The sequence below is a fragment of the Nomascus leucogenys genome, chromosome 22a (genome assembly GCF_006542625.1).
Source record: "Nomascus leucogenys isolate Asia chromosome 22a, Asia_NLE_v1, whole genome shotgun sequence".
NCBI classification, from domain to species: domain Eukaryota; kingdom Metazoa; phylum Chordata; class Mammalia; order Primates; family Hylobatidae; genus Nomascus; species Nomascus leucogenys.
In genome coordinates, this window is record NC_044402.1 from 138,011,334 (window position 1) to 138,282,851 (window position 271,518).

Here is a 271,518-nt window from a genome sequence, read left to right on the forward strand (position 1 = left end):
CTTATGCTGGAGGGGGGACACTGGCCTGGGCTTCTGCTGAGGCTCTGCCCCTCATCCCTGCAGGATGGACTAGCCAGTCCTAACACGGGACCAGCGTTGCTCTGCCACGTCCAAGCCTCCTCTGAGATTCTTCCTTCATGCAACCACTTCCTCTGGGGCGTGGCCACCTCCCTGGAAGCTGCCAGCATGCTCGGCTGGGCCCTGGCACTCTGGAGACTTGAGAATCTCTCTATTTTTCAATGATGTCCTTATCCTCTGCCCCCAATCTGGTAACCAAAGGTCTGGGGGTGGTGACGTGCTGGGAATTGTGTAACTCGTGAGATGGAGGCAGAATGTGGAAATACATGAATGTGCTTCTCTTCTCCCCAATTCCCTTGAAGAATCCACCTTCCTGCAGGGTTGGGGGGAGCACAGAATAGGAGGAAGATATAAATACCAATTTTATAGCAAGAATGCCAAAAGAGGCCAGCGCAGTGGCTCAAGCCTGGAATCCCAGTGCTTTGGAAGGCTGAGCTGGGCGGATCACTTGAGGTCGGGAGTTCGAGACCAGCCTGACCAACACGGAGAAACCTCATCTCTATTAAAAATACAAAAAAAGTAGCCAGGCGTGGTGGCATGCACCTATAATCCTAGCTGAGGCAGGAGAATTGCTTGAACCTGGGAGGCAGAGGTTGCAGTGAGCTGAGATCATGCCACTGCATGCCAGCCTGGGCAACAGAGTGAATCTCCAAAAGTAAAAATAAAAAAAAAAAAAATTAAAAAGACAAAGTGGTTAAGAACCAGCTTTTTACACCCAAAATGGGAGGTTTGTGCCTACAGTCAGACAACAGGTTTGAAAGCCAGGCCTTGTGTGGAGAAGGGAGTTTTGGAATCTGCTAAGCTCAACTGTGATTATGTCACAGCCCATCACTCATGTTAGAGAGGGTCCCGACTCCCTAGAAGGAGAAAACCCCTCGAAGACCTCAGGCCAGTCCCCAAACAGCACAGAGCTGTGCCACGTGGCACCCCAGCCACCCCTTGAGCAATGCACATGCATAAGATCTCAGAAGTGACTGGTGAGGGTGCAGAGAGGCCCTGAGGGCCAGGCACGGGACAGCAGAAGGAGACGCCAAGATAGGCAGGCTCAGGAGCTGGTGCAGGCAGGGCCAAGGTGCCTCAGAGGCTGGCGGTCCAGGCAGACATTTCCAGCGGAGACCACGGGGAAGCGAGGACCTCTCACAGATCCAAGGACCACATATCCCCTCCCCACACTGCCACGAAGTCACCGGCCGTACTCCCAACCCAGGTACCAGCGTCCATGTGAGAGAGGGGCAAGGTGGCGGCATCCGGGAGAAGCAGCATTTTACCTGATGATCCTTTATGTTACTGTAGGACAGCAAATCTACAGGGTTGGATGGACTGAAATTTAAAATCCCCCCTCTCCTCTGTCTCCCACTAGATCAAGCCCCTGGAGAAGATCTCCTTCATTAACATGAAGTAAAACACATGAAGAAAGTCTGTGACTTGTGGCAGGGGACAGGGCACGGAGCTTCTGCAGCTCAGAGGACAGAGCCCTGTGTTCACGGTGGCTCTCAGCATGGCCTGGGGTAAAACCAGCAGAGCCCCTCTAGCATCCCTGGGTGGACATGGTCAGTGCCTGTGTAGTTATCTTTGGATGTGTAACACACACCCACTGACAGTATCCATAATGCCACATAGATGTGTTATCATGCACAATCATCATTGCTTGTAGTGGAAATTAGACAAAATGGAACATAAGCAATTTATGTACAGGACCAGAATTAATATTATTTTAACACATACCAATTTTAAAGTTTTTCTCTAGGCATTTTATCAACTTTTCTGTGTTACCATTGACAGGGAGAATATTCACAATGCCACTTACACAGGCCATGTATGCAGGCATGCACACGTTCTCCTTCCAAAACACGTAAAATTATATCATTGTGGAGCTGGAAGGGCCCCCTGGGGAGGATGTGGCCTCAGTGCCTGCCCAGTGGCTGAAGAATCTCTGCAACTTTCCTGCCACCTGATGTCTCAGGTTCTGCTCAAATATCAACAGTGATGGGATTTTCTCTGAGAGAGTTTATCCCATGTGGGTTCCTTTCTAGCCAAGTCAGTCCTTTGTAACTTTCCACTCTTTACTGCCCTGGGGTTACGTGGAGAGCCAGGCCTACTGCCGCATAAACATTTCAGAGATGTTGAAGCAGCTCTCGGGGCTTGAAGCAGGCATTGCTAACGGCTTGCCCCAGATCCATGCCCCCCTTGTTCCTTATGAGGAGATCCCCACTGTGGTTCTGGTTGTTAATGTATCCTTATCTTCTTTCTTGCAGAAGTGACCAGGTGATGCCCCTCTGGCCAGGGAATGATGGGCCGAAGTCCTCAGGGAATTTGTGAGGAAGCGTGCCCCCCTCCTCCTTGGGGTTTTCTTGCAGAGCTGCTGTGAAGACTCAAACTCAGCTGTGATAATTATCTGAGGTCAGCTCTTCCAGAATGTCCTTATCTCCTAAGGCCTTTGAGATAAGCAGGAATTGTGGTGTCTGCCTTGCCTCCAAACCTTTATCCTTGCTTATCTCAGTGGAAAATTCCAGCAGGGATTTCTGAACACCAAGTTAAATTCCTCCACTCAACAATCAGTTTGGCACGTGACTGCCCGCCAGTCTGGGCAGAGCAGAGGGGAGCCAAGGGAATAAACCCAAGTCCTGCCCCCAGGTGCCCAGAGCCTGGCAGGGATGGGACAGTTGCCTGCAGAGCAAGAGTCTGCCACCTGGTTTCACACAGGCCAGAGAAGCTGACCTACCTGCCCAGAGGCAGGGGAAGAATCCAAAGGACCTCTCCCGGAAGAGGCACGAGAAGCTCACGGGGCAGCCAAGAGGAGGGAGAGCATCCTGGGCCCCGGAGGCACAATGCTATGGGCAGACGTGCACTGGGAGGCACGGGGCCGGGGACACCATCAGTGAGCACAGGATCTGGGTAGGCTGTGGGAGAGGTGAGGGCGGAGAGGCAGCCAAGCCGGGTTGTGGGAGGCCCTGCCTAATTCTGTAAAGACTAGGATTAGAAACATAACAAAAATGGGCTAGGCATGGTGGCACACACCTGTAATCCACTTTGGGAGGCGGAGGCTGGTGGATCATCTGAGGTTGGGAGTTCAAGACCAACCTGGCCAACGTGGTGAAACCCCGTTTCTACTAAAAACACAAAAATTAGCCGGGCATGGTGGCGCACACCTATTAATCCCAGGTACTAAGGAGGTTGAGGCAGGAGAATTGCTTCAACCCAGGGGGCAGAGGTTGCAGTGAGCCCAGACCATGCAACTGCACTCCAGCCTGGGCAACAGAGCAAGTCTCTGTCTGAAAAATAAAATAAAATAACAAAAATGAAGGGCCGGGTGCAGTGGCTCACACCTGCAATCTCAGCACTTTGGGAGGCCAAGGTGGGAGGATCACTTACACCCAGGAGTTTGAGACCAGCCAGGGCAACATAGTGAGACCCTCATCTCTACAAAAAAAATTAAAAAATTAGCTGGGCATTGTGGTGCATGCCTGTGGTCCCAGCTACTAAGGAGGCTGAGGCACGAGGATTGCTTGAGCCTGGGAGGTTGAGACTGCAGTGGGCCATGATCATACCACTGCACTCCAGCCTGGGCAACAGAGCAAGATCTTGTCGCAAAAAAAAAAAAAAAAAAAAAAAAAGGACACTGCTTTTATTGAGCACCTACTATGTGCCAGGCACTATGCTAAGTACTTGGCTTAAAATATCTGATTCAGTCCTCACAGCAACCCTTCGAAGGAGCCCCACCCTGTGACCACACCCTAGAGGGCCCCACACTGGCCTTCCTCTGGCCATGCTCTGGCTTCCAGGTGAGCAGTCCTCCAGGCCAAGGGACAACACTGCTAGATCACACTGCCACATTCGGGGAGCGCAGAATTCCCCACCCAGGCCCACTTCTGAGGCCTGCAGGGGCCTCTGCTCCGGGTCCACTCCCCGAGAGCAAACCACAGCAGGCCCCACGGCAAAGGCACAGCTGTCAATAGGAAGCATGGCTGGAGGATGGATGTGTGGGCCAGGCACCCACGTGCTTATCCTGAGCTCCTCCCAGTGTGAGACAGACCTGGGGAAGGAGGCTGGCTGGGGCTGGGACATCCCATTCTGGCCAAGGAGCCCCAGGGTTCAAAGTGCAACCCTAGGCTTCCCGGCCGTCAGGAAGATGTTTCTAGCAAAGTAGCGCGTGGGGCATCGTGTTCAACAAGGCGTTCACTTGGCTTTTTTCATGACTTTATTTATTCGCATGGTGCACGGACTACCATTTGTACTCCTGTCCCAAGCCCTGCAAAAGTGAGAGGGGGGATCCCTTATTTTTGTCCTATTTTATGAGTGAGGAGTCTGAAGCCCAGACCCACTCCAGGCCACAAGGAGGAGGACAAGGGTAGGAACCCTGTGGTCCGTAGGAGTGAACGGGAGGAACTGATCAGACCCGGATCAGCCTGGGTGGAGGTGCACAGCTCCACACTGCTGCTGTCCTTCAGGGAGGAAACTCAGCTCTTCCTGCAGAGGCCTCGGCGCTTCTCCCAGAAAGGGGGCAGATAAGCTCGGCCATTCTTGCCCTGGGCTGCGCAGCCCCCAGCCACTCGCCCCCTAGGACGGACGCTGCTCTAACATTCTCCCAACCAACGTTGTCCTTTCTATGAGGGGGTTCCCATGGGCATGCAGCTGCACTCTAGCTTCTCTTGTAATTAAATTTAAAAGCACGGCTCCCGGCCCCACACCCCCAGCACCATTTCACCTTTTAGAGTGGCCTCCGCCCTCGGTCTACACTTCCTCTCTCCTGGGTCTCTCTTGAATCTACTCCACTGGGGCTGTGGCCTCCTTCACTTCACCCAGAAGGCTCCTGGACAGTCACCCGCAGCCTCTGTGTTACCAAACCCTTAGTCCCCGCTGGCGTAACCGTGAGCACCACGCAGCCTGGCTGGCCACCCTCTTGAGCAGGACCCCGAGAGGCTTCCGACAGCCTGTCTTGATGGCCCCGTCCCACTGGCCCCCCTCCTCCTCCTCCCAGAACCTCTCAACACTGGGGCAAAAATTCTCAGGCCTGTTCCTCTTCCCTCCTCTTGCTCCCCACCTCCCTTGGAGATCCACAGGTGAAAAACACGGACCGACAGACAATGCTTGGACACAGGCCTCCATCCAGGCCACCCTCCAGCTCCAGAGGCCCAAATCCGCCTCCTTCCCACAAGAGGCATCTCAGATGCACACGTCCACACTCGCGCTCCTGATGCCCAAAACCTGCCCCACCTGCAGCCCTGCCTCACTTCATGGCAACTTGATCCTTCCAGGCGCTCAGGCCAAACTCCCAGAGTCACCTGTGTCCTCTCCTCCTCACACGTCTCACGTCTAACCAGGAAGTTCTTTCAACTCTACATTCACACGTCACACATAATCAGCCACTTCTCACTGCTGCCATGTTAGTCCCCATGCCCCGCCTCCACTGTTCCCACTTTGGTCCCCTCTCCCTCCTCCACTGTTTCCACCTTGGTCCCCTCTCCCTCCTCCACTGTCCCCACCTTGGTCCCCTCTCCCCTCCGCCACTGTCCCCACCTCGGTCCCCTCTCCTTCCTCCACTGTCCCCACTTCAGTCCCCTCTCCCTCCCCCATTGTGCCCCCCTTGGTCCCCTCTCCTCTATTGCCTCCATCCTGGCTCCCTCTCCTCTTCTCCATTGATCCCACCTTGGTTCCCTCTCCCCTTCTCCATTTTCCCCATCCTGGTTCCCTCTCCTCTCCCCTTCATCGCCTCCATCTTGGCCCACTCCCCTGCTGTCTCTCCCTGGGTGACGCAGAGCCTTCTGATCAGCCTCCCCGTGCCTGCCTTGTTCTTCTCGACACAGCAGCTATGTGATTCTGTTTACAATCAGAGTCCGATGCAGCCACTCCTCTGGCAATGGCATCTAGCATTTCCCATTTCACTCAGAGCAGCAGTCCGGTTTTTAGCATAGCCTGGAAGTCCCTGTAACCTGCCCCCTTCCCCACCCTCATCACCTCTGACTTCTGACCTCATTCTTCTCCTCTCTCCCTGCTCCGTCCCCTCCAGCATCCCTGGCGACACGCAGGTCATGCTTGGACCTGACTCTGGGCCTTTGCACCTGCTGTCCCTTCTCCCTGCGAAGGTCCCTGGGAAGTACTTTCCCTGTGTCCCACTGCAGGTCTGTCACTGTGTCCTGTGGCTGCCAGAACATATAACCACCAAGTTAGTGGCTTGAAAGAAAGCATACTTACCTTCTAACAGTTTTGGAGGGCACAGATCCAAAATCAAGGCCTTGGGAGGGCTGTTCTTCTGGGGCTCTGAGGGAGGAGCCACCCCTGCCTCCCTGTGAGCTTCCGGTGCCTGGGCTTACAGATGCAACCTCCAGTCCCTGCCTCCGTCTTCACATGGCTTCTTCCTTGAGTCTCCTCTACTTATAGAAACACTTGTCATAGGATTTAGGGCCCACCTGGTTCATCCAGGATACTCTCCTCTTGAGATCTTTAAATCAATTACATCTGCAAAGACTCTTTATTCAAATAAGGTCACATTCACAGGTACCAGAGGTTAGAGCTTAGACGCATCTTTTTGAGAGCCACCATTTGAAGGTCGCCATTCAATCCCCCTATAAAGTCCATGCTGAAAATGTGACCCCCACACACACACCCAGTAAGTTCTTCTCTGACTAACCTACCCAGCCACAGCCTGGCTTCATTTTTCTGCATAACACTTACTGGTTTACTGCAGTTTTCCCAACTAGAATATAAATTTCCCAACTAGAGCCTTTAACTGTTTGTTTACTGTTGTCATGCCGGGGTGTTCTGTTTACTGTTATAACCCCGAGTCCTAGGATGAATCTTAGTCCTGGTAAACAGTCTTTGAGCCTAAGCGGAGGCCTTTCTGGGGTTTTAATGGAAAACCTGAGGGGCCTACTTGGCAGGAGTTAGACCCCAAATTCTGCTTCCCTGCAGTGGGCAGCAGCTGAAATCTCTGCTCAGCCTTCAGCCTTACAGGCGTTGCTTCCCATTGGGCTTCTCGGAGTCTCACTTGGGTATCGCGGGGTAGGCTAATGATATGAGAATTAATGTGGGCCGGGCACAGTAGCTCACTCCTGTAATCCCAGCACTTTGGGAGGCCAAGGCGGGAGGATCGCTTGAGTCCAGGAGTTCAAGACCAGACTGGGCAACACAGCAAGCCCTTGTTTCTACAAAAATAATAAAATAGAATTAATGTGCAATATTTTGGGGCTGTCTCCTTCAAGCTCCCTTCTTTCTAAGACTTCACCCTCAGTTTCCAGCCACTCCGGCAGCCTGAACGCCATTCCCTGACTTCCTGGGCCTTACGTTCCAGCCGCCCCGCCCCAAGCAGCCTGGAGAGGGGCCTCAGAGGAAGGTCATCTTAGTGTGAATTTCATCCAGAGCAGTTCCTTTCTTTCAATGGTCGAGTCCTCTCCATTCTTTGCTGCTTTGGTCAGTTTGCTTCTTTGGCCACTGTCCAGTGTCCTTCAACAGTGCTTTACATCTTATCCAGAGTTGATCATTGTTCTTTGTGGGAGATTAGTTCAATCCATGCTCCTGCAGTTCCTACTAGAACTGGAACTCTCCTGTTTTTTTAACATTACCTTTAGTGGTTGGCTTGTGCTTCTTTAAAAGTGAAACCACGCTGCCACTGGGCCATGTGGGGCCCTGGGATTTATCCAGGTTAAATGCCGACTTAGAAGTTGGGAGATTGCCTCCATACGCAGACTCCTTCACAGCACGTTTTACACATGCACTCAGCCGCTCTGATTAGTAAATCTCCTAAAATAAGTACTGGGCTTACGTTCACTTCCGTTTTGGAAATCAGTGACTCTGCCCTCTGAGCTGCAGACCAGTCTGTGCCTCTAGCAGGAGCTGCAGTTCTGTGAATGATCCCTTTTCTCTGAAAGGCAGGCAGCCAGAGCTCTGGAGCCCTCCTAGCGAACAGAACAGATTGCTGCCTGTGGGGCAGGTCCCCTTCTGCTCTGAGCTCAGCCTCACCGCCTTGGGCAGACAGTCAACACAGTCCCGTGGGGTGTCAGCCGGCTGGAGCTCATCCTACAAAAGGCGACAGAGATGGCAGTACTGATGGCTCTGTTTAACCCCAGCATGAGCAGAGGTGGGAAAATCCATGGCCCATGGGCAGGCCTGGGGACTCCAAGCAGGTGGAATAATAACATGAACTTGCCAAGATCGGCCAGGGCACAGCATCTCCACCAGGTCATCTCACAGGTGCCCCAAACTCAGTGTGCTCTGAACAACACGCTGGTTCTTCCCGGCCAAATGTGCTCATCCCCTAAGCTCCCTCCTTCCAGGAAAAAGAACTGTCCAGTGATTTAGGCCAGAAAACCTGGAGTCATCTTAGTCTACAATCCTTGCATCCAACCCATTATCGAGTCCTCCCAATTGTACCTCTGAAAGATTTCTCGAAACCGTCTTTTTCTCTCCATCTCTTCTACCACCAGCATTTAGAAGGGAGTCACATTGCCAGTGGCCTCCCTCTGGCTTCAGTTCATGACCGGTTCCGGCCCCAGGAAAGAGTTTGGAAATAAAAGAAGGTAAAAACATGTTTTGCGGGAATTGTTCTCTGCTCTGCCTCTTCATCCCCCAATCCAGCCAAGCTTTGTGCTTGTCTTTTATCCCTTGAAGACTATCCCCCAGCCATCCTCTCGTGCTGCACAGAGGTCGCCGGGTCTATGGTAAAGAGCCAGGAAAGAGGTCGGGCAGTCCTGGGTTCAAACCCAAGGTCCAGTGCTGACTGGCAGTGAGTGTGGTCATGTTAGCTCATCTCTAAACCTCAGTCTCCCCCTTTCAGAGAGGAAATAATATTCCTTGGTTTTTAAGGTTATCGTGGAGGCTAGAGCCTGGCATGTGACAGGTGAGTGTGTGATAAACTGTGTTCCTTACCTTTGCAGTCACTGTCGATCGTCATCGTTTAATGAGTATTTCAGAGGACCTTCAGTCTGCACGGGGCTCCGTGGTTGCTGGAGCCCTGGACCTGGGGCTCACCTTCCCCGACCGACTGAGGTCTGACTACCGTCCTCTAATCCGGGTTCCTATTTCCTGCCCTTCTGGACTCTGGACATAACTTCCTTTGCTTAATACATAGCGCAGTCCTGTTCCTCCTAGCCTTGGCAGCTATCGCTGGCCACCTATCTTAACCAGCTTGGCTTTGGCCAGCTACCCCCAGGATCCCTCCTCTGGGCCACTCCCCAAGCTGCTCAAGTCCTGCCTGGCCCAAGACTTGGTAGCCCCACACTCAGCTGATGTGCTGCCACTCTCCACTGCCCCCTGACTAGCATGAAAGCCACTGCGGAACCTGGAACATTCAAGCTATCAAAGGGGTCACATTCCAAAGCACTGCTTTGTCTCTCCACTGAGGTGATAAGCTGCAGGGCTTAACCGGAGGTGAGGTGCACGGGGGTGGGAGCGCGGACCAGGCCCTGCAGTTTACACAGGCAAGTCCTTCACGGCCCCTCCGGGCCTCCACTGATGGATTCCTCCAGGGCCACACTGACGGTCCCCTCCAATCCTGCCGGTCGCCTAAGTGCAGAGCACGCTCCCCAGACAAGGGTTCTCTTCTCCTTTCCTTCAAGAACAGGATCTGCATCTTGAGGTCTTCTGTCTTTCTCAAGATACCTAAATAGTAGCTGATGAACCACATCACATTTGTTGACTTAAAATCAAGGAATATGGAAAGGTATCATTTATTAAGTGCTTATTACACTCCCTGCCCAGTGTTTACGTAAATTATAAAATGACCAACTGTGATGTTCACATACATATTTCATCCACAGTTTCTGGCTCATAACTCCCATAGCCCTTGTTACAGTTTTCTATTATAATGTTGGGCGTGCTAGTCCTGGGGGCCACCTTCAGATAACAGAACCTCTCTGACCCTCTTGTGCCTTCCTTTTTCCTGCCACAAGGCAGGACTCTAACCTTCCCTCACTTTTCTGACTGTGGGTCTTAACACCCTCCCCTGGGAGGGTCCCGCCTCATACCATGGGGGAAGGAATGCTGTCAACATGAAGCTTCCATAAAAACCCAAGAGGACTGGGTTCAGGGAGCTGTGGAGAGCTGACTTTGTGGAGGTTCCCAGAGGATGATGTGTCCCAGGAGGGCTTGGAAGCTCCCTGCCCCTTCCCCCATACTTCGCACTACGCATCTCTTCATCTGTGTCCTTTGTAACATCCTTTACAATGAGCCAGCAAACACAGTTATTTCCCTGAGTTCAGTGAGCTGCTCCAGCAAATTGATCAACACAGAGAAGGGGTCATGGGAACCCCAGCTTGAAGCCCATCCATCAGAAGTTCGAGAGGCCCAGGCTTATGACTGGTGTCTGGGGTGGGTGGCAGTCATGGGGACTGAGCCCCCCAACCAGTGGGATCTGGTGCTATCTCCAGGTAGACAGTGTCAGAATTGAACACCCAGCTGGGGCCCACTGCTTAATGTGTGGGGAACCCCCCCAAGCCTTTGGTCACAGACGTCTTCTGTGTTGATGATTGTGGTGGTGGTGGTGGAGTGAAAGAGGAAAAACGCGGTTTGAGAGAGTTTTTCCACACACACCAACAAACCAGCGAGGTGGATATTGTTATCCCCATTTTATGGATGAGAAAATTGAGGCTCAGAGAGATTAAGTACATTCCCCAGAGTTACGTAGCTATTGAACAAGGATTCAAATCCACATCTTTCTTAACCTACCCCACAAAAGCAAATGCAAAAACCAAACAGTAAGAAGGAGGAAATAATAACCACTGCAAATGAAAGCTACCTGTATATCAAGAAAAGCATATGGATAAAACAAAATGCTGGGACAATAACTGCCACAAACATGTGGCTTTAAAATCCTTGATTTATAAATCAGCAAAAAATGGACAAAGGCACAGCCAGACAATTCGCTGAAAGTGAGTCCCAGGTGTGCAGGGAGTGCTATCAGAAGCGTTCAGCCTCACCAGCGCTCGTGCAGGCTCCAGTCAGCATGGAGGTCAGATCGGCAAAGCCTCATCACATCCAGGCTTTGGCAAAACAGTGGAGACCGTCCACCAACCGTTGCTGAGACTGTCCGGCAGTGCAGTTTTCTGGGAGGGCAAACCTGGGATGTGTAGCAATGAATTCAACAACATAGCCTTCGACTCGGCAACTGCACGTCAAGAAACGGAACTTTCAGGAAGCATCTAGAACCTAGAGGGCAGAATCCAGGAAATGACTGTGTTCAGGAGTTCATCTGTCGTTCTGGGCTACACTTGATGCGACAGTAAAATCACTCACCCTCACATCCAGCCAGCAGCAACACACACAATGAAAACCGTTCTGAAAAAGCAAAGCTGAGAGCCCCAGGAAGATGCAGGAGGTGCAGGTGGGGGCTGGAATTCAGCTCGCTTTAGATAAACACCTGAGACCCTAGATGTTGATCTCTAAGGATTATCTCAGCCCCAACCTATTTCAACTTCCTTTTCCTCTTTCTTTGGCTCCTCACTTTTCATTGAAATTCCCTGACTGGCCCACTAAGAACCAGGCTCTGGCCAGCATGGTGGCTCAGTCTGTAAGCCCAGCACTTTGGGAGCCTCAGGCGGGAGGATGGCTGGAGGCCAGGGGCTCGAGACCAGCCTGGGCAACATAGTGAGATCCCCCCAATAAATTTTTTTTTTAAATACCCTTTTTTTTTTTTTTTTTTTAAATTAGCTGCCAGCTACTTGGCAGGCTAAGGGAGGAGGATCCTTTAAGCCCAGGAGTTCAAGGTTGCAGTGAGCTATGATCATGCCACTGCACTCCAGCCTGGGCAACAGAGCAAGACTCTGTCTATAAAATATATGTATATATATTATGGTAATTTTAAAAAGAACCAAGCTCTGGAATTGGACTTGCTCCAGCACCTGGCCCATCCCAAGCCTGGAGGCTCATTGGAGGGGGCCACATGGGCCACTCCATGTGGAGCAAGCACACCGAGGCCACAGGCTACTGGGCCCACCTCCCCACCTCCCCACCTCCCCACCGTGGGCGAAGTACATGGGGGATGTGAGGGAGGTTCTCAAGTGAGATGCTCACAGTTATCCCCAAAGGAAGGTCCAAACATGTGGAAAACCCATCTCCCATAGAAAATGGAGAAACGGCCGGGTGTGGTGGCTCACGCCTGTAATCCCAGCTTTGGGAGGCCGAGGCGGGTGGATCACCTGAGGTCAGGAGTTCGAGACCAGCCTGGCCAATATGGCGAAACCCCGTCTCTACTAAAAATACAAAAATTAGCCGGGCGTGGCGGCACGTGCCTGTAATCCCAGCTACTCAGGAGGCTGAGGCAGAAGAATCGCTTGAACCCAGGAGGCAGAGGTTGCAGTGAGCCAAGATCATGCCACTGCACTCCAGCCTGGGTGACAGTGAGACTCCGTCTCAAAAGAAAAAAAGAAAGAAAGAAAGCGGAGAAACAGTGCTGCCCCCAGCCCTGTGTGTGACTTTGCCAGGGCTACTCTAACCACCTACCACAACCTGAGTGGCCTAAACAATAGGAATTGATTGTCTTGCAGTCCTGGAGGCCAGAAGCCCGAGAAGAGGCCAGAAGGCGGCAGGGCGGCTCCTCCTGGAAGCTCTGGGGAGAATCTATTCCACACTCCCGGTGCTTCGCTGGGAATTCTCGGTGTTCCCTGGCTTGTGGAAGCATCACTATCGCCGCCTTCATGTCACATGGCGTGTGTGTGTCTGTGTGTCTAAATTTACTCTTTACATAAGGACATGGTCATATTGGTTTAGGGCCTATCCTGGTGACCTCACCATAGAGACCTTCTCCCCAGGTAAGATTACATTCTGAGGTATGGAGGTTAGGACTTGGACATATGAATTCTAGGGAGAGACAGTTCAACCCATAATGCCTTAGATGTCATAAATATTCATGACAGGGTCAGCCTTTTGTGGAGATTTGTCTCTGTGAAAAGCAAATTGGTTGGCCAGGCACAGTAGCTCAGGTCTGTAATCACAGGACTTTGGGAGGCCAAGGGGAAAGATCACTTGAGCCCAGGAGTTTGAAACTAGCCTGGGAAACAGAGAGAGATCTTGTCTCTACAGAAAAAAAAAAAAATTAGCTGGGATTAGTAGTGTGTGCCTGTAGTCTCAGCTACTTGGGAGGCCGAGGTGGGAAGATTGTTAGTGCCTGGGAGGTCGAGGCTGCAGTGAACCGAGATCGTGCCACTGCACTCCAGCCTGGGTGCTAGTGCAAGACCCTGTCTCTTAAAAGAAAAGCAAATGGGCCAGGTGCGGTGCCTCAGGCCTGTAATCCCAGCACTTTGGGAGTCTGAGGCAGGTGGATCACGAGCTCAGGGGTTTGAGACCAGCCTTCCCAACATGGTGAAACCCCGTCTCTACTAAAAATGCAAAAATTAGCCGGGCGTGGTGGCACATGCCTGTAATCCCAGCTACTCGGGAGGCAGAGGAAGGAGAATCACTTGAACCCAGGAAGTGGAGGTTGCAGTGAGCCAAGATCACACCATTGTACTCCAGCCTGGGCGACAGGGCAAGACTCTGTCTCAAAAAAAAAAGAAGCAAATTGGGCATTTATGCCAGGCCCTGTCCTTTGGGAGTTCCCAAGCCATATAGGAAGCTTTTATACTCCAGGAGCTTGTGCTGGATTGAAGAGTGTCCCCGCAAAACTGATGTCCACCTGGCACCTTAGAATGTGTCTTAAGATGAGATCATCCTGGATTCAGGTGAGCCCTAAATCCAATGACTGGCTTCCTCATGAAAAAAGGGAGATTTGGACAGAGAAACGCACACAGATGGAAGAGGCCATGGGAAGGCAGAGGCAGAAATTGGGTGATGGTCCACAGGCCAAGCAGCGCCCAGGACCACCGGGAGCACCAGAGGCCAGAGAGAGGCCAGGAATGAATTCACCCTCGGAGCCTCCAGAAGGAGCCACATCTGCTGACACCTTGATTCAGGCTTCTGGCCTGCAAGACTTGAGCCAATACATTTCGGTTTTATGCCACACAGCTTGTGGTAAGGTCTTATGGCAGCCCAGGAAACTAACACAGAATGTAATGTAACTAACTCCCTTTGGGAGCTTATTAGCCTAACACAGAGCATCTGACCCAGCCTGGGTCCTTCTGTGCACAGGCCCCGAGGGAATGCAGGGGTGATATGCCTGTGCCGCCGGCCCTGCATTAGGCTTCCCCACCCCAGCTGTCAGGCCTCTGAGCCCAAGCTAAGCCATCATATCCCCTGTGACCTGCAGGTACACATCCAGATGGCCGGTTCCTGCCTTAACTGATGACATTCCACCACAAAAGAAGTGAAAATGGCCTGTTCCTGCCTTAACTGATGACATTGTCTTGTGAAATTCCTTCTCCTGGCTCATCCTGGCTCAAAAGCTCCCCTACTGAGCACCTTGTGACCCCCCCACTGCTGCCCACCAGAGAACAACCCCCCTTTGACTGTAATTTTCCTTTACCTACCCAAATCCTATAAAACGGCCCCACCCCTATCTCCCGTCGCTGACTCTTTTTTCAGACTCAGCCCACCTGCACTCAGGTGAAATAAACAGCTTTATTGCTCACACAAAGGCTGTTTGGTGGTCTTTTCACACCGACACTCATGAAACCAGCCACAGCTGAAGAGTACCTGGCACCAAGTGTAACCAACATCGATAATGATCACAGCACAAATGCACGCTCACTGTGTGTTGGGTGTTATGCTCCAAGCGACCAACTAGACACCGTTATTTTCCGCCTAAGCATTTGGCCATGACGGCAGAAATCAATAAGACAGACAGAGAAAAGGAACAGGACAGTGGGGTTGTGACAGCAGTGACACTCTAGAGAGGAGGTGGATTATAATTTGGTACCTAGAACTGAATTGCTTCACGCTGGCTCCCATGAGACCTAGGCTATGGCTGGAATTCCCCAACATGAAAGTCCCCATCACTCCTTGCAGCTGAAGAAGGGCAGGGGCTGAGGAAGCTGCAGCTGGGCAGAAGGGGGCTGAGCTGATGCTGCAAAGCCCCATGGGTGGGCTTTGGGCTCCAAGCAGGGGCCCTTGCCTGGGGATCACTCCCCAACCACCACCTGGTCTCCCAGCCCTGCGGACAGGATGGGCTCCCGGGTAGCTCTCAGAACAACAGAGCCCTCTCCTTTCCTCTCTGCAGATGGAACCCCCAGCATCTGCTCCTAGTAGAGCCTGACCTGGCATTCCAACCTGCAGATAGCGAGGTAGGTTTGGCAAGCACAGAGAGAGGCATCAGACTTGTCCTGATGGTCTTGGGTTTGGAGCTCACTGCACTCCTTGCTGGAATAAGCTGCTGGGTGCAGTTTACTCAACCTCTCAGAGGCTCAGTTCATCTATCTGTAAAAGTCAGATAAATCTGGGCCTAACCTGTGGGAGGGTATGAAAATGAACCTCCTGAGATCAGGTATGCACAGAGCTTGGCAATGGTAACTCAACGGGGTACTTTTTTTTTTTTTTTAAGACGGGGGTCTCACTTTGTTGCCCAGGCTGGTCTTGAACTCCTGGACTCAAGCAGTCCTCATGCCTCAGCCTCCCAAAGTGCTGGGGTTATAGGTGTGATCCACTGTGCCCAGTCTCAACAGTGTATTTTAAAAAGTTCTTTGGTTGCAATTTACCAAACCAACTCCAGGTAACTGGAGTAAAGGAGATTTTATTAGATGTCTGCTGAGGTTGATCATGGAAACTGGGGACAGCTGGGCCTGGAATCAGTAAGGGGAGAGCCGTCATCCCTGTAATGGGGATAATCTCTGTGCCTTTTGTCTGGCTGCTCTGCTTCTCTGTGCTCACAGCAGTCCACAGCTCAGGTGTTGAGAGGGGACCAGCCCTACCAGGCTGTCAGTCACTCCACCCCATCCCAAATTCACATGGGGTCATCAAGGGCTGGGAAGCTTGGGGAGGTGGGGGGAGGAGCGGGAAGCACATGAACAAACATGGTGGAAGGAGGAAGCTCTGAGCAAAGGGGAGTTCTCATGAGCAGGACAGAGACCCCACAACGTGATGGCTCTCGCTTTAATAATCATCATTAAACCATGCATTGTCCGCAAACTCCAAAGCATGATGACTGACCTGGTCATATACTGTTTCAAGTTATCAGAACAAATGTACCCAATATGCATTCTGATTCCAGGGGGGGAAGGAAAGACATCAGTGGCTGTTCAGAAAGCCACAGGAAGCACCAAAGAGGGGGCCCGGCTCAGTGGTTGGGTCACTCTGTTGCAGGCTTACAACGGGAAAGGCCCTGGGCCCATGTGTTGTCAGACAGACCCTGTATTCCGTTATCTCCAAAACTGGCCTCTGTGAATGCTCAACCTGTATGATGTGTTTCCAAGATAAGGCGTCAAGTGGGTTTGGAATGACCATTCCTGGCATTCCTTCCTAGAGAGTCAATGCACAATTGCATATCAAAGACCTCCAGCAGTCTCACAGTGCTGAGACCTGTTTACCTTTGTTAACTGCAGCATTCCCCAAAGGTACTGGAGCTGAAATGCATTTTTCATAAAACACCTGTTATCATGCCCTGGAACTAGCGCTGCCTGACACTAGCACCTCTTCTGGGCTGTCTCTGACAGCATATCCTGTCCTGAGACCCTGTGCTGCCAAGAAACCCCATTCCGCCCTCAGGCTCTGTTCTGAGAGCAGCCCTCCTCCCATCACATTGGGAACCTCACCCGGGCCACCCCCTCTGCCCTTGGTAATCCCGACAGTCCACTCTGCTCAGCTTCATCACAGCATCTAACCCCCAGTTGCTCTTCTGTACACTCTGAATTTCCCATTTAAATTTATTCCCAGGACTAAACCAAACTCCCAGGAGCAACGTGACCAGCACAGGATGGAGTCAACACACCCTTTCTCTTGCATAGGAGATCTCGTCCTTCATTAAGTACTTATCAGAAACCTTCCCAAGCTCCCAGAACTGTGCCAGAAACTGTGGGGCCACACAGAAATAGAAAACAATCCCTGTCCTCAGAGAGCTTATTGTCTATCAAGGAGCCCAAAGAGAGCTTCGCAAGTTAAATAACAATATAAAAATTAAATTATTCACATCGCCACTAGAAGTGTTGTAATAACAGTATATGGTAAGCCCCTAAGACATAAGGGGCCGCTAGAATCATCGGAAGTGCTCAGCACCCAACCCCAACCCCCAGGAATGCTGTGGATGCATTGGAAGAAAATATCAATTTAGAAACCAGGCAAGTGGAAGCAGAAACCTGGTCTGCTTCCATTTATCTTTTTTCCTACCCAGGTTCACTGGGGAGGATTCTTCTCCCTAAATACTGAGGCCTGAGTAGAAAATTATCCTCCCAGAACATAGCAGGGTCCAGAAGAAGACATTTTCCAAGGAGGCAGAACTGGGGGAGAAGCTGGAGTGAGACTGCACAGAGGAAGGTTTTTTATTCCAAGGATGACAATTGTGGGAGCCCTGATAACCACAAGATATGCTACAATGGGGCAAGAGAAAAGAGGGCCTTTCAAGTATCATGGAGGCGACGTGCCTTCACCTTGAGTTCAGCCAAAGAAGAAGGCACCACTTCTCTTATTCCCAAGGGTCACTCCGTGAATATTGGTTGAATTTGTGAGTGAGTGAGTGAATGAATGGGTAAATGAAAAATACAAAAACAAAAAGGTCAGGCTTCCCATCTGGAGCACACAGGGACCAGCACAGTACTCAATGGCTATGTGAATGCAGGAACTGCCACATCCCTTTAGGAAATGAAACAATCCGAGTATACTGTTTCAATGGCTTTTCCCAAAATCCGTTCATCAACCAGCAGGAAAAGACTAAAGCAAGTTTTCACCCAAGATTGGGAAGCAGAAAGTTAATGAGCTACCTGACATTCTCTCTCTTCTCTCTCTCTCTCTCTCTCTCTCTCTCACACACACACACACACACACACACACACACACACGAATATCTGTCTCCTTTCTCAGCCAGACACTGGACATCTAGTCTTTGTCCCGTTATCTGGGCTTGCTCTGGAGGGCTGTCCTCTTTCCTGGGATCAGGACTTGACCAATCCCACCTCCTCTCCACCCCAAGGCCAGAGGCCCTCCTTCTTTTTGGGAGGGGTATCTTATCTCTGTTCCATCAGGGCAGACAGCAGCATTGGTCAACAGCTAAAGTCTCTTGCTGAGCAAGGATCCTGAGTCCCCTTCTTAGAGTGACCAGACGGGAGTTTCCAAAGAGGATGCAGAGACAGTTTAGAACTTCTATCCTTACCATAGTGAAATCGTGGCCCGTGAGGACCAGGTGAAATGGAGGCTGCAGGGTCCGGCTTCCTCTGCCTGGACTCTCCTCTGCTACAGCCCCTCCAATATCCATCCTTACAGCAAGTGCTCCTTCCTGATTTTCCCACCGAGATGCAATCATTGCATAGGATTGGTTATCTACACACTCATCACTCCTTTGACATCTTGAGACCCACTGAAGGCAGGGACTGTGCCTCACTCATGCCAGTATCTCTCCTTCCACACACTGCACACAGTAGGGGCCCTATTGTGCACTTACAGCGGCACTGAGCTCTGTGCCAATGTATCATACAGGGGTGATTTCATTTGATCCTTTTGATGGCCCTGTCTTGCATTGTGATAACATTTCAGTGTAGGAAAAATCTTCCATAGGAAGAAAACCCACATCATCTTTGTTCTGCTTGAGGCCAGCCTGGATTTTATAAACTGTAGCTAATTTTATGAACTGTTCTTTCTCTAGGGATGTTGATAGAAAGAATTCTACTTGAGCACAGGATGCAAATGAGTAAGTGGCAAACTATTTTCCTATTATGTTCCTAAAATAGACTGGAGGCTGGCGCAGAACGCTTCAGATGGGCCTGTCCCCTTGAGCATCGTTTATGGCTGAGACTAAAATTAGGCAAAGCCCAGGCCTCTCCAGAAGGTACTCAATCGTTGGGTGCTATCTCAATGTAGAGAAATCTCAAGTGATTTTCTCATGAAAAAGTCTTCAGAGCATTATTCAGCACAACAAAAAAACTTGATGAAATGTTTTTGCTATTTTAAAATTGGCAAGTCAAGGACATAGAGTGCTTTTAAAAGCCACTGCCAAAAATATGGTAAGCATCTTCCTATAACATTGAAAGAGATCTGAAACATCTGTGCTACATTTCCGTTCTGGAGGACTGTGGTTGAGTGATTGATAAGGATGGTGTTTTGCTCATAAATACAGTGATTCCTCAGGGGGAAAAGCTGCTTAGCTACATCGGAATGGTGGAGGAACATCGTGATTCCATACTCAACACGCCCCACGGGATGTAGGGATGTGTGTGAACTGTCGAAGGCTGCAGGAGCCATCTTATAGCGAAAATCACCTGTGTGACAGTTCGTGGAAAAACAGCAGCAAAATCCACACACAGCCTGGCATACCCTGGCTCTGCCTTCTGGGTTACAGACACTCAGTCAGTGACCAGGAGTGCAGAACAGCCCCTAACCACCACGGGAAATGGGAATAACTGTGATTAACTGGCAGAGGGGCAGGGAAGAAGCGAGCTTCATTATCCATTTCACAAATGAGACAATAAAGCCAACCTGGGACTATGGGTGAGTCACCTCCTTATCTTCGAGTCCTGATGATACTTACCTGTGGTTCTTCTATAGGAGAACCAAATGCCATGGGTATCTGAGGCCCCGTGAAAATAGAGACGGGGCAAATAGATGGAACTACTCCAACCCCCAAGCTCTTCTAGAAAACAGGAGTCAACTGTGCAAAACACTCAATGCGCCTCCAGAGCACCTGTTTATCCAGCATCTATTCGTCTGGGTCTCCACAGCCTGGAGGAAGTGATGTGTCAGGCAGCCCCCTAAGTTATGGACCTTTCAACATTTATTACAATAAAACTGGGAGTTCAATATGACACCTAAAAGGCAAACACCCTCTTCTGTTGCTTGCTTGTGTTTTCACTGGTTTGGTTGTTTACCCACCATGATTTTTTTAAATACTTTTTTTTAATTGAAGTATGATTTAGACATAATAAGAGGCATAAATGTTAAGTAAGCATTTGCACATGCAACTTTTGGCAAATGTGTACATGCACACCATAGAGGGGTCCAGTTTTAAAACTAAAGTCCCATCCTTCGGGAAGCCCCTTACACCCAGATAAACTGCACGGCTGGTCACCCCACATAACCACCACCTCACTGAAGACACGGAATATTTCCGTCACCCCCAAAATTTCCTTGTGCCCCTTTGTAGCCAACCCACCCACCCTCCAAAGGCCACCCCTCTTCTAAATTCTATCATCATAGCTTAGGTTTTTCCTGCTCTAGAATATCATAGAAATGGAATCATTCCATACGTATGGTTTTGTGAGTGGCTTCCTCCACTCAACACAACGTTTTTGAGATTCATTCACATTGTTGCCTGCATTAGGGGTTCATGTTATTGCCACATAGTATGGCATCCGTGATTTAGGATAATTTCCTTATCCCCTCACCTGTTAATGGACATTGGATTGTTTTCAGCTTTTGGATATTGTGAATCGGATTTCCACGAGCATCCTTGTACATGTCTCTTTGCGGGCATGTTTTCACTTATCCTGGGTAAATACTTAGGAGTTGAATGACTGGATCATATGGTAGGTTATGTTTCCAAGAAACTCCCAAACAGCATTCCAGGCTGGCTGTGCAATGTTCCACTCCCACCAGCAATGCATGAGTGTTCCAGCTGCCCCGCATCCTCACCAACATTTGGTCTTGTCAGTCTTTTTAACTGTAGACATTCTATGGGTGTGAAGTTATATCTTACTGTGGTTCTATTTTGCATATCCCTGATGATAAAGATGGTGAGCACCTTTCTTCATATCTCCTTGGCCATTTGTATATCTCCTTATATGCGGTGTCTGCTCAAGTCTCCAAGTCCTTTGCCCACTCTCTAAATAACTTGTTCATCTTTTTCTTGTTGACTTTCAGGAAGTCTTTATATATTCTGGAGACAAGTGCTTGGTCACATCTACATATTGTGGAAATTTTCTCCTGGTTTGTGGCTTGTGTTTTCATTTTCATAATGGAGGTTTTTAAAAGGCAGAATTCTAAAATTGTGATGAAATTCAAGTTATCAATTTTGTATTTTCTGGCCGGGCGCAGTGACTCATGCCTGTAATCCCAGCACTTTGGGAGGCCGAGGCAGACGGATCACCTGAGGTCAGGAGTTTGACACCAGCCTGACTAACATGGTGAAGCCCCGTCTCTAAAAATACAAAAATTAGCTGGGTGTGGTGGCGGCCCCCTGTAATCCCAGCTACTTGGGAGGCTGAGGCAGGAGAATCACTTGAACCTGGGAGGTGGAGTTTGCAGTGAGCCTAGACCACGCCATTGCACTCCAGCCTGGGCAATAGAGCGAGACTCCGTCTTGGAGAAAAATAAATAAATAAATAGTTGTATTTTATGATTGTGTTTTTTGTTAATTGTCCAAGAAATCTTTGCCTACCTCAAGGTTCCAAAGATATTCTCCTACATATTCTTCCAGAAACTTAATAATTTTTGCTTTTAAGTTTAGGTCTAAACTTCACACTATACACGATAAGTATCCTGATTTACCTATCGTGTATAGTGTGGAGTAAGCATCAAAGTTCATTTTTGTCATATAATGGTCCTGGCTTCATTTACTAAAAAAGACTTTTCTTTCTCCACGGAATTATTTTGGTGTCTTGTCAAAATTCAATTGACCACTGTGGGATCCTGAATCCCCGGAACCTGTTCTTTTAAAAAATATTGTTTCTTGGCCGGGCGCGGTGGTTCATGCCTGTAATCCCAGCACTTTGGGAGGCCAAGGTGGGCGGATCACCTGAGGTCAGGAGTTCAAGACCAGCCTGGCCAACATGGGGAAACCCCGTCTCTACTAAAAATACAAAAAATTAGCCGGGCGTGGTGGCGGGCACCTGTAATCCCAGCTACTCAAGAGGCTGAGGCAGGAGAATCTCTTGAACCCAGGAGGCGGAGGTTGCAGTGAGCCGAGATCGCACCATTGCACTCCAGCCTGGGCAACAAGAGTGAAACTTCATCTCAAAAAAAAAAAAAAAAAAAAAAATTGTTTCTCCTGATTTCAACTATTCAGAATTGTGAAAGTATTTATTTATTTTATTTTATTTTATTTTATTTTATTTTATTTTATTTTGAGATGGAGTCTCGCTCTGTCACCCAGGCTGGAGTGCAGTGGCACGATCTCAGCTCACTGCAACCTCCGCCTCCTGGATTCAAGTGATTCTCCTGCCTCAGCCTCCTGAGTAGCTGGGATTACAGGTGCCTGCCACCACACCCGGCTAATTTTTGTATTTTTAGTAGAGACAGGGTTTCACCATGTTGGTCAGGCTGGTCTTGAACTCCTGACCTCATGATCTGCCTGCCTCAGCCTCCCAAAGTGCTGGGATTACAGGCATGAGCCACCATGCCCAGCCCGAAAAAATTTTTTAAAGAAAAAAGTTTTTTTCTCTCTGTCCAGTTTGGGTAATTTTTTTGACCAGGCCTCAAGTCCACGGATCCTTTCGTCTACCTTATCTGACCTGTTGTTAATATTATTCGATAAATTTTCAATTTCAATTTTTTTTTTTTTTTGAGACGGAGTCTCGCTCTCACCCAGGCTGGAGTGCAGTGGCACGATCTCGGCTCGCTGCAAGCTCCACCTCCCGGGTTCACACCATTCTCCTGCCTCAGCCTCTCCGAGTAGCTGGGACTACAGGCACCCGCCACCACGCCTGGCTAATTTTTTTATACTTTTAGTAGAGACGGGGTTTCACCGTGGTCTCAATCTCCTGACCTCATGATCCGCCCGCCTCGGCCTCCCAAAGTGCTGGGATTACAGGCGTGAGCCACCGCGCCCAGCCTCAATTTCAAATATTGTAATTTATAGTTCTACAATTTCCATGTTTACAATTCCCAGATCTCTGCTGACATTCCCTATTTCTTCGTCGATTATATCCATCTTTCCCATGGTTATTTTATATGACTTATCTGCTAATTCCAACATCTAGGTTGTCTGTGAGTATTTCTCAGTTGACTATTTTTCCTCCTGCCCCAAGTCTCATTTTCCTGATTCTTCTTGTCTAGGAAGTCTCTGCTGTGCTGGACATGGTGGCATGGTGGACAACACTTTACAGGGGATCTGGACTCTGGACTCTGTTCTTTTCTTCTGAAACGTGTTGAATTTGGTTCAAGCGGGCAGTTAATAAATATACCTCCATCCTGCATCTTGCCTTGATCTTACTGAGACTTGGTTCTAGGTTTGTGCTCATTTTGTTTTGTTTTGTTTTGTTTCTGTTTTTCTGAGATGGAATCTCGCCCTTGTTGCCCAGGCTGGAGTGCAACGGTGCGATCTCGGCTCACTGCAACCTCCACCTCCCAGGTTCAAGCAATTCTCCTGCCTCAGCCTCCCAAGTAGCTGGGATTACACGCGCCTGCCATCACACCTGGCTAATTTTTGTATTTTTTAGCAGAGACAGGGTTTCACCATGTTGGCCAGGCTGGTCTTGAACTCCTGACCTCAGGTGATCCACCCACCTTGGCCTCCCAAAGTGCTGGGATTACAGGCGTGAGCCACCGCATCCGGGCCCATTTTGGTTTTTCTGTCATAGCCCTTAGTCCTATGTCTCACTATTAAGGCACAGTCTTCTGAGATTTCAATGGAAAGACTCTCTAACTTGGTGGGACTTGAATTCCTGACTTTATTTCCCCAGCACTGGGCTGAAATCTTGAAATCTCTGCTCAGCTTTTTCAGGCTTCCAGCTGTTGCCTCCTTCTGCATTTCCTGGCATTTCACCGCACACATGCGTAGTTCGGGACTTAGCCATGGATTCTGGGTAAGTTAGTATGCAAACCTTGAGGCCCAACCTCCTATTGTCCCTCTTCTCTGGGATCTTCCCACAATTTCCAGCTGCACTTATAGCCCCAGACCCAGACATCTAACTCCTCGGTCCAGTCATTCTCAAGCCCTCCCAATGTGCCTTGCAGGCTGGGGTATGTCCTCTGGGAAAGCAGACGTCTCCTTATTTACTTCTCTTCCTTCAAAGGTTGTGTCCACTCCAGTCCCAGTGTGCATTTGTTTACTCCCCAGGGCCTCCAGAGGGCTGTTTTCTAGACTTTGTTTGAGGTTCGTGATTGTTGGAAGGAGGGTTAGTTTCCTATAAGGTTTATCCCCATTGCTGAAAGTCCTATAGCTGAAAGTCCTGTCACCTTTTTTTTAAAAAAACCAATTGAATGAATAGTTAATAAATCCCATGTTAGGTGAAAATTGATTACATTGCTAGTCAGTAAGTACCTACATTTGCATTACTACTCTTCCCCAAGTAAAAAGGAAATTGGTTTTCACATCGCGTTTGATACAGTACCTTAAGAAAGGACTCTTCATTCAGTCAAGCCACATTTTCTAAGCATCCAGAATAAGGCTCTCTGAGGGACGAAAAGGCAATCTTGGTCCCAGCTCTCAGGAAGCTACCCTAAGAGAGCTATTCGAAGGTGCTCTAGGGGTTTGGCTACAGAACTGGCACTATGTGCCGAGGACCCGCCACCCTCAGCGAGCTTCCCAGAGGCACACATGGCGTGTGATCGTCCCAAGCCTGACATCCTCCTACCAGGCACTTTCCTGCTGCGAAATTCCTGGCACCCAGTAGCACTTAGTGAAGGTGAAATTTTATGACAATAACATTTAAAGCAAATAATCTCACAAACTTCAGCATTGTGACTATCACTCATCACAAGTGAACTGATGCATTTTGCACCTGCTGGTACCCTCCAGAACTGCTGCAGCAGCCGCCCTAGAGCCATTCTGCAGTTCTGATGTGCAGCATGATGGAGGTGTATTGCAGAAGATTATTCTGGCTTTTGTAGGTAGTGGATTAAACTGGGACAGTGTAGAATGGGAATTCAGACAGCCCATGGATGGACTTCAAAATATCACCCTCTAAAATTGGACTCAAATTTCATGTTCAGATGCCCATTTTCCCCACTGTAAGAGGAATCCAACTTTCATCAGATCCTTGCATCAATTAAACTCTTTCTTTACTGCAAAAAAAAAAAAAAAAATGAATTCCTGGTCTAGAACCCTTTTTTTTTTTTTTTTTTTTTTTTTTTGAGAGGGAGTCTTGCTCTGTCTCCCAGGCTGGAATGCAGCAGCGCAGTGTCAGCTCACTGCAAGCTCTGCCTCCTGGGTTCAAGTGATTCTCCTGACTCAGCCTCCCGGGTAGCTGGGATTACAGGCATAAGCCATGACACCTGCCCTTAGAACCCAGATGTTTTTGATAATGGAAATGATCCATAAGTATTTTTAAACCCCCACAAGTATTTGCATATTTATGTATAAGTTATGTTCCTAGTGTATCATCATTAGTTAATAAAGGCACAACAGCCACTTAGAATGAAGTTAATCATTAATGATAGGAAATGTAAATTCATGTTTAAATAGTTTTGATGGTTATTAAACGTTCTTATCCTGCCTGATAACCTTACACTGAGGCCAGTGAAGAGCTGCTACCTGAACTAAGAAACAAGTCTCTCATTTTCTTGTTTATTTGTGGCTTTTGGGAATCTTTTAAATCTTTTGAAGCCATTTATCTACTCTGAGTTTTAGTTAAAACTAGGTTATGCAATCCATAAATCCATTTTACCTGGTCCACCGAAATACATCAAAATAAGCGGAAAATGATGTAATGAGAGAGTATGCCACCGCCAGCGCCTGAAATGCCTTGAGTGAGTGGCCACTTGAAATGAGCTTATAGATCAAAAATTAGTAACATTGGATTTCTAATTTTTAGTTGAAGATATATATAACAGAAATTCTACATTCGCTTCCCCTGCCCCATAGATTGTCTCAGACACCCTACCCTGGAGACATCAAGTCCAAAAGGTGACTTATGCTAGTAATCCACAGATGAGGGATAAGGGGGACCAGCTGCAGAGCTTGGTGGTATCAGCAAACATGCCAAAGGGGGATCGAAATGATCAGATAGAGATGAAGGAAAAGACCAGCTGGGTATTTGATCAGATTTAGTAGAGAAAGGAGAAAGGATTTCAAAATTGTTCCAAAGTTTTTACTCCAAAAGACATGAAAAAGTTACTGGAAGTGGTGGTGCCCTGGGAAGGAAGAGGCATTTATTGGGGCTGGCATCATCCACTGATTTATTTTGGAAGTGCTGTTGATTGAGCTACTGAAAGATGCACCTGAAAATGTCCAGCAGGACAAAGAGACACACCATTGACCTCCTGAGCGTCACGTAGGCCCTGACCTCAGCCAGCCCCACTTCTGGGCAGGGTGCTGGCTCCAAGTTCCATGCGTGAGAGATGGCTCTCCTCTGTGGGTCCTTCTGCATTCCTAGGGAGGGCTGCAGTTCCCCTGCCCTGCTCCAGCTGTCATCCAAAGCAGGGCTTTCCATCCTCTGGGAACTGGAAGAGCAAGGCTGGAGTGCTGGTAAAAGAGGTCTGAGGTAGGCCCACATGGATGATGCTCTCAATGGACCCAGAGTGAGTCACGTTATGGCCCCCGTGGTGGCTCAGATGGCTGTCTGCCTGAGAAGCTCTGAGTCCTCATGCAGACCGGACACCCCTCCATAGCTGCTCATCAACTTCCTTTCCCAGCCAGCCCACAGGGCTTGCCCACTGAGCTCCTCAACAAAGGCAAACCTGTGCTGGGGACAGCGCCTCTGTGTGGTTTCCCTTGCCAAGGCTTCCCTGGCTGCCTCCACTTTCTCGTGGAGGCTTCCTGAATGTGGCATCTGTATTTTTGTAAAGGGACTTGGCACCAGGCTTGGAGATGAACATGTTAATTCTCTGGCCCTGGACATCAGATCTGTGATATAATTTGTCAATTTCCTGCTCTGAAGTAAGCCCTGGTGGGTAGTGTCACCATCTGGAATAGGAGAAGGGCTACATGGGAGGGGTCAGTAGTGCTGGTGGCGGAGGCCAGTCTTCTCAGTGGAAACAGGCTCATGCACTTCCATGCAGGGAGGGCCGAGGGTCAAGGGTGGAGGAAAAGCCAAAATGTTGCAGTGAACCCATGGATCAGCATGATGGAGTCTTGTAGGTCTTTATCTTCCTCCAGGAGGCACCCCAAGCACAGAGAAGACCCACCAAGCTGCCTGATGTCTCTGTCTACCTCCCCTCTGCCCAGGCAGGAACTGCTGTTCACCATTCATTCCAGACCTGGGCCTTTGAGGACAGGAGCTGCAAGGATGATCGATCGATTGCCTGTGTGTGAAGCCCTGGAAGGGCTCTTGCCTAGAATACTGTCCCTACCCTGACAAGGTAGAGGCCATGGTCTGGATGGCGGTGGCCCCCCGTTCATATGTCAAAACCTAACCCTCAGTGCAAGGTGGGGCCTGCAGGTGACCAGGTCCTGAAGCAGAGCCCTCATGAATGCGATGAGTGCCCTTACACAGAAGCCTGGAGGGAGCCCGTCTCCACACAGAAGGCGCCATCTGTGAGGAATGGACCTCACCTCAACCAGACACTGATTCTGCTGGAAGCTTGATGCTGGACTTCCCGGCCTCCACAGCTGTGAACAATACATTTCCGTGGTTTTATAAATGACCCTGTCTACGGCGTTCTGTTATAGCAGCACAAAGGAACTAAGACAGTGGGCACCTGTATTTCCATTTAGAGGCGGGAACTGACTCTGAAGTGAGAACCAGTCACAGAGTGGAGGGAGCACTCTGAGAGCACATCACCAGGGGAAGAGGACTGTAGCCAGGAAGTTGTTATGTCATGGGGTCATTAGATGACCCTGCAATGTTGTTTCTGATGATTCCTGAAAGGCGGCTTTTTTCTGGAAGCGGACAGATGATGGGGGAGGGACAGGAAGCTGAATCCACCATAGTGTCCGAGAACACCGTCTACCAGCTGGAGCTGTTCAGACACACCTGTGGCCAGTCCCTGCGGCAGTGAATCTCCTGTTTCTGGACAACAATCCAACAGGGAAAGTGGGGAGGAGGGTTGGGAAGTGAACTCTGGTCCACAAGTTCAACCACTGCACTCCACTAAGCAACTGGCACAGCCAATCCCTGGTGAAGGCTTAAAGATGAGAAAGATGGGGTCAGCGCCTGCCTTCCTGGCCTCAACACATCAGGATGGAGGATTTAGGTGTTAGCAAAAAGTGGCTCAAAGTTCCAATGAAGGACAGGAAGCAAAGGGAGACTTCTTTTAGAAATGAGACATTGGAACTTGGATGTGGCTTTAGTTAAGGAGCTCCAGGCATCTCAAGTCAGCCCTGAGAGGCAGCGGCCGTGTCTGCCAGCTATGCCCCAGCCTCCAGCTCAGCAGCTGGCAGGCAGCAGGTGTGGGTGCAGGAATGAGTGAACTCATGGGAACCAGCCTCAGCAAAGACGCACAGTCCCCGCAGTGCCCCAGGGGCTGGGAAACGGTGAGCAGCCACCAGCAAGACCAAGGCAGTGCAAGAGGCCACGGCTCAAGGTTTCCCCCAAGGAGGACTCTGTCACTTAAGGAGTATGGCCTCTGAAGTAATGTAAATATGGCCTGGAAGATTCAGTCAACACCTATTTCGTTAGTGCCTACAATGTGCAGGTGCAGTATCTGCTCCCAGAGTTCAGTCATGAACGAAGCCACAGTCAGCCCTGCCAACCCACCTGCATTAGCTCAGGCACTCAGAGCAACGTCACCTGGATCTGCCCTCCCTCCCATGTCACTGGACTCGCTGTCTTTTCCCTGCGATGAAACCTCCAACAGCTTTCCCTGCCACTGTGGGTGGAGGGGCCCCCTTCCTCTTCCCACCTTCGTACAGCTTCCAGGCCACCTCCTTAAGAACCCAAAGCAATCTGGTCACATCACTTGGTTGGAAATACACCGAAATGTTAACTGTCCTTATCACGGGGAGGGAAAAAATCACAGGTGACTTCAGTACAGCCTCGTCTCCTCTTCCATCACTACCCTCCCTCCCGTCCTTCCCCAGGTCCAGCCACACTGAAGTTCTCCCCATACCCCACACACACCAGTAACTTTCCCACCCGGTGGTCCTGCCGTGCCCTAGGCAGGGGCTTTTAACCCCTACCTAACCCCTCTGATTTGATTTACTTTTAAATCCACCTCTAGAGGGTAGACTGTGAGCTTCAGAGAGCGCAGGTAAGTTCATTACTTTTTCAACAACTAGGAGAGAGCTGCGATGCACCTGCCCCGATCCTAGAGGCTGGGGATCCACGAGAGAAGTGACAAGTCCTTGATCTCAGGGGGCAGACGGCGGGGAGAAGGATGGATGCCAGCAGGGAGAACACGCGTGTAAAGACAGAAACGCACACATCCACACCATGCCGCTGTGAAACCGGCGCCCAGGAGGCCGGCCAAGGTCACAGGAGCGGCGGTGGCGGGCGGATCCGAGCACATCTCGGCCTGACCCCAGAGCCTAGCTCTCACCCCGGCGAGGGACTTCCACCCGGACTCACCGCGGAATGGGGAGCGCCAGGCTGAACCAAACCCTGTGCCCACCCCTCCGTGCAAAGCCCTCAAGGCAACCCAGGCCCCTGATAAGCCTTCCTACCCCCAGCTCTCCCCGCAGGTCCCCACTCAACCGGTGCCCACCGCCCTGCCGCGCGTCGCTCCGCGATTACCGGCCCGCCAAACAGTCCCCGCAGAGTCCACCCTCCGGGGCTCCCGGTCCCTCAAGTCCCGCGTGCCCGGCCCTGGGCATCCCCAGCGTCCCCGTGGTATCGGACCCCCATCGTCCCTGACACCTGGCGTCTCCGCCCCCCGCCCCCGTCCCCTGCCCCGCCGTCCCTGGCCCCTGCAGTCCCTGGCCCGCGCTGCGGACCTCCGGCTCTGGCTTCCCCCGGGTCCCCGCGGCCCCCGTCCCCCCGCGTCCCCGCGTCCCCGGCCCAGCGCCCGCTGACGCCATGACGCCGCGGCGGAGGGAGGGGCCGGGGCCGGGGCCGGGCCGGGGCGGCGCGAGCGGCTGGAGCAACGGGCCCCGCGGCAGCTGCGGGCGACGCGGTCGATGGACATGGGCACCCAGGGATCGGGGCGCAAGCGGCTCCCCAACCGGGAGCGGCTCACGGCGGAGGACGACGCGCTCAATCAGATCGCGCGGGAGGTGAGGGCGCCGGGCAGGCAGCCGGGGGGCGCGGGGCGGGCGCGGGGCGGGCGCGGGGGCCGGACGGCTGTCAGGGTCTCTCCGGCGTCCGTATGTCCCGCTGCGCGTCTGTGCCACTGCGCGTCCGGCTCCAGGCGGGTGGGCTGGGCAGGCGTGCGCCGGGGGGCTGATCCCCAGGCGCTGCGCCCCGGCCCCGATCTCGGCGGCCTGCGGACCCGGCACCCGTCCTCCAGCCCCGGGCCCAGCCCGCGACGCTGCGCGCCCTCCCCCACCCCGGCCACCGTCGGCCGCTGCGCCCTCGGGAGAGGAGCCGGGCGCCGCCAGCGCGCAAGGTGGCCCGGGCTGGCCGGGCGGGGGCGAGCGCCCCGCTTTGTTGTGCGGCATGGGAGGGGGCAGGGGCTTAGGCCCGACCTGGAGGCGGTGGACGGTCCCCGGAGGCCACATGGCCCTGCTGAAATGGCCGAGTCTCTCAGGTGACCATTTGTCATCCATCCATCGATGTCACTCAAGGTGCAGCTCAGAGATGAACTTGGGGATCACTGTGAATTTTCTTTCAGGACTGAGCCTGGAAACGGGTCCAGGCTCACTGAAACGTCTTCATCAAAGTTTCCTGGGCAGAGTTTATTGTAACTAAGATCATGTTTGGTGATGAACTTTACCTGTGACAAATTGAAGGCGCAGTAGAGTGGGTATTTGTACAAATGCCTTTTTTTTCCTCCCGCAAGGATTCTACCTTAAGGCTAAAGAATGTGCATGACATCCAGAAAGCCGTATAGGGGCAGAGAGCAGCAGCTTGGGAAAAGGGGAGCCAATAGGTTGCGGCCCCAGGGGGACAAAGGAAGCTTAATTTTTGACAGTGTTCCCTTTGTAGCATTTGAACTGTGTGCCAGGTGGGTGTATGAATGCAAAGAAAGTCTCTGCCTTGTAACCCGCTTCACAGGTTCTTTTCCGTGTTGGGTGTGATGGCGAGCTTTCCCACATATAATTCTTCCCACAGGAAACACCTCCAAGCCATTTGGACTGTGGTGTCTGGCTGCATCCGTCAGATATTCTGGGGGATCTACTCTGTAACCAATCCTTAGGTGTTTGTAGTTGTAAATACCTGATTTTGCTCTTACGGACATGTGGCAGTCACTCGGTATTCGTTGACTATTGAGTGAATAAAGACTTCTGTGTTTCTCTGTATGATACAGAAAAGGGCTTTCCAGGCAAACCCTTATTCATTCCTGGAAGCCCACTGTGACCTCCAGGAGACCTTCCAGACTCTCAGCGCTCTCACATCGCACCAGGCCTAAGGCTCCCTGGCTCCACGGCCCTCCATGGCATGCCCGCACCTGGCGTGGCAGTCAGGATACCTGATCATTATTTGTTCACCTGTAGAAGGTGACACCCAGACAGGAATTATCTTACTTTTGTATCCCAAGAGCTCAGCACAGAGTCAGGCACATACTAGGTGTTTATCAATGTCTGTTACATTAATTAATAAACGAAAGAAGCACAAGGCATTTAAAGGACCTTTGGCTAAATAGAGACATTTGCTAAATACAGTAGCTTGAGTGTAACTCCCTCCTGTGAAGACAGTCATTTATGTATGCATTTGACCACAGCGCCTAACGAGTGTTCCCTGCAAGGGCCAGAGGTGGCCAGTGAATCACAAGCCTTGTCTTGATGTCAGTGGTTATGGGGCAGAAGAATGAGAAGAATGAAAGTTTCCAGAGCTTGCCTTTTATCCACTGGTGTTTCTTTTCTTTTCTTTTCTTTTTTTTTTAACACAGTCTCCCTCTGTCGCCCAGGCTGGAGTAAAGTGGTGTGATCTTGGCTCACTGCAACCTCCACCTCCCAGGCTAAAGAGATCCTCCTGCCTCAGCCTCACCAGTAGCTGGGAGTACAGGCACACACCACCACACCCGGCTAATTTTTGTATTTTTAGTAGAGATGGGGTTTCACCATGTTGGCCAGGCTGGTCTCAAACTCCTGGCCTCAAGTGATCTTCCCGCCTTGGCCTCTCAAAGTGCTGGAATTACAGGCGTGAGCCAATGCGCCCAGCCTATCTGCTGGTTTTTATAAAATAGATTGAAAAGAAAGGCAAGGGAACACTCTTTGGGTTGAGAGCCCTGAGGTCCTGCCTCCTACCCAGGGAGATGCAGTTGGAGTTACAGAGATAAACTTGTGAGTCAGAGCTGGGCTTTGAAACAAACGACATAGTTCTTAGCTAGCTGTGCCATCCTAGGAAGGTGAGTTACTCAATCTCCTCTGGGCCTCTGTTTTCTCGTCTCTAAAATGGAGAAGAAAAAATCTCCCCTGGCTGTCAGGATTAAAGAAAGTGAGTAGCAATGTAAAGTATGTAACTAGGCGGTGGGTAAATATGAGAGATCCTTACACACCCCTCCCCGTAAAACCCAGCCGTAGATGCAGCTGTTACGAGTGCTGAGTAGCACAGATTGATAGGGTTGGAGGGAGCAGGTGTGACATCTTATGTTTTAGTACAAATTAAATTCTATTTCTCAACTGTGAAAATGAAAATCACTATTCAAATGGCGAATATCTATTCCTTGAATTCATCGGAGTTCTTATAGAAATCAACAAAATTGTCTTAGGTTCGGTGCTTTCTTATTCACTCATTGACTCAACAGATACAAGCCGTGGTATCCAAATTCCTGTCCTGGGGAGACTGGAGAGTCAGGGAGGAACCCGACAAGGACCTGCCTGCCCTCCAGGAGTTGGGTCAGAAAGGGGTTGACACCTGTAGATCGATAATACTGACAGAAGACAGGAAGGGATCTGATATAAAAAGGGCGTAGACAGTGTTCTGAAGGTTTAGACATGAGAGAGAATCACAGCAGGCCAGTGGTCTCAGAAGTGGCTTCCTGGAGGAAGTGGCATTTTGAGTTCTTGAAGGCTGTATCTACCAGTCAAGATGCTTTGGCTGCTGGGACAGAAACCCCGACTGGACTGGCATTGACAAGGGGAAGTATACTGGCTGGAGCACAGCAAGCCTGGAGGCAGGGCAGGATTCCCCGCCAGCCTCACCACTGGCTCGGGCCTCTTTTTCCCACAGCACCTGCGCAGCTGGCTGGGCTGGGCCATGCTCTGTGGGTGGCCCCATCCTCAGACTGACTGGCTTCTTGGAGACCAGCTGGCCTTGGCTTTCCCGGGCTGCCCCTGTGAAGCCCACACACCATCTCTTCTGGTGGCTCTCTCCAGAGAGCTAGCAGTATCTCCACGGTTAACCTCCATGAGTCTGCCTGGCCACTCCTGCACCAAGCTCTGGTGACAAGGATTGTGGACTTAGGGGCTCAGTGCCTGTGGCAAAGGAGGGTGGGTCTACCCTGTGACCTGTCAGGCTCGTCCTGGGACTGGGGAGATCCAGTCTCCCTGAAATACTTGGGAAGGTGTAGGGGCCTGAATGGAAACTGGGGAGCCTTCAAGAAAGTGGGAGGGAGTGGGCTAGCACTTGGTAGAAGTAAGTGGAAAATTCTGGGCTGAGGTCATTGTGAAGCGTGAGTCACCTGGCAGGGACGTGGGTTCCAGTTCCGCTGGAGCGAGGGGAAGAGCTGGGCTCCCCTGTGCAGGCCTTTGCACTCTTCTGGGTAGAAGCAGGACTCATGGCAGAGGCAGCCTTTGGAGGGTGCATTTCTGCCTCTGTAGCCGATGTCCTGCTTCCATGTTACGGTTTAAACTCTAGGCAAGCGTATAGTAAAGGGAGTTATTTGCAAACGCTGTATTATCGCAAGTCGATTATTTCTCACTCTCTTGTTGCAGTGGAATTCAGGCGGGATGTTATCAGGAAAAAGGTTTAGTGCGCACTTGCAGAAGCTCATTAACACCAAAGGCATGAGCTGCGCCTCCCACTTCTGGGGAGGGGTGTTTCCAACGCAGATAGATTTTCCTCTCCTACCGCGTTTCACATTCTGCTGGTGCATTTTGGTAGCATCCCAAACTTCTCATTCAGCACTCTGCAGCTGAGTAAAGTGATACTGGTCTCACCATGCAATTCAAAGTATTGCTCTCAAATGAAGAAGGCTTTTCCCAACAGGAACAGTCATTTACGCAGGCTGCATTAGGAACTCGCCGTGGGGCCTTGCGACAGTGCGGTGAGCTTATTATCCCCTCGTGGTGCCGCAGGTACCCCTTCCTCACCCAGCAGGACGGGGCCCCTCTCCCCCATAACTGTTTCTGCAGCCTCCTCTCCGAGCTGGCCCCTCTGTGGCCTGCGGCCTCGGGCCCTGATCCATGGCAGGGGCACTGCTGCCCCACCCGGCTCCCCTCCACCGGCCCCAAGTTGACTCGTGGGCCTGCGGGTGCTGGCTGTTCAGGCCTCACAGCTACCGCCTTTCACTTGAGCCATGGCCACACAGGAGTCCAGTTGTGGAGAAGGGGTCACACTGCCCCCAAGGAATCCAGTTGTGGAGAAGGGGTCGCACTGCCCCTAAGGCAGCCTGCAGCCATCAAGTAACCATTTTGTGAGGTCACAAAATGTCCCCCAGCCCTGTTTCAAGGTGCAACCCATTCTGCGGTACATTTCCTGCTCCGAAGCTCTCTGGGGGCCAGACTGAGACCGATTGCTGCTGAGGCCACCTCCCAGGCCAGCCCTTCCCTGACCGGCCTGCCTCCCTCATGCCCCTGCTGGGACAGGGCTCACATCCAGTCCTGCCATGGGCTCTGCTTCTGAAAGCCAACATAAAGCCATGCCCCTTGTTTCGGGTAGTTCATAAATATGGTGTCTTTTCATCCTAAGTCCCCCTTTCATTCATCTTTTCTCCCTGTCCTTCCCAAATAGCCCTCCTATATCAGCCTGTGTGGAGGGAGCCTGTCTCTCTTCTCCTCAAGGCTGTTGGAGAACCAAGCTGGGGGTGGGGTGCACGTGTTCTTTTCCAGAACAGTCCAGAAATGGGGTTCAGTGTGGAAACTTCACTCTTCCTCTCTCCAGCACTAACCTGACCCGGCCCCTCTGGGGTGGAGAGTCCAGGACAGAGCCCGGCTGCCAAGATGCAAATCTGGGTCCCCAATGCAGTCCCTCGCCCTCAGGTGAGGTGACCCCAGGGCCAGCGTTCACCTGCACGCAACCAAGATGTCAGACTTATCCCTACAGCCTATTTCACTTGATTTGAAAGTGAATTTCATGACTTTTTTCCTCTATGAATTTGCCTTTCTGAGGCTGGCCAGCAGATTGCACACCAACTGGACGCTGCTGGACACTGGTTTGCCATTGGGGCCGGGCCCTGCCCCTTTGTTCCACAGGAGTTGGGAGAGGTGAGGGGCGTTCAGTGCCCAGCAGGACATAGGACTGTCCAGCCTGAACAACATCCTGCCTCCAGTTGTAACCCAGCCGCAGTGGAGTTCCTGAGGGCCGTTCTGCAGCTGATTCTCCTAAGCCAAACACCCATCTTGGCAGATCGTCTGCAAGGTTTTAGGAATGTGACAAGACTGGCGTCCCAGATGGATTTTTACCGACAGTCTGAGCTGTTGGAGGGCGCGAACACTGTGCCTGTGACCTTGGGCTGTTTGTGTGATTCCCAAAAGATGCTTCTGGATTTCTGAGTCCACAGAAAACTCAGCCGTGGACAGGCCTGCTGGTCCCCGATGGCCCTGGGCCCCACTCCACAGCTATTTTTGTCAGAGGGCCAGCTGTCTCCCTTCTTCCTTTTCTGGGTGACTCTTGAGCCACTCGTTGGCCTGGTACTCAGGGTTGGGATGTGTGTGTGTGGAGAGCATGAGAGGCCGTGTGGATGAGGGAAATCCAGGACCTGGCTTCTAGCCCTGCCCGTCCCCTGTGAGCCCTGCCTGTCCCCAGTGAGTGTGAGACAGGAAAGGAGAGAGGGGCGAACGGAGGTTGCTTCTAAGACCCGAGGTGTGCCAGGTACTCTGGAAGCTTTACTCCCATAGTTTGTTTAAATCCTGTGAAAAGAGTCCAGAGTCTCTCTGTTTGACAGAGAGAAAACAGACACAGAGACAGCATGGGACATGGCTGAGGCCACCTATTAATTAGGGGCTGCTAGTTCATGGCCCAGGCTGCTTCCTAGATCAGCCCCTTGGCTCCCTCCAAGACCCCATTCAGGCCATGTCCTGCAGGCAATCCACCTTCCTATCCCTGGCACATGTTGTCCCCCACTGACCTCTGAACCACCAGGAGTGACATTTCAGGAGAGAGAGTCCCATATCTGTCTCTGCCTTACTGTGTCTCTCATCTTCTTTTTCTATCCTTTCATCTTTAAAAAATTCATTTTTATTTCATCAGAGTAATATATGTTTTTACTCATATTCTCAGGCCGTTCCCCACACAGCAGGCTGGGCAGTCCTTTTAAAATATGTCAGATCATGCCAGTTCTCTGATAAAAACTTTCCAAGGGTGTCTCGTATCACTCCGTAAAAGCCAAGTCCTTAAACAAGCTACAAGATCCTCAATGATCTGGTAATGGTCTCCTTGTTTATAAATAACATGCATAATGTATTACACATTAGTTTATCGATTGTAGATGCTGTCAGCTGGCTCCTGCTTTGAATGATAGGACTTGGTGTGCATGGGCCCAGTTCAGGCCGGCTCCCTCCTTTCCTTCTCTGAATCACACTATAGTTCATTGTAGTGTGGGGCTAAATGAATATTCACTGGCAGGACAGACTGCTTAAGAGTGTTGGTGCCAGAATCAGATTTCCTGGGTTCAAATCCTGATTCTGTCCCTTATACCATGACTTAGGGCAAGTTACTTATCAACTTTGTGCCTCAGTTCCCCCATAGGTAAGATGGGAAAGTTTTAGGAGTATACTTCACCCAGGGCAGTTATGAGGGTAAATGAGATCTTTCACAAAAAGACCTCTGAACAATGACTGTCACATAGTAAATGCTCAGTAAATGCTGGTGATGATGATGATGTTGCCAGCTATGTAAATAATGTCAATTGCAGAGCCAAGCAGTGTACTATAATCTTTCTTTCCTTATACAACTTTCTGCTTCTTCTAGAGTTAATGATTTATTTTCTTTTTCATTGCTCATCTGCCTACATATCTAGCTTATCTATCTGTATATCAACATATCTCCACAAAGTTTTCAACAGAACCCATCAAAATGCTATGTTCTATATGATTAAACAAATCAGATAATCTCTCAATTCCATTTTATTCTCCCATGGAAATCTACCCACTAGAGACCTCTGTCCTCTAGATCCAGTCTGGTCTGTATATTCTCAGGGTTTCCTGCACCTGCCATTCCCTCTGCCACCATTCTGAGAATTTATTTTACCCCCTTTTTATTGTTGTTGTTAGGTCCCTATTTTCTGGATTCCATATTATCTTCCTTCTTGGATTGCTATCTTATTTTGCTGGAACACATCCTTCAGTAGCTTTCGGAGCAAGAATGCCTTTTCTAAGTATTCACATGTCTGAAAATGTCTTTATTCTACATTCATACTTGATTGATACTTTGGTTGTGTATAGAGTTCTAGGTTAAAAATAATTTTCCAAAGAATGATGAACTCTGTGTCTTCTTTGACATAATTTCCAGTCAGTATTGTTAATTGGAAAAAGTAATATACAGAAAATAAAAATAGTATGCTGTTCCTTGTGTGAGAAAGGCTGCAATTTTCCTGCATTTGCATAAAAATCACGGGCAGAACACAATGGAAGGAGTGTGGGGATGGAGGTGGAAGCAGGTTGTCAAGTGCCACTCTTCATGCTCTTGATATTTGAACCATGTGACTGTATTACCTAGTCAATAAAAGAAACTAATAAATATCAAAAAAGTAAAATTAGGAGCCAGGCATATGGCTCACACCTGTAATTCCAGCAACTCAGGAGGCTAAGGTGAAAGAATAGCTTGGGACCAAGAGTTCAAGTCCAGCTTGGGCAACAAAGTAGGACCCTTCCTTTAAAAATATATATTTTTAATTTAGCTGGGCATGGTGGTCCATGCCTGTAGTCCCAGCTATTTGGGAATCTGAGGCAGGAGCATCGCTTAAGCCCAGGAGTTCAAGACCAGCCTGGGCAACATAGTGAGACCCCCCCATCTCCACAAAAAAGAAAAGAAAAAGTGACTGGGTGCGGTGGCTCATGCCTGTAATTCCAACACTTTGGGAGGGCAGTGAGTGGATCACTTGAGCTCAGGAGTTTGAGACCGGTCTGGGCAACATGGTGAAATCCCTTCTGTACTAAAAATACAAAAATTAGCCAAGCATGATGGCCTCTGCCTATGGTCCCAGCTAGTTGGGAGGCTGAGGTGGGAGGATCACTTGAGCCCAGGGGACAGAGGTTGCAGTGAGCTGAGATCACACCCCTGCACTCCAGCCTGGGTTGACAGAGCAAGACTGTCTCAAAAAAAAAAAAAAAAAAAATTTAAAGAAAAAGTTTGGAAACTTTTAGGATCTTCTCTTTATTCTCAGAATTCTGGATTCTTTCCCGCACTTATTGAGCATTAATTGGGTTCATTCAATCTGGAACCTTGTATCCTAAAAGCCTGGGAAATTTTCTTGAATTTTTTCCTATCCCCATCATTTTTTCTGTTCTGTCTTACAGTAACTTCTATAAGACAGAACAGAAAAAGAAGTTATTTTTCACTTTCCTTTCTTTTCTTTTCTTTCTTTTTTTTTTGTCTTTTGGTAATACTTCATGGAAGATTCTTCAACTTTACCTTCCACTCCTTCTACTAAGTTTACCTGTTTTATATTGAATTGCTAAGTTTTTTATTGTTCTTTATTTCTTCTTTATAGCATCCTTTCCTGACTCACTAATGCAGTACCTTTTCTTACTACTCTAAGGATATTAAGCAAATTCACTTAATTTGGGGATTTTCCTGAAAATTTTTTTGTTCCCTGCATCCTGGTCTGTTTCTTCCTGTTTCTTTTTCTCCTTTGTGTGTTTTGGCCTCTGTCATCTTGGAGCCTTTCCCAGATGTGTGGTGATCCTCAGCTACCCTTTCATATTTTAGAGGGAGGCACTAAACATGGTGACTACAATTTGAGCAAAGGCCAGGAAAGGAGAGATGTCATGAAGTATGAACAGGAAGCCACACAGGGTGGCTGAAGTGTTGGTACCAGACAGTGGTTCCTCAGGCAGGGGCACGCAGCTCTGATTTGAACCCAGTCTCTTGCCTTTGAGGCCAGTGCCCTTGACCACCATGTCAGTGTTGGGAGGAAACATTGCTTAATGTTAACCAGTCAGACTTCTCTAATTTGATGCCTACAGATGGAGTTTTGTTTTTGATTAAGGGACTAGTAAGGCTGGAAAAGAAAGTTGAAAATTAATCTTAGACATACACCAGGGAAGAACAGCTAACCTCTAGTGTCTACACAGCTCAAACAAGGGAACCCATCATTATGGTATTCTTTTACTGAGAGTGAAATAAAATGTCAAATTAGCTGAGCAAATAAAGATAGTAAAACAAAAAAAAAATGAGGTTTTCATAGCTTCAGACATCAAGAATTGGGCTGGGCATGGTGGCTCATGCCTGTAATCCCAGCACTTTGGGAGGCCGAGGTGGGTGGATCACCTGAGGTCAGAAGTTCGAGACCAGCCTAACCAACATGGTGAAAACCCATCTCTACTAAAAATACAAAAATTAGCCAGGTGTGGTGGCATGCACCTGTAGTCTCAGCTACTCGGGAGGCTGAGGCAGGAGAATTGCTTGAACCCAGGAGGCAGAGGTTGCAGTGAGCCAAGATCGCACTCCTGCACTCCATCCTGGGCAACAGAGTGAGAATCCATCTCAAAAAGAGAAAAAGAAAAAGAAAAAAAGCAAAGGAATAATTCATTTATTTGCTTGGAAAGTTCTCTAAGATCTGAGATATACTTTCCATAAAACAAATAAAATACCTGGAGAGTTTAGGTAGGCAGAATGTGATATGGCCTTGGCAGTGGGTAAACTCTTGGATCAGCAAGTCTCTGAGAGCCAGATCTGTTCAGAGCCTCCACTGGCGTATTATCTTACAAACTCTCCATCCACTCTTGGCTTGGGGAGTGAATGAAAAATCACATAGTGGTCATGATCATATTTAAACATAAAGAAATCAGGAGATCTAAAGTTGTTCATGTATTTTTAACCTCCGTCATGTAGGTTTATCAATTTTGCCCTCATTGTCCTTGATTTCTTTCATTTTTATTTTTTACTTTCTTTGATGACATTCCTTAGGCATCTGGGAAGATGTGGGGTTTTCCAGGTTGACACTCATGGAGGTGGGGCTTCCATGTTGACCGAACAGCTAGCATGGCTCTGCCCTGTATTCCCTAAGGCAGCAGCCCCCACCCTTTTTGGCACCAGGGACCAGTTTTGTGGAAGACAACTTTTCCACAGACCAGGGTGTGGAGATGGTTTTGAGATGATTCAAGCACATTACATTTATTGTGCACTTTGTTTCTATTATTATTACACTGTAATATATAATGAAATAATTATACAATTCACCATAATGTAGAATCAGTGGGAGCCCAGAGCTTATTTTCCTGCAACTACATGGTCCCACCTGGGGGTGATAGGAGACAGTGACAGATCATCAGGCATTAGATTCTCATAAGGAGTACGCCACCTAGATCCCTCACATGCACAGTTCACGATAGGTTTCGCACTCTTAAGAGAATCTAATGCTGCCGCTCATCTGACAAGAGGTGGAGCTCAGGTGGGAATGCGAGTGATAGGGAGTGACTGTAAATACAGAGGAAGCTTCACTCACTCACCCGCCTGCTGCTCACCTCCTGCTGTGCGTCCCGGTTCCTAACAGGCCAGGGACTGGTACCAATCTGTGCCCCAGGGGTAGGGGACCTCTGCCCTAAGATATTGCTTTAACTTACCCCCAGCATATTTTTAAATCACCCAAAGCTGTGCTGTCTATAGGACTCTGTGCTCTGTATCTGTGCAGTGCACTGTGGCAGCCACTAGCCCTGTGTAGTTACTGACACTTGAAATGTGGTTAGTGCAGTTGAGGATCTCATGTCAAAGTAACTTCACTGCAGTGCATTTAAACGTAAATAGCCACAGAAGTCTTGGGGCTGCCGTGTTGGCCAGTGTAGCTCCAGGGCAATTCCCTTGTGGAAATACATTGCAATAGAGGTGTGTTCTGCAATGTGGGATATTTACTGACTACTTACACATGGGGCTGCATACCACTCATGACCAGTGCAGGTGAACTGGACTGATTGATGGACTGATCTATTGCAGGTTGGAACCTTTGTGGGGCTGTGGCCTCAGGGACCTGTGGGTCAGCCTTTTTAAGCTGTGTGACCGTAGGCAAGTGAATGCAGCCCAGTCTTCTTTGTTTTATCTGAGAAAGAGGAATGCTGTCATGTGGGGCAGTCATGGTAATGAGCTAGAGCCCACAGGCTGCAGGCTGTGCTGCCTGGCACCTGGTAGGTGGCAACTAAATGGTGGTGGTCGTTTGCTACCTTCAGGTGGCTGTGGGTAGCTCTAGAAGGAGGCAGTCTGCTTCTTGACTGGTTGGGATGTGCCCTAGGGCTGAGATGGGGGTTGGGTGGAGCATGTGAGAAAAATATAGGAAAGATGATCTCCCGTGCCTAAGAGGGACACAGACGGCCCTTGGGACTGATTAAATGAACTCAGAATAAAAGCGCGAATGGCTGTCGCTGTAAATATATGTGTCTTTAGTGTCAGCGTCCCTGGGGACTTCTTATAAGTTTGAAGCATGTTACCATTCTTGGCATTGAGACAGTCAGTGTCACTTTTACTTCTTGGTCTTGAATTCAAGAATCAACAGTAAGATGCCATCAGATTTTTCAAGCCGCTTCACCATCAAGCAACCTAGCCTTGGTGCCCAGGTCTTTGTTTGGCTTCCCAGAAATAATGGGCCACTTCACCCCAGCCTTGTTCTGCACTGTTTATCTTTGGGCTTATCTGACCTCTTAGAAGCTACTAAATTACCCGCCTATTTTTAACCAATGCCTGGAGCCAGCTCCAGAGGAATTGCCACATGAGTTGAGATGAGGTGATGGCCATATGGTCTTCCAACTCTTCGTTTCAGCATCTGAAGTTTTTTCTTTCTTTTGTCTTGTGTTAGGGTTTCTCAATCTGGGCACTACTGACATTTAGGGCTGGGTAATTCTCTGTCCTGGGGGGCGCTGTCCTATGCATTGTAGGATTTTGAACAGCATCCCTGGCTTCTGCCCAGTAGGCGCCAGTAGCTCCTCGCTTCCCAGCTGTGACCACCAAACATGCTTCCAGATGTTGTCAAATGGCCTGTGGGGAACAAGATACCCAGCTGAGGATCTCTATGTCAGGTTTCCCCGGCCACACTGCTGGGTTTGTACCTTGAGCTCTGAACCACTCCCCTCAGCTAGAGAACTCTGAGTCTGACAGTAACTATGACTGGCCTCCTGCAAGGAGAGTAAAAAGCCCTAGCTGACCACATTACATTCTTGGCGTTTCCTCCATTTAAACCTCCTGGAAATTAGTACGGAGGGGGCCACATACCCTGGAAGCTGAGATGGGGCCATTTTAGAAGTCAGCTGCAGGCTCAGGGAATGGAGCTGCCAATGTGATTACACTTTGCTGTGCTTTGGAAGTGTGCTTGAGCTGACAGCGGGGCTGGGGACCGTCTATAACAAGATACCACAGACTGGGGGCTTTAGCATGGAAGTTGATCTCTCCCTGTTCTGGAGGCAGGAAGTCCAAGATCTAGGTGCCGGCACATTCAGCGCACACCTCTTGTCTGCATCTTCAGATTACTCAAAATCCAGGTGTGGCTGCAGCAGAAGGGACAGGGAAGACCCCCAACTTTAGTCTCACCTGTGGGGGTGGAGCTGGAGACCCAGTCATCCTTCACCCCCCAGGACTACCCCCTAGATGAGAAGGGGGACTGGATGTTGGACAACAGAAAGATCAGTGACTGCCACATTTCCACAGGATTAAAACTGTCCCCATATCTCCTGTAAAAGCACATTGCTGAACTTCTTAAAATAGATGACCACATCATTGTCTTGTTCGGAATCCCTGCTGCATCAGCCCTGGGTCTCCGCAGCTCTCTGCATGATACTCTCCTCACCACCTCTCAACTGACCTCCAGAAAGTGCTGTGTGGCCCCTGCCCCCTCCACTCCTGTTCCCAGTGAGAGAACCCCGAGAACCTGCAGTCTCTATCCAAAGACTCCCCCTTCCAGCCCCTGGGCTCTCTTTTCCCTTGGCTAAAAGGCGTGCATCTCAGCCTGCTGGGATGGGACAGGAAGGGACCATTAACCATGTAAATGTTCCAGCATATTCACCTCTGTAGTTTCTACCTCTTGCTTCTGTTTTTATGTACAATTTGCAAAGGAAAACACACACATACACTGTCCCTCTCACTAATTGAAAATTCAACTTTAGTATTCCATTTGGTTTCATCAATAATATTCTTTTAAAAAATGGTATTCCTCCCAGCACTTTGGGAGGCTGAGGCCAGAGGATCGCTTGAACCTAGGAGTTTGAGAACAGCCTGGGCAACATAATAAGAACCCGTCTTTATTTAAAAAAAAAAAAAAATGCCGGCCGCAGTGGCTCACACCTGTAATCCCAGAACTTTGGGAGGCCAAGGCAACTGGATCACATGAGGTTAGGAGTTCAAGACTAGCCTGGCCAACATGGTGACACCCCATCTCTACTAAAAATACAAAAATTAGCCAGGTATGTTGGCGGGTGCCTCAGGAGGCTGAGGCAGGAGAATGGCTTGAACCCAGGAGGTGGAGGTTGCAGTGAGCTGAGATTGTGCCATTGCACTCCAGCCTGGGCAACAGAGTGAGACTCTGTCTCAAAAAAAAAAAAAAAAAAATTGTGTTCCTTTTGGTTTAAGGCTTAGTCAATCTTTTCTCCTTGGATTTCTGCTTTTGTGATTGGTGTTAAAATTTCAATCTATTTTTCTTTCCTAAATATCTTTTCCAATTTTTCCCTATATAGAACACGATAGTTAATAAATTGTACTGAATATACATGTGGTGGGAGGACTGCCTTGCAGATCGACAGGTTGCACTCTGTATTACCAATAGCTTGTTTTTTTAAATATGATTTTTAAAAATATGTTAAAGTATACCAGGTTAAAATAACATATAACATGCACAATATGTTGTACAGTTTTGTGTCTTGCTTTTAAATTTTTTGAATTATTTCAGACAAGGATACTCCTGACCCTTGGGAGGACTTCCTGGGCTTCGTCTTAGATGGCTCTGTGCTTCCTTTCTCGGGCCCTTGCAGAGTTCGGGTTTCTCTTGGTGTGAAGTTTTCCTCCTAACTCCCATGACTACAGACACTTCGCACACCCATGAGAGAACCCAGGGATAGTGCAGTGTAGAGGGTCAACCTTAGGTGCTGTGGCCAGGAGACCTCCTCAGACAAGCGACAAGCATCTCTGAGTCTCAGTGTTTCCACCTGGCAAGGGGAGGGGATACTGGGTGGCTGCAAGGAGTCTATGAGGCAATGCAGGCACCAGGCTTAGGATGGGCCTTCAGGGAATCATGCTGGCCAAGGACCGCCTGTGTGCAGTTGTCGCTGTCTGCCACCTGTGCTCAAAGACTTTCAGACTCAGAGGTCGAGGCCTGGCTTCTGCCCCCAGCTTCACTCCAGGTTCTAGGCTCCACGCCAGGTTCCAGGCTCCAGGCCTCAGGTTCCCAGTCCCAGGTTCTAGGCTGAGGGTTTTGGTTCCAGGTTCCAGGCCAAGGGTTTCAGGTTCCGGGTTCCAGGCTAAGGGTTTCAGGTTCCGGGTTCCAGGCTAAGGGTTTCAGGTTCCGGGTTCCAGGTCCCAGGCTAAGGGTTTCAGTTTCCAGGTTCCAGGTTCCAGGTCCCAGGCTAAGGGTTTCAGGTTCCAGGTCCCAGGCTAAGGGTTTCAGGTTCCAGGTTCCAGGCTAAGGGTTTTAGGTTCCAGATTTCAGGTTCCAGGCCCCAGGTTTTAGGCTGAGGGTTCCCACTTCCTGGTTCTAGGCTCCAGGCTTCAGGTTCTGAACTCTAGGTTTTCGATTCTAGGGTCCAGGTTGCAGGGTCTGGACTCATACACCAGCTCCAGGCTACCTGGAGAGGGGAGGAAGGGCTGCAGGGCCAAGTCCGCCCCCGTTTTACCACCTCCTCAATAAGGTGGGATAAATCTGCCTGCTAACCTCACAGAGTTCACATGAGGTCCCAATGAGAAAACATTTGAGATGATGTACATAAAGCCTAAAGGGCTTTGCAGCTGTGAGATGGTGGTGATATTATTGTCAGAAAAGTTTAAAATAAATTCTTAAACACTCAGATGTTTCAGGCTAGTTTGTAGCTGTTCTGAACTTGGAGCAGTGTGCTCATGGCTGCTGCACACTCGCTACGCCTCTTTTGGCAATGCTGTTGCTTTCTTCTCCAATTGGAGACCTACACCACCCAGAATTTGCTAGAAATGCTGGGTCTTGAGCCCCACCTGTGCTACTGACTCAGAACCTCTGGGGGTGGAGCCAGCCATTTGGGCTTCTGACACACCCCCAGACGATTCTGGTGCACCCTTGCCTTCAGAAGTTCTGCCTTTGGTAGACGGATGCCGTTGGTGTATCTGGCTATAGAGATGGGACAATCCATTTACTCTGATGTTCCTGATTAGCAGAGGGTGGCTTTTTCCTGCTCAGATGGCTGAGGAGTGAATGACTTCGGTCATAACCCTTAGCATTGCTGTGACCTTGCCACTGGGCAAAGCTGCTAGTTGAGGATCTGCTCGCTCTCATAGGCCTCCCTCCCTTCTCTCAGGGGAGAGCCTGGCCAGGGCCCCCAGGCCTGTGAGTCTGCACTTGGTACACAACAGACCCTGGATCACTAGCGTTTAGTGGCAGAAAAGTGAGTGAGTGAATGAATACGGGAACAGATGAATGAATGAATGAATGAATGGATGGATGGACTTAGCCTGACTTCACATAACATTTGGAAATTCTGATTCTTTTCAAACTAGAACAAGATTTGAAAAGGCTTGTCAGAAGTCACTTACATATAAGTGAAGGTTTAGGGAAGCAGGATTTAATTTGGCCAGTGTGGATTCTCAGAAATGTTCATTTTGATTCCCCCTCACTCTGGCCAGGGTGGTTTGCGACCTTACCCCTCTTTCACGTAATAAGATACAGAGGGGAAAATTAAAGCAAGAAACCAAATCCTTTTCCTGTTTACTCTTACAGCTGTTCCCTCTTTCCAGTTCCTTGTTTTTATGGTTTTTCCTCCCTCGTGTTTCTCCGATGGCTTTTGTTGCAATGTATGCACTTGGAAAAAATCTTCTGAATGATCCTAGTGATGGGGCTTTGGGCTCATTGGGCATTGTGTGCACAGTTGGGTTGCATTGCACGCTGCCGGCGCGATGAGCTCGCACTCCCTAAAAAGGCAATCACTGTGTCCAGGAAAACTCTGCTAGGTTGATGGCACACGCCCAGGGGCTGAAGTCACTTGGACCAAGGTTTGTAGGACATGCTCCCTGTGGCTTTCCTGTTGGGGCAGGGGGATTGGGCCAGAGGAATTTAGGTGTATTAATACACCCTCCCAGGTGCAATAAATAGCCACCTTTGCCTGACCTTAACCTCACATAAGCGCTGTGCTTCTCAAGAGCCCTGGGCACCCCAGGAGTAACTGAAAACCTCTGGAGGAGAGCTACGCTGGTGTTCATCGGTTAGAGGTGGGTGGCAGGCTGGAGAATTCAGATGGAAATAAGAATGAGTCAGTGTTGGAGATGCATTTTATGAAACCGGAAAGCTTAGCTAGAATGATAGAGAATACGTAACCTGTTCTCAGCACCTTTTTTAACTGACCACAGGATTTTCTCAGTTTTCCCACTAATGTCTCTTTTCAGCTCGAGGATCCATCTGGGATCCACATTGCATTTTGTCATCAGTTCACCTTGGACTCCTCCAATCCGTGATGATCTCTCAGTATTTACTTGTCTTCCCGACCTGGTGCTTTTGAAGAGTAGCTGTTAGGTATCTTGTAGAATTTGGATTTGTCTGATTAGACTGAAGTCTTGGATTTGGGGGAAGAATCGCACAGAGGTGAAGCGCCCTTTCCCTCACATCCTACAGGGACACGTGGCACCAATGTGGCTTCTTACTGAGGATGCTGACCTCGATCACCAGGCTGAGGTGGTGTCTGCGGGTTTCTCCTCTATAAAGTTACTGCTTCTCCCTCTCCCTGCTCTGGAAGCAAGTCACTAAGTCCAGCCCACATCCAGGGAAGTGGACTTAGGCTGCCCATCCTGGCAGGAGGAGGATCAAAGAATTAGTGTCTTAAGGTTAGAACCATCACCATCATTAGTAAATGTGGAGAGAGATACTCAGAGGCTATGCAGATATCCTGTGTCACCCTGAAGTATTCATCAATGGATAGGTCATTCTTCTTTTAGTGTGAATATCAAAAGCAAGTTATTCAGTGCAACCAGTGAACTTGACAGCAGGGACTGGGAAGCCCTGGAGTTGTCGTGGCTCAGCCCCGTGCCCCTGGCTGTCTTCCTTCCCTCCTCACTGCCAAGATGCTGCTGAGCCCTGGTCTCACCAACACTTTTGAGTGTTCTGCTCACTGCTGGGGACGTGGACTCTGACACCTTCCTACCCCTCACCGTTCCCCTCTCCTCCAGCTTGCCACCGCCAAAGCCAGCAGCGACAAAGGAGGTGCCCGGGGCAGCTGCTCCTGCAGGAGGTCTCTCTGTGCTCTGGACCCTGACATGGATGAAAACAAGATATGCTTGGGAGATAATTCTGTTAACTTTGTCTTCTTTTGGGAGGTGTGATGGCTAAATACTTGAATGAAGGTTTTATGATGCGTGGAAAGAATAACGACTTTCTTCATCCTAACTCAATGTCACTCTTCATGATGTACTCAGTTACTCCCTTTTAGAAATTATCTTTTTCTTTTTTTTTTTTTTGAGACGGAGTCTCGCTCTGTTGCCCAGGCTGGAGTGCAGTGGCACCATCTCTGCTCACTGCAAGCCCCGCCTCCCGGGTTCATGCCATTCTCCTGCCTCAGCCTCCCGAGTAGCTGGGACTACAGGTGCCCACCACCACGCCCGGCTAATTTTTTGTATTTTTAGTACAGACGGGGTTTCACTGTGTTAGCCAGGATGGTCTCGATCTCCTGACCTCGTGATCCGCCCACCTCAGCCTCCCAAAGTGCTGGGATTACAGGCGTGAGCCACCGCACCCGGCTAGAAATTATCTTAAACAAGGGTGAGCAATGGAATGTGAGAAAGAACAAAGAAATGCAGAGCAGACTATGAAAGATGAAACATCTGGATTGCAGAGAAGGGTGACCTTTCTCTAGAAAATATCAACACACTAAATCTTTACAAAGCCCTGTCCACTGGGTTCTAGGGAGCACTGCAGATGGACTGGTCCCTAAGCTCTGGCGTGCTTCTCCACTCCTGTGAGACAGTTAACTTTTTTCTTTTCCTTAGCTCTGTTCCTCACCGTGGGGACTCTGGATAACAACAGACAACAACAGAGCCCGTGGTAGCGGCAGTGAAGGAGTTAATATGCACCATGTGTCTAAGCCCTTTTCATTTTACTTTTTAAAAAATTTTTAACGTATTTATTTAAAACATAAACATCAATATTCTGATTAGTTCACAGGAACAATTATTGTCATTAGGGAAGATGGAAATTTACTAGCTATTTTCCTCCTTTCGTTTTTTTTAATATATATATGTATTAGGCCGGGCGTGGTGGCTCACGCTTGTAATCCCAGCACTTTGGGAGGCCGAGGCAGGCGGATCACGAGGTCAGGAGATCGAGGCCATCCTGGCTAACACAGTGAAACCCCGTCTCTACTAAAAAATACAAAAAAATTAGCCGGGCGTGGTGGCGGGCGCCTGTAGTCCTAGCTATTCGGAGAGGCTGAGGCAGGAGAATGGCGTGAACCTGGGAGGCGGAGCTTGCAGTGAGCCGAGATTGCGCCACTGCACTCCAGCCTGGGTGACAGAGCGAGACTCCGTCTCAAAAAAAAAAAAAAAATATATATATATATACGTATTATATTTTTTTCTTCAACTTTTATTTTAAGTTCAGGCATACATATGCAGGCTGTGCAGGTTTGTTGCACAGGTAAATGTGTGCCATAGGGGTTTGCTGCACAGATCATCCTATCATCCGGGTATGAAGCCCAGCATCCATTAGCTATTCTCCCTGATGTTCTCCCTCCCCACCCCACCCTCCGACAAGCCCCACTGTGTGTGAGATCATGTGGTGTTCGGTTTTCCCATTTTGTGTTAGTTTGCTGAGGATAATGGAAGCCCTTTCCTTAACTCATTAAATAGGTAAATATTTGCCCTCACAAGCCCCCATTCGTATTTTGAAGCCCTAACCCCCAGTGTAGCTGTATTTGGAGACGGGGTCTCTAAGAAAGTAATTAAGGTTAAATGAGGCCATAAGGATGGGGCCCTGATCCAATAGAATTATTGCCCTTGTAAGAAGAGACACCAGAGAGCTCACTCTGCCTCCACATGCACACACAGTGTGGGCCGTGTGTGCACACGGCGAGAAGGTGGCCGTCTGCAAGCCAGGAACTTGCTGGCACTTTGATCTGGAAGGTTCCAGTCTCCAAAGCTCTGAGAAGATACATTTCTGTTGTTTAAGCCACCCAGTCTATGGTGTTTTGTTACAGCAGCCTTAGCAGACTGAGACAGGCAGATACTATTATTCCCATATGAAAATTGAAGAGACGGAATCATAGAAAGGGGTCGCTTGCCGTATCGTTCTGTTGATTTTTCCTTCTAATAGTTTTGCTTTCTACACTGACTGTAATGTTCAGTTCATAAAGGCTCCTGACCACGATGGTTTGTTGTAAACTTCCCCACTTAACAGCATCCTCTGCTTCCCTTTTCCTCATTTGACGTTTTTCACTTTGAATTCTCCTTTCTCCAATGTTAGCATCTGAAACCCTTTGTGTTGGGCAGGATAGGCCAAGTCTGATGCTGTTACAAACATTCTAAAGACCCATAGGCCTACAGTGACCATGGCTTCTCTCTTGGGCACACTGGAGGCCATCGGGGGTGTGCAGGGCCTCTGCTCACTGTAGTCTCAGTCCCTGCCCAGTGGGACGTGGCTGTCATGGCTTCTGCTGTCAGCACAGACTCATTCACTGGCTCTTAACACTTCTGCCCAGAAGTGGCACGTCATTTCTGGGCACAGATGGTGGGAAGGTGCCAGGCGGGCTCCTCTAGCCAATGTGAGGGCCTTTGTGCAAAGGAGAAAAGGGGAAAAAGAGCCCACCCACTGGTGCAGGGCTAGGAGAGGAGCGGGTGTCCCTTCCCTCAGATGGGTGCCACCCCCCCCAACCCCGCAGCAGGGTTGAGGAAGCGGAAGCGGGGTCCTGCCCTGTTGCCCGGTGGCCGGGCACTCACTGCATGCAGGGCGAAGGGAGCAAGAGCAGGGTCTCGCCCTGTCGCCCCGTGGCTGGGCACTCACTGCATGTGGGGTGGAGGGCACAGGGACGGGGTCCTGCCCTGTCACCCCATGGCCGGCCACTCACTGCAGGCAGGTGGAGGGAGCAGGGGCGGGGTCACGCCCTGTCGCCCTGTGGCCAGCCACTCACTGCATGCCGGGTTTTGCTGTCTTTTATGTCTTCATGGCATTTCCATGAGAGGTGGGGGCTGCTGCCAAGACAGCATTTCAAACCATTCTTGAAGCAGAAACCACATCTGCGTGTGAATTTTTCCAGAATCTGGGGGAAGAACTTACTCGTTTCTTTGATATTCTGAATAATCAGTACAGCTTCCGACAGTAGTGGCCTCCGAACCTGAAATAGAGGCAGCATATGAGTCCACGGGTCTTTTTGCTTGGTTTTGCTTTGCTTTCTTTACTTGGATTCTGACACTCCACTCATGTGTTTCCATGTTCAATTCCATTTGAATGACTTTAGTGCTTGTCAGCCAGCTGTGCACCCAGGCAGCCCTGAGCCCTAGCCCTTCCCCTAGGAGCCAACTCAGCACCTGTGTTCTAAGGACGCAGGAGTCTAGAAATAGCTGCGACTCAGAGCATGTTTTCCCGACAACTGCTGATTCTCTCCTGACACCCTAACGCTGCTCTTTCCCTATTTTAGGGATTGTTCTTTGCTGAAATTACGCGGCATACATCAAAAGTGTTTTACAAGCATCCAGGGTGTTCATTGTAATCTGGTATAACAAGATGTCTCACGGCCAGGAGCCGTTGGCTCCTGCTTGTAATCCCAGCGCTTTGGGAGGCCAAGGTGGGAGGATCCCTTGAGGCCAGGAGTTTGAGACCACCCCGGTCAACGTAGTGAGGCCCCATCTCTACAAGAAAAAAAAAAAAGATACCGCAGTTCATGCAGTTCAGGTATTTGTTTTGTGAACTTGGGGTAGTCATATAAACTCAACTTTTCTTTGTCTCTCTTGCCTGTGATGAGTAACAGAAACCATCCTCCCAGAAACTCTCCCCACCCACCCCCAGCCCAGACCGAGCAGCCCAGACCCAGGAAGGAGGTCAGAGCCTGCATGACTGTGTGGCAAGGATCCCCCTCACAGCAGGCAGTGATGACAAGGCTCCCCGGGGGAAGGAAAAATGGTTGATTATCCCACCTCACTTTCTCAAGTTCCTGAAAGACTCTCGTCTTTTCAGGATGTTTTCCTTCTGCTTCCTTTCTGGGGTGATATTGCAATGCATGTGTCAGTCCCATTGTTCTCGCTGCCTTGAAGGAGTTCTGGAAACAGGCATGGCTGGTGTGAGAGGAGGTGTCCTTGTCACCATCCTTCGTTGCCTCCCATCTGTGGTCAGGTCAGCATGGAGGCTGTCCTGGGTCTTGGCCGGCCCCTGGAGCTGGAGGAGGTGCTGGGCCATGCTTTGGAAGCTCCCGTGGTCCCAGCCTCAGAGCTCCCTTTGCTGTGACCTGGCTGGATCAAAGCCTGGCCCCAGGACAGCCCCTCCCTGCCCACCCACAGCTGTGCCCAGCTAAGAACACCGTAGGCCAGGCGCGGTGGCTCACACCTGTAATCCCAGCACTTTGGGAGGTCAGGATGGGCAGATCACTTGAGGTCAGGAGTTCAAGACCAACCTTGCCAACATAGTGAAACCCCATCTCTACTAAAAGCACAAAAAATTAGCCAGGCATAGTGGTGGGTACCTGTAATTCCAGCTACTGGGGAGGCTCAGCTGGGAGAATTGCTTGAGCCCAGGAGGCGGAGGTTGCAGTGAGCCAAGATTGTGCCATTGCACTCCAGCCTGGGCAACAAAGCGAGATTCTGTCTCAAAAAAAAAAAAAAAAAAAAAAGAACACTGTGGTGTGAGAGGCAATTGTGGGTCAGCCTGAGGGCACACCCAGTATAACTTTCACAGGTGTTTTGTTTTTCTGAGAAGAAGGTGACTTTTCCCGGTTGCCGTCCATGCAGACTGTGAGGGATGTTGACATGTCACATTTCTCACCCGAGTCCTCGTCCCATCGCCTCCTCTCTCCCTGCCACGGTTCGGAAGCTCCATGGGGGACAGTGTTGTTCAGGCCTCACCAGCCCTTGGTTGTGCCACTCAGGCTGAGTTCATTTACCTGCTCATTCATGTATTCACTTTTCCTCTGATTCAACAAAAAAAATTTGATTACCCCCGGCACGTCCTAATATACTGCAGCCTTCGAAAGAGATGTAGTCCTCGTCCCAAAGGTCATTCTTTCAAGTGTTCATCCAACCATGGGGCATATTTTTACTTAGCACATTCCCTGTGCTGGGGACTTCCCCGAGCACTGGGGACACTGTAGTGCAAAAACCAAAGTCCCCACGCTCTGTGACCCTGAAGATAAACTGCTGAGGAGACAGCTATGTAACATGCCAAGTGTTGGAAAGAGCTCCAGAGGAAATAGGGTGGAGAGAGGAACAAGAAGCGCAAGTGGGGAGGTTGCTATTGTCTGTGGGGTGCCAGAGGAGGGCTCCTGGGCAAGGTGGTATTCATGGCAGTGGGACAGACAGCAGGTGGAGAATGCCAGCCTTACCTGTCTGACTCTCAGCATGGGGACTGTTGTAGCTGAGCAGAGAGAGCTGAAGGAAGAGTGGGGAGAAATGAGGGAGGGGAGACAGCTGGGGGCGAGACTCCCCGGGGCTGTGTAGGCAGCAGTAAGACTTGGATTTTCCCCCTAGCAAGAGGGGTGGCTGTTGGACAGCTCTGACAGAAACCTGGCTGCTCTGGCCTGTGTTAAAAGGATTCTTCCCTGCACTGTGTGGAGGACAGCCCTGGACGGCCGGGCAGGTTACGCACTGCAGAAGCGCTGGGAGCACCCTTCACACTGACTCCTGTGTGAATGACCATCACAGCCTGGGCGGGGTTGGCTGTAGGAGCAGCAGACCAGCAGGGGCAAGAGCAGAAGCCAGAGACCAGGCTGGATGTTGGCACAGTGACCACAGGAGGGAAGAACGTTGCCAGACCACAGTGGAGCCAGGGACTGCAGGGGTGGAGAGAAGTACTTGCATTCTGCATGCCTTCTTCAAGTAGAGCTTGTGGGGTTTGCTGATGGATTGAATATGGGATGGGAGAGAGAGAGAGAGAGAGATCAAAGATGGTCCCGGGGTTTTCCCCTGCATAACAAGAGTGGATGTTGAGGTTTGACCTGTGCCAGTGTGGGAAGCCAGGTAAATGTTGGGTTCTGGGGGGAAACCTGGTTGCCTCTGCTGGGCACTCTGCCCTCAGGCCTCCACATCCTCCTTGAAATGCGTATCGGGTCACTCTGGGGTATGGGTTTCTGATTAGGGAAGTTCAGAGGCTTATTCACAGCCCCTAAGGTATAGACTAAAATTAATTTATGCAACATGTATCATACTCTTTAAGTTGGAGGTTTTAAAAGTGAATTTTAATTGAAAAATTGTCAAACATACCCCAAATTAGAGAGGCTAGTACGAAGAACACCTATACATCTGTCACCCAGATTCAACAAGCTTTTACCATATTGCTTCACTTGGCTCTTTCTTTCTTTTCCTGGATGTCTTTGCTCGTAGTATTTTAAAGCACATTCCAGGTGCAGGGTCACCTCGCTCTTCAGTGTGCACATCTAAAGCAGCACTATTTTCTCACACAACCACAATGCTTTCATATCTAATCAAATTAACTTGAATTTCTTGGCATCATCTAATATCTAAAACATAATAAACTTTTTTCCAATTATGTCAAAAAGTGTCATATTACAATTGGTTGGTTTGAATCAGGATCTACAGAGTCCACGCATCATGTCTGGGTGTTCTGCCTCCCACACCTCCTTCCATCTGGGAAGCTCCCTCCCCGCCATGATGCTGTGGAAACCAAGGCACTGGATCAGTAAAGCACCCTACAGTCTGGCTGCTCGCTTCCTTCCAGTGTCATTTCACTTGTTCCTCTCTCCTCTGTATTTCCTGTAAGTGAAAATTAGCTCTAGGACAGTGCTGTTAGAAATGTAATATGACCCACATATATAATTTTAAATGTTATATTAGCCACATTTTTAAAAAGCAAAATGGGTAAAATCAATTTTAGTAATATATTTTATGTAACTTGATGTATCAAAAAAGTATTTCAGCATGTAATCAATATAAAAAATTGTTAATGAGAGATGTTACACTCTTTTTATTGCATTAAGCCTTTGGAATCTGGCATGTACTTTGCACGGGTAGCCTCTCAGCTTTAGTTCACAGGCTCAGGCACTGCCTGTGGGTGCATTGGGCTGTGCAGCTCCAGCAGCTCCACCAGATTCTGGCGTACCTTTTGCTTCTAGGTAGTGCTGTGTGCTTCCTGTTGTGTGGCACTGGGAGGCCCTCAGTGGTCATCCCATGTTCAGTAAAAAGTAGGTGCAGGTGGTGACAGCGGATCTTTCCATCATAAACTTGTCCATCAGGAAAGCAGTTGCGCCCCCACTCTCTGGATGGAGAAGACTGGAGAGAAGTCAGGGAATTAAGAGCCCCAACTTGCACATTACATTTCAAGTTCCTATTTGACATCCACGGGGAGAAATAAACTAGGCAGTTGGATCTGAGTCTGGAATTCAAGATCTGAGCTGGAGATATAAATTTGGGAGTTGTCAGTGTGTCAATGATGTGAACACGGCTGGATGAGATCACCAAGGGCACCATGGCCGGTGCTGAGAGGTCACAGAGTTGCAGAACCAGCAAAGGGAGTTGGACATTGTCCTAGAGGCCAAGTGAGATGAGAAGTGCCCAATGGATGTAAAGGTTACACAACCTTGATGAAAGCTGGTTCAGTGGAGTAATGCGGTGAGCACCTGGTTGGAGTAGGTTCAAGAGAGGAGATTCCTCAAAAAAGTGAAACAGAATTACCATATAATTTGGCAGTTGTACTTCTGAGTGTTTACCCCAAAGACCTGAAAGCAGTGTCTCAAAGAGGTACTTGTACAGCAGTGTTCATAGCAGCATATACACTAACAACAAACTATCCAAAAAAGAAATCAAGAAAACAGTCTTGGCTAGGCACAGTGGCTCATACCTGTAATCCCAGCATTTGGGGAGGCCAAGGAGAGAGGATTGCCTGAGCTCAGGTTGAGAATGCCATGCGCCATGATCGTGCCACTGCACTCCAGCCTGGGCTACAGAGTGAGACCCTGTTATGTGGTTTGGCCCTGTGTCCCCACCCAAATCTCATGTTGAATTATGATCTTAGTGTTGGGCGAGGAGCCTGATGGGAGGTAATTGGATCATGGAGGCAGATTTCTCCCTTTCTCTTCTTGTGATAGTGAGTTCTCCTGAGATCTGGTTGTTTAAAAGTGTGTAGCACTTCCCCCTTCACTGTCTGTCTCCTGCTGCCATGTGAAGGTGCTTGCTTCCCCTTTACCCTTCCACCATGATTGTAAGTTTCCTGAGGCCTCCCCACTCATGCTTCCTGTATAGCCTGTGGAACTGTGAATCAATTAAATCTCTTTTCTTCATAAATTACCCAGTCCCAGGTAACTCTTTATATCAGTGTGAGAACAGAGTAATACACTCTGTCTCAAAAAAGAAAAATGAAGAAAAGAATCCCATTTACAATAGCTACAAAAAAAGCACTTTAGGATTAAATTTAACCAAGGAGGTGAAGGATCTCTACACTAAGAACTACAAAACATGATGAAAAAAATTGAAAGAGACACAAATAAATGTGAAGATATCCCATGTTCATGGACTGGAAGAATTAATATTGCTAAAATGCCCATACTACTCAAAGCAATCTACAGATTCAATGCAATCCCTATCAAAACTCCAATGACATTGCTCACAGAAATAGAAAAATAAAATAAAATTTGTACCAAATCAGAAAAGACTCCAAATAGTCAAAGCAATCTTGAGCAATAAGAACAAAGCTGGAGACATCACACTACCTGATTCCAAGATCTAATGCAAAGCTGTAACAATCAAAACAGCATGGTACTGGCATAAACAGAAACAGGTGGACCAGTGGAAGAATAGCGAGCCCAGAAATAAATCCATGCATTTCCAATCGATTGTTTTTTGATACAGTTGCCAAGAGCATACTATGGGGAAAGGATAATCTCTTCAATAAGTGATGTTGGGGAAAACTGGATATCCACATGCAGAAGAATGAAATTAGACCCTCATCTCATTCCATATACAAAAAATCAACTGAAAATGGATTAAAGACTTAAATGTAAGACCTGAAACTATAAAACTAGTAGAAGAAAACATAAGGAGAAAGCTCCATGATATTGTTCCAAAAACAATGATTTTTTGGATATGACTCAAGAGCACAGGCAACAAAAGAAAAAACAGACAAATGGGATTGCACTAAACTAAAAAGCCTCTGCACAGCAAAGGAAACAACAGAGTAAAATGACAACCCAACCTACTGAATGGGAGAAAATATTTCTAAACCGTACATCTGATAAGGGGTTAATATCCAAAATAAACAGAAAATATAAACAAATTAATAGCAAGAAAACAAATAACCCGATTTTAAAATGGACAAAGGACCCAAATAGGTATTTTTCAAAAGAAGACATACAAATGGCCAATAGATACGTGGAAAAAAAAAATGCTTAACATCATTAATCATCAGGGAAATGCAAATTAAAACCACAATGAGATATCATCTCACACCTGTTAGAATGGCTATTATCAAAATGAAAAGAGATAACAAGTGTCACAGGAGATGTGGAGAAAAGGAAACCATCGTACACTGTTGGTGGGAATGTAAATCAGTACAGCCATTACAGAAAACGGTATGGAAATTCCTCAGAAAATTAAGAAGAAAACTACTATATGATACAGTGATCCCACTTCTGGGTATGTCTCCAAAGGGTATGAAATCAGTATGTTGAAAATATTTCCTTTTTCTTTTTGAGACAGAATCTCACTCTGTCACCCAGGCTGGAGTGCAGTGGCACAATCTCTGCTCACTACAACCTCTGCCTCCCAGGTTCAAGCAATTCTCCTGCCTCAGCCTCCCAAGTAGCTGGGATTACAGGCACCTGCGAGCCTGCCTGGCTACTTTTTGTATTTTTGGTAGAGACGGATTTTCGCCATGTTGGCCAGGCTGGTCTCGGACTCCTGACCTCCAGTGATGCCCCTGCCTTGGCCTCCCAAAGTGCTGGGATTACAGGTGTGAGCCACCGCTCCCGGCCTGTTGAAAATATATCTACACTCCCACATTCCCTGCAGCACTATTCACAATAGCCAAGATATGGAATCAAGCTAAGTGTCCAACGACAGATGAACGGATAAAGAAAATGTGGTATCGAGACACAATGGAGTACTCTTCAGCCTTAAACATGAAGGAAATCCTGTCATTTTCAACAACATGGAGGAATCTGGAAGACACCATGATACGTCAAATAAGCCAGGCACAGAAAGACAAATACCACAAGATCTCACTTCTATGTGAGATCTGAAAGTCAGAGTCAAAGAAACAGAGAGTTGAATGGTGATAACCAGAGAATGGGGCATGGGAGGGTTGGGTAGATGTCAGTCAAACAGCACAAAATCTCAGTTACACAGGAAGAGTGAGTTCAAGAGATCTGTTGTACATCATGTTGACCATAATTAGCAACAGTGTTATTAATTATAACAATAATTACTATTACTAAATAATTATAACAATTATTATACTTGTATACTTGAAACTTACTGAGAGTAGATTTTAAATGTTCTCACCACAAAACAGATAAATATGTGAAATGATGCACATATTAGCTTGATTTAGCCATTCCATAATATATATGTAGATATATCAAGACATTATGTTTCACACCATAAAAATACATAATTTCTTATTTTTAATTAAAAATAAAAATAAATTATTTTAGAAAATTGAAACCTAGGTCTCAAGGAGATATTTATACTCCAGCGTTCGTAGTAGTATTATTTGCAATAGCCAAGAAGTAAAAACAACTTGACAATTCAGACGGTCATCACTGGATAAATGGATAAACAAAATGTAGTGTATACATACAATGGAACATTATTTTAAAAGACAGGAAATTCTGACACATGCTACAACAATGATAACATTATGCTAAATGAAATAAGCTAATTACAAAAATGCTGTATGATTCTACTTATAGGAGGACCCTAGAGTAGTCAAATTCACAGAGACAGAAGTAGACTGGTGAGTGCTGGGGGCCAGGGGCAGGGAGGATGGGGAATTAGTGTTTCATAGGGACAGAGTTTCAGTTTGGGGAAGATGAAGAAGTTCTGAAGATGGATGGTGGTGAAGATTGCACAACAATGTGAATGGACTCAATGCCATGGAATTGTACATTTTAAAATAGTTGAGGCTGGGCATGGTGGCTCACACCTGTATCCCAGCACTTTGGGAGGCCAAGGTGGGTGGATCACGAGGTCAAGAGATGGAGACCATCCTGGCCAACATGGTGAAACCCCGTCTCTACTAAAAATACAAAAATTAGCTGGGCATGGTGGTGCATACCTGTAGTCTCAGCTATTCGGGAGGCTGAGGCAGGAGAATCACTTGAACCCGGGAGGCGGAGGTTGCAGTGAGCCAAGATCGCGCCACTGCACTCCAGCCTGGCAACAGAATGAGACTCTGTCTCAAAAAAGAAAAAAAAATAGTTGTGATGGCCAATTTCATGTTATGTGTATTTTACTGCAGTTTTTTAAGGGTTGAGGGAAGAGTGGGAAACTGAGGCAGGGTTGAGCTGTAGGGACAAGGTGGAGAGTAGAGTCTGAATCCCAGATGGGAGATGAGGATGAGGAGCAGGGACCAGAAAAAAATGTGAAAGGAGAGAAGGGAGGAGTCATGCTGTGAAGAAGTTTAGCTGTACAGGAGATGAAGGGCCAGACATGTAAAAATGTTACACAGTTAAGAAAAGAGCCAGGTGCGGTGGCTCACGCCTGTAATCCCAGCACTTTGGGAGGCCGAGGCGGGCGGATCACGAGGTCAGGAGATCGAGACCATCCTGGCTAACACGGTGAAACCCCATCTCTACTAAAAATACAAAAAAATTAGCTGGGCGTGGTGATGGGCGCCTGTAGTCCCAGCTACTTGGGAGGCTGAGGCAGGAGAATGGCGTGAACCCAGGAGGCGGAGGTTGTAGTGAGCCGAGATTGCGCCACTGCACTCCAGCCTGGGCGACAGGGCAAGACTCTATCTCAAAAAAAAAAAAAAAAAAAAAAAAAAGAAAAGAAAGCAATTGTTTTTGGCTACTTCACCATGAACTTGGAGGCCTCAAAAAACTCCAGCAAACTCTTGATACAGTATACCTTTTAGGCAAGGCTGAAAGTACTTCCTGGGAGCAATTCTACAAAACAGATCATACGGAACAGATTACATAAAACAGACACCTTTGGGTGATGGAATGTTCTAAAATTAGATGATGCTGATGGTTGTACTGCTCAGTAAATATACTAAAAATCTTTTAATTATACATTTAAAGCAGATTATTTTATGGTATGTAAATTATATATACTTCGGTAAAGCTGTACACACACACACACACACACACACACACACTCCTGCTTCCCTGTAACCCTGCTTGCCTCTTACTCACAGTCTCCCTGCCCTCTGCCAGCTGCCCCCATTTCACCATGAAAAGAGCAATTGAAGTGTTGAGCTGTGTCACTGGCAGCGTCATCTGTTCAGGTCCTGTCATAATTTTGGAACTTGAAAGCATTTTAATCTAGACGTGGTGACCTCATCGGAGATGACTCCCTGAGTGGCCCAGGGAGCCTCCGCTCTACTTATGGGATTCCCCCAAGTTAGGGGCCATAAAAGAGACTCCAGCAGATGACAGGATGCCGGCTTCCAGCCACATTCACTGCCTGTTCACTGCCCATTGGAGCGAGGATGGGAGGGTGGCCTCGTCTCCCCGGGCCCCTGCCTGCCACTCAGGACCATCTTGGGGCTCACATTTCTATGCGGCTGCCTGTGTCTTCTGCAGATGGAGGAACAGCTGGCTGTGCCCAGGCTTGAGTCAGCCACTAGGAACTCACACGGCGGCTCTGCCAGCCTAGGGCATGGGCCTTCTCCAGAGGAGCAGCCTTCAGACGCTGTCTGCCTGGAAATAGCTCTGAGCCGGGCTTTTTGTTTTAGATTCACTCATCACCTCATTCCTTTGGATTTTGTCACTCGGCCCGTGGCTGCCATGAGGGTGTGCTGGACTTGGTGGCCTTTATTAAGCGGCACATTCTCAGGGCAGGCATGGCAGAGGCTGTCCCTTCATTTAGATGGGCTGGGGAGGTGGGGGTGCCATTTGGGACTGGATGGAGAGCAGCTGTTATCTGCCAGGGTTTGACTCCATGAAAGACCACACATTAAAAAGGCATCACTGGGCTGTCAGCTGAGATCAACAGGGACAATTGCTAAGTGCTTTCCAAGATTAATAACCTTAAATAGGACAACCGTAAGGAAATTATTTGTCTCTATCCCGTTTCCGTTATTTGAAAATGAGATGCAGATGGGTCTGTGACTTGCCCAAGGTTATACAACTGCTTTGCCAGGAATCAGGCTTGCTCCAAGTCTCCGGGCAGCACGAGGGGCAGGGCTGATTTCATACATCTCCGTCCTCAGCCCTCTCGGCCCCACACCCGCTTCTAGATACTTCACTCAGTAGGTTCTTACAATCTGCTGCTCTTTAACTTCAGCAAGTCATGTCTGTTCATTGCAGAGATCATGTACGCATTTATAATAAAAGCAACTGAACAATTTTAGGAAATCAGTGTATGCCTGTGACTCACAGTGGAAGTAAAATCGTTAGGTCTAGAGAGAAGTTGATTGAGATAAAACTGTGTTGGCCCAAATAGACTGTGTTATCCACATCAGTCTAGTATTTTAGGTATTTAGTTGGTTTTCAGTGTTTACCAGTAACAACTTTTGTAAAATTATGGGTATCTGGCACATAAAAAGCATTTTAAAATGTTAGTCATTATTTTGCAGTGTGAGTCATTTAATTTGAAGAGCAGCAGACAGTGGCTTTGAGACAGCGTCCCTCTGGGAGAGTCATACTCAGAGACTGCTTCCTAGGTCTCTCCCATAGGGCTGGAGCATCCATAGGACTGAAAAACATATTCTTACGCACAGATCTCCAGAGGAACTACTATTTTAGGGCAGAACAATCAAACATAATTTTTAAAAAATCACAATTGCGGCCGGGCATGGTGGCTCATGCCTGTAATCCCAGCACTTTGGGAGGCAGAGGAGGGCAGATCATGAGGTCAGGAGATCGAGACTGTCCTGGCTAACACAGTGAAACCCTGTCTCTACTAAAAATAAAAAATAAAAAAAATTAGCCGGGCATGGTGGCAGGCGCCTGTAGTCCCAGCTACTCAGGAGGCTGAGGCAGGAGAATAGCGTGAACCCGGGAGGCGGAGCTTGCAGTGAGCCAAGATAGCGCCACTGCATTCCAGCCTGGGTGACAGAGCAAGACTCTGTCTCAAAAAAAAAAAAAAAAAAAAGACTGAAGGCAAGCCTTGCCTTCCAGTGTCACTTTTTTTTTTTTTTTTTGAGACGGAGTCTTTCTCTGTCGCCCAGGCTGGAGTGCAGTGGCGCTATCTAGGCTCACTGCAAGCTTCACCTCCCGGGTTCACGCCATTCTCCTGCCTCAGCCTCCCGAGTAGCTGGAACTACAGGCATGCATCACCATGCCCAGCTAATTTTTGTATTTTTTGTAAAGACGAGTTTCACCATGTTTGCCAGGCTGGTCTCAAATTCCTGACCTCAAATGATCTGCCCACCTCAGCCTCCCAAAGTGGTGGGATTACAGACATGAGCCACTGCACCCAGCTGTCACTCATCTTTTAATGGAAAGAATTTGCATTTATAAAAGAAGGATTGACGTTTGTAATTTTTCTAAGAAACGGAATTTATGGTGCCAATATAGATGACTCTCAAATCTCACATCGCTGAGTGCTAAGTGAAGTTCCTGTTGCTGTGAAAGTTAGCTACAAATCCGTCATATTTGAAGTGAGTTAGAAAGCATGTGGGGAAGATTGACTAAATCCCCTGAATCCACTAAAGCTGATTTGGGCGCTCGTTTTGTGATTGGAGATATATAGGACATCTTTTTAACTCCCTAATATGATATAACCAAAACCAGTTCTCTGTATTCTCTGTAGAAAACAACACGACAGGCCAGTGTTGACCCAACCACATGAACACAAAGGGCAAAGCCCAACGCTGTTAACCCTCAATGGAGATAATTAAAGATAAAACAAGAGAAATACTGCTTTATTTCTTACTAGGCTGCAATGAAAAAGACTCACAATTCCACAAACAGGGTGGACGTCGCTTTCCGGTTTACTCTTATTTTTTGAAATGTGAGTTATTGGTTCCCAGTTTGAGATTTATTCACTGAATCAACTGTCAATCTTTTCATTGGGGTTATTTTCATTTTGTTTCATTTTGATTTTGACCTTAACTTCTGGAAACTATAATTGGGGAATAAAAGGTAAGGGGTGTCTCCTGATAGGAATTACATATGTAACATAAATATATAGATATAGATACATATATCTATATCTATATATCTATATCTATATATAGATATATATATGGTGGCAATGCATATATGTATTTAAAAAAACTAAATAAAACAAAACCAAGATTGTCTGGGCAAACCAGTGCTATGTATAGAATTTCTCTTTGGTTATTTGGGATTATAATCTTGTCTTTATGCAATTCAGGATTACATTGAGAAAAATTAAAATGTCAAAAGCTATTATACTGGGCAGGGGTAGGGCAGGAGTTTAAAGCTATTTGAGTATTTTCAATATATCCAAATCATAGGTATGCATTGGCTTTTGCCAAATTTGTGAAATATATGGTTTATCATGTCTATCTAAATACTTGCTGAGGAAGGGAAGTTAACTAGTATTTACTGAGCAACTGTGTAGGCAGGATTTTGTCTCAATTTCCAAGCAGTGGTTCTTGGCTGTGGCCCTGGGCTCTCTCGAGAACACAGTGCCTGGTATTCCTGCATGCACACTGAGCATTTCTAGGACAGAGCACCAAATACCTTATGGAATATCCGTGTGACTCACGTATGATTACTCATAAATTACACATTAACTACCACAATAGAAGTTAATTCATTGTACAATATAAACAAAAGTAAATTTAAAGAGGCAAAAAATATAATCAGAAGAGCATGCATTTTACTTCAGAGAACTAGACAAAAATTAAATGTGCCTTGTGTCAGTATGTATTTTTACTTTTTAAACATTCGTGAGTACTATGTGTGATTAATAAAATGCAACTGCTCCTAAAAACATTACTGAATTTATATGTCAATGGAAGTTCACTAATATAATGTGACATTCTGTGGAATTTTACAATGTTACAAAGATAACATAGTTCATGATAGAAAGCCACTGTTCTAAGATTTTCATCTTCATTAGAGTAAACTTATCCACGAAGGGGCATTTTTCTGAAGAAGAGCCCCCAAACCCTTGTTTGCAGTGGTGGGAAAAGGCTGGCAGTGGTAGGGGGCTTCTCTTGCACCATTTTGGTTTCAGTTACAGAGGAGCTGAGGTTGGATGAAGAATCACAGAAACAGGTCAAGTGTGAGGACGCACCTACCAGCCAGGCGGGGGAGCGAAGACAGAAATGGGAAACATGAGCAAAATGAAAGAGAAATAAAGAGAGGAAAAAAATTTAACAGTGAGTAGACAGGCAAAGGCAACATGTGTAAAACTGGAGTATTCTAAGAGGAAAACCAAAATAAATGGAACAATGAATATTTTTACATATGAATTAATAAGGCATTCCATAAAGAAGAGTCAAATCTCCACCGTGCCCCAGAAAACATATAGCACAGTCACTACTGAAACAGTCTAATCGTGTTTTCAGATGGCCATGATAAAGGGTTTCTTGAGAAGATAGGCAAAAAACAACAACAACAAATCAAGATCAAACGGGAAAATATCCAACCTGGCCTCAATTTCTCCATGGCAGTATTCACCATTAGAAGAAAGTTATGGCAATGCCTACAAAGCCTTAAGGAAGGAAAGTGTGACAGAATTGTTCACCCTTCAAACTGTCATTCAAAAATAAAAGAGGAAAAAAATGTATTTGTTTATATAGGCATATAATTTCCCTAGAAGGATATGTAAAAAAAAGAAATTCCATTTTTAAAAAATGCGAGGATTCAGGAATATCGTCCCCATAATTCCTTCTTGAATAAACTATTGAAGACAATGTCTTCCATCTGACATTGTTCCATGGAATCACTGAGATCCTTTATGAACCTGTAGGCTCAAGCCACAGCCCATATGAATTAAATTAGAAGCTCGGTGATAGCACTGAATTATCAATACTTTTTTAAATCCGAAGGTTCAGAACCAGTGCAACCAAGAGATAAGTGAAAGAAGTACACAAGAGAACTGGCAATGAGCATTATTTAACTGTGGGATAAGACAAGCACGGAAATCCTAAAACCAAGAAGAGCCACCTGAAAAACTGTGACAAAAGTACAAGCATTTAGGAAGGCAGCTGAGTATAAACTATTGCCCAGAAATCAATAGCCTCCATATATTCATGCAATAACTAGTTAGAAGACAGAATGGAAGAAAAGGCTTCATATCAATAGCTATAAAATATATAAAATACCAAGGAATAAGGTTGGCATGAGTGCAATTTATATAAAGAAATCTTTAAAACACTACTGAGAAACCAAAACTTTCAACAGCAGAAATGGCATACCATGTTCTTGGATAAGATGACTTAACACTATAAAAATATCAAATCTCACCAAGTTTATCTACATAATGCAGGTCCCAATAAAAATATTAACAGAATTTCTTTTGGTACCAGATAGCCTGGCTCTAAAATTTGTATGGAAAAATTAACAAGCAATAATAACCAAGAAATTTTTTTAGAAAGATTAGTAGGGGGCTCTGCATTAATCTGTTTTCATACTACTATAAAGAACTGCCCAAGACTGGGTAATTTATAAGGAAAGAGGTTTAATTGACTCACAGTTCAGCATAGCTGGGGAGGCCTCAGGAAACTTAAAATCATGGCAGAAGATGAAGGGGAACCAAGGCACCTTCTTCACAAGGCAGCAGGAAGGAGGAGTGCCGAGTGAAGGGGGAAGAGCCTCTTATAAAACCATCAGATCTTGTGAGAACTCACTCACTATCACAAGAACAGCATGTGGGGAACTGCCCTCATGTTTCAATTACCACCACCTGGTCTCTCCTTTGACATGTGGGGATTATGGGGATTATGGAGATTACAATTCAAGATGAGATTTGGGTGAGGACAGAAAGCCTAACCATATCAGTGTGGTTAGCCTGAAGGTATGAAAATATTATAAGTCTGTAATTAATAAAACTATATGGTACTAGCACATCTCATGAACAGGCAGGTCAATGGCACAAAACGGAAAATGCAGAAGTAGATCCAAATAAATAATGAACTTTTATATACAGTAAAAGGGGCATTTCAAACCAGTGGGAAAAGATAAGTGATTATTATTATTATATCAGTTTTTTAATGAGACAGGGTCTCATTCTCTCACCCGGGCTAAAGTACAGTGGTGCCATCACAGCTTACTGCAGCCTCAGATTCCTGGGCTCAAGCAATCCTCCTGCCACAGCCTCCCGAGTAGCTGGTGCTACAGGTGCACACCACTACACTCAGCAAATTTTTTTTTTATTTTTAGTAGGGATGACGTCTTCCTATATTGCCCAAGCTTGTCTCGAACTCCTGCCCTCAAGCAATCCTTCTGCCCTGACCTCCCAAAGTGCTGGGATTACAGGCAAGAGCCACTGTGCCAGGCAGGAAAGGATATGTTATTAAATAACAGTTTGGGGACAGAGAGCAAACCATGTGGAATACACTAAAATCAGTTAAGGCTTCATACCTCATACCAAAATAAATTACAAGAAAGTCAAAAGTTGACAAATGGAACCACAAAACAACAGGAAGAAATCAATTTTTACCAAAAAAACCTATATATAATTTTATATATACTTATATTATATATGTTTATTATATATAATGTATATTACATATTTTTATATACATATAAATATATATATTTTAGAGACAGGGTCTTGCTCTGTTGCCTAGGCTAGAGTGCAGTGGTGCAATCATAGCTCATCGCTGCCTCAAGCTCCTGGGCTCAAGGGATCCGCCCACCTCAGCTTCCCAAGTAGCTGGGACTGCAAGCATACGCCACCACGCCCAGCTAGTTTTCATTTTTTGTAGAGATGGGGTCTCATTATCTTACTCAGGTTGGTGTCAAACTCCTGGCCTCAAGCAATCCTCTCCCCTCAGCCTCCCAAAGTGTCGGTATTACAGGCGTGAGCCACCGCAACTGGCCGAGAAGTTTAAGATAATATTGGAAAACATTTCATGTAAGTTACAAATCCCATAAGTTACCAAAGAAAAGATGTTTAGATTTGTCTTACATAGACATGAGAATATTTTTAAAGGCAAAAGCCAACGTTAAGCTCAAAAACAGCAAACAGGGAAAAAATAGAATATTTGCAACTCGTATCACTAAAACTAATTTTTTTTTTTTTTTTTTTTTTTGAGACGGAGTCTCGCTCTGTCACCCAGGCTGGAGTGCAGTGGTGCAATCTCGGCTCACTGCAAGCTCCGCCTCCCGGGTTCACGCCATTCTCCTGCCTCAGCCTCTCTGAGTAGCTGGGACTACAGGCGCCCGCCACCACGCCCGGCTAATTTTTTGTATTTTTAGTAGAGACGGGGTTTCACCGTGGTCTCGATCTTCTGACCTTGTGATCCGCCCGCCTCGGCCTCCCAAAGTGCTGGGATTACAAGCGTGAGCCACCGCGCCCGGCCTACACTAAAACTAATTTTCACAAGAGGAACCCTAAAAAGTTTTTTTTTTTTTTTTTTTGAGATGGAGTCTCCCTCTGTCACCCAGGCTGGAGTGCAGTGGCGCAATCTCGGCTCACTGCAAGCTCCGCTTCCCGGGTTCACGCCATTCTCCTGCCTCAGCCTCTCCGAGTAGCTGGGACTACAGGCGCCCACCACCACGCCCGGCTAATCTTTTTTTGTATTTTTAGTAGAGACGGGGTTTCACCGTGGTCTCGATCTCCTGACCTCGTGATCCACCCACCTCGGCCTCCCAAAGTGCTGGGATTACAAGCGTGAGCCACCGCGCCCGGCCCTAAAAAGTTATTAAGAAGGCCAGCGATATGCGAGAAGGCAAAAGAAATAAAATAGTTTGTTAAAAACAAAAGGAACTATATGTGGCTCTAAAGCAGAAAGAAGTCCAAACTTCACACATATTGGTATTGATTAAAACTACTCTAGGTTACCGTCTGCCCACCCCACGCCCCAGCACACTAGCAGGGATTAGGAGACTGCTTGGCAACTCACTGTGTAGTGTAGATGTGGGGACATAGGGACCCCTATGCTGATGAGAGAGTCCACAGCAGCTATCTCCGCAGATTACAGCTGGCCAGTGTAGGTTTGCGGACATAGGGACCCCCACAGTGCTGATGAGAGAGTCCACAGCAGCTATCTCTGCAGAGTACAGCTGGCCAGCATCTGTCTACTTCAAAAGGCATATGCTCTTTAACCCGGAAGTTCTACCTCTGGGAATTTATCTTGCACCTCTACTCCCATGATATGAAATTCCAAGTCATTCGCTGCAGTATTGCTTGTAGCAGCAAAAATGTGGAAACAAACAAATTTGTCTGCCATAAAGGACTGGTCAAATCTGTTGCCATCCATACAAGGAGTGCCACGAGCTCCTGTGCACCTGTGGAAGGAGCTCTGAGCTAGATTGTTTAGCAAGAAAAGCTTCAACATACAAGTTCAGTGAGAAAAGCAAGGGCAGAACAGCGCACAGTGCTACATGTCTGTGGCAGAAAAAGGGAGAAAAGCATGCATTTTTGAGTTTATATATTCCATCACCTTCAATATACAGCGTCGGGACACCTGGCCACCTGTAGGACCCACTGTCATCCTGGGAGAGGGAGGAGGAAGCTCTTGGATCTCCTCTTGTGAAAGAGGCGAGTTTATTGCTCAGCCTGGCTCCAGAGGCACGCAGTCCCTGTGCCCCGAGAAACTAACAAGCCATCTCTGCTCTCCCACCGCTTCCTGGGTTGAGCTGCGGGGAGAGGCCTTGCTACACTGGGTGCCTCATCAGCACTGTGAACAAACAGGGAAGGATATCTGGGGCCACGCAGGGAGACCCTGGGGGATCCTGGACAGAAGCCCCTGAAGTGATCGAGCTGTTTCCTGGGCCCTCTGATGATTCTCCCTCTGCCTGGGAGGCTTGGCTTCCCCTGGCTGCTGCTAATTCTGGAGGACACAGTGGGGTGGGCCACACGATGGAGACTGGACTGTGTGTCCAGTCCACCCAGATGCCACCATGCCTGCCAGTCCCTCTCCTCCTTAGAGCACAAGCCCTCTGATGCTCCCGGACAGTGGAAACTTTTTGTTCCCCAAAGCCCTCCAGCTGGCCAGGCTGCCCTCCCCAGACTCCCTCCTTCCTTCCAGATGTGAGCAAATCCCTTTCCTTCTACCTCGCTGTCGGCCCCTGGTTCACCTTCTGTTCCTGCCCAGGGCAAACTGCCCTATGTGCATCTCCGTGAAACCATCCTTGTCCTCACTGTCGATGGAATTTTTCAGTGATACCTAACATCTGTCCCAGAGCCATGAACGTTCAGAAAGCACATTCCAGGGGGACAGTTGTGTCCCTGGTGCAAAACGGGAGTGGGCACACATTCTCTGTGCTGTGCATGGGGACAGCTCCAGGAAAAGAGAGGGCACTGTTTTCCTGTTTCCTGAGTCCATCCTCTGTAGCTCTGTGGCCCAGCTGAGTGGCACAGGCTCTCCTGACCCACGTACCTATCAGCCCCCAGAATAGGTGTTGCCAAGATGCCTTTGGACAAAGTGTAAAATCTGGCTGAAGACTGAGTCCTCGTGCACCTAGGGTGACCCATGACAGCACCCATATGCTGGTCTGTAGGGATGCCATAACAAAGTGCCACAAACTGGGTGACTTAAAACAACAGAACTGTATTCTCTGACAGTTCCGGAGACCAGAAGTCCAAAGTCAAGGTATGGGCCAGGTGGGTTCCTTCTGGAGGCTCTGAGGGGAAGGTGTTCCAGGTGTCTCTCCAGCTTCTGGTGCTGCTAGCAGCCCTCGGCCCTCTTTGGCTTGTAGACGCATCACACCAGGCTCTGCCTCTGTCTCCACATGGCCCTCTCCCTGAGTATTTGTGTCTCTGTGTGCAAATTTCTGTTTCCTTATCAGAAAGTCATTGAATGAGGGCCCACCCTAAACTAGTACGACCTCATCTTAACTTGATTGTACCCACAAAAAGCCTACGTCCAAATAAGGCCCCATCCACGGGTTCTGGGCGGACATGAACTTTTGGGGGATGTTACTGAACCCAGCGCAGGGTTCTGACATTCTCACCATCACGTATATGATTTTATTCTTCAGGGTGCTAAGGTGTGGTGTGTGCCATGTGCTCTTAACCCCTTAGAAGAGATAAGGAAAAAATTTTTTTTTTCAGGTCCAATGTCTGAATGTATTTTTTTCTTTCTCTTAGGATTTGAAAATATATAACAATATGTCATAAACTGACCTGAAATACTTGTTTGTTCTGCAGCAAAATCCATTAATAATACCTATAACTGGGACAGTTTTATGTTCCCATTCTCGATGTGGCTATTTATAGTGAAACCTCACTTTCCCTGTGTTGGTTAACATTAAAAACTGGAACTGCTTCTGAGGTAGGAGGCGGGACTTGACTCCAGAGGTGGGGCTTGGACACCGGGCCAGATTGAGGAGTAGCTAAAACAGGCCGGGTGGGGCAAGCAGTCTTCAATCAGACACGCCCACCAGCGCTATGTCAATTTACCGTTGCCATGGCAGCACCCAGGCATTACCGCCCCTTTCCATGGCAATGACCCAGTGATTACTACCTCTTCCTTGCATAAACCGCTCCTTAATCTGCATGCAATTACAAGTGAGTATAAACAGGACTGCAAAACTGCCCTGAGGTGCTGCTCTCTGCCTGCGAGGTAGCCCTGCTCTGCAGGAGCCGGCAGGGAGCTGGAACACTGACACTTCAGTAAAGCTGTTTTCTTCTACCTGTGACTTGCCCTTGAATTCTTTCCTGAGCAAAGCCAAGAACCCAGATGGGCTAAGCTCCACTTTAGGGCTCGCCTGTCCTGCCTCAGTTTAACTAAACTATTAGAATTTTTAATTTAAAAGAAATGAGTAAGATTGTGACCATTCTGTGAGATTCGGAGTGAAAGAAGGTGCTGTAGTCTGAACGTTTGTGTCTCCCCTAAATTCATATATTGAAATCCTAACCACCAAGCTGACTGTATTAGGAGGTGGGGGCTTTTAGGAGGTGATTAGGGCATGAGGGTAAATGAGATTAGTGCCCTTATGAAACAAACTCGGGGAGTTCGTTCCCCCCCATCCCGCCATGTGAGGACACAATGGGAAGGGGGCCCTCACCCCTTCTATGAACCAGAAAGGGGGCCCTCCCCAGACACTGAATCCGCTGGCACCTTGATCTTGGGCTTCACAGCCTCTGGAACTGGGGGAAGTTAATTTCTGTTGTTTATAAGCCACCTAGTCTATGCCGTTTTGTTACAGCAGCCTGCACAGCTCAGCCTGAATGGACGAGGCACGTGGAATGAATTCTGGGCCTCTGACAGGGTGCTTTGGGGAGGATGGTGTGATGTTGCGTTATCACTCACAGGCACTGTGGAACTGACTGGGTTGGTGGAGCGGGGACCCGGGGAAGAGTTCAGTTCTGTTCTGGGAATGTTGCCTTGAGGCAGCTGAGCACTACCCACAGGGAAAGGTCTGGCAAAGGTTCACGTGCATTCGCCTGGGCCGTAGGGGAGAGGGGGGCCGTCAGCGGTCAGGGTGGTCAAAGCCACATAGTTCCATGAGGTCTCCTAAGTAGGTCAGTGGAGCAGAGTACCCAGGGTGGAGCCCCGGGAACCTCAGAAACAAGGAAGGGGTGAGCAGAGGAAGGGTCGCCCTCAGGGCACTGGGAGGGAGGAGCAGAGTGAAGGGTGGGGGCAGAGGGGAAACAGCCGTGTCCATGCTGCAGAGAGACCCAAGGGAGACCCGGGGAAGAATGTCACTTGCACCTTGCAAAAGGGAGGGTCCCGGCGGCCTCAGCCAGAGCCGTTTTAGTGAAGTCATGGGGAGGAAGGACCACCAGAGGACTGAGTCCTGGCTGGGGCCGCAGTGGGACTGGCAGTGGAGAGGAGGGGGCCCAAGCCAGGGAGATTGAGTTCTTGGCGAAGAGGCCGGCGGCGTTCTCCACTGCATTTCCATCCGCAGGTGCGCCTGCCGCCTGGCCTGTCCACACCGTGCTGGTTGCTGTTATTCAGTTCTGGATCGTACCCCTGACTGGACTGAGGTCCATCAGCAAATGACGGGGCCTGGGCGGTGTGGCAGTGCGTTCAGCTGCTAGCATGCCGCCTCGGGAACACAAAAGTCACGTTGTGTGCACGGGTAACAGCTCCAGGGAGGCGTGAAGAGAGCCTCCTGGCAAGGAGTGCTGCTCCAAGATGGAATGGACTTCTTTTGAAGTGCAAGGGTCTGGCCTCTGGAAGGGTGTTTTTGCTGCCACCTTTGAACTTCTCTGTGAGTTTTCAAATTTTGAGCAAATCGCCTTTTGTGATTATTCTATATGTACTTTTTCTACCCAACGGCTGCATAGTGTTCTACTTCCCACAGCTGATGTACTTAAGCCCCATCCTTCTCTGGTATAAAGAACGTTGGGATGAACATCCACTGGCAATCATCTTCCTACTCATCTTTGATTGTTGCTAGAAGGGAAACTGCTGGGTGCAAAGGATGTTGACCACTTTTTAAGGCTCCTGGAACATCCAGATTTCCATACCTCCTTAGTCTGGTGTTCCATTACACTGCAGAATGTAGTGACAGCCAAGAATTTCCATTCATAAAACTGAATGTAGGGTTTTCTTTGGAAGAGAGCAAATGACTTCAGGCTTGTCATCAGACCATTGCTCTGTGCTGACTCTGAAGAATTTGTAAGTTCCTCACATCACTTTAAGAATACTTATAATTTTACTTATTCATGAAAACATTTAAATAAGCTTCTTACTATTAAATAATTTCTTATTGTGAAATAAACCATTTACTTCATTTACTTATGTTTTTTTAAAATTAATGAAACTAAAATTCTAAGGTTAAAGTAAAGAAAAAATTCTAAGGTTAAGGTAAAATACAACAGTAATTTAGTTTAAGAAAAGAAAAAATGCTGATTTTCTTATTTACTGATGTGAATTCTCAAGATGTTTTTATATTACATATTGAAAAAATGTTAATTTCTGAGCCTGTGATTTTGAACAAAACATATATAATTGAAGTAATCTATACTCTGTGAAACAGGTATCTCAATTTTTCTCAAAGGTTTGAATTAGAAAGTCAGGGTTGGAATCCACTCTTCACGTAAGAATGAGATGGTTTCCAGAGGTACCAACAAGCCAACACATCTTAATTTGATGCCTTTTTATTATCAGGAAAATATTTAAAATTGGGGTTTTATTCTGAGTAACTTATTTCATGCTGTGAAACTACCAAAAATGACTACGAAAATAAAATGAATTTATGTTCTTTATAAAATATTATTAATATGAAAACCGGACACGATGTGAAAGCGATACTGTGTTTATGTAGGGAGAGTGTGTTAATATTTTTTTCAGCATGGCTGAGTTGGCTGTTTTTGAACTCGAAACTTCTGCAGTCTGGGTAGACAGTGTCACCTCCCTGCAGCAAACATGGGCGTCCCTTACTGTTCTGAAGACCCTCAAGCTGCAGTCAACACCGGGGTCGTTTGTGAAAGGATTCTTTCTCGCTGTCTTGATTTGCAAGATCACCTCTGAAGGTCTTTGAATAGGAAATGCTGTTTCCATGGCAACTGCAGTCTGGCTTCAGTGATCCCTTAACCTGTGTGCCTTTGGCTCAAAGCACCCAGAAGCTCACGGCCTTCCCCAGGGGCGTCCCAGGGTCCTGTTCACAAACATGGGCTCTGGCGTGGACGGCCCCACCCTGGCTGCACCACTGATTGTCCACATGACCTCAAGCAGGTTATTTGGCCTTTCTGTGCCTTCCTTGGAAAAATGGGTCTAATTCGTTTTTAAAACAAGCCCTAAAACATGGGCTTGTTTTAAGAATTAATAAGAGAATCGGCACACAGCACTCAGCACAGTGCCTGGCACATGGAAAGCTCTTGAGTCGGGCTCCATCCCCCAAATCGAGCACCTCAGTTGTCTGTAAATGGGCACATTGGCAGTCCTGTGCAGCAATGCAAGATATTCTTGGTTTTTCGTTTCTTTTAAATTCTTTTTAGGTTTCTTTTAAAATGATCAGGAGTCCTTGATGATTTATGAGCCTGTGATTTTGAACAAAACATGTATACCTGAAGTAATCTATAACTGAAACACAGGGATCCCAATTTTTCTCAAAGGTTTTAATTAGAGTCAGTGTTGGAATCCACTCTTCACCTAAGAATGAGTTGCTTCCCAGAGGTACCAACAAGCCAACATGTCTTTGGTATGTTATTCTTCTTGCCCCTCTTCTTGGGCGTGGGGATTTTCATCTCTTCCTGGAGACAGGGAGGCCCTGAGAGGTCTTGGTGGTGAAGGGTTGCAGGCAAGAGGAGTGAAGCAAACCCTGCTGGTACTGCAGAAGCCGCATGGAGCAAAGTGACGTGTAGATTGGAGTGCGCTTTCTTTCTTTTGTTCTTTCATTCTTTCATTCTTTTTCTTTCTTTCTCTCTCTCTTTCTGTCTTTCTCTTTCTCTTTCTTTCTTTCCCTCTCTGCCTTCCTTTTTTCTTTCTTTCTTTCATCTCTTTCTCTGTTTCTTTCTTCTTTCCCTCCCTGCCTTCCTGCTTGCTTGCTTTTTCTTTCTTTCTTTCTTTCATCAGTTAAATCCACATCACAAAGCATTTTCACAGATAGCTTGTTTCTAGTTTTTTTTTTTTTCACTTTAATTTCTGGGATAGGTGTGAAGAACATGCAGGTTTGTTACATAGGTATACACGTGCCATGGTGGTTTGCTGCACCTATCAACTTATCATCTAGATTTTAAGCCCCGCATGCATTAGGTATTTTTCCTAATGCTCTCCCTTCCCTTTCCCCCCACCTCCTGACAGGCCTTGGTGTGTGTTGTTCCCCTCCCTGTGACCGTGTGTTTTCACTGTTCAACTCCCACTTATGAGCAAGAACATGTGGTGTTTGGTTTTCTGTTCCTGTGTTAGTTTGCTGAGAATGATGGCTTCTGGCTTCATCCATGTCCCTGCAAAGGACATGAACTCATTATTTTTTATGGTTGCATAGTATTCCATGGTGTATATGTGCCACATTTTCCTAATCCAGTCTATCATTGATGGACATTTGGGTTGATTCCAAGTCTTTACTATTGTAAATAGTGCTGCAGTAAACATACATGTGCACGTGTCTTTACAGTAGAATGATTTATAATCCTTTGGGTATATACCCAGTAATGGGATGGCTGGGTCAAATGGTATTTCTGGTTCTAGATCCCTGAGGAATCCCCACATTGTCTTCCACAATGGTTGAACTAATTTACACGCCCACCAACAGTGTCAAAGCGTGGAGCACACGTTTGTTCATTCATTGACCGTTCCCTGTGTGTGGCTTTCGTAGTATTCATTTGGGATCCTGACGTGAAATGGCCTAACCGGGGTGGAGTGGCAGTTGTGTTCTTGGCACAGGACTGGCCCAGCCCCCGAGCCCTGTAGCTTCCCTAACACCATTCCCTCAGGCTCCGTCAGCCTCTCCCGGGTTCCTGGGCTTCTCTGCTTGCTTTCATGTGGGTTGCACCCTAATCTTTCTCCTATGCCAATTTACAGTACACTCTTTGGCAGCTGCAGCCGCATTATGGCTTTACAACCCCCGGATGCCCTCATGTCCTACCCAGACCCCCCTTTTAAACTCCACCTGACAACTTGACAGGCCCCTTTTCCCCAACACTCTTCATCACCCTGCCAGCAGCTGCTCCTCCTGCGTTTCTCATCCCCCCACCTCAGAGCTGCCTGAGCCAGGGCTCCCCCCAGCATGTTCCCCTCCCCTCCTCGGTGGAATCGTGAAGCTGGCTGAGGCTGCTCCCCTCACATAGTGACCTCGGCAGCCTCCCAGTCCATCTGCTTCCAAGATCGGCCCCACCGCACCTGTATCTTCATCTTGGTGTCCTAGTGATCCTAGGACATGCCAGCCTTGGGATTGAAAACAGCCTCTCTCCCCAGGGCAAGGCCCCATCACAGCTGTCCCTGTGCCTGTTGTCATGGCCCCCTGAAACAAAGTCTGCCTTACCATCTTCACAAAAGGAGAAAGAAAACACATCCCTCATGCCATGGTTCCCCGCCTTACCATCCTTGACGACTCCCATAGCTTCCGGGATACATTTTCAACCCATATGACGGCACCAGGGGCCTCTTAGCCTCCTCCTTCCTGCCTCTCTCCCATGGAGGTCTTACACTCCAGTTGTACCGAGCTACTGAACAGTGTTTCCCATCATTTTCCATCCTTCCAGCCTCAGTTCCCCCTCCTCCAGGAAGCCCTCCCTGACTTCCTCAGCCAGGGTAGAAACATTCACACTATCTGCTTATTATCCTCACAGCATTTTTCCTGAGGTTCAGCTTACAAGAAGTCTTTCTGTTGAATAAATGAAGAAATCAGCAACAAGGGTAATTGTTGCTGAAAGAAAATATTTATTAGATTAAACATAATACATGTTTATTATAGAAAAATAATAAGGAAAATTCAGGCAATAGTAGAAAATAAAAATTATGCCTCATACTTGACCAAGCATAATACCTGTTAACATTTTATTTTTCTCCATTCTTTTATCTGTGACTTTTTTTTAACATAGTCTCAAGTGTGTGTCTCTAAATAGCAGATTTTTAGAATCTCCTTTTTTTAAGGAAAGAAATAAGCATAACTCTTGTATCAAATGCTCCGTAAAAATGTTTTAATGGCCACAAAATATGGCTTTGAGGATGCACCATCACGCCCTCATTTCCATATTGCTGGACACGGAGGCTTTTGTGTTTGTTTACTACGGTGAATAACATTGCAGTGAACATCTTTAAGAGTGAAGTTTTTCTACTTCACATTATTTCCTTAAATTAGAATATTAGAAGTGCAATTTAAGTCCAAAACATATAAACACGGTTAAGGACCCTGGAGCTTCGCTTTCCTTAAAGGGTGTATCAGTTTACACTTTCATCTGTGTTGTCTGAGAGTGTCTTTTTCATCACAGGATTAAGTACTGTGATTATCTCAGCTTTGTAAATTTGACAGCTAAAAACTGGCAGCTAACTGATTCTTAGTTATCTCAAGTTCTTTTTCAAATTGTCAAAACGTGTCTTAGAGTGAGTGTTGATATTTTCTTGTTGATTTGTGGATTACTTATTAACCTTTTTCATACTTGTTGCAAATTTTTTTTGTCAGTTTATATTTGGAACTGAATATCTTCCTCATGTCTTTAAAGAAATATTCCTGACCAGGTGCTTGATAACCCTAAATGGAGTTTTCTGCTGGGCTTTCTCTTATATGATGTTGAGGCCATCATGGTTTGTTGAGCAGAGGAGTGAGTGCTAAAAGCTGGAGTTCAGCAGAACCACAGTGATGCCTCCACCCCGGGTAAATGCTTAACCACACTCCTCCCTGTAAAAATAACAGTGTCATTAAACATGGACCGGCTGTTCCATGAGCTCATTCCTAGGAAACAGTGGCTGAGTAGTAGAAGCCTGACAGGTCTCCATTTCCGCCCAAGTGTGGGATGTGTGCACGTGGCATAAATCCTCGCACATTGCTTTGGGGAGAATCAGCTTGAGTCAACTTCTGGCAAAAGATTGGGACTGTCTTTGGAAGAATTTGAATATTAGACACCAAATAATCTAATGAAAACCAGCTCGGAGGAGTCAGTTTTCCTGTGTTCTTGGGCATTTGACAAATGGTGGGAGATAGTTATAATTTTAGAAAGGAAAACGTAATGCATATTCTCATGATGATTTGTCAATTGGATATTTTGCAGAGAGGAAAACGTCTGAAATGTCCCAAATAAAGCTATCTGCTGTCATGAGAACACAGCTGGCAGGGCAGAAAGCAGTATCAGTCAACGGGAGGTCGTCCTGCACCAGGACGTCAGTGCCCCGACACCTCGGTGTGTCCCTTGGCTGTGTGGCCTTGGGCAGGTCACTGGTCAAGTCTGAGATAATGACATTGGTCTGCTGGGGAGCAGCGGCCCTAGGCCAGATGTACTAGGAGGCCCCTTCCTGGCTGTGATTTTAAGAAGGAGGGGAAAATGTTTATTTGTTCTGTGAAAGCCAGGGGTGGGGTAGGACAGAGCCAGAAACACCGAGAGCCCATCACGCTGAGCCGGAGGTCCCGCTGAGCTGAATTGAAGCTGCGTCAACTACAGTACGTGCCTCACCGGGCCTCAGTTTCCACACTGGTGCTGTGGAGATAATAATACGGACTTTGCAAGGCTGTTGAGACTCACCTGCACTAAGACATAGAAAGTGCCCAACACAGCGCCTGCAGAGCCAGCACTCAGTGGCAGTCTAAGGAATGTCTGTCACAGCACTCCCAGATGGCAGGTCCTGCCTGCCTGGGTCCAGCTCTGGCTGTGTGGCTCAGGACTATGGGACCTCTGCAGGCTGCGTCCCCTGCCTGCCTCAGTTTCCACATCTAAGCTAGAAAGCATGACTGTTCCTCCCCATGGGGCCGTTACCAGAAGCAAGCACATGGAAGCGTGCCAGGCACTTTCTGAACATCTGGCACATCCTCAGCGGCAGGGTCTCCTCCTCCCTCTCCTCCTCCTCACTTAGAAATATTTTCCCTGGGAGACCCATGGAGGTTGTGAGGATGGCAGAGGTTGCGGGCACTAACAGCTGTGTGGGGCAGCCCAAGCCCCCACTTTGAAAGTTCCATTCCATCCCTCTCATTTCATCTGAAGAGTGCTATGTTCTCCCTGGGGAGAACTGGCCTGTTGCATACGACGACTCCAGAGATTTTGAACAAGGGCACCCCTTCAGCTTCAAATGACCATTACCACTGATGATCCCATAAGTTCCCTTTCCAAGCAGTGACCCATGGACTAGGGTCCCTCGTGTGATAACCTGCACTACACACATATCCTACAAGTGTCCATAGGTGGTTATAAGCTGCTACAGCCATACAGAGATGAGAGCCAGAGGCCTTTCAAACCAGCTAAGGCTCTGAAACGCTTCAACTCCACTTATGAAAACAAATGGGAGCACATCCGTGATCCCACAAATGCTAATTTGCTTGTCACACATCAGAAACCCAGGAAGGCACAGAATAGATGCTCTCTTACTGGCTTACAGGTTGGGTACTTTAAAGTTGGAGACGTTTAAATCAGAGATGAACCTACTGTAACAATACATTTCATGTCATGTGAGCCTTTTGTCTTCCAGCAGCTAAAGGGAACTGTGGTAGGATGAGCTGGGGGCACAGGGACGAGGAAGACAGGTAAGGGGACGGAAGCCGGGGCAGCAAGGAGTGGCTCAGGAGCTCTCACCCTGCAGTGGGCAGCTCATCACCCCTGCTCCCTGTGTCTGTGTCCCTTCAGGAGAAGCTGGCCAGGGACTGGGCCACCACTCATAGCTCCTCAGCCTACTCAGCACTGCTTTATATGTCTGTGTGCACACACGTGTGCATGCCTTGTGTGTGTGCAGGTGTGTGTGTGCCTGCATGTGTGTGTGCATGCCTGCATGCATGTGTGTGTCTGTGTATTCCTTTTGAAATATACTAGATGCCCTCTCTAAGTAAATCACATTTAACTGCTGTAACTAACCCGTCTGGCAACATCTTTTCTTAATGCTTTTTCACTGTTCAGCGGGTTGAGGGTTTCTTTTCCTTATTTTGGCTTTTGCATCTTTAACGAAATTATATGACTTGATACAGTGTCATTCTTTTCAAATTCAGTGTTTCAGTAAATAGTTCTTTTCAGCAGACAATTACTTAGGCAGAAGTAGTTTAACATGGCATTTATCTCTGAAAAAAAATGGTTTTTTTCCTTTCTGTCTAGATCCTTTAAAATATATAATATTGCATCATATACAATATCGGCCTGTACCAAGCACCTGTATGCAGAAAAGCAAAAAAGCCAACTGGCTTGAACCACAGCAGAACCTGCCTTGCTGGGTCACCTTCCTTCAGTTCCTTCTCATGGTTTCTAGAATTCCTCAAGCGCACACAGCAAGCTAGCTGTACAATCACTTTAGAGAGTAAGGATCAATGCCCCAGCTTCTTGTTTTGTTAGTGGCTTTTTAAAAAATAGTAGACAGTATATAGCTATCTACTGGCAATAGGAATCTCTTAAAATCAAGGTGAGAAATGTAGTTCTTATGCAAGAGAGTCAGAGTTTTGTGTTCAATGAGAATTTAATATTTGAAAAATAAAAAAAATAAAAGATCTTAAAACTATTAGGTTTCCATTATGATCAGATGGCTCCGTCAAAAATGGAAAGAAAACAGGGAATTTTCTGTACTCCTCAGCACAAAGTTTATCTTGTTCTTGAAAAAATATTTAACTATTTTTTCAATATTTGCCCTTGCCAGAATTTCACCCTGGCACCCGCTGTTGGTGTGTTTTGAATTTGGTTTCCTTCTGATTGTTCTAAGAGAATATCTGCTTTATCATATTTTGAAATAAGACTTTACAGTATCTAAATGTGGATGATATATCCTTTTAATTATGTCCCTGATATTGAAGCTCTGAACATAACCTCTCAACTTGAGTCATCTGTGTTTCCAGGTATTGCTATAGATAAGCCACAAAAAACTGAATTTTGGCGTCTTATATAAATGGTTGCAGTGTTTGCGTTCTTCACGAAGTATGAGAAATTCTTTTACAATACGATGACAGTTTCCATCGTTTTAGGTGAAGAACAGACTTACCACACTCTGTGCTTTCTCTCACTTTGTGAGACAGTGAAGGAGGGACCTTCCCTTCAGGTGAAATGAAACCCCCACACGGATTAGCCTAACTTCTTCAGCTAAGGGCTGGGCCTTCTTTTATTACGAATACTGTTGCATCTTTATACATTGTTTCAGTGAAAAAAAATAAACATGGCGATTCCCTTTCCAAGGCTCTAAGTCACCACCAGGCGGCGTAACAGACTTCTGTGTCCCTGGTCTGTAGGCGATGGGACAATGCTGGGACAGTGCTGGGAGGGCCCGCAGGCAGCAGGATGCCAGGGCCTCGCCAGGAAGCCTTGGTAGGCGCCTGGAGGGAGTCTGGACGTTACCCCATTCTCAAGGTGAAGCCTCGCCAGGGTCTCACCAAGAGAGCTGGAGGGGTCAGATTCACCTTCTCCCTGCGCCTCTGCACTTCCCTCTGGGTTGCCTGTCTGTACATCCAGTGCCAGGCGTGGCGTGGGGCGTGGCGTGGGGTGGTTCCTCACAGCTACCCTCACTGCTTGTGCGGTTATCTGACATCAGTCCTCCCCAGAAAGTGCGGCTGCCCTTGGTCGGTCGTTCTGTCTGTAGCTGGCGTGATATCTGGCATGGCGGAGGCCCTGGGTCCGTGTTTGTTGATGGAATGAATCCATGTGTGAATGAAGGAAGTCACATTGGCAGCAGTGGCGGGGAGGGTACCGTTTGGGGACAATTCAGATCATTCTGAGGAGACATGCTGAGGCCTGCTCTAAGACAGCAGCTGTGGGAGGGCACGGAGTGGCATTAAGAGAGGAAGCTGACTCCATGACGGGCAGAGAGGTGGGCGGAGGCTGTCTCAGGAGCGCCAGCAGCTGGCAGTGAGTGGTGGGCGTTTCCTGACACTAAGGCTCTGTGCAGAGCGCGTCGTCTACAAACACTGTCTATTGTCTCGTTTCATCCTCACAACAACCACCCCTATAAAGTTGTCACTATTATTGTCTCTCCTTTACACATGAGTCTGGGCACAGGGACTTCAAGTGAAGCCTGCTAGGAGGCATTACTGCTGCCCCCACGGGAAGGAAATGCAGGGGAGGGACTCAGGGGGCAGCAGGAATTCTGCTTTGGATCTGTCACATTTGAGGTGCCTTTGGGGCTTCCAGGAAGAGGTGTCCGGACGGCAGGGGCTGAGGCTTGGAAGAGTCAGGATTGGAAATATGAACTGGGTGCCCATCAACATCTAGGTCATGGTCAAAGTGGGTGGTGGGGTATTACAGCAGTGATTACAGCAGGAAAGAGCTCTGCAGCCCCCCAGAATCCCAGCCTGCGCCCGCGGATGAGCAGGGGCAAGGACGCAAGGGCAGTTGTGCGTTTTCCTTCTTTTCTGTGGCATTCAGAAATAGGCAAAATGTGATACACTGCAAAAGTGACTGTTTGCTATCTGCAGGAGTGGCCATCAGTGTCAGTTAAATGAGAGCTGTGCAGAATGGCATGTGTTTGCCCTTTTATTATTTTTGCTTTAAAAACATGTTTTAAAACCCTGGTATCAATGGTCAATTATGTGACTTTCAAAAGCAAAAATTAAGGAAGACAAAAGAACTGTATTTGACACCTTGAAAGACCCAGAGGGATTCTTAACCTTGGGTCCAAGAATTCCCCCAGGGGCCTTTGGATAGATTTCCAGAGATCCCCAAAACTGAGTAGGAATAAAAGGTTGCATTACCTTCCATTATGAATGCAGGCAAAAACCTTCAGTAGTATTAGAAGTGTGACCTCAGCACCAACAGAAACCACAGGTATTTCTCCGTCACTTTAGGGTTGTTTCTGAGAGCTGGGGAAATGGTTTCATGCATCACTGTCAGTATTTGGTGGAATAAGGACATGCGTGCATGTGCTGGCTGTTGAACTGTTGCCTCTCCACTGCAAACCCTCCCTTCCTTGCCGCAGGGCCAGAGCTGTGCCCTATCGGGCCCTGCCCCCAGAGAGAGCCTGGGCAGTGGGAGGAGGGAGGCTGGAGCACGCTGCTTCCTGCCTGCTTCCTGTTTCTGTGAGCGTCACCCCAGCAACGGGATTTCACCCTGGCAGCAGTTGTTGGTTCTGTTTCTAGTGTTTTTCACACGCCCAGACACCACCCTCATCAGTCCCTCCTAAGCCCCTGCCCTGACGTCCGGGTCCCCACTCCAAGCCTTCTGGGACCATCACACCGGTCTTTTGTCTCCAGCCCTAGCTGTTCCTGAGATGACGCCTCTGTGGTATGAGGCCTCCTTTGCTTTGTCAGCCATGCAACACCTGTTTAGGGGCTCCCTGTATTGCTTCTGTTGAAATCACTGCTGTAATTTCTTTTTTTCCTGATTTGGCTCTGATTGATACACTGTATCAGGATTTAAAAATATGTTTTGACAATGTGTTTCAGAATAATCAGTTTCCTTCGTAACCCTATGTTTCCTTACATGCATTTAAGAATATTATTCCAAGAATGCTCCACAGGCTTCACCAGCCTGCCAGGGGGATCCACTATACAAAAAAAAACAGAGAGCTGAGAGCAGTTGCCAGCCTGATTAATTGCGGTTTCCTGGGCTGGGTTTAAATGCCTCTAAGAACACAAAACATAAAGGGTTTTCTTTCTGTTCTTCCTCCCTTTCTTTTTGAATAAAGTTATGGAAGAAAATGAACTTTGTTATTTTCCCCCTTTAAAAGTAGTACCTGCTTATGGAAGAAAAAAAAAAAACACTGGAAAAGAAAAGTAAAGAAAAAAATATCTCTATCTTCCTTGTGACATAAAAACAACCATGGCTCTATTTTGATGTATTTCCTTAGGGCCTTTGGTGTTGTTTATTTTTGCAGAGTATAATTGTCATAAACTTTGTCATAAGCATTTCCAATTCTACTTCATACTTGTCATAAACACTATTTTTATAGCTGGACAGGATGCTGTAAAGTAGTAGGTTGAACTGGCACTTTTCTTATAATGTAAAACTTTGAACATAATTTTATTGTGATAAAATATATCTAAGATTTACCATTTTAACCATTTTTAGGTGTAAAGTTCAGTGGTTTTAAGTGCACTAGTGTGTAGCCATCACCATCATCCACTTCCAAAACCTTTTCATCTTCCCAAACTGAAATTCTGTACACATTAAACACTGACTCCCCAAATTCACAGAGCTGAAGGTGGAGTGGGCATTGCTTTCCCCAACCCTTGGCAACCCCCATGCAACTTTCTGTCTCCATGAATTTGATTAACGTAAATTTTTACTACTGAGCTTCGCTTTTTCAATCGAAGTTCAAGGTACATAGTTTAAATGTATATACTTTAATGCAAGCAGTATTGCATGACACCAGCCTGCCTTCTTTCCTCCTTTTTAAAAAATTAGACCAGCAACTGTTATTGAATCCCATGTTGCCGGTCCCGATGGTTATCTTTCTAGTGAGACCTGAAAATTCACGTGGGGACATGACAGCTTTCCATTTTCATGAATTTCAAATGTGGAGGGCTCATGGTAGGGAGATGGTTTTGTTTTTGTGGGTTTTGTTTTGTTTTGTTTTGTTTTGTTTTTTGAGACAGAGTCTTGCTCTGTCGCACAGGCTGGAGTTCAGCGACGCAATCTCGGCTCATTACAACCTCTGCCTCTCGGGTTCAAGGGATTCCCGTGCCTCAGACTCCTGAGTAGCTGGAATTATAGATGTGCACCATGCCTGGCTGATTTTTGTATTTTTAATAGAGATGGGGTTTCACCCTGTTGGCCAGGCTGGTTTCAAACTCCTGGCCTCAAGTGATCTGCCCACTTCAGCCTCCCAAAGTGCTGGGATTACAGGCGTGAGCCACTGCACCCGGCCCAGGAGATGGTTTTAAAACAGAGATGTGCCCTGGTTGCCTTCTCTGAAAGTTTCTCTCCACACAGATCTCCTGACCTTTGGTGTGGCTGGTTTCATGTGGAGTCTGTTGGATTCACACCATCTGGCTCCTGTTTTCTGGGGAAACTCTGTGCTGGCTTTTGTCTTCCTCCTTTTGTGATTACATAAACAAAAGGGTAAATTGTTTTCTTAAACATTAGTTTTAAATTGTGCTGAAATACACATAACAAAGTTTGCAATCTTAACTATTTTTAAGTGTACATTTCAGTGACATCAAGTATACTCGCCCTGTTGTGCAGCCGACACCACCAGCCATCCCCAGAACTTCTTCATCTTGCAGAACTGAAACTCTGCCCTATGAAACACTGACTCCCCATTCTCTTCTCCATCCAGCCCTGGCACCCACCATTCTACTTTGTCTTGATGAATTGTATGAGGTACCTCATCTAGTTGGAATCATACAGCATTTGTCCTTTTGTGACTAGCTTATTTCACTTAGCAGGATGTCCTCAAGGTTTTCTCACATTTTAGCAGGTGACAGCACTTCCTTCCTTTTCAATTCTGAGTTAAATTCCACTATGTATCTATACCACATTGTGTTTCTGCATTCAGCCATCAGTGGACACTTGAGTTGCTTCTACCTACAAAAGACCAAATTATTTTCTCCATTTAATGTAAGTTATTTGAAGGCCAGGCACAGTAGCTCACATCTGTAACCCTAGCACTTTGAGAGGTCAAGGCAGGAGGATCGCTGAAGGCCAGGGGTTTGAGACCAGCCTGGGCAACATAGTGAAACCCCAATCTCTACCCAAAAAACTAAAAACTACCCAATTAATAAAATGTGAATTATTTGAAGTTTCAATGCAGATCCCTTCTTATCACTGTATTATCTGATATTATTGAGCCACCATGAAACCTCTCGCACAGCTTACCTGTGGTACTGGGAGGCCACCCTCCCAGTCACATCGGGGTCTGCCTGATTTCTGCTTTCCTCACTGCCTGGATCCCTTCGCTTTCCCCCAGAGACGAAGATACGGCAAGTTAGACTTGGAGCTCTAATATTGTATTCTAAATGTAGGGCATATATTTTAAATAATTGGAGAATGTTAGAGTTAAAAAGGTTTAATATGCTTTATATTAAAAACATATTTATCTTGTTAATACTCTGAGTCCATTGCATCACCACGGGCAGATCATTTCCCCTTTTTCTAAAACCTACACCATGGGAGGGTCTCTTTGCTAAAAAGGAGAAGTTCATGAGCTTCCATTGCCTAATATCATTCTTTGGAGGCACAGTCATAGCTCCTTATCTGGCTCTCGAAGTTCAAGTCCAGCTGTCTAGATCATAACTTTCAACTAGGAAATAACCGGATGCCTTAAAAAAATAACCAGCGCAAAGTTCAGGCCTCTTGTTCTAGAAGAGTAGTAAGGTTACTCGTACTAGAGCCACGGGATGTAGAAATCCAGCTACTGTTGGGGTCGTGAGTGTTTAACAGGCACACCTCTTTCCCTGCAGCAGGGTGTACACAGCAGGCCGTGCAGAGTAGAGCAAGGTAGAAGCCCTGGGGTGTGCAGGAAGGTGGGTGGGCAGGGGCTGATGTGTCAGGGACAAATGTCAGCTCCCTCATCCTTTGGTAAAGTGTGACTGGGTACATCAGATTTAGATTAAATTATCCTGAAACTATTTTTTTTTTCTTTTTTTGAGACAGAGTCTCACTCTATCACCCAGGCTGGAATGCAGTGGGGTGATCTCAGCTCACTGCAACCTCTGCTTCCCAGGTTCAAGCAATTCTTCTGCCTCAGCCTCCTGAGTAGCTGGGATTATAGGCACCTGCCACCAAGCCCAGCTAATTTTTGGATTTTTTAGTAGAGACAAGGTTTCACCATGCTGGCCGGGCTGGTCTCAAACTCCTGACCTCAAGTGATCTGCCTGCCTCGGCCTCCAAAAGTGCTGGGATTACAGGTGTGAGCCACAGCGCCCTGCCCCTCAAACTATTTTGTAGCTTGCATTATATAGATCAAACATCTTCATTGCACTTACATCTCAGTATTGTATTTACTTAAATAATGATTATCAATAGCAACTCATTTAATCCTTATAAACCCTGGGAACTGGGTACCATTATCACTCCCATTTTACAGATGAGGAAACTGAAACTCAAAGAGAGGATATGTAATTTGCCCAGGGCTGAAGATTCCCACCAGGCACAGCATCCCTAGAATCTGTGCTCCCTGTCACCACAGTAAACAATTGTCCTCCAACATCAACAATGAAAATAACTTTTCACTGACTTAAGTATTATTCCTTCTCCAAGTTAATCTTCCATTGGTCTAACTTAGATTCTAGCCTTCAGGCAAGAGTATCTTGTTGTGAGACGTGTAATTTGTTTCCTTTCAGGTGCCTTGCAACACAACTCTCTGTTTATCTTATAAGCAATTTTAAATGCTATTTAAATTCTGACAAGGCTGAGTTCTGTACTGTGTGATTACAGAACAAGCACTAACTCACAAAGCTACTGTGTCCTGATTATTTCTCTAATTGTAGAGTAATTTAAGGAAGAAGGAATATATCAGCAATAACTGTAAAATGATAATGATAATGGCAGTTCTGATGTTCATACCCAACAAAGAAATCAGCAATGTAACTACTGAAAGGGTGTAGATAAAATTTGTAAATACTTGCAGATTATGTATATGTCTAATCCAAAAAGTCAGTCTCAAACTGAGAGTTCAGTAAGATAGTTTGTAATAACAGAAACAAAAAACCAAAGCATTCCTATATCCTACCATAATGATTTTTTTTTGAGACGGAATATTGCTCTTGTTGCCCAGGCTGGAGTGCAATGGCATGACCTTGGCTCATTGCAACCTCTGCCAACTGGGTTCAAGTGATTCTCCTGCCTCAGCCTCCCGAGTAGCTGGGATTACAGGTATGCACCACCACACCCAGCTAATTTTGTATTTTTAGTAGAGACAGGGTTTCACCATGTTGGTCAGGCTGGTCTCAAACTCCTGACCTCGGGTGATCCACCTGCCTTGGCCTCCCAAAGTGCTGGGATCACAGGCATGAGCCACCACACCCAGCCTGATTTTTTAAATAATGGAAAAAATGATAAGATCCCACTCAATGTTGCATATAGGAATAAAGAAAAATGCAGGGCCTACATGAAGACCATAATAATTTACTGAACGATATAGTCAGTTGAAAAATGCAGAGAGCAATACTTTGTCTCTGAACAAGAAAATTCCACATTAAAAAGACATGGATCCATCCCCAAATAATTGATAAATACAGTTGGCCCTTTGTGTCTGTAGGTTCCACATTCATGGGTTCAACCAACCTCAAATCAAAAATATTTGGGGAAAAAAAAAAAAAAAAGGCTGGGTGCAGTGGCTGCCCAGGCACAGTGGCTCAGGCCTGCAATCCCAGCACTTGGGAAGGCCAAGATGGGAGGGTCGCTTGAGGCCAGGAGTTCAAGACCAGCCTGGTCAACACAGTGAGGCCCCATCGCAATAAATAAGAAAATATTTGGAAAAAAAATGGATGGTTGCCTCTGTACTGAACATGTACAGGCGTTTTTCTTGTCATTTTCTCTAAACAATACAGTCTAACAACTGTTTACGTAGCATTTACATTGTATTAGGTATGAACAGGAACCTAGAGATGATTCAAGTACACAGGAGGATACGCATAGGTTATGTGCAAATACTCCACCATTTATATCAGAGACTTGAGCGTCCTCCAATTTTGGTATCCCAGTGGTTAGAAGGGGTCTTAGAACCAATGCCCCTTGAATACTGAGGGACAACTGCATAATGCATTTCAAATAAAATCTCAGTTTAGAGGGGGAGATTGGTTGAAAGCTTAACAAATAGACTCTAGGCCAGCGTGGCGACACATGCCGGTAATCCCAGCACTTTGGGAGATTGAGGTGGGCCCATCACTTGAGCCCAGGAGTTGGAGACCAACCTGGGCAACATGGTGAAACCCCGTCTCTACAAAAATACAAAAATTAGCCAGGCGAGGTGGTGCATGCTTGTGGTCCCAGCTACTCCAGAGGCTGAGATGGGAGGATCACTTGAGCCCAAGAGGTGGAGGCTGCAGTGAGCCATGATCACGCCACTGCACTCCAGCCTGGGCAGCACAGTGAGACCCTGTGTCAAAAACAACAATAACAATGACAAAAAGGAAACAAGCAAATAGACTTCTGAGTTAATCTGGAAGAATAAATGGAGAGGCTGGCCAAGAAATTTTTGAAAAAACATAACAGGGGTGGTTTTCAACTTTTTTGTAGCCCACGGGTTCTTTATTCAAACACAATCTCACCTCCCTGTTCAAATACTTTCAGTGGGTCCTTTACTGCTTCCTGAATAAAGTCCAAGTGCCTTAACCTGCGTATTGTAAAAAGAGCATTCTGACAATATCCAAGGGTGTTCAAAAAGCAATGTTTAAAACTCCCACAGTTCTAGCACTTCGGCAGAGCAGCCCTGTGTTCATTCTGTGTGTCCTTTGCATGCCTATGTCTTTTACACACTCCTATTCTTTTTTTTCTTTTTTGAGATGGAGTCTCGTTCTGTGACCCAGGCTGGAGTACAGTGGTGTGATCTCGGCTCACTGCAACCTCTGCCTCCTGGGTTCAAGCGATTCTCCCGCCTCAGCCTCCTGAGTACCTGGGATTACAGGCCCACGCTACCATGCCTGTCTAATTTTTGCATTTTTAGTAGAGATGGGGTTTCACCATGTTGGCCAGGCTGGTCATGGACTAGTGACCGCAGGTTATCCGCCCGCCTCAGCCTCCCAAAGTGCTGGGATTACAGGTGTGAGCCACCGTGCCCGGCCGCGGTCCTGTTCTTAATTGTGTTCATGTGAGGACTAAGAACGCCACAAGCTTGGCTTTGGGAATAGCAGTAAAGCAACAACACAGCGCTGGGCTCGAAGGCGGACAGCTGCCTGAAAGACGTTAGAAGCTCCCTGAGTGTGCCAAAAGCACTGATGAAGTTTTAAACCTAGTCCAAGCTAACTGAGTGACACTAGACCTTCCCGCAACTTCTCTAACCTGACGTAAATCGTAGTTCTAGAGCACCTTGTTTTGCGGGAAAAAATAATCTGCGTATGGTCAAATAACAGATGGAATGAGCTGCCAGATGGAATCTTTTGCCAGTGCAACAAAACAGAGTACTTGTTCATGCCAGACTCAGGTCCCCTGTTACTTGCAGTCCTCCGGGCAGTCCTGTCTGCCGGCTGTCTCTCTCCCTGCTTTACATAGGAAACTGGAAGAGGTCAGCGGCTTTCCTTGACACTACAGGCTAGTGAATGGCAGAACGGGAGCTCGAACCTGATTGTCTGCTAAACCTCTGCTTTGGAGCTTTGAGGGCTTCTGCACAGGTCACTTGCATTCTCTGTGTAGGGGTGCAGGGTTGCTTGCTCTCCCATAGGCTTACTCTTGGATGGGCCTTCCCAGAGGTGCCGAGAAGCAAAACCCAGTTCTTTGATCTTCTCACTTCAGCCGTTCTTTCTTCCAGCCAACTTCCAGGATTACATCCCTTGGCATGACCACACCACATCTGAAATCTCAGCTCCCCACTTCCCACCCAGTGACCCGCACCTCCTGTCTTTCAGTGCTCCTGGCGCTGACTTTCTTGCCGTCCCGGACAAGCAGCCCTGCCTTCAAGTTCTCACTGGATGAAAGAAGAAGGCAACAGATGTTAGATGCTGTGTGCACATATTCCCATCTTGACCATTCTTTCTGTGCATGCTTTTGCTGTGGAACTGTTGGGGCCCCACCCAGCTGTATAAGCCGAGACGTGAATGTGCTTCCACAGTGTGGGCACCTCAGATGCAGATACAGGCCCCTCTAGATCCAGGGCCACTTGGCAATGTCTGAGACATTTTTGGTTGTAACAGCTTGGGTGGAGAGTGCTGCCAGCATCTGGTGGGTGGAGCCAGGAATGCTGCTAGCCATCCTGCGATGTACAGGACAGCTGCCCACAACAAGGAACTGTGCAACCCCAAACGTCAGGGGACCCTGCTCTTTATTAATCCTAGGGTTTCCCAAAAAGCCCGACACCACATTTGATACAGATGCCACCAACGGGGTGGAGACAAGGGGCGGGGGCTTCAGTGTAATCTCAGCAACTAAAATCAAGCCGATGGTCAGGTGAGAGAAGCGTTTGGAAAGCCTCCAGTGCGTTTAGGGGACCACGCCCTCTCATCATTATACCCTGCCCAGTGAGGTGCAGGGTATAAAGGTGACGTGGTCAGGAGTGGCTATTTGATCTCCAGTTATTCCAGAATTTCCACTCTCATGCCAAGCATGTCTCTCCAAACGGCTGCTCTCTGGCGTTCCTCACACTCCCCCTGAAGTTCATCTAAGATCTTCATTCTTCAAAGGTGAGCCTTGTGTGTTCTATGTCCAAGTCTTCTCTAAAGATATCCAATTTGTACACATGGAGAACAGTTTTTGTGGTCGAATAGTTGGTGACTTTTCTTTGAGCTATATCTCAAGAGCCAAAGTGCGAAAGGGCAAAGCCTTCTATTAGAGTGTGGGTCTATGTTTTTAGTGTTATGCTGAAGTGTGTTTTAGCCTTTATTTTCCTTTATGGAAATTCATTTTCTTGGAAAGATCATTTTGGGGATGCTGTTTTAGGATTTCTGTACCTTCAGCTGGAAGGATGCTCACCGTTCCTGATGTTCGTGTCTGCCCTTCAGTCAGGCAGTCTGCAAGCCAAGTTGCTTAGTGGCAGTGCTTTACTTTTAAGCCTTTGAATACATCTTGAGTACCTTAAACTTCTCTGTATGCTATGGGTACTGTTTAAATTCAGATTATGAAGTCCTATTCTCCCCACACTTCTTTTTTTTGTGAATGACATTTATCAACGACATTTGTAGCGTGGTGGATTCTGAAGATTTCAGCTAGTAGCATAAAGATTTATTTCATGGCTCTGACTGTCAGGAACATTCTGTCTTTTCTAGAATGTTAAACTCATAGGCAGGATTACTGAGGCAAAGCCAAATAAATGAGGGAATCTCTGAAAAAAAATATTGCTTTTATTTTGTACTGAAATTGCCATTGTTTTTTTGGCCAAGTGTGGTGGCTCACACCTGTAATCCCAGCACTTTGGGAGGCCGAGGCAGGTGGATCGCTTGAAGCCAGGAATTCAAGACCAGCCTGGCCAACATGGTGAAACCCCATCTCTATTAAAAATACAAAAAAATTAGTTGGGCACACCTGTAGTCCCAGCTACTTGGGAGGCTGAAGCAGGAGAATCACTTGAACCCAGGAGGCAGAGGCTGCAGTGAGCCAAGATCACACCACTGCATGCCAGCCTAGGCTACAGAGCGAGAGCATCTCAAAAAAAACAAATTGCCATTTTCTATTCCTAAGTATATATTGAAGCATTTGATTTATTTCTTCTTAGTGGGGTATACTGTTAGCTGGTGAATGCAGTTGTTGAGGATAAGGCTTATTTTCCCATGTCAGTATCTATTTTGAACATTTTAAATGAACTATTCTGAGAGCATGTATAGATTTTTTTTTCTTCACAGCAGAGCTGCCTTAGGAGGACTTTTCAGAGTTTGTGCCTATAAGACTGAGAAATACATAATGGATTTTAGCTGTCGTGTTTTTAGAAGGTAATTGGTAGATATTTGCAGTGCATTGTCTTCATGAAAAACAAAATTGGGCCTGGTGCAGTGGCTCACACCTGTAATTCCAACACTTTGGGAGGCCATGGTCAGTGGATTGCTTGAGCCCAGGAGTTCAAGATCAGCCTGGGCAACATGCTGAAACCCTGTCTCTGGGAAAAAAAAAAAAATTAGCCAGGCATGGTGGTGCACACCTGCAGGCCTAGCTACTTGGGAGGCTGAGTTGGGAGGATTGCTTGAGACAAGGTTGCAGTGAGCCAAGGTTGTATGTAGTGAGCCAAGATTGTGCCATTGCACTCCAACCTGGGCGACAGTGTGAGACCTTGTCTCCCCACCCCCCCCACAAAAAAACCCCAAAAATCAGAAGTGGTTTTCTTCGAGATGCTTTACTGGAGGTGTTTGTGGCCATTTCCTTGGCTATTGTGTATAGAGGAGGTTTCTGTGGTCACTCTGGTATGGACTTAAAAAGCATCAATTCTGTGGAACACACTGGGAAAGCAGATACATTTAAGATTGCTATAGACTTATTCCTAGACACTTTTTGAGATGAGCTTAGTTCCAGAGTAAAATACATTAGAAATTATTTTAAGTATGCCGCAGCGTGTATCCCAAAGCAACATTTAATGGCGTAATGTAACGCCATGGAAGGGCTCTGAGCTCAGGTACAGTGCACCTTGACTGGGACACACACAGCTCTGAGGCAGGTCCTTCAATATCAGGTCCTCCTGCTCCTTATCCTCCCTCCACTCTGCCATCCACTCTTCCTGCACAGGAACCTCTGCTTCTAGTTATCTGCCCTCTCCTGGCCACTTTGGTGTCCTCATTCCTATGGAGCTCACAATCGGATCAAATCCTGAGTCAGTACAAGGTGCCAGTGCCTGCAGCTCCCCTCCCCACTCCCCACACCCAGCCTTTGGTCGGCAGCCTCTCAGGCCCTGCCCCACCCACTCCATCTTTTCTCACTGTCCTTTCAGCCTCCAGACAGGCTCACGTCTCTTCCATCCTTAAAAACCGACAAACCATGAATAAATCTCCCCCACGCAAAGCGTTTTCCTCGGTCCCACCTTCCTTCAAGGCTGCCGTCTACCATTTATTACACATGCACAAATCACAGAAAATGTTTAATTGCCAAATTTTAATGGCAGAATGTAATGACCAGTGTTTTCCTAGTTGCAAATTAAAGCCTTTCCTGACCTTGCTCTCTTCACTCTGTGGCTTCCAGGAGACGTCTCTATTTTCTGACTCTCTGACTACCCCTGCTCTGTCTTGACTTGTTCTTACACACCTCTTATCCTTCCCATGTAGGTGTCCCAAGGTTCCTTCCTTCAGGCTCCTTTCTGTTCTATGCATGCTGCCTGATTTTATCATCACCTTTAACTAATCAGTAGTGTGTGCTGAGGTGCCTGTTAGACTCCTCCACTGAGGCTTTCTGACTCCAATTCAAATTCAGTTCAACCAATAATCAAACCCATCACCTTCCTTAGAAAATCTAAAGGGATTTAAAAAGCAAAAACAATAAAAACCATATTAGATGAAAAAGAAGTGTGATGAATTGCTGGGTGCTAGGTAGTTTTGAAAAAAAATATCCTAAAGACATGTCATTTTTAAAAGAGTTTCTATTCCCGATTGCTACAAAAGTATAAAATACTGAAGATCAATGAGAATTAATGACAACTTATCAAAGTGCTCCATTTTGTTAGGAAAACCATTCATTCGTCTATCCATCTACCCACCCATCATTTATAAGGCGCCTACCATGTTCCAAGCAGTGAGAACATGCTTTTAATCGGAAGAGCCCATTCATAACCTAGGGGTGGGGGCTGAGGGAGGTGGTGGGAGAGGTTCAGTACCCAGGTCACAGGGCAGCTTGTGGGAAGGCAGCATGCTGCCGTATGTAAGCCTGGCACTGGAGCTGTTGTGGACGCTGGAGACAAGCTCACTGTTGCTTTCCAGACGCTCTTGCTCTTCTGTCCACTGGAGGCAGTCAGGACGCTGGCCTGAGGGCCAAGTACACTTTGTGCCTGAGCTGGACCAGCTGGCCATGGGGTACCACCTTCTTTGCAGACAGCAGGCAGGGTCTGGCTCCCCTGCTTGATGCTCCTACAATGCCCCTAGTCTTACTGGGAGATCCAGCTCCTGGCATTGACCTGGGTGTGTGCCCTGCTTTGCCAGTGCCCCTGGAGTGGGAGGTGTGGTCACTGGTCCACCAGGAAGACAGCTAAGGGCATTTGTTGAGTCCATGTGATGACTGCCTGCTCCGAGTGAGGCCCCTGGATGGCTGAGAGGAAGGTAGCAGCTCTGCGTCAGGTGGCGTGCCACTGGTGTATTCCATCATCATGTGCTAAGGGCTGAGGGGACCTGGGTTGAAAACCTAGCTTCACTCTTCCAACATGCATCTGTGGACAAGTTCTATAACCTCCATGAGCCTCAGTGTGTGGATAAAGTCTGTTGTAAACTGAAAGGTGCTGTGTAAATTTCAAGTGATCATTTCATAAGCCACACATACAATAGATGTGTTTTTAGATATTAGTCAAAGGGATCCAAATAGGCCAGGTGTGGTGGCTCGCACCTGTAATCCCAGCACTTTGGGAGGGTGAGGCGGGTGGATCACTTGAGTTCAGGAGTTCGAGACCAGCCTGGCCAACATGGTGAAACCCCATCTCTACTAAAAATACAAAATTAGCTGGGCATGGTGGCGCACACCTGTAATCCCAGCTACTCGGGAGGCTGAGGCAGGAGAATTGCTTGAGCCTGGGAGGCGGAGGTTGCAGTGAGCCAAGATCACGCCAATGCACTGCAGCCTGGGTGACAGAATGAGAGTTCATATCAAAAAAAAAAAAAAAAAAAAAGGAGGGGATCCAAATAAAGCAATAACATGAATGTAAGCTCATGGTTTGTAGAAGTAATTTACTGACATTTACTCTGCTGTCATGAGTATGGCTAGTGATTCACGTTCATGAAAAACAGACGTTAGGGCTCTGATTTAGAAAAATGACTTCATGTTAGTTATGTGACTAATGGGGAGGCTGAGAGCCACTGTGTCCTCCCCGTCTGCCCTCAGCCTTGTGTTGTCATCCCTGTAAGGGTTTGTCTCTGTAGCCCCAAACCACAGCGGGAGGCACAGCTAGTGAACCGTGCAACAGACCAATACCATGGAGACAAAGTAAACCATGTTTGGGTGTGGCCCCAAATTGGCTAACTGTTCTGGCATTTTCTGGTTAGCTATGATGCTGATGTTCCTAGAACAAAATTAGACCATGCCATTGGCCTTTTGTTCTTTTCTCAGGAGTCTCCTATACTTCTGAGAATGGATTTTTAGATTTCAGACATGCAATTTTCATTGAGAGGGCACAGAGGAAGACAAAGTTATATCACAGGCCTGGCAACTTTTAAGGATGCCCTCTGAGGCAGTCAGACCTGTCACAAAACCCAAAGTACTCAGTGCAGAGATTCTGGGCTTAACCAGTGATGTCGGAAGGTCAGTTCTGTGTGTCTACAGACCATTAACTGCAGTTTGGAAGGGGCCATAAATTCCAAGGCACTTGTTAGAAGGGGCTGTCCCTGGATCATCCCTACTAAAAGAAGGAGGAAGTCAAGCCCTGGTCACTGACCTCACAGCTCTTTAGTTAAGACCCTGGGCCCCATGCTGGTATGGTCCAGATGGACCCCCTTTTTTTTTTTTTTTTTGAGACAGAGTCTCACTCTGTTGTCCAGGCTAGTAAAGTTCAGTGGCATGATCTCAGCTTACTGCAACCTCCACCTCCTGGGTTTAAGTGATTCTCATGCCTCTGCCTCTCAAATAGCTGAGATTACAGATGTGCACCACCACACCCAGCTAATTTTTGTATTTTTAGTAGAGACGGGGTTTTGTCATGTTGGCCAGGCTGGTCTTGAACTCCTGGGCTCAGGTGATCCACCCTCCTCGGCCTCCCCAAGTGCTGGGATTACAGGTGTGGGTCACTGTGCCCGGTCCCAGATGCACCCTCTTCCGAGGAAACCCCTCGACCCCCTGCTCCGACCTTTCCAAGGTGCCCTCGGGGTTTTAGTTTTGTCTTCAAGGTGAAGGATTCAACATTACTCTACCAAGCCATCTTTAGAGCTGTGAGCACTGGAATGAACATTTTGAGTACCTCCATGTTTCAATAAAATGCCACCTTTCAGAGCCACACCCACACCCTGACTTCTGACCCGGCCTTCCCAGAGTCAAGTTTGTGGGTTCCAGTCACCCATTCACCACCCTCACAATTGACCTTGCTCTACGTTAAAAAAAAAAAAAAAAAAGACTGGGGGTGGGAGAGGGGACTACTGCAGAAGGGGGCTTCAAGAAGGGGACATTAAAGTTACCTGTATTATTTAGGCTGGTGTAAAAGTATTGCACTTTTCGCCGTTAATTTTAATGCAAAAACTGCAATTACTTTTGCACCATCCTAATAAAACTGGGAGGCAACTGTGGACCCTCTGCATTTTATTCCTGGGGCTCTGGGATCTGAAAACACCAAGAAAGATGTATTAGCATTCAACTTACAGTATAGACTTTGCTCTTGAGCTGGGGATGGTTCTGAGACTTCCACCTCACAGGACTGGCTGGGCTGCAATCCAAGTCAGAATGTAGCATCCTCTCATCTAGAAGGGTGTCAGGATGGCAGTTTTCTTTAATATGCTACTACTTAGCGGAATCAGAAACCAGCCATTATTTCATTGCTGGTAATGTTCATTTGTTCCTGGGACTAAGACTCATCAGCTCACTGCTTCTCACTCCATGAGTGTCCTGGCATGGTCCCCTCCCTGCCACCTACATCCCCTGCAGCAGCCCCTTCCCACAGCTGTTGTGGCGGGCAGTGGGTTTGTTCTCTTCCCTGGGCTGCCCACAGTCTCGCCGCCTGGCCCATCCCAGTTCTTGGTCTGGTGCCCAGCTTCCTTCCTGCTATGGAGGAGGAGGAGGAGGCCTAGGCACCTTGAGTCAGGGCACCTACCAAGGGGACTCTATCTGGAAAAGAGGGGACTCCAGAGGCAGCAAGGCAGGTGCTGGTTTGCTTTTACTGGACTCCCAGGATACTAGGCACCAGGCTAGCAGGGCAGCTCACCCTGACTGTGCCCAGCGGGATGCCCGTGTTAGAGCCTTTGGTCCTCACCCTCACAGTGGGCACTGTCATTATCACCGGCATGTTTTGGGTAAGATTCCAGGCACAGAAGCTGAGTAACTTGCTCAATATCCCTTAGTGAGTGGCAGGGCCAGGAACTGAACGAGGTGGCTTAATTCCAGAGGCCACTTCTTAATCCCTTCCCTGTATGGTTTTCAGAAGCTGGTAACTAGCAACTGACTGGCAGCCTGGGGGTTAGGAAAATGCGTCTTGTGGCAATTACAGGTGTCTTCAAGCATTGCCTCAGGGACAGGCCAAGGGAATGAAACCAGTCCCAGTACCATGCTCTGGGAGATGTGGTCACAGGGTCCGGGGTGTTGAGTAGCTTTAGAATCTGCCTATCTAGATCAGAATATTCAAACTCAAGTCTCAGAAGAAGAGGGCTGTTTTATTAATGGGTTATCATTCTCATCAGTGAAGTTGTGACCACTGGTAAAAGTCTAACTGCTTTCTACAATAAATTCCCAGAGAACATTTAAAATTATCTTCTCCAAATAATTGCACTTTATACAATCAAGAATTGTGATAGGCCAGGCGTGGTGGCTCACACCTGTAATCCCAGCACTTTCGGAGGCCAAGGCAGGCAGATCATTTGAGGTCAGGAGTTCGAAACCAGCCTGGCTAACATGGTGAAACCCCGTCTCTACTTAAAATACAAAAATGAGCCGGGCATGGTGGCAGGTGCCTGTAATCCCAGCTACTCGGGAGGTTGAGGCAGGAGAATCGCTGGAACCCGGGAGGCAGAGGTCGCAGTGAGCCAAGATCGCGCCATTGCACTCCAGCCTGGGCGACAGAGCGAGACTCCATCTCAAAAACAAAACAAAAAAAAAAAAAAAAAAAAAGAAGGAATTGTTACAACAACATTTAACTAAGTGTTACAGGGAGAAAACAAGCTATTAAAAGGTAGGCGTTTCATTATCTTTGAAAGTTGCTTTTGTGAGCCTGAGGTGCTGTCAATCAAAGACAGCTTGGCCTCTGTTCATCTTAAGTTCAACGTTTCTTCTCCAGCGGTTCTCTAGGCCTTTGCTAGGCCCCTCTTTTCCTTCGCCCCGATCCCTCCCAAGTCGTCCTCCGGCTCTTCAGCACCCATTTTCCCTGCGGCACACCCTCCTGACAACTCCTGCCCTGAAGCCCTGGGCCCGGGTCACGGCGGGAAGGTGAGTGCTCACAGGCGCGCGCTTACGTTACCAAGTTGGGTCAGCGTGTAGAGAAAAGGGAATTGGGAACTGGAGGGCCCTAAAATGTAAATGTGCTTTAAATTTTACATTTCCTAGCGTGGCCAGGACAGGCTGACCTTCCGATTACAATCCGCGTCATCCCGTCGCTTCTGCCCCCAGCCTGGCAAAGTCGGGAACCGTTTCCCGCAGGACTTTCATTGGGAGTTACGAGGGCGCCCTGTGCCTGGAGGAGGCGCGGGCTGGAGCCCTGCCGGAGGAGACCCGCGCCTGGCAGGGTCCTCGCGGCCGCAGCCTGGATGGTGCGGACCTCGGGCTCTGCGACGCCAGATCGGCCCCAGCGGCTCGCACCCGCACCCTGCAAGCTCGTTCTCCCCTGCGGGCCGCCGCACCGGGCCGAGGGGGGCTGTGTGCACGCAGCTGCGTCGTCCTGGAAGTCGGCCCTTCTCGGGATGCCGCGTTAGCGGGGTGCCCGGCCGGCAGGTGCAGCGGGCCTGGGGCCTAGGCTTCCGCGTCCAGGAAGCTCAGCCGGGCCTGAGGGTGATGGATGTCGGGGAGCCGGGAACGCAGCCCTTGCCCCGCCCCGGGCAGGCCCCGCCCCCGGAGGGGACCCCCTCTTCGGGTCGACCCCTACTGGGCGCGGCATCCTCCCCGGAGCGCCCTCTTCCCACAGCCCCTGCGGGTGGAGCCGCGGCCGGAGCCTGAGGGGTCTTTTCCTCCAGGTCCTCTTTCCGGCGGGGGCCGGACGGGTGGTGATGGACAGCCCGGGAGGGGCGGGGAGGGGCGGGGAGGGACCAGGAGGATCCCTCGGAGGCGGAGCGCGGGGGGCGGTGCGGGGCTCGCGTAAAGGGAGGGCGAAGGGGCGGGGAAGGCCACGGGGCGGGGCCTGGGTGGGGCGGAGCCGGTGGGGGCGGGGAAATGGGCGTGGCCGGGAGGGACCTTCCGAGGCGGAGCGGCGCAAGGGGAGCGGGGCGTGGGGCGAGTCATGGGGCGGGGACGGGGCGGGGCGTAGCCGGGAGGGACCCTCCGAGGCGGAGCTGCGTGGGGGGCGGGGCGGGCCATGGGGCGGGCGGAGGCGCCCGAGTCCCGCTTCCCCGGCGCCCTTCCACCCCGAGCCCGACTCAGCCCGCGGCCACCTGCGCCCCGCCCCTGTCGGCCGCGCCCGAGCCCAGCGCTGCGAGCCGCTCCGCGGCGGGCTGGCTCCTGGCCCCGGAAGCGCGAGCGTTCACTTCGCAGCGAGTGGCTCCGTCTCCGCGGACTGAGCGCGCGCCCCCTGGCCCGGCCCGCGAGGGGCTCCCGGCGCGGTCCCCGAGCATTTCCCGCCGGGTGGAGCGGGCCAAGCCCGGCAGGATGACCAGCCCCGCGGCCGCTCAGAGCCGGGAGATCGACTGTTTGAGCCCGGAAGCGCAGAAGCTGGTAAGAGGAAAGCGCTTCCGAAACTTTTCTTTCGTGACTGCGGCGGGGTTTCAGGGGCTTGCAGCTCTTCCCAAGGTCAATAGCAGGCGCAGGTGCCCGGGAGGCGTGGGGTGGGCTCTGGCGGGACCCCAGCGCGGTGGGAGCGGGCGCAGTGGGCGCGGGTCCGTGAGTGGCCCGGCGAGCGGCGTCCCTCATGCGCTAGGAAGCACATTTTATTGTGGGAAGCCACCTCCAAGGACGAAAAGGCACATGGTCTCTCCCCGCCCGAGGCGATGGGCTCCAGACCGGCTCTGGCCAGGTCTGCGCCCGGCCTAGAGTCACAGGGAGCTGCTAGTTTGCTATTTTACAAAATACAGCATCAAGGACCGGGTGGCCAGAGCCGGTGCCCTCACCCGCTGTCGGAACCACCGAGGAGCGGCTGGGGTGCTTTGGAGCACTCAACCCACTCAGCATCTGGGGACCACCTCCCCCGAGGACCCCAGACGCCAGATCCACTTTGGCTGGTCTCCCGGGTCCGCCCAGCCCGGACAGGATCCTGCCTCTAGGATTTTGCCGTTGTCCAGCTCAATATGCAGTCGTGGGGCTATGGCTGTAGTTTGGCATTAAAATTGGGCAGGGGATGAGGCGGAGAGGGTTTGCAAATACACATTTTCGTGCAGCTTGTGGTTGAACATGAATGGGAATAAAAGTGAAAGGGTGCACTTTGGAAAAGAAATATAAAACCCTAGCTTTCCACTTAATCAGGTGTTCGTGGGATCTTGGTAAAAGTATTAGCCCCAAACAATCACTCTTTCATCAGGTAGAAATTAATCATCTACTGGGTGTGTGTGTAAGATTTAAGATGAATCAGACTGCCTTGACCTTAGGAGAGCTTATTAGGAAATGCCAGAGAGAGGTGTAGAAATAGAGTCTGATGAACGCATACTGAAAAGCCAGTTCTTTGCTTGTCAGATGGTTGCTGTTTTTTAAATGTCCATTTCAGTGTGGTTTTTCTGTGACCGCGTTTAAAACTCTGGCAGTGGGCCAGCCCTCTGGAGCTGGTTTTTACCCCTTCAACTAATTAGTTCCTAGGGGCCTGGGAAGAGAGACCCTTGAATCACCATCAGGGAAGGGTTCTTTCGGAAGGGTGGGAATGTGGCTGAGCGGTGCCGGTGTTCTGAAGAGCAGCCTGGGACACCATAGATGGCAGGAGCGGGATGGAGGTGAAGAGCCGCCTGCTGGACTGAGAGTCCTTGAAGAAGGGAAGAGTAAACATTGAGAACAGGATGTGAGGAAGCCAGGGACAGGCTAATCAGAGGAGTAGGTAGAGGCACACCTGGAGCAGCTAAGGCACTGGCTACAGGGTCTATTACTGAAGGCTGGGAGCCTCCTGGGCGGGTCTGGCTTCAGATGACTTCGAGATGCTGCCGGGAAGAAGGGAGAGGAAAGTCTGGACTGTGTGCGACTGAGTAGTTATTTGATGAGCCCAGGCCCCAGTTCCAGAACCCAATAAGCTCTGAAGACCGGAAGGTTTGTGTTTTGTTTTGTTTTTATAAGTTTGTGGCAGAATTTTGGCAGTGAGACTTGCCCTGTCCAATGGGAGGCTAGTTTTGGTCTTCATTGATCCCTCTGAGTGTGAATTTTCATATGTTTCCCTGCAGTCTTGTTGATGTCTTTGATTAAGGGCTGCTACTCTGGGTTGTACCAGAATGTATGGTGTATGCATCTTACTACGTTTCTAATGTCCAAAAATGCTGAATTCTGAAACATGGTCCCAAGGGTTTTCAGAGAGAAGTTGTGAACCTGTAGGAGCTTTTCTTGGTAAATGGTAGCAAAATCTTTATCAGAGTGAGACATGGTGAACAAAAGCAAAATGCAGATCTAGTTAAGAGGCTAATGTTCAGGTAGGGAAGGAAATGTGCTGAGTGGTGATGGGAATTCGGGGTCATTGTGGGTGGGGGGTAGGGCATCACCCAGCGGCTGCCCTGGGCCATGGGCTGGGTATACCCGCGGGAAAGTGGTCGTGGGTGTTTCACACTGGTTTGTGCCAGTTCTTGTTCTGCATTGTGTCCGTGGATTCAGGGATGGGTCTCCTGTGGAAAGGAGGGACTGGGGGCCACACCCATGCAGGGGGGAGCCGGGTTGGTCAGAGGAAGTAGATTTGGCAAGCTCCACCTCAACTAGAAGACAAAAGCAGGATCTGAGTAGGAGCCTGGGCCTCTTCAGCAAGTGGGCACCGGCCCTAGAGCTGTAGGAGAGGGTCCGATGCGGACAGTGGAGACACTGTGCATTTCTTCAGCTTTTGTAACTTCCCTGTGTTTGCCATGGCTTGTGTCACCCCGCTCTCTTTCCACATACTGATTAGCATTCAGCCCTTCTAAATGACCAGCACTGTCCCAAGAAAGGACTGTTAGGGGAGAGCATGGACACACAGTCTCCCAAGTCCCATCTCATTATAGGTACCTGGGCCAGGGTCCCCAGGTCTGGGAGAGTGGAGTCTTGACCAATATGGGGATGAAGTTGGCACGAGGCAGGCTGGCCCTGCTCTAGCTCAGTCTGAGATGGTGGAGCATGGAATCATATGGTGTGTTTTAGGCATGTCATTTCCCCGGGCAGGTAAGACATAAATATAGTAAGGTAGGTCTTTTCTAGTAGTATTGAGAGTGTCCTACTGGGGCAAAGATGGAGACTAAATTTCCCTTTTTCTTTAAGAGTCAGTTTCTGTTCAGCCTGAACTAATATCACACAGCGGAAGCCTCCTTAGCAAATTTCAAAAAACCCTGCAGTCTCAACTGCCACTTATGCTGAGCACAGGAAATCAAGTTATTTATAGCTGCAAAACGGTGTCTCAGCGAAGTTGATTGGAGAGTTACCTGATTAGAGTGAGATTCTTACCCAATCCCTACAGAATTGTGAGACTAAATGTTGGTGCAGCGTGTTTGCTCCTCAAAAGGCAATGTCCAAGAGGAACTTCTTATCCCTGAAAAATCAGGCTGTGTGACTCAGCAAAGGAATTGTTTATGACTGGTTACTCATATGCCAGTACTTCCAGAATATCTGCTCATATTTAAAGGAGTGATCTCAAAGCCCCAGAGGCCATAATGTTTAGATTACCAACCTCTTCGCCAATCAGTAAGTCCGTTACATCTCACTACATGTTAAACATGGGACAGGAGAAGAGGATTTTTATTACCTTACTGTTTTTACTGGAGGCCGCCCCGAATTTTTTTTTTTTTAATAAGCTTGTTTTCATGGAATGGACTTACTAGAACTTTCATTATTCAGACTACCTAGATAAAATTAAGTAAATTTGTTTCTTTCTCTCAAATTAAATATTTTGACTACATGCAAGATTTAATCATTCAAAATTGCCAGGTATTTGATTATAGACCACTAGTATAATCCCCTTGCCCCAGGCGAGATTCCAAAACAATAAACCAAAACACACACACACACACACACACACACACACACACACACCCGGTAACGGAAATGATACATATTCCGAGACTCATTCATTCATTTTGGAAAGGGCCAGTGTTTCCAGTGGTTTCTCTTTGGGATTGTAGCTTTACAACTTTAAAACTAGGTAAGTAGTTTTCCCTTGAATCTAAAGTATAACTACTTTGTAGTAGATAAGTAATTTATATTAAATCACCATAATGAAGATTTACTCTTAATTTTAACCAAAATGTTTCATTTATATGTTTGTGTAATGAAGATGATCAAAGCAACACCACGTGTGATCCTTCTGTCTTTTTTACTGCATGTGGCAAGTGGCTGTGTGATTTTCCTAGGGAAAGGAGTGGGCTTTCTGTGTGGGTTGGGAACCTCTGTCCCCCTCCTCTGAAGTTTCCCCAGTTTTTCCTGCTTCTCTGCTAGGTGGGTGCCTTAGCATGCTTGTCTTCTCATTGTGCTTCTAAACTTCTCTGAACCGGATTTCTACTCTTAGGTCAGTAGCTGTCAAAGAAGACACTAAGTAGTGAAAGTAGCTAATATTTACCAAACCCCTCCTGCGCCCACCTGGTGTTTTATGTGAAGGTCTTCTCTAACCCTTGCTGTAACCTCATGGGGAGTGGATCATTTTCTCTCAGTTTTGCTGATAAAGAGGAAACTGAGGCTCAGAAAGTTAAGGGACTTTCCAAGCCCTCACAGCTAGTCCGCAGTGGAGCCAGTTCAGACCCAGGCCTGCTGACTCGGAACTGGTACTGATAACTGTCACCACTGTGTACAATGCTGCAGGCAGGGGCTGGCAGGTAGTAAATGTGCAAGATATAGCTGTGGCTGCCACGGCTGCTGCTGCTGCTTTTGTTGCTGTTGTCAGCTTTTCTTTGCAGCCCTGCTGTCTCATACCCCAGTATCGGGGCTGAAGGATTTCTTTTTACCAAAGCTGCCTCTTAGGACAGAAGTCCTTGTCTTCATTCTATCAAACTTTTCTGTTCTCTGCCTGGTAATTTCCAGACAGAAAAGAACATTCAAAGAACTAACTTACTTTCTTTCTTTTTTTTATTGAGACAGTCTCGCTTGGTCGCCCAGGCTGGAATGCAGTGGCACGATCTCAGCTCACTGCAACCTCCGTCTCCCAGGTTCAACCGATTCTCCTGCCTCAGACCTCTGAAGTAGCTGGGACTACAGGTGCCTGCCACCTCACCCGGCTAATTTTTGCGTTTTTAGTAGAGATGGGGTTTCACCACGTTGGCCAGGGTGGTCTCAAACTCCTGACCTCAAGTGATCCTCCCGTCTTGGCCTCCCTGGGGATTACAGGTGTGAGCCACCACGCCCAGCCCAATGAACTTTACTTTTCTACATAAGGAAAATAATGGTAGAAATGAAATAGCTGTGAAACTTGTTGTGCTATTTTTGTACCATGCTAAAATGTTAACTACTACTTTTGTCGGCATACACTTGAGAGCTGCTGTGATTTAAGCCTTTTTATTTTTCTGGGTGTGATGTAACTCCTCCCCTACCTCATCCAAGTAGATAAGTTCATGGAGGATAAACATGACAGCTGCCTTTTCTTTTATAGCTGGTTACAGGGAATATCCACTGAATATAGGAAAGATTGTCAGTTGCTGTGTGCTGCCCCAAGTGGGAGAACCCTGGTGCTGGCGGAGCTTTCAGCCTTCTTCTCAGAGGAAACAATTTAAATGTTTTTGTGAAATCCTAAAGGTCTGGGGTTTGTAGGACAATCCTGAGCAGAGCAGGAAAAGGTGAAGGGAGTGGAGCCCAGACGTGCTGCCTGGAGGGAAACCTGTCACCTGGAGGGGAAACAGCACAGGGAGGCCCAGCCGCCCTCGCCTCTCAGTCCCGCACATCTCTGTTAGTGGTAGTCATGGTTCTTGTATTTCCAGCATGTTGAGGCAACTAAAGGAAATATGAAGATTCATTCATCTCAGGAAAAGCAAAAAATGTATTAACAGCAAGAGTAGAAGTTCACTTGCATGGAAGATACCGTATAGCATATTTATTTCTTAGCGCCAGTGGGGGTAGCTGCTAAGCCCAAGATTGTGTTGTGAGGTTTGAATAGGTCAATGTTTGAGTCATCAATAAAATAACATCAATCATTTTGTTCCTGATTAATACGTTTGCTATTTTAGTATGCGAAGTACTTTAAAGAAGCTTATTATTCTGAAAAGCAAAGCCTGGAGATTTCCAGTAGCAAAACAGACAAAGTCTTTGGACAATCTCAATGTACAAATAATTCACCTCTGGCATAAAGACAAAGAATTTCAGAGGGGAAGGAAGCTCTTAAAGATTATGTCCCCTCCTACTTGTTTAATGAGGGCTGGTGTTCAAACACCGAGTAATTTATCCAGGCTCACATAACTGTAGGGGATAGAACCCAAGCTGGAGGCTGTGGCTGGGTCTTCAGACTCCTTTCTTGACAGTCCGCACCTGCATAAACTCAGACCTTTACTGAGAACAGTGCAGCCACAGCTGAGAGAGGTGGTCGGCACCCAGCATTTCTTGGACTTGTCTGCCAGGTCCCCCGAGTGCAGAGGACAGTGTGCTGGCTCCTGGGGCCCGTGGACCCAGCCAGGAGCAGCCTTGTAAGCTAAAGCCTTCTTTGAAGGCGGCCATCTTACCGGAAACTTTCATGATAATTTCAGTCTACTCCATAATTTGTCTGAGTTAATTTTGATGGAAACATGGTGTTTTAAGTAATCAGTTAAGCTTTGATCTCTGACTTTATGCCATCCAAATCTTCATGATGGCCTGAGCACCAGGCACCCAGACCTGTGCCCTGAATTGTGCCGGGGCTGGTTTATAGAGCGTGATGGAGAGACGACAGATCCGCACTGGGGTTCTGAAGCTGTGGTTCTCAACCTTGTCTTTTTACAAGTTCCTTGACTTCCTCACTAACCTGAAATGAAATGCATAGGTGATAAAATCAACCAGTGCACATAATTTCAAGTCAATATAACATTTCCGTAAAAAATAAAATACAGGTAGTTTATAGTAACATAATAAGAATTTTGATAGAGAAATACTCAAGACCGGGTACACCAGCAGTTGAATGCAGTGGTGAGACCTGCACACACCTGTGCCTGGAGTCACAGGGAGGCCGACACAGGTGTGTTGCACTGAGACCCACACACCACCCCTCATGTTGCTGTCTATGACGTGACATTCTGAAAAGTTGACTAACTCTCAGGAAAGTTCTGAACAAAGCCAAGTATCATCCCTCAATTTCCATGTCGATTGTATTCCTGGAATATTTCATGTATATTTGAACTGTGTAAAACATATTTTGAGTTTCTATGTAAGTTGCAATCAGTTTGTAAATCCAAAAATTAAAAATAGTGGTTTTTCTTTTTTTTCTTTTTTTCCTTTTTTTTTTTTTTTGAGATGGATTTTCGCTCTGTCGCCCAGGCTGGAGTGCAATGGTGGGATCTTGGCTCACTGCAACCTCCGCCTCCCGGGTTCAAGCGATTCTCCTGCCTCAGCCTCCTGAGTAGCTGGGATTATAGGCATGCGCCACCATGCCTGGCTAATTTTGTATTTTTAGTAGAGACGGGATTTCACTATGTCGGTCAGACTGGTCTTGAACTCCTGACCTCAGATGATCCACCTGCCCTGGCCTCCCAAAGTGCTGGGATTACAGGCGTGAGCCACCGCACCCGGCCAAAACAGTGGTTTTTCTGTCTTCCCGAGCAGTCAAGCGAAAAGTTCTTCCATTGCAGGCGTGTCTGAATGCAGGAGGGTTGGCCGACCTGGCCCTGCCCCTCCGCCCCAATACCCTTAGCTTCTTCCCAGTCTTTTTGACATCCCAATCCCCCCAACATTTCCAAAATGCCCTCTAAGTCAACACTTCTGCCACTGCCAGCTGCCACCCCAGAGTGCCCTGTGCCTGGTAACAATCGTTCTCACAGTCATGGCCGTAGGGAAGGCTGCCTTGTGGTTCCTGGGGGACTTCGTGAGATTGCCTACGTGAGCATTTCTTTTGGAACTGAGATACAGTGCACATGGCCTCTGGGGGACACGGGGTGGTGGGTGCACGGAGCCGAGGTGAGCCTCCCTTGCGTCGCGGAGGTGCTAGCCTTGTGCCATCCATTCTTGTCCATGTCTGTGCAGGAGGACGTCACCCGGCCCACTTGGTTGCTGTGAATAGCACACTGTTTTTAGAGGCTGCTGCATCTGAGGGTTGGGGGGGTTTACAGAGAAAACAAAAGTTGGTGACTGTGGCCACTTCCTATAGCAAGGTGGCTCAGGAAAGGGATTCCACGTCATAGCCTGGGTACACCACGGCCCCTCCAGGAGCTTGATTCCTTCTTAGCTCAGGGGAAGAATCGCACAAGGACAGAGGCCCCTGCTTGTTTGTGAACAAACTGGCCTTTGTGGCCACTTCAGGCTTCGGCTGCATCATGTTCCTGTTACATGCACGTGAGTGAACTTGAATTACATCCTTAACACTTTTCCAAAAAGGTTGTAAACTAGACTGGTGACATATCATGGGGCCTGGAAAAATAATGCTGCTGCTTTTTCACTTCTCTGCTTGATGCTAAAACCTGGAGGCTAAAACGAATGTGTGTAATTAATAGGAGAGCGTCCTCCTGTTTGCGGAGTGCTTTACAGCTGGCAAACGCCTTCTGTCCCTGAACAGCCCCGTGGGGTGTCATTTCCATCTGACTTCTGAGGAGAGCTGCTGTTCATGGTCCGGTCCTCTGTCCATTGGCCCACTGGGTGTCCCTAATGCACGCTAACAGGCTCCTGGCAAACAGCGGGCATGGCAGCCACGAATCTGCACATGAGCCGTGTGCCCTGGGTCTCCCCTGGGCTCTGCGGGGGGAGGTGGGAGCCGCCTCCGGTTCACATGCGGTGCTTTCCAGGCTGCGGGGCCTTCTCAGCCTGGGTGGAAGGAGTGACGTCAGAGTATTTCTCAGGAACTGGCTGCCCTGAAGTTGTGGTTCATAAACCCCTTCCAGCTTCTGTGTAGAATTCTGGACCCCTAGGGTATCACCACAGAGTTTAAAAGCAGAGTAAGGATGTTTCCTGTGACTGCAGGGTGAGAGGCCCTGGGATCTGTAATTCCACACTAGGCTGGAATCCCAGAAAAGCTTTAATGCTCAGGAAATGTATGAGCAGCGCCAGGATCCCCTGAAGGAGTGTGGGGCTTTTGAGGCAAGCTGCCCAGCGAGCCTCCTGGGGCACCTGCTGTTCCTCTGCCAGCAGTCAGGGCCCCTGCCCCACCAGTGTTGGTTGTGTTTCTGTTCTTTGAGGAGACCACGTGATGATCTTCTGGTAGGAGCCACAAGAAGGATACAAATGCCATTAGAGCTATTAGAGCCCCAGATGCCACTGGAATTGGGGTTCAGGGTGTTGGGCTGTCCCCACCCTTAGGCAGTACTCCCACTGCCTACAACACCTCTAGCGCGGGCTGAGGCCATGCGAGGATGGAAGCACATGCGGGCCAGGCCAGGAGGGCGTGTGGGAGGGCTCTCCACTCTGCACTCCGCTGGGGTTTCTCCTTGTGTCCTGGTCAATAACTTCTTCTCTCTCTGGTTCTCCTTGGCCTCAGCCCCCAGCCTGAGCCGGGCTGTCCCTGAGTTCCCTGACCCGGAAGAAGGGATGGCCATTATCTTTGGGTGACTGTCTTCTCGCAGCTGGGAATCTCTGGGGCTCTGAGCAGGAGGCCCGTGGGGGGCCCTGGAAGAACAGGCATGGGTTGGACTGTTTACCTCACTGCCCTGTGTGCCCTGCCCCGGTAGAAGCCGTTTCTGCTGTGTGGTTCTGTCTAGAACTAGAGCTCCTCAGGGCCCTCTGCATGCTGTGGGGTCCCTTTGCAAAGCACCTCCTAACATGTGCTTTTATCTGTGGCCTGGGATGGGGATGGTGACTTCTTCACGCAGTCTTCTGCAGGCCTCTCCAGCCTGGCTCCCGAGATGTCACGCCTGGGTCTGTGCAGCCCAGAGAAGACCCTGCGGGGGGAGAAGGGACACTTTGGCGCCTGTCTCCCCAGCTGGCCTGTGGGCCGGGCGCCTGGCCGATGGGGCTCCCAGGGAGGTGCCCGCATAGGCTTGGGCTCCACAGCAGGCTGTGGGGCTGGCATCGATGTGGCTGGGAGAGCCTGGCTGTCTTTTTAGCCATTTGTTTCGGAGGCCCTGGGGGTCATACTTGTGCTTCCTTGTGTATTTTTAGATCTCTTATCACAATACACACCACCTTCATATCAGAGGGCTGTCATATTCACATATGGTAAAATAAGACGCAAAAGTAGAACTCAAGTCGAGGTTCGGCTTTCTAGGATTAGGACGAGGAGGCAACTTTGATAGTAAATGGAATCTTTTTTTCCCAGCCATCCCCACCCTCAGAGACTATCTTGCTCTAAGACCCAGCTCCTGTAAAACTCTGTCTGTGGGGTCCCTGGCCAGGGTGGGCGGGATCCCAGGGAAAGGGCCGGGCTGTGTGTTCTGAACAAGAATCGTTCTGGACCAACCATTGTGGGCGTTCCTGAGAAGCCAGGGAGCCTGGATCTTGTCAGAGGAGCTCCTCCGTCTGCATCATCCTAACCCCGCGGGCAGCAGCAGGAACTGGGAGAGGACACGATGGGGGCAGCGCTGCAAAACCCAGCAGCAGGGCCACCTTCCAGCAGCAGAAAGCATGAGTTTTGGTTTTGGGGCTCTTTCATTTCCTTCCTTCCTTCCTTTCTTTTTAAATTTTTGCTCTTTATTATGAAACAGCAACCAGACCGAGCTGCTGCACAGCAGGGGCCCTTATCTTGAATGACCCCACATGCTGGGCAAGGAGGGGGCAGGGGGAGGGTCTTGTGGGAACCCAGATCTGGGGTGGGACTGAGCCAACAGTTTAAAGAGCCTGTGCCCCCACTACCCAGCCTCAACAATTGTTAGCTTACAGCCATTTACAGCCCACCCAGGTTATTTGAAGACAAGTCAGATGGAGATAATTTCACTGTACTCCTAAATGTTTTAGCATCTCAGCAAAGATTGTATGGGCAGAGAAGGGAGGCTTCAGGGTGTAGGGCCCCAGGAGCAGGCAAGTGCTTGCTCTTTCCCTGTTGGCTCCTGTCGGGAAGGGACAGACCAGCCCGCATGGACCCTAGCGAGGGCCATGCCAAGAAGCCGCTGTTCTAATCTAATCAGTGGAGGATCCAGCAAGCTCGGATGGGGGCGAAAAAATGACTCAACCTGCAGGCCATTCGGGGTATGCGCAGTCTCGTCTCCTGAGTTCTCTGAAGCCCTTTGCAGTTTTTGCTTTGTATCCTAAACTCCACGGGCCTGGACCCTGGCACTGGGCTTGATCCTCTGCAGTCCAGCCCGTTCCTGTCCCCATGCTGGAAGCAGCCTCTCAACTCACTTCCTTGCTTTCCTGTTGCTCTCCCCACCCCATACCTGCTCCCCACATTTCTATCAGAGCCCTGTTTTTAAAACAAAAGTCAGATTACGCTGTGTTCTTAAAACGCTTCAGTGGTTCTGAATTCTTTCAAGACAAGGTTCCAGATATGGAGGCTGAGGGCAAGGGTCTGTACCCCAGGCGTCTGCACTCCTTTTCACCAGCCCCTGGTCGCAGCCACCCCAGCTCTGCTCGTCCTGTTTCAGGGTCCGGCTTAGGTCTTCTGTCCTGCGGACACCTGCCCCTGCCCCCGCCATACATTTCTTTCCCCATGTGGTCCTCATCACATGTACATTGTCACCAGGTGCTTTGCCTGTTTCCCCGGAGACTGGGCACCCAAACCGCATTTTGGAAATCCCTCCCACTGTCTCAAGCAGTGCTGAGACAGCACCGTGCGTTCACAGCACAGTGCGTTCCTGTGGCCTCCATGGGCCATGGTCAGCCCACAGGCTACTCACAGAAAGTGACAAGCCGTGTTCGGAAACTCTGCAAGCAGTCTGACATGGCTGTGGCCCGTCCTGAGATTTTATATTTTACAAAAGTGTCAGTCGGTAAAGGATTCGTCCTGCACCACCGGAGCACTGGCCTGAGGTGCCCTGATCCCCGAGAACCCCTGCCTGCCTGCACAGTCAGCACTCTCCCCGGTGTCTGTCATCTGCCGTGCCCTGTCAGGCTACTGTGCCATTCTTCATAGGGTCTCTGTTTGGAAAAGAATTTTGTCGAAACTCTGCAGATTTTCTTTTTTTCTTTTTTTTCCAAGACAGAGTCTTGCTCTGTTGCCCAGGCTGGAGTGCAGTGGTGCAATCTTGGCTCACCGCAACCTCCACCTCCCAGGTTCACGCAATTCTTCTGTCTCAGCCTCCCGAGTAGCTGGGATTACAGGCGCCCACCACCACGCCCAGCTAATTTTTTGTATTTTTGTAAAGACAGGGTTTCACCATGTTGGCCAGGCTGGTCTCAATCTCCCGACCTCAGGTGATCCACCCACCTCATCCGTCCCCCAAAGTGCTGGGATTACAGGTGTGAGCCAGCGTGCCTGGCCAACTGCGGATTTTATTTCAGGCATCTTAAACGAGTGGCAAAGTTATTCTGTGGCTAAGTGTGTAGTTTTGTGTTCGTGAAGATGGTCATGTATAGGTTTTGTGCCAGTTTAAATGCTGGCTCATATATTTGTTGCTGTTGAGTTAGGCAGATTCCAAGAATTGCCTGTAAACTAAGTTGCCACTTCCAGGATTGCCAGCACTTTGTTTTCCACATGAGTCATGTGAGGACCGTAAGGGGTGTAGATGTTCTAGGAGGCGGGGGTTGCAAGGATTTGGAATTGTATTCAGTGACAAATGGACTTCTTTCTGAATTCTAGTGTAAGGTGGAGATCGCCATAGTTGACCTGTCTTGGAGGTGGGCTTGCGTGTGTCCTCATGAGGAATTGATGCCCTAACATGATTCATCCGTGGAGTTCCTTTATCAACCCAAGCCCATGTGCCTCCCAGCAAAGGTCATTGTTTTTTAGTCTTTAAATGTCATTATCCCCAAGTGAGGGACGGGGTAGACCTGTTAGGCTGAAGGCGGGCCATGATGGGAACCTTTTCCTGGGTGGAGGGCAGACCCCCGAGAGCAGCGGGGTCTGACAGGGCATTGTTCTGGAGGCCTGCGAGTCTGGAGCAGGTACAATACTGCATAGTCAGGCAAGCGAGCTCTGCAAGGACCTTTGGCCAGACCCAAGCAGAGCTAAGCTGGAATAGGGTGGGGAGCTGAGCAGGCAGGCGGGGAAGGGGGTGGGTGTGCAGGTGCCTGGGACCCCACTCAGCTCACAGAGATACTCGCCCTGTGAGAGCAGGAGTGACCTCAGACCTGCTCTCCCTCTGTTATCTGCTAGTGTGTAATAAATATCTACAGTTCTTAGGATAACACACAGTTATGATCTCACAGTTTCTGTGGTCAGGAGTCTGGGCACATTGGCCAAGCGCAGTGGCTCATGCTGGTAATCCCAGCACTTTGGGAGGCTGAGGCAGGTGAATGGCATGAACCCAGGAGCTCAAGACGAGCCTGGGCAACACGGCAAAACCCTTTCTCTACAAAAAATACAAAAATCAGCTGGGTGTGGTGGCACCTGCCCTGTAGTGCCAGCTACTCGGAAGGCCAAGGTGAGAGAATCACTTGAACCTGGGAGGCAGAGGTTACAGTGAGCTGTGATCATGCCACTGCACTCCAGCCTGGGCGACAGAGGGAGACCCTGTCTCAGAAAAAAAAACAAAAGAAAAAAGAAAAAAGAGCCTGGACTGGGCTTCGCCGGGTCCTGTGCTCAGGTCTCACCAGGCTACAACCAAGGTGTCGGCCAATCTGGGGTCTTTCTGGAGTTCAGGCCCCTCTTCTGAGCCACATGTTTGTTGGAAGAATTCAATTCCTTGTGGTCGTAGGACTGTGGTCACTGTTCTTGTTGGCGTCAGTCAGCCAGAGGCTGCTCTCAGCTCATCGAGGCCCCCTCCCACTGAGCAGCTTGCTTTCTCAAAGCCAGCAAGGACACTGACTTCTAGACCCTCTTTTAAAGGGCTTGCCTGATTAGGGCAGGCCCATACTCTTTGCTGTGTCATACAGCCTAATTACAGTGGTGTCATCCATTATGTCCATGGTCCCACACACTCAGTGGGAGAGGGGTATGCAGGGCCGGTACACTAGTGGTGGGAGTCTTGGGGACCAACCCAGCATTCCATGTTCCCACACAGTGGGAGAGGGGTATGCAGGGCGTGTACACCAGTGTCTTGGGGACCAACACAGAATTTTGCCGACTGCACTTGTCTCTCCCTCTGTTCCCTTCTGGTGGCCCTTCTTTCCCCCATCCCTTTCCTCTTTCTTACATCTCACCCCTCTGCTCCTCCTCTTCTTCCTGCATGGCCTCCCTTCTCTTTTCCCGGCCCCTCCTCTCTGTTCCTCCACCCCCTAACCCCCAAGCTAGTGGGCTATGGCTGCTATGAAACCTCATACCTGCTCTGTACTGGCTTAGAAACTGAGCCAATGGCACAGAGCCACCTGCCTAACCAGGAAGGGCTGCACTTGGCGTGGCCTTGGTCACTTTGCTGGCCCATTGGTAGGGCTGTAGGATGTCACTCTAATGCCTTTCCTTCTCTGTCTCCTCCCTCTTTGCTTTTGTATAGACCCAAGAGGCCTTTCTTTTGTTTGAGACAGGGTCTCACTCTGTCACCCAGGCTGGAGTGCAGTGGCACAATCACAGCTCACTACAGCCTCAAACTTCCCAGGCTCCAGTGATCCTCCCACCTCAGCCTCCCGAGTAGCTGGGACCACAGGTGTGTGCTACCACACCTGGCTAGTTTTTGTATTGTTGGTAGACACAGGGTTTTACCATGTTACCCAGGCTGGTCTCGAACTCTTGACCTCAAGAGATCCTACCTGCCACCGCCTCCCAAAGTGCTGGGATTCCAGGCCTGAGCCACCACGCCTAGCCTGGCCCCAAGAGGCCCTTCACACCATGTAATATGGTTTTGGAAATTGAAAATGGCAACAAGGTATCAAAATCCTGATGCAGTTGTGATTTTTGACACCCCTTGATTTGAAAGACATGGGGTGGGTTGATAAAGGAGCCAAGTGAATAGAACAAATTCCTCATGAGGACACAAGCCAGGCAACCTCAAGACGACAGATCAAGTGTGGCCACTTTGCAACTTAGATTAAAATTGAGAAAGAAGGTACATCTGTAATAGAGTGTAAGTCTAGGATGGGAGAGGTGGACATCCCTGTCAGGACTGCCCCCATGCCAGGAGCTTGCTGGCCACCTCGGAAGTCCCATTTTAATATTATCTAGGAGCCAGTTGTGGTGGTGCAAACCTGTGGTCCCAGCTACTCAGGAGGCTGAGGCAGGAGGGTTGCTAGAGCCCAGGAGTTCCCGGCTGCAGTGAGCTGTGATCACACCTGTGAATACACACACACTGCACTTCAGCCTGGGCAACAGAACAAGACCCCATCCCCAAAGGAAAAAGAAAAAAATGGAAAGGAAGAAAAAAAGGAAAAGATTATGCAAGACATCTGAAAACTGTGTTTATAGAACCATTGGTGGAAGGATTACAGACGTATTCTCAAAAAAAACATAAGTAGAAAGAGAGTGGGGTTTGTTTGATACCAGAAAACTTGCATTCAGTAACACTCATGCCATCGAGCTTAGTGGGCTGCGGTATCACATGAAACAGTGAATACGCTTGCAGTTTGTAAAATGATTCGTAAGTTGTTTGTAGAAACAGTTCAGACACCAGGCTTGATAGCATCATGTCCATTCTTGCTCAAGCATTTGAAACGTTCTCACAGAGCAGAATGTGGCAGAACAGCTACAAGTTGAAAAATACTTATATGGAGGCTGATTTTTTAGTGCAAGGAAGGACTCCAACAGCTAGAACCGTTCTGCTATGATCTTCATTGTGTTGGGAAAAGGTGGACTCCCAGCACGGCTGTGTTTAAGGGGAAGCTGAGGGTGCATGTGTGCCGAGAAGTGACTGGACAGGAGTTTGCTGGGATTACAGTCCCAGCTCCACGCCAGCCAGCCCTATGACCTCAGATGGGTCTGGCAGCTTCTCCAGGCCTTCACTTTCCGCTCTGTAAAGCGAGGGGTTGAACTGGAAACCTGGAGTAGCATCCAGCTGTTAACACTCCGCTCCATGCATCTGTCAGAGCTCCAGAAGGAGGCTGAGTGCCCAGCCCTGCCACCTACAGGCTGTGTGACCTCAGGCAAGTTACTTACCCTCTCTGTGCCTTCATTCCCTCATATTTAAACTGGGGATGGTAACAGTCTCGGCCTAATGAGGCTGTTGCAAGGAGTACATGGCATCATATCCATAAAGCTTTTAGAATAGTTCCTGCCTAGCATGTGGTAAGGGCTTGATAAATGGTAGCAGTTCTTATAACTATTTCTGTTGCTCCTGACCACGCTTGTACTCTATGAATTTGGAATTTATTGCTGTATATCTGTTAAACTCTGAACAGGATTTTCCTTCCGCATCATCACTGCTGACCCTGCACTGGGAAGGTGCCCGCTGCTGTGTCCTCTAATAAGATGTCCTGTCTTGTTTCAGGCGGAGGCCCGGCTCGCTGCAAAACGGGCGGCCCGCGCGGAGGCTCGCGAGATCCGCATGAAGGAGCTGGAGCGGCAGCAGAAGGAGGTAACGCTTGGGGCTCCTTGTTGGGTCTTTTCACAGTGATTTGCGTGCTGGGCCCAGGGTGCAAGTGCAGGCACCTGTTGCTGCAGACGCACCTGGCTGTCTGACGTTGCTCATGGTCAGAGTGCATTTGCGCCTGTGACTTCTGCCCGAGGTCAGGCCAGGAGTGCACATAGCACGGATACCAGGCATGCCTGCTCAGACCTGCTGGCTCCTGAGAGGGGCTTAGAAGCCTCTTGCCTGCGAAGATCGTCGTTGCTAGCTGCGAGGAGCCAAAATGTTCAGGGTCTGAGCTTCAAGGTCTAACTGTTGTACTAGAATCTAGATCCTCTGGATTAATGTGGAAAAGAAGAACGGATTAATGAGTTTTTAAACTGGCCAAACTGTTTTATTTAAAAATATGTCCCCTGTGGTTTGTACAGTGTTGATCACACACGGGCTCCAGGTTTCAGGATCTCTAGAGCCCATGTGTGATAGAGAGACGGGAATGAACACATTGGTGAAACAACCAGGGAAGAAATTCCTCCCTGGGAAAATGGCTAGCAATGTGTTGACACACCTGCTCAAGCCATTTGCAAGTTATTTTCATCGTCTTGAGCTGGAGCTAGGAGTCATTTCTGACAGCATGAGGGTTCTTTAACTCACAGTTACGGTGTGACCTTTTCTGTGACCTCAGAGACATAGAAGCTGAGACCCCATTCAGTCCATGGGGGCCATGCCCTGTGGGGCCAAGGGACCATCCACACCGAGCCCACCCCTAAGAGCTTTTCTTCTTAAGAAGATTTGAATTTATTTTGTTAGACAGAAGTAACCACTGCCTTCCCCAGGGCTGATTTTCATACATAGGTTCTTGTTTGGCTTGCATAGCCAAATTTAAAAAGGCGAGCCAGTGTTTAAAATCAGTGAGATTTCCGATAAAGATCTGAATTTCCAGATTCTCTTATGGTGGTTGTAGATTCTGCCACATTCCCAGCAAAGACCAAGCTGGCCACATTCCCTGAGGGTCGGGGCCCTGCCATGGGTCTAACGTGCTCATTGCCCTGTGCTGCTAGGAGTTCGCTGCTCCATGTAGAAACCTGCATGCAGAGGCTGGGCAGTGTCACCGAGCCCTGGGAACCGTCCTGCACACTCAAGCTCTGGTATCCATAGTGGTGCCAGAGGCCACTAGAAGGAATAGTGCTTTTATTCTGAACTGGTTTTTAAATATGTATATGTATAATTTTTTTTTTTTTTGAGATCAAGTCTTGCTGTGTCGCCCAGGCTGGAGTACAGTGACATGATCTCCACTCACTGCAACCTCTGCCTCCCAGATTCAAGCAATGGTCATATTGCCTCAGCCTCCCGAGTAGCTGGGACTATAGGTGTGCACCACCACGCCTGGCTAATTTTTGTATTTTTAATAGAGACAGGGTTTCACCATGTTGGCCAGACTGGTCTGAAACTCCTGATCTCAAGTGATCCTCCCGCCTTGACCTCCTGGCCTCCCAAAGTGCTAGGATTACAGGCATGAGCCACCACACCTGGCTTAAATATGTATATTTTAAATGACAAAATCTCAAGTGCTTTTTCACACTGCCCAGTATCAGTGTCTCTGTAGAGTGTGCCTGTTCATACCTCAGTGGACAGTCTCAAACTCCTTGTGTGGGAGACACTGCTGGCCCCTTCCGTCTGTTTTAGAAACCGAATGGCGGCAGGTGGGCAAGGTGGTTGATTTGGCGGGCAGTGACCACTGTTTCTTAGGACACACCACCGTGTGAGTGGACAGCTGCCTCATTCTCCAGAGCCAAAAGCCACCCCCCTCTGGCTAATGCGTGGCGTTCCGAGACTCATCCGGTTTTAATTCACTTCCCCTGGCTCCCCAATAGGACCCCAGTCTTTTTTATTATTATTATTAAGGTTGTAAAAGAGTTGTAAAAGGAATTTCCTAAAATAGTTTGTTGCTCTGCCAGGTTTTGCACGGTTGCTCTGTCCTGTTCATAGTTCCTGTGTCTCAGCTCTGTTGTCACAGCAGAGCCAAGGGCCTAGAGGACACAGATGGCCGTGAAGCTGTAAGCAGGCTCTACTCGGCCTCCATGATCCGTCATCATTTCGTCATCTTTCTCATGTACAGTAGATGTAAGGAAAATTACTTTCATCGAGAATACAAACCTAGAATTTCTACAAAATCAAGGCGAAAAAAATTATATAGTATGTACATACATCTTCCAAATTAAACATTTAGATAAAAACATATTGATTGTATCCTTTTTTTTTTCTTTGAGACAGAATCTTGCTCTGTCACCCAGGCTGGAGTGCAGTGGCACGATCTTGGCTCACTGCAACCTCCCTCTCCTGGGTTCAAGTGATTCTCCTGCCTCAACCTCCTGAGTAGCTGGGACTACAGGTGCCCACCACCACGCCTGGCTAATTTTTTGTATTTTTAGTAGAGATGGTGTTTCACCGTGTTAGCCAGGATGGTCTCCAACTCCTGACTTCAGTTGATTCCCCCCGTTTCGGCCTCCCAAAGTGTTGGGATTACAGGTGTTAGCCATCGCACCCGCCCCATATTATATCCTTAATTATGGATAGAATTGATTTAAATATATACATATTGATATAAGCAGCTTGTGACAAAGTTGTTGGGCAAAAGTTCTTGATTTAAAAAATAACTAAGATGAATTAAGGCAAGCAATCATCTATTTGAATGGCCTCCTTTAAAAGCAAAGCATCCCTTTGTTCCTTTGATTCAAAGGAAGCCCTTTTCTATTGCATTTAATTGTACAACTTAAGAACAGTCTGTTGCTGGACTCCTACATCTCTGTTGTAATATTCCAAGCCACACAAAAAGAAAAATAAAAAATAAGCCGGGTGTGGTGGCATGCACCTGTAGTCCCAGGTACTCAGGACACTGAGGCAGGAGCATTGCTTGAGCCCAGGAGCCTGAAGTAATGACCGGGCCATGATTGTCCCTGTGCATAGCCACTGCACTCCAGCTGGGGCAACATAATGAGACCGCTATCTCTTTCAAAAAGTCAAAAAATAAAAAGTAGTTGCTACTCCAGATGGGAAACCAAGTCTTGGGTATTTAATTTTAGTATTGTAAAAAAGGGGTGCAGAGCAGCCCTCACTGATGCTTCTGATGAGCACAGGCCTTGCGGAGAACATCTGATGAAATCTGGGAAGTCTGATGGAAAATGCCATGGTTTGCCCTCTTCAGTGTGTGTGCAGATGTCGTTTGCTTAGTAGATGGCGTTCACATTTTGAAATTCTTCTCCCTACAGCATGGTTTTATAAAGATATTTCAGGGGGTCACAGGGGTCAAAATATCTCATCCTGTCGCAAATTCGGTGGAACGTCTGCCGCTAAGAGTGGTGGTTTTGGTCTGTGCTCTCAGACAGCAGGGACTGGAGGAGGGAGTGGTGTCCCTTGCGGGCAGCACCTTTGGCCAGCGTCACCTTTTGCACAGTCCTCTGTGGATCTGCAGTCTCGGCTTCCTCATCACCGATGCCTGCACTTCTGCCCTCATGACTGTGGCTTGCGGCTATGACACTGGGCGGGTGTCGTGGGCGCAGCTGCGGACTCCTGCCTGGGGTTGGTCACGGACCAGGACCCAGAACCACCCAAATTTACCGGGTTGTGGAATGAGAGCCTGGGAAGGTGGGGGACATGTTGGGAGGGGCAGAGAAATGAACGTGGCCAAGATGGTGAGTGAGGACACCAAGTGAAGCAGCTCTACCTGGGGGGGAAGCCACTCTTTGTGGCAGCAGAGGATGGACGTGGCAGACAGGAAGCTGCCCTGGGAGACTGGAGCCAGACGAGGAAGGGCCAGCCCAGTCAGCCCAGCACAACGCACGTTCCTAACGACGGCAATGGTGCCTTCATGAATTTAGGGTCTTTGCAAGATGACAGCATTCTTGTTTAAAGTTTATGTCTGCTTCTTCAAAAGAGGGATTGAAAGATCTTAAATAAGACAGATGTGTATTTTGTGACTAGTCAGAGAAGCCTGGGGTGGGTGGACATCCCAGAGCTCCTGCCGTGTGGCAGAGCTGGGCTTGGGGCTGTCACCTACCGTCAGTGACGGGCATCTTCGTGAACTTTACAGGTGAGGAAAACAGGCCTTAGGGAGATACACAGTTTTCCCTGAATCCAAGAAAATAGCCAAGCCAAGATTCAAATCGGATTTGACCAGATACAAAGCCTGTGGTCTTCCTAGCACACCCCTCTGTCTCGAAATCAGTTCTGTAGCCAACAATAAAAACAAGAGTGGAGGATGGAGTGAATCCGTGGACCATGGGGCTGAAGTTCACGTTGAGGATGCTGACACCCACAGCAAAGGGGGAAACAGAATCCTTCCTAGTCACTTTCCAGGTGGAAGCATGCCTTGAAAAATAAAGTTCTCCTTGGTGTGGAATTTGAGGCGCAGGAATATGAAACATAAAATATACAATTTTCTTAGAATTTTCTATAAATACAGAATCAGCTGTTCACCTAGCTGTGCTTTTATGTGACCCAAAGGGTGGGGCAGAGGCCAGGAGGAATGTACTCGTGTGTGCATGCGCACGCATTCGTGTGTGTACATGTGCATGTTTGTGTGTGTGTGCACGTGTGTGCATGTGCGTTCACACATGTGAGCATCTGTGTATGCATCCAGAGGGAAGAGTGAGTCAAGCTAGTGGGGTCTGAGCTTGCACGTCTTCGGGCCGTGCCTGGAGTATTTAGGAAGGTGCGCTGACGATGCCTCCCTCACACTCTTCTTTGCATATCACATCTCTGGGCCTGGCTATTATTAGAACCAGCTAACACAATTTGAGGTTATACAATCTGGTAGCTTGGGGCACTGGCATTTTAAGTTGTTGATTAAGGGGAAATGAATACGTTTTGGAAGACCAGTGTTTAAAGGGTAGGGTTGATACTTTGGTGTAAAAATTGAGAAACCTGATCCCTGTTTTCATCTGGGTCACAAGCCGTCCCACCTGCATGCAGGCGTTTCTGAGCAGGCTCAGGGTTTCCTTGAGGGGGCCGCTCTGAGAACACCGAGGGCAGGAAGCTGACCGGGGTTGGTATCCCGCAAGGGAAGCATGGAGCCTGTACGGAGAGGGGAGGTGGCGAGGAGACACCAGTGTCGAGGGCAGCCCTGTCCCCACAACGTTATCAGACTCCAGGCCATCTCCAGCCCACCCTGAGCTCTCTTTCTTGAATGGTTTTCAGCACACAGATGGCGAGAACCCACTACAGCTTACTCTAGCTGCATCCCGGGGTCTGTTTAAAAGGATATGAGCTCTTTTTTAATGGATTTATTAGGGGAGAATAATGTACATATTCTTGGGAAATTCAAGTGAACCTTGAACTTCTTAGAGAGAACCTACAGTGATAGAAAAAAATGGTGATCGGGGTGTCTCTTTTCTTGCTACTGAGTTGATAAACATTTTGGTTAGAGACGCTTTGTTTCTTACAGTCATATTGTTGGATATAGTCACATGTGGTCCCCCATATAAGACTAGAAATTCCAACTTCTTGGTCTCGCAGTTTTGGCAGTGCCTTCAATAATGCCTGATATGATAAATGTCTTAATGAATGAATGAATGAAAATGAGTAGCTATCTCAGTTTTATCTCGTGATTACTGCAAAATTAAAAGAAACCTCTGAAGCAAATGAATATATCCATGTATGATAATAACCTTTTAGGAATATTTCTGTTATATTCTATGGTCACTCCATTTAGCTAGAATTTTCCTGTTATTCTGTATGTGTCTGTGTGAATCAGAACATCAAAGCCTCTTTCTTCATTATTTGTGAATTTGACCAGTTAACTTTCCAATCAAGTTTCTGCACTTTTTGGTTAAACTTTTATTACTGCAAAAAGAAATTCTGAATTAAAGATGAGGGAAGTACTTTTTCTCATTGATGGCAATAGGTTATACAGACTTCTGTATTAGAATAATAGTAGTATTTTTGGTAAGATTCGTGTGGCTATGCCCCTATTTCCCCGATGTATCTAAAACGGAATGTAAAGTAAGTGATAAAATTACAAACTCTTGTCAGTGGGACCTCACCTGTTTTCTTATTCACATTTTACTGGTATTCGTTGTGGCTTTGATTCATATGTCTAGTTACTTACAGAACCTTTCATTCTGATGTTACTGCTTCTTTAATTGGATTTTACATTTCTTTTTTCTTTTGTCCTTCTCTATAGATCTATCAGGTCCAAAAGGTAGGCTCTTCCTTCTTTATTTTCTAACTTGCATGTACTGTTTTTTCCTTGCCAAGGGCCTGGTCACCTTTCAGAAATAACACCTTGCACTGAAGATACATAGAAGTTCTTAATGTTTATTTTACTACTTTGTGTATGAATTTGTTTGAACAAGAATGCCTAGATCCTCATCCTGCCCCACTCAAAGCAACTGTCAGACACATTTCTGTGTACTGAATGCTTTTATCATCTACATTTTCCTCAAGAAATGTAAAAATTGTTTCTTTGAGAAGAAAAGTAATTCTAAGGCAAAATAAAATTATGTTTCAGAATTTGGATAGCCTTCTGAAATTATGTATGGAAAGAAAAAGATTTTATTAGAAAACTTAAAAAATTCCATACAAATAACCACACATTGAGAGATTATTAGATAGTGACTTAAAAATCTGAGTAAAAAGACAGTGATGATATAAAATGAACCTGCCATTCATCCCTAATGCTCAGAGATCATAAAATAACATGCCTGTTTCCTAGTAGTTTGTAGAAGCAGCTGAGGTTTAGAAGTAAATACACTGGGCAGGCCGGACACAGAAAATAAAGAAGCAAGTCAGTGATTCAAGATCTAGCAAAAATGAAGTCAGAAGTGAGCGAGTTCCTTGAGAATTTATAGAATTTGTATACACGGGAGTCTTTCCCATAAATGAATTTAGTTTGATACTTAAAACATCTATGATAGTTTCCTTTTATAAATTTAGTTTCTAGATGAACAACAACTGTATTTTTCTCTTAGAGCGGATGAGAAAATCAGAATAAGATCACTTAATTTCGGAGGTTAGAGCACACAGGCCCTCAGAACGCACGGGCAGTCAATTTAAGAGCCTGTTGTGTTGGATTCCTGTGCCGGCCATGATGATGAATCGCCTTCCCTGCCGGCGCCCTGCACTCTGCATAGCTGCTGTCCCGAAGAGTGCAAAGAAATTTGTTAAGTAGATGCCAGAATCTCTTGTGCTTGACTGGTGTTTCCAGGGCCCAAGTGTAGAAATGGATGTTGCAGCTGGAGTTCCTGGTCGTCCTCAGAGAGCCTCGGGAACTGGACAGGTGCAAGGCCAGGCGGGGAACCCTCCCTGTAACTGACAGCAGGACGCTCTCATCCAAAACCTGGAAGAGGGGCTCTATCTGGTCGCTTCCACTTGCATTCATGCCTTTCTTGTGCTAGGTCACATTATTTTCTTTTTACTAACGTGCCAGGGATACACTGTGAGAACTTTGTCAGAATGTGAATTTGTGTAGAATGTGAAGCTAGAAGGAGCCCCGGAAATCCGCAGTGGAGGAGCAGGGGCACGGTTTTGTAGTAAAGGTGTGCCCAGGGAGGGGAAGGCTTTCCTCATTGCCCAGATGTCTGGGGAGGAGAGGAGGCGGCGATTGCTCCTCCGGCCCAGCCAGCTGCTTTGCGGAACAGTTTCTCTGGAATCAAAGCTATTTCTGAAAGTAGCGCGGCTCCTGCTTCCCTCCGCATGGCTTCCGGCTCATGGTAGTGATTGACATTTGAAATGTTTGCCCTTCCTGGACTTTGCTGTGCTAATGCTGCTGGCTAACCCAGGAACTACTAGTTAATTGCACTTGCTGTTACTAGGGGCCTTCTCTCCCCCAGGAATGACATGGAAATGCAGTTACAGTAGCCACTTGTAAGACCACCCATGAACGAGGTGAAAGATTTTCAGTACTGGTCCTTTGACATGAAAAGAGCAAGTTAGAGTGTGCAAATATAATGGGCAAAAAGAAATCTATGAAAACAGAAAAACTGACAATACGGATTTCTTTTGGAATTTAAATAATTTTATTGTGAATTTATATAGCCCCCATCCTTCTAAAAACATATTTTGCTTCCCTCTTTCTAGTTAAGCCAAAAAATAAGGGAGGAGTGATGGCATCATATTTTACTTGTGAAAAATCTGGAACTTGACAGGTGCTAGTATTAATTGAATGCAAAATAGCTTTAAGCTGATGCATTTCCCTGACATTGAAGTTAAAACATGACTTTGGGATATGTTTGTTTTTGTTTCCTTTCTGAATTTATAGTCCAAGGGAATAACCTACAGAAAAAGATATGGCTCATGTCCTTTTTGTCTTTTTTGTCCTTTTTGTACTCATGTCCTTTTTGTATTATTGAATTTTTTAAAAGCATTGTTAAATTCTCCCTCCTAATTTCTGCTCTTCCAATTTCCTACTTACCGTCACCTCTGAGAGAAAGAGAGAAGACCGTCTGAAAACTGCATATTTTTAAATCTGGCCACCCTTCGAAATGAAACAAAACCAAACATAGCAACAGCATGTTTTGGTTATTGTAAAACAATTTCAAAAATGGTCTTGTATTTCTAGCACCTGATTTTTTCTCTTGATTATAAGATTTTAATGTATAAAGAGAAAACTCACATCTGTGTTATAATAATACGGAAGTATGCTTAGTTGTTTCTTGATTTTCTTACTGGAAATTAAATAAAAAGGAGAGAAGCAAAGCCCCATTATTTGGGCCCATGACCTGGGTTCCCACCTACCTTTGGAATTCCCTGATTGAGTGGCAGCAGTAGCCGTTCTGAGTCTGCTTTTCTCATTTTAACTTGGACCACTGAACAAGATAAAAACATGGAAGTATAAGCTAAAGCAAGCTTGTCCAACCTGCGGGCCACATGCGGCCCAGAATGGCTGTGAATGCAGCTGAACACAAATCGTAACCTTTTTTAAAACATTATGAAATGTTTTTTGCAATTTTTTTTTTTTAGCTCATCAGCTATCGTTAGTGTGGTTTATGTGTGGCCCAAGACACTTCTTCCAGTGTGGTCCAAGGAAGCCAAAAGATTGGACACCCCTGAGCTAACGTCACCTCCAGACATACATAACTTGTAGGTCTGCGTATTTTTCTTCTGTACAAAGACCTCTTCTGTAGGTGGCAGCCAGCTCTCCATCCATGCTACAAACACATCAAAGTCTACGAATTCTCACAGGCCTAGACTCAGCATAGACATCAGGCAGCTAGAACAAGTGTCAGCACGCGGTTTCTCCCCTTCTCCTCTCAGTTTCCCTGAGGTCCCCACACCGGAATGGCTCTGAGCTTTTGCTTCTCTTAGATGGCGTTTTATTCCTTCATCGCGTTTGCTTTGAAGGCATGAGCAGCCTGTCGGAGGGGGCGTGAAGGCTGCTGGGCCGGCTTTACTGTCCTGCTGTCCGCCGAGGCCCTTCACCTGGGGAAGCTTCGTCGTGGGCTCTCTTGCTTTGCTGGAGTGGGGTGGGCTGGGAGGATCTCTCTTCACAGCTCACAGCCTGCATGACTGCACGGGTGGCGGTCCCTGCGGAGAAGCCAGGCGTGGTGCTGACTGCTTTGCCTTGGCGTGTTACCTTCACCACACGGCTGGATGGCGGTTTGGAAATGCATGTCAGACAGTGCCTTAGACAACTGCCTTTTTAAGAAATTTCACTTCTTGCCTCATTTTCTTTCCCTTCTGTCTATAGAAATATTATGGGCTGGATACAAAATGGGGTGACATCGAGCAGTGGATGGTAGGCCTTGAATATAATTTTGTTTTTACTCTTCCCTCCCCACTTGAATACAGTGTTGAGACTTAAATGGTTTATAATATAATTCTTATGCAGTTTAACTATGTAGATAGATTCCTATTGCACCATAATTTAATACTGAGAGATTTTCTTCCGGGGATTTCTGCATCTGGTCTCTGATTGTTTACATCCCCAAATGCAGCCTGCTTAGAAACAGTCCTGGTCTTGCCTGTTCAGTAGCCACTGACTGCTGATGTCTCCTGGCCAGCAGTTTGGGGAGGTCTCCACTACCACAGCCGCCCTGATCTCCTCGAGCACAGGGCTCTCCACCAGGACTCGGGCTGGGCATGCGCCCCTGGCTTGAGAACTTTCCAGAGAACATTCCCATTGGCATCACAGCTCACCAGGCTCTGGTTGGAACCTGAGAGGTACATTATGCTCCATTTCCTTTACTCATGATTACGACCAGCTGCCCCATCACCCTCATTTAGACTTTATCTGCATTTGCTGTTGGGTTCTCTCTTCATCTTGTCTGCTGTGCCTGCCGAAACCACTGGTCTTTGGTAAGAAAATTCCTTTACCTTCTCAACCTGCTTCCTAGAACAGCCCCTCTGCCTTCCTGTGGATGGAGAGCTAGCCCGCCCCTGATGATACTCCTGTCCTTCTGGCTTTCTCAGGAAGCAGCGGCGCCCACATAGGGAGGCTGCGGAAGGGGCACAATCTGTGTGCTTTCCACTGGTCCCGAGAGAGCGTTGCCTGGCCCTTCTCGTTAGTTCCTCTACCTGAGTCCTTCTACCTCTTCCTGTCCCTTTTGCTTTATTGCCTGGCCCCGTGGACTTCATCACATGCTTTTAGCATTTGAGCACCTGGCCAGGATGGAAATGTCCTATTAAATGTTCCTTATACATAAAATTATCTGAGGAAAATCCAAAATTATTTCCTAACATCTTAACTACTGAGTATAAAAGAGGTTCGCTCTTCAAATATACAGAGCACACACTTACTCCATTGAAAATATGATTACATTCAGCCTAGGCAAACCATCATTTTAGGCTTACATGACATAAATATATTTTTGTTAAATCTTAAGACATTTCTGTCCACAGGCATGGTGATATAAGAAAGAGAAAAAAAGAAAAGAAATATTTAAAAAATCTTTAGACATTCTTTGAAGTTGTGTCATTGTTTTATATACCACTGAGAAAGAAAAAATGCTAATTATAACTGAGCAACTTGGATTATAAGATACATCCCCAGCTTCAGAGATGTCCAAGTGTGAAAAACCATGTGTGTCTTGGAATCCACAATACATAGTAGAAAGAGTGACATCCTTTTTGGATATTGTGTGGAAATGGTTTATCTTCTGATTCCCGAAGAGAGTAAGGTTCTGAAAGTAAGGGGAAAAGTAGATTGATTTAAATGGGCCAGATGATAGAGGTTAGAAGAAAATTAAGACGCAGCTTCTGCCCCAAACACTGTTTTTACAACAAAAATGAAGTGTGCAAATTATTTTTGTGCTGAAGAACCTCCCACCCCAGAAAAAAACATTTGTACCCACTGGTTTAATTGAAGCCTTTAAATGAAGGCAAAGAAAATATTTATTTGACATTTAGATCAGAACTGCTGTATTATGTTGCAATGGGACTACCTAAGCCTTTTTAAAGCACTTTTCCTGTGTCCGTCTCTCTCTAACCTTTTCATACTGTTTCCTTCGTTGTTAGGAAGACAGTGAGCGCTACTCTCGTAGATCCAGAAGAAACACATCGGTTAGTACTGTGTTCATTACTTGGGCAATTTGATTGAATTCTCATTTATACTTGTGGTGGCTGAAGTATACATAATATATATAATCTCTTAATGATGATATCATCTCTTAAAGAAATTAACTAATACTATTAATGATAGAATACTGATATTATTACCTAAATAAAGACTATAAACTCAACTTTTAGCATTTTGACCTAAATTTGATAAGGAGAGTGTGTTTGAGAAATTTTTCAGTATTAATATATTCATGACAGCTGTAGTGCTTTTTGTGCCATTGAATACCCATAAATAATTTGCATAGTAATATACACCAATGCTGTGTATTTATATTACCCGTGAGATAAAGAATACTACTTGGATGAAATTACTTTTTTTTTTTTTTTTTTTGAGACAGAGTCTTGCTTTGTCACCCAGGCTAGAGTGCAGTGGTGCAGTTTTGGCTCACTGCAACCTCCACCTCCCAGGTTCAACAATTCTCGTGTCTCAGCCTCCCAAGTAGCTGGGACTACAGGTGCCTGCCACCACACCTGACTAATTTTTGTATTTTTGGTAGAGATGGAATTTCCCCATGTTGCCCAATCTGGTCTCGAACTCCTGGGCTCAAGTGATCTGCCCACCTCGGCCTCCCAAAGTGCTGGGATTACAGGCATGAGCCACCGTGCCTGGCCCTGAAATTACTTTTTTTTTGAGACGGTGTCTTACTCTGTTGCCCAGGCTGGAGTGTAGTGGTGCAATCTTGGCTCACTGCAACCTCTGCCTCGCAGGTTCAAGTGATTCTCATGCCTCAGCCTCCTGAGTACCTGGGATTGTAGGCACGTGCCATGACACCTGGCTAATTTTTGTATTTTTTGTAGAGACAGGGTTTCGCCTTGTTGGCCAGGCTGGTCTCAAACTCCTGACCTCAAGTGATCTGTCCGCCTCGGCCTCCCAAAGTGCTGGGATTACAGGCATGACACCACACCTGGCCCTGAAATTACTTTAAATCCATATTGCCCATAAGCAGGCAGAGATCCATAAAGCCCATGCTGTGGAGGACTTAGATTGGTGTCCGCTGAGATGTCCAGGGGCAGCTGGCCCCCAACTGCTGTGGATTAGGGTCAGTTCCCAGCATCCCCCTGAGACTTGGGCACTGGTTCTTCATGTATGTTGTATGACTACTTCACGGTTGTTCTCATCCTTTCTTTTAATAGGCTTCTGATGAAGACGAGCGCATGTCAGTGGGTAGTCGTGGAAGCCTGAGGGTCAGTAACCAGAATGATGGAGTTTGCATGGCACAGTTTCTGGTCCAAGCCCTTTACTTTCTCATCCCTGCATTCTTATTTCTTCTCCATTATCCCCGTGGTCTGATACTCAGTATTTAACTGATGAGATGCTTACTTAAAATCAAATCAATGGGGGATGTTTCTTTGTTGCTGTAGAGAGATTATTAATATGCATAGGCACGTTGGTTGTTTCTTTCTCCCGAAATGAAGTCGTCTTTTTTTCAATACTTATCCACATCACAAAGCTCCCAAGCCTTGATTAGCACAGTCGTCTCAGCACACTGGTGTTCCACAGGAATGCAAAGGCGCATCTGCCCTTCAGTAAGTCTGTATCCACTGACACCCATGCTCCTGGTAAAATCGGAACCTCTATTAAAGTAGCTGTAAGTTAATTATTATTGAGCAATGTTTTGGTGTAGCCGCTATAGACTGCCTGCTGAAAACCTGGACCAGGACTGGATCCGTAAGATCTGCCTTCAGCCGCTTTTCCTTGTATCAGTTATAATTAGGTCTCTTCACCACTGATAGGCTTAATGGTTAATCAACACAAATATGGACTTTTCCTTAAACATTCCAGAAACCTTAATAATTATACTTGAAAAAAGTGTGAGTTTTGGGGGAAGTAAAATAGAAAAACTATGTTTTGCTCAGTGCTTTAAGTCAGTGAGTTAATCTGAGCATGTCAGTTTCTTTTGCCTCAGGATTGAAATTACATCTCACCGCTAGTAATAAATCTCAAAGCAGCCACTCCGCTTTATTAATCCTTAGGGACCACATAGAGCTGAAGGCTTGTTTCTCTCCACTGTGGCAATTAAATCCTGTTACTCCTTGACTTCTTATACATGCACTGAGTGTGCGTGTAATTTGGCCCTTCCTAATGATAAAATGCGGAGGTGAAACACGGTTGCTGTGCTGTGAAGCAACTCTGTCCTTGTCACTGTCCTTGCAGTGCCAAAAGCAGATCCGTAGTGATTTTGCCAAAAAGCTGTGGTTCACATGTGAGGCCCCCGTGAGGGCGTCCTTGCTGTTTGAAACCTTCTCCTGAGACGTAGCCTCAGGGATGCTGTTGTAACTTTTACCTCAGGACCCTCTGACACCACACACCCCAGAAGAGGGAAGATTTATGGATCCAAAATATAATAAATGCAAAGCTCAATTAACGAAGTCTGTAGACAAGGCCCAGACATCACAGCTGTTGAGCAGGCCCAGGAGAAGCTTGAGTCCTTGAAAACAGTGAAGAAAATGCTGTTTCAAGGATGAGGGGGAGTGACCAAGAGAGGAGAAAACTCAGACTCAGCAGCATAGAGGATGTCAGTCACTTTGACAGGAGAACTTTTAACGGAAATGTTGAGGGCAAAACCTGGTTAATATGGGTTCAAGAGAGAATAGGAGGAGAGAGACACAGAATCCCAAACTCTCTCTCTCAAAATGCATCATTTTCAGAGGCACACCCTCCTGAAATTGTAGGCAAGATGTGTGCACTTACATTTTCCTGGGCAAAGAATGTTCACTTTCTTAAGATTCTCAGAGGGTCTCCTGACCCTGAAGAGTTGAAAACCATTGCAATATGAACTAGTATTATGGTGTTGTGTAACAGCATTCATTTCATTTTCAATGATTTTTAAACAGAAATAAGTTGCATCTTTCTGCTGGACACCACTTTTTGCCAAGATATCAGTATATGTGTTTTAAGAGCTGAAATTTCCTATAGGAGGTTCACCATTAGGACAGTACATAAGATGGGGAGGAAGTGGATGGGATTTTCATTTTCAGCCACAGGACACTTTCCCGTCAGGTACTTGATCTAAAGAAATATGTTCCTCAGAACTTAAGAACTGGGATCCTGGAGATGACAGTCAAACCTCCTAATGTTTATAGGCACCAAACAAGCCCAGAGTGGTGAAGAGGCCTACGTGGGGTCACAGTTCTTAGGAACAAGGCCAGTGCCTGCTGCTCAGGGGCCTGGTGGGCTGCGTGCCCTCCGTGTGCTGGGCCCTGGGCTCTATGCTTGCCCCTTTGTACCACCGAGCAGGGCATTCCCCAGAGTGAGGACTCACGTCTTGCTCTTTTTCTATGCAGGGCCGGTTTCTACTGTTTTTATGTATTTTTATATTATGAACTTTTTACATTGTTGATTCTAAGATCGTATCTTTTGTTTATTGACTCTGAAAACACAGGCCTTCTTCATTTAACTAGAAAAGATGATAAACCCTAAAAAAGGCGGGGAGGTGATTTATACTATTCTGGCATTTGTATGGATGCCTCCTCAGAAAATCTAGATTTTAATTTTCTAGAATTTCTAGATTTTAGATTTTCTGGAAAATGTAGATTTTTAATTTTCCTTTTTGAAAAATTGATGACAATGCATCTATTAACCTTTTCCCTTATGTAACTAAAATGGATTGTGTAGAAGAGGAAATAAGATTTATCAAACTGTTTCAGACTTCGTGAATTATAGCAGCCTTTGCCATGGAGGTTTATCTAATGCTACTGGATTCTGTGGTAGCTACCATTCTGACATAATTCTTTTTGTAAATACATATTAGATCCTAGAAATTATGGAAAAATGCATTTTTGTTAAGATTTTAAAGATTGCTTGTATTTATGTTTTACTTAGCTTTTAAGTTTATTTTTGGCAACTCTCTTTTCTGTTGTTTTTTTTTTCTGCCATCTTTCTTCTGACAGTCGCAGCCTGACTTGGAGTATGGGGGTCCCTACGCCTGGGTGAGATGGTCGGATATACTTTGCTTTGTGACCTTAACTGTGTGGTGTGACACATAATAACCTATGGTATTTCCACGAATCTCATGGGTGCTTTTCTAAAAAGCCAAGTACATCTTTGTCTCCAGTTTTTGCCTGGGGGGCTATGGGGCCAGGAGGGCAGGCTTACCCTGTGGAGTGAGCAGTCTTCCTCCTGGGGTCTCCAGGGTGCAGCCCTCATCCTGCTGGAGCCCAGGCATCCCTGCATGAACACTCCCTCACCAGATGGCCTTTGAGCACCAGCTGTTTGCCATGCCTTGTGTTAGCAGCTGTGCATACCAAGATGAAAAAGATAGTGTCTGCCTTCAAGGAACTCAAATCAGATCAAGAATTCCCAAAGCCTCTAAATTTCCTTTAAAAGATTAAATGTAAAGTCATTTTACCTAATGAAAAATCGATTATTTTCCAATCTATATCCATTCAAATTAAATGTACAATCTGCCCTTTTTTTGCCAGAAAGTATTCTTTGAGAAAACTCCTACTTCCAGTAACAAAAACTGAGGCTTTAGACGTAAACTCAGAATTACTTCTTATATGTCTCTGACAGTTTCTGTGCCTTATGCTTTCTAAAAGTCTGTCAGTGTTATACTTCAAGGAAGAAAAAGTTCTCCTCAGAAAGCACGGCTCAGCATTAAAGTGATTTGATACTGAAGTTATTGTAGCATATTATATACTATTTCACCTGAAGAACTTTACCTAAAAGCATTTTGTGCTTCATTTGCTCCAGTGCATTTCAAAATTATTTAGTAAATTCTTGTCTTAAAAATGTATTTTTGTGTTTGCAATTATAATGAATCAATTGTAACATACATCCGCATAGCATATTTGGTGCCCTGAGCCTCCTGTGGGGCGGCTGTTCTCCTCTTAACAGATACAAGAGCAGAGGCTGGAGTAGCTCAGGGGTCAGGACAGGGGAAAGCACAAAGACAGGTCATTAGATTCAGAAAGTGCTCTTCACAGACTATCTGTTACTTACCTACAGAGCACTTCCAGTCGCTCTGGCAGGTGAGAGCATTTCTGTGACACTGTAACTCCAGCAACTCTCCTGTTCTTTAAGGAATTCAGTGTATTAGCAACATATTTCTAGATTATTACTCTTTTTATGTTAAATTCAAAGTAAATTTTGTTTTAAGAGCTAGCCCCCAGTGGGATAAATGTATATGTTAGCAATGGGCAGGAACACATTCTGGATTTTTTTTTCGGTCTTAATTCTTTTTTAAAATTCAATAGAATGCATCAGGCATCGCACTCAAGAGTTTTAATGTCACTTTCTTTGTTTCCTTTTCCATCCCTAATGCCCTTTACATATGCTGTGTCTTTTGACTCATGTAGAAAAGACATCTAACATTATTAATCCAAAAAGTTGGCAGTGGACTTTCGCGTGGTCCCATGGGAAGGTCACAGACGCTTTGATAACACTGCGTGGTAGTCATTAGCATTCGGACTAGTCACAAGTTACCGTTTTCGTAGGGCGTTTACCCTTGTATCTTATTTATCCTGTATTAGAACATACTAACGTATGTCCTCTTTATTTTGTTCTCTCTTATGGCAGTGTTTCTGGAGAGCTTGTTAGAATGCATGTTCCAGAACCCTTTCTGTAGGCATCCTGATTCCCTAGGCAGGGGCCCATGCTTGTGGGAAGCATGCCAGGTGGCCAGGAAGCAGGTGTGAGACCCAGCCTGGGAGCATGAAACCAGCAAAGTGAACAAGCTTGTGTACCACTTAAAGCCACACAGTACAATAGAGCGAAGCTTGTTGAACATCAGAGACCCAACTTAAGATGAAGTTAATATGCTGCCTATGGACTTTCTGTTCTAATATTGTTAACTGTCAATGCCCCTTGCCCTCTTATGCCACGTAAAAATAGCCCCACCCATCTAAATACAGCACAAAAAAATACCATCCAAGAGGAGAAAGTTAGCAGTATTCTTTAAGAAGGTCAAAGTACTTCTCCATATGGAGATATAGTCAAGAAGATCCTGTAGATGTGGGAATACATTCTAGGAACATAGCCCAGGAATAGGTTCCTTGTGATAGAATTCCATTACCACAGACCTGGTCATGGAAATTGCTTTGCAGGCTTTCCTGCAAAGTAAGTTTTTCCCAGGTTTTCGTAGAAGGCTGTAAGTGGAAAGGTGACAAATGAGAGGATACTGTCTTGCTTCCAGCTTGCCCACCTTCTGCTCCGTCGCTGCCGGCTGAGCTGGAGAACTACAGTGCAAAGGACAGGGTTCCGCCGTGGTGCTATGTGTTTCATGCAGCGGTGGGTGTTTCATAAGCAGCAGTGGAGAGCCAGAGGCCTTGCTTATGTCATACATTTCTCTTCCTCATTTATTAGTGAAGTCAAAGTCACCTAAAATTGATTAACATTAGTCATTATTATATTAATTTCTTCTGGAATCTAGTTTCTGAAGAGATAACAAGGGATTGAGATCTAAAATTGGCAAGTCCTTGACATGCATTTTCATGTCAAATAATCTTGTTGCTGAAGACATGAAATGAAATTAGTCTGAGTAAAACTCTTGCTAATTTCCAAAGATTTTTACTATTAAATTTATTTCAGAAATGTTTTAATGTTACTCATAGAGTTCTCAAATTTAATGTGGAAGGATTTCTATACTTTTGTTTCAAAACTTCAAATTGATTTCTTGATTTGTTTTGAGTTATAGCAAAGATAAATATATAGTTTGATGGTCAAAGTCTTATGAATCTGGATTTATAATCTGTCTGGAAATTCAATTTTTTTTTCTACTTTAATGTCATGGCTGCAAAATATGTGCTATACAGCACCCACCCCCCGAATAAGGAGCCATGTTCAGCACCTCCCATATGCCAGGCCCCTTCCACGTGGATTCACGTATCCGCCCAGTCAGCAGGTGCTTCATGAGGGCACTGTTCTAGGTGCTTGAGATACTCATTTTCATCTCATTTAATCCTCACGATGGCTTTGTAATGTATCTATTATTATGCACATTTTCATGGCTGAGAAAGCGGATGTTCAAGTGGATTAAATAATTACTTAAGGTCACATGACGGAGCTTCTGTCTGGAATTTGGACTCACGCCCAGGACCTGATGGCGTCTCCTTCCATTTTTACCAGTTGTGTAGACTGCTCCTCCTTTTTCTGTCCCGAGAGCTGGTTTTGTCTCTGATGCTTGACAGCTCTATTTTGAATCAGCAGAAATTTCCTTATAGATGAATTAAGGGACGTTTAGAAAGCCCATGCTTTGACTTAAGGGAACCTGGGCTGGGAACAGAAGAGAGGGATGATAGGCATGCACTTAATAGAATCATTCTCCTTTATTCTGGAGGACACATTATGAAATTATTAAATATGTGTTCAGATTTCATTTTGAAAAATAAAGTAGGAGGGCTGGATGAATGAAAAACTAGTATAGAAGATATACCCCACGATGAACTTTTGCATTTAACTATAGATTAACTAGAAATGATTTCTGAGGCCGGGTGCAGTGGCTCACGCCTGTAATGCCAGCACTTTGGGAGGCCGAGGCGGGTGGATCACGAGGTCAGGAGTTTGAGTCCAGCCTGACCAACATGATGAAATCCCATCTCTACTAAAAATGCAAAAATTAGCCGGGCATGGTGACGCACGCCTGTAATCCCAGCTACTCAGGAGGCTGAGGCGGGAGAGGGAGAGGTTGAGGGAGCCAAGATCGCGCTACTGCACTCCAGCCTGGGCGACAGAGCGAGACTGCATCTCAAAAAAAAAAAGAAATGATCTCTGAATCTTCTGAATTATGGCCCATAGCATCACAATGTGCCATAATTTTCGAAGACCCTCTCTGAACCAGGAACTGAAAACTCATTGACTCAGGCTGAATCACTACCCATCGGCCTGGCATGTGGCTTCTCGCAAGCAGAATGTCCACAGGGCCACCATAAAACCAGGAACAGCCCGACAAGGAAATGGCCACACCAAGCCCAAATGTTCCACCCCGCAGAGGGACTTGGTGCCACTTTATAACTAAGAGTGGCATGTGACACGAAGCCTACTGACTTTGTTAGCTTGACTGCTGTTCTCTCCTGAGCTGCTGGGGAGCGGACAGAGGCAGGGATGCAGTTTGGGAGCTGCCAGGTCTTGTACTGTCCTGGGCTGGTCATTCATCCGCTCCACCAAGAAAGGTCACCTTATACCTGGCTGGTTCGTCCCTGCTGATTTGTACCTGTGAATTCATTTGTGTACTGATGTCAGTTTTTCTCTTTTCTTCATTGAAACAGACAAATGGTTATGATGGAGAATTGTATGGATCACAGTCCATGAATAGAAGATCTGGCAGGGTTAGTATAGTAAATTTGCATGGCTCAAAATTCAAATAGGTTGTTTCAAAGCTTCTAGAACTAAAAACTAATTGCTAAATTTAAATTTAGCTTTTTTGCTGTTTTTAAATGTTAAAATGGGTCTGTCTTTTTTTTCCTAACACATGATGGAATGAAAGATATTTTTCAACTAGCAAACATTCTGAGAATGTTAGCATAAGGGGTAGATATTGATAAGAATCTCAAGTTTTAAAATATCTGAAATTAAAGATTAACTCTTTCATTATTGTATTCCCCTGGGTGTATGTATATAATGTGTGTATTAAGTGTATTCAGCTTTCAAAGATACTAAATCCGACATTTTCACAGTCTCCACATCTGTCATTTGTAATTTTAATGTTTACCTTAAAGGCATGTGTACAAGAACCTGTGTTTTTCTGGAGAGGAAAAGGAGAAGAAAACAATGCAGATGCTTGGAAGGCTCCCAGTTAAGGGGTGGGAGGTAGGAAGGAGCTGGCGGAAGGAAAGGGTGATGCTCTAGGGGGAGAGAGAGGGAGTGGTGCCAGTGGCAGGGGCATTAGGGAGGCCGGGCAGGGGTGGGGAGGGCTTTGGATTAATCAAGGACAGGAGGTCATTGGGATTTTAAAAGGTTACACTGGATACATTTCCATTAAGCTTCACGATACCCCACAGGTCCATTCTATGTGAAATGGTCTAAAAATTTCCTGTTCTTATGCTTCATTTTTTTCTTTTAGTAATATTCCTAATTGTGTAAAATAGTATTTCTTTTCATTTATCTTAATTATGTTATATTCAAATATCATGTATATATTTAAATTATACTTTTGGGCTTCAAATGAGTGACCCCACCCTTACCTCCTTCCCTCTCCCTGACCAAACCAGTCTTTAGCTTTCTGAAACCAGCTGATCAAGTTGTTTTTACTTGCTCATTCCTATTTACCTATTTAGCATTGCATGCACTTTAATTATTTATTTTTTGAGACAGAGTCTCACTCTCTCACCCAGGCTGGAGTGCAGTGGTGCTATCTCAGCTCACTGCAACCTCTGCCTCTTGGGTTCGAGCGATTCTCCTGCCTCAGCCTCCCGAGTAGCTTGGATTACAGGCATCCACTACCACGCCCGGCTAATGTTTTTGTATTTTTTAGTAGAGACGGGGTTTCACCCTGCTGGCCAAGCTGGTCTCGAACTCCTGACCTCAGGTGATCTGCCCACCTCAGCCTCCCAAAGTGCTGGGATTACAGGCATGAGCCACTGCACCCAGCTGGATGTGACATTTTTAAAATGTATACTCAAGACACGTAAAGATGGCCTGCAGGGCATTTTTCACTCTGTGGATAAGGGCTCTCCAGTGGACGGGTGGCAGCAGGCTGTCACACTCCACCTACCTTTCTGGCACCCCAGGGCTGAGCTATAGCCCACAGGTGGGCTGGGCTGAAGAAAGATTGAAAATTTTGCAGTAAATGGAATTTTAGTTACCTAAGGAGATAAGTAACAAGGATAGTTCAGACAAGGAGTTTACTGACAACACAGTGTGAAACTCAGTAATTACGAATCGTGCTAGAGATATGAGATTGTGAAAAGCAGTACTGGATACACCCCTGGCGTCACCAAGATATAAACGCTGAAACTGAAAATACAGCTTGGAATCTCCAGTTGTTAAGAATCTCTGCTGTGCTGTTTGTGCCTCGCGTCTTTAGATAAACTAGCGTTCCTGGGCTCCTAGCGTTGGCTCGGTTGTGCTGTTGCCTGTTCGCCTTTTGAATGGGATGGGGGTGCTTTTGGAGTCAGAAGGAAGTGCTTGTCACTTAAAGGTGTTTTCTTCTTTGGTGCTCAGAATTCCAGCTACAGCGGTGACAGCAGATTCTCTACTTTGTCATCATCCAGGGAGGAGAAGTTGGTTGGTTTCCATTTAAATCTTTCACATTCTCTTCAGAAACCGCAGGTTTTGTAGCATGCAATCTTGTGTGTGTGGATTCAGCTCTGCTTTTCTCTTTCGGTGTCTGTTTGACGGATTTTTGTTTGGGTAGCTGTGTTACTGACGTGAAAAGCAGCAGTTAACATGAGCTGCTTCATTCAGAGGTACTGCAGTGTGCTGCGTTTGACCACACCAGCTCGAATGTGAATTGTGGCATTCAGCTGGCTGCAATGAAAGGACGTGTTTTTGTGTATATTTTCTAATTAGAATTAATCAAAAGGAAAAAAATAATTAGAAGAATGCTCTTGAATTCTTGAGAGTTTCTGAAAACAGAACTACTTTGAAGAGTACATGCAAACTTTGTGGTGGTTTCTTGGGCATGGACTAGACTTGGAAGGAAAATCCAGAGTCTCATCCAAATCCACATGTTTACGCAACAGAGTTCCTTCCCATTCTCTACAAACATGCGTCGGTCTTGATAAACATAATTTCTAAATTGTTTAAGAGCCCTAAAATTGCCAAGGCTTGTTGGTGTTTGTTTAGGTTCAGATTTACTCAGCAAAATAGGGACTAGTTTAGGTGGGAAAATCAAGCAGGTCCTGGGATCACAAAGCTAAACAGGGGAGGTAGGTGCTCTCCAGGCACTGACATCTAGAACAGAAGCCACCGGCACCGGAGACCAGTACCGTAGTGAACAGATGAGTAAATAGAATGAGAGGGAGACACTGGTTTTGCCAGGAAATGTCACAACAAAGGATGTGAATTGAACCTTAATAAATAGGAAGGGCCGGGCGTGGTGGCTCACACCTGTAATCCCAGCACTTCGGGAGGCCAAGGCGGGCAGACCATGAGGTCAGGAGATGGATACCATCCTGGCTAACGGTGAAACCCCATCTCTACTAAAAATATAAAAAATCAGATGGTGGCACGTGCCTGTAGCCCCAGCTACTCGGGAGGCTGAGGCAGGAGAATCACTTGAACCCAGGAAGCAGAGATTGCAGTGAGCCAAGATTGCATCACTGCACTCCAGCCTGGGCGACAGAGCGAGATTCCATCTCAGACAAACAAACAAACAAACAGAACAAATGAAAAGAATAGGAACTAACCAGGTGGAGCCTGGAGGGGAAGCTCTTCAAGGCAAGTAGCCATTTGAGCAGACCAGGGGCCTCGCAGAATGGTGAGAACCCAGGAGAGGTGCCACATATCTGAGCATAGGGTGCCGTTGGAGCCATTCCGTGACCCTGGTGACTCCAGTAGCAGCTCCCACGCTGAAATCAGAAAATGAAATCTATGCAATTCCTCTGTGATTTCCTTTACCCGCTCCCATGTATCATTGACCTCATTAAAATGCTTCTAGAAGAAATAGCTCTGACCCTTCCCCGCCCTGTCCCCAACTTCCAGCCCCTGTTCCCATTTCCCTCCCAGGGGGTTGGGGGGGATCTTTTTCTTGCCAGGGTACTTCTTCCTCACCTCTGTCAGCCCTTGTCCACCCCCTTCCTGTCCAGGGAGGCTGCAGAAGGTGCTGGCGCCCGCTGCTTGCCACCTTTCTCAACCCTTCCCGTTGTCCCCCAGTCTGTAATAAATCCCCCCACCGTAAGCTGATGGCCCTTCTGTCCCCCAGTAGGTGAGTTTTGACTCAGTATATGATCAGCTGTGAACACCAAAGCATTGGTGGGTCTAACACCTTGAAAAAGGCTTTGGGCATTTTCTTAATTCAAGAGGAGATTTTGCTGTTGCAGAGAGCACTTAGTTATTAAGCTTTATTAATTTTATTAATAATTAATTAATTAAACTTTATTTCCAACTCATTTTTGATAAGCTGAGTTACTTGCTCTAAAATAAAAGATGGCAATAAATATCTCATCTTTGGAATATGAACAATTCACCCAAGTTCAGCCTGCATCTGACTCACTTCAATCCATTTAAGAGAAATAACCCACAGCCAAAGGGTTAAAACATCAGAATGAGAGCTGACTCATTCGAACAGGGCCACATCCGAACTCGCCCTGAGCCCTGTGTGCCCATCATTTGCTGCCCGAGGGCTCTCGTATTCACCCGCCCTCAGAACCTTCCTGGGAATTGGGCTCTGTAGACATCTAGTCCCGCCCAGTACGTGGTGCGTTTAATTTTATTTAAATATAATAATGGAAAGGTATCAGTGTAGAATGTGGTATTGATGACTCTTCCTAATATCAATTAAAATGTATTTCAATATTTAATATCAATTAAAATTAAATCTTTTTTTCTGTGCGTGAACTCAAAGGTCCTAATTTAGCCCCATCTCCTAGTTTTGTCAGTTGCCTGGCCCGGCCGTCTTTATTTCTTTCTGACCCGCGTTCTCTCCCTCCCCCTGTGAGTGCATGCCCGTTACTGTTTTGGTTGTATAAGGTCATCGTCTCTGAACTCACTGGACTGATGTACCTTTGCGATGCCGTGAGGGTGTGAGTCTCTCTCCCCTCTCTGCTGCCCGTTTGCTCTGATTACAGGGACTCTCCAGCTCCAGCCTTGGGCTTCCCAGTGGTGGCCTGGCTCCCACGCCCCTGTCTGCCCCGAATGGAAACTGGGTCTGTCCCCTTTTCACATCACTTTGTCGCTCCTTCCCTTTCCTTCTGTGCATCACTTTAATTGCTGATTACATTTAGTGGATACTTCAGCCTCCTCTACACAAAGTCACAAGAGCAAAGCTCAGCAACTGTTTTAATTGGCTTGACTAGTTTGCTAAGACTTTTGCCAATCTTTTAGAAAAGCCATGTCAAATAATTTAGAACCTAATATAGAAAAGGAGACTTAAGGAAAAGGAGGGTTTTATTAAATGCATGTTTTCAAAAACTCGAGTCCAAAAAATTGGTCTCTTGGGTCTTTCCTCCTTTTCCAGCAATTGTTCCCCATTTGGGGTTTCATTTGTTTTTTAAAAAATATTTTTTCTCTTGTAAATGTGTCCAGGAAGCAATTTGGAAGGTTTTTGTGCATAATCTGCCTCCTTGGTCTCTGAGAGGTGGACAGAACAGTGTTATTTCTTTGGCTCGGTCTCCCTGCTGTTTCCTGTTTTCACAAGGTCAGGTTCAGGTCCAGCCCTGAGGTGCTTGGCCTGTTAGCTATAGGTATCGAGTCTTATTCTAATCCAGGGAAGTCGGTGTCAGGGGTGAAAGTACACGCCCTATTTGGAGGTTGAACTGTCCTCTCCCTTGCATGTCGACTGGAGCTGCTGAGTGATCACCACCTGGCCGTGCACCTTGCCTGACTTGCTCAGTGTGCCCTGGAAATGAGTCCAGATTCTGTCCCGTGGCACAGTCTCTGGACACTGGGAGCTGCCCTTGTGTCCCAGCCTGTCCCCTCACCAGCACTGCCTTGCGCTGACGTGTGTGCTAGGCAGGATTCTCCTTTGACAGGGCTAGACCGCGGCCCCTCTGGGGGTGCCTCCCACACCAGCCGAGGCAGCCTTGCAGCGACTCCCTTTGTGTCTTGAAGACTGTCACTGGGCCCCTCGCATAGAAATAAAGACTCTTCCTGCCCCTGTCTTCACGTGTGGACATCTGCATGTTGAATACTGCCAAGTGTGCCGTTAACCTTGGATATGAGCTGTGGGTTTTGTTGCTGTTGTTGTGTTGACCTTGTCACCATTCTGTCTCATCTCCGACCCTTTCTTCCAGGAATGCCTGAAATGACTAGAAATGATCGTGTTTTAAAGATGCTGGGAAGTTTACTGTTTTAAAGTTAAAAATCACCTCAGTTATCTTTCTTGTAAATTTTGGATTTGCATCTATCAAATTTGCAGAAAACACAGTGCCTCTATCGGTTTGTTTCTGTCTAACCACTGTACAGCAGTTGGCTATGGTGAATGCTGAAACTATTGTGATGGCCTTTTGCTGTCATTTGTTGCTGTTTTTTCAAGGCTTTTAAAACCTGCCATTTGCTTTCATCCTCCAGCCTTCCTGTCTGTACAGCGCTGCCCGGCCTTCGGGGAGTTACCGGGTGCGTGTGCTGCCCACCCTGCTGCCCCACACCCCCTCCCACTGTGCATGCATCGCCCCCACAAGCCCAGAGCCATGGATGTGCCTGTTCCCAGCCCCCTGGGGGAAGTTGCACCTTCACGTGGAGTTTACATGTACCTGTGGGGAATGTCTGTCCCCTTTGGCCATATCTGGGTTTTCTCTCCCCGGATTGCTGACTGTAGCTGCCACACTGCTCCGTCTCCAGGAAGCCTTGTGTTTGCTGGGATTGTTAGGCAGGAATGGAACAACAGCAATGTTTACTTTACCTATTGGCGGAAAGAATGGTGGCTTTTTAATGCTTTGGTAACCTGGACAGATATTAATCCATGTTACTATATTACTTTGGAAATTTCCAGTTTTAAATATAAGTACTTATGCTATGCAAGAAATGTAAAATAAATACTCAAAGTAGCTATATTGTCTTATTAATAACTTTTTTTTTTTTTGAGACAGAGTCTACCTCTGTCACCCAGGCTGGAGTGCAAGGGCATGATCTCGGCTCAGTGCAAGCTCCGCCTCCCGGGTTCAAGTGAGTCTCCTGCCTCAGCCTCCTGGGTAGCTGGGATTACAGGCACGTGTCACCATGCCCAGTTAATTTTTGTGTTTTCAGTAGAGATGGGTTTCACCATGTTGGCCAGGCTGGTCTCAAACTCCCGACCTCAGGTGATCTGCCTGCCTCGGCCTCCCAAAGTGCTAGGATTACAGGCATGAGCCACCACACCCAGCCATTAATAACTTTCTGAATTTCCATCGGATTGCTTACTTATGTGTTTGATATATTAATAAACGGCTGAGCAAACTAGTATGTCCTCAAGGGAAAATGGGGAAATTAAAGTTCCTTTATACCGGGCAAAGTTTGACATCACCATTTGTGGCAGTGTAAGCTCCTGTTTACCCACGTTGATTAATTAAGTAGCATTTTCCAGTTAACCAATGACTCTTTCTTCTACTTAGCAACTTTTAAAGGGTTATAAAATATTTATCATTAAAACTATAATTAACATAATTTGATATTTTATCCCAAAGTCACTTCACATAAAAGTAATTTTCTAAGCATCAAGTATGAGAGTGCCATGATAAAATTCAGGATGTTAGAATTATCTGCTCATTTTAACCTGGATTAACAAGTTTTTACTTAGGCCTGGGATGTTTTTCAAAGTAATAGATTTCAATGGTCTGTTGGAGATTAAATTGCACGCCGCTTGACAGCGACTAAAACCTGTCTCTCCTGATTTCCTTGTCGCACTCTGCAGCCCTTTGAAGAGCTGGAAAGGTGGTTCTCAGCCTCCCCCGCATGCTTTTCAGGTCGTGCTCCTGGCATGTGTCAGTTTTTCACAGCTTACGTTTTCAGCACTTTCTGGGCACTCTCGGAGAAAGGAAGAGTGTCCATCCTGACAGTCTCTTTTGGTCGCAGGCATCTGTGTTGGATGAAGGCAGCTTCAGTGGGGCCCGACGGGGCAGCACCTGCGGCTCCCACGCTGTAAGGCGCTTTGGGTGATACCTCCTTTCCCACCCCCGTGCCTGCTGCTTGGGGATGCTCACTGGGCAGGGTCCAGCCGTGGGGGGTGACTGGCCATCCTCAGGAGGAAGCACCGAGTCACTGGGCACACCGCCACCTTCCGTTGTAATGAAGGTCACGAATAATGTGAATCGGGAAACCTCTGGTTGTTGGTTTCATGTCCTCACTCATCAGGGAGACTAACTTGCTCTGAGTTTAAATCTGCTCTCTTTGCAGCATGCCAACAATACTAACAGGTCGTGAAATCGTCTTAAATTAATAAAAACAGAAAAAGGGCAGTTTGACAGGCCACACATCATTTTCATCTCTGAATAGTTGAGGAAGAGGAACAAATTTTAAAACTTGGAATGTTATGCATATTTCATTCCCTGTTTTTATTTTGTTGTCTCTCTACCTCTTTCTTCAATTTGCAATGATAGACTCAGCTATGAGGGTAAAGATGTAGTAGGTGCACAATAAACATTTGTGAATGAATGAATGAGAAAAGCAACAAGGTAGAAAAATGAGATGGAATCCATGGAAGTGGGGAGATGAATTTGCGTGTCCCAGGGACCTGGAAACGGAGCGTTCAGTGCTAATCGGTGCTCCCTGGTGGTGGATCGCCTGTATTCAGAGGCTCCTCCCCAATCCTATAAAAATGCCTTCAAGCCCTCCAGGAAATAGAAAGGTTTACTAAGAAATACTTGAAATGCTTTTATAATTTTGCTTTTGAAGTTAATCAGCTACTTACTTGACTAAATCCAGTTTTATGACTTACTATGCTATTTGTCCAGCCATCATGGATATTCATGAATTCTTATGGTGTAAGCCAGTCTAACCTACAGTTTTCTTTAAAATATAATTTATGAATATTAAATCCAATAGTTGACATAGCGTTCGTTTTTGTCGACAACTGATTACACATTTATCAATTTTTATATTGCATAAGTTGTTCAGTATTTTGCAGCCCACTATATAACATATTTTTCCCAGTTGGTAAACATTTTCATAGGCCATTAGAAAGCTCATAAACCATGCATGAAGAATGAAATAGCCCTGCCTATGATGGATGGATAAAGCACAACTAAATGATTTTCTCTCATTGGAAAAGAGGGAGCATACTAATTCAAGAGAAATTTCCCCCAAGCACCAGGTGGTTTTCTGGTGGCTTAAGTAGAGACTCTAAGATCTGGCAGGACGGAGGGCTCCTGATGCTGTCCAGATGCTACTGTGTCACCTCTGAGATGGGCTTCGGGAGTCGTCAGCCCTAGATCCTTGGCCCTCATTGCTCTTCTGCGAGCAGTGATTTCTGTGCTTTTAGCCCCCACAAGAATTGCCTGGAAGTGATGGCCTTAGAGAGTTAAGAAAACAGAAGGTCATCTTGTCCTGGCAGCACAACTGCCTAAAATAGGGATGGTCAGCTCTGCTGTGGGCAGCAAATTAGCATCGTGAGGAAGAGGGAAGGGATGAAGAAGTTCCTGACCTCCCAACCTCTCCCATCTTTTCCCTGGAACCCTCACAGTTCCCCTCCAAGTGGATACTCCGTTCCTTATGTTTACAGGAGGGCCTTGGGAGAGAGCCACCCCCGCTCTCGGTCCAATGTATAGGGAGGTTGCGGCCCAGGACGGTGTCCAGAGTGGCTGCGGGGCCCAGGCCTGAGGTCCCAGCCCCAAGTGGTCATGACCTCAGGGTCCAGGCTTCCTCCAGGCCTGCACAGACAGCTGTGGTCCTACTGTGGAGGACTTGTCCTGCACCTGGAGGACCAGGAATGGCCCCCGCGCAGCTCCTGAGCGTGAAGTGACTTTCTTCGGTGTTGTGACAAAGCTGGGACGTAGTCATCACCAGCGTCGTCGTCTGATACAGGAGCCAAGGAAGTTGTTTCTGGCAGAAAGTGGAAATAGAGAAGAAGCCCAACATGTACCCCCTTTCCTAGTCCTCAGCTCCTCCATTTGGCCCATATCCTTACTTCCATGTCACAGATGACGGGCTAAGGAACTCCCACAGCCACATGGCTAACAAGAGATGGAGCCGTGATTCAGACTTAAAGCTTTCTGACTTACATTAGCTGCCCGTTAGCCACATAACTCCTAGACATAAGGTGCACGTGGACCATGGCAATGTAGACTTTTACTTTGTTTTTTTTCTGCACGATTTGGTCGAATTGGAAGGTTTGAGAGCTGCTTTTGCTTAGGGAAGCTGGGGTGGGCAGTAAGCCGTATTCACAACAGTTCGCTGTATCTTTGCACCATAAACCAGGGCATGAATGGCATAGAATGGAGAAGGATTTGCTGCAGGATGAAGTTTCCCTCTCTCTTGTATCAGGAAACCCTCAGGCAAAATTCTTCTGCTTTAAAGTGCTGACATTAAGTGTTTTCCTTTATTTTCAACAAGAATGCCAAAAAGTGAGGCTAGTAATACTGGTGATTTTCTTGTATATCTCAAATGTGGCATTGATGCTGTACATGTGCTGTGTACACAGCAGTATTATCTGTGTATCTGAAACAACGTCTTGCCCCTGAGTGTAAGTGTAAACATTTATCAAATAAAATAGAGGTGGATGGGTCTGGGGAACTTGCCCATCTTGTCCACAGCCCTGTACAACATTTAATGCTTTCAATTGACATTTGATGGTTATTGTAGTCTACAGCTGAAATCATTTGTTCATTCAACAAGTATTTCTTGAGTTTGCCAGGCCTCATCTGGTCACTAGCCCTGGTGAGGAAACAAACTAAGAGATGGTATTTGAAATGAGATCACGAGCACCCCTGAAGATCTGAATGAGATTACGAGCGCCCCTGAAGATGTAGATGAGATCACGAGTACCCCTGAAGATCTGGATGAGATCACGAGCGCCCCTGAAGATCTGGATGAGATCACGAGCGCCCCGAAGATGTAGATGAGATCACGAGCGCCTCTGAAGATCTGGATGAGATCACGAGCGCCCTTGAAGATCTGGATGAGATCACGAGCGCCCCTGAAGATCTGGATGAGATCACGAGCGCCCCTGAAGATCTGGATGAGATCACGAGCACCCCTGAAGATGTAGATGAGATCACGAGCGCCCCTGAAGATGTAGATGAGATCATGAGTGTTCTGAAGATCTGGATGAGATCACGAGCGCCCTGAAGATGTAGATGAGATCACGAGCGCCCTGAAGATCTGGATGAGATCACGAGCACCCTGAAGATGTAGATGAACATGAGTGCCCCTGAAGATCTGGATGAGATCACGAGCGCCCCTGAAGATGTAGATGAGATCACGAGCGCCCCTGAAGATGTAGATGAGATCACGAGCGCCCTGAAGATGTAGATGAGATCACGAGCGCCCCTGAAGATCTGGATGAGATCACGAGCGCCCTGAAGATCTGGATGAGATCACGAGCACCCCTGAAGATCTGGATGAGATCACGAGCGCCCTGAAGATCTAGATGAAAACGAGCGCCCTAAGATCTAGATGAGATCACGAGCGCCCTGAAGATGTAGATGAGATCATGAGCGCCCCTGAAGATCTAGATGAGATCACGAGCACCCTGAAGATCTGGATTAGATCACAAGTGCCCCTGAAGATCTGGATGAGATCATGAGCGCCCCTGAAGATCTAGATGAGATCACGAGCACCCCTGAAGATCTGGATGAGATCACGAGCGCCCTGAAGATCTGGATGAGATCACGAGCGCCCCTGAAGATGTAGATGAGATCACGAGCACCCCTGAAGATCTGGGCTTCCTTATAATTCGCAAGCAGGGACTCCCTGCAGGTCCTCAGCAGAGGCTGTGAGGCCAGCAGAGGGTTCTGTGCCCGGCACAGTGCAGGGTGTCCAGGGGCTAGAGTGGAAGGGCCTTCAGCACTGGTGGGGCTCGCTGTAGGATGCTGCGTGGGTCTCTCTTGAAGATGCTCCTCAGGACGTGTCGGGATCCTAAATAGTGTTGAAATCCTGCCCCCGCCCCACCATGCCTTGCTTAAGAAGAATATGAGAATGTTTATAATAACGTGAAAATGTATCTAAGACTAGCAGATGTGCATATAAATCAAAGTTACAAGGGCGTAGCTTCCAGATAATCGAGTTGCTGGTATTTTCCTTCACCAGAAGTGAGAAAGTTCAGATAAATGGATAGACAGATGTGTACGTAGCAACCACCCAGGTAGATGGTAATCTGGCAATTTAAAAAGCCATACATACTTTTGTATTAACCCTAACTCTCATTTTGCTTCCACTTGGAAAGATAGTGGAGAGGCAAAAATGTTCCCTTGCTAAAGCGCCAAGCGCCCTGTCCGAGTCTTCAGTTTCTGTGCCGGAAGGCAGCCTAAGTTCTCAAAACAGTCATCTCCGCATCCACAGGGTGGCTTTCTGTGTCTACACTAGGTGTGACTGCACACCCAGTTGAACAGGTGCTTTCTGTTATTTTCTTCCTCCTAACTCTGAGAAAATTCTGTGTTCCTCTGATAATGTGATTTTTTTTATTCTTAGCCAGCACTGATTTGAATATGCGTTTGCTGTCTAACCCTAAGTCTCTTTTCCTTGCCGTGTGTGGCTAACCTCACCACTTACTGCATGTTTTCTGTCGGCCTTTATTCTCCTTGATCCTTTGCTGACCCTGTTCCTTTGTTTCTGGCTGCGTGTCCTGGCGGCGGCTGTATGGGCAGCCCTCGGAGTACAGCGGCCACCTCAACTCCAGCTCCCGCGCCTCCTCCAGGGCCAGCTCGGCCCGGGCCAGCCCTGTGGTAAGTCGGCCTCCTGGCCTTGCTCCTACTCAACGTCACCCTCCCTCCCCCTTCCCTTATCCTCCTCTTCCAACGTCTCCAAATTTAGAATATTACTCTGCGGTGATATTATTAGGATTACATTGCTCAACTTTTCAAGGACCGTAAAAGAAATTGTTAGCTGTGCTTAGAGATGGGGATCTTAGAGGAGGGAAACTTTATACAAAGGGAGAAAATAATACAGCCATATGCACGGATGTGTGGTTTTCCTTTTATGATTTAAAAATTTGAAGTATTGACTGTTTATGTTTTCTTGAAGTGTTACCTGTGATCAGACCCAGACAGTGTTTAAGGTAAAGCGTGAACTGTAGATCCCGGGACACTCCCAGTTGGGCCCCAATCATTCGTTACCCTTCTGGTTCTCAGATCCTTCGAAATGTGCAGATTTGCAGCCGTGCATCCTGTTTGTCACTCAGCGTGGCCCAAGTTTTGTTTCAGAAAATAGGAGCCCTGTTAGGTCATCCCCAGCTTGTTAAGTCTCATTATTGTGTGTTTTCCCCTGGGTTGTTGGAATTTGACACAGTTTTACCTGATCCGATGCTTGAAGGTGACCCTATGACTCTTTTTAAAGGGAGAGTTTGCAGGACAGTTTTGGCCTGGGGGCTGTGGGAATGGAGGAGGGGGTTGGGCACATGGCCAGGGAAGGGGCTCCAGGCTGCACAACCAGACCTGCACAACCACCCTCAAGAGCCGGTGAGAAACCTTGGGGAGTAAAGGCAAAGATGGGCAAGGCTTCCCTGTTCGTCTCCACTCATATCAACATTTCCAGCCTGAGCTGGGTGTGGTGGCTCACATCTGTAATCCCAGCGTCATGGGAGGCTGAGGCAGGAGGATTTCTTGAAGCCAGGAGTTGGAGATCAGCTTGACCAACATAGCAAGACCCCCCCATCTCTAAACAGTTAAAAAAAAAAAAAAATTAGCCAGGTGTGGAGACACGAACCTGTAGTCACAGCTACTCAGGAGGTTGGGGTGGGAGGATGGCTTGAGCCCAGGAGTTCAAGGTAGCAATGAGCTATGATTGTGCCACTGCATTTCAGCATGGACAACAGAGTGAGACCCTGTCTCTAGAAAACAAAAACAAAAACTTCTCCCAGCCATAGAGAAGTTAAAATGTGACTCTTAAGTTAGTTACTGAACACCATACTTCAGCGTGCTGATCCCTACAATTTCGGTAACGTTCCTAGTAATCAACCAAGAAGTCACAGCGCTGAGACCTCCTGCTTGCGTGGATGTACCTTTTTTGGTGGGCTTTTCCTGCTGTGGTGCTGGTGGTTTGTTTGTGTTTTAAATTAGATGCAGTCTTTTAAAACTGTGATGTTTCCTACCTCGCACCTGATACCTGCATTCAGGTATCAGCAAATGCAGGTATCAGCTTCTTTGGGGGAAGAAAACCCAGTATCTCTGGCCACTGACTCTATGTTGCAGAACTGTGCAGCCTCCACCCCACCCACTATTTTCATGACCCCGAGGCCACAGCCCAGGTGCCATTCATCACTGTGCAGCATGACTTTCCTGTGCTAGAGGAATGTTTATCTCCTCCATCCAGCCATGGAGAGCAGGAAAATAGAGTTCAAAATGGGTGGGCCTTACAACGCCGGCGCCTATTTCTCTGGGGGAAGACTCTCCCCTCTGTATAAGTTGCAGACGACACCCAATCTTGTCACACATTTGGCTCTGCCCACCTGGCCTCACAGGCGTTGAGTTTGTGTTCCATCCCTCCCCATCCCCGAGCCCAGCAGTCAGCAGTGAGAGAAGCCAAATGTGTGCAGACAGTGTGAGGCGGCAGCTACCATGCAAACTCCAGGGGCACACCGCCCCCCCAGTAATCTCTCCCCAGAGTGCATCAGGCAATAACAGGAAGATATTCAGCTGTTCATTATGACATGATTTCCCATTTTCAAACCTGACAAGTTGGTCTTGATGCTGTTACTCAAATAACCGAAAGTAAATGGTTGTGAACTAAGGAATTTCAGATCACAGACTCAGTAAGCCTGGCCAGCCCCCATGGCTGTGTCTTCCTTTAAGTTGGGGTCTCTGTATTATCTCATACTCTGTAGTAGAGCAATAAACATAAGCTAACTTATGTGATCACTTAAAACTACCAGGAAGAAATGTTTTCCATAATAAATTTAATGTAGAATTGCTTTGTCTTCTCACACTCACTTTTCAGAAAAGAAAATATAAGTATTGCCAGGCGCAGTGGCTCACGCCTGTAATCCCAGCACTTTGGGAGGCTGAGGCAAGTGGATCACTTGAGGTCAGGAGTTGGAGACCAGCCTGGCCAACATGGAGAAACCCCATCTCTACTAAAAATACAAAAATTAGCCGGGTGTAGTGGCGCATGCCTGTAATCCCAGCTACTTGGGAAGCTGAGGCAGGAGAATCACTTGAATACAGGAGGTGGAGGTTGCAGTGAGCTGAGATCGCACCACTGCACTCCAGCCTGGGCGACAAGGCAAGACTCTGTCTTAAAAAAAAAGAAAAAAGAAAGAAAAGAAAATATAAGTATTTACAATTGACGGAAGAATGTTGTGGCTTTACTTTCAGTGAATCCCAAACACCCTTAATGCCCTCTGTACCCTCCGCCTGGTTCCAGTGAGACATGACAATTGGATAAAGACATATGCATTGTCTTTATTCAAGCATATGATGAGGTCTCAAAATAACAGGGCTCGATATAGCCACTTAGAGATTGAAATGACACAAATTTCTTTGTCATATGAAATTGACCGAAGAGATTGAAATGATACAAACTTCTTCGTCATGTGTTTTCTAAATTTGTAGAAAATTTACTCACAGGTTTATTAGATGATCATAAACAGAGAGATGTGGGTTCAGCCTTCCTGGGTGCCCTGGGACCTGATGGGGGTGGGTGATCTCCTTGTATCTGCTCTTCCTTCCCTGAATCGATTGCTCAACTAACAAAGGTCAGTTGATTGCGGGGCGGTTGGCACGCTTAGGAAACAAAGGTCAGTCCCGCAGTGAGGGACGAGGCTGTCCCCCATCTCATCCTGGGTGCCTTACATCTGATGAAACCTCCTGTATGGGGTTCTTAGGATGCAGAGAGGTCTCTGTAGAGTGCAGGGCAGTTCCCTAGGGGATGTGGTTACGGTATCCCTTGATTGATCGTGTCAAGAATAGAAAGATGGTGAGCACAGGCAGCGTCCCTGGTATCTGAAGAGAGCCTGGGAGACAGAACTAAGCTAGCTTATTTCCATAATTTCCAAAACTCATGGTCCTCTTATACTGAATTGACTCCATTTCTGTTTTCCGTCTTGGGACGTTTACACCATTGCTGGTATATTTTGGATCTCCTGGGACAACAGAAAGTGCTAGTGGGTGTGTTTGGCCTCGTTGATGGGAAGAAGCCAGGAGGGCCTGGATAGGACTCCCCGGTCCTTCAGCCTGGGAGGGAGGAGCAACAGGACTCGGGCAGGGCCTGGGGTAAGCGCGGTGGCAAAGGTGAATGACCCTCCAGTCTGGCCTTCCTTGAGGTCTCATGGAGCAGGCAGTGCTCTGAGGCAGGGAGTTTCAGAACCCGGGTTCAGATGTCACAGCTCTCATTCCTGGCTTGGGACATCTAGCTGGGCACATAAACTTCTTGTGCTTCCCCTAGAAAGAGGGGTCATGATACCCTTAAAAAGCGAAAAAAAACCCAAAAAACAAAAACCAAAAAAAACGCGTGGTTACTTTATTTCTCCTTGGCTGGGGTTAGCCAGGAATGGGATACAGTTGTAGCGAGAGCTCATGGGAAATGCTCCCAGGCCAGGGACTTCATCAGGAACATGTTTCCAGGGCCAGTATGAGTGAGGACAGAGGACAAGAAAAATACGAAGTCAGGCAGGGTCAGCCCTGGAGGCTCTGTAGGGAGTCCCGCCCTGGGTTTGGGAGATACAGGTGCACAGGTGAGTGTGTCACACCCGTCACAGGGGAGGGAGGGCTGGTACCCCCCGAGGGGTGGAGGGAAGGCAGTGCTATTAAAGGGCAGTAGTAACCAGAATGAAGGAAGTGACTGCTTGTCCCACTTCGAGAAAATGAAAATGCTTCAGTGTCCAGAGACCACCACCAGGGTCAAGACTTAAAGTTTTCTGCACCCACTTGGTCCTCCCAGGGTCCTTGGGAAAGCAGAGAGGGCATCGGCCCCATCTCAAGACAGACATAGAATACTGTTCACCTCATTCTCATCTTCTCCCATGCTGTGGATGAGCTGTGTTTTCTTCCTCTCCAGCTCGGCCAGGATCTTCTCCTTGAGGAAGTTGTTTCACTCATTCATTCAGTGTTTATTGAGCACCTGGAATGTTCTGGAAACAGGGCCGTTGTATGGGCAAATGCAGACTTGCCCCAGCCCTCATGGGACGCACAGACAGAGGCAGATGGATGCTTGTCGGGGATCACACGTTGTGAAGCCCAGCAGCGGAGGTGTGAGGGGAGGCAAAGGTGCCTCGAGAGAGCTGGGATCCAGAGATTTGATGGCCCGGGCTTGGGCCACACCCAAGCAGAGTGACTCCACCTAGTGAAGCCAACAGGTCTGGGTCATCTAGGCCCCAAAATCCCACTGGCAAAGCCATCACGTTTCTGAAACATCCATCAGGAATGTCCCAAGGGGAGCCCGGGTCCATATCTTCCCTTGTGTACTCAGAGAAAACAGGAGCAATGAACTCAGATCTCTGCCCATTTGAACTAGAAAAACAACACTATTTTGCCTCATGTTTTTTGTTGCACAAAGAGGCAGGGGCGGGGACCAGGTGGAAAAACAGGTCTTGAATTATAAACACCAGAGTTCAAAGACAAGTCATTCAGGCTAAAGTAAATATTATTGGATTTAAAACCAAAACCTGTCACCCTAGTGGTAGACTGTGCTATCATTTAAATGTGAAGGAAAATTACCCTTAAAATGGGTGTTTTCTAAGCAGTGTTTGCTGTTTGTTTGTGTCTCAAGAAGGACCTCGCAAGGATGTTGCTTCGGTGATCCCTTTTTCCATCCAAGTCTGGTGTTGCCTGGTTGGGCGTTGAGGACAGGTTCCTTTTGTACCTGGGCCCTTAAGTAGGGTCTCTCTGGGTACATGAACAGGTGCCACATATTCTTTCTCTAGGAAAATGGACAGGCAGCTGGAACATGGAAAACTTAGCGTCTTAGCCTCACCAGCATCGTGTGTACAGGAGCCTAGACAGCAAACTCCCTCAGACACAATGTTAGGAGGTTGGAATTAATAAAATATTTAATGTGCTCCTTGAAGCATTTGTTTTTGAAAGGAAACTTGATGTAAACTAAACTTCCACAGACGTGTTTTGGAAGTGACCGTTTCCAGTAGATTTTCAACGATGTCTGTATACACTCAGCTGTGACTATAAAATACAACACACATACTTTGTAAACCTGTTAGTGTGACGTTTTCACCCTGACCTGAAATGTCTAGTATCACTCAGAGTACGAGAGTCATGAAGCTAACAGGCTGCAATGTGTTCGGCGCTGTAGCCCTTCCGGTGCAGGAGGCCACTGTCTGCAGAGTCCGGTGCTTTCCCGTCCTGGTCTAGGGTGGGTCTGGACCGTCTGCAGCCACCATGTCCTCTGGACCCCTCTCTGCACAATGCCCACCTCCTCCAGGTCCCCACACCATGCCATGCAGTGGCCATGACAGTGTTTAAAATCCCTTCTTGTCTTCCATATCTTCGTCATTTTAGGGAGGAAGTGCTGTGCTTTATGTCACGATGAAACAACAACATCTGATTCCTTACCTGGCTCTGCTAGGGCTTAGGAAAGGGGCTTGGTTAAGGTGGGCTCCGCTGCCTGCGGCTTCTGTCCCGGCCCGACCCCTGCAGCTGCGACACACCGCCATCTGGTGGACGCGAGTGGGGCTGCGTGGCTTTCCACGGGGCTGAATAGCCTCTCTGTGTTTGAAGAAAGCTGACAAATCCTTTTTCATTCGGGAGACACACAAAATGAAATTTACCCTACTATGTAAAATAGAGATAGGTTAAACGTTCATTTGCCATCACCTTTCAAGAAGAGCTTAATTTTTAATTTTTCTCTGCATGGTCTCTACTTAAAAATATGCCCAGATTTTATTTTGAGTCCATTACGTTCTTCGGAGCAAGGACTTTTTAAAAATGATAGAAACAGCTATGATTTGGGGGGTTTTTTCCCTTATTTGATACTTTACAAATTAGAAAAACAATAGATGTAGACGGTTACAAGCAAAACCATGCAGAACAAAGATGTGTTAAAGCCCTGTCCTCCCAAAATTAAGGTTTATGGACCCTGTGTGTATTCTTTCTCAGCTTTCTTGCAAGAAATACCAGAAGGAAAAAAAGACTTGGGTGGGCCCTTCTTTTACGGTCTCAGATATCTTTGTAGGTAAACGAATGCATTCCTGGAGCTTTGTTTATTTCTCCACAATATTTATCCATTGCTGACCAGCAGCCAGAAAACGTACGTTTTACACTGTGGAGCAAAAATGCCACAGGCTGGCCGGGCACGGTGGCTCACGCTTGTAATCCCAGCACTTTGGGAGGCCGAGGCGGGTGGATCACGAGGTCAGGAGATCGAGACCACGGTGAAACCCCGTCTCTACTAAAAATACAAAAAAATTAGCCGGACGTGGTGGCCGGCGCCTGTGGTGGCCGGCGCCTGTGGTCCCAGATGCTCCGGGAGGCTGAGGCAGGAGAATGGCGTGAACCCAGGAGGCGGAGCTTGCAGTGAGCCGAGATTGCGCCACTGCACTCCAGCCTGGGTGACACAGCGAGACTCCGTCTCAAAAAAAAAAAAGCCACAGGCTTTTCAGTGGTAGTTTGGCAGTCTGTTAAACTGGATTTTCATATCCCACCAAGAGCTAAACTAGCCTCTTTATTTTCATCTTATTAATATTTGTTCTGCAAACTAACTTATTCTAAGCAATAAAGGCTTTGGGCCCAGGAGATTTAATGAATTTATTCTCCAGCACACTAAGTGCTAGATAGATAGTTCACATTTCCTTGTTATTTGAACTTTTATTTATTTTATTTTATTATTTTTTCGAGACAGAGTTACACTCTGTCGCCCAGGCTGGATTGCAGTGGCATGATCTCAGCTCACTGCAACCTCTGCCTCATGGGTTCAAGAGATTCTCCTGCCTCAACCTCCTGAGTAGCTGGGATTACAGATGCGTGTCACCACACACAGCTAATTTTTGTAATTTTAATAGAGACGGTTTCGCCATGTTGGCCAGGTTGGTCTCAAACTCCTGACCTCAAGTGATCTGCCCGCCTCGGCCTCCCAAAGTACTGGCATTACAGACATGAGCCACCGCACCTGGCTTTGAAATTCTGATTTGAAAAACATTTCAGGAATATTTTTATTTCCACGTGAAGAGAAGAACCACACTTGAATTGCTCTAGTCATCCTCACAACTCAGAACATGGTTGCAGGGCTTCTGGGGCTCTGCTAGATGAGATGGTGCCCATCTGATCAGAGTCTGCCTTGGTACCTATCTCATCGGAGCCTGCCTTGGTACTCATCTGTTCGGAGTCTGCCTTTATGCCTCCAAGTACACAGTTAGGCTGATGTGGCGTGCACATCTGAAAAAATAACTCTAGATGTGCATTTTGACACATCAGCAAATGCAGATGGTATGGGCCACGGAGGGAGAGAGCCGTCTTCGCTGCGGTATAGCTGGGCCGCACCCAACATGAGAATGGGCATCAGGGAGGAGAGCCGTAAGCAGCTGGGATTGTGGAAAGCTCCCATGAACACGTGGTCTTGGACAGGCCCCACCTTGGGTGGGTCCTTAGCAGCTGTGGCTAAGTGGGCAGAGGGACCGCCCACCACCACCCTGCCCACAGGGCTTATTTAGCAAAGAGGGGAGAGAGGCCAGCCTGCCCCTGACTGCATCCCACTGGCCTGAGGGATGTGGCCTCTTGCCCCCATTCCGCTCCTGCTCTTGGGACACAGGAGACTGGTTAGATGAGAGTAGAATGTTTATTTTTGAAGACCCGGGTGTGGGGTGGGTGGGTGACACTATATGATGGCTTTGGGAGCCAGGCTGCACGGTTTAGCTTGGATCTGTTGAGTAGGAGACCCTTAAACATGGCCACCCTGAGCTAAGAGCTGGTCTTGGATTTTGCTTTCTTTTGGATTAACCGAGTATTTTGTGGGATTCCATTTGATCCCTTAACTGGCTGACCAGCTATAACTCCTGATTATGTTGTTTTAGTGTTGCTCCAGGTGTCCTTGGAGGAGAAGTTGAAGGTAGTTTGCAGGAGGGAAGGTGGCAGTTAGTTTGCAGGAGGGAAGGTGGCAGTTAGTTTGCAAGAGGGAAGGTGGCAGTTAGTTTGCAGGAGGGAAGGTGGCCATTAGTGAGCCTTCCTGGTGGGACCGGATGGTGAGGCAGGAGCATCTGGCCCACCATGGACTCGGGCCATAGATGGGAAGTGGTCATTTGGAGGTCACCATCTCTCTGGCACCCTGAGCATAGCACCTGCATCCCTGTGCTGAGCTGCTGGTCCCCGGCACCAGCGTCTGTGCAGCTCGAGTGTTGCTGAGCCGCAGCCTCAGCAGCTTTCCGTCAGGATTTCTCCAGCTTCATTCTGAATTATCTCTGTGTGAGCTCACAAGGGTGACTGCAGAGTCCCAGGTTACCTCTCAGATCTTCTGAATCAAACATATGGTCTGCAGTTGCCGCGCATGTCTTTGGCTGATTTTCTGACAATCAAAGTGAAGAAGTTCTGAGCTACGGGAAGCTGGGTTGAAGACAAGATGGGGAAAACATGATTAGTTGACAGCTTTTCCCAGAGAGTTTGGAGACAAACTCAACCTTGGTAACCTTCTCAGTGGGCTTATGATAAGAACCTTCAATGTGCCACAAAAAAAAAAAAAAAAAAAAGCAGCACTCCAGGTAGTTAATCTTTGTTTAAACAACCCTTCCCTGCAACCAGCCCTGCAAAAAAAAAAAAAAAAGAAAAAGAAAAAAGGAAACCTGTCTTTTGTTGGATGCTGAGCCAAGAAAGAAGTCACACCGCTGCCGGCCTCTGCCTCTTGTCCCGAGACACCCTCATGGTGCAGGGCTCTCTCCAGGGTCCGTTCCTCAGGTGCACCCCCTCTCGTAGTTCCACAGGCTGCTGTGGGTCCCACTGAGACTCCTACCCGAGGACAGGAGAAGAGTCCTCAGGGACATCCAAATGAGGACAGGAGAAGAAGGGGCCTCACAGATGTCCAAATAGGAGAGGTGTGAAAAGCCAAATTTGGAGGGTCCCACTTTTCTGCTTCTAAATTACAAAGGAAGCGAATTTTGTTTTTTAATCATTCTTAGTCCTGACCTTGTGATCCACCCGCCTCGGCCTCCCAAAGTGCTGGGATTACAGGCTTGAGCCACCGCACCCGGCCTTAATGTTTTTAAAGTATGTAATATTTTGTCTATTTTCCTCTACAGGTAGAAGAAAGACCAGAAAAAGATTTTAGTGAGAAGGTAAGGAATCGTTCATAAACCTAGAGGGGCCCAAAGGTTGTGGATGAAATTGATAAGAAAATATGTTGCTTGGTCTTTTTTAATAAAGATGTTCCCCAGTGAGGGAACTGGACTAGAAAGCAGCCCACCTAACCTGGTATCTCTTCCCCGTACGTAGGCCACCGGGAGTCCTGTCCAGTGTGCGTTAGACCCTGCAGAGCAGGGAGGCGTTTATGATGGGCCCCACCATGGAGTTTAGGGTTAATCCAGCCGATTGCAGAGCATCTAGGAGGTGCCTGGAAATGATCCTCTCCTTATAGCTTACCATAAGCCCATGAAGAGTTGTCAATTTGGAAATGGAATTAAAGTAACAGTCCTGTGATGTTAGATTTATATGCAGTTTTGGTTTTGTCTGAAATCGCATCTGTGTTAGTCCGTTCTCACATTACCATAAAGAACTTCCCTGAGACTGGGTAGTTTACAAAGAAAAGAGCTTTAATTGATTCACAGTTCCGCATGGCTTGGGAGACCTCAGGAAACTTACAATCATGGTGAAAAGGGAAGCAGGCACCTTCTTCACAAGGCAACAGGAGAGAGAACGTGTGAAGGAGGAACTGTCACACACTTAAAAAACCATCAGATCTCCTGAGAGCCCACTCACTATCACGAGAACAGCATGGGGGAAACTGCCCCCGTGATCCAGTCACCTCCCACCAGGTCCCTCCCTCGCCCTGTGGGGATTATGGGGATTACAGTTCCAGATGAGATCTGGGTGGGGACAGAGCCAAACCATATCAGCATCTGAGCCTCTCAATGTTCCAGGGTTCTCGTAACATGCCGGGCCTGTCTGCAGCCACGCTGGCCTCTCTGGGTGGGACTTCCTCTCGGAGAGGCAGCGGAGACACCTCCATCTCCATCGACACCGAGGCGTCCATCAGGGAAATCAAGGTGAGATGCTCTCTTCCTACTCACGACTTGAGAGAACCTTTTGTAAAAATCAGTCTTTAGATTAAAAAAAAAAAAAGACTTAATTCATAAAGTTCTGGATCTTTCTTCTTGGTCCTATCTCCCTCACCTCCCCTAAAATATGGTGTTCTGCTAACATCAAGACCCAGCTCAGACAGTGTCTCCTGCAGGAATCTCATCCTACCCACTGACCCCCCAGCAGGGTGGACCGTGTGCCGGCCCCCTGCGCCCCTCAGCACCCGGGGAATAGCTTAGTGAGAGCACTCGGCGCGTCGCGTTGATGTGCCTGGTCGTCTCTGTATGCTTGGTCTGTGTAAACATTCAGTCCACAAGTTTGGACACCAGACGGCTTTACCTACTTTCACACAACCCCTCCCCACTAAGTATGTTCCCCTTCGGCCTAGAACATGCCCTTTCCTTTCTCTTTGTAATATGCCTTTAGTAGACCTCATCTTTGTATTTTAATGATTTTTTTTCTCCCACTATAGTGTAGGTATTATTCTCTGCTCTATCCTCAGCACCCAGGACAGTGCCAGGCATTTGGTAGCATCCCGTGTGTGAGAGAGAAACACGGTGCTATTTGTTAAAGTAACTGGGGACAGTGCATCTGAAAACCTAAAGACTGGAAGGGCAGGTGAGGTGACTAGACCTGTGCCCTCCAGGGAACAGAACCAAGAGAGAAGCAGCTGAAAGGAGCCAGAATTGACTCAGATTCTGAATTTTCTAGTGCTTTAAACTAGGTTTAAAAGGGAAGCAAGTCCCACTGGGGATGTCTGAGCAGCTGGATGGCCATTTGCCAGGGAGGGTGGAGAGGGATTTAAGCATCCACCAGAGTTTGGCCAGGGTCACCTTGAAGATGCTTCCAACACCTATGTTTTATAAGTTTACAAAACCAGAAGAGCCATTGCCCATGTGCCACCCCTGGGCCACCTGCAGCTCCTTGTTGCTTCCCTTTTTTTTTTCCTTTTTTTTCTCTTTCTTTCTTTTTTTTTTGAGACAGAGTTTTGCTTTTGTCACCCATGCTGGAGTTCAATGGCACGATCTTGGCTCACGGCAACCTCCACCTCCCAGGTTCAAGTGATTCTCCAGCCTCAACCTCCTGAGCAGCTGGGATTACAGGCGCCCGCCACCACACCCAGCTAACTTTCGTATTTTTAGTGGAGATGGGGTTTCACCATGTTGGCCAGACTGGTCTTGAACTCCTGACCTCAGGTGATCCACCCGCCTCGGCCTCCCAAAGTGCTGGGATTCCAGGCGTGAGCCACTGCACCTGGCCTGTTGTTTCCGTTTCTACAGCAGAGCAGCAGAGTTTGCGGCAGTCCTGATGTTTCTCTGCCCTTAGGTTGTGCGTGCCATTCATTTGTTCAAGTACTTACTGAGGGGCTGGCTCATGCCAGATGCTGTCCCTGGCACCAGGACTTTGGCAAAGTAGAGACTTGGAGCCCCATAAATGCAGGGAAAAAGTGCTACTGGTTTCTGCCTCTAGCATCTTACTGTATCTTGCACAGAGAAGGAACTCCAAGTGCTTCAATGAATTACTAAATAGGAGTTGAAATAACCTGTACCGTTTTCAGAAGCCCTATTTTGCCTATTTTTTAAACTGTGTAAAATCATATGAGATACACTAAAATTGTATAAAATCATGTAAAAGTATCATATGGGATACACCTGAACTTTAATCTTTAAATATTGAAGTTTATTTTCCTTTAACACTTAATCAAAGAAAAAAGAAAATTGGGTGCTCAGACTACCCAAATAGAAACTACCCTGAAGTATAAAAGATTTAGGGAATCCCCTGTTTTCCCTTAACATCATCTGCCTTTTTTGCCATTTCCCCCAGGAACTCAATGAGTTAAAGGACCAGATTCAGGATGTAGAAGGCAAATACATGCAGGGATTGAAAGAGATGAAGGTACCAATTCACAGACGTGTGGTCTCACGATATTAACCCAACTTAACTTAAAAAAAAAACAACATCCTAAAGAAGAAATTCAAAGTGTATGCTTACTGTAAAGAGGCTCCAGGTTGTAGAAGAACTCACAATGGCAGGAATGCCTGCATGGATGTACACTCACCATTTTCCCAAATGCATTGTTTGAACCAAGACTTGAAAACGTAACTGCCTAGTAGAAAAGGTTACTAACATACTCCCTGACGCATGCCTTGTACTCACCATCCTTCCCCCAGGCTTAAAACCAGTTTCTCATTTCCCATAGGTGTGTGCCAGACACTTAAAGAAGGTTCTTGGTTTTCTTCACTTTTTGTGGTAGTTGTATACAAAAATGCTTAGGTTGATTTGCTTCTCAAAATATCTGATGTCTACTAATAAGGCCGTCCTCACATGCCACACTTTTGAAACATCCCAATTATTTGCATCCTGTAAAATGCTACTAATTGAAGTAAAGACTGACTACGGCATCGGCTTTCTTGGAGCATGTGCACACTGCTTTTAGAGTGTGCAGTGACTTCATTGCACCAGCCGGGAGATGTGGTTGCCCTGTTCCTTGACAGTAAGGTGAGCAATCAGTGACTGTCTTCATTAGGCAGCAGCGGATCATGGATCTGGAAGCGGGTGGCATATCTGTTTCTTCCTTTTCAGCCCCCTAGAAAGTACCTGAGAGATCATCTGAATTTAATATCAAAGGGCACCAGACAGAGGAGGTGACATCAGTCATGACTAATTCACTATCTTCATATCTGTGTCCTTTCCTGAAAGGGGGAAAAATAAGACTCTGGCTTTCAATTCATGCGAAAAAGGGAGCCACTTGGCCAGGCGCGGTGGCTCACGCCTGTAATTCCACACTTTGGGAGGCCAAGGTGGGTGGATCACCTGAGGTCAGGAGTTTGAGACCAGCCCGGCCAACATGGTGAAACCCCGTCTCTACTAAAAATATAAAAATTAGCCAGGTGTGGTGGCACGCACCTGTAATCCTAGTTACTCGAGAGGCTGAGTCAGGAGAATCACTTGAACCCGGGAGGTAGAGGCTGCAGTGAGCCGAAATCGTGCCACTGCACTCCAGCCTGGGTGACAGAGTGAGACACTGTTTCAAAAAAAAAAATGCTGCTGGGGAGCCACTGAGCCAACCGGAGACCCACTGGTTCCACCTGAAACAGCTGTCCTGGTGTGGAGGTGCCGAGCTAGACCAGCACTGGTCCCTCCAGCCCCTCGTAGCCTCTGCTGCACCTGAACAGGCAGCTCTTGCCTCTGCCTTTAGCTCTGCATGTGTGCGCCCTGACAGTTCTGCGCTCTCTGTTCTGGAATCGCCTTCCCCTCCTGTTTGGGGACCTGCAAGGGTGTGAGGCACGTGAGGGCATTGCTATGCATATTTTACAGGCCTCTTTCTCTGGACTGTCCTTCAAAGGGAGTGACCTTTGTCTTTCCACGACCTACCCAGTGAGATCTGCATGCCATTTTCCTGTGGGTCAAAAATCTGAACTCACTACTGCTCCTTTCCTGGTTCATAAGCCAGAGTTGGCCTGGTTGGCAGTCACTGGCTTGTGGCCCTGTGTAATTATCTCAGCCATCACGCACTGGCTCTTTCACAGGGGTTGGTCACACGCCTTGAGTGATTCTTCAGAAATCTGTTGAACAGCCTGACACCCAGCCCTAGGACACCACACTGGGAGGATTCCCCAGCTACTGAGTAGGGCCAGAGACTCTACTGCCTCTGTGGCCACATCCCTTTCCATACTGGTGTCTTGTTTGTTCTAATGAGTGTGTACAGTGCTTTTAATAGTGAATTTTCTGAGCAATGAGAATTTGACCAAATTGAAAAGGGGGATTTCCATGCATCTGAAGTTGCCATGTGTTTCTTCTTCTGATCCATTTGCTCTAAGAAATATAGTCTAAGTTTAGGACTGAGGGTTTTTTTTAAACAGAATACTGAATGATTCTTTGTTTTGATTTTTTTATTGCAATTTCAAAAATATGACCTGCTTTCCACAGGACTCTCTAGCAGAAGTGGAAGAGAAATACAAGAAGGCTATGGTTTCCAATGCTCAGCTAGACAATGAAAAGACAAACTTCATGTACCAGGTTGATACCCTAAAAGATATGTTGCTGGAGCTTGAAGAACAGCTGGCTGAATCTAGGCGGCAGTACGAAGAGAAAAACAAAGTAAGCATTAGTATGATACAGAATATTAACAATAGGCTGCCTGCAGTGGCCCATGCCTATAATTCTGGTACTTTGGGAGGCCAAGGTGGGAGGATTACTTGAGCCCAAGAGTTCGAGACCAGCCTGGGCAACATGGCGAGACATCATTTCTAAAAAAAATTAAAACAATTAGCCAGGTGGTACATGCCTGTAGTCCCAGCTACTTGGGAAGCTGAGGTGGAAGGATCACTTGAGCCCAGAAGGTTGAGGCTGCAGTGAGCTGTGTTGACACCACTGCACTCCAGCTTGGGCAACAGAGAAGACCCTGTCTCAAAAAAAAAAAAAAAAAAAAGGAATGGTAGGATTACTGTGTGTGTGTGTGTTTATATGTATGTGTGGATATATCATGTGTATGTATGTATATATAATGTATAATTTACATTATGTATTTTTATATTTTTAAACAATGGCTCTCCACTTATCCAGGAAATCCAAACATCTGAGAATAAAAGTACCATACTCTTTGCCAAGTGACTTGAAATATTGATACGTATAATTTCAACATGTAAACTGGAGACAGTTTTTCTAGAAGAACATCTAAGCTAAAATCAAAACCATGAAAAAACATACCTATGAAAGAGCCACCATGCTCAGATGAGGTGCGATCAGATGCTTCAAGATTTTCCTCTTCATATATATTTTCTGATTTTTATTTTGTTCTCTCTTAACACCATAGAGAAATAGTTATGAGTATCAGAGATTTTAAGAAAATTATAGTATTTTCTGCTGATTGGGAAAAGACACAGTTACTCCACTTAAGAATTAAATATATCACCAAGCTCAGAGAGAGATAGAGTCTTATTTGAGCTTTCATTAAGAACCACTGGAACTAGTTTGTTAATAGCTGAGATCAGATATAATTTCTATTGAGAGTCTCAAGCATGAGTCGTGTGTTAAGAGAAGTAATGACAGCGGACTGATTCCATCAAGGCTGGGCTTGGATGTTCTTTAGATAGAAAGCAAGGAATACTTATTTCATACTTTTAGGAATTGTCCGATTTTTCAGAGATTCTGAGAGAAACAGAAAATGTAACGTGTGAGTGTTGTTGTTTTTAACTGGCTATTATCCTCTAAATCCAAAGGGCTAAAACCAAGGTACCCTTGACAACCCTCAGACTGCTGTAGAATTGAGTTGGAAGCCAAAGAAGAGTTTACTCACAAAGCTCCTTATAGCTGAACTCTGAAAGAGGGGAGCTTTTCACAGGACTGATGTCATGTGGGAACGGAGGAGTGGAGAGCACATCCCAACCCTGCCTCGGGTGGGGGCCTGTAATGCATTTGCAGTCCTCCTGCAACGCTGTCATTAGGCATCATTCAGTGGACTGAAAACTCCCGAGTCTCACTCCAGAGAAGCTGGATGGTGCTAGAATGCTGTCCTGAGATGGACACAGGGGCCATGCAAAGCCCCACAGGAGGGCCCTTGTCATAACCAGGAGGACACCAGCCACCCCCAAGCTAAAGGAAGTGGGTGAACAGAAGTGCCAGGGTGAGCAGAAGCTCAGGCCAGATCCCATCTCATATCACCCACCTGACAGGTCTAGGGAAGGAGCATCCTGCAGGCCTGTAAGCTGTCAGCAAAGTGAGCTAGGTCTCAGGCCGTCACCAGGGAATGCGCTGCTGTGACTGGGCAGGAAAACAGCAAAGCTGAGCTGCCAGGTTCCTGGGCTGAGCCTCAGGAGAAGGCCAGGCCTGAGGAGCAGCTAGGTTTTGCAGGCTCTTCACTTGCTCCCCCAAACTCTCCTGTTTTTGTCCCTTAAGGGGCAGCCCCGAAGCACAGAGCTGGCCACCAGCTGTTGATGAGAGATGCTTAAATAGGCCATATTTATCTCCTTTTTATCCCAAAGAGTCTTCCTTGTCATATTTCAGCAGGGGCCATTTTATGGTAAGTCCTTGCAGGGCAGCCTCACCCAGGTTCTCAGCGCAGTGCTGTGGAAGGCACCAGGCTCCCTGGGGGGGCCCTTCCTTGGCTCTTGCTTCACTGTAGATAAGAAATCAGAAAATCCTTGTTGATTGCATCAACTCTTCAGGTTAATTTGACATTAAGTCCTCAGGCATCATCTATAAAGTCCAGAGGAATCTGTTTGTGTCGTTTGAAAGGCCTTGAAGGCCAGGCATGGTGGGTCATGCCTGTAATCCCAACACTTTGGGAGGCTGGGGTAGGTGGATCACTTGAGGTCAAGAGTTTGAGACCAGCTTGGCCAACATGGTGAAACCCCATCTCTACCAAAAATACAAAAATTAGCCAGGCACGGAGGCAGGCGCCTGTAATCCCAGCTACTTGGGAGGCTGAGGAGGCAGAATCTCTTGAACCCGGGAGGCAGAGGTTGCAGTAAGCTGAGATCGCACCACTGCACTCCAGCCTGGACGACAGAGTGAGACTCCATCTCAAAAAAATGTATAAATAAAAAATAAAAGACCTTGAAGATTGTGATGACGTAGTAGCAGGTGATTTGTTCCACAGAAACTATAAATCGTGAGAACCTGAACTGGCATGCCAGAAACATGGGATTCCACTGCTTTAGTGCTGTTTCTCTCCTTTACAGGAATTTGAAAGGGAAAAACACGCCCACAGTGTACTGCAATTTCAGTTTGCTGAAGTCAAGGAGGCCCTGAAGCAAAGAGAGGAAATGCTCGAGGTAGGTAGCATTCTCCTGCTTTTCTTTTCCTTTTTTCCCTTTGGAGCATTTTGTCAGGCCATGACTGTCTTAGCTTAGGCTGCAGTAATAAAATACCATACACCGCGTGGCTTAAACAACAGAAATTAATTTTCTCACAATTCTGGAGGCTGGGAGTCCAAGATCAAGTTCAGGTGAGGCCTCTCTTCTTGGCCTGCAGACAGCCACCTTCTTACTGTATCCTTCCTCAAACAGTGGAGAAAAAGCAATGTCTCTGATGTCTCTTCATATAAGGACACTAATCCTATTTGATCAGGACCCCACTCTTATGACCTCATTTAACCTTAATTACTTCGTAAAAACCCCATCTCCAATTACAGTCACATTGGGCGTTAGGCCTTCAACAGATGAATTTAGAGGGACACAATTCATTCCATGGCAATTACTAAAGTTTTCAGTTTTCTTAAATCTGAGAGTTTAGGCTAATTCTCCGTCCCTAGATTTACGAAACAGTCCCTCTCATTGGTGAACATTCCTACTCTTTGGTGATCTTGTGTTTGTTTTGGGAGGTGTGGTAGACAGAATAATGGTCCCCCAAAGTTGTCCACATCCAGATCCCTAGAAATTGTAAATATGATGCCTTACATGGTTAAAGGGCCTCTGCAATTGTGATTAGAGATGTTGAGAGAAGGGATTATCCTGGATTATTTGATGGAAGAAGGGTCCTTCTAAGAGGAAGGCAAGTCAAAGGCAGAAGTAGAAGATGTGACACAGGAAGCTGAGATTGGAGTGATGCGAGAAAGGGGCCATGAGCCAAGGAAAGTAGCTCAGTCTTAGAAGCTGAAAAAGGCAGGGAAACAGATTCTCCCTAGAGCCTCCAGAAAGGCTTGGTTTTAGCCCATAAGACTCATTTTGGACTTCTGACCTCTAGAATTGCAAGAGAATAAATTTGTGTTTTAAGCTGCTGAATTTATGATGATTCTTTACAATGGCAATAAGAAACTAATACAGGGTTGGTTTTTAATTTTTTGACTTAATCGGTTCTTTAACTGCTGCCCTGAAGTGAGAATTTCACCCAAAGCAGGTTTTCTTCCTGCACTTCTTGAAGCCAGGAGTAGGACAAGGAAAAAAATCCTAGAATGCTGATGATGAATTCAGGGTTGATGAGGTGAAAGGGTGCTTGCAGCCTCACTCACTGTCCCAGCTCTCAGGTTATCTCTCGGGCTGGGGTTTTTCTTCCTCTTTAACCCTTTATCTGCTTTCTATCTGTTCCTTTCCTCAGGAAATCCGACAGCTACAGCAGAAACAGGCGAGTTCTATCAGGGAGATTTCTGATCTTCAGGAAACAATAGAGTGGAAAGACAAAAAGATAGGGGTAGGATTCCCAAGTCTTGAAAATCTACTCAAATGGGCAGCCTGCTTAGCAAATAGAGTTTTTTCAGAGTCTTTAGTTTGCAAAACCGCCTGTCTGAGTATGCATGCAACTCCCACGTGACACAAAGTTGTATTAATTTATTTAATTTTATTAAGTAGTGAATACACTAACTTATCCAAATTGATATGAACTTGGAATGTGACATGGACTCTCCATGGAGGGTCTTATGAATGTGTAGCTGTGCGCTCTGCCTGCCCCGTGGGTGGGCCGGGCCGGTGGTTGTTGAAATACCTGGAGTGAGGAGGACACTCTGAGGAGGTCTGATGTGTGCAAGGCCAGACTTCTTGGGATTATCTGCCTGGCGATGCTTTGAGAAAAAAATCTAAGCACCACCAGCAGATATCCCCACCTTGAAATCTTCCCCAGGGAAGGTCTCCACATACCCTTCTCCCTCCACAAGAAGAGAAGAGGCAGTTCTACACTTAGAATGGAAGAATAGGGGGAACAGAACCCCACGAAGTAACTGTTGCGATTGGTAACGACAAATGGTTTCCCCAAAATAGTGATTCATACACATAGCTCTGATAAAGACGTCGAGATACCTGCACAAACCATCGGCACATTACCTCAACACCCACACTGTGTTTCTACTGTCGTGCTCATCAGCACTTAGGATTGTGTGTGTGTGTGTGTGTGTGTGTGTGTGTGTGTGTGTGTGTGTGTGTGTCTGCATGCACACACACTTTAGGACCACTTTGTTTATCTGAGATGATGGATACCAAGAATCAGTGTATAAAAATAGTCTAAATGGCTACAACAGCTGTCCTGGGAGGTGCTTAAGCAATCCTTTTTCTTTACTGATCCCTCATCCAAGTGGAGACTTTGCTTAACTCTAACGCAGCTGTGAACACGCAGACAAAGCTAGAAAGCGATGCAAATATAGTAACCTCTGGGCCCCATGCTGTGTTCGTGTGCTTCAAAATGCACATGTCTTTCATGGAGTATGAACAGTAACGTTTCTTGGATTATAGATACTATGTGAAAAGCTTCATCCTTGAATTTTGTTAGGCAGAGTCTCTTTAATGTCTAGAGTCCGCTAGCGTTTTAGATGGTAGAAGCCTCCTTCTGGTTCCTGCTTCTGAAGTAACTTGCTCATCTGTGCAAATCTTCTTCTTTCTCTTGGCTCTGCTGCACACTCAGGCATTAGAGAGGCAGAAAGAGTTCTTTGATTCCGTAAGGAGTGAACGGGATGATCTTAGAGAAGAAGTAGTCACGCTGAAAGAGGAATTAAAGGTATGAAGCCAAAGTACAGTTTTATTAAAAAAAAAAAAATCCAGGTGACAACAGCAAATTTTGGGATTCTGTGAATATGTGTGTACATAGTTAATTTTATGTCATTTAGTTCTGTTAATAATTCATCTCTTGGGTTAACTGACAGCGATGAGATGTAAAATAAATGTAGATTCGGTGGGTGGTGCCCAAGGCCTTTTGATGTTAATAAACATAGCCGATCTTGAATACAAGAATTTTTTGATATATTATCTAAATTTTTCTCATACTCACTAGTAAATTCTCCAGGATATTACTCAGACTTAGAGAATTAATTTGCCTCTTTATATTAAAACCCCCAATTTAAGGACTTCTCTAGATGAACAGTGACTTGGGTAAGTGGTTTGGGCAAGGATCCTGCTAATTAGACTTTGAGACCTACTAGATTATGGGTGGAAGAAGGTTCCCTGTCCTTTGTGGGCCACGCCAAGGCGTCTTCAGCTGCTGCTTGACACAGGTGAAGCGCCAATGGCAGCACTCTGGGTGGGCGGGTTCCTGAACCGTCACCATCTGCTGCTTGGCCTCCAGGGTCAAAGCCAGAGCAGTGAGCCAGCCAGCTACAGGCTTAGAGCTAAGATTCGTAATTCTGCTCCTCGAAGAGGTGATCAGTTCAGGGGAGTTCCTCACACACAAGGGAGAGAGCCGCAGGCGGCAGGAGGGCGTGGGTGAGTGATGTCTGCAGTTGGGAAGTGCCACTGTTTTCAGTGAACTCTGTTTCTTTTGAATATACTGAATGTTCTAGCCACCTCTGAATTCCTTCTTTAACATAAGTTTCATATGTCTCTTTCAGAACATGTATATATTTCTTTCTTTATCTGGTTCCTCTTTTTAAAGAATGCAACCAGGGTTTTAAAATGAAAGGTCGCTTGACAGTGACTTGCTTACTGCTCCACTTGGAGGCAGCCCACAGGCCTACCTGTAGTTAAAAAGGGTGCCTGGTGGAAGTAGTAGCTTGTCACCAGCAAGTGAAAGCATGGATTGGAACATCTGAGAAAGAAGTAGGCTTTGGAGGACGATATCCCACATCTGTGTGTGTTGACCGAATATTCACGAGTGCTGCACCCCAGCATTTCTCTGCCTCTGTGGAGTTACCCTGTACTTCAGGAATAAATGGTTTTCTTTTTTATTAGTTGTATTAAAACAGAGTTTAACCTAATATCACTGAGTAAATATTACGATGAGCCTATTTTTGTTCCCAGAAACATGGAATAATCCTAAATTCAGAAATAGCTACCAATGGAGAGACTTCTGACACTCTCAATAATGTTGGATACCAAGGTCCTACCAAGATGACGAAAGAAGAGTTAAGTGCCCTCAAGTCGACAGGGGATGGGACCCTAGGTAAGTATTTGCTTTCCTTCGGCTCTTCACACCTTTCCACTCAGCATTGGTTTACCCTCCATGCACTGTTGGGGTTGGAGCCACCGTCACCGATGGGTTAACAGTCACCAGCATGCCATTTGTTTCATCACTTCATGGTAATTTCCTTGCCACCCGGTGTGGTCACCCACGTGTTGTCTGGCATGCTTCTCTGTGTAGTGCACCATCAATGGCTCAAGTGTACCTTTTCTTTTGCTGCTCAAAGCTACCAAGCAAGACTGTGAAGGCAAAAGGAAAATAGTCTCAAAATTAAGTAACAATGTGGAGAGTACAATTTGGTTTTCCTCAGACACATATATATATGTACATATAAAGTGTGGCTTTTTAAGCCGATTCTATGACAGAATTATCAAAAGATCAGAATAGTTGAGGCTGTCAAGTCAGTTGGCCATATTTGCAAGCCAACATCGACATCCTAGGCAGCGTTCAGCGTTTTGAGGGTACGGGATGTCTGTGGACAGCAGGTCTGTCTGTGTTGCCGTTTTCAAGCCACCACTCGAGGTGGGCAGGCGGCCATGGTAGAGGGTGTGGCAGTGCTGAGAGTCTGAGTATGCCCACCTTTGTCAGAGGGGATCCTCCTTTGTATGCCACGTGTTTGCTTCTGAAAGAATATAAAACTGGGGAATCCAGTAGATCAGAGGAATATTTTATACCATTTTCAATGATCTGATTTGTCATAATTTGTCGTAAGAGTTGGCTTTGGGAGAAACCTTCAGATTCTGGCATGCAGCCTGAAGTTGCAGCGTGCAAGTGAGGCCTCATCTGTCACTGGTCACCCTCTGCGTTCCAATGTTTTACAGAGAGGCTGGAATAAGGTCAGGGTCCATGACTTTTCATTTTAATTTAGAAGCTTTCATCTTATTTCTTTTTATTTATGGAAATGGAGACACCTCCAGGCCCCATCTTCTCAGGCCTTGCATTCCAGGGAGGTACCTCATTCGTTATCTTTATGACTCTATTAAAGAAACACAGCTCTTTTCAATTGTGTTAAAAAAAGTTGTGGCCAAGTGCAGTGGCCCACACTTCTAATCCCAGCGCTGCGGGTGGCCAAGGCTGGAGGATCACTTAAGACCAGGAATTCCAGGCCAGCCTAGCAACCCAGCAAGATTTCATCTCTAGATATGTATATAATATCTATATACCATTGTTGAAAAAAGGTAAATTAATTAATTTCCATCATACCTTTATATGAGCTACCCAAATAGCTAGAAATTTGATTATGCTGCTCTTACTCAAATACACATTTTATAAATCTTTGATAGCCATTGTGAAATGTTTTAAGAACCAGAAATGTCAGTTTTGAAAGTGGCCTTCAAATGACTTTTGATCACATATTCCTTCAGTAAAGAATTGTAGGATCCATTATATATGTTTATTTTAAATCTATATATGTATACTATTTCATTGATATAAAATGTATGTTATAAAATGTATGCAAAGAAGTTTTAGAGTAAAACTCTAAATAGAATTCCTAATATTTCCCCCATTTTCCCTGGGATATGGGCACCCCACCATGGAGATCACTGGGCTATAAAATTATCTAGCTTTGACTTTCAGTAACATAGTACTGTATCTAATCTGCTGGGGTTTTGTTTGGATAATCCAAAAATTCCAAAACAGTTTGATGTTCTTTAGACGATGATTCTTTATGATTTAATTTAGTGGTCATCTTGATCTTCAACATTTGCCTCCTGCTGGTCCTCTCTCCCTAGTCCCTTAGGGGATGGAGTAGAGGTATCAGGGCACGGACCACGGACACAGGGTGTTTTCTCAGGAAAACAATGGTTGAGTGGCAGAAGATAGATTTCTTTTCATATGAGCTATTTCAAAAGCATCTTCCTTGAGATTGACCTTGAGGCTGCATTTCTAAAAGTGCACTGAATATTCTTTTAAAAAATTACTTGAAAGCTGCTTTTAGGGCTGTGTGACATGCAGTGCAGTTTGACAGCTGCAAAAGTACAAGTTGTCAAGTTGTTCATTGAGAAGTGAGAGTGGGGAATCGAACCTTCAGTCCGTTCCTAAACCCATCACTGTGGATTGTTTGGCGGCCTGATCCAGAGTTCCTTCTATTTGTCGAAACTTAACTTCACCTTTAAAAATCTGTCCACACAGGATGGCACCAGCAGCCACTCTGGCCTTTGATGTGGTGGCAGTGGCCCTCACTGACCCAAAATTTACTAATGCAACTGCTGCTTTGCCGCACAGAACTGGCAAAGGCTTGTTTCTCATGACTCTTTGATGACTGTCTCTTTAGGAATAGGGGTGGGTGGGATTTAGAACATGTGTTTACATTCTAATGTAAATTCTGTGGCCACCACATCATGGGGTCCCTTCAATTTTCTCAATGGTCTTTTAGGAAGAGCCAGTGAAGTGGAGGTGAAAAATGAAATCGTGGCGCATGTGGGGAAAAGAGAAATCTTGCACAATACTGAGAAAGAACAACACACAGAGGACACAGTGAAGGACTGTGTGGACATAGAGGTATTCCCTGCTGGTGAGAATACCGAGGACCAGAAATCCTCTGAAGACACTGCCCCATTCCTAGGAACCTTAGCAGGTGCTACCTGTGAGGAACAGGTTCAAAGCCAAATTCTTGAGAGCACTTCTCTCCCTGAAAACACAGTACAGGTTGAGTCAAATGAGGTCAAGGGTGCACCAGATGACAGGACCAGAACTTCCCTTGAGCCGTCCAACTGTTGGAGTGACTTAGATGGTGGGAGCCACACAGAGAATGTGGGAGAGGCAGCAGTGACTCAGGTCGGAGAGCAGGCAGGCACAGTGGTCTCGTGTTCTTTAGGGCATAGTGATGACACAGTTTATCATGATGACAAATGTATGGTAGAGGTCCCCCAAGAGTTAGAGACAAGCACAGGGCATAGTTTAGAGAAAGAATTCACCAACCAGGAAGGAGCTGAGCCCAAGGAGGTTCCAGCGCAGAGTACAGAAGCAGGTAGGGATCACAACGAGGAAGAGGGTGAAGAAACAGGATTAAGGGATGAGAAACCAATCAAGACAGAAGTTCCTGGTTCTCCAGCAGGAACTGAGGGCAGTGGTCAGGAAGCGACAGGTCCGAGTACAGTAGACACTCAAAATGAACCTTTAGATATGAAAGAGCCCGATGAAGAAAAGAATGACCAACAGGGAGAGGCATTGGACTCATCGCAGAAGAAGACAAAGAACAAGAAAAAGAAAAACAAGAAGAAAAAATCCCCAGTACCCGTAGAAACCCTTAAAGATGTTAAAAAAGAGTTAACCTATCAGAACACAGATTTAAGTGAAATTAAGGAAGAAGAGCAGGTAAAGTCTACTGACAGAAAGTCAGCAGTGGAAGCCCAAAACGAGGTGACTGAAAATCCAAAACAGAAAATTGCAGCAGAAAGCAGTGAAAATGCTGATTGTCCGGAGAACCCTAAAATTAAGTTGGATGGAAAACTTGACCAAGAAGGCGATGAGGTACAAACAGCAGCTGAGGAGGTACTAGCCGATGGAGACACATTAGATTTTGAGGATGACACAGTTCAATCATCAGGCCCGAGGGCTGGTGGTGAAGAATTAGATGAAGGTGTTGCAAAAGATAATGCTAAAATACATGGTGCCACTCAAAGCAGTCCTGCAGAACCAGAGAGCGAAGACGCAGATCGCTGCACCCTGCCCGAACATGAAAGTCCCTCACAGGACATTAGTGATGCCTGTGAAGCAGAAAGTACAGAGAGGTGTGGGATGTCAGAACATCCAAGTCAGACCGTCAGGAAAGCTTTAGACAGCAGTAGCCTAGAAAACGATGACTTGTCGGCACCAGGAGGAGAGCCAGGGGACTTCAATCCAGAAAGCAGAGAAGACCCCAGAGGAGGGAATGAGAAGGGCAAAAGCAAAGAAGACTGTACCATGTCCTAAGCTGAGGCAGGCGGCAGGCGTGGTGCACAGGAAGTCTGAGTGTGAGGGGCTCTTTTCTCTCCACTGCCAATGTAAGTAGAATGTTCTAAATTCATAGAGAGGCACTGTATGACAATCACCAGGTGACCTACTGCTTTAAGTTATAGACTGTTACTTGTAGATTTCCATGTAATCATTGAGGTTATCACCCAGATTAGAAAGACATATTTGTTATCAGTGTACGTTCTAATTGAGAGCATTCCAGTAGTATCAAACAATAATGTCTACTGTTTATAGTCCACTTAATAAAAATAGAAGCATTTACTATTTGCCTTAGGCTGATAGGAATGTGGGTTTTCTTGACCAAATATATCAGCATCTAATTGAAATGACCAAATAGCATTCTTAAACTTCTGTATTATGAATATAATTGAAATTTAAATTAATGTCTTGTTCACATGTGTACTTTCATATTTGATTTTAAAATGTACATTAGAACCTGTATGGTATTTTATTTAAAGGAGATAAACAGCCAAATAGCAAATAGGTCACTAAATGATTTGCACCGTAGAACAATAATCATTTTAAGGATAACAAATAAATGTCTGAAAGCACGAGGGGCTTTATTTGCCTTCACCTCATATAAGTCTTTGATCTTGAACCGATGCTTTTGGATCTCATTGTTGACATACCTGAATTTACTTTGTAAGAGATTTTAACTTCACTTCGTGCTGATGATGTATCAAATTCATTTTACAGAAAGATTTAAAGTTTTTTTCTGGAAGTGATATATGTCAAATTACATTTCCTACTACAGTATTTGAGCAGGGACAGTCATTTTTTAAATGTTTTTGGCCGGGCGTGGTGGCTCATGCCTGTAATCTCAGCACATTGGGAGGCCAAGGCAGGTGGATCACCTGAGGTCAGGAGTTCAAGGCCAGCCTGGCCAACATGGTGAAACCCTGTCTCTATTAAAAATACAAAAAATTGGCTGGGCATGGTGGTGGGCGCCTGTAATCCCAGCCACTCCAGAGGCTGAGGCAGGAGAATCGCTTGAACCTGCGAGGCGGAGATTGCAGTGAGCCAAGATCAAGCCATTGTACTCCAGCCTGGACAACAAGAGCGAAACTCTGTCTTAAAAAAAAAAAAAAAAAAAAAAAAAACCCCACACAAAACAGTTTTCACGCCTGTAAACCTAGCACATTGGGAAGCCAAGGTGGGAGGATTGCTTGAGGCCAGGAGTTCAAGGCTGCAGTGAGCTATGATTGCACCATTGTACTCTAGCCTGGGAGACAGAGTGAGACCCTGTCTCTAAAAAAAAAAAAAAAAAAAAAGTTTTTGAACCTTAAAATACTTTGTTTGAATTTCTAATCATCATTCAAAAGAGCAGTAAAAAAAAGGTTACTTGTTCTTGTACAAACTACTAATTAGACAATAGCAGGATATTTTAAAGAGCTGAATCACTTTTGGTATTTTGGTATAAATATTTTCATTTGTTATGTCCCAGTATATTCTTATTAGAAGATTCTTGTTTTGATCTGCCTGAAGAAAATATCTGTTTTCTATATAAAGAAACATTTAAAAATAATTGTAAAGTTAGATTTAATATTGTAAAATATAAAATCACAAAGCAATGTACCTTATGAGTGTTATTGACATTTTATGAAATTTTGTGGATTCATATTACTGTTACAAGACGGAATTGAATGCAAAAAGACCAAAACCTCAATAAAATTTGAGGAAAACGTAAGTGTTATTATGTAATTGAAATAAAAACATTTTATAATTGTACAAGACTATGGTTCCACTCTTTGGGCTGCTTGAAGTCTGAGTCTGACTACTGTTGTATGTAATACCACCTTTCCAGTAATATCTGCTTGGGGTTGCTGATTCCTGTTGGGGTTCCATGGAAGACCCACACCTGATGCCCTTCCTCAGTAAGGAATGCACTTCCCTCCTGGCATCAAGCCTGGGGCTAGCATGGGCATTACTGGGAGAATTGAGACGATCGTCCCACACCATCTCCTGTGATCTGTGGTTCTGATATGCAGCCTCAGTTGAAAACGGTCTTCATCTATTGCTGTGCTTAAATGTGCCAATACTTAGAATGTTTTGAAGAGTAGGATGAAAGCAGCAAAAACCTTGACTGTTTCTGCTCAAGTGTCCTGAAGTAGAGGATGGTGGGGATGATAAATGCTTGCTAGGAAGTAAGTCCAAGGGCTCTATAGGACTTCACAGGGTTTTCGTTTATGTCTCTAACTTTAGCAAAGCTGCATTCATATTGGAATGCATACTGGAAACAGCTCTCATTCCTGCCTTTAAAGGGCTCTTGGAAAGCAGTTCGACAACCAAGGTCACTAAATGGTGAGATCATCAAGCCATTTTAAATTATTTCTTCTTGCCGTAAGTCTCAATGCAGCATATACAGAACAGTTAGGAATATAAGTAAATTCAGCAACCAGTGTAGACCAGTGAGGACGAGCTACTCTCTTCTAAACAAAGGCAGTGAGAAAGACTCGGAATTTTATCATTTATTACGAGAAAGGGGAAAAAAGAAAACCTTATTTTGCTTTCAAAAATACCTGTGCTAAAAAAAAAAAAAAAAAAAAAAAAGTATTTTCTTATGTTATTCACCAGCACCCTGCAGGACGTTGGGCACACGTCACACCCCTCAGCTCAGCCATCCAGCCGTCTCAGTGATTCACCACTCCTTTGTTTAATTAATAAACAGGTTTGGTCACTTTGTACATGGAAGGCACTGTACCAGTGAACAAGCAGTTGGACCCAGCCCTCCAGTAGGGAATGGACAGCTGAAAATCCGTGAGCAAAAAAGAAGGAAAAAGAAAGAGTTCTGAGCAGCCAAACCATTTCTCGATGACTTCAGAGCCTTCATTCTGAGCATCAGTTATCTGCTCTCCAGTGTAGTGACTTTATAGCCAAGCACAGTAATTGATGTTACTGTGAAGGCCCTTAACTTACCAAGAAATGGTAGAGGCCGGGCACATTGGCTCATGCCTATAATCCCAGCACTCTGGGAGGCCGAGGCAGGCGGATCACTTAAGCCCAGGAGTTCAAGCCCAGCCTGGGCAACATGATGAAAGCCCATCTCTACAAAAAAAAAATATACAAACAATTAGCCAGGCATGGTGGCATGTGCATGTAGTCCCATGTAGTCCCAGCTACTTAGGAGTCAGAAACACCTGAGACTGGGAGGTCGAGGCTGCAGTGAGTTGTGATCACACCACTGCACTCCAGCCTGGGCGATGGAGTGAAACCCTGTCTGAAAAAAAAGAAAAAAAGAAAGTTGACTTAGCTATATTCCATGTAAGAAGGTATAGAAATATATAGGGCAATTTAGAAAGATTATAGCGTCAAAAGATTCAAACTCAGAAAAGAATTGAAAGGTTGCCTGCCAGCCATATCCCCAGACGAACCTAGACCACTGGGGTTTCACTATCATACAGAATAGAGAAAAACATTGGTTACTGACACCTGAAATCAAAAAGCTTGGATATTTTTCAGTCCCAAACCAGAACGTAGCTCCCATATATAAATGTAAATCTTCCTTCAAAAGTATAATTAAGTATAATTATGGGTGTATGTCAAAAATATAGAGGAAGATGGATTTTTACTTATAGGTTGTTATACAAAGGTTGGACAGCAATCAAGTTTTTAAACAGTTTTCAAGAATGTATGACCTTAAAAGAAATATATGACCTTGATCACGTTCCATAATTTTTAATATTTGCAATTAACAGGAGACCTAATGACCTGAACACTTGTTTCCACTATCACTAGGACCCTGAATGCTAATTCTGGGGAGTTTAGATGGTTTGGGGTTCCTGTTTTCTATTGATAGACTCCCTTTCTGGGAGACCACCCCCCAATCCTGTACAGCATACCACCCATGGCCACCAGCCAAGGGAACACAACAGTAAGATTTGTTCTAAACATCTGCGCCCCTAAGGGAAAGGGAGGGGTGTTTGTGTGTGCATGTCTTATGTTCAGAATATGTACTTGTTCAGTGTGATAGTCATACGTGGAGAAAACTTTGTCTTTCAAGAGGAAAACCCTTTTGTTCTCTTTGTCCCTATCTACTGCCTCTCTTCAATATTTTTCAACATGTGAGTGGCTGGTGGCTGATACAGGGAAAATTTTCCCAACTATACAGACACTATAAGTGTACCGGTGATGTGCCACTATTCATTCAACAATACAGACTTGGTGGTTTTTAACGCTATGAAAACTAGTACTCTTTATTTTCTTCATGTCAAATTATTTTGCTTCATTTCTTTTTCCGTTTTCTTCAAACTCTTTTGTTCTTGTTTTCTTGTCCAAGTCTCCTTTAAAATTTCTCTTCCTTAAAAGTTTCTTCTCTATTTATAATGTTCTCACTATACGACTAAATGTCAGATTACCTATATCAATTTTGCTTGCACTCTTATTACATTTTAACACTTATTTCCTAGTGCTTATCTAGAATATTTGAAGTTTTCTAGAAGAAAACAATAACAATTGTACAATAGATACTTGAGCTTCAAGATCACATTCTGATGTATTCAGTGTTTCTTATGATGCCTGTAGTTTTTGTATGTAGGAGTATTAAAACATGTAAGAAAATGAAAAGTTACACTGGGCAAAAGAATCAGGTTTATAACTGCAAAAATGTTTTGTTTCAATGTTGGGCGGGTTATGGGGGGGAGCGAGTAAAACATCTGTCAGAAGTAATTTGACTGTAAATTAAAATAGAACTCAAAAGGATGATAAATTTATATCGTGCTTAACATTATCTGGTGTTTTACTGTGCCTTTCAAAACAACAACTTAGGATCTTTGGAAAACATAATTAGAGAAAAATGTAACTTGGATTAGCATGTGGCTAGATGATTTTTTAAATGAAAATGAACATGCATTTTATATGAATTATTTTCTTTTCACATGGCTAATCAAGGTTAGTTTTTTCATTCTATGAAGAATCTGGAGGTAGGCCGCATGAGAGCAGTGTCCTAGCGGGCTAAGAGCTTTGAGGCAGGGTCTGACTCAGGTGTGAGTTTAGATCTGGAAAAACAGTGGGTGCAGGGTTTAGGGGAGTGTTCCTGTGGCTGGGCTGCAAGGCCTTAAGAAACTTGCTTAGTGGTTCTGGGCCTCTGAGCCTCATCTATAGAAGGAGGCTATAATGAAGCCCACCCATAGGGCTTCTGGGGCTGAAACAAGCTAATGATGTCAAAGCTGCTAGAACTGCACCTGTGTCAGAGTGAGTGCGCAGCATACGTTATCATCACTGTCATCACTCCAGCATTCTGATTGTGCCTTTAAACTAGTGTGGGATTTGGCCCAAACCTCTAAACCCTCCCCTAGCTGTGGTTTCCCCCGCAGTCTGAAGACTGTAATACTTGACACTCCTTCAGAGAGATGTTTGGGGAATTTATAGACACTTAACATTTATGCATCCTTATATATCGGGGGCGGGAGGAATTACAGACACTTAAACCATTACTGCCTTCTTCCTCAAAAGCATAACAGCTTTGATAACTGGCTTAGCAGAGGTGTTAGTGGACTTAGGGTTGTAAACAGATAGTCACAGCACTGACATCGATGAGTCTATGAGGGAAGTTAGAAAGATAAATACATCTGGGATGTAAACTCAGAAAGGCGAGTCTGTTCAAAATGTTGGTGCTATTGAATTGTGATTCTCGGTGTTTGTACATTGCTAATAATGTTAAACCATGAAGCCTGTGAGATCTTGTGTTGCAGCGTGGTTTGGCCCTAGCATTCTTGCATGCTAACCTAAGGTAGAAGATTAGCAGCCTGTTTGCATGCAGCCGGATGCTGCCCCTGACGTGAAGCATGTTCTGGGAGGTTGACCCAACCTCCTTTGGCTGTGGCCTCATTCACCCCGTCCTGTCTGTGGCCTCATTCACCGTGGTACGTGTATAACTACTTCCATCATTCATTTCACTAACCTGAACGATCATTCTTCAGTTTAGCAATGTGCTGAAAGGTGCGGCATGCGGATTCACCTAAACCTGTGTCTTTCTGATTTCTTTAGATATTAGGTTGAAAAAGCTGGTTGATGAGCGGGAATGCTTATTGGAACAGGTAACAATCTTTTTATTACTTTACTGGTTCACGAACAGGGCACCTGAAACCACCTGCCCATCCTTCCTTCTTGCTTACTCAGAAAACCCTTAAGTTAATCATGCCTGAAAGTCATTATCAAGCCAACTGGTGTTCTTAAGATTGTTATCCAAATAGAACATCAAAGTTAATATTTTCATCCAAAGAGAACATCCTGAGTCATATGAGGTTTAATAAGGATGTCTCAAAGACCCAAAGCCGTGGAACTGAATTTGGTACATTTTACTGAATTGCTGCTTAAAATAAATATAAATGTTGATCTTTAATAATATTAATGATTAACCATTGAGAGACAAGAGCATTACTGAGTCATTCCAAATAGCACTTCTCTTGTCCATATGGGTTGTTTGTCCATAAAAGTCAGTTTTGTACTCTTGGTGATCAGCACCCCTCTCTCACAGGTATTTCTTTGTTACAGCTAAACAAAGTTGTTTTAACCATGTTTATCTTCATTGCTCTCTCCTACCTCAAGAAATAGCGGGCCAGGTGCAGTGGCTCACACCTGTAATTGTAGCACTTTGGGAGGCCGAGGCGGGCGGATCACTTGAGGTCAGGAGTTCAAGAGCAGTCTGCCAACATGGTGAAACTCCGTCTCTACTAAAAATACAAAAATTAGCCAGGTGTGATGGTGGGCGCCCGTAATCCCAGCTACTGGGGAGGCTGAGGCAGGAGAATCGCTTGAACCCGGGAAGCAGAGGTTGCAGTGAGCCGAGATCGCACCACTGCACTCCAGCCTGGGTGACAGAGCAAGACTCCATCTCAAAAACAAAGAAACACTGAACAGTTATCCTATTTGATCTTTTTATATGCAGGATAGTGATTAAATCACTCTACAACCACTTTAATTTCTCCTCATAAGCGTAATCGAATGTATTTGCCTTACTTTCTACCATTCTGTTGAAGATTCTCTGAAAATTGGAGAAAGCACTAAATATGGTAGGAAGATTCTCTTGAAGTTCCTGTGATCTTTTGAAACTATGCATTCATGAGTTCTATACTTACTGCCTTAAAGCAGCATGCACTTCTGGTTTGTCGTTAATCAGGGGTCTCCTGTGCTTGGTGTGTGGGGTAGGAAGGCAGGTGATCACCTGCAACAATTCTTCATAGATTGGAAGTGAAACTTGAAAAGCCCCCGGAGACCCCACCAACTAGTTGCCAGAAAGATCTGCAGTCATTTACTGTTAACTGCAATTCCAACTATACGGTCAGCTCTCCATATCCATGGGTTCCATATCCGTGGATTCAACCAACATGGATTGAAATATTCCAAAAAAAAAAACAAAAAACCATAAATTCCACAAAGTTCCAAAAAGCATAGCTTGAATTTGACCTGCATGGAGTCCTGCACCGAATCCACACAAATGAAGTGAGTTGTAGGCATTGTGTTGGGTATTAAAAGGAATCTAGAGGTGATTTAAAGTGTACGGGAGGATGCAGGTAGGTTTCTGCAAATACTGCACCATTTTATATCAGGGACTTGAGCATCCACAGATTCTGGTGTCTGAGGGGTCCTGGAACCAATCCCCCCCCAGATACCGAGGGACGACTGGACATGTTTCTGTCTTGGCTTACAGAGGGGAAAGCTAGCTAGAGACCAACTCCCTGAAAGCTGGCAAACCGCCTCTGAACACACCTGCAGCTTGTCTGGATGTTTAGAAAGCACTTGACTTTTGGGGGACTTAATTACAATACATCGGAGCCCAGAAGGCTCCAGTGGCCCTTTCTGGTTTCTTAGTAAATAAAGAGAAAGTGAATAGCACGGTGACTTACTGAGTCTTAAACATTGCAGGTGTTTCATGTACAGTCTCCTCCTGAGTCCTAGAAGAATTTCACTTTAGAAATGACTTTTCTCCCAGAGTTACAGTGTAATTCATTTTTCATTCATTGTACATCGAGTTGTGTTTCTGAGAAGAGTACTGATGGACACAAAGTTCCTTCTGTCAGTTGACATGCTGCTTCCTTTCCGATGGGCTCTAACTTCAGCTTTTTGGTCTCATTCAGAATAGAGAAATTAACATATTTTACCGGCGGGTGTTTTCAGATTAAGAAACTCAAAGGGCAGCTGGAGGAGAGACAGAAGATTGGCAAACTAGACAATCTTCGATCTGAAGATGATGTCTTGGAAAACGGGACAGACATGCATGTAATGGACCTACAAAGTAAATGTCAATTCTTGTGTAGAAGTAAATGCTTTCATATGTGCTGTTTTAGTATACTTGTGCTGGCAGAGAAAACTGTCACGGCAAAGAATGCCCTCATTCCCTCACATCCCCACAAAAGCCCTTGAAAATAAAAGCACAAGGATGGGTAGGTAGACAGAACAATGGTGTTTCTCTCTGAGCCTATGAAATAGAACAGGTGCCCAAAAACGTGCACCAAGATACCACCACATGTTGTGCTGATGGAAACCACATTTACTCTGCTGGATACAGCAATCTTTTGATCTGTTGATTGTATGAAAAAAATGGAAGGCTTTTTTTTTTATGCCAATAAACTAGAAACAGTCTTAAGGGAGATAAAATTACGCCCAGTCTCTCTCCTCCCTTTTCCCTACCCCCCACCATCTCTTTGTCTTCTTCACTCATAGACACTCTCTTGCCTGAGGTCTCCTGCCCCAAGCACAGGGGCAGAAGGCACTTTCCCAGCCTGGGTTCATGGGGAGAGAGTGCCTTCTCCTACTCTCAGCTCTGGGAGGTTGTGGAGGCAGGGCCAGAACTAACAGATTTGCGAGATGATTACAGAGTAAGGGCTTGGTTCCCAGTAACTATTGTTTTAATATTTGAAAAGCCCAAGAGCTTAACAGATTTTCCTTCTCTTTCAACCTTTAGGGGATGCCAACAGACAGATCAGCGACCTCAAATTTAAACTTGCAAAATCTGAGCAAGAGATAACTGCATTAGAACAAAATGTACGTGTAAGCAACAACGGGCAGAACTGATGATTGACTGGAGTTTTACTTGCTAGAAATAGCCCTGAAAGGCCGAGGACCAAAAAAAGCCGAGATTTTTAGAACCAAAAATGTCCTAAGAGGGATAAGTTAGGACAGCAAGTCTTTCCATCCGTTTCTTACAGAGAGCAAGTAGGAAGGAAAGAATTCTTAGAATTTAAGTTGTTATAGTAGATACTAATCCTTTATCAACAACCATTAGTTGTAGAAAATAGCTAATGCGGCTTGGGAGTGTTTTAAAATTTTGTTCTTTAAAAATAATTTAGTTAATTGGCCAAGTGCAGTGGCTCACACCTGTAATCCCAGCACTTTGGGAGGCTGAGATGGGTGGATCACTGAAGGTCGAGAGTTCAAGACCAGCCTGGCCAACACAGTGAAACCCTGTCTCTACTAAAAATACCAAAATTAGCCAGGCATGGTGGCAGGTGCCTGTAATCTCAGCTACTCAGGAGGCTGAAGCAGGAGAATCACTTGAACCGGGGTGGCAGAGGTTGCAGTGAGCCGAGATCATGCCACTGCACTCCAGCCTGGGCAACAGAGCGAGACTCTGTCTCAAATATAAAATAAAATAAATAAATAAATAAATAATGTAGCTAATTAAACACATCATACTGGGACATCCCTCTTGCCTGGGCTTTTAGCCTTTCTCTTGCAGTGAGGCCAGCCCTCCCTGGTGTCTAGACATGGGGCACTCCTGCCTCTAGCACACTGGGCCCTGGGGCAATTTGTGTTCTAGCCAGAAACAGAGGGAAAAAAACAGGTACCGTTTCCCCCTCCATTGTGGGTATACTTGGCTGGAACTTTTTAGAATGTTTATAGAAACAAAAATGAGAACAGCACAGGTAGAGACAATGCGTGCTTTTGATTGCAGCAGAATGAAGGTGTCCAGCAGGCCTTCGCTGCTGCCGTCTTTCATCTCAGAACCTTGGCTGGGGAATACCATGCCGAAGCCCCCTCCTTTCACCCCTCGCCCTGTCCTTTCCTCCTCCCACCCCCACACCCCAGGAGAGATTAGACTGGAGCTGAGGTCCTGGCGGAACCCGTCCCTTACCAGCACCATTCGGCCTGGACATACTGTTCTGTTTCCAACATAACAGCCCCACGCAGCGGGAGAAGAAGCAGGCAGCAAGGTGCCAGCAGTGCAGAAACCACCCTGGTGGACGGGGTCAGAGGAAGTGGGTCCCCATCGTGTCAGCACAGGGTCGCCCAGAAATAGGAACTAATAATAGCTTACTTGGCTCAAACCCACGCCATAGTCCAAAATGTTATAAGTATTTACATGGTATATTCTCCCATTTTATTAAATCGCACTCTTTGATCTCAAAGTAAAGAAACTGAAAAAAGAAAACAGGCTTATCAATTTATACATATGGTTTTTTTCTACCTTTTAGGTAATAAGGTTAGAGAGTCAAGTATCACGTTACAAATCAGCGGCTGAAAATGCAGAAAAAATAGAAGATGAACTTAAGGCAGAAAAACGGAAACTCCAAAGAGAGGTAAATTTCCTAGGCAATTTCTAGGAAGAGAATGGCTGCAGGTGTTTCTCTAGTGGGGACAGTACAGAGAGGATTTTCTACCGTGACATCTGCCCCTGAGCTGGTCACACCATTCTGCAGTGCCGGTGTCTTTGAAGGAAGGCATGGCTCAGCCAGTTAGCGCTTAGGACCAGACCCTTGTTGGCATCATCTAGTTCACCTGTCAGTTTTGAGCATCTCCTATAGGTCTTGTCCATAAACGTCAAGGGAATGAGATAAAGGAGTAGCAGACCTCTTATGCTCCAAATATTTTTTGTGTCGTGCAGAATGAGCCCAGGTAGAGGAACCAGGAGCCCATGGGCCTGCTGTGGCCAAGAGTTGGGTGTGGCACCAGGGCCAGGCCACAGCTGTCTCAGGTCACCCTATGGAAAGTGCCCTTGAGAAGCCGAGCTGCTGTCACTCCACCTGCTGGTCACACTCCCAAATTACCATCCTTCCCAATTAAAACACGTATTTTACCTTACTGAAGACACTTGACAAAGTTGTTTGTTCAACAAAGATTTACAGCATCCGTTGCATGCTGGGCATGGGTTCAGGTGCTGGAGATGCAGCTGTGACCTTAACAGACAGAAGTCTCTGCCTCCATAGAGCCTATGCTCTGGAAGAGGGAGGTCAATAAAAGTGAGAGGCAGGAGAGGGGTGGGGTGCGGAATGGCCCAGGCCAGGGCAGTTCTAGGTAGGCGGCCAAGGAAGACTTTCCTTCTTGTGGCATATAAGGACAGGCCTGAACAGCCCAGGGAGTGAGCCAGGCAGAACTGGGAGAAAGCCTTCCGCACAAAGGATCAGCACGTGCAGGGGAGCTGGGGGCAAGGCACTGCCTTTGTCAAGGAACAGTCAGAGCGGTGAAAGCCAAGTGAGCAGGGGGTGAGGGGGTGGAGGGAGCAGTCAGAGCACCCCAGCCCGTGAGGCAGGGCCCTGGAGGCCATGGACAGGACTTGGGATCCTCCTGTGTGTAAAGTGGGAGCGACTGCAGGGTTTTGAGCAAAGGAGTGGCTTATATTGATTTATGTTTCAATAGGATCACTCGGGCCAGGCGCGGTGGCTCACGCCTGTAATCCCAGCACTTTGGGAGGCCAAGGTGAGCAAATTGCTTGAGCTCAGGAGTTCAAGACCGGTGTGGGCAACACAGCAAAACATTGTCTTTACATAAAGTGCAAAAAACTAATTAGCCGGGTGTGGTGGCCCATGCCTGCAGTCTCAGCTACATGGGAGGCTGAGGCAGGAGGATTGCTTGAGCCTGGGAGGTGAAGGCTGCTTTGACCCATGAGCGTGCCAGAGCACTCCAGCCTGGGGCAACAGAGTGAGACCCTGTTTCATAAAAAAAAAAAAAGGGGAAAGAATCACTCCTTTTGTATTTAAACTGTAGGAAAGGGACTGTGGAGGAGAAACGAAAGATGCCGTTTCTCTCCTCTTTATGTTATTTATTTATTTATTTATTTATTTATTTATTTTATTTGTTTTTTTGAGACAGAGTCTGACTCTGTTGCCCAGGCTGGAGTGCAATGGCACCATCTCGGCTCACTGCAACCTCCACCTCCCAGGTTCAAGCCTCCCACCTCAGCCTCTCGAGTAGCTGGGATTACAGGCACCCACCATCATGCCTGGCTAATTTTTGAATTTTTGTAGAGATGGGGTTTCTCCATGTTGGCCAGGCTGGTCTTGAACTCCTGACCTCAGGCGATCCTCCTGCCTTGGCCTCCCAAAGTGCTGGGATTACAGGCATGAGCCACCACGCCCGGCCCATTTAACCTTCTAGCTTAATTTTGCTATGGTCAGAGAACATGGTCCCTGTTATACCTGGTCTTTGAAATTTGTTCATGTTTGCTTAATAGCCTGATACATGATTCGCTTTTGTAAATGTCTCAAATATGTTTAAGAAGAATGTGTAGTCTCTGATTTATGGATGCAAAATTCTGTATACTTCCACTGATCAAACTTGTGAAGTGTGCATTCAGGTCTGATTTCTTTTGTCTGCTTAAATTCTCAGTAGCTGATAGAGATCTGTCAAGCTCTTCCAAAAGATGATGGTGGATTTGTCTCATTCTCCCTATTTCTCCTATGTATGTTGAGGCTGTTGATACTAGGTGTTTAAAATTCTGATATCTTCTTGATGAGTTAAACCTTTTGTCATTTTGTAGTGATCCTTTTGGCCCCTGCTGCTGTTGACCTTGTCGGGTATTCACGTGGCTGCATCAGCTTTCTTTTGGTTAGTGTTTGTCCACTTCTGATTTTTCCATCCCTTGGCTTCCAGTCTTCCCTATGTTGTTATGCTTTAGATGATCTCCTTTAGATGCATATAGCTAGGGGGCGGTGGTTTTTAATTGAATCTGAAATCTGCGTATCTTAATAGAGCCTTTAGTCCCTTGTTACTGGTATATTTGGACTTGTTTTCACCATCTGACTGGATAACCATTTGTTCTGTCTTTTGTGTGTCATTTTTCTCTCTCCAAATTTAAATTTTATATTCAATTTCTATTCTTTTCAGTGATCACACCTGCGGTATTTTTATTTAACTTAAAAAAATATTAAAGTTGAACACTATCTTTACTCCCCTCCTGTACAACAGAAGGACTTTTGAGCACTTTAGGTTCACCCTCCTGCCTGACGTGCACACCCTCACACATATGTGTATATGTGTATATGTATATGTATACATGTACATCCACACATAAATACTTTTGACCTTCATAAATCCCACATATCAGATAATACTATTGTTGTGTTTTTGTTGTTGTTATTTTATATTACCCATGTTTGTTTGACATAACTACATATTGACCATTTTATATGTCTGTCCTGTTAGTGTCTCAGACTGTGCTAGAATCATTTTCCTCCTCCCTGAAGTACATACTGTAGAAATTCTTTTAGAGCAGACTTCTTGGTGGTGAATTCCCTGTTTTTGTTTATACATGTTTTTGTTTCATCCTTGTTCTTGGACAGTAGCATTGAGGGACATGCAATTCTGTGTGGTGGTCATTTTTTCCTCAATGATTATAGCAATTATGCCACCATCTGCTGGCTTCCACTGAGCTGCTGAGAAAGCTGTTGTTTTAACGGTGGGTCCTTTGTGGGGGACTTTTTTTTTTCTTCTCTAGTTTCTTTCAAGTTCTCTTTGTCTTTGATTTTCTACAGTTTTACTGTTAGATGTAGTTTATCGTAATCTTTCCGCTTGAGATATGTAGTGTTTCTTGGATCTGTGAAGTCTTTTTAAAAAGCGATTTTGGAAAATATTCAACCATTAACTCCTTAAATAATTCCTCTTTTTTAGTCTCTCCACTTTCCCCTCTGGAACTCTAATCACAGGATGTTAGAGATTCTCCTTGTCTCCACATTTTTTAACCATCTCTCTTTCATGTTTTCTATCTCCTTACCTCTCTCTGTTGGATAATGCCTAAAGTTTTTGCAAAGATTTTCCAGTTACCTTTTTTTAAAAAAAGTATCTTCATTGCTGATAGTTTCTTGCTGCATGTTCATGTATGTCCTCTTTTTAAATTGTATTCTTATTCTTTAAATATTTCATACACAGCTGTTTGGTTTTCTATATCTGACAGTTGAAACATGCTCAGTCTTTGGGGGTCTAATTCTGTCATTTATTGCTTCTGTTGACTCTCACTCAAAATGGTTTGTCACCTTAGTGTTTTGTGAGCTTATGCTTGATTTTAATTTGTAGGAATACTCCAGGCTTAACTTGTGGAAACTTCCTGCAAAAAGGGCTTGCTTCTGCCTCTGCTGGTGAGGTGGGGGCAGGACTTCTGTCCCAGGACCCAAACAACCTTCCTTGAGTGTTTTGGATCGAAAGCAGAGCCGTAGACCCTGTTCTTGTCACCCCTCCAAAACCATGTTCTCCCAGCTTCGGGCACCCCCACTCTGCCCTGCTCCCTGTGGGTCCAGATGATGCCCTGCTAATGTGGCTTCTACAGCTCGTCTTCTGCCTGACTCTCAGGCTCCATGGCCCTGGCTCCCAGGTGTGGCCGTCTTGGCCTCAGGCATTCCTGCCTTGGACTCTGGCTGCCGGGGCTGTGGGGACCACCTTCTCCATGCAGTCCAGGCTCAGCTCTTGTTGTTTGTGTTTGTTTACCTCACGCCTCACTTACCTTTTGTGAAACCATCAGGATCCCCACTGGGCGTGGTGGCTCACGCCTGTAATCCCAGCACTTTGGGAGGCCGAGGTGGGTAGAGCACCTGAGGTCAGGAGTTCAAGACCAGCCTGACCAACATGGTGAAACCCCATCTCTACTAAAAATACAAAAAATTAGCTGGGTGTGGCGATGTGCGCCTATAGTCTCAGCTACTCAGGAGGCTGAGAAAAGAGAATTGTTTGAACCCAGAAGGCGGATGTTGCAGTGAGCCAAGATCACACCATGGTACTCTGGCCTGGGTGACAGAGCGAGACTTTGTCTCAAAAAAAAAAAAAAAGGGCCGAGCACGGTGGCTCACACCTGTAATCCCAGCACTTTGGGAGGCCAAGGCAGGCAGATCACAAGGTCAGGAGATCGAGACCATCCTGGCCAACATGGTGAAACCTCATCTCTACTAAAATACAAAAAATTAGCTGAGCGTGGTGGCGCACACCTGTAGTCCTGGGAGGCTGAGGCAGGGGAATCGCTTGAACCCGTGAGGCAGAGCTTGCAGTGAGCCGAGATCGGGCCACTGCACTCCAGCCTGGGCGACTGAGTGAGAATCCATCTAAAAAAAAAAAAAAAAAGAAAAAAGAAAACCATCAGGATCCCCAAGAGTCTTCCCTCTCTGGAGTCCAGTTGTTTCAGAGGAGGAAAGGCAGCATGAGTGACCAGGGTCCAAGTTATCATTTTATTTTTCAGTAGGATTGGAATTTTGGTAACACAGAACCCTGTTATGTTTGGAGGAAACAAGTTCCTCAAAGTTCACTGCCTTTCCTCTGTTCCCAGCTCCGCTCTGCATTGGATAAAACAGAAGAGCTCGAGGTGAGCAACGGCCACTTAGTGAAGCGTCTGGAAAAAATGAAAGCAAATCGGAGTGCACTCTTGTCCCAGCAGTAAAGTCCAGCTCTGAACAGGCAACTGGTTGGTGACTGGAGAGCACTGTTTCATAGGCTTTTCTCTGTCCTGTCTGGAAGCACTGCTTCTTCCCCTGCCTTCTGAGAGAAGAAGACCGTGGCGAGCTTGGCGCTTAGGGGCTCCCATGCCATGGCTCACCCCAGGGAGCCCCAGCAGCCACCAGGTGCCTCTGTCTGCAGACCCCTGGCCCGAGCTGGGGCCGACGCTCAGAACCTGCAGGTACTTAATAAGCACACGGGGGCCTCAAGGAAGCTCTGTGTCTGACCGCACAGCAGCCTCTGAATGCCACTGGAAATGATGATCAAAGTAAAGATTCAGTTGGGACTTGAGTTTTTTTTGTTTTTTTTCATGTGTCTTGCTGAAGATTAAGGGGAAATGTTACAGTGTTGGGACTTCCTTTCATGACAGAACCTACAATTTGAGCGACTTCAGTAGTATCTCTTAGTCTATGCTTTTCACACACAAAACACTGTGGAACCACAAGCCATTACCAAGCAAAACTCTTTCACTGGAAACAAGGGGGCAGTCTAGAAGTAAAAGTGACCTTAAGAAGACTCTTTACAGGCAACAAATGAAGCTTTTCTAAGGGATTTTTGCATCAGTTCAGTCATAAGAATACTTTTTTCCAGGGTAATTAGGCAATAGCTTCACTGAAAATGACAGCTTTTCATTTGCATTATTTAATCCTTATATTTGGAATTGAAGTTGTTAACTTCTTTTAAAGAATGTACTATTAGAAAAATTAAAAATGAAATGTTGAGAGACTTCAGCAATGTGGTTCTAATTTTTTTCCACTGAGAAAGAAGATCTTGAATTTCATATTAATGGTTCTGTATATTTTGGGTCATATTTTTATTTTGTAAGAATATCAAGTCAATTCATTTTTCCTTCCTTATTTTAAAAAAAAAGGTGTTTTCACAGAATGAGTGCACTTAAAAGCTGAAGTGAAGAAGGAGGTAACAGTAGAGATGATGGCGATATCATCAAGGACAAAAGTAAAAGTGTTTAGCTACCTGCTGATTTTTAGTGACTGTTCATATATGTTGTATTTCAAATATGGCTGATGAAGCCAGTCAGCTTTTCGGGACATTAGCAAGTGGAAACCGAGTCAGTATCATCCAAAACCATATCTAGTCTTAACACATGGAGAATGCTGGAGTGAGGATTATGAGTTCAGGGTGTATAATTAAGAAAACACTCCCAGCGTAATGCTAGGGGTCACCAGTGTCCATCCCCCAGAACTATATGGATCCAGGATATACACAGCTTCGTTGCATTAAGAAAGAGATGAAATCTCTATTAAAATACACAGATTTTTGTATCTCCTTGTGCAGAGGATATTTGCCACTGCCCATTGGGAGGCAGACAAGTTATAGGGGGCTGGGGGCCAACACTGGCAAGTAGGAAACCACGGGTCAGGACAGGTGAGCAAAACATGCTGGCAGGTGGGCAGCACTGGGAGACCCACACTGCACACCCGGGCACCGTAGGAACAGGAAAGAGGAAGGAAGCTGGACAAAGCCCCTCAGGGATCCTGTGCTGACCACGCTGGGCCCACCGGCAAAGGGGAGATATTCAGTTCATTGTCTCATCCTTAAGGTTTCTTCCACAACATCTGAATACAAGCATGTTTAACCGGGAAAATGTCGATGTCACTCACGAATAACACCAGTAGCAAACACACAGCACGCAGACACACTCAGCAGCATGCTGACGCTTTTAGGTGTTTTCCACTCATGTAATTTTCACATATTTTCACTCATTTCATTTGCACAGAAATTCTTTGAGGTAGATGCTGTTATTAAATCCACATTACAGATGAGGGAACCAGGGTCCAGGAAGGTGAACTGGCAGAAGTCTCCCAGCTGCTGGTAGTACAGGGCTGCAAGGCATCGATTCTCAAGTGTCTCACTGCCCTGAGAAGATGGCGTTTTCCCTATGAGTGGCTCTGAGGAAGTCAAGCCTTTAGTCTCTACCTCTCCCACCAATTCTTTCGGAAACAGCAAACCAATGTTACACACACTTCCTGATCCAGAGGAAGCTAGAACACGATTTTTAAATTTATTTAGTAGAATAAAACTTTTTTTGCAGATGTAGCTAATGGAAATTGGTCGCTGGCTTTTTTCATCCCTGCAACCCAACGTTTCTCAGCCTCAGCCCGACGGGCGTCTGGAGCTGGGTTGTTCTTGGTGGCTAGGGTGGCTGTCCCCTGCCCCGTGGGATGTTGAGCAGCATCACTGAACTCTGCCAACTCATTGCCAGTAGACCCCACTCCCAGTCATGACACACAAAAACATCACCAGACATTGCCAAATGTCCACTGCGGGGGTGAGGGGCGTGTACAAGTGCCTCCCATTGAGAACCACTTCTGTAACCTGAATTAGAAGATTTGGAAAAGAAATGGTTGAAAACCCAGACCGGGATCCCTGTTGTATGTTTCCTATAAATGATTTTCATTTTTAGAAATGAAATAACATCTAGGACATAAAGCAAAACACTCAAGACATCATAAATGGATAACATAAATAGATAAAAATCCAATGCAGTTCAGACTTACAATCAAATGTTATTTTTCCTTGTGTTTTAGAATTCCTCATTTTCATAGTCAAAATATCAACTAAAGCATCAAAAGTTCCCGTTGATATTTTTGAAAATATGTTACTATTTAGCAAATTTGGGTTTCTGGTTTGCACAGTGCTGAGCCCTTGAGGAATACCAGAAGAATGCACACCTTAAGGAGGCTGTGGTCTTCGGGGAGAGAACAGCCATGCATGAGGATGGCCGTAGCAGAAGGTGGCAGTGTGGGGAAGTGCCAGCTGTTAGCCATGTGGAGCCAGCCAGTTGCAAATTTTCAAACCGGCAGAAGCATCCATTGTGTTTCACTAAATGGCCCAAGCCAGGTGTGGCCCGCGTGTTCCTGAGGCTGCCTGGGTATCTGAAGGGGATAGAGCTGATGTTCACTGACCTGCCTGGCTCCCTGCACCTGCAGCCACATTTGGGAAGCACTTGCTACCCAGTGTTAAGGATGCGCGGAGGCTTAGAGGATTCCAGCTCTGTGGTCAGGGCCTTTTGCCCTGGTGTCCAGGAGCCTCCAGGGCTAGCTCCCATCACTCAAGGACTGGACAGTTGTCCCTGAACCCCAGCCCTGTACTTGCTGCCATGCCCCTCGATGCTGCTGCCTAACCACTTGCTAGTGTGTATCTCCATGCAGGGCCATCCCCCCACCCCTGCCAGTTTCCCCTTGCTTGCTTCTTTCCCCTCTCTGCCAGAACAGCTCTGATCACCACTTGTGGATGGCTCCTACCTGGTCCCCAGGTGCACTAAATGCTAAGCAGGTCCTGAGCTCCACTGGCCCTGAGTGAAGTTGCACTGTCTGTGGCTGGGTTTGTCTCTTCCAATTGTCCATCCTCATGGGTGGCATAGAAACAAGAACATCAGAGACTTGGGGAGAGAACTCTGAGCTAGAAATATTTGTTGGCCGGGTGCAGTGGCTCATCCCTGTAATCCCAGCACTTTGGGAGGCTGACGCGGGCAGATCACGAGGTCAGGAGATCGAGACCATCCTGGCTAACACGGTGAAACCCCGTCTCTACTAAAAATACAAAAACAAAATTAGCCGGGAGTGGTGGCAGGCGCCTATAGTCCCAGCTACTCGGGAGGCTGAGGTGGAGAATGGCATGAACCTGGGAGGCAGAGCTTGCAATGAGCCAAGATCATGCCACTGCACTCCAGCCTGGGTGACAGAGCGAGACTCCGTCTCAAAAAAAGAAAAAAAAAGAGAAAGAAAACATTTGAAGTTTATGTGAATACTTCCTAAATCCCAGGGGGCTGCTGTATTAGTCTGTTTTCACATTGCTGATAAAGACATACCTGAGACTGGGCAATTTACAAAAGAAAGAGGTTTATTGGAAGGTGAAAGGCACGTCTCACATGGTGGCAGACAAGAGAGCTTGTGCAGGGAAACTCCCGTTTTTAAAACCATCAGATCTAGTGAGACTCATTCACTATCATGAGAACAGCGCAGGAAAGACCAGCCCCTATAATTCAATCACCTCCCACTAGGTTCCTCTCACAACACGTGGGAATTGTGGGAGTTACAATTCAAGATGAGATTTGGGTGGGGACATAGCCAAACCATATCAGCTGCTATACTGGATTTAGTTGTAGGAGGCAAGAATAATGGTGGAGGAGGCTTCTTTCTGTTCGTGTTTAGCCTTCTGGACCCACCACCACCACAGGCACTCAGGGGTCCCACCGAGTCTGCCTTCTGAAGACAGCTGATACTGTGATCTTGAACAAGTTGTACCCCACACCTAATTGAGATGAGATGAGTTTCTCCCCTGCTTGAGCTGCTTTCATTTAGATTTCCCCAACCAGCAGCCTGCTGCCCCAGGGAAAAGCCACTCAGCTTCACCACTCTGGCCTGCTTGGACTTTCTTCGTTGGATTTTCCTAGGCTGCCTTAGCCACGCTGGAATTTTGTAGCAACTAAGAGCTGTAGTTTTTCACCCACCGTGGTTTTGTTAAATGTGGTTTTAAGGTAACGTGGCTTAATATTTCCATATCAAAAAATTTAAATCCACTCTCTTTTAAAAATCTAGGTCTAACTCCTAAATCTGGGTTTAGATGCCATAAAAGAACAAAACAATGATGGTTGCCTCTCTCGTGGACTATATGGGCAGCCTGTGGGGTAAAGAGAGAAGCTGTCTGTTGCCCTAAGTACCAGAATTTAGCACAGGCGAGATTTCACACGGGAGAATGCAAAGGTAAATACATTGATATTACAGCAGGAAGGGCAAGTTTGAAAACAAAATTTGTGAGAAACCCTGACTTAAATCTGCTAAATCTTATCTCAGAAAAGGCAGTTGCCTCACTCAACGTGAACACCTGAAGCAGCTGAGTCAGGGGAAAATACAACTTCCAGAACAGGTTCCTAATACCCAGGAATCTCGCTGTGTTAGAAGCAGATGTCTTGTCTTTACTGTGATTTTTAAAATATATTATTTTTGTTCTTACCCTAAATACCTCTGCGTGTGTCTGTTTCCATGATTTTATCAAGAGTGACTTTTCAGATTTCCTGAAAGTTGGCCTCTCTAGAGTTTATTAGGATAACTCTCTAAATATTGATCAAGTACTTACTCAAGCACTAGGGGTTCAATAGTTCTATTCCAGTGGGGAATGCAGACAATAAACCTGTCCATGAGTGAGTAAGATTTGGATAGTGAAAGGTACTATGAAAAAAGTTGAAAGCAGGTAGTGGGATAGAGAGTGAGCTAAGGTACATGTGGTCAGGAGTGTGTACATTTGGGGAAGTTGCTGCTTTAGCTGTCTGGTTAGGAAAGGCTTCACAGGGTAACATTTAATCTAAAACCTGAAGATGAAAAAGTCCTGGCCATTTGAATGTCTAGAGCAGCACTGTCCAATAGAAACATAATATGAGCCATATATGTAATTTTAAATTTTCTGATACTTATATTTAAAAAAATAAACAGATGAAATTCATTTTAACAATACACTGTATTTAACCCAATATATCTAAATTATCATTTTGCCATGTAATACACATTTTAAAATTGTTAATAAGATATTTTATGTTTTTTTAATAGCAAATTTTCAAATCAGTATATATTTTATATTTACAGCATATTTCAATTCAGGCAAAGTTTTCATGATAAATACTTGATCTGTGTTACTATTTCATAAAATTAAATAGAACACCAAAAAATCATTTTTCTTTTTTTTATTTTCTTTTTTTATTTTTTATTTTTGGAGACAGAGTCTTGCTCTGTCGCCAGGCTGGAGTGCAATGGCGTGATCTCGGCTCACTGCAACCTCTGCCTCCTGGGTGTTGGGAAAAGCTGAGGCAGGGCTTGCATGTCTGACATAATGTAAAAGAGTCTTGGAACATGTCCTGGGTCCAAGGTCTAAAACCCCTCGTGGCCTTTGGAACACCAAGCTCTGTGCTAAAGAGTGGAAGGCTGCCCTGCCGTACCATAATCTAAGCCCAGGGCATAAAACCCCTTGTGGCTCGGATGGAATCCAGGGTTCAGGGCATAAAACCCCTTGTGGCCTCTGGAATGTGTCTAGACTTGCTGGCTCCTTGCTTCTAGCACTCCCAGGCTCATGGATTGATGGTATCTTAAACTAAAAGAACATGTTCCCCATTATTTCAAGTAGCAGAACATGTTCTATATGCTTCAAAGGGAATGCTAAACTGTCACAGCTATAGATCATATGCTTGATGCACCACTACCTTTCAACCCCCACATCCTCACCACCTGTTTCTTTGTTTGATCACCAATAAGTAGTGTGGGCTTCCAGAGCTTGGGGTCTTCGCAGCCTCCATACTAGCTTTGGCCCCCTGGACCCACTTTATGCACTCTTAACTTGTCTCATTCCTTTGACACTGCCAGACTTCGTAGCCCCCACAGCCTGGTGTTGGGTCTGGCCACCCCAACACCTGGGTTCAAGCAATTCTCCTGCCTCAGGCTCCCAAGTAGCTGGGACTACAGGCATGTGCCACCACACCCAGCTAATTTTTGTATGTTTAGTAGAGACAGGGTTTCCCCATGTTGGCCAGATGGTCTTGAGCTCTTGACCTCATGACCCGCCTGCCTTGGTCTCCCAAAGTGCTGGGATTACAGGCGTGAGCCAATGCGCCTGGCCCATTTTTCTTTGATAATTACACCCATGTTGATAAAACCGGTTTATGTTTTTCAGAAGAATTGTTTGACTTTAAAGCAAAAGCATATGTTTCAAAACTACATCCAAATTAAGTAAAGCCATCAACTCTTGTGTTGATTCAGGATTATTAAAATCAAGTTCAAAGAGATATTGCATAAATTGAAAAGCAACTCTAAATTTATCAATGTCAACAAAGTATTCTTCAAATTTTTCTCATAGTTTTTGGAACTAATTATATACCTCTGTTGATTATACTTAAAATGATACACATATTGATGCATGTGTTAAAATCATTATTATTGATGTGTAATTTGAAAATTTCCATTTCAACACAAATCCTTATACCTGCTTAGATCGATTACATATAAGTGTCTTCTTGGAACTTCATATTTAGCTCATTTATATGTAATATGATATTAGTGAAAAAACATAAATCATATTGCCAATTTCTTTAATTGTTGAATATTTCACAAGTTTCTTTTCATTTCAAGAAAATTTTGAATTGAAGTTAACAGAAAGCAAATCTTTGTAAAACTCGTAACTTAACCAATGAGCACTGGCAAAGAGTGCAAGTTCATTAAATTCATTGTCTTCTATTTCCACAATATATTTTTTTTAAGAGACAGATCCTGTCTCTATCGCCTAGGATGAAGTGCAGTGGCACAATCACAGCTCACTGCAGCCTCGACCTCTGGGGCTCAGGTGATCCTCACCCCTCAGCCTCCCGAGTAGCTGGGACTACAGGCATGTGCCACCATACCTGGCTAATTTTTTTGTTTTACTTTTTGTAGAGATGGGGTCTTGCTATGTTGCCTAGGCTGGTCTCGAACTCCTGGACTCAAGCAATCCTCCCACCTCAGCCTCCCAAAGTGCTGGGATTACAGATGTGAGCTACCACACCCAACTATTTGAACAATTTCATAAACTGGTGATTCATAGCATTTGTCTGTGTATAGTGAATGATTTTAACAACCATCTCCATGACTCTTTATAGAGACTGCTTTAGAAAACTAAGCACAAATATTTTCAATGTGTATCATACAGTGAAATGGAGCAATAAAGGAAACATCAATTTCTCGTTTTAAAATGCCAGAAAATTTGTATTTTTGACCTAACATATCTGGAGCATCATGATAGAAACTAGTGTTTTCAAATCTCATTTCATATCTAGCTGAAGTTCTTCTTTGACAGATGTAAAGATTTTTAAATATGCATATCACAAGTTCAATTTTTTAGGTCGAAAAATTGACATTTCTTTGTAAGTTTGGAAATCCCTTTAAACAGAATGTACCCAAAGTATTAATTGGATTATCTTTCTTACGTTGAATGACTCAACTGAAACTAAAGAAATAATTTTGAGTCAATTGATCTTTGGTATTGTTAAAAAGTTCTTGTATTACACAGGCAATTGTACGGTGGCTTAACTAGAAATTCTTTACACGAAATGTCTTTTAGTTTTCCCCTCATAACTTTCTAATAAAATGTCCCTAACTGAAATAATTTTTATTATGTCTCCATCTAAAATGATTTTCTTTTTTGTGCAAGGATCCAAGCCATTTCATTGTTGGCCAAAATTACAGACTCTGATCCTATAAAACATCACTTAAAAATTTGTGGGGAGGGGGTGCCAGGTGCAGTGGCTCATGCATGTAATCCCAGCAGTTAGGGAGGCTGAGGTGGGAAGAGGACTTGAGCCCAGGATTTGAGACCAGCCTGAGCAACATAATGATACCTCATCTCTACAAAAAATAAACAAAAAGTAGCCACGTGTGGTGGCACATGCGTGTAGTTCCAGTACCAGGGAGGCTGAGGTGAGAGGTTCACCTGAGTCCGGAGGTCGAGGGTGCAGTGAGCCAAAATGATGCCACTACACTCCAGTCTGGGCAACAGAGTGAGTCCCTGTCTCAAAAAAAAAATTGTTTTAAGTTTTTGGACATTTAATTATAAATTCAGGTTACTAATTTTGTCAATTCGATTTGAACTATTGAGAAGAAACTTTTTGCCAAATTCATTGTGTAACATGTATTGTTGTGTGACAAATTAACCCAAAACTTAGCCTCTTAAACAACAAATATTTATTATCTCACACAGATTCTGTGGATCAGGAATCTGGAAGTGGTTTAGCTGGGTATTTCTGGCTCAGGGTCTCTAATCAGTAAAGCTGTCAGCCAGGGAAATAGTCATGGGACGGTTCACTGGGAGTAGAGAATCTGGTCCAAGCTCTTTTGTATGGTTATTGCCAAGCCTCCTCATTGGCTGGAGACCTGAGTTCCACACCACAGGGACCATGAACCTCTCATAGGCTGCTCATGGTCTGGCAGCAGAGAGAGAAAGAGAGAGGAGAGAGGAGAGAGAAAAGGAGAGAAAGAATAGGAAAAACAGAGCATGTGTGAGAGAGGGAGAACCCAAGGTGGAAACCAGTCTTTTTAAACTTAATCTTGGAAGTAACAGCTCATCACTTTGGATATTCAAGGGGAGAGAAATTAGCTCCGTTTCTTAAGGAGAAGAGTATGAAAAAAATTTCGGACATGCTTTTTAAACCACCACACTATTTGCTGAAAATGTCTCGTCTCTTAATATTTTATCTTAATATTATCCTTGAACATTTTTAATATCACAGACCAACTACGTTTTCATTTTGTTCTTCCCAGAAAACTGCAATTGCTATTCATTGTGGAATTTGTAACGTACCTTCTCCCAGGCTCTTTTTTCTTTATTGTTCCAGTCAGTGTTTGCTTCTACATCTCTACTTGATTCTACATCAGTAGCATGTCTTTGTTTTAAAGCTAGAAGATTATCCAGAGTTATTTTTGAACTAGAAAAATAATTTAATTATGGTCAAAATAAACCTAAGTATTCCAATTTCAATACCACATATAATTTAATGTGTATTACTATAACTTGTGCTGTCTGCATATAATATTCAAATAAACACATTGCGATGTTATATTGGTACATAGAAAAAAAAATCTGCACTGAATCAATCCTTTGACACCAAATAGATGTGTTTATGCATAATAATAGGAATGACAGACATGCCTGACTCGCACACTACAATATACAGTAAAGTCGTACATGATGCAGCAGTGAAAGTGAGTGTAGTCCAACCAAAACAATAAAGTCAAAGAGGAGGGCCAAAGAGTTCTGTTTAGGCCACATCAAATTTGAGAAGCTTATGAAACATTAAAATGGCTGTGCCACGAAGCAGTGGGCGCTACCCTGACCACCCTATCTAAAACTGCCAATCCGGCAGGGTATGATAGTTCATGCCTGTAATGGCATGGTGGCGCTCACCTGTAATTCCAGCTACTTGGGAGGCTGAGGCACGAGGGTCACTTGAACCCAGGAGGCAGAGGTTGCAGTGAGCCAAGATTGCACCACCTCACTCTAGCCTGGGCAACGGAGTGAGACTCTGTCTCAATAAAATAAAATAAAATTCCAATCCTTCAACAATTCCTGTTCCTTTTCTTGATGCGTTTTTCTCACCTTAGCACTGTCTAACATACAATAAATTTCCCTTTACTGCCTGTCGTCCCCTGCTGGAATGGAAGCTGCATGGTCGATGGTAGGGAACTGAGTGTGGAACTCAGGGAATAGAACCAGGTTGGAGATGTAGATCAGGAGTCGTCAGCAAAGATACAACTTTCAAATCTTGAGACTAGACTTTCTTAGGGGGAGGGTGTAACTAAGTAGAGGGCACAGGAAGCACCTAGAACAATCTAAAAGGGATTAGATAGAGGAGGAGAGGCCAGGAAAGGGCACTGAGGATGATGGCAAAGGGTTACGTACTAAGAGATGCAAAAGGCAATAGAGAGTGTAAAAATACAAAACCAGTGCCGCTTACAAAGCCAAGGTTTCTGACATAAACTGAACTGCGTGCTTCCCTCCCACCTGCCCCCACCAGCATGCTCTTCTTCCCCAGATCCTCGGTAATACAAGCGCACCTTCATCTATGCCACCAGCCTGGTCAGAAGCCTCAGTGTTCTGGTGGCCCTTTCCTCTCCCTCATCCCCCCTCCACTCTCATCCTATCAATTCCACTTCAGATCTCCCATGTCTATCCTTTTCCCATTACCATCTCCAATGCCCCTGGACCGGGCCATCATCATTAGCAACCTGTCCTCCCTGGTCTTCACAGTTTCAGTCTTCTTCACACTTCCAACCCATGAAACTCAACTTGTAAAAAACCTGATTATGTCACTACCCCCTCTCCAACTATAATCATTTTTGTTCTTTGCAATAACTCATTGAAGTGGGTACTTTTATACCTCCATTTTATAAAAGAGGAAACTAAAAAAATTAGCTGGGCATGGTGGCACGCACTACTTGGGAGGCTGAGGCAGGAGGATGGCTTGAGCCCAGGGGTTAGAGGTTACAGCAAGCAATGATTGCCACTGCACTCCAGACTGAGTGACAGAGCAAGACCCTGTCTCAAAAAAAAAAAAAAAAGATGATGATGATGAAGAAAGAAAAGAAAAGAAATAAAGGGGCACAATGGGCGGTCCTACAGTAATATTATTTTGGCCCTGGTCGTAACCACTCTACTGCACTGTGGGGTCAGAAGCCATGTCTGTCTTGCTCAGCACCATGGCTCAGTGCTTACAACACTGCCTGGTACACGATGCTCAGGAGGAGATAGCTGGTGGTTTGTCTTTGTTGTCATGACAACTAATATTACTGTCAGTCATGTGTTTCCCAACATGTTTTATCATGAGCCACTAATTTCTTGGAATGTTAGGAGGGGTTCTAAGTAAATAGCTCTATAAACAAATAGCCTTTGGTAACAGTTAAACAGGTGATGAGTTTACTCATTGAGAAGCATCTGTCATTGGGATTCCTTAACAGGCAGACAGATTAGGTAGCATTTCACAAACTTTGAACATGGAACCTGTTTCTTCACAGAGCCTTCTGGGATCAGGGCTCTGCAGAACACATTAGGAAATGCACTTCTAGCCTCAGGGTCAGGCACAAGCATGTACGCTCCTAGCCTGAGTCCCTATTCCCAAGCCTGCCTCCAGGGGACCCCCACTATCCCTCCTTGCAATGTTGTTCACAGTCCAGAGAGCAAAATTCCATTCTCCTCTCACTACAGAAAGCCCTGGAAGTTGCAGATGTGGGCATGTGAGGCACATGTCTGCTTAAAAGGATGAACCCAGGAGGGTCTTCAGCTGTTCTTCAGGTGTGGCCACTATGTTTCAAGACAACCAGCAAAACTATAGCTTCATTCACTGAACCACTCATGCCTTACCCTCTTCATCAAGATTTCTTTGTTCCACCATTTTTCCTACTTTCAGAGCCCTATGTTCTCCTCTCTCGGGAGCTGGTTTATCCAAATATATGAAGGTAGAAGCAGAAGGGCTGATTCGCAAACTTTCATAAATAAGAATAATATACTTGTTATGTTATTGATTTGGTTGGTCATAGCCTTCAGTATGTTTTTGACAAAACTTACTAATATGTTTATGGGGGCTGGGGACAGGGTAAAGAACAGGAAGAGTTTTGATGTTCTACTATCTGCTGAAGCCCAACCTTACTTATCAATATAGATGGGAAACTATAGATCCTGAAAAGATTTCATACAGACAAAGTAGACAGAAATAGAAGGGTATTTCTGCAATATTGTTAAAAATACTATCTCAAACAGTTAACATCACATTTGGTAGAAAAACAGCAAATTGACACATTTACTTTTAAATCCAGAAGAAAAAAAGATGCTTTGAAGCCCTAAATTTTAGCACTGTTGTAAAGTTTCAGACAGCACAGCAAAACACAGAATAGTAATAAGATATAATATTGGAAAACGGGCAACATAAGTATTGTTTGTACTCAATTGCAAAACTACAGATGATGTAATGAGAATTCCTTAAAATACTAGGATATATGATCAATGTTCAGAAATGAATAGCTTTCCTATATATCAAAACTTACCAGTAAGATTTAGAATATCTAACTAAAGATTAGTTCATTAGGATCTCATAATCGCAAACGAAAACCACCCAAAAGGCCAGGCACGGTGGCTCAAGCCTGTAATCCCAGCACTGTGGGAGGCCAAGGCGGGCAGATCATGAGGTCAGGAGATCAAGACCATCCTGGCTAACACAGTGAAACCCCGTCTCTACTAAAAATACAAAAAATTAGCCGGGTATGGTGGCGGGCGCCTGTAGTCCCAGCTACTTGGGAGGCTGAACCTGGGAGGTAGGACTTGCAGTGAGCTGAGATTGCGCCACTGCTCTCCAGCCTGGGGGACAGAGTGAGACTCTGTCTCAAAAAAAAAAAAAAAACAAACCCACCCATAAAAAGCCTCCCGCACAAACTGAAGCAATAATAATAATCCTAGGAAATAGAAGAAGCTACATTAGGAAATCTATACGTTCTGCTGAGATGCAAGACACGAAAAACTGCACAAGGATGTATGGTAAGAATAAATATCATAAAGATATAACTTTCACATTTATAGATTTAATATGTTTCTTATTTTTTGATTTATTATTTATTATTTTATTTTATTTATTTATTTATTTATTTTGAGACGAGTCTCGCTCTGTTGCCCAGGCAGGCTGGAGTGCAGTGGTGCGATCTCGGCTCACTGCAAGCTCCACCTCCCAGGTTCACGTCATTCTCCTGCCTCAGCCTCCTGAGTAGCCGGGACTACAGGCACCCACCACCACACCCGGCTAATTTTTTGTATTTTTAGTAGAGACAGGGTTTCACCGTGTTAGCCAGGATGGTCTTGATCTCTTGACCTCGTGATCCACCTGCCTTGGCCTCCCAAAGTGCTGGGATTACAGGCGTGAGCCACTGCACCCCGCCAGATTTAATAAATTTCTTAGGAGAACCCCTTTGAGATTTTGGGGGAGGTAATCTCACAAAATTATTATTATTTTTTCTTTCTTTTTTTTAAGAAAAGAAAGATCTCACTCACTCAGGCTGGAGTGCAGTGGCGTGTACTGCAGTACACAGAGGTCACTGCAGCCTCAAACTCCTGGCCTCAAGCAGCCCTCCTGTTTCATCCTCCAAAAGTGTTGGGATTACAGGTGTGAGCCACCATGCCTGGCCAACAACAAATTATTCTAATATTCACCTAGAAGTTTTAAAAAAACCAACATTGCAACTAGACTAGATGATTTTGATAAAACAACAGTTGAGGGGGCCTCTGCCAGGTATTTTCAGTGTTACAAAGGTGCAAGGATAGACAGATCCCTGCAATGGGGCGACCCAGCCTTGCTCAAAAGGGCCCAGCTGCTCTGCTCTGCCTTATATTCTGCATTCCCTGAGGATTCCCAGGGTGTGGCTTCCATGCTACTGAGACTGCTCTACAAACACGCCGCCCTTTTCTGCATCCTGTCTGTTCCACACGTTAGCCCCCAGTAAGTTGTGTGATATCAGTTAGACTGCATGTTCTTCAAGAACTGCTGTAAGCTTTTCATTCCGTGGCCTGCCTAATGCAGAGCAAGACCTCAGTAGGTGTTTGCAGAATGAAAAATGTTAACCGCTCCTGAATAGAGAGGTTACGAATGTAGACAGGCATCCCAGTCCATGTGGGAGAGTAGCTCCACGGTTTCTCTCTATAGCTAGCTCCCCGAAAACACCCACAGTGAGGCTCTGTGAGAAACGGGATTATAGGAGACTTCTATTTTCTTTTTCACCCTTTCCTGCATTTTCTACATTAAACACATGTGACTTTAATAACGTTAAATATTTCAAAGTTATAAGCGAAAAAAATAAGTGTAAAAAATCAAATCATAAAAGGCACAAATCAAAGTTATTGTGTGGCTGGGCATGGTGGCTCACATTTGTAATCCCAGCACTTTGGGAGGCCAAAGCGGGCAGATCACTTGAGGTCAGGAGTTCAAGACTAGCCTGGCCAACGTGGCAAAACCCCATCTCTAAAAAAGGTAGCTGGGTGTGGTAGTGCAAAACTGTAATCCCAGCTACTCAGGAGGCTGAGGCAGGAGGATGGCTTGAACCCAGGAGACAGAGGTTGCAGTGAGCCGAGATCGTGCCACTGCACTCCAGCCTTGGTGACAGAGTGAGACCACGTCTAAAACAAAAACAAAAACAACAACAACAAAAAACTATTGTGCGAATATGATTATTCTGAACTTGAGCTGGAGTAAGCATCTCTAATATCACTGAAAATAAATGACAAAGAGACTGATGGATTTCATAAAAATGTAAAATTTCACATCAAAACAATATAATCCCCAAATCAATTGCGTAAGTCCAAACGTGGCAGAGCTGCCTGGCAGAAGAGGCAGAACCACTAGCTCCATACACAGACACAGGAAACTCTGACCAAGAGGAGCAAGGGTCCCATGCCCTAGGGCCAATGGGGAGTATCCGGAGACGGTGTCAAAAAAAACTCAAAGGGGGCCAGGTGCGGTGGCTCAAAACAGTAATCCCAGCACTTTGGGAGGCCGAAGAGGGTGGATCACTTGAGGTCAGGAGTTCGAGACGAGCCTGGCCAACATGGTGGAACCCCATCTCTACTAAAAATACAAAAATTAGCTGAGCGTGGTGGCAGGCACCTGTAATCCCAGCTACTGGGAGGCTGAGGCAGGAGAATCGCTTGAACTTGGGAGGTGGAGGCTGCATTGATCCGAGATTGTGCCACTGCACTCTAGCCTGGGCAACAGAACAAGGCTGTCTCGAAAACAAAGCAAAACACCTCAAAGGGCCCAGAGGAAGGCAAAACAAGGACACTGGATCCCACAGTTACACAAAAACAGCTGAGGTCACTTAAGTGGGAATGTTTCTTCCCCTTGCAGTAGCAGGAGGCTTTGTGTGTCCCATGCAAACAGCCAATTTGCCCTTCAACCCGCCTCCCTGCCAACGCCCAGCAGCCCCTCCTGCCACCTGCTCGGTGGCTTGCCTGTAAGCACAATATCACTGTCCGGCACAGCTTACCTTTTCTGTAGCCTGGTGACACATGTGATGTCTGTGCTCAGCCCGTCCACTAATAACACAACATTTCATCTCTATTCCCTGAATCCCAATAATCCTCCCTGAGGACGGCATGATCACTGTCTTCGATGGTTTGAAAGGTTGATATATGAAAGATTTGACTCTTTCTGTGTTGTACCCACCCACAGGGTGGAGAGGAGACCAACAGTGAAATGAGCATTTGGCAAATGGCTGTTCACAGAGGAATTTCTCAAAATTCTAACTGTGGTGGAGCAGTCAAAGGAGAAACGCCACGGGTCTAGAGTAGAATGTGGTTTCCAGCTGTCTTGACATCAGGGCTGCTGGCCCACAGACACACTTCCAGAGCTACCCCTTCCAGGGTCACCATGGCCCAGTCCTGCTCCAGATGCCATCTGCCCAGCAGCCCAGGGGACAGTGTCCAGCCTCCTAATGTGAGCCTCAATCTGAACCCCTTTCTATAACAGAGGCCAGACCTCATAATGTCATCAGCAGCTCTGGCCTGCTGCTGCCGTGGCCACCCTCTCCAGCCACTGGCATTAACTTCAAATGACACAGGGACTTCCAAATGAAATCCACTGTAAAAGGACAAGCCATATCACTTTAAAAGACACTTGAAAGCACTTTCGGTAATGGCAAGATTTGCGATAAGTGTATTACATCACCCCAAGATCCATGCTCAAGGTCCACTGTCCACCACTGCACCCTCAGCCCCTGGCCCCTGGCAGGCCAACAGCAATCTGCAGAATAAATGAATGAATGAATGAAGTGCATTTCAGAGGCTGCAGCCTCATTTGAGGGGACAATTTGGGGGTAGGCGCAGTTTTAGAGCCCCTCCTCTATCTGCAACCTATCCAAAGTCCTCCGTGGCCCAACAATCAAGCCCATGTTTAAATTAATAAGCAAATGAAGCCACCTGCAGCTCTATCCTGTCCCCACCCCCTTCAGGACTGTGTCATTTTATACAGGTTTAAATTCCCTATCAGGGATGAGACTAGGCACAAAACATGGGGGGTGGGGGAGGGGATGCAAAAACTCAGTAATCTTTTAATGCAATCTTTTAAAAAATCGAAATTAATGCAAAAAATCCATAATAAAATATTCAAATTTAATTTAATTTATTTATTTTGAGACGGAGTCTTGCTCTGTCATCATCCAGGCTGGAGTGCAACAGGGTGATCTCAGCTCACTGCAACCTGCGCCTCCTGGGTCCAAGCGACTCTCCTGCCTCAGCCTCCCGAGCAGCTGGGATCACAGGCATCCACCATCACGCCGGGCTAATTTTTGTATTTTTAGTACAGACGAGGTTTCACCATGTTGGCCAGGCTGGTTTCGAACTCCTGACCTCAGGTGATCCACCTGCCTTGGCCTCCTAAAGTGCTGGGATTACAGGCGTGAGCCACCTCGCCTGGCCCAGAATATTCAAATTTTGAATAAAGACAGGACCAGTAACAATGTACCCTGTGGAGCCATTTTAAGAGTCTGAGGTGAAAGGAAAAAATAGGACTGAATTTTTTCATTACTTTTGACTTTTTTTAGAGACTGCATTAAAATATTATTTATCTTGATTGCTATTTTGGCAGCCTCTGAAATCCTGTGCTCGTGACGAATGCCTCACTGGCCTCACCCTAGTCGCGGCCCGACCCTGCCAACGGTATTTCCAGAAGATGCGCAGAGGACAAGCCAAACACCGGGAGGGACCACGCGGCCTGGGAAACAGTTCGGCAAGGAGGCCGGGCCCGTGTCCCGCCGCTGAGGGCGGAGGACTCGGCCCGCACCAGACCCAAGCGAGGGGCAGTCTGGCCTCTGCTGGCAGAAGCAGCACTTCCAAGTATTTTCATATGGTGGCTTTGCAGAGCTGCGCGGTCCAGCCGAGGGTTTCAGGCTGCAAAGCGGGAGTCTTGGGGGCCGCCCTGCGCTCCAAGACAGACGCCCACAATCTCTTCCACGTCGTGCAACGTTCAAGTAGGCGGCCTCCTTCCCGCGCTTTCGCGCCCACAGTCTGGGCCAATCACAGTGCCGCACTTTTCATACTGCCCAACAGGCGGTGGGCGGGCCGCCGGTGACCGTTACCCGACAGGCGCCGCGGCTGCGCTGGTGGCGCCACTGGCTCGCAGGCGGCTGCGGAGAGCGGGGCGCTGGCCCGTGGAGGCGGCAGCGGTGGCGGCTATCTAGCGGCTCCGAGGTGCGACGGACAGAGACGCGGGGCGGCAGGTCGGGCGGCGAGGCCGGCGAGGGCGAGGCCATGGGCTTGAGCGGTTGGGGTTGGCGAACTCCGCCTGTGGCCGGTCCCGGCGGCGAGGCCCGTCCCGCTGAGGCACGCGGGGACTCCGAAAGGCGATGTAGGCGAGCCCAGCGAGGGGGACGGGGAACTGGCGCATTCCTCGGGCAGTACTGGAGTTCCGGCGCCTTCACAGCGGGCGGCGACACCGCAAAAGTCGGTCTGGAAGGAAGTCGCAGGGCCGGTCTCCCAAACTTGGTTATGTCCCTGGGGAAAGCTAGAAATTCGCACATATGCTTATTCTTGCCACGGAGACTGATGGAGCCTCTGCTGCGGGGCGGGGACTCTAGCGAGAGGGGGACGCGAAGTTCATTCCGTACTCAGGCGTGTGTGCCCCTGACCGACGCGTAGGACGCCCTGGAGGACGGCGCCAGCTCCTGACCTAGTGTGAGGTGCTGGGACGGTTTCCCTAAGAAGCGCGTATTTAAGATGAGATCTGAAGTTAAGCGTGAATTAAAGGTGGGGTGGGGGGTGGGGGGTGGGGGGTGGGCCCAGGCGAGAGAACGCGCAGGGCCTGACTTTTTGCATTTTTTAAGTAGAGACGGGGTTTCACCGTGTTAGCCAGGATGGTCTCGATTTCCTGACCTCGTGATCCGCCCGCCTCAGCCTCCCAGAGTGCTAGGATTACAGGCGTGAGCCACCGCGCCCGGCCAGGGCCTGACTTTTTAAGGAAATGGAAAGGAGGGTGTATCTGGAAGACACGAACTGCCAAGGTTAACAGAGTCCACACCGTTGTAGGGTTTTACAGGACTTATGCAGATTTTAATCTGTCTGAAAACAGTGACAGTCCGTTGCTGAGTTTTAAGCAGAAGCGTAACTGATTCGATAAGCATTTTAGAAAGATTATTCTGGCCAGATGTGAGGTGATTGCCTGCATAGCTGTGAGAGTCAGGAGTTAAAATTGACAAGACCTCAGGGATAAGGGAGGTGTCAAGGGCGAGTCCTGTGATTTCTGGTTGAGTTGTGGCAATACCATTCCCTGGAGTTTGGTGCACTGGAGGAAATAGTCTGGTAAGTGAGAACTCGAAGAAAATAATAAAAATGGGCATGTACCTAGGAGTGGAATTGCTGGATCATGTGGTTATCTTGTGTTTAACTTTCTGAGGAAGTGCCAGACTTCTCCAGAGTGGCTGCACCATGTTACATTCCCACCGGCAATGGATGAGGGTTCTGATTTCTCCATGACCTGCTCAGCACTGTTATTATTATTGTCATCCTAGTGGGTGTGAGGTGATATCTTTTGGTTTTGATTTGCGTTTCCCTCATGACTCTTGATAAATTGAGCATATTTTCATGTGTTTATTGGCCATTTGTATATCCTCTTTGTCAAGTCATTTGCTCTTAATATTGGGTTGTTTGCCTTTTTATTGTTCAGTTGTAAGAGTTTTTTCTATATTCTAGATAATAGACCTCTATCACATACATGATCTGCAAGTACTAATGTTATACTAAAATTTTCTCTTTGGCAAACGTTTTTAACTTTGGGTGTCTTCTTATTTAAGAATGAAGCTTGCAACACACTGCAGATTTCAGTAAATGCAGATTTGAGTGTAGAATCAGATGTGAATGAGAATCCAGCTTGAGATAGTGTTGCTCTTCTCACCAATTTTTTGAAAATATGTTTTTAATTTAAAATTTTACTTAAGTAATGAATGTATTTTCTATGAATAAATTAATAAATATTTGAAAATGTTGCTTTAATTTCTAATATGGTAAGTATTGATGGATATTACCCAAATAAAAAAAAAATTCTCCTTGGGACTCTCAATACTCTTTTTTTTTTGAGATGGAGTTTCACTCTTACTGTCCAGGCTCGAGTGCAATGGCGTGATCTCGGCTCACCGCAACCTTCGCCTCCCAGGTTCAAATGATTCTCCTGGCTCAGCCTCCTGGGTAGCTGGGATTACAGGCACCCACTACCACGCCCAGCTAATTTTTTGTATTTTTAGTAGAGACGGGGTTTCACCATGTTGGCCAGGCTAGTCTCAAACTCCTGACCTCAAGTAATCCACCCTCCTCGGCCTCCCAAAGTGTTGGGATTACAGGCATGAGCTACTGTGCCCAGCTGGGGTTCTCAATACTTTTTAAGAATATGAAGAGCTGGCTGGGTGCAGTGGTTTATGCCTATAATCCCAACACTTTGGAAGGCTGAGGTAGGTGGATCCCTTGGGCCAGGAGACCATCCTGGGCAGCATGGTGAAGCCCTTTCTCTACAAAAAAGTTATCCAGGCATGGTGGTGCATGCCTGTAGTTCAGCCACTTGGGAGGCTGAGGTGGGAGGATCACCTGAACCCAGGGAGGTTGAGACTGCTGTGAGCTGTGTTTCTACCATAGCACTCCAGCCTCCAGCCTGGGCAACAGAGTGAGACCCTGACTTAAATATATATACACAATATTTTGAACAATCAAATGTATCAAATATATATGTATTTGAATTATCTTGGCCCACTGCAACCTCCATCTCCTGGGCTCAAGTGATCCTCCCACTTCAGCTTCCCAAGTAGCTGGGAACACAGGCTCGCACAACCATGCCCAACTAATTTCTTGTATTTTTGTTAGAGACAGGGGTTTCACCATGTTGCCTAGGCTGTTCTGGAACTCCTGAGCTCAAACGATCCACCTGCCTCGGCCTCCTAAAGTGCTGGGATTACAGGTGTGAGCCACCGCACCTGGCCAGACTAGTTCATTTTTATACATAATAACTCTAGTTATTAGAGTTATCATCTAAGAAGAAGGAATGTCTCTTATCTTGGAGCCATTCCATATTTGTCCTCTGAAATTGGGATGCTCTATGCCCTTCTCTGCTTCTTCTTAGCCTGGCTAGCCCCTACTTGACCATCATTTACTTTTTTGATAAGTTTTTCCTTACCTTTATTAATGCAACCATGCTATACAATTATTGTCTACTTAACTGTCTTATTTAACCCCAATTGTCTTATTTAACTTTGTGAATCCCAAAGTAGGTACAGGTTATATTTTTCTTCAGAATTTTAGTTTTTAATTGCCTTTTTTCCTTTTTTCTAGCAAGGATTTGAACATAAAATTAATTGCTTTTTAAAAACAACTAGCAGTTTGAAAAACTCCAAATATATTTTTGAGCATATTACATTTTATCCTTTCAGTCAAAATCAATGCTAAAGGAGCCCTACCCCCAATGGCTAGCTCTTACTCATCATTCAGATCTGAGGTTAAGTAACTCTGAAAAGCCTTCACTAATCCTTAGACTAGGTTAAGTCTTGTATATTTCCCATACCACCTTGTGTTTCTCAAAATATCCAGATTGTAGGAATTTCTTAGGGCAGGGGTTCCCAACCCCCAGCCTGAGCTCTGCTTCCTGTCAGATCAGCAGCAGCATTAGATTCTCATAGGAACTCAAACCCTGTTGTGAACTGTGCATGTGAGGGATCTAGGTTGCGTGCTACCTATGAGAATCTAACTAATGCCTGATGATCTGAGGTGGAACAGTTTCAGCTCGAAGCCACTACCCTACCTCCAATCCTCTGGTCCGTGGAAAAATTATCTTCCACAAAACTGGTGTCTGGTACCAAAAAGGTTGTGGACTGTTGTCCTCGCATATTGTTTCTGGGCCCCAAATTAGGCTGTTGAATCTATATTTTTAATGAGTGCCCCAGGTGATTCTTATATCAGGTAAGTTTGGGAAGACGTACTCTAAATTTATAGAAGATTTATGTGCCTCCATCCCCCTTTTGGAAATTGTATGCCTGTTGTGCTTCACAGAGCCAGTGACTGATCACCTCTGTGTCCTCAACACTTAACATATAACTTAGAAAACAGGCTCAGTCATTATTGAATAATATATTAAAGAGTGATTCTCCAAAGAAAGGTATTCATCCCTGAAACTGGAAATGTAATTGCTTGGTAATAGGGTAGACATATATTTAACATCATTAGAAATTGCCTGGTTTGCAAATGGTTTCAACAATTTGTATTCCCTCAAGCAATGTATAAGAATTCTAGTTTGTCCACATCCTCACCAATATCTGGTGTTAGCACTCTTTTTAAAAGCCATTTTGGCCAGGTGCAGTGGCTCATGCCTGTAATCCCAGCACTTTGGGAGGCCGAGGCAGGTGGATCACTTGAGGTCAGGAGTTCAAGACCAAGGTGGATCACTTGAGGTCAGGAGTTCAAGACCAACCTGGCCAACATGGTGAAACCCCATCTGTACTAAAAATACAAAAATTAGCTGTGTGTGGTGGTGCGCACCTGTAGTCCCAGCTACAACGGAGGCTGAGGCAGGAGAATCACTTTGACCTGGGAGGCAGGGGTTGCAGTGAGCCAAGATCACACCACTGCACTCCAGCCTGGGCGACAGAGCGAGACACACACACACACACACACACACACACACACAGTCTCTCTGTCTCTGGGTGACAGCGAGACACACACACACTCTCTCACACACACACACACACACACACACACATTTTAAGCCATTCTAATGAATGTGAAGTGGTACCGTGGTTGTTTAAATTTGCATTTCCCTGATGACTAATGATGTTGAGCATGTTTTCATACCTATAAGCAATTTAAAAAATCTATTTGTACAAGTTATTTATGTAATCTGAATAAGCGCCTTCTTTTGGATATATGGATTGTGAATACTTTATTCCAGTCTTTGGCTTGTGTTTCCATTTTTTAAGTAATGTCTTTTGATGAGGAGAAGTTTCTTAATTTTGCTGAATCCCAATCGACAACTTTTAAATTAACACCTTTTGTGTTCTAAGAAATCTTTGCCTATTCCAAAGTCATGAATATATTCTGTTGTGCTTTGAGAAGCATTATAAATTTGGTTTTCACATTTAAAAATATGATTCATCTCACTTTTATTGTGGTGTGAGGTGTGGGTCCAGGCAATTTTTCCCTCTAGGTAAAAATCTAGATAGTAGAAATCTACTTGTGCCAGTACCATTTATTGAATATGCCTTAGACCTTTTTTTCTTTTTTCTTTTTTTTTGAGGCAGAGTCTTGCTTTGTCACCCAGGCTGGGGTGCAGTGGCACAATCTCAGCTGACTGCAATCTCTGGGGTTCTCCTGCCTCAGCCTCCCAAGTAGGTGGGACTTCAAGCATATGCCACCGTGCCCAGCTAATTTTTGTATATTTAGTAGAGACAGGGTTTCACCATGTTGGCCAGGCTGGTCTCAAACTCCTGACCTCAGGCGATCCACCCTCCTCAGCCTCCCAAAGAGCTGGGATTATAGGCGTGCGCCACCACGCCTGACCAATACCCATTTTCTTTATCCGGTCTACCATTGATGGGCACCTGGGTTGGTTCTATGTCTTTGCTATTGTGAATAGCACAGTGATGAATGTACAAGTGCATGTGTCTTTTTGGTTGAATGATTTATTTTCTTGTGGGTATATACCTAGTAATGGGATTGCTGGGTCAAATGGTAGCTCTGTTTTAAGTTGAGAAATCTCCAGAATGTTTTCCACAGTGGCTGGACTAATTTATATTCCCACCAACAGTTCCCCTTTCTCCACAGCCTTGCCAGCATCTGTTGTTTTTTGACTTTTTGATAATAGCCATTCTGGCTGGTGTGAGATGGTATTAATTACATTGTGGTTTTGATTTGCATTTTTCTGATGATTAGTGATGCTGAACATTTTTTTATATTTGTTAGCTGCTCATGTTTTCTCTTGAGATGTGTCTGTTTATGTCCTTTGCCCATTTTTTAATAAAGTTGTTTGTTTTTCACTTGTTGATTTGTTTCAATTCCCTATAGATTCTGGATATTAGGCCAGAATCTATAGGTAGCAGATGCATAGTTTACAAATATCTTCCCCCATTCTGTAGGTGGTCTGTTCACTCTGTTGATGGTATCTTTTGCTGTGCATAAGCTCTTTAGTTTAATTAGGTCCCACTTGTCTTTTTTTTTTTTTTTTTCTGCTATTGTTTTTGGGGATTTACACATTCTTTGCCAAGGCAGACCCACAGCCAACATTATACTGAATGGGCAGAAGCTCGAACTATTCCTCCTGAGAACTGGAACAAGACAAGAATGCTTACTTTCACCACTCTTATTGTAATACTGGAAGTCCTTGCCAGAGCAATCGAGCAAGAGAAAGAAATAAAAGGCATCCAAATAGGAAGAGAGGAAGTCAAACTGTCTCTGTTTGCAGACTATATGATTCTATACCTAGAAAACCCCATAGTCTCTGCCTAAAAGCTCCTAGATCTGATAAACAACTTCTGCAAAGTTTCAGGATATATCAATGTACAAAAACCAGTAGCATTTATATACATCAACAATGACAAGGCTGAGAGTGAAATCAAGAACACAATACCACTTACAATAGTCACAAAGAAAATGAAATGCCTAGGAATACAGCTTACCAGGGAGGTGAAAGAGCTCTACAAGGAGTACTGTAAAGCACTGCTGAAAGAAATCAGACAACACAAATAAATGGAAAAACATTCCATGCTCATGGATAAAAAGAATAAATATTGTAAAAATGGCCATACTCCCCAAATCAATCTACAGATTCAACACTATTCCTATGAAACTATCAACATTATTTTTCACACAATTAGAAAAAACTATTCTAAATTCATATGGAACCAAGAAAGAGCCTGAATAGCCAAAGCAATGGGAGAAGGACTCCCTTATTCAATAAATGGTGCTGGAATAACTGTCTAGTCATTAGTCATATGCAGAAGATTGGAGATAGACCTCTACCTTTCACCATATACAAAAATTAACTGAAAATGAATCGAAGATTTAAATGTAAGACCTCGATGCCAGATGCAGTGGCTCAGGCCTGTAGCCCTAGCACTTTGGGAGGCCAAGGCAGGAGGATTGCTTGGGCCCAGGAGTTTGAGATCCGCCTGGACAACATAGGGAGACCCTGTCTCTACAGAAAATTTTAAAATTAGCCAGGCATGGTGTTGTGCACTTGTAGTCCCAGCTACTCAAGGGGGTAGGTGGGGGAGTGCTAAGGTGGGAGGATCACTTGAGCCTGGCAGGTCAAGGCTGCAGTGAGCTCTGATGGCACCACTGCACTCCAAGCCTGGGTGACAGAACAAGACCCTGTCTCAAAAAAATTAAAACAACAACAACAAAAAAGTAAGAGCATAAACTATAAAAATCTTAGAAGACAACCTAGGAAATACTCTTCTTGACATCAGCCTTATTTATTTATTCTTGTATTCATTTTGGAAGGTGGTTTTCAAGGAAGTTTGTCTACCTGAGTTGTAGAATTTGGCAGATAAATTTGTTTATTATATCCTCTGTCATTTTAATGGCTGTAGATCCCATAGTAATCTTCCTTTACTATTCTTGACATTGGTATTTTGTGTTGTCTCTTTTTCTTAGATAAGTCCAAGAAAGGGATAAGAAGGGTTATAAATTTTATCAGTGTTTTTAAAGAAACAATTTCTGGTTCTATTAACTTTTATCTATTCATCTATTTTGTTTACTTCTCCTCTTTTATTATTTCCATCCTTTCTTTGGGCTTAATATTCCTGCTTTTTCTAGTTTCTTAAAATAGAACCTATATGAGAAAACTGTTGTATGACACAGTGTAGGACTGTGATTTCTGAGAGAAAGGAAACACACAGCGTGAGTCCTATGATGATAGCCTGGCTTCCTGCCTGGAAGCACATTGCAGACCATGGAAAAAGAACAAGGACTTCAAGCAAAGCAGAGGTCTCCCTGAGTTGAGACAGAGATTGGAGTTCAGAAAGCCTAAGGTGTTAGAAATTGCAGGACAGTGTTCCTGAGAGAAGGGAGATACATAGAAGAAAAGCTCCAGAAATCTGCAGGGGGACTCCCCCTTGAGACTTGTCAAACACTAATATGTGTGTTCATAGTTACAGACTGATGAAGTTATCCCATGCCTTGACCTTAATGTATATTTCTTCTACCCAGAGCATTCTGCTCAGAAGTTGCCCACCTGGCAAGGAGTTTTGAAAATGGGTGGGGGGATGGTGCGGGGAGTTTAGTAAGTCCCACTGTCACTGCCACAATATCTACTTTTTAATATTTCTCAATTTTATAAGATTATCTTTTTCATAAATTCTCTAAAACTGCATATTTTCATTTATAAGTAGCTAAACGTATCATTTTAATAGTTTGTCTTTAAATCAAGAGATTTCACTTCTGTCATGTAAGAACTTCATTTAAGTTTTTAATAATAAAGAGAATGACAGGCTAAGTAATTCAGGCCTCTTACTCACTGAAGGCAATTTAAACACCTAGGGAAAAAAAAAAATTTGAGATGGAGTCTCGCTCTGTTGCCCAGGATGGAGTGCAGTGGTGCAATCTTGGCTCACTGCAACCTCCACCTCCCAGGTTCAAGTGATTCTCCTGCATCAGCCTCCCTAGTAGCTGAGATTACAGGCACCTGCCACCACACCTGGCTAATTTTTTATATTTTTAGTAGAGACGGAGTTTCACCATGTTGGCCAGGCTGGTCTCAAACTCTTGACTTTAAGTGATCTGCCACCTTGGCCTCCCAAAGTGCTGAGATTACAGGCCTGAGCCACTGTGCCCAGTCCTGGAAAAATATTTTTTAAAATCTTCTCAAAAGCATCTGAGAACTAGTCAGATAAGAAGTTACCAGGTCACAACTTGCGAAAGAATGAGAACCTTAAGAATTAAGCCTAGCATTACAAACAACTTTTGCCCTGAAAATATTTGCAAATTTAGAAGAAATGATTTGAGAGGATAGGCTGTGCTTTTTTTCTCTCTCTCTCTTTTTCTTTTTTTTTTTTTTTATTATTATACTTTAGGTTTTAGGGTACATGTGCCCAATGTGCAGGTTTGTTACATATGTATCCATGTGCCATGTTGTTTTGCTGCACCCATTAACTCGTTATTTAGCATTAGGTATATCTCCTAATGCTGTCCTTCACCCCTCCGCCCACCTCACAACAGTCCCCAGAGTGTGATGTTCCCCTTCCTGTGTCCATGAGTTCTCATTGTTCAATTCCCACCTATGAGTGAGAACATGCGGTGTTTGGTTTTTTGTCCTTGCGATAGTTTACTGAGAATGATGTGTTCCAGTTTCATCCATGTCCCTACAAAGGACATGAACTCATCATTTTTTATGGCTGCATAGTATTCCATGGTATATATGTGCCACATTTTCTTAATCCAGTCTATCGTTGTTGGACATTTGGGTTGGTTCCAACTCTTTGCTATTATGAATAGTGCCGCAATAAACATACGTGTGCATGTGTCTTTATAGCAGCATGATTTATAGTCCTTTGGGTATATACCCAGTAATGGGATGGCTGGGTCAAATGGTATTTCTAGTTCTAGATCCCTGAGGAATTGCCACACTGACTTCCACAATGGTTGAACTAGTTTACAGTCCCACCAACAGTGTAAAAGTGTTCCTATTTCTCCACATCCTCTCCAGCACCTGTTGTTTCCTGACTTTTTAATGATGGCCATTCTAACTGGTGTGAGATGGTATCTCACTGTGGTTTTGATTTGCATTTCTCTGATGGCCAGTGATGATAAGCATTTTTTCATGTGTTTTTTGGCTGCATAAATGTCTTCTTTTGAGAAGTGTCTGTTCATGTCCTTTGCCCACTTTTTGATGGGGTTGTTTGTTTTTGTCTTGTAAATTTGTTTGAGTTCATTGTAGATTCTGGATATTAGCCCTTTGTCAGATGAGTATGTAGCAAAAATTTTCTCCCATTCTGTAGGTTGCCTGTTCACTCTGATGGTAGTTTCTTTTGCTGTGCAGAAGCTCTTTAGTTTCATTAGATCACATTTGTCAATTTTGGCTTTTGTTGGCATTGCTTTTGGTGTTTTAGACATGAAGTCCTTGCCCACGCCTATGTCCTGAATGGTATTGCTTAGGTTTTCTTGTAGGATTTTAATGGTTTTAGGTCTAACATTTAAGTCTTTAATCCATCTTGAATTAATTTTTGTATAAGGTGTAAGGAAGGGATCCAGTTTCAGCTTTCTACATATGGCTGGCCAGTTTTCCCAGCACCATTTATTAAATAGGGAATCCTTTCCTCATTTCTTGTTTTTGTCAGGTTTGTCAAAGATCAGATAGTTGTAGATATGCGGCATCATTTCTGAGGGTTCTGTTCTGTTCCATTGATCTATGTCTCTGTTGTGGTACCAGTACCATGCTGTTTTGGTTACTGTAGCCTTGTAGTATAGTTTGAAGTCAGGTAGCGTGATGCCTCCAGCTTTGTTCTTTGGGCTTAGGATTGACTTGGCGATGCGGGCTCTTTTTTGGTTCCATATGAACTTTAAAGTAGTTTTTTCCAATTCTGTGAAGAAAGTCATTGGTAGCTTGATGGGGATGGCATTGAATGTATAAATTACCTTGGGCAGTATGGCCATTTTCACGATATTGATTCTTCCAACCCATGAGCATGGAATGTTCTTCCATTTGTTTGTATCCTCTTTTATTTCATTGAGCAGTGGTTTGTAGTTCTCCTTGAAGAGATCCTTCACATCCCTTGTAAGTTGGATTCCTAGGTATTTTATTCTCTTTGAAGCAATTGTGAATGGGAGTTCACTCATGATTTGGCTCTCTGTTTGTCTGTGATTGATGTACAAGAATGCTTGTGATTTTTGTACATTGATTTTGTATCCTGAGACTTTTTGCTGAAGTTGCTAATCAGCTTAAGGAGATTTTGGGCTGAGACGATGGGGTTTTCTAGATATACAATCATGTCATCTGCAAACAGGGACAATTTGACTTCCTCTTTTCCTAATTGAATACCCTTTATTTCCTTCTCCTGCCTGATTGCTCTGGCCAGAACTTCCAGCACTATGTTGAATAGGAGTGGTGAGAGAGGGCATCCTTTTCTTGTGCCAGTTTTCAAAGGGAATGCTTCCAGTTTTTGCCCATTCAGTATGATATTGGCTGTGGGTTTGTCATAGATAGCTCTTATTATTTTGAGATACATCCCATCAATACCTAATTTATTGAGAGTTTTTAGCATGAAGGGCTGTTGAATTTTGTCAAAGGCCTTTTCTGCATCTATTGAGATAATCATGTGGTTTTTGTCTTTGGTTCTGTTTATATGCTGGATTACATTTATTGATTTGTGTATGTTGAACCAGCCTTGCATCCCAGGGATGAAGCCCACTTGATCATGGTGTATAAGCTTTTTGATGTGCTGCTGGATTCGGTTTGCCAGTATTTTATTGAGGATTTTTGCATCAATGTTCATCAAGGATATTGGTCTGAAATTCTCTTTTTTGGTTATGTCTCTGCCAGGCTTTGGTATCAAGACGATGCTGGCTTCATAAAATGTGTTAGGGAGGATTCCCTCTTTTTCTATCGATTGGAATAGTTTCAGAAGGAATGGTACCAGTTCCTCCTTGTACCTCTGGTAGAATTCGGCTGTGATTCCATCAGGTCCTGGACTCTTTTTGGTTGGTAAGCTATTGATTATTGCCACAATTTCAAAACCTGGTATTGGTCTATTCCGAGATTCAACTTCTTCCTGGTTTAGTCTTGGGAGGGTTTATTTGTCAAGGAATTTATCCATTTCTTCTAGATTTTCTAGTTTATTTGCATAGAGGTGTTTGTAGTATTCTCTGATGGTAGATTGTATTTCTGTGGGATCGGTGGTGATATCCCCTTTTTCGTTTTTTATTGCATCTATTTGATTCTTCTCTCTTTTCTTCTTTATTAGTCTTGCTAGCAGTCTATCAATTTTGTTGATCTTTTCAAAAAACCAGCTCCTGGATTCATTAATTTTTTGAAGGGTTTTTTGTGTCTCTGTTTCCTTCAGTTCTGCTCTGATTTTAGTTATTTCTAGCCTTCTGCTAGCTTTTGAATGTGTTTGCTCTTGCTTTTCTAGTTCTTTTAATTGTGATGTTAGGGTGTCAATTTTGGATCTTTCCTGCTTTCTCTTGTGGGCATTTAGTGCTATAAATTTCCCTCTACACACTGCTTTGAATGTGTCCCAGAGATTCTGGTATGTTGTGTCTTTGTTCTCGTTGGTTTAAAAGAACATCTTTATTTCTGCCTTCATTTCATTATGTACCCAATAGTCATTCAGGAGCAGGTTGTTCAGTTTCCACGTAGTTGAGCGGTTCTGAGTGAGTTTCTTAATCCTGAGTTCTAGTTTGATTGCACTGTGGTCTGAGAGACAGTTTGTTATAATTTCTGTTCTTTTACATTTGCTGAGGAGAGCTTTACTTCCAACTATGTGGTCAATTTTGGAATAGGTGTGGTGTGGTGCTGAAAAAAATGTATATTCTGTTGATTTGGGGTGGAGAGTTCTGTAGATGTCTATTAGGTCCACTTTGTGCAGAGCTGAGTTCAATTCCTGGATATCCTTGTTAACGTTCTGTCTCATTGATCTGTCTAATGTTGACAGTGGGGTGTTAAAATCTCCCATTATTATTGTGCGGGAGTTTAAGTCCCTTTGTAGGTCACTCAGGACTTGCTTTATGAATCTGGGTGCTCCTGTGTTGGGTGCATATATATTTAGGATAGTTAGCTCTTCTTGTTGAATTGATCCCTTTACCATTATGTAATGGCCTTCTTTGTCTCTTTTGATCTTTGTTGGTTTAAAGTCTGTTTTATCAGAGACTAGGATTGCAACCCCTGCCTTTTTTTGTTTTCCATTTGCTTGATAGATCTTCCTCCATCCCTTTATTTTGAGTCTATGTGTGTCTCTGCACGTGAGATGGGTTTCCTGAATACAGCACACTGATGGGTCCTGACTCCTTATCCGGTTTGCCAGTCTGTGTCCTTTAATTGGAGCATTTAGCCCATTTACATTTAAAGTTAATATTGTTATGTGTGAATCTGATCCTGTCATTATGATGTTAGTTGGTTATTTTGCTCATTAGTTGATGCAGTTTCTTCCTAGCCTCGATGGTCTTTACAATTTGGCATGTTTTTGCAGGGGCTGGTAGCGGTTGTTCCTTTCCATGTTTAGTGCTTCCTTCAGGAGCTCTTTTAGGGCAGGCCTGGTGGTGACAAAATCACTCAGCATTTGCTTGTCTGTAAAGTATTTTATTTCTCCTTCACTAATGAAGCTTAGTTTGGCTGGATATGAAATTCTGGATTGAAAATTCTTTTCTTTAAGAATGTTGAATATCAGTCCCCACTCTCTTCTGGCTTGTAGAGTTTCTGCCGAGAGATCAGCTGTTAGTCTGATGGGCTTCCCTTTGTGGGTAACCCGACCTTTCTCTCTGGCTGCCCTTAACATTTTTTCCTTCATTTCAACTTTGGTGAATCTGATAATTATGTGTCTTGGAGTTGCTCTTCTTGAGGAGTATCTTTGTGGCGTTCTCTGTATTTCCTGAATCTGAATGTTGGCCTGCCTTGCTAGATTGGGGAAGTTCTCCTGGATAATATCTTGCAGAGTGTTTTCCAACTTGGTTCCATTCTCCCCGTCATTTTCAGGTACACCAATCAGACGTAGGTTTGGTCTTTTCACAGAGTCCCAAAGTTCTTGGAGGCTTTGTTCATTTCTTTTTATTCTTTTTTCTCTAAACTTCCCTTCTCGCTTCATTTCATTCATTTCATCTTCCATCAGCGATGCCCTTTCTTCCAGTTGATCACATCGGCTACCGAGGCTTCTGCCATCTTCGCATAGTTCTCGAAACTGGGCTTTCAGCTCCATCAGCTCCTTTAAGCCCTTCTCTCCATTGGTTATTCTAGTTATCCATTTGTCTAATTTTTTTTCAAAATTTTTAACTTCTTTGCTATTGTTTTGAATTTCCTCCCGTAGTTCAGAGTACTTTGATCATCTGAAGCCTTCTTGTCTCAACTCATCAAAGTCATCCTCCGTCCAGCTTTGTTCTGTTGCTGGTGAGGAACTGCGTTCCTTTGGAGGAGGAGAGGTGCTCTGCTTTTTAGAGTTTCCAGTTTTTCTGCTCTGTTTTTTCCCCATCTTTGTGGTTTTATCTACTTTTGGTCTTTGATGATAGTGATGTACAGATGGGTTTTTGGTGTGGATGTCCTTTCTGTTTGTTAGTTTTCCTTCTACCAGACAGGACCCTCAGCTGCAGGTCTGTTGGAGTTTACTAGAGGTCCACTCCAGACCCTGTTTGGCTGGGTGTCAGCAGGGGTGGCTGCAGAACAGCGGATTTTCGTGAGACCACAAATTCAGCTGTCTGATAGTTCCTCTGGAAGTTTTGTCTCAGAGGAGTACCCGGCCGGGTGAGGTGTCAGTCTGTCCCTACTGGAGGGTGCCTCCCAGTTAGGCTGCTCGGGGGTGAGGGACCCACTTTAGGAGGCAGTCTGTCCGTTCTCAGATTTCCAGCTGCGTGCTGGGAGAACCATTACTCTCTTCAAAGCTGTCAGTCAGACAGGGACATTTAAGTCTGCAGAGGTTCCTGCTGAGTTTTTGTTTGTCTGTGCCCCGCCCCCAGAGGTGAAGCCTACAGAGGCAGGCAGGCCTCCTTGAGCTGTGGTGGGCTCCACTCAGTTCGAGCTTCCTGGCTGCTTTGTTTGCCTAAGCAAGCCTGGGCAATGACAGGCTCCCCCCGCCAGCCTCGCTGCCATCTTGCAGTTTGATCTCAGACTGCTGTGCTAGCAATCAGTGAGACTCCGTGGGCATAGGACCCTCCAAGCCAGGTGCGGGACACAATCTCCTAGTGTGCCGTTTTCCAGGCCCGTTGGAAAAGCGCAGTATTAGGGTGGGACTGACCCGATTTTCCAGGTGCCGTCTATTACCCCTTTCTTTGACTAGGAAAGGGAACTCCCTGACCCCTTGCGCTTCCCGAGTGAGGCAATGCCTCACCCTGCTTCGGCTTGCACACAGTGTGCTTCACCGACTGTCCTGCACCCACTGTTTGGCACCCCCTAGTGAGATGAAACCGGTACGTCAAACAGAAATGCAGAAATCACCCGTCTTCTGTGTCGCTCAGGCTGGGAGCTGTAGACTGGAGCTGTTCCTATTCGGCCATCTTGGCTCCACCTAGGCTGTGCTTTTGACAGCCTTAGGGCAGTAAGAGGACAAAAGTCAGAGTCTTCAGGTGATCAAAGGTGAGACCCAAGGAATAGATTATTTGGCTTGGGATCCAGTGTGCTTAGGATCCCAGAGGGCTGTGCCTTACAATTAAAGTAAACCAGCCCTTCCTCAGACTATACTTTTCTGGGTAGCCTAGAACATCTCAAATTTCAGTTAGAGTAAAGAGATTCCAGATTACTAATTCCCTATGGCACCTAGAAGTAGCAAAAAAGTTCTCTCTGAGGGACAATAACATCATTTTTAGGTTCAAATTATTTATATATACAACTTATCAAATATAGTTCTAGAACATAGTTAAAACATCACCAGACATCCAAAATGACAAGACATAATGAGTCAGAAAACAATAATAGACAATACAAACAGATCCACAGAGATTCCAGTTACTGGAGTTACTAAATACAGACTGCAAAATAACTATACTTACTGTCTTTCAGGAGAAAACAGCTGATGTTAAAAGTTTTACTACAAGTCATACATTAAAAATGGCATTACAGGGCCGAGTGCAGTGGCTCAGGCCTGTAATCCTAGCACTTTGGGAGGCTGAGGTGGGTGGATCACTTGAGACCAGGAGTTCGAGACCAGCCAGAGATGGCAAAATCCCATCTCTACAAAAAAAATACAAAGATTAGCTGGGCATGGTGGCTTGCACCTGTAGTCCTAGCTACTAGGGAAGCTGAGGTGAGAGGATCACTTGAGCTTGGGAGGTCAAGACTACAGTGAGCCATGATCGCCCCACTGTACTCCAGCCTGGGTGACAGAACAAGGCCCTATCTCCTCACCCTCTCCCCCCAAAAAAAGCATAACAGAAAAAAAAAAAACTTGGTAAAAATTCTAGAACTAAAAATTTCAGGTAAATTAGGAACTCAGTGGATGGGTTTCACATCAAAATTAGTTAGAACTATAGAAAGAATTTGTGAAATGGAAGGTTAAACTATCCAGACTGAAGCATGGGGAGACAAAAGGATGGAAAAATACAGAAGCAAGGTAAGAGATGTGACAGATACAGTGAAAAGGTCTAACATAAGTTCAACTGGAGTCTTATAAAGGAAACTACTTCTAGAAATCCCCAGTATTTTATAAACATTGTTCATATTATAAATAAAGATCTACCTCTTTTGTTTTTATAAGCTGCATGATAGGTATTACATTATATTAAAACGCTATACTTTTTGATGCAATCCCCTTGCTGTTTTAAAATTTGTTACTAAAAAATAATTCTTCTGTGAATATAATTGTGCATATCATCAAACATATATGTCAGCTTTCTTCCATAGGAATAGTCCTAGAAAAAGCATTTCTAGGTCAAGGAATATGTACCCAACATTGCCAAATCATCTTTCAGAAGGTTGAAAGAATTTCAATTCTCATTATATATGAATGTCCATTTCATGACCCTTAATAATACAATGTATGATCAGCCTCTACCAATTTGATAATCAAGAATCCATCCATTTTAATTTACATTTTTGACAGTGACTAGTTTATATATTTTTTAATATAGTTGACTCAAGTCTTATGAATTGTCCAAACATAACTTTCATATACTTTTCTTTTGGTATATTACTAGTTTGCAGGAGTACTTTATGCATTAGGTCTATTACCTCTTGGTTTGAAATAATTTTCCTGAGTTTATCATTTTGTTTAATCTTTTTCTTGGTTCTAATTATTTTTAAAACTTTTTTATTGACCCCCTGACTGTCTCCTTTCTTTGTTTCCCTTTACAGCAAAAAAATTGAATGAAATGTGTATACTCAGTGTCTCTAGTTCTTTGTTTTACTTGTGAGTCTACTCCAGACAGGTATCTTTCAATATTCCATATCTGCATCTATTGGTCCTTCTACCACACATATTGCTCCTTCTCACTCTCCTTTGTTGGTTCCTCTTTATCTCTTCAATCTTTCAACTTTGGAATGCCTCAGCGCCTAATTCTTGAGTCTCTTCTCTGCCTGTTTCTATATTCAAGCAGTAGGTAATTACATTCAAGTTCATAGATTTAAATCTGTATTCTGATGATTCCCAAATTTGTATCACTAACTAGGTCAGTGCTATTCAGTAGCAATACAATAAAGCAATATATGTGATTTTAAATTTTCTAGTAGCCACATACAGTGGCTCATGCCTATATTCCCAGCTACTCAGGAGGCTGAAGTGGGAGGATCACTTTAACCCAGGAGTTCGGGGCTGCAGTGAGCTGTGATTGTGCCACTGCACTCCAGCCTGGGTAAAAGAGCAAACCCCTTCTCTTTAAACAAAACAAAATAAAAAAACCTTTTTGACTGAAGAATAAATCAAAAATGGCAAACCTTCATGATAACATTTCCAGCCCCTTTATTATTTTAAAAAAAAAGGCAGAAAGGTGAAATTATTTTTAATGTTTTATTTAACCTAGTATATAAAAAAATTTCAACATGTAATCAAATAAAATGTTAATGAGATGTTATATGTTTTTCATACTACGTCTCTGAAATCTGGTGTGTGTTTTACACCTACAGAACATCTCAATTCAGATTAACCAGATTTCAAGTGTTTAATAGCCACGTGTGGCTGCTGGTCAATGCAGCTCTAGGTAATTTTGCTGATCTCCAGACCTTTATATCTCCATTTGAATGTGAAATAGATATCTCACAATTAACCTGTTTCTCTTACAATGTGCATTCATTTTAACAAAAACAAATCCTCTTGGTTCGAACCTCAGTAGATCCAGTATCTAATCACTTTTTATCTCCTCTGTTGCAGTCACTGTGGTCCCAGCTATCACATCCTGACTGGCTAGGTATCTTCATGGTTCTTTTCTTCTCTTTCATTCGTTTTTCCAAGTCTCACCTTATCAGAGAAGTATTCCTTTGTTACTGGCCAGGTCCAGGTCTGTTATGCCTATGCACAGTAGATCAATCACTGTAACACGATTTTGCAAAAGAGAAAAGATTTATTTGCAAGGGCATTGAGCAAGGAGGAGGGAGGGAGAAGAGCTCTCGAGTCTGCCTCCCTGAAGAAGATGAGGCTTGGGGAGATTTATGAGTTAGGGAAGTAGAGTGGTCTAAGGCATGAGGAAAGGTAATTGGCACGGAGGAAAAAGGAAATAACAGGTTTATTCTGCACAAACCTAGCCAGAGTTCATGGCATTTCATAGGATGCTTAGGAGGATGTGAGGGTGGCATTTTTGGCCCTCCAGCATCAAAAGGCCACCTCTCGGGCATTTGCATTGGCCCAGTTGAAGGGTCTGTGGTCTCAACCAGTTTGAATTGGACACGAGCCGGCCCAAGTTTCTGAAAAACCGAAGCAACCGTTACTGTGGTGACCTTTGAACATTATCTATAAAGTGGCCAGGGAAGGTTAAGTTTGAATGTCACAGCCTTCAGCTACTGCAGCCTTCAACTTCCAAAGAAAAGGAAAAAAATGACAAGACGCAAGCTACCAAAGGCAAGCAGGGCAGGCAGACCTGATCAAATTAACCCCTCAGTTTCACCTGGCCTACCTTATTTAAAGTATAAACCTCTCCTCCTCACATACAAATACATATCCACAAAAATCAGTATTCCCTTATCCCTTTGATGCTTTATTTCTTGTGTTAGTTTTTAAGGAATTACTGTTTCTTTTTTTTCCCCTTAATACTGGGTTTCCAGTTGCCCAGACAGGAGTGCAGTGGCAGGATCATAGTTCGCTGCACCTCAACCGCCCAGGCTCAAGCGATCATCTCACCCCAACCTCCTGAGTAGCTGGGACTACAGGGGCAAGCCACCATGCCTGGCTAATTTTTTAATTTTTTGTAGAGTCGGAGTTTTGCCATGTTACCCAGGCTGGTCTCAAACTTCCTGGGCTCAAGTAATCTGCCCACCTTGGCCTCCAAAAGTGCTAGTGTTACAGGCATGAGCCACTGTGCCCAGCTACCATTTCTCTTTGTTCCATGGTTTGATAGGAATTGATATAAGATGTATCTTTGATGGCCTTTTCATTTTTTTCATGGTTGATAACGCTGTTCACCTGCTTCTGAGTCTTTTTAAAAAAAAAAAAAAACTTTTCCTAGAAAATTGCCTATTTTTGTTAAATTTTAAAATTATCCTTCAGTGGCGTACATGGCATTCTCAATTTTTAAAAGTACCTCTTTATTGCTTGCTAAAATGCTCCTTTTATCAATGCTCATTTTTGTTTCAGTCTTCTCTTAACGAGATTGTCTTGTCTTTTATCTACTTTTTTTTTTTTTTTTTTTTTTTGGAGTCTCGTGCTGTCACCCAGGCTGGAATGCAGTAGTGCAATTTCAGCTCACTGCAACCTCCATCTGCTGGGTTCAAGTAATTCTTGTGCCTCAGCCAACCAAGTAGTTGGGACTACAGGCACACGCCACCACGCCCAGCTAATTGTTTGTATTTTTAGTAGAGACAAGGTCTCACCACGTTGTCCAGCCTAGTCTCGAACTCCTGAGCTCATGCAGTCCACCCACCTCAGAGTGCTAGGATTACAGGCGTGAGCCACTGCGCCCAGCCTGTTATTTACCTACTTTTATTAGTCTTTTAAAAGAATAGCTCTCAATTTTAGTTACCATTTTTACTGTTTTAAAAGTGATCACTTCTGTTTTTGTCTTAACTAATTATATTTTAAACTTTTTTGGCTTATTTTTAGTTCTTTCCTAGATTCTTGAGAGTTGACTGTTTAATTCATTTATTTCTAACCTTATTTAATAATAAGCATCTAAAGCTGTGACTTCTTTTGGATATAACTTTGACCATGTCCCGTAGATTTTGGTAGTCTGTATTCTTATTGTCATTAATTTATTGTAATTATCAAAGTCCACACAGCTTACTAAGTGGCAAAGTCAGGATTCAAGGCTGTCTCCATGACATGAGATCTGCTTTTTAATATCTTCTCCTTGTAGAACAGAGACAGTACATTTAGATGATTTTTTTCAGGATCAGTGATTGAAATAAATCAGAGTTAAAACAAAATTAATTCCTTTTTTTCCCCAAAACTCATCAGGAACGTTCATAACACTTGATTACCGGAATTCTACTGTAGACACCTCAGCTTTTAGGAGTATGGACAGTGGCAATAAGTAGGGGACAGAGGCTCAAAATGATTTTGTGAGTTGGCTGGACTTCCTTCTGCTTGTCACCTCTGGGATCATTTCACTTGTCCATTGGAATATTCTACCAGTAATTAGCTTGGGCTGCTTCATGTGGCAGCTGGGTTCAGAGTCATTATATGGATATCCCAATTACCCTGAGTTGATTTTATGAATGTACTAAATTCTTGCATGTACCCCCAAAATACGTACATCTAATATGTATTAATAAAAAGTCATCATTATTACCTTTTTAAAACAGTTTTGTTGAGTTATATTTTACTCATTTCAGTGATTTTTAGTAACCTTATCAAGTGTTGCAACTATCCCATCATAAACCCATCTTAGAACATTTTTATCCCCCATGCCCATTTATAGCTAATCTCTCTTTCCATCTCCCACCACCTATCCCAGGCAGCTACTAATATACTTTCTCTATATACATTTTCTTGCTTTGGACGTTTTACTTAAATGGAATTATACAATAGGTAATCTCTTTTATATAGCTTCTTTCATTCAGCAAGTTTTTTATATTAACCCATGAGGTAACATATATCAGTAGTTTCTTTCTGTTGCTGAAAGATTTTCCATTGTATGGATTTGCCAAGTCATTGGTTTTTAGTAAGTGTACAAATTGTCTTGGAAACTTTTTATCTAGGTTTGACATAAATGGGGTGATATTATGGTCTGTAAGACTCTATTTTTTAGATTTAAACTTCTTTTAGTGACCTAACATGTTGGTTTTTAAAAAAATGTTCCTTGGAAATTTTAAAAGAACATATCTTTTCTGTCCTTTATGTGGTTGTCAATTTATGCTTTTAAGTATAATAATAGTTCAATATTTATACCTTTTCTAGGTTATATATCTTTGAGTGATGCAGGCCACTGCAGTGGTGGAGACAGCATCTGGTAAAGGCTACCACAGTAATGGAGGCAACCTCCAGAAAGGTAAGGGTCTAGGCCACTTACCCTTATTCTTGGTGGGGAAGGGTGTTAAATGTATTGTGCCAGACAGTTTGCCCTTCCGGTTGCTGCTTTTTAACTCTTCCTCCCTCTAAGGTGGTAAGACTCAGTATATTTTTAACTTGCCAAATTGATTCAGGTGATTTTTGGTGGATCAGGGCAGTCTAGGCAGGACCTTTCTTTAGGAAAGGGAAGGTGAGCAGGAAGAAAGGATTTCTGTCCAGCCAGCCTTTCAAGAACTGCTGACAGGTATTACTGCCTTCAGGGTGATAATCAGAAAGTGAGCAGGTTGACTTCTGCTGCCCAAGTTGTGTATGATTTCTTCTTCCCATAAATCTGAAATGTATTTTTCTTGGGTCATGGCAGAAAGAAAATAAGAAATAGCAAGAGTCTAAAAAGCAAGATGACTAAACTTTATGTGCTTATGACTATATGTAGCTTAAACTATTAAGATATATATATTCTAGATTAAAACAAAAACTCTACATTGTTCATAAGACATATTTAAAATAGAAAAGAAAGGTTTAGGATAAAAGGATGGATAAGTTAAACAAATTAACTTAAAAATTTGGGGTGATAGTAGTAAAGAGCATAATCAATGCAGAAAGCATTGTAAGACAATTAAAAGGGTCATTTTATAGTGATAAAGTTATACAATGAAGCTTTCAGTCATGAACCCTAATGGAATAAACAGTATACTTTGTATTGATACATTAAATTTTAGAAATCCAGGGAAAGGCTGCTGGAGATTGGACATGATAATGGTTCTCTATCTCAGTAAATCCCAGTAGGATATTTTATGCAATTCAAAATGGTCCCCCAAAAATAAACTTAAAAAAATCTATTGGAGAGAATGTAAAATAAATTTTAAAATACAGGAAAAAACTTACCAGATATAAAAATAACCTGTGATACTATAATAATTAAAACAGTAATACAGTCATACAAAAAGATAATAGGTTAATGGAATGGAATAAATAGAAATAAATTCTTAGAAAATCATGAAACAGAAACAGGAAGACTTCGCAATATGATAAAGATGTTGTTTCAGCTCAGAAGGAAAACAATGGATTATTTGGCAAATGGTATTAGGACAATTGAGCATCCATTTTGGAAGAAAGTTAAGTTAGAGTCCTACCTTATGCCAAAGAGAAAAATAATACTCTGTGTAGTGTAAAAAGACTAAGTGTTAACCCCCACCCCCCCTACACACACACAATTAGAATAAATTATAGGAGAATATTTTTATAATTACTTGGTAGAGAAGACCAAAGACACAAAACCTAGAAGTTACAGAAGACTGATTCACTTAATTAAATAACCTGGAAAATTCTGATATGATAAGATACTATAAAAAGTTAAAGCCAGGCAAGCTACTTGGGTGGCTGAGGCAGGAAGATTGCTTGATATACAGGAAGTCTAGCACCCAGGCAACATAGCAAGACCCTGTCTCAAAATAATTTTTAAAAATTAAAAGATAAGCAATAAGCTAGGAAAATTCAGTTATATTACAAATGTTAAAAAGAAAACAAAGAATTAGTATCTAGAATGTATAAAAGACTCCCAAACAACTCTGTCATCTCCAACCACATATTTATAACAGCTTACTGGACAGACATTCACATCTGGGTGTTTTATTACTAAACTCAGACTCTACTTGCCTAGAATTGAACTCATTATCCTCATCCTCCTCCTCAGTTTTCCTCTCTACCTTCTAATCTGCTCTTCACACAGTCCCTATCTCTTTAGCCCTGAATATTCCCATTCAACTATAGTACCAAGTTGTAAACATGTAAGCATTATCTTTGAGTGATATTTAAGTGAGCATTTATTGGCCAATTGGTAAGTCATAACATCAGTTTAGCTGACTGTGATGAACTTTTTTTAAAGAAATGGAATAGAATAAAATAGAAAATACCAGAATACATTGGACATGGGTAAAATTTTTGTTTTACTTATACACATACATATATGTATGTGTGTACTGGGTCATGATATGACCAAAACATAATTCCGATTATGATCTTAGTAAAAAAAAAACAAATCTTTTGAAAACCACTGCTCTCTCTCTTCCTCTTACTATCATCTCTAATTGGCCACCAAGACATATCAGTTGTGGAACTTTCATACCAGTCTCTTCTTTAGTCCCACTTCTGTTTTGGTACCTGCCTTTATTCTCCTCTTTCAAGTTTTTAGTCTTTCTGTTGCCAGGAATGACTACAACTCAATTCCAGTCACATGACTACCCTTTAATGAAGTTTTCAGTGGTCTTGTGTTGCCTTAGAATAAGAGCCAAACTTCTTAGCACATCATAAAAGGCCTTTTTCAGTTGATAATTCCTGTCACACTCATAAGAGTTCTTTCACTACAGACAAGCTGTCTTACAGTTTCCTGAAAATGCCATGTTCTTTCACACAGCTATTTGTACTTGTGTTGGATTTGCCTAAAATAATTTTGTCTATTTTGTTTCAAAACACTTTTTAAATACAAAGTTTTTCTGGAGTCTGCTTCCCTTTTTTTCAAAAATTTACCTGCTCCATCAACACAACTCTGTCAGCACTGTTTTAAAATTACATTTTTGTGTGCTTATCTTATGACCCTATGAAAACTATAAGCACTTGGGGACAGCATCCGTGTCTTCCTTTTCTTTGTTTTTACAGTGCCTAGAGCTAGCACTGGAGGCACCCAAAGATTTATTAAATAAATTTATGAGAAAAAAGTTTCTTATTAGACCATTTTACAAACAGTGGCTGCCCTGTAAACAGTAAATTCCTTGCCATTGAAAGAATTCAAGAAAATCTTAGCTGTTGTCTTAGGTCAGGCTGCCATAACAAAATACCATACAGTGAGTGGCTTAAACAACAGGTACTTATTTTCTCATAGTTCTGGAGGCTGGAAGTCTGAGATCAGGGTGCCAGCATGGTCAGGTTCTAGTGAGGGGTCTCTTCCTAGCTTGTAGATGGCTGCCTTTTTTCTGTGTCCTCACATGAGAGAAGGGGGAAGCAAGCTCTTTTGGTCTTTTCTTGAAAGGACACTAATCCTATAATTAGGGTCTTGCCCTCATGACCTCATGTAAACCTAATTACCTCTCAAAGTCCCCATTTCCAACATACGGGTCTGGCCTTCAATGCATCATTTGGGAGGACATGGTTCAGTTTTTAGCTGCTACTGAAAGGGATATTTGTCATGGATGATGTAAATAGTAATCCTGCATTGGGAAGAGCTTAAACCAGATTATGTCTAAGGTTTTTCTAGTGTTTAGATTCTATAATGTTGCTGTTAATGTTTTTATCCTTTTTTTAATCAGATAAACCTTCAAATCCAAAGAAAGAAAATTTGTTATTATCCTCCAATGGTTGTGATGAAGTCAAATTGACTTTTCCTGATTATGACTGGGATTCTTCGACACTAGAGCAAAGAGCTAATAATAAAGAAATCAGCAATATTGACAAAATGGATTTATTAGAGCCATTTTTTTCAGTGAGTCAAGATACTAACACAGAGAGTACTCACTTTCAGTCAAGTGAACTTGAAGACAGTACTGAGTATGCTTTCTTGAATAAAACATATTCTATACCTTATTCAGAGTCAAAACTGAAGAAGGAAAGTCTTATTCCTTTAAGTTCAGAATTAGATCCTGAAGTGCAGAAAAAAGAGGAGGTGTTTTTTGATATTTTGGAACATCAAGATAAGACTGTTGGCTTGGAAAGAATCTACAATATTTCAGATGCTAATTATAGAGAAAGTGCTGAAGATACACAAAAGCATGATACAGATGAAGACTCACAGCAGGAATATCACAGTGCGGAAGAACAAGAATACATAAGTAACCATTTATCTTTTGACCAAACAAAAACATTAGATATATCTAATCCAGAAGTTGTTGAATTAGGAAATTCGGGTTATGAAGTTAAATGTGCTAGCAATGTCGAAGATAATCGTGTTAACTCGGGAAGTGGTTCTATCATCTCTTTAGATTCACTTGATGTTTATGGACAAGAAGAGTCACTTCATGTCTCCAAATTTCAGAATTCTGTTATGTTAAGAGAATATCATGACCTAAAGCATGAGAAGTGTAAGGAACAAGAGACTAGTTCAATGTACCACACTGTATTTGATGGCAGTGTACTAAGAAGCAATTCTCCAGGAAACCAGGAATCTCAATCTAAGAGTGGTTCCTTGAGCCCTCAAAAAGTATTAAAAATGAAAATTTATACTGAAAACATGAAATCTCAAGTAAATGAAAGTAAAGATTTTTGTGGAAATAAAATTGTTGAGAACAAAATATTACTGCACCTTGAAAATCCTAGCACATTACCACAGGATAAAGCTTTAGAAACATTACCCCAACCCTGTAAAGATTGTCAAACTTCCTGGACCTCTGTTTTTGATGATTCAATAATTTCTGCCTGTGGATATTATGAAAGCCTACAAAACGCCCCTGACTCAGCCTTAGATTTTTCTGCTATGCTACCAAAGATCGCAGTCAGAGATAATCAGGCAATAGAAGATAATACTTCCCTAAAAGTTGCTCATAGCAGTACCACAAAGAAAACATGCTTTCACAATATAGGAGGAACGTGTACTAAATCATTGTCAGATGCAGCAAGTCATACAGTCACAATTAATCAGACAGTGGACGTTAGCACTGATTTTAGGGCTTGTTTCACAACCAGCAGGGCAACAAGTGCAAGACCTTCTGTAGTATCTACATCAAGCAACACAGAGATAACAATGATGAATAAAAAACGACCTGATGAATGGCAAAATGAGAAACAAAAAAGTGTGGCTTGTAGTACAGATTGGTCATACAGTGAAGATTGTATAGATACACAGATGGCTATAACAAAAGGATCAGGAAAATCTCCCTCAGTTGACAGTTTAAAACCTAATGGAAATTTTCTAAATAAGGTAAAATCAACATGAGTAATAATAAAATTTAGACTTTATAAAGAGACAGTGTATGCTAATGTAAATGTTTTTGGTTCGTTGAATTAAGGCTTTTGTGAGAAGATGCTAGATGAGGGGAGTAAATTAAAAAGTAAATTAAAAAAAAAGATGTGTAAATTACCACCAGTTCTGTCCTCCTTTCATGGCAGCTCCTCCCACAAAATCCATTAGAAATTGAATTATACATTTTATTAGTTTGGAATTTTAGATATAACATTTTTTAAATTTAATTTTAAATCATATTTTCAGGATTTCCTGGAATTAAGAAAACCATGTGGTATCACAGACCTAAAGAAACATCCTGAGAGGTACATCATATATATATGCTTACAGATACATCTGGAAGAAAAAATCAAAATAGTATTTGCTTTCTGTATAGCATACTTACCCATATAGAATAATAGCTAAAATGGACTTTAAGAAATCATCTGTTTCAACCGTTTGCCTTCAAATAAATATTAAAACAATATAGAATATTAAAGCTCTTCACTTACTGAGATTTCAGTCTCAATTTCTTCAGAAACTTGTGGCATCTAATCTTTACTTGTTCAACCCAAATCCATACTGATTTAATTTTCCATTTCCTTTCACTTTATTCACCTGTAGACCAAAACAAACTAGCACCTTTGGAATATGTCATTTATTTGGAGAAGTAAATAGCTACTTTCACAGGAGCATTTTAATCTTGATTTTAACTCATTGCATAATTTGCCTTGCATTTATCAGATACTCTTGTAATTCAGAACACAGTGGAGAACGAGGAAGTGGGAGGGAGAGAAACAGGGAAGGTCTAAGAAGCCAAATTAGTTATCATACTCTGAGGTCATTTACTTTTTCCTTCACTTATTACTCATTCTTCTAATATGTTTAATCTGGTGTTTCAGTTCTATGAAATTAAATTATTGGTTTCTAGAAGCAGAACTATTGAGAATAGCTAGAAGTGGCGATTAGTAACAAGGGAAGACCTCCAAAAACTAATAAAAAAAATAGTGATTTGGGGCTTTTTGATATAATAGTATAGCAAAATATTTGCTTATATTAATGATCCTTAATTATTAAATATGTAAATTATTTTCTATTAAAAAGATAATATGTTTTAAGAATAATTTTCATCCAAAATGCTTATAACTTTTAAAAATCTTGGCCAAAGTTTGATTTAGATTGAAAAAAATGCATTGATTCTGGATAAATAAGGTCATTACCAAAATGACTTTATAGAGAATAAGCAATTCTCCAGAATAAACAATTCTCAAATTCATACTTCCTTTTTTGGTAAAAGAAAGTATGAATTTGAGAATTGTTTACTTCCTGGACCTCTAGAATGAATATATTTAGCTTTAACTTCTTGTTTTCTGAAGTTGTTATATATTCCTACAGCCTCTTCATCTTTAGTATAAATTGATTTAAACTTGACAGGGAAATATAAAAAATTTAAAATCTGTTTCTGGAGGCATGTTATTACTATAGAAAAATGTTTGGAATCTTACGTGATCCTATCTTTTATTTTTAAAGGGAAGTTCAACTTTTTAAAGATACAAAGAAGGATTTGCCATCAATGTGCTGTCAGAAGATAATGCAGAGAGCCATAAAAGCAGAGCTGCACCTTTTAAATGTTCACTATCAGATGTGTCGTCGCCGTTGTTGTGATATTTACAAATTTGTAATGGAAAATAGGGAAGGATTAAATATGTGTTTATTAATTTCAAATCTGTTTTTTCTTAGAAATTTGTCACTAGCTTTAAGTTTATTCTAGAGAAACTAATTTTCATTTTTGAAGAGTAAAATGAGGAGTAGATTGTTACTGGGTTTGTTAGTTAGCCTAAGGGTAATAGAAACCTTGAGTTTCATGGAGGGGCCACAGTGCATGGTTGGCATGATGAATCCAGTGAAAACATAGATTTGTTGTTTCTTTATAAAGTTCAAGTAAGGATGAAGTTAGAGAGTTTTTGCATGACATGCTACCACACTTTCTCTGGCTTATGTGTCAAGAGTTGTTTGTACTGCCTTTAGAAAAACACATTTACTGTGGTTCATTTTTTTCTTTTACTCAGCATTTAAAAGAAAATATTTAGAGTTCTAGTAAAATTAGAACCAAGTGAGGTTGGGCAAGGTGGCTTGTGTCCGTAATCCCAGCACTTTGGGAAGCTGAGGCAGGAAAATCACTTAAGACCAAGAGTTGAAGACCAATGTGGGCAACATAATGAGACCCCCATCTCTACATTTTTTTACAAATTAGCTGGGCACTGTGGCACACATGTAGTCCTAGCAACTTGTGAGGCTGAGACAGGAGGATTGCTTGAGCCCAGGAGTTCAAGAACCAAGTGTATAATATAATATTAGTGTTAAATGGATGATTTGGGCCTAAATAATTTAGTTTTGTGCACTCAACTTTTGAACAGGAATTTATCAAGTAATTCTGCTAAGAAGGAATTGGGATCAGCACTACTGTCTCTTTTGGGGAACTTAAAAGTTAGATATGTGACTTTGAAAGAAAAAATACACAAAGGCATACCACTGGAAGAGCTGCCCCCACTGTCACTAGAATCAAAATTATTATCTGCCTTCTCTACTTTTGCTTCCAGGGTATGTATATATGTTTTAGAAATAAAAAATTTTACTTCATTTAGACAAAACATTTTAAACAAATATTTTTTTCCTTTTCTCTCTTTCCAGCTAATGAAAAAAGAAACACATGTGTGAGTTATGGTTTCATCTGATTTATAATTCATTAGATCCTAAAATTGCTTAATTCAGTTAACTTTAAACTTTGTTTTGTTCCCTATTTAGAACATTGATAAACGTTTTAATGAAGTGTTCATCTTTTTTCTTGACATTTAATATTGTACAAATGTATGGGGTACATGTAATATTTTGTTGCATGCATAGGATGTGTACTAATCAAGTTGATATTCAGGATATCCATCACCTTGTGTATTTGTCATTTCTGTGTGTTAGGAACATTTCAAGTCCTCTCTTTTAGCTACTTTGAAATATACATTGTAATTAACTATAGTCACCTTACTCTGTTGTCAAACATTAGATCGTATTTCTTCTGAAATGTTCTTTTTAGCTTTTCAGAAGCAGATGCTGAACAAGATGATCAGAGGGCTCATGATGTTGATGTTTCTTCGAACCTAAAAAAGACACTCTCTCAAGTAAGGGTCCTTGAAATTTCATCAATGCAAATCTTTAATTGTATGGTTTACGTAAAGTAAACCATAATTTTCAGAAACCCTGACATCCTTCTTCTCACTCAACTGGCTTACTTTGTGTACTACCATTTGAGGGATATAACTGATTATAATGATATATTTATGTCAAATCCTGATCAAACAGATGCCAACCATATATGTTGAGTAGGGTGACCGTATAATTTACACACCAGGAGACTTTTGAGGTTGAAAGAGTGTAATGGTAATTCTCTACAACAGTCCGTATAAACCTGGACTGTCCTGGGCAAACAATAATTTAGTGCCATCATCATGTGAAGCCAGTGCAATTAAAACTAACATTTTGTACCTTCATCTCATGAGGTAACGTAATAATTCAGTCATTTTAGACAGGGAAAAGTTATAATTTCTTCTTTACTGAAATGATGAAAATCATTTTTAAATGCCTGTCATAGGTTTTCTTACTCTTTATTGTTCCCCCAAGAAAATGTTTGTCAGATGACAACCAAGAAGGAAGATTTAATCTATGTAAGAACACTCTGAAAATTACAAAGTGTTATGGAAACATTGGTTATAGTCTATTACTGAGCAAGGAGGCAATTGAATAGGAAGGCTGGGGTTTAGTCTACTTTTCTGACCTTGGTTTTAACCCTGAGGTTTCTTTATTTGAGTAATATTAATCCCCCAAGGTGAATTCCAAAGTTAAAAGTGAAATACTTGATTGAGTAAAAGTAAATTACTTTAACATTGTCTATTCCATTGTTAAATTCTTTTTTAAAAAAAATCTCAGTTATCCACAAAGAATTAACAGGTCAAAAACTAGATTTTTATGTATTTAATGGTAGGAATGGTATAACCTGTTTATTTAGGGAGAACAATAAATTATTTTTTAAAGAACAAGATGAAGATATAACGTAGTTTTTTTATAATCTTGGTTTTGGCTACAAAACAATATTGATTTTAAGTTGAGATTTGTTTTAAGTTGAGATTACATTTTAATTCCTGTCTCATTAAATTAACTGGTAATGCATGAAACTCAGTATAGTGTTTCTAAATTTCAGCTACTCATGTACCATCTTCACAATTTACCGTAGCCCTGTATTACCTATAATGTTACTTTGTCTTTAAATGATTCTCCTTTTTACATAAATTTAAATGTAAACAATATTACATATAGGAAAGAAATATTGCTTCTCATAAATAAAAGATACACATAAGCATACACTAAATTAAATATATAACTGTTAAAGGTTAATGTGATAAATATTTGTGTATATATATGATATATATACATACCTCCAAAACTTATCTCGATTACTTCTCATGTGTGTATGCCACACTTTGCCAAATAGTAGTGTTAGCACAGTCATTATACACAGACTGGATTCAAATTGTAATTCTTGTTAACTGTGTAACATGAAGCAACGAGTTACTTAGATTCTGTTTTCTCACATGTCAGGTCAGGTTGATAATATTTTCCTTTCAGAGCCCTCATTACTGTAAAGGCTGAATAATGCCAGTGAAGAGTACCTGTCACATAGTAAGAGCATAATAATTATTTGCCCTTATTTATTGTTTTTATTATCTTAATCCTCAGATGCCTTTATCATCTGACAATAGTCATGCTACACAAAACATATCACCCAAGAAAGATGACTTTAAAAATGGTGATATAAATGCAGACTTTAGTCAACTGAAACTTGACGATAAAGGTTAGTATAAAAATGTGTTATCTTGTATAGTTGCTGGAAAACAAAATAAGGTTTAAAGTATTGGTAGTGTTTATTCATTAAATAAAAATAAATTTTCTTAATTGATGGAAAGGCATCATTCTGATTATAAATGTCAAGTATGTTCTTATTATTGCTACTTGACATCTTTAAGGTTGCCTAATGTAGCTGACAATGCTAAATAATAATATGGACTCTTATTCTTCTGGTTCATGTTTTTAGTATGAAAATTCTCTCTTGTATCTAATTTGTATCTCTGTAAATTGTGTGCATTTTTAGCACATGAAAAGAGATTATGATCATTCCAAAAGATTATTAATTTAATTGTAATGAAATAAAGGGCTGCAACACTGCTTAATTCTTTCAAAGATGTTTCATGTTATTGCATATATAAAGATAATATGTCATTTTTCACTAAAGTACAGTTCAAAATGCCAAAAATTAAGGGCTTCAATAAGCTGGGAATAGTGTTTTAATTAAAGGAAAACTAAGGAACAGATCACTCAGACTGAAAGCAACTTTTTATTCAAGGACTGCTGAAAGTCTCTTCTCGAGAATCTTTTTGCTTGGTTCTCTTATTTTGCTAATATTTATCTTTAGATTTATACATAAAACTCTAGTAGTCATCATCATACTGATTCATCCATGGTTTTAAGATAACTTTTCAGTGTGTCGGACATTATATGTCATTCATAGCTCATTGTGTTTAATGTCTTAGACTGCAGACATTACCAAGAGATAAGTGAAGACTGGTCTGATGCTAAAGAGAACCTGACAGGAGTTGACATCTCAGGAACACAAGAAAATCAAATAGAACAAGACAGATGGAATTTGGATCTTACAGTAGGTTGGTTCTCAAGAATTTACTGAGAAATCCTAACCTAGATTATTTGTAAAATAGTGCTTACCTGCTTCTGTGTTGTGTTGGGCAACTGAGTTGTTTTAATATTTTATTCCTGTTTTGGCTTTTCTTTATAAATAAAAAAAATGAGGAAATTGTTCAGTTGGAGGTCAGTTTTTTAAAGAGGAAAAAACTGCTAAAAGCTTAAACCAAGATTTAGTTAACAGGTAGATACCCGCATTCTTCCTCTTGCTCGAGGCCAACATCAGCACTCCTGCAGGGCATCATTTTCCTCTTTCCAGGCGTGGGTACATGGTGAATAGGACCAGCTTCCCAGTTACCACCAGGCAACCAGTACTAATTTGTCAAATTGGTGTTGATGAAAACTATTTGCTTTCTCTTATTTCAATAATTTTAGGGATGTTTTCATTTTTAGATAGTCCTTAATTGCTTAGAATAGTTATAATTTTCTCTAGTACCTGTGATTATTGCCCTTCTGTCATTTCTAGTTAAGTTTATGCTACCTTTCCTAATTTTTTCTGTATCTTCTATGGATTTTTCTTTTATTTTCCATATCAGCATTGGTTTTATTGTTTTTTCTGGCTTGTCTAAATAATGCTTATTATGGTTTTTTTAATAAAATTTAAAAATATAGGAAAATTAAAATTAACTGGTTTCTCCAACCTGCAATAACCACTATGAATATTTTAATGACCATTTTTATGCATTTTCTTATGCATATATTTAATATACATATACAATTTAAAGTAAATAGTATTATATCATCTAGTTTTGGGGTTTTGTTGTTGTTGTTTGTTTGTTTTCTGAGACAGAGTCTCGCTCTGTCACCCAGGCTGGAGTGGGTGGCACTATCTTGGCTCATTGCAACCCTTCACCTCCCGGGTTCTCCTGCCTCAGCTTACAGGTGCCCGCTACCACACCTGGCTAATTTTTTATTTTTAGTAGCGACAGGGTTTCACCAGGTTGGCCAGGCTGATCTTGAACTCCTGACCTCAAGTGATCCACCCACCCTCGGCCTCCTGAAGTGCTGGGATTAAGGCATGAGCCACTGCACCCAGCCCCGTATCATCTAGTTTTATTCTGTTTTTTCTTCCCTTGCATTAGTTTTCTTCATGTCACATATCACAATACTGTATGGTTTGCTTACTTGATATATTGACTGCCTTCCCATTCTCTCATTAGCCCAGTGAGCTCAGGGATTTTTATGTGTTTTGTTTACTGCCTATCTCCAGTGCCAGGTACAGCATGCAGCCCATTGGATATCCATTAGCTATTTTGTGTTGAAGTAGTGAAAGGTGAGGTGATGGCTATAATGTATGTTTTCTTATTCTTATTTACCCCTTTTTACTGTACTGTAGCTCATTATTCCCTCCTCACTCCAATGTAAAAATATAAAGGTAGGTGGTTTTGCTATTTTCTCTATAGAATACATCATGATTCAAAGAGATTAACAAATGAAATAAGTTAATGAAGGTTAGGTATTATTACCTCAAGATGACAAACTCTGCCTGGATTCCAGCACCGCTGCTTACTATATTTGTGACCTAAACTCCTGAGACCTCAGCATCCTTATCTGCAAAATGAAAATAATAATAGCTACCTTGTGGAGTGGTTGTGAGAATTACATGAGATGATGTGTATAAAGTGCTTGCCATATTGCCTGGAGCATCAGAAACACTGGATAAGTGTTAGGCTACTCTTATATATTATTTATTGTTATTTAATAAAAAAATAAAATTTCCACATCTCCCATTACTATATACAAATTATAAAGCATATAAATAAAAGCTACTTTAAGGATTCATTCAGCAAATATTTGTGTACTTCCTATGTGCCAGGTATGGGATTTGCTAGTAATTTGAATCCCTATTCAGTGGATCCTTTTTGGTTTCAGGTTCTTTTCACAATAGAGACTAGAAAACGTACTCTTAAGAATTTTGAAATTTTTTATCAAGAAAAAAATTTATCTATAATCCTAGTGTTTGTAATTTGGAAAATCATGCTGTCTAACTCAAGTTGTCTCCCCCCTTTTTTGTGTGCCCTTACCATTATTACAAGCTATATATTATAATATCTGCTATTGATCCTTGTCCAATTAAAAGGTTTTGTTGGTGTGATGTTTCCCCAGCAAGGGAATGTGCATAATGAGAGCTCTCAGACCACTAGCTCTAGCCAGCATTAACACTAGGGAGTTAAGATCCTGTGTGTGTCCAGTGTTCTAGATAGCACTTCTCTGAACCAAAGACAAAGACAATCAACTGCAGATTGAAAATATTTTTTAAAAGCCTTTACTAAACATGTACAGACTTTTTGGGAGGCTCATTATTCCCTAAACAATACAGTATAACAAGTATTTACATAGTATTTACATTGTATTAGGTATTATAACTAATCTAGAGATGATTTAAAGTACACAGAAGGATGTGTGTAGGTTATATGCAAATCTGTGCCATTTTACATAAGGGACTTGAGCATCCTTGGGGTGTTCTAGAACCAGTCCCCCAAGGATACTGAGGGACAACAATTAAAGTAATTGATTACTTTGTTTAGATGTAATTTATCCATTTTTGAGCTACAAGAGACTTAACTAACCCAGCCTCTTTAGTTTTTAAGATGATGTGATTAAGGCCCAGAAATCTTAAAACTACATTGCAGGCTCTTAGTCCTCAGTCTAGAAGTGCTGATGGTTGCTGATAACTTTATAATAAACTTTGGGTTAGTAGAAAGGAAACAGAAAATATTTAACAGTGTTCACATTTTCTCTGAAACGTATCAGTACAATAAAGATCATTTCTGTTACATGTTTTTCTCTAAGCAGAAATGAAGAATGTTGAACCCTCACAAAGAGATAAAGGTTATTTGATACATGTTGGTGGCCTCTGCCCTTCAGTGTCTGAGGTATACCAGGATTATTTTTTTGAGCTTCGTTTTCAAATTTATTAATTGTTCATATTTGTTGTTTTTTTCTACCTTTCACAAACTTTTATTTCTCTTTTAGGCCGATTTAAGGTCTCATTTCCAAAAATACCAAGTTTCTGAAATTTCAATTTATGAGTCTTCTACTAATTACAGGTGTGTTTCCCAACTTTAATCAACGTGCATTATTATGTGTCTGCTGTTTGCCAAAGGTTCTATACCAGATATCAGCCACAGTGGTGATAAAGTCAAGGGTTATTCTCACAGGGTTTCACAGGCCAGGAAAGGGGACACATGGACAAATAGCTGCAATCTTGAGTTGATACTATTCTTAACCAGATCTTTTTTTTCATTATACTTTATAACTTGGTAATGGTATACAGGAGAGTTATTGATTTTTGTATACTTTATCTTGCTACATGCCACTTCATAGGGGAAGTAGAGCACATTAGGTAAAAGAACGGCTTCCAGAAATAGATAACATTGGTTCAATTCTCAGCTCTGTCAGCAACTTGGTTAATAAATTTAGGCAAGTTACTTAACCTTTCTGTACCTCAGCCTCTTTGTCTATAAAGTGAGGATAATAATACTACCTTCACGGCATTGCTGTGAAACGGTTACAAGTAAAATATGTGAAACACTAGGAATAAAGCCTGGCACATAGTAGGTGCTCAGAAAATGGTATTTCATTTCACTGTTTCTGATTTCAATTACTTTTTAGTTGACACTTTTTATATATTTTAGGTAGACAGCTACCTCATTTACATGTAGTCAGTTTGAGTATGTATGTTGCTACTTTCTGTTTTGTGACATTGCCAGATCATTCAAAAGTATTAAATAACAATGGCAATAGCTTAGTGGAAATTTTTTTACTGTTTTATCATTAAAAGTGATAGCTGTTTATTTCAGATATAAAATTTTTATCAATTAAGAAAGGATCCTATTTATAGTTGGGGTTGCAATTTATTAAAGATTTGTGTCTTAAATGAAGTCATATAATTGTAAGATAATTGTTCAGCTGTAATTATTTGACCTGTTGATATGATGTTAATACATTTTATTAAAGTAGTATTGTAATCCTAGGAGTATTACTTGATGTGATAACTCTTTTAGTATCTTGTTGAATACTTTTTAAAAACTATGTTTTTTTCTTACTTGAAGTATTTTGCATTCTGTGTAGAAATTTAGAAAGTACAGTTAAATGCAAAACTACAAGGAGTTTATAAAAATGTATCCATAGTCCCATCATTTGAAAACAGCCACTCTTCCCAGGATTTGGTATATATCCTTCCATTGACATTGTCTAGGGCTGATGATTTTATAGGAATAGCTATTGCCCAACTTTCTTGTATATATAATTAAAATTCTGATTAGATTTTCCAACTCTTTGTTTTTGTCTGTGTATTTCCCCACTACAAGGACATAAAGATACACTTTTGCATGTTCTGCTAAATATTTAAAATTTTGCCTATCACATTTAAGCTTTTAAGTTATCTGAAGTTTACGTTTATACATAGGGATTAGTTTTAGGTTTTTAAGTTATGGATAACCAGTTGTCCCCAGACCACTAATCTGTACAACTCTATCATACATTAGCTTCACAAATATTTTACATTAGATTTTAATATGAAATTAATAGGAGATAATGTGTAAGAAATACTTTTCTTCTATTTCCCATCTTTAACTTGGTTTTTATTTAGTTATCCTAAATAAATATTCTTCTTAATCCCAAGGTAAGTACAGCAGCCTTTTTATTTTTAAAAGCAGTTACTCTTGTGAAAAATGCATTTGCATCAGTAGTTGCAAAATTAAGTTTGATGTAATTTGAAGTCATTAACAACCTTTTGGTTTTCTGCTCTTATGTTTTAGATATGCATCTCTTGCTTTTACAAAAAACAGCGATGCAAAGATAGCTGTGAAAGAAATGAATGGGATAGAAATAAATGGAAAGTCAGTAAATGTGCGGCATGTTAAAATTCTTGGAGAATATACATCACCACTTTCCTCCAAAAATGGAAATAGAATTAGTTCAAATAATTTAGAGAAAAGCACCAACAAACAAATCCACTCAGCCTTCTCCATTTCTAGATTGCCCAGAACTAGGCCACGGCAGCTGGGTTCTGAGCAAGACAGTGAGGTTTTCCCTTCCAACCAGGTTAGTGTTTTTGATAGATCCCTTAAATGGTCTTTGTACGTCATATTGCTGTAAGTAGCTTTGTAAAATAAATAACTTCATTTGTTATGCAGTATTGAAATGGGAATGACAGCATTAATCTGAATTGTTTTTAACCTTGAATCCACCTTAACCTGCTTTTGTACAACTCCAGTTGTTCCTGGGGAGAAATCTAGATCTTTGTAGACCAAGCTAATGAAAAACTCATTTTAACTAGGCTCTTTGCCAGTCCTTCGCAGTCTTTTTATTACTACTCTATAAGTAACTAATTATAATTTCATCTTTATTTTTCTTTCTTAGCTAACCTTATCTCATAATTGTTAAAACCATAAAATGTAGTCATTGTATTTTCATATATTCTCATGTCTCTCTTATTGAGGTAAACACCCTGTGAAAAGTGGTAACGTTTGCTTTGTTCAGTCTTTTCTCTCCACTGCTCAACAAATTGCCTGGAGTCCCATAGGCATTCCACAGATTTTTTTTTTTTTAATTACGCAGAGTAAAATTCAATACTTTTTGGTGCCTATAGCTTTAGACAAATGCATATAGGCAAGTCATCACCACAATCAAGATTCAAAACAGTTCCATCACTCCAAAAAATTATCTTGTGCTCTGATCTGTTTCCTATTCTTAAAACTTGACCTTTTTCAGAATGTTATATAAATGAAATTATACTATATAGCCCTGTTAGCCTGGCTTCTTTCATTGAATGCGTTTGAGATTGATCCATGTTGTTGTGTATACTGGCATTTTATTCCTGCTTATGTTGTGTCCTTTTTTTTCAGTTTATTTTATTATTGAGTTTTGATTTTTTAATATTCTGATTTTAAGTCCTTTACCAGATAGGTGATTTGCAAATAATTTTTCTCACTTCGTGCCTTGTCTTTTCATTCCCTTAATAGTGTCTTTCTCAGAACAGGGATTTTTTTTAGTATTTATGAAGTATAATTTATTAATTTTTTCATTTATAATGTATGCTTTTAGTGTTGAAGCTAAGAAATCTTAGCATAATCCAAGGTCACAGAGATTTTGAGTTAATTTTTATATATTGTTTCAGGTATTTGTTGAGGTAATTATTGTTTATTTACATTTATTTCTGTTTTGCATATGGAATAGTTCCAGCATCATTTGTTAAAAAGATGATCCTATTTCTGTTGAACCACCTTTGCACCTTGGTCAAAAATCAATTGACCATGTTTGTGTGAGTCTATTTCTAGACTGGAACTGTTTCGTTGAACTGCCTCTTTCCACGCATAGTACACTGTCTTCATTACTGTAGCTTCATAGTAAGTTTTGAAATCAGGTGGGATGAGTCCTCTAACTTTATTCTTTTTCAGAGTTATTGTAACTATTTAGTCTCTTTGCCTTGCTGTATACTTTTATAATTCACCTATCTGCAAAAAAAAAAAAAATCCTACTTGGATTTTTGCTGGGATTATTTTGAATCCATAGATCAGCACAAGAATAAATACTTGTTGAATAAATGTATCTAATTTTTTCCCTTAATAAAATAAAGGGATCTCTTCTAACTGTGTCCTTTATCCAGTCCTTTCCTCATTCCTGGAGTTATCCCATTCCTTTTCTATACTATTAGCAACTCCACTTCCACTCACAGACCTTCGCCTCTACTCGAAGTCAGGCATAGCCCTTCCTAATCCTGACAGGATTTTCACTTGACTTTGCATTCCTCTAACTTTACCATCCTTATTTGTCCTTTTTTTTGTTTTGTTTTGTTTTTGGGGTTGTTTTTGTTTTTGTTTGTTTTGTTTTGTTTTCTTGAGACGGAGTCTCACTCTGTCACCCAGGCTGGAGTGCAGTGGCGCAATCTCAGTTCACTGCAACTTCTGCCTCCTGGGTTCGAGCAATTCTCCTGCCTCAGCCTCCTGAGTAGCTGGGATTATAGGAACCTACTACCTTGCCTGGCTAATTTTTTTGTGTTTTTAGTACACATGGGTTTTCACCATGTTGGCCAGGCTCATCTTGAATTCCTGACCTCAAGTCATCTGCTCGCCTCGGCCTCCCAAAATGCTGGGATTACTGGCCTGAGCCACCACACCCAGCCTGTCCTATGTTTTTATTGCCAAACTTCTCAATCAAGTAGGTTATATTCAATGTCTGTTTCTTTGCTTCTCTTTTGTCCTGATAATCTGACTTCAGTCTCTAAAATTTTACCTAAACGGCCCTTTTCATAAGGCACTAGTGACCTTTTATTTGTCTTTCCCTCGTCTGCCTTCCTCTTTACTACTTTACCTGTTTGACACTGTTCATCCCTTTCTTGAAACTTTTCCTTTCATTTCAGTGACCTTTCATGTGTGGGATTGATTTGTTTGGTACATAGCCTCAATCTACAGCAGGAAGGAAGGAAACAAAGTGCAGTGAAGCTGCATGGGGCCCTGAGCTGGAGGCTTGGGAACTGTGGCTCTCCCTTTCCTCTCTCGTGTAGCACATGTGGTCTCCTGCCTCTGCTCTCCCTGTGTTCATTCCCCTTATTCCCCTCTCTCTGCACACTGCCTTTCTCTGCTCATGACTGCTTTCTTCCCCCATTTGGCTTTGTTTTGCTTGATTCTAACTCTGTATTTTCAATTCAAGTCCCTGTGATTTGAGTAATTCATTTGCCTCATGTTCTAATTTCAGTCTTTTTTTTTTTTTTTTTTTTTTTTGAGACGGAGTCTCGCTGTCGCCCAGGCTGGAGTGCAGTGGCGCGATCTCGGCTCACTGCAGGCTCCGCCCCCCAGGGTTCACGCCATTCTCCTGCCTCAGCCTCCCGAGTAGCTGGGACTACAGGCACCCGCCACCTCGCCCAGCTAATTTTTTGTATTTTTAGTGAAGGGCGACAGGCTAGTCAGAAACGACACCGGTGGCAGCCAAGAGATCTTTATTGGAGAGGTAGAGGTCAGGTCGCGTGGGGGAGAGAGAGAAGAGAAGAGAGAGAGAGAGCTGCTGGTGTGCTGGGTTTTATATCCCTTGGGCCTACGTGGGTCGGGCCCAAGGGAAGGCGGGAGATGCTTCTTCCTGATTGGCCCTCCTTTGGCGGGTTCAGACAGTGCCCGGTCAAGGAGGGGAGAAGAACCTGGAACCGGTGCCATTAAGGTACCCCTGTTACCTAACATTTAGTAGAGACGGGGTTTCACTGTGTTAGCCAGGATGGTCTCGATCTCCTGACCTTGTGATCCACCCACCTCGGCCTCCCAAAGTGCTGGGATTACAGGCGTGAGCCACCGCGCCCGGCCTTTTTTGAGACAGGATCTCACTCTGTCACCCAGGCTGGAGAGTGCAGTGGCACAACCACAGCTCACTGTAGCCTTGAAGTCCTGGGCTCAAGCAATCCTCCCACCTCAGCCTCCCAAGTAGCTGGGACTGCAGGTGTGTCATCATGCCCCCAGCTAATTTTTGTATTTTTCTGTAGAGACCAGGTCGTGCTATGTTGCCCAGGCTGGTCTCAAACTCCTGTCCTCAAGTGATCCTTCCACCTTGGCCTCCCAAAGTGCTGGGATTACAGGTGTGAGCCATCACACCCTGCTAATTCCACATGCTTTAGACAGGAAATTGAATTGATCCAGGCTGTGATTTTGATGTTCATTAGCTCAGGCAGCAACACTCTTGGTCCTGTCAGCTGTGGCAGTGGGCCATGGGGTTGGGAGAGGGATGTTATAAAGAGGGCCGCACAGGCTGTTGGTAGGAGTATGTGGATAGGAAAGCTCCTGTAACCATCTTTGTTAAACTATTCTCCAAGTTCTCTTTCCTTTCTGGCAATTTCTTGTTCCCTTGTTCTTTTTCTGATTCTCAACATTTATTTATTCTATTCATTTAGAAAATATTGATTGTCTACAGTGAGAAGCAGAATCGTGGTGATTAATAAAAACTCTTAGATTCATTATCTGGCTCTGCCACTTACTCACCATGTGACTCTGGAAAACTAACCTAACCTTTCCATTTCTGAGCTTCCTTATCTTAAAATGGAGATGAGAGCCATTACCTCACAAATGTTGATGAGCTTAAATAAGCTTAATAGAGAAAAATTTTTAGAACAGTGCCTAATGGAAGATGTACCCAGAAAATATTAGCTGTTGTTGTTATTACTTACCAATAATTTGGCTTCTTTCTTGGAAAGCATATTCTTTCTTGGAGAGCACTTAACTTCAACTGTCACTTAAACTATTGTATCGCAAACTTTTTATTTATTAAACAGATAGTTATTACATACCAACTGTGTACACTATTTTAGGCACTGGGAAAGCAACAATGAACAAAACAGACAAAAATCTGTACTCTTAAGGAGCTAAAATCTAGTGAGGGAGATAAGGCAATAAGCAAGTGAAAGATACAATGTTCTGATGTGAAAGGTCCAGTATATTATGTGTCTTGCCCTGACTTTTCATCGAGGCTTTAAAGTCTTAGTCCTTCCTTTGTTGAACTTTTATGGGATTTACAGTGGTTTTCTACAATTTATAGCCTACTTGCATTGTTAACAGTAACTAATTGGTCATTTTAATTTTGTCTCTTCACAAATGGAGAGGGCTCTGTTTTATATCACTATAGTTTTTCCCCCACAGCATATAGTGCACTTCTGGGCATATAATTTGTATTCATTACATACAGCATATAGTAAATACGATGTAAAATATCTCTAATTACTGTGTAGCCTTTCTTAGGTTGGTTAAGAGAATTAAGCCTTAATGCCCTAAGCCTAAAACATTTATTTAATGAATGAATCTCTCTCCTGTGCATCCAAAATGAAACTAGTTATGTCCTATCTTTGGGAGAATTGAGAAAGTAGTTACATCATTTTCTGTGTTCTATGGTTCAGATGAGGAATCTGGTTGAGAAAGGCTTATTTAGACATAGCCTCCTATAGTTTATCAGTAAGAAAAAATGGTGGGTACGTTTTGTACTACAGGGCCCTGAAACACAGCTCAAGTAAATGCAATTGGTACAAACAATCCCAAGTTAAAGTAAATTTTTAAGGAATTTTTATTTTATTATTTTAATTTTCAAATACATTATTGCTGAATAAGCTGTATTATCTTTATGTAATGGTCCTTACTGATTTTAAGAAAACTTTTTAAATGCTTATTTAGTGTGTCAAGAAGAATTGTAAGCAGATTGAATCTGCTAAATTATTACCTGATACACCTGTTCAATTCATACCTCCAAATACACTGAACCTTCGTAGCTTTACCAAGATCATAAAGAGACTGGCTGAACTGCATCCAGAAGTCAGCAGGTAATAACCAAAATTATATTTTAACTGCTTTAAAACTTTTGTGTAAAAATATAGTTCAAGTTAATAACTTAGATATATTCAGAATGTGTTCCTTTGGAAAAGACAAATACTCATGTATGTTTTCCTTTTGCATAGAGACTATATTATAAATGCACTTCAGGAAGTGAGAATAAGACATAAAGGTGTTCTGAATGGCTTATCTATTAATACTATCGTGGAGATGACTTCATCTCTTCTGAAAAACTCTGCTTCCAGTTGGGAATTCAAAAAACAATAAAGAGGTAAAGTAATCATATTCTTTCATATTTGAATATTACTTAAAATTTATAAGCTATTGATTTCATTTTCTTTTTACATAAAAACATATTAAATTTAAAATAATAATATAATCACAAAATAATATGAAGTTTTAAAACAAGCATACTGTAATTAGTTAACTACTAATGCAAAACTAATTACCCTAAAATTGACTGACTTAAACAACACTCATAAACTCACAGTTTGCAGATCAGGATTCAGGAGTGACTTAGCCAGGTGGTTTTAGCTCAGGGTTTTTCATGTTGCAGTCAAGATGTTGGCCTGGACTGTAGTCATTCAGAGGCTTCCCTGAGACCAGAGGATCTGCTTCTCAGGGGGCTCATTCACATGCCTGTTGGCAAGAGGCCTCAGTTCCTCACCACATAGGCCCTTCCATAAGGCTCTTCAAATGTCTTTGCATCATGGCAGCTGGCTTCCCCTAAGCAAGAGAGAGAGAGAGCAAGATGGAAGCTGCATTGTCTTGTATTATCTACCCTCAGTAGTCGCAGATACTGCAATTTTTACATACCGAAGGTTTGTGGCAACCCTGCATCAAGCAAGTCTATCAGCGCCATTTTTCCAACAATGTTTACCCACTTTGTATCTGTGTCACATTTTGGTAATTCATACAACATTTCAAACTTTTTTGTGACACCTGTATGGTGATTGTGATCAGTGATCTTTGTTACTATTGTAATTATTTTGGGGCACTTTGAACTGCACCCATATAAAACAGCAAATTTTATAAATGTGTGTGTTCTGACCACTCCACTCACTGGCTGTTTCCCCATCTCTTTCCCTGTCTTTGATCTTCCCTATTCCTTGAGACACAATATTGAAATTAGGCCAGCTGATAACCCTACAATGGCCTGTAAGTATTCCAGGGAAAGAAAGAGTCACATTAAATGACTCTTAAATAAAAGAAAGAGCTCACTTTGAATCGAAAGCTAGAAATGATTAAGCTTAGTGAGGAAGGCATGTCAAAAGCCAAGACAGGCTGAAAACTGGGCCTTTTGTACCAGTTAGCCATGTGGTTCATTGTTGTGAAGCCAATGAGGAAAAGCTATTGATGGGGATTACAAGTGCTACTCCAGTGGACACGAGAATGATAACAAAGTGAAACAACCTTATTGCTGATATGGTGAAAATTTTAGTAGTCTATGTAGAAGATCATAGCAGCCACAACATTGCCTTAAGCCAAAGCCTAATTCAGAGCAAGGACCTCTTTTCCATTATTTGAAGGTGATCAGAGAGGGGAGGACTGAGGAAGAAAAGTGTGAAGCTAACAGAGGGTTGGTTAGTTCATGAGGTTTAAAGAAATAAGCCATCTTTTTTTTTTTTTTTTCTGAGATTTTGGTGCACCCATCGCCCAAGCCCTGAGCAGTGTACACTATACCCAACATATAGTCTTCTATCCTTCACCCCACTCCCACCCTTTCCCTCAGTCCCCAAAGTCCAGTGTATCATTCTAAGAAGTCGTCTTTCTAACAAAAGTGCAATGTGAAGCAGCAAATGCTGATGTAGAAGCTGTAGCAAGATGCCCAGAAGATCTAGGTTAGATAATTGATGACGGTAGCCACACTAAACAGCAGATTTTCAGTGTAGAAGAAACAGCCATCTACTGAAAGAAGATGCCATCTGGGACTTTCACAGCTTGAGAGGAAAAGTCAATTCCTAGCTTCAAAGGACAGGCACACTCTCTTGTTAGGGGCTAATGCAGCTGTTGACTTTAAATTCAAGCTGATACTCATTTACCGTTCTGAAAATTCAAGGGCCCTTAGGAATTACACTAAATCTACTCTGCCTCCACTCTGTGAATGGAACAACAAAGCCTGGATGACAACACATCTGTTTATAGCATGGAGGTTTTTTGAGTTTTGTTCTTTTTTTAGAGATAGGGTCTTGCTATCACCTAGGCTGGAGTGCAGTGACACAATCATAGCTCACTGCAACCCTAAACTCCTGGACTCAAAAGATCCTCCTGCCTCAGTCTCCTAAGTGCTGGAACTACAGTAGGTGCACGCCACCATACCCTGCTACTTTCTTTTTAAATTTCAACCTTTCAGCCGGGCACAATGGCTCACGCCTGTAATCCCAGCACTTTGGGAGGCCGAGGCGGGCGGATCACAAGGTCAAGAGATCGAGACCATCCTGGCCAACATGGTGAAACCCCGTCTCTACTAAAAATACAAAAATTAGCTGGGCGTGGTGGCGTGCGCCTATAGTCCCAGCTATTCGGGAGGCTGAGGCAAGAGAATCACTTGAACCTGGGAGGCAGAGGTTGCAGTGAGCTGAGATCGCGCCACTGCACTCCAGCCTGGTGACAGAGCGAGACTCCATCTCAAAAAAAAAAAAAAAAAATTAAACCTTTTGTAGAGATAGGGTCTCACCTATGTTGCCCAGGCTGGTCTCATATTCCTGGCCTTAAGCAATTCTCCCACTTTAGCCTCCCAAAGTGCTAGGGATTACAGGCATGAGCCACTGAGCCCAGCCTGCAGCATGGTTTACTGAATCCCTGGACTCAAGCAGTCCTCCTGACTCAGCCTCCCTCAGTAGCTGGGATTACAGGCACATACCACCATGCCAGGATAATTTTGTTTGTTTGTTTGTTTTAGAGGTTGGGTCTTACCATGTTACCCAGGCTGGTTTACTGAATCTTTTAAGCTCACCATTGAGACCTACTACTCAGAAAAAAAATATTTCTTTTATAGCTCATTGACAATGCACTTAGTCACCAAGAACTCTGATGGAGATGTAGAAGGAAATTAATGGGGTTTTTTTATGCCTGCTAACACAACATCCATTCTGCAGCCCATGGATCAAGGAGTAATTTTGACTCAAGTCTTAAATATTTAAGAAATACATTTCATAAGGTTATAGCTGTCATAGCTGATTCTCTAATGGATCTGGGCAAAGTAAATTGAAAACTTTATGGAAAAGAGTCACCATTCTAGATGCCATTAAGAATATTTATTATTCATGAGAGGAGGTAAAAATATCAATATTCACAAGAGTTTGGAAGAAGTTGAATGCAACTCATATATGACTTTAAGGGGTTCAAGACTTCAGTGGAGGAAGTAACTGCTGATGTGGTAGATATAGCAGGACAATTCAAATTAGAGTGGAGCCTGAAGATGTGACTGAATTGCTGCAACCTCATGATAAAATTTGAATAGATGAGAAGTTCCTTATTGTGGATAAGCAAAGAAAGTGCTTTCTTTTTTTATTATTTGTTATTTTTGTAGAGATGGGATCTTGTTATTTTTCCCAGGCTGGTCTCAAACTGCTGACCTCAAGCAGTTCTCCCACTCAGCCTCCCAAAGTGCTGGAATTCCAGGTGTGAGCCACTGTGCCCAGCCCAGAAAATGCTTTCTTGAGATGCAGTCTACTACTGGTGAACGTGCTGTGAACATTGTTGAAATAACAACAGAGGATTTGGAACAGTACATAAACTTAGGTGATAAAGCAGTGGCAGAGTTTGAGAGTGTTTTAAAAAAAAGTTTAAGGAAATTGACTCCAATTTTGAAAGAAGTCCTACTCTGGGTAAAATGCTATCATACAGAATCTCAAGCTACAGAGAAATCTTTTGTGAATGAAAGAGTCAGTTGATGCAGCAAACTTCACTGTTGTCTTATTTTAAGAAGTTGCCACAGCCACTCCAGCCTTCAGTATGACATGAGTACATCAGAGAAAAACTGCTTGAAAAATTAAAGCCTATAAGAACTATAAAGCAGCTGGAGGGAGAAAGTTTACCTTAAGAGTGCAACAGTTAGATTCACAGCTGACTCTCAACAGAAGTCACCAAATAATTCTCCAAGCCCAAAGCTCTAGACCCAGGAAAAGAGCCTTCACAAATAAATATAAAATAACTAAGATAATTTTGCAAATAAAAAAACTAAAATAATTTGTTACTTTAGAAGAAGCCCTACTCTAAAGAAAATACCAGAATGTTCTCTGGGAAAAAAGTGATTTTAAATGAAAGGTCAGAGATACAGGAGAAACGAAGATAAACAAAGAGTAAATATGTGGTAGGTCTCAATCAATATTGGCTGTAGAAAACAAAAATAATGATGTTTTATAGGTTCTAATATAATTAAAATACATGACAATACTAATACATAAGTTGAGGGGATTAAGTATTCTTACTATTCTAAACACCTTGCAGTTTGGGAAGAGAGTAAGATGTTCTGTGTTGGGGTACTCAAGACCACCCCAAGCTTCATTATATGCTAGGAGGACTCACATAACTCAGTATGTAGAGGTATTCATGGCTATGGTTTATTACAGCAACAAAATATGAAGCAAAATCAGCAAAGAGAAAAGGTACATAAGGTGAAGTTTGGAGGAAACAGGTTTCCAAAAGTCCTTTTCCAGTGGAATCACACAAGATGTGCTTAACCTCAGTGAATTGTGACACCTATAAAATGTTGTCTACCAGGGAAGCTCATTAAAGACTCAGTGCCCAAGGATTTTACTGGGGGTTGGTCATGTAGTTGCCATCTGCCTAGCACATACTGTAGCTCCAGGCTGTCAGGGAGCAGCAATTCAACATAAATCACATTGTTTGTATAGCAGTTTTAGTATAGTGAGGTACTCATCACTTCTGGAAATGGTGGGAACCCCCACCCCAAAGTCCCAAGTTCCTAGATACCAGCCAGGGGCCAACCTTGCAAGCAGGTCTTTCTAAGGATGGCAGTCTCAGGCCTGCTACATTAACTCTTTTTCTACATATGTGCCAGTTGATATCAGAACAAAGAATCCATGTTGTAAATCTGGGGGCAACTACTAAAAGAACAATTTTCTTTTTTCGGGTTGGGGGAAGGGTTTGTTTTGGTTTTTTGTTTTTTGTTTTGAGACGGAGTCACTCAGTCGCCCAGGCTGGAGTACAGTGGCACGATCTCAGCTCACTGCAACCTTCACCTCCCAGGTTCAAGCGATTCTGCCTCAGCCTCCCAAGTAGCTGAGACTACAGTCACGTGCCAACACGCCCATCTAATTTTTGTGTTTGTAGTAGAGACGGGGTTTCACCATGTTGGCCAGGATGGTCTCGATCTCTTGACCTTGTGATCCGCCCGCCTCGGCCTCCCAAAGTGCTAGGATTACAGACATGAGCCACCGCGCCCGGCCCCTAAAAGAACAATTTTCAAAAGCGTGCAGAAAGTGAAGTTGGACCTTTACCTTATACCATATCCAAAAATCAACTAAAATGAATCAACAGCTTAAACATAAGAGTTAAAATTATAAAACTCTTAGAAGAAAACGGTGGAAAACTTTTGCAGTATTGGATTTAGCACTGATTTGGATATGACAACAAAAGCATGGACAACAAAAGAAGATACATATATAAGATTTCATCAAAATCAAAAACTTGAACATCAAAGGACACTATCAAAAGGGTGAAAAGGCAGCCCATAGAATGAGAAAATATTTATAAATCATATATCTGATAAGGGGTTAATACCCAGAATAGGCTGGGGAGGGGGTGGCTCACGCCGGTAATCCCAACACTTTGGGAGGCAGGCAAATCGCTTGAGGCCAGGAATTCAAAACCAGCCCGGGCAACATGGTGAAGCCCCATCTCCACAAAAAATACGAAAATTAGCCGAGCATGATAGCACCTACCTATAGTCCTAGCTACTGAGGTGGCCGAAGTGAAGGATCCCTTGAGCCTGGGAGGCAGAAGTTTCAGTGAGCTGAGATTACACCGCGGCACTCTAGCCTGGGTGATAGAGCAAGACTCTATCTCAAAAACAAAAACAAAACGGCGCATAGACCAATGGAACAGAATAGAAAACTCAGAAAATAATGCACACTTGTAACAATCTGATCTTCAATGAAGTCAACAAAAACAAGCAATGGAGAAAGGACTCCCTATTCAATAAATGGTGCTGGGATAACTGGTTAGCCATATGCAGAAGACTGAAACTAGACCCCTTCCTTATACCATATACAAAAATCAACTCAACATGGATTAAAGACTTAAGTGTACAGCCTAAAACTTATAAAAACCCTTGAAGAAAACCTAAGAATTACCATTCTGGACAGTAGGACAATTACATTCTGACCAAGATTTCATGATGAAGATGCCAAAAGCAATTACAACAAAAACAAAAATTGACAAATGGGACCTAATTAAACTAAAGAGCTTGTGCACAGCAAAAGAAGCTATCAACAGAGTAAACAGATAACCCACAGAATATGAGAAAATATTTGCAAACTATGTATCTGACAAAGGTCTAATATCCAGAATCTGTAAGGAACTTAAATTAACAAGAAAAAAATAACCCCATTAAAAAATGGGTGAAGGACATGAACAGACATTTGTCTCAAAAGAATACATTCACATGGCCAACAAGCATATGAAAAAATGCTCAGTATCACTAATCATTGGCGAAATGCAAGTCAAAACCACAAGATACCATCTTATACCACTCAGAATAGCTATTACTAAATAAAGTCAAAAAATAACAGATGCTAACAAGGTTGTAGAGAAAAGGGAATGCCTATGCACTATTGGTGGGAATGTAAATTAGTTCAGTCATTGTGGAAAGTAGTTTGGTGATTTCTCAAAGAACTTAAGACAGAACTACCATTTGGGCCAGCAATCCCATTGTTGAGTATATGTCCAAAGGAATGTAAATCATTGTACCATAAAGACACATGCATGTGTATATTTACCACAGCACTATTCACAATAGCAGAGACATGAAATCAACCTAAATGCCCATCTGTGGTAGACTGGATAAAGATAAGTGTATGTATACACCATGGAGTACTATGCAGCCATAAAAAAGAATGAGATGATGTGCTTTGCAGCAGTATGGATAGAGCTAGAGGCTGTTATCCTAAGCAAACTAATGCAGGAACAGAAAACCAAATACCATGTGTTCTCACTTATAAATGGGAGCTAAACTTTGAGTACACATGGACAAAGAAGGGAACAGCAGATACTGCAGCCTACTTAAGGGTAGACGGTAGGAGGAGGGTGAGGATCAAAAAACTACCTATCTGGTACCACGCTTATTACCTGGATGATGAAATAATCTATACACTAAACCCCGCAACATGTAATTTATCTATATCGATATAATGAACCTGCACATATGCCCCTGAAACTAAAACAGAAGTTTAAAATAAAATATCTTATTTTTCTTTATTAAAACAAAATAAAATGAGAGGCATGCAAAAGAAATATTAGAGTTAAAATGATTGCTAGATACAAAGACAATATACAAAAATTAATTGCAATTCTCACTATCCATGATGTAAGAAAAATGAAATTTGTTAAAAGATATTCTAGTACCATTAGAAACAATCAAGTGCCTAGGAATGTATTTAACAAAAGATACTCAATAATCATTGTTGATTTCTCCTTTCTTTTGATTCTAGAACTTCCTTGGAAAGTGTGTTTCCTCCTTCAGAGAATGTTCTACAGCACTTAGGAAAAAGTAGTAATAACAAGATGATGTAATTAAATAGGCTCTATAAATGGGCTAAGCTGTTAAAGTATTCTACTTTATATCCCTCCTTTAAAAATCTAGCAACAGTTGTCTATACAATATTAAGATCTTCTCTATATATTTAAAGTTAAAATATAATTTTAATGTTTTTAAATTTTTTATTTCAATTTTGTTACTTAGAACATCAAGGTGCATATTTGTGATCTAAAGAAATTGTCTTGTCCATTTTGAAAACCTTTATCAAGTCACTTTTAAAATGTATTGACCAAGAAGGAGGTTTGTTGTTACATCAATGTTTGTGAAATGATTTCCATACATAAAAAATGTAATTTACCTGAACTTTGTCTTAAGACTCTTACATTGGATTATAGGATAACAGATAAATAAACTGTATAGATACATTCAGTATCATACAACATTTTGGAATGTGTATGCTTTCAGGCTTCCAAGATAATTAAATTACTGTCATGATACATTTCATGCATTTTTATGACTTCAGTATAAAACATTCAGGTGTGTTAGCCTTCACTGGGAAGGGTAAACTTGTCTGTGCTTTGGTAAAGTACTTAAATTCCAATGTTCTCTATAGTGCTTGCATTCATTTTGTGAAAAGTTCTGTTGTATTGTTAGAACAATTTTCAAAGGCTAATTTTATGCCTTATCTGATAGAAATATAGAATAGATGGTTCTTTAATTGCTTACTTTTTAAAAGTAATATAATATTTAAGTTGCATTTTTATTAATAGTAAGATTAACATTTAGGTCTGCATTTTCTTTAAATGTTTTAAATGTTTATAGCATTCAATGTTTAGTTGATTTTACTTGACTAAAAATCAGCCCTTTAACGTTTATATTTGATGTATTTATATTTAATAAAGGCATCTAATCTTTAGTACCACTGTCAATTTAATGCTTTCTTCAGGTTCAGTGGCATTTTCTTTTTTGTTTTTCCAGAATAACAAATATTCTTTATTTATTTTGTTTTATTTATTTTAATTGCCAGATAGTAGTTGGACATATTCATGGGGCACGTAGTAACGTTTTCATATATATAATGTATTTTAATCAAATCAGAGTAGTTAGCATATTTATCATCTCAAACATTTATCATTTGTTTGTCTTGGGAACATTCAATATCCTACTTGTAGCTATTTGAAATTATATGTTATTGTTAACTATAGCCATCCTATAGTGGTACAGAAAGCTAGAACTCATTCCTCCTATGTAGCCCTTCTATCCCCCTATCTTCCCCTTCCCAGTCTTTAGTATCCTTTGTTCTACATTTTATTTCTATGATATCAACTTTTCTTTAGCTTCCACATGAGTAAGAACATACAGTGTTTAACTTTCTGTCCCTGGCTTATTTCACTTAACATAATGTCTGCTAGTTCCATCCATTGCCACCAATGACAGGATTCATTCTTTTTTATGGCCGAATAGTATTCCATTGTGTATATGTACCACATTTTATTTATCCATTCATCTGTTGTTGGACACCTAGTTTAACTTCATATCTTGCTTGTTGTGAATAGTGCCATACCACTCTTTTTTTTAATATACTTTAAGTTCTAGGGTACATGTGCACAACATGCAGGTTTCTTACATATGTATACATGTGCCATGTTGGTGTGCTGCACCCATTAACTCGTCATTTACATTAGGTATATCTATTAATGCTATCCTTCTCCCCTCCCCCTACCCCACGACAGGCCCCGGTGTGTGATGTTCCCCACCCTGTGTCCAAGTGTTCTCATTGTTGAGTTCCCACCTATGAGTGAGAACATGCGGTGTTTGGTTTTCTGTCCTTACGATAGTTTGCTCAGAATTATGGTTTCCAGCTTCATCCACGTCCCTACAAAGGACACGAACTCATCCTTTTTATGGCTGCATAGTATTCCGTGGTGTATATGTGCCACATTTTCCTAATCCAGTCTATCATTGATGGACATTTGGGTTGGTTCCAAGTCTTTGCTATTGTGAATAGTGCCGCAATAAACATACATGTACATATGTCTTTATAGCAGCATGATTTATAATCCTTTGGGTATATGCCCAGTAATGGGATGGCTGGGTCAAATGGTATTTCTAGTTCTAGATCCTTGAGGAATCGCCACACTGTCTTCCACAATGGTTGAACTAGTTTACAGTCCCACCAACAGTGTAAAAGTGTTCCTATTTCCCACATCCTCTCTAGCACCTGTTGTTTCCTGAACTTGTTAATGATTGCCATTCTAATTGGCGTGAGAAGGTATCTCATTGTGGTTTTGATTTGCATTTCTCTGATGGCCAGTGATGATGAGCATTTTTTCATGTGCCTGTTGGCTGTATAAATGTCTTTTGAGAAGTGTCTGTTCATATCCTTCGCCCACTTTGTGATGGGGGTTGTTTGATTTTTTTCTTGTAAATTTGTCTAAGTTCTTTGTAGATTCTGGATATTAGCCCTTTGTCAGATGGGTAGATTGTAAAAACTTTCTCCCATTCTGTAGGTTGCCTGTTCATTCTTATGGTAGTTTCTTTTGCTGTGCAGAAGCTCTTTAGTTTAATTAGATCCCATTTGTCAAATTTGGCTTTTGTTGCCATTGTTTTTGGTGTTTTAGTCATGAAGTCCTTGCCCATGCCTATGTCCTGAATGGTATTGCCTAGGTTTTCTTCTAGGGTTTTTATGGTTTTAGGTCTAACATTTAAGTCTTTAATCCACCTTGAATTAATTTTTGTATAAGGTGTAAGGAAGGGATCCAGTTTCAGCTTTCTACATATGACTAGCCAGTTTTCCCAGCACTATTTATTAAATAGGGAGTCCTTTCCCCATTTCTTGTTTTTGTCAGGTTTGTCAAAGATTAGATGGTTGTAGATGTATGGTATTATTTCCGAGGGCTCTATTCTGTTCCATTGGTCTATATCTCTGTTTTGGTACCAGTACCATGCTGTTTTGCTTACTGTAGCCTTGTAGTATAGCTTGAAGTCAGGTAGTGTGATGCCTCCAGCTTTGTTCTTTTGGCTTAGGATTGTCTTGGCAATGCAGGCTGTTTTTTGGTTCCATATGAACTTTAAAGCAGTTTTTTCCAATTCTGTGAAGAAAGTCATTGGTAGCTTGATGGGGATGGCATTGAATCTATAAATTACCTTGGGCAGTATGGCCATTTTCACAATATTGATTCTTCCTATCCATGAGCATGGAATGTTCTTCCATTTGTTTGTGTCCTCTTTTATTTCGTTGAGCATGGTTTGTAGTTCTCCTTGAAGAGGTCCTTCACATCCCTTGTAAGTTGGATTCCTAGGTATTTTATTCTCTTTGAAGCAATTGTGAGTGGGAGTTCACTCACGATTTGGCTCTCTGTCTGTTATTGGTGTATAGGAATGCTTGTGATTTTTGCACATTGATTTTGTATCCTGAGACTTTGCTGAAGTTGTTTATCAGCTTAAGGAGATTTTGGGATGAGACGATGGGGTTTTCTAAATATACAATCATGTCATCTGCAAACAGGGACAATTTGACTTCCTCTTTTCCTAATTGAATACCCTTTATTTCTGTCTCTTGCCTGATTGCTCTGGCCAGAACTTCCAACACTATGTTGAATAGGAGTGGTGAGAGAGGGCATCCCTGTCTTGTGCCAGTTTTCAAAAGGAATGCTTCCAGTTTTTGCCCATGCAGTATGATATTGGCTGTGGTTTGTCATAAATAGCTCTTATTATTTTGAGATACATCCCATCAATACCTAGTTTATTGAGAGTTTTTAGTATGAAGGGCTGTTGAATTTTGTCAAAGGCCTTTTCTGCATCTATTGAGATAATCATGTGGTTTTTGTCTTTGGTTCTGTTTATATGCTGGATTACGTTTATTGATTTGTGTATGTTGAACCAGCCTTGCATCCCAGGGATGAAGCCAACTTGATCGTGGTGAATAAGCTTTTTGATGTGCTACTGGATTTGGTTTGCCAATATTTTGTTGAGGATTTTTGCATCAATGTTCATCAGGGATATTGGTCTAAAATTCTCTTTTTTTGTTGTGTCTCTGCCAGGCTTTGGTATCAGGATGATGTTGGCCTCATAAAATGAATTATGGAGGATTCCCTCTTTTTCTATTGATTGGAATAGTTTCAGAAGGAATGGTACCAGCTCCTCTTTGTACCTCTGGTAGAATTCGGCTTGTGAATCCATCTGGTCCTGGACTTTTTTTGGTTGGTAGGCTATTAATTATTGCCTCAATTTCAGAACCTGTTATTGGTCTATTCAGGGATTCAACTTCCTCGTTTAGTCTTGGGAGGGTGTATGTGTCCAGGAATTTATCCATTTCTTCTAGATTTTCTAGTTTATTTCTGTAGAGATGTTTGTAGTATTCTCTGATGGTAGTTTGTATTTCTGTGGGATCAGTGATGATATCCCCTTTATCATTTTTTATTGCATCTATTTGATTCTTCTCTCTTTTCTTCTTTATTAGTCTTGCTAGTGGTCTATCAATTTTGTTGATCTTTTCAAAAAACCAGCTCCTGGATTCATTGATTTTTTCAAGGGTTTTTTTTGTGTCTCTATCTCCTTCAGTTCTGCTCTGATCTTAGTTATTTCTTGCCTTCTGCTAGCTTTTGAATGTGTTTGCTCTTGCTTCTCTAGTTCTTTTAATTATGATGTTAGATGTCAATTTTAGATCTTTCCTGCTTTCTCTTATGGGCATTTAGTGCTATAAATTTCCCTCTACACACTGCTTTAAATGTGTCCCAGAGATTCTGGTATGCTGTGTCTTTGTTCTCACTGGTTTCAAAGAACATCTTTATCTCTGCCTTCATTTCGTTATGTACCCAGTAGTCATTCAGGAGCAGGTTGTTCAGTTTCCATGTAGTTGAGCGGTTTTGAGTGAGTTTCTTAATCCTGAGTTCTAGTTTGATTGCACTGTGGTCTGAGAGACAGTTTGTTATAATTTCTATTCTTTTACATTTGCTGAGGAGTGCTTTACTTCCAACTATGTGGTCAATTTTGGAATAAGTGTGATGTGGTGCTGAGAAGAATGTATATCCTGTTGATTTGGGGTGGAGAGTTCTGTAGATGTCTATTAGGTCCGCTTGGTGTAGAGCTGAGTTTAATTCCTGGATATCTTTGTTAACTTTCTGTCTCGTTGATCTGTCTAATATTGACAGTGGGGTGTTAAAGTCTCCCATTATTATTGTGTGGGAGTCCAAGTCTCTTTGTAGGTCTCTAAGGACTTGCTTTATGAATCTGGATGCTCCTGTATTGGGTGCATATATATTTAGGATAGTTAGCTCTTCTTGTTGAATTGATCCCTTTACCATTATGTAATGGCCTTCTTTGTCTCTTTTGATCTTTGTTGGTTTAAAGTCTGTTTTATCAGAGACTAGGATCACAACCCTTGCTTTTTTTTGTTTTCCATTTGCTTGGTAGATCTTCCTCCATCCCTTTATTTTGAGCCTATGTGTGTCTCTGCACGTGAGTTGGGTCTCCTGAATACAGCACCCTGATGGGTCTTGACTCTTTATCCAATTTGCCAGTCTGTGTCTTTTAATTGGAGCATTTAGCCCATTTACATTTAAGGTTAATATTGTTATGTGTGAATTTGGTCCCGTCATTATGATGTTAGCTGGTTATTTTGCTCATTAGTTGATGCCGTTTCTTCCTAGCATTGATGGTCTTTACAATTTGGCATGTTTTTGCAGTGGCTGGTACCGGTTGTTCCTTTCCATGTTTAGTTCTTCCTTCAGGAGCTCCTGTAAGGCAGGCCTGGTGGTGACAAAATCTCTCAGCATTTGTTTGTCTGTAAAGGATTTTATTTCTCCTTCACATATGAAGCTTAGTTTGCTGGATATGAAATTCTGGGTTTAAAATTCTTTTCTTTAAGAATGTTGAATGTTGGCCCTGACTCTCTTCTGGCTTGCAGAGTTTCTGCCAAGGGATCTGCTGTCAATCTCATGGGCCTCCCTTTGTGGGTAACCCGACCTTTCTCTCTGGCTGCCCTTAACATTTTTTCCATCATTTCAACTTTGGTGAATCTGACAATTACGTGTCTTGGAGTTGCTCTTCTCGAGGAGTGTTTTTGTGGCTTTCTCTGTATTTCCTGAATTTGAATGTTGACCTGTCCTGCTAGGTTGGGGAAGTTCTCCTGGATAATATCCTGAAGAGTGTTTTCCAACTTGGTTCCATTCTCCCCATCACTTTCAGGTACACCATCAGATGTAGATTTAGTCTTTTCATATAGTCCCATATTTCTTGGAGGCTTTGTTCATTTCTTTTTACTCTTTTTTCTCTAAACTTCTCTTCTCGCTTCATTTCATTCATTTGATCTTCAATCACTGATACCCTTTCTTCCACTTAATCAAATCAGCTACTGAAGCTTGTGCATGCATCCGTAGTTCTCATGCCTTACCATCAGATCATTTAAGGACTTCTCTACACTGTTTATTCTAGTTAGCCATTCATCTAATCTTTTTTCAAGGTTTTTAGCTTCTTTGTGATGAGTTCGAACATCCTCCTTTAGCTCAGAGAAGTTTGTTATTACTGATTGTCTGAAGCCTTCTTCTCTCAACTCATCAAAGTCATTCTCTGTCCAGCTTTGTTCCATTGCTGGCGAGGAGCTGCATTCCTTTGGAGGAGAAGAGTCGCCCTGATTTTTAGAATTTTCAGCTTTTCTGCTCTGGTTTCTCCCCATCTTTGTAGTTTTATCTACCTTTGGTCTTTGATGATGGTGACGTACAGATGGGGTTTTGGTGTCGATGTCCTTTCCGTTTGTTAGTTTTCCTTGTAACAGTCAGGACCCTTGGCTGCAGGTCTGTTGGAGTTTGCTGGAGGTCCACTCCAGGCCCTGTTTGCCTCTGTATTACCAGCAGATGCTGCAGCAAATATTGCAGAATGGCAGATGTTGCTGCCTGATCCTGTGTCTGGAAGCTTCGTCTCAGAGGGGCACCCAGCTGTATGAGGTGTCAGTCAGCCCCTACCGGGAGGTGTCTCCCAATTAGACTACTCAGGGGTCAGGGACCCACTTGAAGAGGCAGTCTGTCCGTTCTTAGATCTCAAACTCCATGCTGGGAGAACCACTACTCTTTTCAAAGCTGTCAGACAGAGACGTTTAAGTCTGCAGAAGTTTCTGCTGCCTTTTATTCAGCTATGCCCTGCCCACAGAGGTGGAGTCTACAGAGGCAGGCAGGCAGGCCTCCTTGAGCTGCAGTGGGCTCCGCCCAGTTTGAGGTTCCTGGCCGCTTTGTTTACTTACTCAAGCCTCAGCAATGGCGGATGCCCCTTCCCAGCCTCGCTGCCACCTGGCAGTTCAGTCTCAGACTGTTGTGCTAGCAGTGAGCGAGGCTCCGTGGGCATGGGACCCTCCGAGCCAGGCACGGGATATAATCTCCTGGTGTGCCGTTTGCTAAGGCCTTTGGAAAAGTGCAGTATTAGGGTGGGAGTGTCCCGATTTTCCAGGTATCATCTGTCATGGCTTCCCTTTGCTAGGAAAGAGAATTCCCTGACCCCTTGCACTTCCCAGGTGAGGCGATGCCCCACCCTGCTCCGTGGGCTGCACCCACTGTCTGACAAGCCCCAGTGAGATGAACCCGGTACCTCAGTTGGAAATGCAGAAATCACCCATCTTCTGGATGGCTCACACTAGGAGCTGCAGACTGGAGCTGTTCCTATTCAGCCATCTGTCTGGCATTTTCCAAGTATAAATTAACCTACCAGTGTTGACATGGAATGTACATGAATGGTAAGGCAATATATCAAACGACTGGATTTCAAATGTTTCCTCTTTTATGGGATTTATAAAAGAATTGAATATATTTGAGAATAAGGTTTTATTTCATATATTAATTTGTCTCCAGTTATTATCAGATCCACTCAAAATGTCCACCAGGAATTGGGTTCCAGAAAGTAAAAATAATAATAATAATTTAAAAGGACTATATTTGATGAAACACAAAAATCATTGGCTTTAGCCGTATATCAAATTAGTAAAATCCTAATTTTACTAATTAAATTACTAATTAAATTGTACTAAAATTATGGAGATTTTTCCTGTATGTTAATTATATGGTTATTTATATTAAAAGGCTACATTCAGAGCACTGAATAAAGTAGCAACATGGAATAGGTGTTATTTTCAACATACCCATAGAAATAAGAAGCATACCTCTAATCATTTTTTTCCCAGAGGAATGATGAAGTGGAATTCCATTCTAGAATACATAGAGACAAAATTACTGCCTTTGATTTGGGGAAAATATAGAAAGTCACTTGAAATTCTAATTTTCAGCGCCGGGCGTGGTGGTTCACACCTGTAATCCCAGCACTTTGGGGAGGCCAAGGCAGGTGGATCACGTGGTCAGGAATTCGAGACCAGCCTGGCCAACATGGTGAAACCTCCTCTCTACTGGAAATACAAAAATTAGCCAGGCATGGTGGCATGTACCTGTAATCCCAGCTACTTCGGAGGCTGAGGCAGGAGAATCACTTGAACCCGGGAGGTGGAGGTTGCAATGAGCCGAGATCCTGCCACTGAACTCCAGCCTGGGCAACAGAGTGAGACCCCATCTCAGCATGGTGGGAGTGGGGAGGAAAGTAATTCTAACTGTCTCATGTGTCCATGTGAAGATGCCACCAAATAGGCTTTGTGTGAGCAACATGGCTGTTTATTTCACCTGGGTGCAGGTGGGCTGAGTCTGAAAAGAGAGTCAGCAAATCTGTGGTGGATTATCATTAGTTCTTAAGGTTTTGGGATAGGTGGTGGAGTTAAGAGCAACGTTTTGTGGGCAGGTGGTGGATCTCACAAAGTACATTCTCAAGGGTGGGGAGAATTACAAAGAACCTTCTTAAGGGTGGGGGAGATTACAAAGTACATTGATCAGTTAGGGTGGGACAGAAATAAATCACAATGGTGGAATGTCATCAGTTAAGGCTATTTTCACTTCTTTTGTGGTTCTTCAGTTGCTTCAGGCCATCTGGATGTATACGTACAGGTCACTGGGAATATGATGGCTTAGCTTGGGCTCAGAGGCCTGACACTAACTTTCAGGTTTTTTGAAGTAAAGTCCTATCCAAAAGCTAAAGGTAAAGCTCAGGCAGCTTTTGTAAATTAAAGGACTTTCAGCTGTGACCAGTAAATTGCTAGCTGTTATGAAGCTTCCCAAGTTAAATTTAGAAACTAGAGTTATTTTTCATGAATCTTTTAGAACCTCAAGTGAAAAATCTCTGTTTATCTTATTCTGTAAAATCTCTAACTTGATACTAGATAATTGGATAAAATTATTGTAGAATTTTAAAAGATGGATCAAATTGTCCAAGTTTTCATAGATCTTCACTAGCAAAAATTTAGATAATTTAACATACGTTAGTGCTCAAAATCAATTTTCTTTCACACTGTTGTATTAGATACCAAAGAGCACTTAGCTTTATCAACTAGAGTATATAGATAATTAATATGTTTGGAGATAACCAGAGATTTGGAAAATTGTAAATACTATAAGACAATCAGCAAAAACAGTGGAACTAAAAATTCCCAATTGGCTCTGCCTGATGCCAATCTATACTGGTCAAAGTAGATAATATGTGTGACTCAGAAGCTCAATATAACAAGTAATTTCTCTTTTAAAAAATTTCAACCAGTAATCTCTATATATGGGCTTAAGTACTGCTTTTTCAGTATTGACCATTGTTACTTATCAAATACATATGTGGCACGTAGTAGTAACATATTTTAACATGTGGGCAGAACAATGACCTTCTAAAATGTCCCGTTGTCATCTGGATCCTGTGATGTGTTGTACATGACAAAGAGAATTAAGGTTGCAGATGCAAGTAAGATTGTTAATTAGCCGACTTTTAAGATTAGGAGCTTATCCTGGATTATCTGGCTGGACTCAATCTAATTACATGAGTCCTTAAAAGTGGTAGAGGAGGCAGAAGAGAGAACCAGAGAAATGGCATTGTGAGAACTCAACACGCTCCTGCTGGCTTTGAAGACAGAACAAGGAGCCGAGAGCCAGTGGACAGCCCCCGGAAGCTGGAAAAGGTGGGAAACAGGGGCTGCCTAGAGCCTCCAGAAGGAATGCAGCTTTGCTGAAACCCTGATTTTAGTCTAGTGAGATCTGTGTCAGGCTTCTTTTTTTTGAGACAAGAGTCTTGCTCTGTCACTCAAGCTCGAGTGCAGTGGTGCAATCTTGCCTCACTGCAACCTCCACCTCCTGGGTTCAAGCAATTCTCCTGCCTCAGCCTCCCAAGTAGCTGGGATTACAGGCATCCACGACCATACTCGGCTAATTTTTTTTTGTATTATTATTATTTTTGTTTGAGATGGAGTCTCACTCTGATGCCCAGGCTGTAGTGCAGTGGCACAATCTTGGCTCACTGCAACCTCCGCCTCCCGGGTTCAAGCGATTCTCCTGCCTCAGCCTCCTGAGTAGCTGGGACTACAGGCATGCACCACCACACCCATTTAATTTTTGTATTTTTAGTAGAGATGGGGTTTTGCCATGTTGCCCAGCCTGGTCTTGAACTCCTGAGGTGATCCACCTGCCTTGGCCTTCCAAAGTGCTAGGATTACAGGCATGAGGCTTTTTTTTTTTTTTTTTTTTAGTACAAAAATACAAAACGGGGTTTCACCACATTGGCCAGGCTGGTTTCAAACTCCTGACCTCAAGTGATCCACCTGCCTCAGCCTCCCAAAGTGCTAGGATTACAGGCATGAGCCACCATGCCCGGCTTGGTTCATCTTTAATATCAGCTATTTAAGAACGCAGGCTCTGAAGGGCTTTCTTTAAAGCTTTACTGCACAGGCCTAGAGTGAAGCATTTACCATGGTGTTTGGCACAGTCAAGGTTTGCTGCTGCTGCTGGTGGTAGTGCTGTCATCCAGCAGTGTGATACGATGCATCTTTGTTAGTAACTTTACCCTGACTTTGTTGTAATAATCTGTTGTTTTACTTCATTCTTTCTTAATTTATTTTTATTCCTCTTCTATTAATGTCTGTAACCTGCTTCAGTATTTATTAGAATAAGGCAGGCCATAGGTTGGCTTGCTAGTCAGGGGACACTTGATTGCAAATGATAGAAACATAAACTAGCAAAAGTACAAGAAAATGGAAATAAACTTACATAGTTGAATACTCCAGAAATGAATTCAGGTGAAGCTGTATATGCTTTCTTCTGGGTTGGCATCGGGCTCTGCACACATGAGGGCAAAGATGGTCACTAACAGGTTTATCTAATTTATGTAATTCTCTGAGTTACTAATTCTAGAAAAAAATCGTATAACTCCAGCAAAACCCCAGGGAGGACTCTGATTAGGCCTGGGCTCCACAAACACCCATGAAGTGAAGGGTGGCCAGAGAACAGGAAACCTGATTCTCCGGTGAGAAGCAGAATAAGCAGGAGGCATTTTTCCCTCATTTTATAATACAAAGGCTTTGTTATACAGACTTTAATTATGTTTGTATACATAAACATATGCCGATATATACGTATACCTACATTCGCAGTAAGGTCACTAGCTTTGGCTTTCTAAATGCTTCCAACACTGTCAGATGCTTCAGATGTGAAGGATTCGTTTATGCCTCTCTCAAACACACACATTACCCTGAGTAATTAGGAATGGTTCCAGTGTTCACTAAGAATTACTGGGAAGTAGGAACACAGGCAATGTTAAGAGTTGGGTATATGACTGCTTATTTGACCTTTTAATTTAGGAATAGTTTTATTGCTAATATATTAGGTATATACGATCTTTTTATTTAGTCTAAAATATAGTCTATAGACGTCTTATGTAAGTCTAAAATAGTTTTAGACTTACAGAAAAGTTGCAAAAACTACCATAGGAAGTTAATGTCTGCCATTCATTCCACTTCTCCTAATGTTAACAACTCCTGTAACCATAGTAAAATTATCAAAACTAGGAAATTAACACTGGTGCAATGCTATTAACCACAAATCTTACTCATTTTTACCGATTTTCTTCCTAATGTTCTTTTTCTGTTTTAGGATCCAATCCAGTAGCCCACATTGCATTTAGTTACTGTGTTTTCTCTATCCTCCATCCTTCATCTGTGACAGCTCCTCAGTATTTTCTTGAGTTTCATGACTATTGTCATGGTAGTGAATTGTTTTATCTTGCCATTTGATGAGTATTAATTGGTTATTTTGTAGATTACCTCTTAATTTGGATTTATCTGATGTTTTCTCATGATTAGATTGAGCTATACGTTTTTATGAGTACCACAGAAATAACGTCTCTTTCTTAGCACATCATACCTGGGGATAATATCTTTTACAGGTGATGTTACCCTTGATCACTTGGTTAAGGTGGCTTCTGCTGGGTTCCTGCACTATGAGGTTAATGGTTTCCCTTTGTAATTGAAGGGGCTCTTTGAGAGTATACAAATATGCTGCTCCTGAAACATTTGGTCACTGGTGCTAGTATTCATCAAATCTTGGCTGAAACAGTTATTCTTGTGGTGTTTGCTTAATGATGATTTTGTGTGTCTCTCATCCCTTCTATGTTTATTACTTGGAATTTTTCTGTAAGGAGGAGCCACACCTTCTCCCCTGTTTATTCAGTGTTTTATATCAGTATGCACTCGATGTTTATTTTGTTCTGTGCATTACAATACTGTTCTTTTCTTACTTCATTGCTCACATTATTCCAGCATTAGCCATTAGGAGCTTCTTCAGGTTGGGGTCTGTGTCCTTTTGAAAAAGCCATTCTTTTTTAAGTACTTATTTTCTGGCATCGCAGGATATTTTTGGCTCATCTTGTACATTCCCTGCCCCAGCACTGGACTCCACCACTTCAACAAGCTGTTTCCTTTTATTGGAGAATAGTATTTAGAAACGAAGACCTGGTCAGGAGGTTTACTTGTTGCTGTTGGAGTTGGTCTTAGGCTCTCTCAGTAGATATAGCTGGGACATATGTGCGTGTGTATTAATTCAAGCAAACAGACACGCCTGTATTTTGTCCCTGTATTTACAGCTAGTCATCAGCGCCATATATATGTGTGTGTTCATACTGATACTTTGAATTTCTGTCCGTTATTTCTACCTTATACCAATAGTGAGAAAACTGGCTCACGTTATTCACAATTTATTTATGTATTTATTTGCTCAATCCTACTATACACATAAAGTCATTACAGCATTGCTAAACCATGGCCCCGTGAGAAACAGATTTACGTCATTTGTGTACATGGAGTACGCCATTTGTGTACAGTTCTTTTGTCTTTTGCTCTTTTGTCTAAATGTGCTTAGGTTATGTCTTTTATTCCTGGTCCACCCAGGGTGGCTGTGTTACACATTTGTAACGTAGTTTCCTAGAGGTTGGGGCTTCCTTCAGTTTGTATGTCTGACATTTCATGTCCCGGTTTTCTGCAGTAGATCTAGATGGACTTGTCTCTTGTTTGTCTCTATGGTATTGGGGTATTTTAAAATTTTCCTGTCTAGAGTGTTAAGAGTTCATCTTTCTGGAGGTTGTTTCATATCACCCGTAGGCCTGTTCATCAGCCCGCCTCTTGGCTCCACGATTTTTCTCAGTCTGCCATTGCTCACACTAAGCATGTGGCTGGCTGAGGGTAGTATAGGAGTGTGAGTTGTGTACTGGGATTTGGTGGGATTTTTTCCCTGTTACTCAGTTCCTTTGCAGTTGGAAAATTCTCCAAGTAATGCTGAGGACAGTTTTATATAGAATTTATTTTTCACTTCTTGTTTTTTGTTTGTTTTGTTTCTTGGGGGAATAGGGAGATAGGCAACTGCTGTTCTCAGCTACTTGCAAGTGTTTTGGTTTTAACAGTGGGACTTCCTGCAGGACTTGAAAAATTGATAGTTGATGAACTTGAGTTCCCTGAGATACTGCTGTTTTTGTTAGTGTTTATCTAGCAATTGCACGATTTAAACAACTCACAGAACTAAGTTGTTATTGCTTATAAGCATGTTATCTTCAGAACCACTGATTCATTATTGATAATGATTGAAGTTCAGCCTTTAAATTGCAGGCCTGATAGTGAGGACACCAGTGGAGTCTTCCCCTTCATATCAGCAAGTTATTGAAAAACTATCTGTAGAATATTTGATGCTTTTTTCCTTCCAGTACTTAAAAACGTTCCATTGTTTTCTGGTTGCATTATATACCATAAGAACTCTTCTGTCACCCTTACCTGTGTTCTGTACATCAGCAGTCCTTCGCCTTTTTGGCACCGGACACTGGTTTTGTGGAAGACAATTTTTCCATGGGGTGAGAGGGGGATGGTTTAGGGATGAAACGGTTCCACCTCAGATCATCATTCCCATAAGGAGCGCAACCTAGATCCCTTGCATGAGCAGTTCACGATAGGTTCACACTCCTCTGAAATCTCATGCTGCTGCTGAGCTAACAGGATGCAGACCTCAGCTTCACTAGCTCACCCGCTGCTCACCTCCTGCTGTGAGGCCAGGTTCTTAACAGGCCATGATCTGGTACTCCTGTGGGGTTGGGGGACCCCTGCTATACATAATACCTTCTCTCTCTGGCTGCTTTTAAGGTTTACTCTTTATTACTGGCTTTAGGCAATTTGATCGTGATGTGCTTTCACATATTTTTCTAAATGATTTTTGTGCTTGGAGTTTGGGGATGTTCTCGGCTCATGGGTTAATAGGAAATGTTCCCCATAGTGGTTTTTCACATATTTCCCACCCGCCTTCCTCCAGGGCTCCACTTACACCTTGGAGTTGCCACCTGGAGTTGCCTCATGGCTCTCTGATGCTTTGTTCTTTTATTGTTTTTAAGTTCTGGGATGTAATAGCTACTTGGAAATCATTTGATCCTGTTAGTTCTTGCTTTTAAGTTTTGTTATGCAGCACCAGAATAGCCTTTGTAATTTTTACTGACTACAGAGAGGGCCTTGCCCTTCTAATTATGCTCTGATGTTCTGTGTATTTCAAGATTTTTCCACTATGGTTGGTGGGAACTGGAACTATTCCCAGCAGGGTGTGGGCTCTTAGGCTCTTTTCCCTTGGGTAGTGTCCTTAGATGTGTGGGCTGAGACTCAAGTGAGACCCTCTGTGATCTCTCAAGCGCATTCTTTACGCAGCTCTTTCCTCTCCGGTACTATGCCCTGCCAGCATTAACTGCCTGGCTTCCTCAGACTCTCTTTGGGTTTCTTTTCTCCATCTGTGGTCTGCCAACTCCAGGCAGTGAGCAGTTGTAGCACTCACCTTATTTGTTTCCCTGCTCTCAGGGGTCCCTGCACTTCTTATGGTCCACTGTGACAACTGTTGTTTCATACATTTTGTCCAGTTTTTTAGTTTAAGATGGGAAGGTGAGTCCAGTCCCTGTAACTTCATCTCGGCTGGAAGCAGGAATCTTATGTTAATAGTGAATTTTTAGCAGTGTTCACCAGGCTTTGATTGTATCTTTAGCCCTACTGTGTATGCAGTAAAGCACTTGGCCATTTTCTAATCTCTTCCATTGTTTAACCTAATGTCCCTCTAGATTGAGGTACCCTGGGAGAGGAATGGTTTTCCATGCTACCTATGACCAATTAGAAATACAGATACATCAGACTACAACTTTTGAAGAAGGGAAGCCCATAGTAGTTGCTAAGGAATCTCTTACTTAGACCCAAGGTACAGACAGGAAAATCATTAGGAGAGAACACGCCTCTAGGTGTGTGCCTTACTTCAGCATTCTCCAGAGAACTGCGAATTTCT

General features: G+C 44.6%; 2 protein-coding genes and 1 long non-coding RNA gene across 16 annotated transcripts; all 3 read left to right on the forward strand.

Annotated features, from left to right (window-relative positions):
* Positions 1-29,887: 29,887 nt before the first annotated feature.
* On the forward strand, positions 29,888-189,000 carry LRRFIP1 (LRR binding FLII interacting protein 1). Of its 14 annotated transcripts, XM_030802305.1 has the most exons (24): positions 29,899-30,046; positions 115,406-115,492; positions 121,662-121,679; positions 125,166-125,213; positions 126,932-126,976; positions 128,168-128,218; positions 130,925-130,963; positions 135,239-135,298; positions 141,141-141,185; positions 142,620-142,685; positions 147,347-147,424; positions 156,868-156,903; positions 157,705-157,830; positions 159,689-159,760; positions 161,795-161,965; positions 164,548-164,640; positions 165,902-165,994; positions 167,195-167,287; positions 168,523-168,664; positions 178,625-178,674; positions 180,755-180,872; positions 181,542-181,621; positions 183,052-183,156; positions 188,103-189,000. In XM_030802305.1, the coding sequence occupies exons 1-24, from the start codon at positions 29,951-29,953 to the stop codon at positions 188,211-188,213; spliced, it is 1,923 nt and encodes a 640-aa protein (XP_030658165.1). In that variant the 5' UTR covers positions 29,899-29,950; the 3' UTR covers positions 188,214-189,000. The 14 variants fall into 14 exon arrangements, with proteins under 14 accessions (XP_030658155.1, XP_030658153.1, XP_030658154.1 ...); XM_030802293.1 differs by lacking the exons at positions 130,925-130,963; positions 141,141-141,185; positions 142,620-142,685; ... (3 more) ...; positions 183,052-183,156; positions 188,103-189,000 and adding an exon at positions 171,060-173,712 and having other exon boundaries at positions 29,893-30,046; XM_030802295.1 differs by lacking the exons at positions 130,925-130,963; positions 141,141-141,185; positions 142,620-142,685; ... (4 more) ...; positions 183,052-183,156; positions 188,103-189,000 and adding an exon at positions 171,060-173,712 and having other exon boundaries at positions 29,888-30,046.
* LOC115832283 lies at positions 155,525-156,405 on the forward strand. The gene is made up of 2 exons (XR_004027702.1): positions 155,525-155,706; positions 155,759-156,405. It is a non-coding gene; the product is annotated as an uncharacterized LOC115832283 (long non-coding RNA).
* A 16,903-nt stretch (positions 189,001-205,903) lies between the features above and the next one.
* Positions 205,904-256,754, forward strand: RBM44 (RNA binding motif protein 44). The gene is made up of 16 exons (XM_003277478.3): positions 205,904-206,020; positions 226,972-227,062; positions 230,385-231,988; positions 232,277-232,335; positions 233,540-233,716; positions 234,427-234,610; positions 234,701-234,723; positions 235,098-235,182; positions 236,795-236,909; positions 237,646-237,774; positions 240,608-240,687; positions 240,788-240,861; positions 242,575-242,860; positions 247,957-248,102; positions 248,238-248,383; positions 255,789-256,754. Exons 2-15 carry the CDS (start codon positions 226,990-226,992, stop codon positions 248,377-248,379), a joined length of 3,177 nt encoding a protein of 1,058 aa, XP_003277526.1. The 5' UTR covers positions 205,904-206,020; positions 226,972-226,989; the 3' UTR covers positions 248,380-248,383; positions 255,789-256,754.
* Positions 256,755-271,518: the final 14,764 nt, after the last annotated feature.

Coding starts and splice junctions, on each gene's coding strand:
- LRRFIP1 (XM_030802293.1), top strand. CDS start 29,951: ATGGACATGGGCACCCAGGGATCGGGGCGCAAGCGGCTCCCCAACCGG. Junction 30,047..115,405: donor TCAATCAGATCGCGCGGGAG/GTGAGGGCGCCG, acceptor GTCTTGTTTCAG/GCGGAGGCCCGGCTCGCTGC. Junction 128,219..135,238: donor GTAGTCGTGGAAGCCTGAGG/GTCAGTAACCAG, acceptor TCATTGAAACAG/ACAAATGGTTATGATGGAGA.
- RBM44 (XM_003277478.3), top strand. CDS start 226,990: ATGCAGGCCACTGCAGTGGTGGAGACAGCATCTGGTAAAGGCTACCAC. Junction 236,910..237,645: donor ACTGAAACTTGACGATAAAG/GTTAGTATAAAA, acceptor TTAATGTCTTAG/ACTGCAGACATTACCAAGAG. Junction 242,861..247,956: donor AGGTTTTCCCTTCCAACCAG/GTTAGTGTTTTT, acceptor ATGCTTATTTAG/TGTGTCAAGAAGAATTGTAA.